Raw genomic sequence first — 287,367 nt, 5'->3', positions numbered from 1 at the left:
TCTGGTCGATGCTTTCATTTCACATATGATGAAATTGAGGCAGAGCCAGAATGAGCTCTCCGGTCATCCATGGGCTGTGTGGGCTGTGTGGGCTGTGAAGCACAGGCTCAGGAAAGCATCACCATATTTTTTTATTAACTTTTAATTTTAATTCCAGTATTGTTAACATACAGTGTTATATGAGTTTCAGGTGTACCATATAGTGATTCAATAATTCCATACATTATTCAGTGCTCAGCATAAGTGTACCGTGGTCACCGTATATTTGAAGGCAGGAAATCAGAGACCTTACAGCCTTCAGCCTCTTCTTCTCCAGAAGAAAGGATTCCACATTTCTTCGCCAGCAATTGATGAGAGCTAGATTCTGGGGGTCTGGCAGTGAGGACCCCCTAGTCATGGCTAGAGAGGTGAATATCCCCACCTTCTTCATCTCCTGACTGCCTGCCTTTCCCCTCAGAGTCAGCCTGGCAGATTCTGGTCCAGAGGAGAGAAACCCCAGAAAAGTGTGCAGGCTTGCATCACGGATCACTTTCTTTCCAGGGGGGCGCTGTGTCTACTATTTCTCAGTTCTAGATCTAGAGAAGTGATGTGCGATAAGCTGCAGAGTTGCCCTCCAAGAGGGAAAGACTGGTGGCTGTGTAGAGAGGCACATGTGGGCTGAAATCCTGGCTCTATTGCTCCTTGGATGAGTTTCCAGATCTCTCAGAGCTGCCATTGGTTCATTTGCACAGAAAGGGCAACCATTCTCATGTGAGGTTGTTCAGAGAATTAAGTAGGATCTTGTGTACAGAGCATGGCACTCAGGAGGCCTCCTCTCCTTCCACCCTGGGCTTTCTGAGGGTAGCTCCAGACTCTGGAATGGTCTCGGCCCGGTGGCATCCACATGGAGAACGCTGGGGTCAGGACTCGAGAAATCTTTACTAGGCTCTAATTTCCTTCCGTTCAAAGGAAAAACATCAAACCACAATTTTCTTGACATCAGAAACCAACAGAACCTCCAACCTGCTCGCTCTTCACTCAGAGTTCTAAAAAGCTATAAGCCAAGAGCAAGGAGGGAAAACAAACAAACATCAAACAAAAGGAAGACACCCGGGTCTAGCAGACAGTAAGCAGGATGTGAAGCCAAAAGACGGGGAAGCAACCCGAAGGGGATGTGAGACAGAAGAGGAAAGTGGACTTGGGCCACTTAAATGAAAAGGGAAGTGGAGAACAGGGAAGCTGATTGGAAACAATGGGTAAATGATGACCAAAAAAAGTTGAAAAATAAATGAGCAGGCTTGAGAAAAGGAAATGGGCCAGAGGAAGCAGTGCCGGATCGGAGATGGAGGCGAGCGAGTTGATAAAGGGAGGGTTCATTTCTACTTGAGTATGAAACACATGTGCATTCAAAGCTCTGCTTCTGGGTTCAGCTCAAAGTCTTGCGGTTCACCGTTATTTAGTAAACCTTGATTTATGGGAAGAGAGGTTGAGGAGACCTGGGAACAGCCTGGAGGGATTTGTGTTCTTGCTGGCCACAGCCCTCAGCAAGTCGGGCACGCATCGCATCTTTCCTCCCGCACCCCCAGCTGTAGGAGACTTGGCTGAGTGGGCCCTCCAAAGAAGGCTTATCTCCTTGGATTCCTCAGAGGCCCAGAAAGCCAGTGTCTAGCCAATAAGATCCCTGGTAGCCCTTCAACCTGCCCTGAAGGCCACCCTTGAGGACAGGCCCTACTCCCATCTGCTGCCAAGAGGCCTCATCTTTGGCTGTCAATCGTGGGACATCTCAGAGGATCTGGAAATAATAAGAAGACCACTGAGCTCAGGCCCACCCTTCCTATAAAGGTCCCTCCCCTGATAAGGCTGTGAAATTCAACGGGGATAATACAGTGACATTCTTCCTTGATGTCAGGTTTCTGATGTAAATGCCTCGCATGCTCTGGGCTCCTCAACCAACAAAGCTGTGTTCAAACTGGCCCAAGGGCTCAGACTGCAGCTGCCTTTCCCAACTGCATAGAACCCTGGGCCACCCCTGAGCCATGAGGTGAGGCAGAGCCAGGTCCTGACCCTGGCACGGAAGAGTGTGCTGACATGGGCAGCTGTGAATTCTTAGCCTGGAGAGCTGGTGGGTCTGGACTTATCTCCAGGAGCTCTGCAATGTGACAAAAGTGGCACTTCCCTCGCTTCTCTATGCCTTTCATTCATTCATTCACTCACACACTCATTCCTTCATTCAACACACTAGGCATTCACAAATAACCCAGGGTTCAAGCAAAGGCCCCTGGCCTGGGATCAGAAAGGACATTGGTGTGCCCTGTGGGCAGCTCTAGGAACTGGAAAATTGAAAGACCATTGTCACTACTACTCTCACAGAGCAATTTGGAATGAAAGTCTAGGAGACAGTGTTTATCCTTCTTCAAATATTACTGTGGCATTTGCTTGGTGCCAGGTTCCTCCCTCTGCTGAACACTGGTCTACAGAGCTGAAGTGGACCCTGTTCCTCTCTCAGGAACTCCCAGTCTTGGGCAGGGCAGACAGACTGGCCACAAATGGGCTCAAACAGCAGCCCTGTCACACACCAGCTGTGTGGCCTGGAGCAAGTGACTCACCCTCTCTCAGTGCATCTACTTGCCCTTAAAGTAGAGATAAGTATCCTGTTATGTGTTAACTACCATGTATTGAGCATGTACTATGTGCTGGTTATCATATTAGACTGTCTGCTTACTTATTTAATTTCTCATATAACTCGTATTATTTTTATTTTTAAAATTTCAAGTCAATTAATGAATTTTTTCCCCAAAATAGGTAATATGTGTTTAGCAATGAGCCTGACACTTGAGTAAAAACTCAGTAAAGATTTGCTTTACTCCCTTCTTCTCCCTCCCCCAGCAAAAATCTGAAAGGAAACTATTTTTTATTTCAGGGAAAAAAATGAAACAGACTTTACAGACCAAATTTCCACAATGCCTAGGGTGGAAGTAAACAGCACAAGAATTTGCAGGCAACCTGGATGATTGCAAAGTTCCAAAGTGCTTCTGCTTCCTCACCACATACATTTATTAAGTGCCTGTTGTATGAAACACGCCTTGCCAGGTCCTCTCCTCAGAACAGCACTGTGGGCAGACTTGAGAATGAGTCGCACGCAGTCTTGCAGATGAGGAATGTCAGAGCCAGAGGTTCCAAGTTCACCCGAGGTCACTTGGCCAGAGAAACAGACATGAGATTCAGCCACAGGAGAGCCTGAGTCTGCCCACTACCTGTTCTCCCTCCGCTATGACCCAGAGACACCTGCTGGAAGATTTAGAGGTGGTCCCTGTGTATAAGGCACAGTGCCAAGAGCGGAAATTAAATCTACGTCATGCAGATTTGGCAAAATCAAGTCAATCCATCAGTATAAAGTTCCTAGGCTGCAGGACTGCACACAGGCACTAAGAAATACCACACAACTAGGGGTGGTGGAAGGGGAGGTGGGCAGGGGGTGGGGATGACTGGGTGACGGGCACTGAGGTGGGCACTTGACGGGATGAGCACTGGGTGTTATTCTATATGTTGGCAAATTGAACACCAATAAAAAATAAATTTATATATAAAAAAAAAGAAAAAAAAGAAATACCACACAATCTTTCTCTTCCTTGGCCTTCTCTCAAGGCCAACTGTACCAGCTCCTTTCACTAGGAGGAAAGGGAGAAGGTGGTAGCTCTAGCTTTCCTAACTTATGACTGACCACCTTGGGCTTGACTATTTCCACTCTCACACAGCTGTGCTTCTGGGAAAATGTGCTGCTGCCAAAAGCTACCTGCACTGAGTAGGAATTTCCCTGTCTCCCCCTCTCTCAGCTTGAGCCATTTGAAATGGACATTGGTATAGCTCAAAAAGGGTAGCTCATCAGCCATTTTATGTAGTTAAACTTAAATATTGTTGATTAAGATCGCAGCCAGAGGTCTATCCTGAGAAAAGGGCATTGCAGCTTAAAGCCAAGAAAGCGTACTATTTCCCTGGGAGTTGAGAACTCCATCCCAGCCTGAGATGGCCCAGGTTGGAAAGGCTTAACCCACCTCTTCCTGGAAGAATCTGAGATGCAGAGGAAGATGCAGAGATGGAGGAGAACACAAAGCCAAGATTGGGAAGAGAGAAGCAAAGCCTTGGCTGGGAGGGTGGGCCCTCATTTGGTAAAACCAGCATGAAAAGGATGCAGTGGGGTGTGGAAACTCCCTTGGTTAAAAAGGTGTGAACTTTGTTTTCAGTTGTGGTAGGGAGGGAGACAATGACAACCAGGAGGTTTGCTCTCAATATGCTTGGGGGTTCTCAGTGGCCAGAGTGAAAGGGTCGCCCCTACAGTTCCTGGAGTGAATGACAAGCGAGTCCTGGCTGGGAAGATCAGGGGAGAAGGGGACAAATGTTGCTTCTCAACCTGTGCAGTAATGTCTTCCCCTTTGGTTTTTGTTCTAAAGGAACAAAACTCTTATGAATCGTGGGGAAGGACAAGCCACAGTGAATGCATGGCTGATAAGTATGGGGTGAATTAGCTACCTGGGCCGAGCACAGCAGTATAACTGAGCACGATCCCCCATACAGGATTGATCAGTCCTTTCATGAAAGCAGAGGCCCTCTGATGGCAATGGCAACACTCCTCTTCACTTGGACCTGTGGAATGGCTGTCTGCTTAGAACTGAGGTGTTTCCAACTTTGGCACTAAACCCAGAAAAGTCCTGGGCAAACTGAGACAAGGTGGTCACTCTAAAGTGTTTGACTCTGTATCTTACCCCTTAAGGGTGAGAAGGACCGTTGGTTCCAAGAGGAAGAGAAAAGGCTCTCACAAACAAAGATGAGGGGCTTCTGGGTACAGGTCTGCTCAGGGCTCTGTGTCTGAAGAGTGTGTAAGACCTCTCTCTTCAGTCTCAAAGGGTAGAGGAGGTGGGAATAAGGAAGGAGATAGAGAATTGCTTCAGGAAGTTTGGACTAGACATGTGAATTATGGTTGCACCCCTACCATCCTACTCCCTCTTCTCTACGCCCACAGTCTTATCACCCGCTACCCACACACTAGTCAATCTTTTGGATAGATATTTGAAAATCAAAGAAGAAATGGTCTGTACCAAGTTTCAAAAGCTCTAGATTCAAATGCTAGCTGAGGCATTCACTGCATAGCCCTGGGCAAATTCTTGAACCTCTCAGAGACCTGATTTCCTCTTCTGTCAGAGGAATCTGTTACAGACTCCATCAAGAGTCTGGTGTGGGCCATACACAAAGATAAACTCAAAATGGATGAAAGATCTAAATGTGAGACAAGATTCCATCAAAATTCTACCCTTTTTGAACTTGGCCACAGCAGCTTCTTGCAAGATACATCCATGAAGGTAAGAGAAACAAAAGCAAAAATGAACTATTAGGACTTCATCAAGATGAGAAGCTTTTGCACAGCAAAGGATACAGTCAACAAAACTAAAAGACAACCTACAGAATGGGAGAAGATATTTGCAAATGACACATCAGATAAAGGGCTAGTTTCCAAAATCTATAAAGAACTTATTAAACTCAACACCAAAGAAACAAACAATCCAATCATGAAATGGGCAAAAGACATGAAGAGAAATCTCACAGAGGAAGACATGGACATGGCCAACAAGCACATGAGAAAATGCTCTGCATCACGTGCCATCAGGGAAATACAAATCAAAACCACAATGAGATACCACCTCACACCAGTGAGAATGGGGAAAATTAACAAGGCAGGAAACAACAAATGTTGGAGAGGATGCGGAGAAAGGGGAACCCTCTTACACTGTTGGTGGGAATGTGAACTGTTGCAGCCACTCTGGAAAACTGTGTGGAGGTTCCTCAAAGAGTTAAAAATAGACCTGCCCTATGACCCAGCAATTGCACTGATACAGATGCAGTGAAATGCCGGGACACCTGCACCCCGATGTTTCTAGCAGCAATGTCCACAATAGCCAAACTGTGGAAGGAGCCTCGGTGTCCATCGAAAGATGAATGGATAAAGAAGATGCGGTCTATGTATACAGTGGAATATTACTCAGCCATTAGAAACGACAAATACCCACCATTTGCTTCGACCTGGATGGAACTGGAGGGTATTATGCTGAGCGAAATAAGTCAATTGGAGAAGGACAAACGTTATATGGTCTCATTCATTTGAGGAATATAAATAATAGTGAAAGGGAATAAAGGGAAAGGAGAAAAAATGAGTGGGACATATCAGAAAGGGAGACAGAACATGAGAGACTCCTAACTCTGGGAAATGAACTAGGGGTGGTGGAAGGGGAGGTGGGCGGGAGGTGGGGGTGACTGGGTGACGGGCACTGAGGGGGGCACTTGATGGGATGAGCACTGAGTGTTATGCTATATGTTGGCAAATTTAACTCCAATAAAAAAATTAATTTAATTTAAAAATTTTTTAAAAAAGAGTCTGGTGTGGGGATTAAGCAAGATGACATGCGTGACATTGGGACATATATTGGTCAGACATGCAATCAATATTTGTTTTTTCCAGCCTGCTTATGTGTGGGACCAAATAGAATCCCAACTTTGTTTCTCTGAGAACTAATGTTGCTATTTGTTTTCCTTTCTGATCCAGGCTTTCACCATGCCCACCTACTCCCCTGAATCGATTTTAGAATACTTTGAGTACGATGAGTCTGCTGAAGCCTGTGATTTGGGGGACATTGTGGCCATTGGGACTGTCTTCCTGTCCATACTCTACTCCCTTGTCTTTGCCTTTGGGCTGCTGGGAAATTTGCTGGTGGTGTTTGCCCTCACCAACAGCCAGAAGCCCAAGAGTATCACCGACATTTACCTCCTGAACCTGGCTTTATCTGATCTGCTCTTTGTGGCCACCTTACCCTTCTGGACTCACTACCTGATGAGTGAACAAGGCTTTCACAATGCTGTGTGCAAACTCACGACCGCATTCTTCTTCATTGGCTTTTTTGGAGGTATATTCTTCATCACTGTGATCAGCATTGATAGGTACCTGGCCATTGTCCTGGCAGCCAACTCCATGAACAACCGGACTGTGCAGCATGGCGTCACCATCAGCCTCGGTGTCTGGGCAGCAGCAATCTTGGTGGCAACGCCTCAGTTCATGTTCACGAAACAAAAAGCAAATGAATGCCTTGGTGACTACCCTGAGGTCCTGCAGGAACTCTGGCCTGTGCTCCGCAATGTGGAAGCGAATTTGCTTGGCTTCCTGCTCCCCCTGCTCATTATGAGTTACTGTTACTTCAGAATCATGCGGACACTGTTTTCCTGTAAGAACCACAAGAAAGCCAAAGCCATCAAACTGATATTTCTGGTGGTCATCGTGTTTTTCCTCTTCTGGACACCCTACAACATCATGATTTTCTTAGAGACACTTAATCTCTATGACTTCTTTCCCAATTGTGACATGAAGAGGGATCTAAGGTTGGCCCTCAGTGTGACTGAGACAATTGCATTTACCCACTGTTGCCTCAATCCCTTTATCTATGCATTTGCTGGAGAGAAGTTCAGGAGATATCTTTACCACTTGTATAGGAAATGTCTGGCTGTCCTGTGTGGGCATCCTGTCCATGTCAGTTTCTCCCGGACTGAATCACAAACAAGCAGGCGGGAAAGCATACTAAGCAGCAATTTTACTCACCACACCAGTGATGGAGATGGGTCCATCCTTCTCTGAAGAGATAGATACCAAAGCCTTGTCCCCACAGAGAGCCCAGAGTTCCTGAGCCTGACACTGAATAGTGAGGACAGACCTTTTTTGTTTCTTATATATAAGAGATAATGAACCGAATGCCCAAAAACAACCCTAAAGCATTTTTTAGAATTCTGCCCAAAATTTGACTGATAAAGAGTAGGCATGTCCCTAACAGCAAATATTAGAGCTTTTTGTTTGCAAATGACAAAGATTAAACTCAGACCAGCTTAGCTAAAGAGGAGGTGGGGAGTATTATTCACATGGTGGTATGAGCAAGAGAGTGGCTAAGCCCTCAAAGTAGAAACTAGAACTTGTGTTCAGCTAGAATTTCCTCTCTCTGAGGCTCTCAAATCTCTGAGTGGTGACAGAGCTCCCAGACTCAGCTTAGCTAATAGTGAGAGACTGGTCCCAAGGTTAAAATTCCCAGGGAAGGGCTCTCATTGGCCAGATTTGAATCAGATGTCCATCCCTGGACCAGGCTGTATCCACAGAGAGACAGTAGATAAGATGGCAACTTCCATTCCAATCTCATGGTTAGAGATGCAGGAAGACATATCTCTAAGAAACTCAAGGGGCAGGTATTGTTTTGACCTGCCAGAACAAGAGATGTCCACCAACCTTACTATGTCTGGCCCAGTCTCCTCACTGATCACACCAGCCAGCACATGCTACCAGCCTCCTTTTCCTTAAACTCTTTTCTATCATACCCCAAACCTACAATGGTCACCCAGTGCCTATTGCTTCAAATATGAGACCCTCCATCATACCACCCTCCTGTTGGTGAGTCACACCAACAGGTTCCCCATTTCTTTCCATTCCCCAAATATCCAGCCTCTCAGCCATCCAGGTCTCTTCCATCCAGCCTTATGCATCATCGGGCCCAGGGAGACATATAGAAAGGACCCTGGCCCAGACTGAGCCAGGATGGTTTCCAATTCCAGCTCATCACTTGCCTGCTGGGTAGCTTGGGTCCAGCCCAGCTTCAGCTTCCTTATCTGTAGGATGGAGACAATGGTACTTTTCATATAGGGCATATCCTTTCCAGCATGAGGAACCAACTACCAACTCTTGCAGGTCTCAACTCTCTTATCTGGTTCCCAGACTTTGGCTTTCCACCCACCTGGCACAGTGCTAAAGGAGCAGTGTTGACAGAGCCTTGACTCTGCTCTTTGATGTAGCTCAAATACAGAGAAGGCTGGTTCCTACAGTGGCACTCAATGGACACTCCTACAAATATAGATTGATAGTCTTCCCTGACCAAGCCCTCCAGTTTCTTTGAATATGCCTTTCCAATTGCTTCATGGCAGGCCCTGCTCATCTGGAGAGCCCCTGCCCCATCATTTATGGGCCCTGCCCAACCTGGAGAGCCAGGGTCCCAGGAGCAGCTTTCCCCCACCGCCTTTTCAGTAAACATTTGGGTTGGTCTAATACTTTAGAGCTTGAAAAACAATTGTAATAATGCTAAAGAGAATGTCATCTATAACCTAACCATGCAATACCTTCATTTGCCCACCCAGAACATGTTCACACTTTCACACTGTTTAGATTTGAAAGCATCATGTACAGATTGTTTTGTAATCTGCTATTTTTCTCTTAATGTTAGGCCACAAATAGTTCTCTGTTTCTGTATAGTTTTGTAATGATCCCTCTCGAAGGATGTGCCAGGTTGTGTACTTGTTGAAGGCATCTGACTCATTGCTGTATTTCTGACATCTCCTTGGCAGTCAATATGTTGGTTTAATCAATGAGAATGAATCATGTTCTATCAAGATCGTGTACTATAATTTACTCACCATTATGCTTGTTCCACTATTTAGCAAATACATATTTTACGGCACTTCTATCTGTGTAATTCTCTTTCTCCTCTTCAATGATATCCTCTGGATAAATTCCTCATCATAGGAATAACTGGGTCAAAGGGCATGGAAATGTTTGGCTATGGATGCATACACACAAAATGATTGCAAAATCGTTATTGAGCATATACTATATGCATTATGTGGGCTCAGATCCAGAGTGGTTCCAAAGATGAGAGACACCAGGCCTCTGCCCTCATTGATTTAACATTCACCTGCAGAACAGAGAAGTAAACAAATAAATATACTTTATATTAATTGGTCACACGAGTAGTCAGACCGGAGTCTTTAAGGGTAAGGAGCTCTCCAGGCAGAGAAAGGGATGTCACTCTGGCTTCAGTGAATGGCATAAGTAAAGGAGGTATGTGAGGGCATAGGGATCTTAAGATGTGAGAAATGCATATGAATATTGAAAGGCATTAGGAGTAGAGTGGGTGGGGAGAATCTTCTGGAAAGTTGGCTCAAACAACTAACAGAGGGGGGGCATTCTCCTCAGGCTATCCACAAGTTTGCGCCATTATCACTTGAACCTCTTGGCAACTGTTGAATTATAAAACATTTAATTAAATTTTAACTTATTTGTGGACTCCCAAAAAAAGACAGAAAAATTCTTTTGGCTTGGGAAATTAAAGTAGAGAGGCAAATACTTTCATTTCTAAATGGAAATTAAATTTGTATCATAAAAACATTCATGCATTCATTTTGCTGAGTAAGACAGAATAGGAAGAAAACAGGGAAGTTCATTGAAAAGCCCTAAATAGCAATGATGTCTGTGTCTTAACAAAGGAAGGCACATTTGAAAAAGACAGTTGGCCCTGAGAGCACAGCTGGATCAGACCCACTACTGCTTCTGAGTTCTGGGCTTTTCAAAAGCAGAGGGACTCCGATGGCAGACTGAGATCTGTGATGAAGTCTCAACATATTAACTCTGTGACCTTAGGCAAGTTACTTGACATCTCTGAGGCTCACTTTCCTCATTTGAAAAATCCTCAACCTCTCAGGATTATTGTGAGGATTTAGTAAGATTGCCCTCACAGTGCTCACAGTACCTGGCAAAGCAAGTGCGAATAAATGGTGGTGACTATTTTTGTTTTTTTCCTCCTCCTTCTTCTTAGATTGAACCTTTTGCAGTGAAGAAGCTCATGCTATGTTGTCCTTGCCTTCTTACTCTTCTTAGTTCCAGAATCACAGAATTGTAGGTGCCGGTGAGGGACAGGAAACCCAGAGAGGGCCAGAGGCTGCTCCATGATCACACAGAGAATTAATGAAAGAGGTCGATTCCTTGACTCTCAGTCTACTGATATTTTCCTCATCTTGATAAAAATAGAGACCAAACCTATGATAACTGTAGTTAACACTACTGTATTGCATATGCAAAAGTTGCTAAGAGAGGAGATTTTAAAAATTCTGATCACACACACAAAAGTTTAACTATGTGAGGTGATAAATGTCTAAGCTAACCTTATTGTGGTAATCATTTTGTAACATACACATACATCAAATCACCACGCTGTACACTTTTAACTTACACAATGCTGTATATCAATTATATCTCAATAAAGCTGGAAATAAATGCAGACCAACCCTGCCTCTAAGAGCAGAGAACACAGGTGAACATGGAAAAAACCCAGAAGGAAGATCTGCAGGTGGATGACGTAGGCCGGGAGGAGAGGTTGGCCCTCTACAATGTTGAGTCAATCCACTCACAATGATAGATGCAGCCTGAATGGGGCAGCTTTTGGCGACAGCTATTCTGTGACATCAATATCTCTAATGAAGATGGTGAACAGACACTCATCAGCAAAGGATACCAGGATTCCCAGATGCAAATCTATCAACAGGATTTCGGGTGGTAGGAAGAGCGTTAGCCAAGAAGGGCCACTGTCCAGAGATGGCCACACCCTGGGAGGAGTGTCCAGCCTCTTCCAAATAACCCTACCCACTTTAGGCTTATTCTGTGCCCATCAAATGACCATCTGAGGGAGAAGTCATCTTCCCAAGGATGCTGCCACCAAGAAAGCTGGAGAATACACTCTTTGGATTGGTAGGAAGAACTACCAACCTTATAACCCACTGCATCTGCAATGTATATAAGATCTGGTGGGCTTTCCCTTATCTCTCTTTGCCAGTCTGTCCCTGAGCACCCAGAGAATTTACCTCTGGCCCCACAGGGCCGACAACTACACATGGGAACATGACAACTTGACAGAGAGGTCCATCTTGGGTATCACCTGGCCCCATATTGATGTCTCATTACTGCCCTCAAAATTAGTCTGTCCCAATTCAGAAGTTAATTTGCTTCTCTACTCCCTTGGCCCACAGGCACCACTCGGTTTCAACATGACTTAATAGTAATACTGTCTGCCTAAGTGACAACCCCATGGTGGGCTACCCCAAAGTGGTATCATCTGAGAGCAACTGACAAAAGTAGTTCTTAACAAATTTAGAAATACCGGTTTCTCTTCAAGGCACCCTCCACCCATAGAAAGGCCAACTCGGTTTCTCAAGGATACGGGTGCCATGTTTCCATTTCTGATGAATAGACATGTCATTAGGCAACAGCCACAGTTCCTCCACAGGCACACCCTACACAGCACTAGAAACCACAAAACATGCTCAGTTGGAAAATTACTCTTTTACTCCATATTTCCTCATTGATTTAAGTGGAAACCAAAAATAAATTTTAAATACATAATAAGTTAAAATTGCACAATATTCCATCTCCTTGAGAATTGTTTAACACTGAGGTGGTTCTCTACAGTTATTCTTTGCAGATACAAATTTAAGAAAAGATTTGAGATCATAACATACATATAGTTTATCTTGTATTTTTCATTTAACATTATAGCATAAACATTTTTCCATGTATTAAATTCAAACATGATTTTTAATGATTGCATATAGACTTTAGCCAAGTCCCTACCAGTGGACATAGAGGCAATACCTGGTTTTCACTATTATGTAGAAAACATTGTGCTGAGCATAAATATTTGTGCATATCTTTGATTGTCTAAGAGGAATTACTGGGTCAACGAATTGAAGCATCTGTGTGTCTTTTGCTAGCTACTACAAAATTGCTTTTCAGATTGATGATGCCATACAGTTAACACTCTAAAAACCCCACTCCCTGACACCACCTCTACCTCCCAAGCTTTGGGATCTGGACATTATAGGCTTTTGTTATTTTATAAAATAGTTGCTGCTGACTTAAGAGCCAGAGAGAGAGAGAGAAAAGACTTCTGTTCCTCAGAGGAGGTAGTAAGGCTGCTATCTAGGAGAGAGAAAAGAAAAAAGAGACGGGATTTTTTAAAGTGAACACTAACGTCACAAAAGAAGTTATTTTAAGTTGTTTTAAGAGACTGCTTAGTGCTTGGGTTTAGGGGATGCAGGAGAGGCCATCTGAGTCATTAAAGATCTGGGGGAAGAGGGAATAAGGAGTTATTATATCACAGGATTAGAGTTTCAGTTTCATAGGATGAAAGAGTTCTGGAAATGGATGGTGGTAACGGCTGCACAACACTGAATGTACTTAATACCACTGAACTGTGCGCTTAAAAATGGCTAAGATAGGGCACCTGGGCGGCTCAGCAGTTGAGTGTCTGCCTTTGGCTCAGGGCGTGATCCCTGTGTCCTGGGTCCCAGGATCAAGTCCTGCATCAGGCTCCCCATGGGGAGCCTGCTTCTCCCTCTGCCTATGTCTCTGCCTCTCTCTCTCTCTCTCTCTCTGTCTCTCATGAATAAATAAAATATTTTTTAAAAAATTTTTTAAATGGCTAAAATAGTAAATTTAATGTATATTTTGCCACAATAAAAATTTAGGGAAAAAAAACTCCAACAAAATCAAGGAACAGAAGGTGGTAGCAACATTTTCTCTGGGGTTGAAGGTGGGAAGTATCTTAGAGAAGTAGGGATGAACAGGGCATCCAGGGAGTCCTTGTACAATTTGAGTGTATAAAAAATTCACTTCTATACAAAATAGAGACAATCTGCTAAAGGCAACAGAAGAAAAAATCTAATCAGTATTTAGCACAGTTGGTTGCAGGGAAGTCTACTTTTAATGAACCCACCATCGTTTTGGATACACTTGGCTACAGCCGTCTCAGTGTAATGAGGAGCTTGTTACCTGCAAAATGAAAGAAAGGAAAAAACGAGGCACATGCAACTTTATTTAAATCTCTAGCAAATTCTCTCCCAGATGCACTTCACAAATTGTTTATACCTTACATGGAAGTGAATTTATTAGATAACCAAACCACAATGGATTATGGACACCCTATATCTTGGGCTCCTGCTAGCAGATCTAGGAGCCCTGCATGATCCAGCTCTAACCTCCTTTCCAGTCTGATATCCCAAGACTTTCCTCCCACACTTTGTTTAGGTACACAGGCTCCTGAGCTCTTCCTGAAACAGGCTGAGCTCTTCTCTATCAAGGCCCTTTCTCAGCTGGGAATCTCTTTCTGGGGGGGGCCAGGTGGAGTCTCTTTTTACCAGATCTGTGCATGGCTTACCACCTAGTTTCACTCAGCCTCTGCTTCAGTGTCACCTCCAGTGCTACAGATAGGCCTTCACAAATCTCCCCATCTAAAACATAGACCCCACCACCACCCTCATTCCTAGCTTTATTGGTTTTCTTACTCTTATCTCTACCTGACATTATATTAGATATTTGCCTACTCCTGATTTATCTTCCACATCAGCATTGAAGGACCAGCTACACAGTGCCTCAAATGGTGCCTAACACATAGTAGGAACTCAGCAAACATTTACTGAGAGAATTAATGTATATTTTTGTGTGAATTGCTTCTTGGTGGCTTTTGCACATTTTTTGGTATGTTTGACATTTTAAAATTGATTTTTTAAATTTTTAAAAATTTAAATAAAATTTAGTTAACATACATAGTGTAGGGATCCCTGGGTGGCGCAGCGGTTTGGCGCCTGCCTTTGGCCCAGGGCGCGATCCTGGAGACCCGGGATCGAGTCCCACATCAGGCTCCCGGTGCATGGAGCCTGCTTCTCCCTCCGCCTGTGTCTCTGCCTCTCTCTCTCTCTCTGTGACTATCATAAATAAATAAAAAATTAAAAAAAAAAAATTAAAAAAAAAAAAAAAACATACATAGTGTATTATTAGTCTCAGGGGTAGAATTAGTGACTCAGCCATTGCATACAAAACTCAGTGCTCATTACTTCAAGTGCCCTCCCTAATGCCCATCACCCAGTTACCCCATCTCCTCCCCCCTCCCCTCTAGTAATCTTCAGTTTGTTTCCTAGGGTTAAGGATCTCTTATGTCTTATCTCCCTCTCTGTTTTTATCTTATTTTATTTTTCCTTCCCTTCCCCTATTTTCATCTGTTTTGTTTCTTAAATTGCTCATATGAGTGAAATCATACGGTATTTGTCTTTCTCTGACTTACTTCACTTAGCATAATACCCTCTAGTTTCATCCGTGTCATTGTAAATGGCAAGATTTCATTCTTTTCAATGGCTGAGTAATATTCCATTGTATATACACCGCATCTTCTTTATCCATTCATCTGTTGATGGATATCTGGGCTCTTTCCATAGTTTGGCTACTGTGGGTATTGCTGCTAGAAACACTGGGGTGAATGTGCCCCCTCGGATCACTACATTTGTATCCTTTGGATAAATACCTAGTAGTGAAATTGCTGGGTTGTAGGGCACCTCTATTTTTAGCTTTTTGAGGAAACTTCATACAGTTTTCCAGAGTGGCTCCATCAGTTTGCATTCCCACCAACAGTGTAAGAGGGTTCCCCTTTCTTTACAGCCTTGCCAACATCTGGTGTTTCCTGTTTTGTTAATTTTAGTCATTCTGACCACTATGAGGTGGTATCTCATTGTGGTTTTGATTTGTATTTCCCTAGTGCTAAGTAATATTGACCATTTTTTCATGTGTCTGTTGGCCATTTGTATGTCTTCTTTGGAGAAATATCTATTCATGTCTTCTGCCCATTTCTTGACTGCATTTTTTGTTTTTTTGGGTGTTGAGTTTAGGAAGTTCTTCATAGATTCTAGATACTAGCCCTTTATCTGATATGTCATTTGTGAATATCTCCTCCCATTTCATAGGTTGCCTTGTAATTTTGTTGATTGTTTCCTTTGCTGTGCAAAAGCATTTTATCCTGATGGAGTCTCAATAATTCACTTTTGCTTTTGTTTCCCTTGCCTTTGGAGATGTGTCTAGCAAGAAGTTGCTGTGGCTGAGATCAAAGAGGTTACTGCCTGTGTTCTCCTCTAGGATATTTTTTTAATAAATTAATTTTTATTGGTGTTCAATTTACCAACATACAGAAAAACACCCAGTGCTCATCCCGTCAAGTGTCCCCCTCAGTGCCCGTCACCCATTCCTCCCCACCCCCCGCCCTCCTCCCCTTCCACCTAGGATTTTGATGGATTTTCCTGTCTCACCTTTAGGTCTTTCATCCATTTTGAGTTTATTTGTATGGTGTAAGAAAGTGGTCCAGTTTCATTCTTCTATATGCAGTTGTCCATAAAATTGATTTTTAAGAGCTTGTTATAGAAGAAATAGAATCATCTTTAGTCTGTCATATATGTTGCAAATATTGTTTCCTGATGTCATTTACTATTTTTCTGTTTCATAAGGCAAAAGTCATAGTGGTTTCTCTTTGCAAATTATCCTGCTTTATAGATAATGCAGATTCTTCCCCTATTCTATTAAGGTTGTGTTTAGTCTTAGTCTTTGGTGTTACCTGGCATTTTCAGCTTGTCCTATGCATTCATTAGCATTTTAATGAAATATTACAAGGGGCTGTCCCAAAAGCTGCTAGCCAGAGCCTCAGGGCTGAGGCAGGGCCTCAGGCCGCCCAAGGTCAGAAGAGAAAGGCTGTAGATGCTATTCAAATCTGAAAGTAAAGAAAATGACTTTTAGCTACAACATGGTTTTTGTATTTATTGACGTAAGTTAATCAGAGGTAGCAGAAATGACTGCACTAATTCGTTGTTACTCAAAACATGGGCGGATACACGCAGGCTGGGGAATAATGGGCACGGGATGCTAATGCCAGTTCTTTGGAGTATTTATCACACTTGGTTTGTCACGCCTAAAGGCATCCAGGTATTTTACTTGAAGAGGCATGAACCAATAAGATGGCAGCAGAACCTTACAGAAGGAAGGATTTTTGAAAATGCACGGCCTAGGGATAGTGCAATTGCAACAGTGAAGAATTAAGACTATGTCTGAAATCTTCTGTACCTTCACTGGTCAAAGAGGACAATGAAAGCATTGTGTACGGATCCTAAATATAATGTCAGAACAACCCTAGGAGATGTAAGGAGCCCAGGTAATCAACTTTAGTCTTTCAGGAATTTCTCTTCCACTCACACTGACAAACTTTGGCCACTCCTAGGGGAAAGGAATATCTGCCCCACAGATTCCCTCCTCTTTCCAAATACTACAGATGTGCTAGTTCCTGGGTCTAGCATCTCTCCTCCACAGAGCCTTTAGTGAGACCAGAAGGAGCCCTGGGCCATCTTGCTACTGTCATGTCCATTAAGATCTATCCTTACCCTTCCCCATCAGCCTGGACTTGAAGGTTAAGCATCCTTGCCCTGACAGTGTTGATCTTTGAAGTTTAATTAATTGCCTTGGGCCTTAGTTTAGCCATCAGAACAATGGGATGTTGATGCCTGTATTCAGAGGAGAAAATGAGAGATTACAGTGCAAGCACCTGGCACAGGGTCTAGGAGGGGCTAACACAGGCTCACATCTCTTTTCCTCTGTCTGCTGCCCTGGAGGGCACAGTCTAGCTGCCCTTATCTCAAGCCCACTGGCCTTAATTCCAGTGTTTAGGAACCTTCCCATGGGCTTGTAAGTTCTCTTCCCTCTTCAAGAGCAGAGTGGAAGCAAGGATATGTAGGCTTGACATCTATGTACACAGGTATCCCGAGTAACCTATGTGATATCTTGAAGTGCTTGAGATGCATATTCAGATTGGGACCCACCATGATTTTACATTCATTTTCATGAACACGGTTTTGCTTACCAGAATATGAAGGGTGAAAAGCAAAAGATATTATTCTGCTCTGTAGTTAGTGTGAGTGGGCCTTGGAAATACATGACTTCTGTGCTTACCAACATATGCTGGGTACATTCAGCAGCTGCTATTTAGGATGTGCAAGAAAGATGCCTGGGTGCCTCAGTGGTTGAGCGTCTGCCTTCGGCTCAGGGCATGATCCCAGGGCCCACAATCAAGTCCCATGTTAGGCTCCTTGCAGAGATCCTGCTTCTTCCTCTGCCTATGTCTCTACCTCTCTCTCTGCGTCTTTTGTAATTAAATAAATAAATAAATCTCTAAAAAAAATAGAATGTGCAAGATGTTGATAAAGTAGTAAAGATTTACTGGGGTAAAATTAATGGAGCCAAAAAAAAAAAATACTGATTATCCAGTCAGAAAATGGACAAAGGACCTGAATAGGCTTTTTTCCAAAGAAGATATATGGATGACCAACAGATAACATGAAAGGATGCTCAACATCACTCATCATTGGGGAAATGCAAATCAAAACCACGAAGAGTTACCATACCATACCTGTTTGAACAGCTAGTATCAAAAGATAAGAGACTGATGCAGCCACTGTGGAAAACAGTATGGAGATTCAACAAAAAAAATTTTTTTAAAGAACTATGATATGACCCAGAAATCCCACTTCTGGGTATTTACTGGAAGGAAATAAAAAGGAAATAAAATCACTATCTTAAACAGATATCTACACCTCCATGTTCACTGCAGCATTACTCAAGATATGAAACAACCTAAGTTATACATGGATGGATGGATGGATGGATGGATAAAAAAAAGATGTGATATATATATATCTGGATATATATATATATATATATATATATATATATATATATATATATACAGGATCGAGCCCTGCATCAGACTCCCTGCTCAGCAGAGAGTCTGCTTCTTCCTCTCCCTCTGACCCTCCTCCATTCTCTCTCTATCTCAAATAAGTAAATAAAATCTTAAAAAAAAAAAAACAAATCAGACACACACACACACACACAGACCAGTATTGTATGATCTCACTTATTCGTGAAGTTTAAAAAAGCCAAACTCGTATAAACAGTGTAGAATGGGGGTTGCTAGGAGCTGGAGGGGGTGCAGGGAATGGTGAGATGTTGGTGAAAGAGTACAAACTTCTAGCTATAAGACTAGTAAGTCCTGAGGCTCTAATTGCACTATGGCTGGCCATAGTTAACAACACCTGGACTTTACCAAGACAGGAGATTTTAAATGTTTCTCACCAAACACAAAGAAAGATAATTATGTGCGGTGATGGATGTATTAACTAAAATTATTGTGGTAATCATTTTGCAATATATATGTGTGTCAAATCATAAGGCTGTACATTCCTTTTTTTTTCAATATAAAGATTTTATCTATTTATTTGAGAAAAAGAGAGGGAGAGAACAAAGAGGGGAGCATGGCAGAGGAAGAGGGAGTAGCAGACTCCTCACTGAGCAAGGACCCCAATGACCAGGACCCTGGGATCATGACCTAAGGCAGATGTTTAACCCCCTGAGCCACCAAGGCACCCTCAGGCTGTATACCCTAAATGTGTGTAAATTATATCTCAATAAAGCTAGGTTTGTGGGGGGAATAGTGACTAAGTTTCCACTGATAAAATCTTGCCATTTGGCTGAGTAGGAGGCAACTTCAAGTTTCAGAAGTAGCTATAGTTAGTTAGCACACTGATATTTGTGAGCTATATCTAAATATAACTAAAGAAGAGTGCACTTCTATAATTATGATTCATTTTCTAAGGATGGATCATTTGCATGAACTAAATTTATTTCCTAAATCAAAAACCACAACTGGCTCCTTCTTTTTTCCTAGTAAAAGGATGATAAAGAAGGAAAGGGTAAGGTGCTGGTGGCCTGAGTGGCGTTACTACAACACTGTATCCACTTGGGCTGCGCAAATGCAGAAGTCACAGAACCTCCCACTGTTCACACCGCCATGCATTGGATTTCCTGCTGCTTACAGCTCCATGCAATCCTATCTGGTAGCTACCCTTCCCGTCATCCCCTCTCTCTCTATGCATGTGCCCACCAGACTGCCACCTTCCCCTACATGCCAGCCACTGAGCCATGCAAGTGGCCTGGCTCCCCCTTCTGGTTTGCCTTGGCCTCCTGGACAGCTTCTGTCCTCACTTGTCTGTGCCACACCGTAGGTCCAGAATTCACGCCACAATCCAGCATGGCTTCTGCTGGTTATGGTCCTGTCTGCCTAGATCCATTCCCTGTCTGGGAGCCTGTTTCTATTGAGGACTCTGCCCGGGAAGCAAGGCACAGATCCCCTTCGCCCCTGGAGTCTCATGGATGATTGAGAGCCCTGCAGCCTGTCCAGGGCTCTGCAGGAGGCAGGGGCAAGGCCTTGCTCTCTGGGACCAACATCTATGGGTTCCCAGCCCCCTCCTCCGGCCCAAGAGATCGTCTTAGTGTCTAGAAGGAAAGAACAGTGGGAACTTCCCTCTTTACCACTGCCTAAGGAATTTAGGTGTCTTAAAAGTCACCAGAAAAATATTAGGTGAAAATCCCCTGACCTTTCCTGCTCTATAGGGCCTGGCACACATTCCAAATGGGGTAGATATGAATGGACCTGGAAAGAAGGAATGAGAAAAAGGGAGGGTAGTGTGTGCCCCCACCCCCCTGGCGTGGCAGGGCCTCAGGCCGCCCAAGGTCAGAAGAGAAAGGCTGTAGGCAGAGGGGTTAGGTAATGTGGGTGCTGTGGTGGCAGACTTAGAAACCAACGAGGTGGGAAAATGTTCAGCCTGGTGAGGAAGAGGCTGGTATGCTAAGTGTGGTCACAGCACAGGAGGAGCGACCACATTGACACAGGACACAGGGGACTAAAGGGACCCCTCCCTTCCGGTCCTGCCCTTTTTCACCTCCCCAGCCAGGCCTCAGAGCGGCCTGCTCACTGCAATCCCACACCCAGAACCCTCTGCCACACAGCACCTCTCTGCTGTCCCTCACAGCATCCTCATCTACCTGCCAGGCAACTGCAGTCAGAGGCCACCGTCTGAGAGAGGTCATGGGGCTTGCCTTGCTGGGCGCCCTTTTTCTGTCATCTCTGCAAAAAGCCCACCAGCACTGACTGGTGGTCTTCATCCTGCTGTCACCATTCTGATGCTGGCAGTCTTCCTTTCTGGGGGTGGGGGGGTTGTGCAGCCAGGAGTGAATGGGGAAGAGACAGAGCCCTGGGTACCACACACAGGTGTGCACACGCATACACACATATGTGCACATGCACACACACGTGCATGCACACACACACTCCTTCCTTGGGCCAAAAGAGGGACAAGTTGGTACAGGGCAGTAGCAGTGGCTTTATAACCTGGAAGTGTGGATTTTCTGTCTGCCGAAGAGGAAGAAGCAGCCCCAGGAGAACCCAGGGACCACTAAGAGGAGCCCTGAGCCAGCTGAGAAGGTCAGGGATGTTTGAAAGAGCAGTGATCCTGGGAGCTCAGAGGGTCGTGTTGACGTGGGCAAACCCACCCAGCAGCCCTCATAGTCCAGGCAAGCCAAATGAACATCACCCTGGCCTGCTGCCAGCCAAAGGACCTGCTCCTGGTGGGGACCTGACATCTTTGGAGATGCACCTTCTCTCCTCCCCATATCCACTCATCATTTTATATCCTGGCTTCTGTTACTTCCCTGTCTTCCAGGTCCTTCCACCACCGATTCAAGGAAGAGCAGGGCTTTCATACACCAAGACAGATGAAGGTTGAATCTCAGTTGAGGCAGGATGTGCTACCTGAGTCCCTCTCAGAAGCCAGACATGAGCTGTTTCCTAGTCAGCAGGATGCTGTCTTTTTGGGGTGACTGGCGTGTAGCTCAGGGAGCTGCTTCTATGTTGAGGTACTTGGGCCTGGCAATGCTAAGGGAGAAGGAGGAGCAGGAGGCATGTGGCCCCAGGCCTTCATGGGACCTTGCCAGATCCTTCGAGGGGCAAGACCACTTCCCCAGATCCATTGGAAACCAGCAAGCCTGAAGCTGCTTGGAGCCTCCAAGGTGTACACACAGCTCCCCAGGAGACATGGATGCCAGGTGGGGGAAGGCTGATGTCTGGGAAAACATGAGGGATGCCATCAAAGAGCATAGACTTGTCCCTGACACCTCTGAGCTACCCCCTGTGACTCCTGAAAGGCACAGGGAGATATCATCCCCACGCAGGGGAGCTCAGGGCCCCAGACTACCGACAGTTGCCTCCTATGTACCCTGGGGCTTCTGAGCCACAATAGCCATGTGGCAGTGGGTTCACCTCTGAACTTGTCTCAGACTGTCGCCCCATGTCTGAAAGGGTACTGAGAGTGGATGGCAGGTAAGCAGGTGGGTTCAAGTCTCAGTGTGGCCACATACTGGCTGCAAAACTTGAAGCAATTCACTGTATCTCTCTGTGCCCTGGTTTTCCCAGATGTCAAATAAACATAACACTAGTACCTAGTGTTAGGGTTTCTGCTACTTCGGGTCATTGGAGATGCAAAGCCGAGCTGGGAAAAGATGAGACACACAGGGACATGAGGGGAAGTGGCGAGGCCTGGGGAATTAAGACGGCCTTCAGACCATCATGGACAGAAGGAAGACAGTTTGGGCAAGGCCACTGGGGTGTCATGGAGCCAAAGGACTGCCAGAGGAGTGGGGATGGACCCATCCTGATGTTCCCACCACACTCATCACTGGATAGGGTGCCACCTCGGGCACAGCAGTCCATTACACCCCCATAGTTGGAGGCCTGAGGCAAGTCTGGGGGTGCCTTCTCACATCCCTCTGTCAGGAGAATTTAAGGATTTGCTTAGTTGTGGTAGGAGTGCTTAGTGTGGAGCTGGATCAGGTCTCAACAGATGTCCCCATCTTCCATCCCTCTGGGCCCACTTCCCTCTGGCCACTCTCCCTGCTCCTCTGACTTCAATGGCTCTCAGTTTTTATTCTTTGTCCCCTCTCTTCTTCCTTCCCTTTCTCTCTTTAAAGTCCCTTCCCACATCCGCCCTCCAGCCACAATCCCCAGTCAGAAAGGCAGGCCACAGAGGGGCATTGGGTGAGGAATGATGGGAAGGGTTTGGAAGCGCCTAGTGAGAGGAGGGAAGGCTCTCACAGTCCGCCCCCACGTGCCTCCTCCTTCCTGTGTAGGACATTTAGCGAGGTGTGGCCCAAGCCGAAGGCTGCCTCCAGAGCTGTGGCCACACTTGCTGCTTGCACGATGTGCTCCCGGGTCTCTCAGCTGGCCGATTTCCCTCAAGGAAGCCTGGCCCACCAGCCCCTCAGCTGAGGAGGGAGGGAAGCTGGAAGCCTTTGGCGTCCTCATGCTCCTCCTGGCATGATGCATATCTATTTTACTGCCCCACTGCCTGTTGGTCACCAGTGCAACGACATTAATCTCCATAGTGGGGGGAAGCTGAGGAAACCCACACTTCTCCTTTGGATTGTGAGTTGCAAAACTCCTCTCCAATCCTCAGCATTAGAAATCCTGTTTTTGCCTGCGCAGCTATGTGCAAAATCTGAATAGTGTCTTTCTAACAATGGACAGAAGAAGTCTTGACTTATCTAGAAATGAACCCAAGGCTCTAGGAAGAGAGGACTAAAAGAGGCTATTCCAGCAGGGCCACCTCTGTGCTTGATGGGACAGGAGAGGTGTAGGATGAGCTGATCTCTTCCCTTCAAGGAACCTCGCCAGGGTAGGGTAGTCTGGAGATTACACACACCCAAAAGGGTGGCATGATGCCATCCAGGGAAATACCAGCATCCCAGGATAAACTGACCCACATTAAGGAACTATCGTGTGTGTGTGTGTGCGTGTGTGTGTGCGTGTGTGTGTGTGTGTGTGCGTGTGTGTGTGTGTGTGCCACACAGAGGCACCAAGCTAAGTAACCATGCCAAGGCTATCTGCAGCCCCCTGGTCTGATCATTATCCAACCATAGGGCAGGCCCCAAAGTCTGAGAGCTCAGTCCCTCCAACTCGGGCACACTATCATGTACCTACAAAAAGCTAATAAGGAAGTTTGGGGTAAAGCTTCAAGTTGATGAGGTCAAGTGCATGATCTTTCCCTGAGCTCACTCTCATTCCCTGGGAGTATCTGTGACTGGTTCCTGCCTCAACCCGCATGAGGGAGCCTCTCTGGCTAAGCTGACAGGAAATCCACCCTGGGTGCTCTCTTCTTTAAGATTTTATTTATTTATTCATAGAGACACACACAGAGAGAGAGGCAGAGACACAGGCAGAGGGAGAAGCGGACTCCATGCAGGGAGCCTGACGTGGGACTCGATCCCAGGTCTCCAGGATCATGCCCCGAGCTGCAGGCGGCGCTAAACCGCTGCGCCACTGGGGCTGCCCTGGGTGCTCTCTTCTGCTACCAGTGAAGAGGAGAGAGCGTGCAGCAAAGAAGAGTAAGTGTCTAGAGTTCCATGAGGAGGATGTTCAGGCACATATCCCCAGTGGCAAGCCTGGCTTTCTAGAATTTGCTAGCTAACCCACCTGCCACCCAGAACTGAATTTGGTAAACTTTTACATCATTCCATATAAAGGATCTCCCATTTTGTGGATTGGGGTTGGTTCCCTTAAAAATCGTCCTTGCAGAGACCTCCTCTGGAATGGCCCAATCACAAAGATGAGCTCTATGGTCACTCTAGTGCATGCTTTACCTGAGAGTGTTAAAGGTCATGCACATAGACTGGCCCCTCGTCAAAGCCAAACCATCAGCTGGTTGGTGTTTACCGTGATTCTTCTCCCTAACAGCCATATCTGAAAGGCTGTATGGTGTCATGGTGACAAGTGGGAGCTCCAGAGGGACATGGCTTGATGCCAACCCCAGCTCTTTCATCCACTATGCAGGAGACGTTGGGCCAATTTTTAACAATTTTGGATTCAGTTTCTTCCTCTGTAAAGTGAGAATGACAACAGCTCACCTCCTAGTGCTGTAAGAATTAAATGAGTATTTGTGAAGTTCTAACATACCCTGGCACACAGCAAATATCCCCTGAATATTAGCTCAGGCACTAATGGTTGTCTTTATTCGACACACCCTACTAGCAGAAAGTGGCCAAGCTGGGATTTGAACCCAGGACCATGTTACCACTCAACCACATTTTTTCCATGGAGCTGTTGTTAATTCGGAAATTTCCCATTCTTTAAAGTTCAAAACTAACCACTAGGAACTGAAAGGAGAGGCCACCTGCTCTCTCTAGTTACTGCCCTGTAACCAGATATTCTTACATTATGGTGGCCTTCCCTTTCAGCCCGCTGATTCACAGTGTCTGGGCCTCCCCCAGGCTGAAAGCACCCAGCTCCCCTCCTCTCAAACAGCTATCATCATTCTATCTATGAGAATAGGAAGAGAATGTCAGGACTCTGGAGAAATTTGCTTCAAATTTTTTCATGTTTAGATTTTGAAAAAATTAAATGAATCATTTTAAGCAGCCTGAAAACTGACTTCTAGAATATTTATCCAGATTGAGAATTAAGATTAAGAAAGTTTTTTTTTTAAGATTTCTTTCACTACACCCCCCCCACACACACACACACACATACATGAACTTTTTGGGAAAAGTTCAAAGCTAAAAAGTCAAACAAAATTTTAACAAACATCATATAACCTTTATCTGGATTCACGAATCTACTACATTTGTTTGATCTTTCTTTATAGACACACACACACACACACACACACACACACACACACAGATTCTTCTTTGGCTGAAAAGTAACTTACAGGCATCCTGATATTGAACTCCTAACTATGTTAGCATATATCTTCAAAGAGGAAGGACTCCTCCCACATAACCACAAAACCATTATCACACCCAAGAAATCTAACATTGATTCAATAATATAATTTAACATATAATATAATAATATAGTTCATACTCAAATTTTCTCCAATTTTCTCCAATTTTCTTTTACAGTTTTTTTAAAAATCCAGAGTCCAATCGAGGCCTTATACTTGTGATTGACTGTCATGTTTCTAGTCATTGTTAGTCTAAGGCAAGAGTTGGCAAACTTTTTTTTTTAATAATAAATTTATTTTTTATTGGTGTTCAATTTGCCAACATATAGAATAACACCCAGTGCTCATCGCCTCCAGTGCCCCCCTCAGTGCCAGTCACCCAATCACCCCCACCCCCCGCCCACCTCCCCTTCCACTAACCCCTAGTTCCTTTCCCAGAGTTACGAGTCTTCCATGTTCTGTCTCCCTTTCTGATATTTCCCACTTATTTATTCTCCTTTCCCCTTTATTCCCTTTCACTATTATTTATATTCCCCAAATGAATGAGACCATATAATGTTTGTCCTTCTCCAATTGACTTATTTCGCTCAGCACAATACCCTCCAGTTCCATCCAGGTTGAAGCAAATGGTGGGTATTTGTCGTTTCTAATGGCTGAGTAATATTCCATCGTATACATAGACCACATCTTCTTTATCCATTCATCTTTCGATGGACACCAAGGCTCCTTCCACAGTTTGGCTATTGTGCACATTGCTGCTAGAAACATCGGGGTGCAGGTGTCCCGGCGTTTCATTGCATCTGTATCTTTGGGGTAAATCCCCAACAGTGCAATTGCTGGGTCGTAGGGCAGGTCTATTTTTAACTCTTTGAGGAACCTCCATACAGTTTTCCAGAGTGGCTGCACCAATTCACATTCCCACCAACAGTCAAGAGGGTTCCCCTTTCTCCTCTTCAACATTTGTTGTTTTTCCCCATTCTCACTGGTGTGAGGTGGTATCTCATTGTGGTTTTGATTTGTATTTCTCTCATGGCCAGTGATGCAGAGCATTTTCTCATGTGCTTGTTGGCCATGTCTATGTCTTCTTCTGTGAGATTTCTGTTCAACTTTTTGGTGAAGGGCCAGATAGGTGTCTGTTTCAACTGTTCAACTCTGCTTGTATAGCACAAAAGCAACCATGGATCATATGTAAGCAAATGGGTATGGATATATCTCAAGATGTGACCTATGAATTATAGTTTGTCAAATCCTCATCTAGGGCATTCCTCCCATCTTTTTTGTACATAAAGACATCGACATTTTTGATGAGTCCAGGTCTGCTGCTGTCTTATAGAATGTCCCACGTACTAGGTTTGTCTGATTGTCTCTTTATCATTAGATATGGTTAGAATGGGGGCACCTGCATGGCTCAGTCAATTAAGCATCTGTCTTTGGCTCAGATCCTGGGCAGGCTTGCTGCTCAGTAGTCTGCTTCTCCCTCTCCCTTGGCTCCTCCTCGCATTTGTGCTCTCTCTCTCTCTCTCCCAAATAAATAAATAACAATTTTAAAAAAGGTAAGGTTAGAATGGTAGGCAAAATTTCGAGACACATGAAGCTGTGGGCTTTTCTTTACATCACACCAAGAAGCACCTAAGGTCAGTTTGCCCCCTTATTTGTGAGATTAAGTTTAATCTCTGAGTTAAAGTGGTATCTGTCAGATGTCTCCATTGTAAAGGTACTTTTTCCTTCTTTACAATTAAAAATTAATTAAAAAGTGAGAAATTTCAGAACCACATGAACATTTTGTTCCCCTAAAACTTTTCACCAAATCCGTTTAGTATTGATGGTCCAGACATTGATAATCTTGGTATAGATCAGTGAATGCATTAAAATTTGCAGAATTGTAATTTTCGAATTCTATCATTTCTTCATATTTATTATCTGGCATTGCAGTGGATGTGGTAGTGTGCTCCCGGTTCCCCCTTCAGGATGGATGCTCACTCCTCCAGCTGCCCAGTATTGTTTGCTGAGGGCTCTCAGCTGAGACCTTCCCCAAGAATCACCCTCTGTGGAATGAAACTGCCTTCCCCAAGGTTATTGCTGCTCCTTGAGGATGATCCTCATCTCTAAGAATGTAGTGGGAGGGAATACAGTTGCAGGGCCCCTTCTCCCAACTTAGGACAACTCTGATGAGTCATCCCAACTTCAGAACTCCCTACTGAAAATAGCTATTGCTCAGCTATGGTGACATCACAGTTTACCTCCACGATCCGCCCAGTCTTGTTTTCTGAAGTATCCCAGAGTATTGATCATAGAAACCTTCCCCAGTGAACTTTCTGTATACAAGTCTCCATTCACCAGTCTTGGGAACTTAATCTGTGACATGTATTCTTCTATAAAAGGTGCCTTTCTCCTAAACTTTCATTCCTCCATCTCCCCATCCAGAGCATTACTATGGACTCATGGGAGGTTTTATTCAGTGTATTATGATACATTCTCATTGTTATTCTTTTCTGAGGCTCAAATTGTCCCAGATTTGACCAGTGGGAGCCCCAGCAGCCTAGGTCCTATGTCATTTCCACATGTCTCCATCAGTATTTGAGTAACTGCTTTCTGGCACAAATAGTCCTCCAAATGTCCTTTCACATCCTCCGACATTGAATTAGTCACTTTTTTCAAGTACTCTTAGTTATTTTAGTGAGGAATGGCATTTAGAAACCAAAATCTGGGGGCTAGGCATCCTATGTGTTACTGGATATTATTATTTCTAGGCTCTTTCAATGGACAGAGCTAGGATAGACATACACACACACACAAATGTACATACATACATAACTTCTTGTAAAATCAAGAGTCCATATTGATATTGATTTCAAGTCAACACTATGGTTCCCCCATTCCATATTTGTATTTCCTTTCTCTCATAGCCAAAACAAAAAAATGTTGAATAAAATAGAAAACACACCTTCTTGAAGGCATACATGATCTGAAAAAAGAAATATTCATACAGGGACTAATTTAGTATATGTGAATAGAGCCCTGATCCCAGCTTTAGTCTATAGCGTTTATAAAACTTTGTGAAATTGAGTATGACTTTTTGAGTATGACTTGACTCTCTACCCAAGGAGCAGAGACAGGAGAGAAACTCATGACTTGCCCAAGAGTGTCTAACAGGACAATGGCCCTAAAGCTGGATCCCCAAAGGACAGCATCCATTGTAAAACAGTGACCTAATACAGACCCGCCTACATTCCTAACCCAGGAAAGTGAAAGTCTTGAACCTTGGCATGGAACAGAGAGAGGAACTATCTCCCTGATAATTTTTTAACCACATACCATTATTTCACATGAATTTAAAGCCCAAATTTACTCTTTCCCACTGGCCAGCAAAACCTCAGATAACAACCTGATGTAAAGTGATTTGGAAAGATAGTTACTCTATTGCAAGGTCAAAGCAAACTCAAATCTCTGGAGGAAAATCTCCTATCCTCACTCTGAAAGAATGTCCACAGATTTCCAAGAAAAGTAAAAACAAATAAACAAATGAAACACACAAGGAAAAAAAAGTCACCATGAATAATGGCTAGCAGGAAAAAAAGTTGACAGAAGGATCAGTTCCAAACAAATTCAGATATTGAAGCTATCAAAATGAGAAAATAATATATATTTAATGTTTCAAACCTGAAAATCTGAGTTAAAGAAAAAGTAGTTTTGGATAAAACCAAATAGATCTCCTAGAAATAAAAATTATAATAATTAAAACTAAAAATTCAAAGGACAGGGTTAGCAGTAGAATAAATACAGCTCAAGAGAGAATTAGAAAACTAGAGGATAGAGCTTAAGAACTTAACCAAAACGCATGTTACAAAGACAGAGACTGAAAATATGAAAGAGAGATTTAATAAAACAAGGAAACTAGGATCATCTTGAAACACTGATTGGTAAATGAGACTCAGTTCTATGGAGCAGCTTAAAGAAGGGGAGTGCAAGAGAGATGAAACCTACTCTTCCGCCTCATCTGAAAGACTAATATGTTGTACAGTTTTAAGCTGTGTAGCATGCTGCTTCAAGCTTTTGCACCTTTTCACATGCCATTCTGACATGACAGACAAAATTGTCCCCAATTCTTATCTACCTAGTAAACTCATATTTATATTAAAAGATTCAACTCAGTATTACCTCTGTCCATGAAATCTTCCTTGATGGACAGTCAGATTGATCATCTGTGCCACTAATACACCTTTTCATGACTCCATTTTGTACTTATTATACTACTTTTCAATAATTTTCTTACACAGCCCAGACTATGCCCACCTGAAGGGAGAAGCCGTATTTTATTTATCCCAGTATTGAACAAACACAACAAATCTTTGTTAAAAGAATAAATGCATGAATAGAGCTTTAATGTTCTAAGGGAAAATAACCATCAACTAATTCTAGCCTAGAAAAAACATATTTCAAGATTTGGATAGAAAAATTATGTTCAAAGTATTAAAGGAAAATTTGGTTTTACTGACTGAACAGATAAAGAATATTAACAGAGAAATAGAAACTATAAAAACAGAGATAAGGATATTCTAAAAGTGAAAATTATAATACCTAAATTCAAAAAATGTATTTGATAAAATTAGCAGCAGAATGGAGGCCATCAGAAGAAAAAGCCAGTGACTTTGAAGGCAAATCAATAGAAATTATCCAATTTGAGAAAGGAGAGGGAAATAATGAGGAGTAATGAGAGAGCTTCAGCAACATATATAATCTTATCAAATTGTCTACCATATATGTAATTGGGCTCCAAATTAGTAAAGAGGGGAAAATTGAGTAATTAAAACACTCAATCTAGAAAAAGCCAAAGAAAAGACAACAAGAAACATAACAGGTATAAAAAATATAGTAGTTTAAAATATGATAATAAACATTAGCCAAAATGCCAATATTTACAATAAACCTTGTTTGAAGACACATACCTAAGTGGTAAATAAATAAATAAATAAATAAAACAGTAAAGTCAAGGCAGGGAACGATTGGTATAAAATACAGGATGTCATTACCTCTGGGACCAGAGGAGGAAAGAACACAATTGAGGAGCATATAAAGGAGATTCCAACATAAGCTAATGTTTCATCTCTTAGCCTGGGTAATGACTATATGGGCACTCCTTTTATTGTCTTTCTATAAACTCAACTCTGTCTTCATAAACTGTTCTGCCTATAGGGTATGTTTCACAATTTTAAAAAGATTTTTTTAAAAATGTGTTTGTTCTCCTTTCCAATCAGCCCAGGGATGTCTGAGTGAGAAAAAAAAAGGAGGAGAACCACTCTTGTTCCTTTCTGTGTGTTTTTCTCCTCAAGACCTACAACTGACAACATGGATGTCTCTGTGCCAAAAGGCACAGATTATACCCTGTGGGATTCCCAGGGTCAAGGCCAGGAACAATGGGAGAGGTTACCTGAAATCAATTCTCCAATCAATGTTTGGAAGAACTTACCTTTTTCTGCACTGTTTATAATATAGGTACTAAAGGCTTATGGAAGAAGATTTGGAAAATTATAGAAAGCTATAAAAAATTGTCCTTAAGGCTACTGTCCAAAGGTAAATATTTTACATAGGTTTGTTAACTATTACGTTTTCTTTTTTTTTCTTTGGGTTTTGTTTTGCTTTGTTTTGGAGACAGACTGGGGGGAAGGGCAGAGGGAGAGGGAAAGAGAGAATCTTCAGCAGGCTCCATGCCCAGCATGGACCCCAACACCAGACTCAACCTCACCACCCTGAGATCATGACCTGAGCCAAAATCAAGAGTCAGATACTTAACCAACTGAACCACTCATCACCCCAACTATTACATTTTCTTCTTTGTTATTTCATTTATTTATTCAACAAATATTTATTGTACATGCTCTATGTGTCAAAGAACAGTGGAAGAAACTGGGGGTAGTAGTGAACAAGACAAACTTGTCATCACAGAACTGACAAGCTAGAGGAGGGCAGATAGATGACATATGTGAGCTAGAGGAGGGCAGATAGATGACATAGGTGAGCAGAGACATCTAACCTAGCCTTGGAGTAGAAAAGATCAGTATAGTCTGCCCAGGGGAAGAGGACACCTCACCTGAGAATTAAGAGGCAAAAATAAATTTTCTTAAGTGAAGACATGAAGGAAGAGTCCTCCAGGTAAAAGAAACAGTATGCATAAATTTCTGGAGGAAAGAAAAGAGAAAGAAGGATAAAAGAAAGAAAAAAGATCAGTGTGCCTGGAAAGTAGATGGGAAGGATGAGAAAAGGGGGAAATTGGGGCAAGGAAGAAGCCTAAACAGACTTAGAAGGCAAGCCGTGAGGCCAAACAGCTAATTCTTGGAGGATTTTGTAAGTCATAGGAAAGGAATAGGACTGTGTATCATAAAAGTGGCGTGAGACAATTAAGTTTTAAGCAAGATGATTATGCAAGATTTACTAAGATAACTCTGGCTGCAATGCAGAGAGAGAGGCAACATAAAAGAAGAGCCATTTGGAGACAATGATGATATTGCGGACTTTATAGCTATCTCCCAGCAATTATCCCTCCCTTGCCTCATTTTTATAACAACCATGAAGTTTGGTGGGTTTGACTTCACCCAGCTTCTGGGGCGGTCTCTGATGGACTTACATGAAACAGGATAATCTCATCTTTTTCCAATGAAATGGGCTTGTGGCATTTCCTTGTCCCAGGATAGGTTTAAGGACGATCCAATCAAGTGTTTTGTTTGGAATTCTCTCTCTCTCTCTCAGTCCAGAGAGTGTGATGTGACTCTATGAAACTTGAAGCTGCTGCAGCCTTTTTGTCACCATGAGGGCAGCCAGCCTGAGGAAGAAGTTGGACATGCAAAAAAAACGAAGACAGAGGAAATCCCAGCGAAATAAAACTAGAGCTCTGATCAAACAATATCTGAAACCATGTACCTCTGGTCTTTACAATTATAGTTTAACATAGCATGAGTAACATTTTTTGTTACTTGCTTGTTTTTGTTTCATTGTAACTGATACGAATGAGGAGGGTCCATTTTGCAATCTGATTTGGGGGTATTTGTGGGATGTCTTAGTGGTGGTGCCAATTGCCCATTTTTTCTCACAGAGGCAGTGTTTTTTTTTTATCAATGTGTGTACTCTGTACTTTCAGACCTTAATAAGACTATTAACTGTGAATTTAGTAAATACTTTTGTTTAATTTTCTGTTTATCATGGATGTTGACATCCAAATACTTTTAATTTTCAGTAGATAAATCTACTAATTAATTCCTTTGTAAATTATTTTATGTCAGAAAATCAGGAAGGATTTTGATATACTCTAGGCTGTCCAGAGCTTGGATGGAACCCAATGAGAAACCCATCATATTCCACCCCTCTGACCACAGAGATTGGTCATGGGTAAGCACCTGTTACAAGATGGGCCAACGAGAGTCCATTTCAGAACATTTGTGGGAACCACTGGGAAGCAGTTGTTCTCTCTCTCTGCTGCGAATCCTCAGCTGGTGGGATGGAAAAAAAACATGTTCATCAGTCTCTTGTTACCATTTCAGAAAAATCTGCTAAATAATGAGGCCCACACAAAGAAAAGCAGAACTAAAACATGGTGAAAGAGAGATCAAGTCCTGATGACATAGCTTAAGAACCTGTATCCCATCACACTCAAATTTTTGGTCTTTTAATTACATAAACAAGTAAATTCCCTTTTTTATGTACTTCAATATGATTGGGGTTTTCATTGCTTGCAACCTAAAGAGTTAGGCAATGAAGAACGTGGAACAGAATCTCACCCTGAGATAGCTGTTTCAAAGACTCGGACTTTCCCAACCACCTCTGCCTCAAAGCACCTCTGTCCAAGCTGCCATCATGCCCCACCTAGAGGAGATCTGCCTGCTTAGGACACTGCCATTGTCCAGTTCAGCTGTCTCCCTGCTGGTCTCAGGATGACTGTTACTTGGAGGGAGATAAACAGCAACATCCCAGGGACATCTGGATGGCTCAGTGGTTGAGCACCTGCCTTTGGCTCAGGTCGTGATCCTGGGGTCCTGGGATCGACTCCCGCATCAGGTTCCCTGCAGGGATGTTGGGAGCCCGCTCCTCCCTCTGCCTATGTCTCTACCTCTCTCTGTGTGTCTCTCATGAATAAATAAAATCTTAAAAAAAAACAAGGAGATGTATCCCTGGGTGGCGCAGCGGTTTAGCACCTGCCTTTGGCCCAGGGTGCGATCCTGGAGACCCGGGATCGAATCCCATGTCGGGCTCCCGGTGCATGGAGCCTGCTTCTCCCTCTGCCTGTGTCTCTGCCTCTCTCCTCTCTCTCTCTCTCTCTCTCTCTCTCTCTCTCTCTCTCTGACTATCATAAATAAATAAAATTTTAAAAAAATAAAAATAAAAAATTAAAAAAACAAGGACAGCTTGACAGAGAAGGATGGGATGGAAGAATGGGAGATGTAAAGATACCCACTTCTACTCACACCTTGGTCTTGTCTCAACAATACTTAACTTGTGATAGAATGTTATGAACATCAAATGAGTTAAATTATGTTATGTGAAAACATGCTTTAGCTTGAGACTTGTAGTAGAGTTCTCCAGAGAAACAGGATCGATAGAATATATGTATTATACATGATTATACATAATACATATATCCTATTGGTTTATATGAGAGAGACATTTATTTTAACGTGATTATAGCAACTGGCCTGTCTGAAATCTGCAGGACAGTCTGAAGACAAAATTCTTTTTTCCTCAGAGAATCTTAGTATTCTCTCTTAAGGCCTTAGACTGATTGAATGTGGGTGGACCTGATTCAGCTCAAGGATGAGGTCCACCCACATTCAGAGGGTAATCTGCTATATTCAAAGTCTACCGGTTTAAATATTAAGAACATGTAAAAAAAAAAAAAAAACCTCATAGCAGCATTCAGCCCACCTCCTCAAAATGATTTCTAATGATCTGTCACATGTTAACTCCATTATCTTCTTCCTCAATTTTGCTGAAAGCACGAAAAGGCACCTCGTGTTATCTGGTTCCTGTTTTGAGACAGGAAAAATTACAAAAGATCTCACACTCTTCCTTAACCCCTGAAAATGGTTATGGAATTTTATAAGCAAATCCTTACTTTCCACTCTCCTCCCAGGATCTGTGAATGTTTCAGCTACTTCCTCACTCTTCTCAAGGGCCGACTCTACTTTCTCCTCCACTTGCCAACATTCCTAATCACAGGTCTTTAATTCCATCACCATTTGGTGTCCACTGGCCCTACTTCTTATCCAATTCTTGCTTTCCTCTTGGGGATGAGCAGTGTTTTTAATGCCCCAAGTCTACGGAGTACCTGAGTGTCTCAATTGGTTAGGCATCTGCTTTGACTCAGGTCCTGATCCCCAGGTCCTGGGATCGAACCCCGCATTTAGCCCCACTTTGAGCCCCCACGTCAGGCTCCCTATTCAGCAGGGAGTCTGCTTCTCACTCTCTACTCCTCTCCACACTCCCACCCTGCTTGAGCTCTTGCACACACTCTCTCTCTCAAATAAGCAAATAAAATTGTTTTTAAAGATATTTTTCCTTTTTAAAAAAAAGGTTTTATTTATTTATTCATGAGAGATGCAGAGAGAGAGGCAGAGACACAGTCAGAGGGAGAAGCAGGTTCCTCACAGGGAGCCCAATGTGGGACTCGATCCCAGCTCCCAGGATCAGGCCCTGAGCCGAAGGCAGACGCTCAACCACTGAGCCACCCAGGTGTCCCAATAAAATATATATTTTTTTTAAATCCCTCAAGTGGGATCCCTGGGTGGCTCAGTGGTTTGGCGCCTGCCTTTGGCCCAGGGCGCGGTCCTGGAGTCCCGGCTCGGGTGCCGTGTCAGGCTCTCGGCGTGGAGCCTGCTTCTCCCTCTGCCTGTGTCTCTGCCTCTTTCTCTCTCTATGTCTATCATGAATAAATAAATAAAATCTTTTTTAAAAAATCCCTCAAGTCTGTTCCCCTGTAGTTGCCTATTGAGAACATCTTGAAATATCCAGTTTCTCTAATTTATTGACCACAATTGATGCCTTTTTCCCTAAGTTGTGGAACCTTGTCCAAATGGCACATCTGAGGGATGCCTGAGTGGCTCAGTCATTTAAGAATCTGCCTTCTGCTCAGGTTCCAGAGTCCTGGGATCAAGCTCCGAATTGGGGTCCCTGCTCATCAGGGAGTCTGCTTCTCCCTCTCTCTCTGCCTGCCACTCACCTTTGTTCTCTCTCTCTCTCTCTCTCTCTCTCTCTCTGTCTAATTAATTAACTAATTAATTAATTAACCTAATTGATTAAAATATTGAAGAAAAAACCCTGAAAGGAACATCTGTAACCGTCAGTTAGGCAGCAGCTCAAGTCCTCCCAGCCTAGGAGTCTTTACATCTAGATGCAGGGATGCCTCACCCAGCCAGCCACACCCAGAAGCAGAAGGGCATACAGCAACCCTGGAGTGCCCCCCACCATGGGGTGTGTTCTTCTCACTTCTCAGCTGAAGGAGACACCCACTTGTTGCTAGGATCTCAGGAGGCACACAGCTTTTGGCAGGAAATAGAACTACTCCCTCCTTCAGCCTCTCCCCCTCCTTTTTTTTTTTTTTTAAGATTTATTTATTTGAGAGAGAGAGAGAGTGCACACCAGCATGAGGTGGGGGTAAGGGTTAGAGGGAGAGGGGAAAGGGGATCTTTTTTTTTTTTTAAGGATTTTATTTATTTATTCATGAGAGACACGGAGAGAGTCAGAGACACAGGCAGAAGGAGAAGCAGGCTCCCTGCGGGGAGCCTGATGTGGGACTCGATCCCAGGACCCCGGGATCAAGACCTGAGCCAAAGGCAGACACTCAGCGACTGAGCCACCCAGGTGCCCCAGAGAGGGGATCTTAAACAAACTTCCCACTGGGTGAGGAGTCTGATCCAGGGCATCCCATGACCCTGAGATCATGACCCGAGCCAAAATCCAGAGTTGGCCTCTCAACTGAGCTACCCTGGCACCCGCCTCAAAAAAATGTTAACTCAGACTGTTCAAGGCAGAGAGCAGTGTCCTGAATTATCACTGAGTCAGCTCTCAGTGCCTTCTAAAGTCAGCTGTTTTCCCACTTACTTTTGCTCATTTCTCTTCAGCACACGTTCTGTGGTCTGCACATGCCCATCACTTGTCTACATGGGTTACCTTCTTGCATAGAGAGAGACAGAAAAAAACTCTGATTACACAGATATCCCCTCCAACCCCTGAATCCACCCCCCACACCTCCTTTGCAGACAGTGCTCTGCCCATTCTCCAAATACTACATCAGAGTTCTCGGCTCAACCTGTGAACCTCCCTGGATGGGGTGGAAAAAGCACTTATTTTATGTAATCATTCATTTATCTCCCACACAGTTTGACTGAAGCCTGGAGGCAGGGCCAGTGAAAGACTCTGCCTTCAGTGAGTTCACCATCTACGGGGGAAAACCAGCATGATAAACAACCTTATGTCTGGTGTGGTGTCGGTTACACCAGAGTCAGCACAGCGCAGGAGAGCCTCCAGCCTCTCTGGGAAGAAGAGCAGGAGGGTAAGAGATGCTGGCCTTTAGGAGCTGAACCTAGAGCTAAATCAAAGGCCAACTGGAAGTTGGGAAGGGAAAGTAACACGAAGCTCTGAATCCAAGGGAATAGCCTGTGCACAATGGACAGTGCTTAATCTCTCCTATGGGCAGAGATGGGGAAAACAGAGTTGGGGGAAAGGGTCCTCCATGGGGCAACATCAAGGAGAATGAACAGAGGGAAGAAGATGAAAGTGGCCACAGGAGACAGAGTTTAAAATTAAGCTAGCCTTAGTGCATTATCCACCATATATGAATTTTTCCACCTGATTTTTTTTTAAAAGTAGGCTTCATACCCAACACGGGGCTCAAATTCACAACCCTGACATCAAGAGTCACACGCTCTACTGACTGAGTCAGCCAGGCTCTCCACATAGAATCTTTTTGAGGAGTTGTGACAGATCAATCCAAGTAGTAATGGATGTCCAAAGTTTAAAGATAAAAAGATAAAATGCAGAAAATCCTCCCTTCTCCTTGCTTCTCCCTACCCCTACCCCACCTCCCAAAGGTCTAGGGAGAGAGGGGAGAAGCTATGATGAGTCCTGTCAAAGGCTGTGTCAATTTCCAAAAAAGGAAAAAGAGTCTGAAGGCTTGTGATTTTTAGGAAGCATCATGACTCAAGATAAGAAGAAGCATCATGATTCAAGAGAAGAAGGTACTTTGGGGAGAGGATTGAAAGGACATTGGAAGGTAGGGAGAAGGTGGGAGAGTGAAAAAAAGGTGAGGTGATCTGTGCGGGACCATCTGCACCAGTCAAGAGACCATCCACAGGTAATCACGAAGATCAAAGCAGGAAGATGAGGATACATTAGACCAAGAGACAATCACCACTCTATATGGCTTCCATTCTATTGCTGGGGATCTGGAATAACAATGAATAAAAACCCATGGTCCTTGCACGTGCATGTGTTCTCTGGGCGGAGATGGAAAAGCAGCTCATCCACACACACCTGGCTATTGCCTGGCTCAAGCCAGCACTGCAACACAAATCTGTGTACTACAAATCCATGATCTCTCCATTGTCCCTGCCCAGTCACCTTCTAGAGCAACTTTTTCAGTGGTTGTTCACTGAAAGAATGTTTCGAAGTGCCTCCTCTGTTTCAAGTGTGGCAGCCAGTGCTGAGGTTACAAAGACAAAACAGATGCGGTCCACATCCTGGTGGGGCGGACTTTAGAGAGCTGAAAGAAAAGTATGGCAACAGGGAATCACCCATATAAATAACAGAGATGAGCCAAGCGGTCCACAAGGAAGGTAGATTAGGTCTGGGAATGCTGTAAGAGGTTTTCTTACTGTTTCTGGAACATGACAAACACACTTCTGACTGGTGGTGCCTCTGCCTGGACCACTCGTCTTCCAGATTTTACCTGAACCATTCCCTGGCTTCATGCATGTGATCAGTAGTTACCCGCTCAGAGAAATGGTCCACCTAAGGCAGCATTCTTCACCACCACACTTCCTCCTTTCACCTTCTTTTATCATTCTTCAGCACACTTATTTAACTGCATTTGTGCCCATGTTCTCTGCCTTCACATCCATTACTAGATGAACTGTCCATTCTCCTATTTAAGGCCAAATCTTGTGTATTAAGGCCAAACATGCTTCTCTCTTCCTCCAAGATATCTTATCAGCAACTCTCTCTTCATCCCCTGTGTCATTCATGTTTTCCCTATCATTCCCATCGCATGCAGATGTGCTTGCATTATTTCACATCTCAAAAAGATTTTTAAAAGCTTCTCCTAAAACTCTTCCATTTCTGGGAAGCTGGAATAGATACACACTCATCTATTCTTTATGCTAGGTACAATAAAAAAAAAAAAAACCTGGACATTGCATATAAGACAAATACAAGAAACTCTCTGAATAATGAGGGAATAGAGCAGACTGTCTAGAACCCTAAGGACCCAAGGGAGGACATGGTTATTCCCTAGCTTTGTTTTTGCCTCCTATATCCTCACCAAGAGCTGAAAACTCAAACTAATGGACACAGGCGAAAACAAAAACAAAACCACCAAGAAAAGGCTTCTCTGTCTAATCTAAGGACCAGGAAAGGAGTAGCCCAGCAAGACAGAAACCTTTAAATGATAACCATTCTACTTTAGCACCACACCACAGAAAACACTGGCCCCACCCCTGCTCGTGTCAGCAAATGGCAAGATATATGGTGGGAGAAAAATCTTTGCAAACTACACAGCCAACAAGAGACTAAGAGCAATAATATATTTTTTCAGCTCTCAAGATTAATGGTAAAAAATGCAAACAATCCAATCAGGGAGTGGGAAAGCCATGTGAAGGACATTTCACTAAAGAAGATATACAGAAGGGATCCCTGGGTGACTCAGTGGTTGAGCATCTGCCTTTGGCTCAGGGTGTCATCCCAGGGTCCTGAGATCGAGTCCCGCATCAGGCTCCCTACAGGGAGCCTGCTTCTCCCTCTGCCTCTACCTCTGCCTATGTCTATATCTGTGTCTCTCATGAATAAATAAAATCCTTAAGAAAAAAAAAAGAATATGTACAGATGACAAATGAATACGCGAAAAGACATTCTACATGGTTCACCATTGGGATAATGCAAATTAAAACCACAATAAGATACTATCATATATCTCTCAGAATAGTGAAAATAAAAACAGTGACACATCAAATACTGGCAAGAATGTGGAGAAACTAAATCACCCATGCATTGCCAGTGGTGTAGACACTCTAGAAAATAGTTTGCAAGTTCTTTAAAAACTAAATGTACAGCTACCATATGGCCCAACAATCGTACTCCTAGGAATTTATCCTGGAGAAATGAAAACTTATGTTCACACATGCATAAAAAATCTGTGCACAAATGTTTATAACAGCTTTATTTGTAAAAGTCAAAAACTGGAAATAGCCCAGACATTCTTCAACAGACAAATGGTTAAAAAAAAAAAATTGTGGTATATCAATACCATGGAGTCCTACTCAGCAATAAAAAGAAATGAGCTATTGATATAAGCAACAACCTGGATGTAGCTGCAGAGAATTATACTGAGTGGAAAAAAGCCAATCCCAAAGGTTTACATGCCTTTGTAATCATAGGATTCCATTTATATAACATTCTCAAAAGTACAAGATTCTAGAAATGCATTAACAGATTGGTGGCTGCCAGAGGTTAAGGATGGGGTGTTACTCTTAATGGGCAACAGAGGGGATCATTGTGGTTGCAAAAATACTTTGTTTTCTGATGGTCAATGTCAACCTCCTGGTTGAGATACTGTTCCATAAGCTCCATAAGTATGTAAGATGTTACCATTTGGTGAAACTGGGTGTACATGGAGTCTTCCTATGTTATTCTACTATTACCTCCAAATCAAAACTTCAATCAAAAAATAAAAAATCTGGGCACCTGGGTGGCTCAGTGGTTGAGCGTCTGCCTTTGACTCGGGTCATGATCCCGGGGTCCTGGGATCAAGTCCCACATCGAGCTCCCCACAGGGAGCCTGCTTCTCCCTCTGCCTGTGTCTATGCCTCTCTATGTGTCTCTCATGAATAAATAAGTAAAATCTTTAAAAATAAAAAAATAAAAATAAAAAATCTTACACTGACAGAAAAAAATTATAAAGCATTGATTCTAAAAACACCTCCTGAAATCATTTCCTCTTCTCTACTACAACCCATTTCTAAAACTAGAAGAAGAGGGAGGGGAGCAGAGGGAGGTAGACAGCCAGGTAGGCAGGTCCTGGCACCAGCAGACCAAAGCCACCAAGGATCTAGGAGCAAGAAACAGACCTCATTGGGGCCTGGAATTTAGCTTAGCAGGAATATGGAAAGCCGAATTACCCTGTGTTCTCCTTCACAGAAAAACTCTTTCTTTAAAAAAAAAAAAAAAAGGTTTCTTGTCTATTTCTTGACTCCTATTTCTCTCTTTCCATTCTCTTTTAAATGCACTCCAATCAAACTTCTGTCCACATGGTTTCACTGAAATAGCTCTGACCAAGTTCATTTACTCCACCTTTCAAGCTTCTTCTAGCTGGTCTAAGAATTAAATTAATATGAGACTGATTAACAGGAAGAAAGAACAATTTTTAATTATGTGCACACAAAGGCCCAATCATGAAATTGAGACCCAAAGAAATGACCGAGGTAGGCAGCTTTCATAGTTTTTAGACAAAGAAACATAAATTTAGATTGGAATTGACAGGACAAAGAAAACTTATGTTTGGGAGCTTCAGTTAGCAAGGAATTTTAAGGAGAATTTGGGCTGGGGTAATAAATTAGTAAATGTAACAAGGTTTGTTTATATAGGCTTCTTTGGCCCTCAATTCCCTGTCTCTGATGATAAGGATGTCTCTCCCCCTGCTGGTGAAGGCAAGGTACCTTTCATGTGGGAGATAAATTTTCTGCTTTCTAGAGACAAAGCAGGGGTCAAAGTGTTCTTCCTACCTTGCCATTTAAGTGACTCTATTTTGAAGTTTTTTTAATTTGTTTTTGTTGTTGTTGTTATTGTTTTGTTTTTTTTTTGTTTTAAGAGAGAGAGAGTGCATGCAAGTGGGGATATGGGCAGAGGGAGAGGGAAAGAATCCTCAAGCGGACTTCCTGTTGAATGCAGAGCCCAACCTGCGGCTCAATCCCACAACCCTGGAATCTCCACCTGAGCCAAAATCAAGAGTTGGATGGTTAACCGACTGAGCCACCAAGGCACCCCTCTTAATTCAAAATGATCAATATGACAAAGTGGTACATTTTAGGGTGGCCTGCCCTGGGCCCTCACATGAGAGATTGATGATAAATATAAGAAACGGGTATGATATGATGCAAACAGAGCTGTTATTCATCAGGTACGTAGTTGTAAGCCAGAGCAGTTGAAATATTTCTGTACATCTGCCCTAAAGCCTAAGTGCCCCTGGCTTCCCTGACTCTTCCCAGGAACACCATCTGCCTCCATCTCCCTAAGATCCTTAAAGGATTGATACTCAGCACAGCAGGGGTCTGTAGGATCTATACCTTATTCCACACACTATATTTCTATACCTATAGTGTGGGTTGTTAAATATTTTGTATATCATCCCTGCTAGGAAGATGGTAAGTGCTATAGAAATGATAAATAGAGCAAGGCAATGGGATAAGAACAGTGATTTTTAATCGAATGATCAAGAAGGTGGCATTTGAGCAGAGATCTGTAGGAAGGAAGGGAATGAGCTTTGCAGTTCATCTGGGAGAAAACAGTCTTGTTAGAGGGACAGCAAAGGGAGCAGAAGGGCAAGAGATGAGAGCAGTGAAGTAGTGGGGTGTCAGATCCTGGTGGAGCTTGTAGGTCATTGTAAGGGCTTTGACACTGACTGAGTGACATGGGAGCCCTGGAGGGTGCTCGGCAGAGGCAAGATGTGATCATAGATATATAGATATGGCTGCAGGCATGGATGGCTTTAATGAGATATAATTTATATACCATATAATTCATTCAGTAAAATACACAGTTCACTGCGTTATAGTATATTCACAGGGTTATGTAGCCATCATCAAAGTCAATTTTAGAATATCTTCATCACTCCAAAAAGCAACTCCTTCCCTTTGGATGTCACCTCCTCACCCCAGACCGTAGTAATCACCAACCTACTTTCTATCTCTATATATACTTACTTACTCTGGACATTTTGTATAAATGGGATTGTATAATACATGCTCTTGTATGACTGGCTTCCTTCACTTAGCATCGTATTTTCAAGATTTATCCATGCTGCGGCACATTTCAGTACTTCATTCCTTTGTATGACCAAATAATATTCCATTGTCTGTATATACTAGATCTTGTTTATCTATTCCTCTGTTAATAGAGTTCAGGGTTGTTCCTACCTTTTGGCTATTATGAATAATGGCGCTTTGAACATTCATATACAAGCTTTTATTTTTGTTTGGGCTTATGTTTTCATTTCTGTTTGGTGTGTACCTAGGAGTGAAACTCTTAGGTCAACTGGTAACTATGTTTAACTTTTTATGAAAATGCCAAACTGTTTCCTAAAGTGGCTGCGTTTTACACACCCACCAGCAAAGTATGAGGGTTCTTTCTTCACATTGTTGCTAACACTCATCTTATTTTTATACTAATTGTCATAGTAGGTGTGAAAATGTTACAGCACTGTGGTTTTGATTTACATTTTCCTGATGACTGATGACATTAAGCATTTTTTCATGCGCTTAGTGGCCATTTATTTTTCTTCGGAGAAATGTCTATTCAGATCTTTCATGTATTTTTTAATTGGGTTATTTGTCTTTTTATTGAGTTGCAAGTATTCTTCATATATCTAGATTGCCAAATATTTCCTCCCATTCTGTGGGTTGCCTTTTTGCTTTCTTGACGGTATCCTTTGAAACACAAAATTTTTAATTTTGATGAAGTGCAATTTATCTATCTTTTTCTTTTGTTGCTTATGCCTTGGTGTCATAGCAAAGAATATGTTGCCAAGGGATGCCTAGGTGGCTCAGCGGTTGAGCATCTGCCTTTGGCTCAGAGCATGATCCCGGATCTAGGGATCGAGTCCCATATCAGGCTCCCTGCAGGGAACCTGCCTCTCCCTCTGCCTATGTCTCTGCCTCTCTGTGTGTCTCTCATGAATAAATAAAATCTTTGAGAGACATAGAGAGAGCACAAGCGTTCGGAAGGGAAGGGGTCAGATTCCCTGCTGAGTATGAAGCCCAATATAGGACCTGATGCAGGGTTCAATCCTAGGACCCTGAGATCATGACCTGAGTCAAAGTGGGCCACTTAACCAACTGAGCCACCCAAGTGCCCTTAAATCAGTCTTAAACCAATTTTTTGAGGCCTTGTCTTATCGAGGCTATGAAAAAAAAAATACAAAGAATTTGGGCTTTTACATTTAACTCTTTAATTCATTTTGATTTGATTTCTGTGCATTGTGCAAGGTAGGGGGTCCAGCTTCATTCTTTGGCACATAGCTATCAGGTTGTCCCAACACCATTTGTTGAAAGAACTATTCATTTGCCTCATTGAATGATCTTGATATCCTTAATTAATGAACCATAGATGTGTGTATTTATTTCTGAATTCCCACTTCTATTCCATATATATGTATATATCCTTACACTAGTACCACACTGTCTTGATTGTTATTTCTTTGTAGTTTTGAAATTGGGAAGTGTGGGTCCTCCAACTTTTTCTTCTTTTTTCAAGATTGTGTTGGCTATTTTAGGTCTCTTGGATTCCCACATGAATTTTAGGATCAATTGTCAATTTCTACAAAGAAACCTGTTGGGATTTTGATAGGGGATGGCATTGAATCTATAGATGAATTTGGAGAATTGCCATCTTACTAATATTCAGTCTTTTAAATTATGAGCATGAGATGTTTCCATTTATGTAGATTTTCTTTAATTTCTTTCAACTTTTGTAGTTTTCAGAATATGTTTTGCATTTCCTTTGTTAAATCTATTCCTAAGTGTTTTATTCTTGTGATTGCTCTTATAAATGAAATTGTTTTCTTAATTTCATTTTTGGATTGCTTATTACAAGTATATAGAAATGCAACTGATTTTATAACTGGTATCTTATCATTTCAGTCAGCTCATTAATTAGTTCTAATAGTTTTTTTAGTGTATATCTTCGGATTTTTCAGAATATAAGATCATGTCATCCACAAATAGAGATAGTTTCATTTCCTTTTCAATCTGAATTCCTTTTAGTTCATTTTCTTGCCAGATTCATATTTTGACAAATGCCTCTGGCTGCCATGTTGAGAATACACCAAATCAGGATGAGAGAAAAGTAAAAGTCCAGGTGGGAAAAGATTGTGCATGGGAAAAGGCAGGAGCAGGCAGGAGTAGATGGGAGCAGAAGAGTCACAAAGTGGTTCAGGGCATTTCTCTTTGGTTTTTCTCTTATTTCCTCTTTGTCTTACTGATCATCTTGAAGATTTTTCACCTTGACCAAAAACAAAGCCAGCACTAAATTTCTTAAAATCCTCCTGTGGTAAAATTCTTAGTAAGCAGTTCTGCACAAAGGAAGCAGATACCAGACAGAAGACAAGAGAAACCCAAACCCTACATGTTCCAATTCTGCAAGAACAGATCCTACAAGACTGGTTGGACTGGAAGACCTATTTTTATGAAAGGGAGAAAAGAGAAGTATCCATCACCAGGTCTCAGAAATGCTGCAACCCTCAGCAACCAGCTAAAGATAGCCCAGGAAAGGAACTCTGTGCACAGAGGGGCCCTCAATACTCTGGGTATAGAGGATATTTCAGGCTTCTCCATCACTGAAGAAGCCATCTCAAATTATCTCAAATGATCAGATCCTTCACTTTGGGAAAACCAGCTGAACCAGTCTCTCAGGAACTTCTCCCTGAAGATAGTAATGCAGGAAAATTCTCCATAAGTCCCCCTCACATAAGCCCTTCAACTCAGATGTGATTGATCTGTCCCTCCTGGTAGGCAGGACTCTAGCATTCTAATAGACCTGGGGGCCTAAGGTGAGGCCAGGAAGGCACTCTAACACTCGCATGACTCTTAGAGTGATGGCCTCATTAAATTGCATATCCTGGGTGCTTTGCTTTTGCCTCACTGTACTGCTAACCCTGGTTCACATGCCAGGTCTACTACTGACAGGCCATGTGGACCAGGACAAATCCATCATCCTCTTTGGGCCTCAGTTTACTCATCTGAGAAGTTAAAGTGGAGGACTTAAATCAGTGTTTCTCAATAATGACCCATGAACCTAAACTAATCCTTAATTGTCAGATTCATAGAACCTTTACCAAATATCCTAACTTCTTAAAATGTATAAATTGATTTTTGAAAAAAGATTTTATTTATTTATTTGACGGGGGAAGGTGAAGAGAAAGAGGGGAGAGAAATTCTTAAGCAGACTCCATGCTGAGCACAGAGCCTTATTCGGTGCTGGATCCCAGGACCCTGAGATCACGACCTGAGCTGAAACCAAGAGCTGGACTCTTAACCATCTGTGCTACCCAGGTGCCCCTACAAATTAATTTTTTTTAAACCTGCCTCATGAGAACTTAATGTATGACTATAGAATTAGTAGATATGTTCAGTATTCTCCATATGACTCAGCCTTCTTAAAGAAACTGCTTTATCTTATGTACAGCTTTGTAGGGGTTTCCCCAGGAACTATTCTAACTTTGCTTCCTGCCCTGACCAAAGGTGATCAAACCAGAGGTAGACCACTGAAAGATGAACCAATCTATATAGCCTGGATGGAGCCAAGTAGGTTATTCCTTTCAAGACACAGGCATTGTAGAGCCCCTATAGTCAATAATGGTGTGCAGTCCAGTGGTCAAATCAGACAGATAGAGGTTGGTGGCTATGGGGCACATGTGCAAGCAGGGGAAGCTGTTTACAAGAAGGAGGAGGCAGAGAGAAGCATGATGAGCAAGTCCCATGGTCCATGAAAGATGACAAACTACTTAGCTTTTGAAAGATGTAGAGGATCCTCAGTTCCCAACTTTCCTGTTCTAGCACCAACGTGAGTCATGAACTATCCTCCCATTCTTGATATGAGTCCCTTACACAAACTACAGCCAAAGAAATTGTAATTAAAGCGGAGGAAAGGACAAACTCTTCAACAATATAATTGATTGCTATACTTGGGAGAAGATAGGATTCCTGCCTCATATGTAAAGAAAAAATTCCAGAGGGATTAAAAAATAATGTTAAAGAAGAGAATTTTAAAAATGCGTATTCCCAAACAACACTCATTTCTATACTGCCTACAAAAGACTCATTTTGGACCTAAAGACACCCACAGATTGAAAGTGAGGGGATGGAGTGGGATGCCTGGATGGCTCAGCAGTTGAGCATCTGCCTTCAGCTCAGGGTGTCATCTCGGTCTGGGGATCGAGTCCTGCATCGGGCTCCCTGTGAAGAGCCTGCTTCTCCCTCTGCCTCCCTCTCTGTGTCTCCTGAATAAATAAATAAAATCCTTATAAAAAAGAAAGAAAGTGAGGGGATAAGAAATATTTTTTATGCAAAAGGATGTCAAAACAAAGCTGGAGTAGACATTCTTCTGCCAGACAAACTAGACTTTAAGCCAGACTGTAACAAGGGATTAAGAAGGACCCTATATGATAATTAAGGGGTCTATCCAACAAAAAGACCTAAAAATTGTAAGTATTTATGCCTCCAACATGGGAGTACCCAAATATATAAAACAACTAATAACAAACATGATGTTTGTTTGAGTTCATTGATAATAATACAATAATAGTAGGCGAGTTTAATATCCCAGTTATATCAATGCACAGATCATCAAACAGAAAATCAATAAGGAAACAATGGCTTTCAATGACACACTGGGCCAAATGGACTTAAAGAGATATATTCAGAGCATTCCATCCTAAAGCAGCAGAATACACATTCTTTTCAAGTGTACCTGGGAATTCTCCAGAATAGATCACATACTAGGTTACAAATCAGGCCTCAACAAATACAAAAAGATTGAGATCATACTATGTGTATTTTCTGACCACAACACTATTAAACTTGAAGTCAACCACAAGAAAAATCTGGAAACACCACAAACACATGGAGGTTAAACAACATGCTACTAAACAATGAATGGGTCCACCAGGAAATCAAAGAGGGATGCCTGGGTGGCTCAGTGGTTGAGCATCTGCCTTTGGCTCAGGTCATGATCCTAGAGTGCTGGGACTGAGCCCCTCATTGGGGTCACCTAGAGGAGCCTGCTTCTCCCTCTGCCTATGTCTCTGCCTCTCTCTCTGCCTCTCATGAATAAATAAATAAAATCTTTAAAAAAAAAAAAAAAGGAAATCAAAGAAGAAATTTTTTTAAATACATGGAAACAAGTGAAAATGAAAACACAATGGTCCAAAACCTTTGAGATGCAGCAAAAGCTGTCCTAAGAGGCTGGTATATAGCAAGATAGGCCTATCTCAAGAAGAAAGATAAATCTCAAATGACTTAGCCTATATGTAAAGGAGCTAAAAAAGAACAATAAATGAAGCTTGAAGCCATCAGAAGGAAGGAAATAAAAAAGATTAGAGCAGAAATAAATGATATAGAAACTAAAAAACAATAGAACAGATCAATGAAATCGGGAAATGCTTCTTTGAAAAAATTAGTAAAATTGATAAACCCTAGCCAGATTTATCAAAAAGAAAAGAGAAATTACTTAAATAAATAAAATCATGAATGAGAGAAAAAAACTAACAACTAGCACAATGGTGGTGATTAATTCAGGCAAGAATCATCAATGGATACTAAGTCAAATAAATGGAAGTTTAATGAGATGAGAATACTGACATAGTTTAAGAGTACCTTTTCACAAAATACTTATCAATTTCAAAGAGAAAAATGATGACATAACATGGAAAAACCTAGCGGACAACAAATTTACCAAGTGATCAAGATTAACATCACCAGTAGTTGAATAGGTCAATATCAAGAGCTTCCTTATGTGATGTAGTGGGAAGAGCATCCCTTCATTATATTCCTCCCAAGAATGCATGTCTGAGTCCTGTCCTGAGGAAACCAGGCCAAGCTACATCCTACAGAATGAAAGGTCTATACTCTTCAAAACTTTTAAGGTTGTAAGGACAGGGAGAGACTAAAGAACTGTTCTAAATTAAAGGAGACAAAAAAAGTGATTATTAGGTGAAAAGCACGAACCAAACAGGAAAGAGACATCATTGAATAGTTGGTGAAATTTGAATGGTCTTTGGATAGGATGTCAGTGTTATATCAATGCTGATTTCGGATTTTCTGATCTTGAGGGTCATATTTAGGAAGGATCACACTGAAGATTCTGGGAGTTTAGGGCATCATGTTACAAAGATATAGATTTATGTGGTTTTCATTTTGTACTTGAGATACTATATAAACAAATAACATGTATATGACATTTATTTATCATTAGTATCCCTAAATACAGATTATATAGTTTTGTCTTTCAGTCCTATCTACTTTTCAGTCCTATCTATTATTTTTTTTCCAGTTTATTTTTTTTTCCAGTTTAACAAATATATCTAATTTCCTGGAATTCCCACTTGCCACTTTTTCCATAACCATCTGTTTTTGTTTTACAAATAGAATATGTTCTCAATTCTCCCTCTAGTTCTGGACACTGCCAATTGCACATGCCACAAGTACCTCGATATCAGCCTGATCAAAAAGGAACTCTCCATCTTCGTGCTTTCAAGTCTGTAGATCCTGCAGTCTCAGAGGCCACTGAAAGCAACAGCTTCCTCTCTGAGTGCCATGGGGAGCCAATGAAGGGTTTGAGTAGAGAAGTGACATGATTAAATTTGCTTTTCATAAAAATCAGCCTATCTATCTCCATTGAGAATAGACTGTAAGGACGCCATGGAAGAAGCAGAGCTCAGGTAGAAGTAGGATGAAAAATTATCCTAGTTTGCTGTGGGGCTGAGGGGGTTTCCTGAGACTGAACTTGGAATGAGAAAATCAGGCAAACTGGAAAGAAGTGGTCATTCTGGTAAGGATGTTATTACAGAAGGTCCAGGTGTGAAATGATTGTTGTATGGCATAGGTGACTACAAGGTGTCATATTCTGGATATAAAATGAGTATATTATATAATGTATAATGCATGAGATGTGTCATATGAGAAAAAGAGAGGCTTCTCATGTTCTTAGGTAGAATGCTAGGAAAGCTCATTACTGTTTTCTGTAACAGAACCAAGGACTATGGGAGGAGTCATTTGGGAAGAGGGAAGTTGAGATGAGGAGCTCAATGTTGAACCTATTAAACATGTGATGCCTTTTGACATCCAAAAGGAGATATGGAATAGGCAGTTATATTCACGAAGTCTTGAGATCAGAGGAGACAAGTTGGGGCTGTAGATATTATATATAGATGGTCTTCAAAAAGAAGTTCATGAAGAGTGTAGATAAGCGTTCAAGAACTTAGTCTTAGAGACTCCAGCATTAAGAGGGTGGACAGTGGAGGGTGAACGAGCTATGGAGAGTGAAGAGGAGTTGCCAGTAAGATTGGAAGTCAACCAGGGGAATGTGAGGGCTTGAAGCCAAGTGATGACAGTGTTCAAAGAGGAGTGATTGCCTGCATCTGACTTAAGATGGGATCTGAGAATCAAGCATTGGATTTAGTTATAAGGAGATCATTGTTGATCTTGACAAGATTTATCTTGGCAAAATGGTGAGGGCAAAATCTTTGATTAAGACAGAATGGAGATGAAGAATCAGAGGCAACTAGTTTAGACAAGTTTTTCAAGTTCACCTGCAAAGGAAGGATGAGAGAAAGGCAGTACCTGGAGGGGAAAGGCAGAGGATTGTTTGTTGTGTTTCAAGACATGAAAATACCTGCCTGTTTGCATGCTGATGGGAATGATACAGTAGAAAGGGGGAGATGATACAGGACAGAGGGGAGGCAGAGGTGAAGCCACATCCCTAGGATGGAGAGAAAGGATGGGATCTAGGGCATAGGGGAAGGAGCTGGGCTGCTCTAAGAGCAGGGATAATGACTTCGTGGTAAGGGGAAGACAGAGGATCAGGTAGTTGGGTAGATATGGTGTTGGGAGCTCATGCGAATTCTCTTCTAACTCTTCTAATTCTCAGGGAAATCAAGGTGGTCTGCTGTGGGTGAGGATGGAGGAGGCCATACTGGAGGTCAGAAAAGAGAGATAGAGATATACAAACATTGTTTATAGGAGGAAGGGAGTGAGTTACTGAATAGCACGCTGGGTCACTTGAGGTTTTGGTAGGCACGAACTTAGAGACCAGTCAGCAATTTAAAACTTTCAGTTCCCTGAATTATTTTTGGTTTTTTTTTTTCTATTTGTTCATCTTGGTCCTTCATCAATTTTGTTGTTGATTTTGCAGAGACGTCTGGTGGTTAGTCATTGCCTATTCACGGTTGAAACAAAGGGCTAGGTTAATTCATGTTGGTGACTGAGATACAATCTTGTTGGAAAGACCCTCCAAGTGCTGCATAGACTAAATGGAAGAAGACCCGCAACTAGACACAAGTGGTCAGGCCTCAGAACGAGGTATTCAAACTCAATCTAAACAGCCTCTGGTAGATAGATGATAGATAGATAGATAGATAGATAGATAGATAGATAGATAGATAGATTATATATTGTAACAGCAGTAAATGCCACCTGCAAAGAAAGGAGTATCAGACCGTTATCAGCAACCCAGGAGGCTAGAAGCCAAACACCAAGCCTTCAAAATTCTAGAGGTCTAGACCCAGCTCCATTACTAATAGAACTGGCGAGTAGTGTAAACACACTTTCCACAGTATTGGGATGTATCCCAACAAAATAAGGGAATAAACAGAGGCAGAAAAGGGTAAGAAATAAGGAATCCCTCTCAGGAGAGCAATGAAGGGAAATTCTAGGAGAGGTTTACTTTTAGTTACTCCTGTTTGCATACCTTTCCTTAGATTTGAATGTCTACCTTATGCATTTATCACTCTTACAACTGTTAAAAACAAAAGAAATAATAGGCCCAAGGTAGTCATTTGCCCCCAGGGTAGCAAATCAAGACTTAATTGTAGTTTCAACCTCTCCCAGGAGTGGAATTTTAAACCAATCAGTCTGGCATTTCCTGGTCAGCATGAATGAGGTCATCTGCCTGATAAGACCCCAAACTTCCCCCAAGAGAAGGTAACCATGCTTGAAATAATCCTTTTTTTTTTCTTTTGCTAATAATCTCCTTGTTCTACCCTCCTTCCTATAAAAGCCTTCCATTTTTTGCATTTTGTTTTTTTAAAGATATTTATTTATTTGACAGAGAGAGAGAGCATGCAAACACACACACACACACAGGAGCAGGGGAGAGGGGCAGAAGGAGAGGAAGAAGCAGGCTCTCCACTGAGCAAGGACCCTGGAATCATGACCTGAGTCAAAGGCAGACGCTTAACTGACTGAGCTACCCAGGTGCCCCATTTTGTACAGCTCCTTGGAAAGCCTGTCTATTAGGTGTCTTAAATTAGCCTGTCCTATGATTAGGAGTCTACTGTATTCACAAATTGTTGAATAAGGCCAATTAGGTCTCAAGGTAACTCAGCTGAATTTTTGTGGGTTTTTTTTTTTCCAGGGCGGGAGTGGGTGGTGGGGTGGGGAGTGAGTTAATACCCACCAATCCCCCTCCCACCCTCAAGTAATTACATTCCGGGCTTTCACTTTTTCTTCCAGTTCTGAATCCTTCTGGTTTTTTTCCTCTTAGGAGAGAAAAGTCAAAGTAGACTTAAGGTCATCAAAAACAAAAAAACATTGGCCAAGGGCTCATTACTTGTTTGTCTTAGATTTTTTGCGGCCACGAAACTCCATATTTCTGTGTGGTCTCCAATCCAGGTACATATTCACTGCCACTCATAAAGTGAAGGATATAAATGAGGATATATCAGCTGCTATAGTGAATAGATTTTGTGAAGTGCCTTCTGTTTTAATGCTTTAAGTTTATCACATTTTGTTGACTCCTGGCATTCTACTTTCCTAGATTATAAAAAGCTCTGTGTATGCAATTTGATTTAAAAATGTGCCAATGCTCTATTCTGTTCCATTGATCTATGTGTCTGCTTTTGTGCCAGTACCACACTGTCTTGATGACCACAGCTTTGTAGTACAACCTGAAATCTGGCATTGTGATGCCCCCAGCTATGGTTTTCTTTTTTAATATTCCCCTGGCTATTCGAGGTCTTTTCTGATTCCACACAAATCTTAAGATGATTTGTTCCAACTCTCTGAAGAAAGTCCATGGTATTTTGATAGGGATTGCATTAAACGTGTAAATTGCCCTGGGTAACATTGACATTTTCACAATATTAATTCTGCCAATCCATGAGCATGGAATATTTTTCCATCTCTTTGTGTCTTCCTCAATTTCTTTCAGAAGTGTTCTGTAGTTTTTAGGGTATAGATCCTTTACCTCTTTGGTTAGGTTTATTTCTAGGTATCTTATGCTTTTGGGTGCAATTGTAAATGGGATTGACTCCTTAATTTCTCTTTCTTCAGTCTCATTGTTAGTGCATAGAAATGCCACTGATGTCTGGGCATTGATTTTGCATCCTGCCACACTGCTGAATTGCTGTATGAGTTCTAGCAATCCTGGGGTGGAGGCTTTTGGGTTTTCTATGTACAGCGTCATGTCATCTGAGAAGAGGGAGAGTTTGACTTCTTTTTTGATTGTTGCCTGATTGCTGAGGTTAGGACTTCTAGTACTATGTTGAATAGCAGTGGTGAGAGTAGACATCCCTGTCGTGTTCCTGATCTTAGGAGAAAGGCTCACAGTTTTTTCCCCATTGAGAATGATATTTGCTGTGGGCTTTTTGCAGATGGCTTTTAAGATGCTGAGGAATATAGAAGTAGACCCTCAACTTTATGGTCAATTAATATTCGACAAAGCAGGAAAGACTATCCACTGGAAAAAAGACAGTCTCTTCAATAAATGGTGCTGGGAAAGTTGGACATCCACATGCAGAAGAGTGAAACTAGACCATTCTCTTACACCATACACAAAGATAAACTCAAAATGGATGAAAGATCTAAATGTGAGACAAGATTCCATCAAAATCCTAGAGAAGAACACAGGTAACACCCTTTTTGAACTTGGCCACAGCAACTTCTTGCAAGATACATCCATGAAAGCAAGAGAAACAAAAGCAAAAATGAATTATTGGGACTTCATCAAGATAATAAGCTTCTACACAGCAAAAGAAATAGTCAACAAAACTAAAAGACAACCTACAGAATGGGAGAAGATATTTGTAAATGACATATCAGATAAAGGGCTAGTATCCAAGATCTATAAAGAACTTATTAAAATCAACAGCAAAGAAACAAACAATCCAATCATGAAATGGGCAAAAGACATGAAGAGAAATCTCACAGAGGAAGACATGGACATGGCCAACAAGCACATGAGGAAATGCTCCGCATCACTTGCCATCAGGGAAATACAAATCAAAACCACAATGAGATACCACCTCACACCAGTGAGAATGGGGAAAATTAACAAGGCAGGAAACAACAAATGTTGGAGAGGATGTGGAGAAAAGGGGAACCCTCTTGCACTGCTGGTGGCAATGTGAACTGGTGCAGTCATTCTGGAAAACTGTGTGGAGGTTCCTCAAAGAGTTAAAAATAGACCTGCCCTACGACCCAGCAATTGCACTGTTGGGGATTTACCCCAAGATTCAGATGCAGTGAAATGGCAGGACACCTGCACCCCGATGTTTCTAGCAGCAATGTCCACAGTAGTCAAACTGTGGAAGGAGCCTCGGTGTCCATCGAAAGATGAATGGATAAAGAAGATGTGGTCTATGTATCCAATGGAATATTGCTCAGCCATTAGAAATGACAAATACCCACCATTTGCTTCTACGTGGATGGAACTGGAGGGTATTATGCTGAGTGAAGTAAGTCAATCGGAGAAGGACAAACATTATATTGTCTCATTCATTTGGGGAATATAAGAATTAGTGAAAGGGAATAAAGGGAAAGGAGAGAAAATGAGTGAAAATATCAGTGAGGGTGACAAAACATGAGAAACACCTAACTCTGGGAAATGAACAAGGGGTAGTGGAAGGGGAGTGGGTGGGGGTTTGGGGTGACTGGGTGATGGGCAATGAGGGGGGCACTTGGTGGGATGAGCACTGAGTGTTATGCTGTATGTTGGCGAACTGAACTCCAATAAAAAAAATTTAAAAAAAAATAAAAGGTTTCATTTTCCTAAATAAATAAATAAAAATGGGCCAATGCTGGGGCACACGGGTGGCTCAGTTGGTTAAGTTTCTGACTCTTGATTTCATATCAGGTCATGATGTCAGGGTCATGGGAATGGAGCCCCAAGCTGGGCTCTGAGCTCATGGGGAATCTGCTTGAGATTCTCTCCTCTTCCTCATCCTCTGCTCCTCCCTGCCTCAAATAAATATTTTTTTAAATGTGCCAATGCCTGTACATTAACAAAGTTTTTAAACATAAAACTGCATAAAACATTTAATTTATTGTCTTTGGGGATATTTGATGTATCACCAGTGTATCACAACTGAGCCATTCATTGTTTCATCTACATTCTCATGACACAGCTGAGGAATCAGCTGTTGAGAAATGTGCACGTTCCTACAACAGCTGTATTCAGTCTGTCAACATTTCCATCATTCACAATGTTTATCTTCTTAGTAGTGGTGACTGGTTTTGTTTTGTCTTTAATCTCAAAGCTTTTATGGCTGCCTAAATGAAATACATTCCTGGAATTCTGCCCTCATAGCTTTTCGTTGGTGACTATCTTCAAGACCCTCTTGCAGCAACTTGAGCTCCAGGTGACGCCAGATTTTTGTTCTTCAACAGACTTGATACAGTGACAAGATGTGAGGCAGACTTCTGGGGGCGGTTGGGGGTCAGTGAGAAACACAGGCATGGTATCCCTCGAGGCCTTTTGAGTTCACGGTCTTTCTTGCCATTTCTGAGGGCCATTTGGCTCTCAGTCCTGAGTTCTGTGCCCTGCACCGAGCTCCCCATCTAATTGGCTCTCCTCCCCAGGGCAGGTCAGATTGAGCTGGCAGCAGGTTCCTCCCAGAGCCAAGTGAGCTGCCAGGCGGTTCTGGCTGGAGCCAGGCTCATAGCCCTTCGGATCGCAATTCCCAGGTTTCTCAGTGGGAAATCTCAACCTTTGCCATGTTAGGAATCGTTCGTGGTTATGGCTGGAGTTGTCTGGGTCCAGTTTAAAAACCCAACTGGGGGGATCCCTGGGTGGCGCAGCGGTTTGGCGCCTGCCTTTGGCCCAGGGCGCGATCCTGGAGACCCGGGATCGAATCCCACGTCGGGCTCCCGGTGCATGGAGCCTGCTTCTCCCTCTGACTGTGTCTCTGCCTCTCTCTCTCTCTCTCTGTGACTATCATAAAAAAAAAAAAAAAAAAAAAAAAAAAAAAAAAAAAAAAAAAAAAAAAAACCAACTGGGTTCAGCAGGAGGCCTCAGGTGAATAAAATTTGTTTCAATGGGATTCTTTGTATCTAAAGAACTAAGCATGCCATCTTCTGGCACCTGTGCTTACCATAGTCCCGGCAGGGTGGGAGGCAGGCGAGGGGTCCAGCATCGGAGTAGGGGACCATCTGCAGGGTGACAGAGTGCTGGACCCACGGTGGCCCCATGTACCCATACGCCCAGCCAGGCCTGTACACACCAGCTGCTCTGGGATCCCCAGGCTGAGGAGGCAGTGGCTGGGGAAGGCTGGTGAGGTCAGCAGAAAGAGGATCAGAGGCCACAGATGCCCTGTGCACAGAGCAGGCATGAGGCAGCTAGAAGCTGGGACCCTGTGTCTACGGAAGACCCCTACTTTATGGTGAAAGGAGAGGTACAGAAGGCAGTCCACACTGCTCAGGGATTATTTGAGAAATGGACAGAGCTCTTCCAGCACCCCTCCACAGCTAGGAGGCAAGAAATCAGTTGGACCGCCATCAAGCTGAGAAACAACCTCTCGAGCATGGAGTGGAATCAAGAGGACCTTGAGATCATCAGCATGGTTGAAGCAAATTCTCGAAAATTCAACCTCAATGTGACTGAATTGAGTATAAGAAAAACCTTTATCCAAGTACTCGGCCAGTTGTCAGGGACATGAAGGATCAGATGTGAGCTTCATCTGTGCAAGCATTAGCTGAAGAAAAACTAGACAGGCACTGCTAGGGGACAGTGGTGGCCCGAACTTGAGCTGGAACAACAGAGAAATACAGATGCCTCAACTCTGAGCTCCAGTTGGCCAGCTCCCATTTCACTGAGGAGCAGCAGGCACAGCAACAGTGGGTCTGGAACAGCAGGATGAGCAGTTGGAGCAGGTCTCTGGCAGCACAGGGGTGCTGAAGTCCCAGCGCATTAGAGGGGAGCTGGAGGAACAGGCTGTATATAGATTCCTTGAGCGGATTCCTGGAGTGTTTCTGAGAATGGGAACCTCAGACAGACAGGGTTCTGTAAACTCCCTGGAGATTTGGGCATCGAAGAGGGTAGGCCATAAACTGACTTCATTTTATCATCCCATGACTCCTCTGCTCCATCAAACAGAACTTCTTGCTCTGCATCTTAAACTTTAACTTAACTTTTAAAAGTGTAAATTTAACTTCAATTAATAAAAAAAAAAAAACTTCCATTTTGGAAGAATGGCAAAATTTTACTAAAAGTGATGTAGCACTGCAAGGGCCATTATGAGCAACATTCCACTTAAACAAGACTGCTCACTTAAGAAACTGGCACTTAAAAAAAATAAAAAAAATAAAAAAAATAAAAAAAATAAAAAAAAAGAAACTGGCACTTGAGAGATGCACAAAGGATTCCAAGCTGAATAAACAAAATAGAATACCTACTTTAACTGATATGCAGAAACTTCCTAAAGGCTTCAAGATTCCAAAATAGCCTCACTAAAAGACTCATCACAAAAGGCTAATGAAAGATTAAAAAGGCAAGGGAAGGGAGAAGAAATGGGTAGGAAATATCAGAAAGGGAGACAGAACATGGAAGACTCCTAACTCTGGGAAACGAACTAGGGGTGGTGGAAGGGGAGGAAGGCGGAGGGTGGGGGTGACTGGGTGACGGGCACTGAGGGGGGCACTTGACGGGATGAGCACTGGTGTTATTCTGTATGTTGGCAAATTGAACACCAATAAAAAATAAATTTATTATTATAAAAAAAAGGCAATAAGTACCAAAAATGCAAAGTGAGGATAGCCAATGTGATTCCTACCAATTCCCTGCAATCTCTTTTCACCTGAGTGCTCACATTTTACTACGTTCTCTGTCTGAACTGCCTTTCTCCCCTGAAGAGGCTACTAAACAGTTACCCTTTAAGATTTATTTATTCATTTTAGAGAGAGAGGGAGAGCATGTGAGCGGGCACAGAGGGAGAGGCAGAGAGAGAGGGAGAGAAACACTCAAGCAGACTCCCTGCTGAATGGGGAGCCCCACGCTGGGTTGGATCATGACCTGAGCTGAAATTAAGAGTCAGAAATTAACTGACTCAGCCACTCAAACACCCCTAGACAAACCCTCCCAGGTATCCTCATTCAAAGTTACAGAATTGCAGGGGTGCCCAGATGGCTCAGTGGTTAAGCATCTGCCTTTGGCTCAGGGTGTGATCCTGGAGTCCCGGGATCAAGTCCCACATCAGGCTCCCTGCATGGAGCCTGCTTCTCCCTCTGCCTGTGTCTCTGCCTCTCTGTGTCTCTCATGAATAAATAATCTTTCAAACCAAAACAAAGTTACCGAATTTCCTACACCTATAGAGGAAACTCAAAAGTTTTTGAAGAGTGTGGAGTCGCCACCCAGGCCTGTGACTCTGGGCTGCCAGATCTCTATCAGCTTGTGCACTTGTTGGCAGGTCCTTGGGAAGCCCAGGTGGATTCAGAAAGCAAGATGGCAAATGAATTCGAGTGATGAATTAGAGATCCTCAACCAGAAGTGGCTGGCAGAATTTTTTTATAGGCCATTGCTAGAGTCTTAACTGCTTGCACTGATTGGTGTGTAAAACAAACATGCAGACAAAATAAAGATAAATCTGTGGCAGGTTTTAGAGCCCTTTTGGAAGGCCTTTTTCTATGGCATGTGGGGTTCCATACAATAAATCAGGTCACCCAGCCTGCCCTTTCTGTAAATGGACCATCTTCTGAAATCAGTAGTTGAAAATAAGGCAGGAGGCCACTGCCTGATTGAACTGTGACCATAGATGAGCAATTTGAAAGGACCCTGAGCAAGATCACAAAAATCCATCAAGCTAATGGCTTCATGGCTATAACATCTTCAAGGCCACAAACTCAAAATAACACCTCTCCCACTGCACTCTCCTAGGGCTCCATTATCAGAAAAATGCTGGTCCAAAGAGTAATGCCTCAGGTATAAGACACTGGGACTCTGGAAAAGAGATTGTCCTCAAAGGTCCTATGTGAATTCTCAAATGTCCTCATGTCTACCTTCAAAGGAGGGACCCCATAGGGGCCCCACCACAGTTGATGGGCTCTAAGGGGTTCTCCAGTAAATTATTGCCAATAATTCTCCTAAATAGCCTAGGGGATACTAAAATAAAAATTAATGGGATACCTTGTCAAATTCTAGTTGAGAGATGCTTTCTCCTTTGAACCCCACCCTCATAAAACAACAAATCCCTCAGAGTAAAGAGGAAGTTTCCATGGTACAGTCATCTAACAAAGTCCAGAGAGAATCATCACCATCAGTACAAATGGCTCTGGGACCTTTTCCTGAAAAACACTTACTATATGATACAGCCCCAGTCCCCAGGCAGAGATTTTCTGTCTAAATTAAAAGGGCATATGTTGGGCACCTGGGTGGCTCTTTTGGGTAAGTGTTCAACTCTTGATTTCAGCTCAGGTGGCGATCTCAGGATTGTGTAATTGAGGCCCGCTTGGGGTTCCTCTCTCAGCACAGAGTCTCTTTCCCTCTCCCCCTGCCTCTCCCCTCCCTGCTCACTTTGTGTGTGTACCCTCTCTCAATCTCTCTAATAAATAAATAAATCTTTAAAAAAATAAAATATAAAAGGACTATTATATTTTGCCTCCAATGAAGACCTCATATTAGAATTCCTGATCAAGTTTAACCTGATCTTCTATGTTCCTTACAGTCTGCCCTTGACACAGAAGAAGAATTCAAAAACATTCCACTAATTTAATTGAGGTGCCTAAAAACCTGTGGGCTACTTCTTTTTTTAGAGATTTATTTCAGAGACAGAGACAGAGACAGCACAAGTGGAAGGGTCAGAGGTAGAGAGAGAGAATCTCAAGCAGGCTCTGTGTTCAGCATGGAGCTGGATGCAGGGCTACATCCCATGATCCTGAGATCATGACCTGAGCTGAAGCCAGTAGTCAGATGCTTAACTGATTGCACCACTCAGGAACCCCTGTGGCCTACTTCTACTGCTGACATTGGAAGAATAAAAAGTACAGAACCTATACAGATTCAGATAGATATAACCAAACCTCCCCCTACATCAATTCAGACCTGAGGCCACACAAAGCCTCACATCCAGAGAAGGCCTAATCGCCCAGGGGCTTGTCATTCCCTGTACCTGTCCCTGCAACATTCCTGATCTTGCTGGATCATAAATCCAATGCACAAGGATAACCGTGTGTCCAGGACTTAAGATCAATTAATAAGACAGTTATTTCCCATTTCCCAGTTATTCTGCACCCAAGGTCCCTATTGTTAGAAGTTCTACTGTTACAGGATTTCTTTTCCTTCAGTGCCCATGGTTCTCGGTCATGCTACTTCAAATGATGAAGAGGTAGACAAAGGGTGGTGGGCAGCAGAGCAGTTTATTAAGTGATAGTAAAGTTTATTGAGTGATAGTACAAAGTCCCCAAAGAGGGAGGGAACCCAAAAGGGTTGCTGATTTGGCATTTAGATCTAGGGGGTTTTATGGGCTTATTGGTGGGCTATTTTTTTTAAATTTTTATTCATTTATGATAGTCACAGAGAGGGAGAGAGAGAGAGAGAGAGAGGCAGAGACACAGGCAGAGGGAGAAGCAGGCTCCATGCACCGGGAGCCCGATATGGGATTTGATCCCGGGTCTCCAGGATCGCGCCCTGGGCCAAAGGCAGGCGCCAAACCGCTGCGCCACCCAGGGATCCCCTTGGTGGGCTATTTTAATCTGATTAATCCTCCGTGCACCTGTCACCCAATCAAGCTTTTGTTACTTTGCTTGGAACAACCAACAATATAACTGGACAATCATGCCTCAAGCATTCACTGAAGCCCATTCTTATTTCTCCCAAGTACTTTGTAGGGAAGGAAAAAGTCTTCCTGTACCCTCTAAGATCTCCCAGCTGAACTAATTGAATTTACAGGAGACAGATTAGCAAGAGAAAAAAATGCAAGATTTTATTACATGCTCAGGGAGGCCCAATGATGAAATTGAGGCCCAAAGAAATGACCAAGGTAGGCAGTGTTCATACATTTTAGACAAAGAGGCAATAAATTTGTGAGGAATTTACAGGATAAAGAAAGCAGGTGTTTGGCTGCTTTAATTAGGAGGGAATTTTAAGCAACAGTTGAGGTAATAAATTAGGGGAAAAGTAACGATTTGCTTCTACAGTTTTCACAACTTTAAAGTTCTTGTCTCTGGTGATAAGGATGTCTTTGTATTTCTTAGTACAAAGATGGTATTTTTTATCCAAGAGATTTGTTTCTTGTTTGGAGGGAACAGAGGAGGCTCCAAGTGTTCTTGCACCAGTTGTTTCCTAAGTAACTTTCATTTAAAATAACCAATATACTGGGACACCTGGGTTGCTAGTGGTTGAACCCAGGTTCCTGGGATCAAGTCCTACATCAGACCCCCCAAAGGGAGCCTGCTTCTCCCTCTGCCTACGTCTCTGCCTCTCTCAGTGTGTCTCTCATGAGTAGATTAAATAAAGTCTTTAAAAAATAAAATAATCAATATGCCAAAGTGGCTCATTTTAGGGTGGCCTGCCCTTGATCCCTGCAACTTCAAGATTTAAGTACTCCTGTTCTCTAAGAAATCCACCCATTTACAATATGTAGATACCTTCTTGCTGTGGTCCTTTGCCAAAGAGGCATCCATGTATTTGCTGCAACAGTTAGCTGAAAAGGATGCAAAGTCTCTGAGGAAAAATCACAATTATTTCTAGATATTATTCATTACCTAGGTCAGAGTCTAAGCCAGCTGTCTCTAAAAATCCAAGTAATCCAGGAATTTTCTAGACCTACAACAAAACCACAGCTTTGTAGATTCCTAGGCCTGGTTGGATGTTGTAGACTGTGGGTTTCTGATTTTTCTCTATCAACTTCTGTACTCTGGCCTACCTAAAATTTCTGTCCCTGAATCCCTTCGTTGAGAAGATAAACATGAGCAGGCTTTTATAAGACTAAAATAAACTCTGTAAGAACTGCCTGCTTTAAAGCTACCTAAGTATTCAAAATCTTTTACTTTATTTGTCCATGAAAGGGATAATCAAGCTTTGGGAATGCTCAGGCAAGAAAGCAGTAATAGACAAAGACCTTTACAGCATACTTGATTCCGTTGCCTGTGTATCCTAGTTGTCTTCAGGCTACAGCCTCAGCTACGAGTTAGTGCAAGCTCAGCAGATTTAACCTTAGAAGATGACATTTATTTGCAAACTTCACACATTGTCCAAAGTCTTCTTCAACGTTAAGAAGTTGATGCACTCAACATCTCTCTGCAAGTAACTTCCTATGAGATCCCTCTGCTTTTATTTCCTAATCTCCTTAAATGTTGCAACATTACTACCTTTACCTAATGGTGAGCCTCATGACTGAGGGAGTAACGTCCAATTTTAACAGTAAGTCCTGATTTACAAGACACCCCTTTAATGAATCCTCATCGAATCTCGTTCATTGCTGTAGAAATGAAAAAGGGAATTGCTCTGCTGTTTGTGCTGTGACTACCCAGCATGACCTACTCAGAAGGGGAGAGCTCCTGCAAGCTCGACCAAACCAATGAGCAGAGCTCCATGCCTTGACCCAAGTGTGCCAGCTACCAGAAGGACAAACTGTTAATATTTATACTGACAACCATATGCCTTTGGGGTCATTCATAATTTGGAGATGTACTAGAAACAAAGGAGATTTTCTCACATCCTCTGGGACTCCAATTAAAAATGGGCAATAAGTAAATGATCTTCTTCCTGCTATTCCCTTTCTGAAATTGCTATCCTCACAATTGAGATTCACACTGAAAGGACTGAACCTGAGCATCAGGAAAATGCCCCAGATGACTTCTATACAAAAGCAGCAGCTACAAATTCTAAAAATTGTGACACATTTGCATGACATCCATTCTGCTTCTGTAGAAAAATGACCCCTCTTTGCCAGACTTTTGCCATCTTGGTTTGTCCTTGTAACATGGCAATGATCTGCTCCTGAACCAGAGAAATTAAGATAGGTAAACAATGGCTGTAAATTAGACAAACAATCAAGACTGGGAAAACCAAGACAGCTGCTTGGTTCTTCCCAGCTCCCTAGCAGACAAGGGAAGAACCAAAACATTTTTCGGTTTTTGCATTCATTCGCCCACTAGAGTGCATCTAATGACTCAAATTATGAATTTGGTAGGGAGACTTCCATAAAATTGCAAAACCGATCTACCAGTAATGTCTGGCCTGTCAGGTCCACGATCCTGGATGAACTATGTTTGTCCCCAGAGGCCTCAGAACTTCTCCCTCTGGGCCCTCTGAACATCTGTGACCAGACTTCATTCATCTCACACTCAGTATAGGTTAGCAATAGTCCTAGTATAGAACTAGCAAACAGTCCTCGTTACTATCTGAATGTTTTCCCGATGTGTTGAAGCCTTCCCCTGCCCTGCCCTCCCAGTGGCAAAAAATGTGTTCGAGAGTGTGTTTCCCACTTGGGACATACCTTTGTCAACATGAAAGCAAAGAACCAAAGTCAGAGGAAATACTTATTTGGGATTAAAAAATTGCAGTTTGGGAAGCAGAGACTCCAGTGATAATCAGAAAAGTGCTGTACCTGTGGGATGAAACCAGGGGTTTGGATGAGAAAGAGGACATGGAGCGAAGAGTTGGAGAAGAGAAAATGAAATTGTCAAGGGGCTGAGCCGCTAACACACAGTCATGGTCAATTCTATCAGTGTTAGCGAACGAGACCATCCCTGGCCTGCCTTAGTTAGCTATTCTGCGTTCAGAAAGTCCATGACCCAGGTTCATGATCAGGATGACTGTTGTCCTGTTGACTTCTCAAACATTTGCTTGTGAAACAGTTGCTGCTTTGCCCAGTCCAAAGATTTTGGCCCAGTTTAAACAGACAGGAGAGGCGGTCTCTCTGTAAGGGCCACTCTGGCTCTATTCCAAAATGGTTCCAATCATGTCAATTTTTCACACCTTCTGCAATCTCCAGTAACCAAGACACCAGTTCAGCAGGCAAATCATACGAGCCTTAACAAAAGTCTTGCAAACATCTCAGAATTATCACTGACCCTGTCACCCTCAGTCAGCCGGTGATGTCGAGACAACTAACGGGATCTTCAAGCTTAACATTTTTAAACTTGTCCAAACTACTGAACTCCCCTGGCCTTTGGTCTTGCTGATTATTTTGGGCAAGGTTATTTGTTATGGAAATCAGTACCCACAAGAGACCACATGATTTCTGACACAAACTACAAGTCCAGAAGTCTTCCTAAAACCACCCTCAGGAAACAAACAAGGGGTGGTGGAAAGGGAGGTGGGCGGGGGGTGGGGGTGACTGGGTGATGGGCACTGAGGGGGGCACTTGATGGGATGAGCACTGGGTGTTATGCTATATGTTGGCAAATTGAACTCCGATTAAAAAAAAGAATATGTAAAAAAAAAACAACACCCTCAGCTTGGATAATTTGCTAGAAAAATTCACTGAACACTGTTATAGTTACGGTTTATTACAGGGAAAGGATACAGATAAGGTTAACTAAGAGAAGGGGTGCATAGGGCAGAGTCCAATCATGAAGCTTCAGGCTGTCCTCTTCTGTGGAACCACAGACAATGGCATTATCTCCTACCAGCCACAGAATATGACCGTGTGCAGAGAGTAAGTGATGAGACCAGTAGGAAAGTCCCCCCAAGTCTTCAGTGTCCAGGGTACTTATGGGAGCTCGGTCACTCACTGCACTGCACAGGTGATCGACCTTTCATCCCCAGTCCCTGCCGGGTTTGGATGAAGACTGTGGTCTCCAGTTCATCTGACAGCATGGCCCACAGCCCCTGTCCTAAGTCACATTGTTAGATTGCCTTGTGGCCAAAGTCCCCAGGCAAAGAGAGACATTTCTACAGGCAGGACATTGTGGGGGCCTGGATACACCTCCCAGACCTCTCTCTGGGTGAGGTTAATCCTCACTATATATCTTACTTACAGAGACCAGTAAGTGATTTCTTTGTGTGGCCTTCCCTGGGTTAAACACACAACTCTTGCCCCAACATTCACACCACCACTTATTACCCATCATCAAGCCTAAAATCTATTTTATAGGGGCGCCTGGGGGGCTCAGTCATTTAATTGTCTGCCTTCGGCTTAGGTCATGATCTCAAGGTCCTGGGATCGAGCCTCACATTGGGCTACTTGTTAAGTGGGGAGTCTGCTTCTTCCCCTCCTTCTCCCTCTCCTTCTGTTGTTCCCCCTGCTTGTGCTCTCAATCTCTCTCTCTCTGTCAAATAAGTAAATAAATAAATCTTTTTTTAAAGATTTTATTTATTTATTCATGAGAGACACACACAGAGAGAGAGAGAGAGACAGAGACACAGGCAGAGGGATAAGCAGGCTCCATGCAGGGACCCCAATGTGGGACTCGATCCCAGGACCCCAGGATGACGCCCTGAGCCGAAGGCAGACGCTCAACTGCTGAGCCACCCAAGCATCCCCAAGCAAATCTTTTTTTAAAAAGCTTTTAAATAATAAAATCTGTTATCTCTTATTTTTATCTGTTTATGCTTTTGTTTATTGTTTCTTCTCTCCATTAAGAATGCAAGCCTCATGAGAGCAGGAAATTTTCTCTTCTTTATTAATCCCTGCATCACCTGCTTCTAGAACTGCACCATCCAATACCAGAGCCACCAGCCACTTGTGGCTAGTGAGCACCAGAATAGTGGCTATCCCAAATTGACATATGCAATAAGAGTGAAATAGACACTGAATTTTAAAGACTTCATATTTTAAAAAATGCAAAATATCTCATTAATAATTTATAATATTGGTTATATGTTGAAATCATATTTGGGACATACTGGGTTGTATAAAATATATTATTGAAATATGTTTCAACTGTTTCTTTTTTTATAAACTTCTTTAGGTGTGGCTGTTAGAAAATTAAAATTACATATATGGCAGGGTGCCTGGGTGGCTCAGTCAGTTAAGTCTGCCTTCAGCACAGGTCATGATCTTAGGGTCCCAGGATTGAGTCACATCAGGCTCCCTGCTCAGTGGGGAGTCTACTTCTCTCTTTCCTCCTTGGCTCCTGCTCTATCTCTCTCTCTCAAATAAATAAAATCTTTAAAAATAAAATAAAATAAAATAAAATTATATATGTGACTCAAATTGGAGACTTGCAATATATATCAGCACTGAACTGAAGAGACGTTAGCAAACTTTTTTCTGTAAAGGATTAAACAGTAAATACTTTAGGTTTCATGGGCCATATGATCTCTGTTCAGCCCTGCCATTGAGGCATGAGAGCAGCCATAGACAATATTTAAACAAACAGGTATGGCTCTATTCCAATAAAACCTTATTTATCAAAACAAGCAGCCTTACAATTTGGCCTATGAGCATAGTTCGTGATCTGTGATCTAGAATATTGTGTAGTCCATAGTAAATATTCAGCAAATATTGAGTAAATGGATAAAAAGAAGGCTAATATGACAGAGCATGGTGAGCCAGAGGCAGCCTGGTTAGCTCATGTTGGAGAATGTAGGGCCAATCGCATGTGGATTATATTTTATGCCATTGGAAGGCTATAAGCAGGATAGTAATAAAATGTGAGAGGCAGAAAGAGAAACAAAAATGACACATTGTAATACAATTATTTTGTGTTTTATTTATTTTTCTTTTTTTTAAGACCATTTATTTATTTATTTATTTATTTATTTATTTATTTATTTTGACAGAGAGCGTGAGCACAAGCAGGGGAAACAGCAGAAGGAGAGGGAAAGGAAGAAGCAGTTTCCCCACTGAGCAGGGAGCCCAATGCGGGGCTCCATCCCAGGACCCCGGGATCATGACCTGAACCAAAGGCAGACGCTCAACCACTGAGCCACCCAGGTGCCCCATTTTTATTGTTTTTAAAGATTTTATTTGAGAGACAGCACATGTGTGCACAAGAGTGGGGGGAGGGGCAGAAGGAGAGGAACAAGCAGACTCCCCACTCAACAGGGAGTGGGATCCTAGGACCCTGAGATCATAACCTGAGCCAAAGGCAGACAGACGCCCAACTGAACAACCCTGGTGCCCCATTTGTGTTGTATTTATTTACAGTACTTCTTAACTGGTTAGTCTTTGAGAGAAAGGTATGAACTGAGTATTTGTGTCTCTAACCCCAAATTTGTATGTGGAAGTCCAAACCCCCAATGTGATGGTATTTGCAGAGGTGGCCTTTGGAAGGTAATTAGGGTTAGATGAGGTCATGAGGGTGGGGCCTAATTGACAGGGTTAGTGTCTCTGTAAGAAGAAGCTCTCCTTGCACCCCTCCCCTCCACTGCCCTGAGAGGACGAAGCAAGAAGGTTGGCATCTGCAAGCTAGGAAGAGGCTCTCGCCAAAAAACCAAATCTTGACCTTGGATTTCCCAGTCTCCAGAACTGTGAGAAATAAATTCCTGTTGTTTAAGCCGCCCGGTCCCTGGTATTTTATTATGGCAGCCCACACTAATAGACAAGCTATTGATTTTCTTTTTTTTTACCCACTTTGTAATCAGCCACCTGGTGACATTCTATATTCCACTCAAGAACAATTAGACCAGACTGAATAAAAACAAACATAATTCATCCACTCTCCTGGCCATGATCGCTTTAGACCTGAGAAAGCATTCCTTCTATTCTATATTTCTGTTCCCCAGAAATATTCCCCTTCCTTATTTGTGGCTAAACTGGAGGGACAATGGTTTCTATAAATGAATAATACATTTAGCAGTATAATCTCTCATATATTCTTTCTCCCATCTCTTCTTCTAATCTGATTAGCATGCATGAAAGTGAGAGAACGAGTGAACTCTGCTGTGCAGTAACACTGGCAGAGCAAGAAGATAAAATCCAGTACCAGTTAGAAAATCTTAGAAGGCTATTCATACTCTTGCTGTCAAGAGGAGAATGTGTTGGGATAAAAAAATTTTCTTCTACTGAGTTAGGTTCAGTACTGGGGGTCTGTGAATTAACCAACAGCAGAAACAGTAAGAGGGAAGAAGCCAAAGCTTTACCAGGGACCCTTTTGTGTATTGGCTCCCCAGATATCCAGAGATAGAGGTTTATAAGCCCTCTTGGTAAGGAGAAAGAACTTCTATGGAATAAATGCTTCCATAGTTTACTAGTTTACATAGTTTTAGATAAAGTTTACTTAAGCAATTACTTGTCCTGGTGATAATGGTTAGTCTCCTTTCTTGCTGTAAACCTCCCAGAGAGGGAGGATTTATGGCAACTGGAATTTTAGGAGGTCCTGCTTTCATCTGCCAAAGAAGCTTAGATGAGGTTTTTCTGTGGCTGCTGTGCATTCAGATGTTTTGACCTTAAAATCGTCCCTGATGCTACTAACCCTCCAGGTGCAAAACCATTCATGTAATGAGACCTTTTCAAAGGGCATTTCCTATCTCAGAGATTTTAGTCAAAGCTTCCTGGGTAAGAAAAATGTACCCAGGAGCCACCCCACCCCCAACCCCCCACCCCTTGCCGTGTGAAACAAAGCACAAGACTTACAGAAAGTTGGCCACTAAATTGGTTTTTGACCTTTAGTCCAACACGTGCCAGCAGGCAGAAGTTTCAGACTAGAAGTGAAACTGGAAAGAGGTTTTCTTTTAATATGTTTTTTCAAAAAAGATTTTATTTATTCATGAGAGACACAGAAAGAGGCAGAGACATAGGCAGAGGGAGAAGCAGGCTTCCTGCGGGGAGCCTGATGTGGGACTCGATCCCAGGATCATGACCTGAGCTAAAGGCAGATGCTCACCACTAAGCCACCCAGCTGCCCCTGGAAAGAGGGTTTCTTGAAGGAAAGTGTTGTCCTGCTCCCACTTCGGGTCTGATAGGGACCTTTAAGAGCACCCCTGGGGAGCCTGGCCCCTGGGCTGAGTGGAGAGTAGGAGGGAAGAGGGCTGAAGGTGTCCTGCAGCACACTCAAGAGATGCGTATGCAGGTGGGGAGATGGCATAAGCAGGCGTCTTGGGGTCATGTCACCCTGTTTAGGGAATGGCCTTCCCATGGGTGGCATCTGTAGCATACCCACAGGGCAATCCAAATGAGGAAGAGCCAACGTTTGGGCATAGGACCGTTCCAGAGGGCACCACCAACATTTTTCCTGCCCTGTGTCTCTCCTCCCTCTCCTTCCTACACCCTGAGTCTGGAGCTACAGTGGATGGGTAAGGGGTAAAGGGAACCACGTCCGGAGGGGAAAGAGTGAGGTAACTGGCTATACCCTCCTTCCCAACCGAGTTTCCAAGCTGAACCAGGGCAGCTTCCCATCATCCCACCTTGTTCACCAATCCCGCCTGCCCAGCTTGCCTGTTGTGTTCTTACCTTCCAGAGTCCAAGTTCAGGGGACAGGGCAGGGAGAGAGGGAAAGGGCAGGAGAGAGATCACAGGACTGGTACTTTCCTAAAGAATTGATTCCTGAGCTTGGCAGATGTTCAAGGCTGGTTCTTTCTATCATGGGGTGTTTTGAAGGTTCTTTGAGGACCCCTTCCCAAACCCCATCCCCCTATTACTGACATGGGAGATGGACCTCCCAGCTCACTCCTGATAATTCCCATTTAGCCACTGGACTAGAGGTTTACTCCAACAAATATTCTCTCTTTGGAGTTCCCATTGGGCTCCAGGCAGCCCCCCTGGGCAAGGACTTTGAAGAGGTCTCTCTCTACCTGGGAGAGTATTTTCTAGTATTTTCTATTCAGACATCCTAGTCTCCTTTCTAGATCCATCCACCTGACAACAGGCTTGCTCTACCAGGGCCCACCTCTCAAGGCCTGGGAGTGGCCATGGGGAGGGGAGTTTATGGATTCCACGTGGACCTGCAGCCTGGGGCGTCCTCACATATACATGGTCCCCTCACAGTGCGGAACAGAACAGGGACAGGAGGAAAAGACGGGTGAGGCCAGAGTCCATTTGTATTCATGCTGCTGGTGCAAATGTTAGGGGAGGGGAGGAGGCTGATGTGTCCCCAGCAGCTCGGCAGAGAGAAGAGCAGGTGCTAAGATCCTCAAGTGGGAGAGAGCTTTGTGCATCTGAGGACAGGACAGGGAGTGAAGGAGAGGGTGCTGTGACGCAGGGTTAGGGACACAGATGGGGCTGCTTCGCTCAGAGCCCTGGGAGCCCTGGCAGACTTTGATCTCATCCCCAGAGCAATGGGAAGCCTTGCTGGGAATGAAAGGTAGGAAATGGTGGCCTGGGCTGCAGCAGGGGCTCTGGAGGTGGTGTGACTGGGGATGCTCACAGTCCAGCCACCCTGGAGATAAGATATCTCCATACTTGGAGGTAAGGTGGAAAGGTGAGGTGCCTGGAGCCAGGGAACCTTGTCGCGCTTCAAGTTCAGCCAGTGAATTATAGTGCTTTTTTATTCATTTATTTATTTTACTTTTTCTTAATTTAAATTCAATTTGCCAACATATAGTATAACACCTAGTGTTCATCCCATCAAGTGCCCTCCTAGTGCCTGTCACCCAGTTACCCCATCCCCCCGCCCACCTCCCCTTCTGAAACCCTTTGTTTCCCAGAGTTAGGAGTCTCCCATGGTCCGTCTCCCTCTCTAATTTTTTCCCAGAATTATAGTGCTTTGATCACACTCTGTTTTCCCAGCTGGACAGTAAATGCAATGACAGCACAGACCGAGCCTGTCCTGTTTACCCTGTATCCCCAGCTCCTAGCAAAGAGCCCGACGGAGAGTAGGCTCTCGTAACTATTAATTTCATGAATTGTATCTATCTATTCCTGCATGACGAACTACCTCAAATTTTAAGTGGCTTAAACAGTTACAATCATGGGGCACCTGGGTGGCTCAGTGGTTGAGTATCTGCCTTTGGCTCAGGTCGTGATCCCGGGGTCCCGGGATCAAGTCCCACATCTGGCTCTTCAAGGGAGCCTGCTTCTCTCTCTGCCTATGTCTCTGCCTCTCTCTGTGTCTCTCATAAATAAATAAATAAAACCTTAAAAAAAACAATAACAATCATTTTGTCCACATTTCTGCAATCAGAGATAGTTCCTCTCTGCTAAGCAAGGCGTCAGCTGGAACGACTCACCTGGGGACTGGAATACCCACTTGTAAGATGGCTTGCTCTTGTGGCTGGCAATTGATGCTGGCTGTTGGCTAGAAACTCAGCCAGTGCCGTGGGCTGGGGCCTCAGCTCATCTCCATGTAATCTCTCTATAAGCTGCTTGGGCTTCCACACAGTGTAGCAACTGGGTTCCAATGTCCCCAGAGAAGCAGGTGGAAGCTGTGTTGCCTTCTATGGCCCAACCTCAGAAGTCATAAAGTGCCCTTCCACTAGTCCCAACTCTGCCTGGATGCAAGAGGATGAAATATAGACTCCTTTCTGCCAACTGAAGGAGTGTCAGAGTTGCATTATAAGGGACATGGGATGGAATAGGACATACTGGAGTGGCCATCTTTGGAAAATGCATTCAGTCTGTCCCATGAACAAACAAGGTCTTGTTTGGCTCAAGGGGGAAGGGATGTATGGAATTTTCTAGAAAGGTTCCCCTGTAACTCAAAGAAGATAAAACTTTGAAGTCTAGAGGGTGAATTGGCAGTTATGATGATAATTCACTTGCGTGTTCTATCGGCCTCTAACCAAAATGTAGGCTCCGTGCGGATATATATAGCTAGAAAGAGAGAGACAGAGAGAGAGAGAGAGATCTATATATAAAATCTCCAGTGCTTAGACTAGAGCCCAGCACATAGTAGCAGTGCAAAGCATTCTTGCAGAATAAATAAATGAGATGATAAGATGTAGTCTTGGGGACACCTGGGTGGCTCAGTGGTTGAGCATCTGCCTTCAGCTCAGGTTGTCATCCTGAGTCCTGGGATCGAGTCCTGCATCAGGATCCCCGCAGGGAGCCTGCTTCTCCCTCTGCCTATGTCTCTGCTTCTCTGTGTCTCTCATGAATAAATAAATAAAGTCGGTTTTAAAAATAATTAATTAATTAAATGCAGTCTAGGGTCTGTAGAGGTGAAGTGTCACTCGAGGACGTGCTGCCACCTGCTGGGCACTAGGGGTCATGCCAGCTATTTCCAACCTTCCACTTGCCCACCTGCCTTTGGAGCTCTGCATCTCTCTTGCCAGAGGTGCTTTACTGAACTTGATTTAGTTTTTGACAACAACCCTGATGCCTATATTGATTTCCACTTGACCACTGAGAATTGTGAGGACCAGAGGAGTTACGTACCAGGAGCATCTCTCCTGGGTGCCTCCAACATGCTCACCCCTCACCCTCCACAGCCCTCTGCAGCCTGGAGGTGACTTTCAGGCCAAGTCTCCAAGGGTGTCCTTGGTGCATCTGGCAGCCCCTTCTTGCTCCTTCTCTTGCTCTATGGGGCACTGAACACGGACGCCCCCCTCCCTCCTTGAAGTGCATTCCTCCCTTGGCATTTTCCCAGACCAACTCCTCTTGTGGTTTTCTCCTGTCTCCCCGGCTGCTACTTCCTGATGCTACTCTGCTGCAGTCCACCATCTCCCCCGTCTGTCCCTGAGCCTGCCCTTCCTGGCAGAGCTCTGGGAGAGCGCCTCTCCTGGCTGCTGCACCCCCCTTGCCCACAAAAGGCTGCCCCGTGTCTGTCCCCTGTCCAGAGGTCCAGAGGTCCAAATATCATTATCTGGGCCCTGAAGACTGGCTCTGCCACCTTACCTTCATCTTGTTCGAAGTCAGCCTGTCACCCCGTCTGCCAGCCCCCCTGCCCTCCGCCTCACCCCAGGGACAGCTGGGGACCGCCCCTCCTCACAGTCAAGTACACTGGACAGTCTGCCACCTCAGACAGCTCAGCAGGCACTCAGGCACCTGTAAGCTCTTTCACGTTTCGTCTGTTCTACCTCCTGAGAACCCCGCAGACTCTGGCCCTCAGCCCTTCTATCCCTCCTCTCTGCCACCACCAATCTTCATCACTTGGGACTTAGGCTGCTGGGACTGGCTCTTATCACCTGTCTTCTATGACCCAGACTGCTCCTGAAATAAACCCTTCGGAATAGGGCCCAAACTCTTTGCCTGGCACTCACAACTTGGCCCCATGCCCACTGCGCAAGTCCACTCCCCATTCCGTCACCCACCCTGCACTCAAGTCACACAGCATGTGTCACCCCATCCCCACCTGCATCGATGCCCACTCTCTTCCCTCTGTCCAGAAGCCCTTCCCTCTTAGCCCACCCCTACTGTCCAGACAGGGAAACAGAGGCTTGGAGAGCTGATACGACCTGTCCAAGATGTGAGCTGGCAAGTGAGGAGCTGGGGCTTCAGGGGAGGGCCTCCTAAACCAGCTCCTTCACTACTCCACAGGGTCCCGGCTCTGCTCAAGCCTCTGGCTCCCCATGTGTGAAATAGGAGGATGAAAGACTGGGCTCTGCCTTGTCTGACTGCCCCTAACCAGGATTTCTGGAGTCTGAGATGCTCGGAGGCTCTCTGGTGACCTGAGGGTGCCGCACATAGCTGCCTGAGACCCCCAGCCCGCCGCACAGGGGAGACTGCTTAGGCCGAGCTCCAGGCTGGCTGGCTGCGGGTTACAAGTGGGCAGGCGTGGCCTCCCGCCCGCCCTCCGCTGCTCCGGGTTCCACTCTGTTAGGTTTCTATTCCTGTGAGGCAAAATACCACAAACTTTATTAGCTCACAGTTCTGCAGCTAATCCAGAAGTCTGGCATGGCAGGGAGGGGCTCTGGGCTCTGCTCAGGGAATCAGGCTGGAATGAGGCTGAGCCTCATCTGGACCCCGAAGAAAACTCCTCTTCCAAGTTCATGCAAGATGCTGCCAGAATCCAGTTCCTGCAATTGTTAAGACACAGGTCCCCATTTCCTTGCTGTCCCCCTGGAGGCTCTCTCCGTTCCCTAAGGCACCACATTGCTGCTCACGTGCTCCCTCTATCTTCGTCAGGGAAGGTGTGTCAAATCCCCCCATGCCTGCAGTCTCAGCGACGTCCTCTCCTGCCACCGCAGAAGAAAGCTCTCCACTTCTAAGAGCCTTCCCTGATTGGGTCAGGCACACCCAGATAATCTCTTTATAGTAAAATCAGCTGACTCGGGACTTTAATCGCACATGCAAAATCTCTTCCCAACAGTGCCGAAGTAGTGTTTGATGAATCACCAGGGAGCAGGAATCTAGGGGGACCATCATTCTTTTTTTAAGATTTTATTCATTTATTCATGAGACACACACAGAGAGGCAGAGACACAGGCAGAGAGAGAAGCAGGCTCCCACAGGAAGCCCGACGCGGGACTCAATCCCAGGACCCTGGGATGACGCCCTGAGCCAAAGGCAGATGCTCAACCACTGAGCCACCCAGGGATCCCAGAAATTAATTTTCTCACTGTTCTGCAGGTTAGAAGTCCAATCAAGGTGCTGGCCAGTTTGCTTCCTCCTGAGGTTTTTCTCCCTGTGTCCTCACGTGGCCTTTCCTCTTTGCACACCCATTTCCAGTGTCTCTTTCTCTTCTTATAAGGGACATCAGTCCACTTGGGTTAGGACCCTACCCTTTTAGCCTCATTTTACCTTAATTATTACTTTAAAGGCCCTCTCTCCAAATACAGTTACATTCTGAGGTCTGGGAGTTAAGGCTTCAGCATATGAATTTGAGGGGGACACAGTTCAGTTCCTGATGCCCATCATCTCCTGTCATCAAGTACCTCTTTGGAGGACTCAGATCACAGGCTACCTCCTCCTTGAAATCACCCCGGGTGCCCCGACTTGGAGTTTGCTTCTCCTGCCCCAGGGAGCCTCAGCACCAAGCGGGTACCTCTGTCCTCACCAGGTCCATCTCCTACTGAACTATGGGCTCCCGGGGCAGGCTTTACAGACTGCGGAGTCCTGGGAATCAGCCAGCATAGGGTGTGGCTCCCAGTGAGGGATCAGTAAGGACTGGGGAAGGAAAGGAGGAGGGGAAATTCTCCAGCAGTATGCTAACAGGGTCAAAGGGCAGGGCCCCTGTCTCAGGAGGCTGCCAACTGCTCCCCTCCCTGGCCACAGGTGTTCTGGGGTCCCCAGAATCTATGCAGGACCAACAACAGTTCTCCAAGCCCAAGGATTAAGGGGCAGCCACCTTCAGGCTTCAGCTATTCTATCAGGCAGGGCTGGGCATCTTGGTGGTGGCCGTGTGAGACCCAGGTCTGTCTCATTGCCATCACATCCGTCCTCACAGAGCATTCCCAGGGGCCAGACCACCCTGACCCTGGGGGCAGGAAACCTGAGCTCCGGTCCTTGCTGAGCCTGTCACTTCTCAGAGCCTTCATTTCCTCGCCTGTAAAATGGACACACACAGACTGGTCCCTGCACCTCTCCTCCATACCCTCTTCACTCCACTTCAGTGGACAGTCTCTGTCACAGCTTCCCACCTCAAACCCCTGTATCTCTTGTCTGAGGGGCAGGCCGGAAGTATAGGAGAGCTGGGGCTTCCCAGATCAGCCCTCAAGTAGCCAGGGTGAGGAGTACCCCAGGCTCCTTGTCCTGGTGACACATGTATCTACACCAGCTCCCAGATGCCCCCCCTCCCCGCGGTGGGATCAGGCCTCAGCTTGTCCACAGGAGTAACCTGCCTTCCTCCTGCCCCCAGTTCACTTCTATACCTGCCTCATTACCTTCCTCCCTCCCAGTTAAGTCACTTGCTCCCAAATGCTCCTCTTGGGGGTCGACTCTTGGAGGATCCCAAGCTAGGTCGCTAGGGAGCAGAGAACTGAAAGACCTTCAGAGGTCATACAAATAGAGACAGGCTGGTGATCTGATCCCAGCAGACTGACACCAGATCCCATGCTCTCAGAACCACGCTCTGCTGCCTCTCACGTGGTAGCCGCATTCCTCTTGCAGGAGGGAGGAGGCTCTGCCCTCCAGAGTGCCCACCCTCAGAGCTGACCCCAGAGTAGAAAATCCCTATTCTGGGTTCAGATGGTTTTATCAAGACGTGGAGCAGATCTGTCTCCTGCAGGCCTGGGACAGACCCAGCCTGGCTGCTCAGAGCTGTCCCTTGGCACCTGTGTCTGCTTCCCAGCTAGAGGGAAGTCAGGACTGCCAGCCAGAGCCTTGCAGGGCACTTGCTTTCAGACCAAGAGGACAGACTGGGATCTGGGACCTGGAGAAGCTGGGGGTGGCAGGAATCCAGGAAAAACTTAATGAGCTTAGTCATTTATTGAGCTTCTAGTGTGCCAGGCACAGCTCTAAACTCACCGTGTGTGTGTGTGTGTGTGTGTGTGTGTGTGTGTGTGTGTGTATGTGTGAGAGAGAGAGAGAGGTATGTTCTTCACAGCAACCCTTTGAGGCATGCACAATTATTATGCCCATCTTATAGATGAGGAAATTTGAAGAATAGAGGGGTAAGGAACTTGCCAAGGTCACACAGCTAGTGAGTGTCACAGGTGGGATTCACACTCAGGCAGACTGGCCCATAATCATCCCTAGACCCTGTGTCTTTCTTGAAACTTCCGGTGAATCTGCCTCCAGCTACTGACTGAGCTCTGCCATCGCGTGCCAGCTCTGCAGGGAGACTAGGAACTTCTGACCAATCCCCAACTTTGGCGGAGCCCCACTTGGAGGGAGGAGCTGACAGAGGAAGGCGCCCTCAAGACGGAGGAGGTGTGGGCTCCAGAAGGAGGGACTGGCGGCCCTGGAAACCACCACCCCTCCCCTAACGCCCTTCTGCCTTTGGACAAAGATTGATTAATCAGCACAGCCATTCAACCTCGGCAGATTTATGTATTCCCAGCCTCATTTCCAAGATGTTTCGAGGGAGCTGAAAAAAAGAGATGTGCAATGTCTCCACCAAAGATACTCTGATGGGGCGCCTGGGTGGTACAGTTCATTAAGTGTCTGCCTTGAGCTCAGGTCAAGATCTTGGGGTCCTGGGATCTGGCTCCACACTCAGTGGGGAGTTTGCTTCTCCCTCTCCCTCTCCTTCTGCCCCTCACCTTGCTCATGATCTCTGTCTCTCAAATAAATTAAAATCTTTAAAAAAAAAATACTCTGATAAATCATGTCTTGTAATCGACATTCTCGTGATGTGGCACTGTTGGATCATTACACATAGGATGACTAACTTATTCTGGCTTTCTTTGAGTTTTCCAGCTTTAAAACTGAAAGTCCTTTATTCTGGGAACCCCTCAGAGACAGGCAGCAGTTGGTCACCCTCACTGCACAGGATACAGCCTGCAAAGCCTGCTGGCTAGACTATGAATGCAGCTCAGAGCTTCCTGACAGCCAAGGCAGAGAGAGAAATAACCTTTGTTGTGAGATTTTTGGTGTTGATAGCAGTAGCAGTGCAACAGAACTTTCCACAAGAATGTGTCCAGCATGGTAGTTACTAGGCACTTCTCTATGGAGCACTCAAAAGGTGGCTGGTGTGAATTTTTTTTAAAGATTTTATTCATAAAAATAATAAAAATAATAAAAAATAAATAAAGATTTTATTCATTTATTCACAAGAGACAAAGAGAGAGGCAGAAACACAGGCAAAGGGAGAAGCAGCCTCCATGCACGGGAATCTGATGTAGGACTTGATCCCAGGACCCCAGGAGCACTACCAAAGGCAGACACCCAGATGCCCAAGAGGAACTCAATTTCAATGAATGAATTTATTATAGTAAATATAGTCATCTGTGGCTAGTGGTGACTATTGAAAAGGACAGTTGTACTGGCTAAGAACAAACCAGATGATCAGGAAAAGTCTGGGGAGCAGGCAGGCAGGTAGAAAAGCACAAGGGAAGCCAAAAGAGAGAATGGATGCAGGAGAAGGGGTCCCCAGATGCCCCTCTCTCTGGCCCCACGTTAGTGCAGCATGACTCATGCTGACTCAGTGGAAAAAGCGGGCAGTGCCTAGTATCACTGCCAGGCTGTCAGAAGAAGACCCTGTTGTGCCAGGTAACAGAATGCACCTGTATGGCCTTGGACCCAGAGCCTGGGTGAAACACCTCCTTCATGAGCGCACTGGATGCTCCCTGATGCCCCTCACCCTTCCTGGTCAGGGTGCCAGGATCTCTGGATTCTGCTAAGCACCTTGGGTTCAGGGAAGCCAAGAAGGGGGAGGCATGAACCCCCGCAGTCATCTGTGACTGGGATGCTGATGACTCCAGGATCAGAAATAACCCCACAGTCAGCTCGTGGCAGGCCACCCCTCCCTTCCCCTCCATTCCCAGAAGGTCTGGGCCCTGAGTCAGAGAGGAGAGTCCAAAAGTAAACAAGAACCCAGATAATCTGCCATGAAAACCACAGGATCATTCCGTGGAATTCTTTGATAAGTCGATGAAGAGCTGAGGCCTAGAAATTCAGATGTCTTTCCCGCAATCCAGTTGCACTCTGGACTACATAGACCAGTGCTATGGTACATGAACAGGAAGGACAAGAGAGGGGATGGGGAGGAGAGCTGGGCTTACCCTTGTCCAGGCCAGGAGCAGAGGAGAGGGCCCAGGCCTGCCCTCTGGGGGCCTCCAGTCCCCTGGCACAGTGGACGCACATGTCGGGAATAGTCAGAGGCCAGTCCAGAGTGGGGGGTGGGGGGTGGGATAAGGGGGTAGGGTATCCAGGTGTCAGATCTTGATTCACTCCCTCATAATAGTCTGGGACACCTACACCCCACACCATGGCTGAGTCACTGACCCCAATCCCCAGATGAGACTTGAATGAAGCTGTCCCCACTCCTCTTCCCCTCACAGCAGAAGGGACATGTAACTGATTCCCTGGGATGGAAGGGGAACTTCCACAAGCCCTAAAAATAACTGAGCCACTTCATACTCTGAACTTAGCCTCCCGCCCCCCTGCCCCCACCTGGCCCACCCCCTCGCCAGCAAGATAAAGGCAGCTGCTAGGGCTGGCAGACGACAGAGACCCGAGCCAGGGCTGCAAGAAGGCGTCTAACGAGGCCAGCAGAGCAAGACAAACCCTGAACAAGAAGTCCGAGAGGAAAGACAGACCATTAAATCACACCTGCCACAGATAAAGAGCACCCCTCCGCCAAGTGGGACCTCCAGGTGAGTAGCCCGCCCTTTTGTCTTTCCAGGGCAGGCTGGCTCTGTGGGCTGGGATCCCCCCATGGGCAATGTGGATGCCTCTCAGGGTGGTGTGTAGCAGGATCAGCTCTGGGTGGAGGAAGGGGGTCGCAACTGGATGTAGGTGAGTAGAGGGGTCCCTGATACCAAGATCCCGTGAGTAAGTTAAAAAAGTTAAAGGAGCCTTAGCATGAGCTCTGTGGGAGCTTTCAGAGTGGCTGCCACAGGCCTGAGTCCCACAGAAGAGACAGGTTCTGACCAGTCTGGCATCATTCAGAAAGGCTTTCAAGAGTAGGTGGCGTGGAATTGCCATTTTTAAAATTCAGGTACAGAGCTCTTCAGGCTTCAGGGCATCCTCTCAGGGAAGCCCTAGGCAGGCCCAATCCCCAGAAGAAAGAGGGACACAGGGGACCTGAGTGGCTCAAAGGTTGAGTGTCTGCCTTGTTGTGATTCCTGGGCCCTGGGTTTGAGTCCCACATTGGGCTCCCCACAGAGAGCCTGCTTCTCCCTCTGCCCGTGTCTCTGCCTCTCTCCGTGTGTCTCTCATGAATAATTAAATAAAATCTTTTTAAAAAGAGAGAAAGAAGAAAGAAGAAAAGAAAAGAAAAGAAAAGAAAAGAAAAGAAAAGAAAAGAAAGAAAAGAAAAGAAAAGAAAAGAAAAGAAAAGAAAAGAAAAGAAAAGAAAAGAAAAGAAAAGAAAGAAGGAAGGAAGGAAGGAAGGAAGGAAGGAAGGAAGGAAGGAAGGAAGGAAGAAAGAAAGAAAGGAACACAAGAGAGGTGGGAGGGAATGGGGCTGGAGGTTAGGGTGTAGGCCCAACTTGGCATTGCTAGGACAAACCCCATGCCCAGCTGTTATAAGCGAAAGTCTTGGCATATCTGGCACTAGGAATATCTCCCCAGGGCTGGCCTGAGCCCAGCTCCCCACCTATCATGGCCGAAGGCCTGGAGTAGAAGGCAGACTTTGCCCCAGGCCACAGTCTTGCCCAGTAAGAAAGCTCTTGGGGCAAATCTGGAGCCCCAAGGTAGGAGACCAGGTCTGAGCCTTCCCAGATGTAGAGACATGTGGAGGAGGAAAAGCAGACCTGGGGTCACCCTGAGAGGCCGGCTCAGCCCTCAGAGGCCGAGTTCTGGCACACTTCTTGGGGTTCAAGGTGACCCTAAGTCTGGTTGTCCCAGTTCCAATTCCGCCCACACCCCATCTCCGTCCTTGCCCTTTAGAAACTGAAGCCCTAAGGAGTTTCAGGCCAGGCAGGGGCAAGGGCGGGAGGGCCAGGCGTCAGAAAACCTTTGGGTCTTGCTACAACCTTACAGAGTGCCCTGGAACAGCTCCTTTCCTGTCTCTGGGTCTTAGTTCCCCTGTCTAAACAATGAGGGGGTTACGTTCCTTGACCTCTGAGGGTGTATAGTTCCAACTTTCCCGGGGCTCCATGATTCTAATACTTTGTGACGATAGCAGGGATAGTGGAGATTCCTGGGGTCAGTGGGTGGGGTGGAGCTGTGGCCTACACATGCCATCTGCTCGGGCCACATGGCTGTGACAGGACAGGGAGGCATGCTTTAACTTTGTTCCCTTCAGAGCCCAGAGAGGAAAAGAACCCCCCAGAGCATGTGAGGAGACTTGGGCTACAGGTTTTAGTTTTCCCTCTTCAGGGCTCTGGTGTCTGGTGTGCAGACTGGATGGCTATCTCAGAAGGGGGGTGGCAGGGGCTCCTGGGAGCTCAGTCAGTTAAGGAGCTGACTCTTGATTTCGCTCAGGTAATGATCTCAGGGTCCTGGGATCCAGCCCCGAGTCTGGCTCTGTGCTCAGCGGGGAGTCTGCTGCAGGATTTTCTCTCTCTCCCTCTGCCCCTGCTCCTGCTCGTTCTCACACACTCTCTTTCTGATATTGATAAATAAATCTTAAATAAAACATAGGAAGGGGGTGGCAAACAGGTCTCAATTCACCCCACTTCTGAGGTGGAAGAGGAGGAAGTTCTGCTCCCCACCTGTTCCCCGTGTCCCTAAACCTCCCCCCACCACCAGGCCCCAGCTCTGGTCGTCCTGCAGGCCAGGCACCTGACACCAGCTCGGGAGGCAGGGGGCAGGATCAGGGAGCCCAGGACAGAGAAGGAGATGAGCTGGGTGAAGGAGCCCAGGTCCCAGTGACTGGGCCTGGGCCTCCCTGCTGAGCCCTGGGCTGCTGGGCTGAGGCCAGGACCTCAGCTATATTTAGCATGAGTGTGGAGCAGAGCAGTGGGTCAGGGGCAGCGAGAGGGGGGACATGCTTCCCATTCCTTCCCTACTGTCCTCTGGGGACTGTCAGTACACCTGTCACAAGACAGATAAGACACAGAGAGGACAGAGACCAGAGAAGGGCTTGAGGAGTGAGAGGCCATGGAGGGGTGGGGGAGCTGAGGAGAAGCAGTGCCTTGATGGAAGCTGATTGACATGAAGAGGGAGAAAGAGAAGCATAGGAATTTGGGACTGGTCACCTTTACTGGGGAAGATTCTCCATGAGCAAGGGCAAGGCAGGCTCTGCAGTAAGGTCTCTGTCCACTGCCTTCCCTCCCTGTGGGTGTCACCCTCACACTCTGCTAGGGGTGGCTGCTGGGGAACAGAGGGGCACCACAGCCAGTAAGAAAGCTTCACGCCCCCTTCCCTTGTATTTCTTGCAAGCAAGGCCCCCGGTAGGGTCTAGGAACTAGAGGCAGCACAGCCTGTCCCTCACCCGCCCAGATCTGAATCCTTTTATACTTCGGTTTCCTTGTCTTTAATTGTGAACGGTTGGACTAGAAGGTCCTTGAGATCTCCCTGGCTCCCACTTTCTGAATCTTGGGGTATGGCACAGAAAACTCCTATCCGGATTCAGAATCTGGCTCTGTAGAACTGTGAGATGGCTGGCAAACAACTGCCCCTCACAGAGCCTCGGTTGCTTCTACTGGCATAGGCTGTGGCCCCTGCTAAAGCTCCCCCTGACCAGAAGGGATGGAGAGGAGTTGAGAGGCAAGAGGTTAAAGGCCCGACAGGTCTCCTGGCAAAGTGGCAAGTTCGCCCTCTGGTGTTAAGAGAGGGAATTTCTTCTCCATGGGAAATCGTCACCAGTTTAGGGACCTGCCTCTCCTGGTGCTGGAACCCCATAAGTCAGGATTCCGTCCGGGGGGTTCACTAGGAGAAACTGACTTTAGTAAACAAAGGTGAGGATGGAGCATGTCCAGCTTGCCTCTTGGAGGTTTGGACATCCCCTGTAGGGCTAAAGGACAGAGTTGCATGGCCAGCAGTACGCTGCTTGCTCTCTAGCAACCAGGTAATTCTGGGGATGCAGGACCCACTTTAATGGATGGCTCCATATGCCCTAAGTTCAAGACTTTTCACATACCAACCATGCAGGTGGCAGAGTGATACCCAGGTGAGGTCTGGAGAGGGAGGGAGTCTCTAAACACAGGTCACCGCAGGACCACTCTGCCCCCGGGCCTGGCCCCCTGTCATTTCTCCCAGCTACCAGCACCATCCTCATCTCTGCCCCTTCTCCTCAGAAGGATGGCCAAAGCCCAGACGCAGGCAGCCCCCATGCCGACCCTCCCGACGGCCGCTGCAGAGGACCTGCCCCTCCCGCCCCCCCCAGCCCTGGACGATCTGCCACTGCCACCGCCCAAGGAGTCCTTCTCCAAGTTCCACCAGCAGAGACAAGCCAGCGAGCTCCGCCGCCTCTACAGGCACATCCACCCTGAGCTCCGCAAGAATCTGGCCGAGGCCGTGGCTGAAGACCTGGCTGACGTCCTGGATTCCGAGGAGCCCACTGAGGGTGACGTCCAGTGTATGCGCTGGATCTTTGAGAACTGGCGGCTCGATGCCATTGGGGACCGTGAGAGGCCGCCTGCCAGGGAGCCCGTGCCCGGTGGCAATGTCCAGGCTACCTCCCGCAAGTTTGAGGAAGGCTCCTTTGCCAACAGCATAGAGCAGGAGCCAGCCGGACCTCCGCCATCCGGAGGCGACGTTCGTGCAGCCCGCCAGCTGTTTGAGACAAAGCCGCTGGATGAGCTGACTGGCCAGGCCGAGGCACTGGAGGCAGCGGTGAAGGAGCCCGAAGCCAGCGGCGATGTCCAGGGTACCAGGATGCTCTTTGAGACGCGGCCACTGGACCGCCTGGGCTCCCGCCCCTCCATCCAGGAGCAGAGCCCCTTGGAGCTGCGCTCGGAGATCCAGGAGCTGAAGGGCGATGTGAAGAAGACAGTGAAGCTGTTCCAAACAGAGCCACTGTGTGCCATCCAGGATGCAGAGGGTGCCATCCACGAGGTCAAGGCTGCATGCCGGGAAGAAATCCAAAGCAATGCAGTGAGGTCTGCCCGCTGGCTATTTGAAACCCAACCTCTGGATGCTATCAACAGGGACCCCAGCCAGGTGCGGGTGATCCGGGGGATCTCCCTGGAGGAGGGGGCCCGGCCCGACGTCAGTGCAACTCGCTGGATCTTTGAGACACAGCCATTGGACGCCATTCGGGAGATCTTGGTGGATGAGAAAGACTTCCAGCCATCCCCAGACCTTATCCCTCCTGGTCCAGATGTTCAGCAGCAGCGGCATTTGTTTGAGACCCGAGCCCTAGATACTCTCAAGGGGGAAGAGGAGTCTGGAGCACAGCGCCCACCCAAAGAGGAAGTAGTCCCTGGTGATGTCCGTTCTACCCTGTGGTTATTTGAGATGAAGCCCCTGGACACACCTAGAGACAAGGTCCAAGTGGGTCACCTGCAGCGAGTGGGTCCCCGGGACCATGAGGGGCTCATGTCTGAGCATATATCCAGAGATGGCTCCTCAGCAGCACCCCACTCTCAGAGTGCCGCCCAGAGGGATGGGGTGAAGGGGGATGTGAAGGCCTTCAAGAACCTTTTCGAGACCCTTCCCCTTGACAGCATCGGGCAGGGTGAGCCTTCAGCACATAGGAGTATGAACAGAGCAGAAGGAACTGATTCTACTGGGCAGTCCCAGGATGTAGGGTCCCCAGTATATGCCATGCAGGATGGCAAAGGCCACCTCCATGCCCTGACCTCTGTCAGCAGAGAGCAGATAGTTGGAGGCGATGTGCAGGGCTACAGATGGATGTTTGAGACACAGCCTCTGGATCAACTGGGCCGAAGCCCCAGTACCGTGGATGTGGTACGGGGCATCACCCGGCAGGAAGTGGTGGCCGGAGACGTAGGCACTGCCCGGTGGCTCTTTGAGACTCAGCCACTGGAGGTGATCCACCAGCGGGAACGGCAGGAACGCCAGGAAGAAGAAGGAAGTCAGGCAGGTTCCCAGCCTGAGGCACTCCCGAAAGGTGACGTGCAGACCATCCGGTGGTTGTTTGAGACATGCCCCATGAGTGAGTTGGCAGAGAAGCAGGGGCCAGAGGTCACAGAGCCCACAGCTAAGGCCGAGCCCCGGTCCTGCACCTGGATGTTTGCGCCCCAACCCCTGGAGAGGCCAGAGGGCTCCAGGGAGCAGCACCTACAGGTTAGCCAGATCCAGGCTGGGGAAAGACAGACAGACAGACATGTCTTTGAAACTGAGCCTCTGCAGGCCTCAGGCCGTCCCTGCGGAAGAGGGCCTGTGCGATACTGCAGCCGAGTAGAGATCCCTTCGGGTCAGGTATCTCGGCAGAAGGAGGTTTTCCAGGCCCTGGAGGCAGGCAAGAGGGAAGAGCAGGGGCCCAGGGTCCTCCCCGAGCCCATCTCTGTGGGCTCCGTGCACAAGTTCACCTGGCTCTTTGAGAATTGCCCTATGGGCTCCCTGGCAGCTGAAAGCATCCGAGGGGGCAACCTCCCAGAAGAGCAGCCCACAGGCCCCTCGGGCAGCAGGGTGCCCGAGAGGCAGGAGACGGAGGCTGAGGGGACCCTGCGGACCCTGCACACTCTGCCCGGCCTCTTGCACCACGGGGGCATCCTCATGGAGGTCCGAGGCCCGGGGGAGCTCTGCCTGGCCAAGTATGTGCTCCCAGGCCCGGGCGAGGGGGGGCCCCGCGTCCGGAAGGAGGAGCTGGTGTCTGGCGAGCTTCCCAGGATCGTCCGCCAAGTGCTGCGCAGGCCAGATGTGGACCAGCAGGGGCTGCTGGTTCAGGAGGACCCAGCGGGCCAGCTCCGCCTTAAGCCACTGAGGCTGCCAGCTCCAGGCAGCAGCGGGAATGTTGAAGACACAGATTCTGAGTTCCAACAGCTACTGGCCTGTGGCCTGGGGACCTCAGTAGCAAGGACTGGGCTGGTGATGCAGGAGACAGAGCAGGGCCTGGTCTCGCTGACTGCCTACTCCCTGCAACCCCAGCTGAACAGCAGGGCCCCTGAGAGGGGCAGCGTGCAGCTGCTGGCCAGCTGCATAGACAAGGGAGACCTGAGTGGCCTGCATAGCCTGAGATGGGAGCCACCAGCCGATCCAAGTCCAGTGCCAGCCAGCGAGGGGGCCCCGAAGCTGCCCACAACTGAGAACATCATCCATGTTCCCCCCCTGGACCCCAGTATGGGGCTGGGGCATCTCAGAGGCCCGGGGGGCACCTCCCACCTCCCACAGACCATGGAAAAGCCAGTGTCTCTAGCTGGGGAGAAAAAGCAAGAAGATAGTCACACTGGGCAGAAAGGGATGGCAGCTTGGGGAAAGTCCGAAGAAACCACTACTACCCCCCTGGGGCCTGGGGCCCTGGACCTCCAGGCTGCCATGCAAGATCTGCGGATGGCCACCGCCGAGGCCCAAAGCCTGCACCAGCAAGTTCTGAATAAACACAAGCAAGGCATTAACCCTGGAGCCACCTCGGCACCCCTGGAGCCACCTCGGCCAGCATCGGCTGTGGCCACTGTGGCTGCTCAGAGCCACACTAGGCCTATGGCTGGAGGCAACCCCAGGATCCCGGCAGCCCCCAGAAAGGTCAGTGGGGAACAGAAAGCACCACCCAGAGGGCTGCCTGGGGGGTGGGTGACTATTCAGGATGGCATCTACACTGCTCACCCTGTGAGGACCTTTGAGCCACCTGGGGGTGTCCAGCCTTCTGAAAGAGAGCCCCTCTCAGTGCAGGCTCCCAGCCCACTCCAGGAAGGCCCAGGCCGGACTCTGGGGCCTGGGCGGGAGGAGCCTGGGGGCGGCACACAGACGGCCTCAGGACCTCCAGAGAAGGCAATGGCAAGAGATGGCCCAGGAGGGCTCCAAGCTGCAGAGACCACCCTGAAGGTTGCCTCTTTAGCCCACCCCTCTCTGGCCTCTGGGCCTCTGCCTGCGGGTGCCAGTCTGCACTCCCGTAATGCCTCTGTTCCCCCTCCTCCTCTTCTCCCAGCTGCTGTGACGGGACCTGACTTCCCAGCCCAAGCCCGCCTTGATGAGGACTCTATCCGCCTTGATGAGGACTCTATCCGGCAGGACTCCAAGCTTCTCCCCTCCCACAGCAGCCCTGCCAGCCAGCGGACGCCTGGGGAAGCACAGACAAGGACCCCAATACTGGAGCCAAAAATGCCCCCCAGGAAGAAGCCTCCGCTGCCTCCCAAACCTGCCCACCTAAGCCAGATCTGCCCTCCTCAGAGGCTGCCCACGCCCTCAGCTCTATCTCCCAGATCCTGCAAAGAGTCAGGGCAAGGAGAACACAAGCCAGGTGAGAGAGACGCAACCACCCTTCGGCCAGCCAACATTCCCACCACCACAGGCCAGGGATGCATGTCTCGGTCTGGAGGCCCCAGTGAACAGAACCAGCCCAGCCCCCAACACGGCCCCAGCACCATGGCTTCCAGACCTATCGAGAGCCAGGCTGCCAGATGCCATGACCAGAGCCCTAAGTCCCCCAAGTTCTCAGCTCTCAGCAGCCACCCCCCCGCACCACAGGAGGGTCCCCGTCCCCCAAGAGAGAGGCCCACAGCCAGTTCCCAGCAAGGGGCCCCTGAGAACACTGAGATTCTGCAGGGAAGCCAGCAAGAGCTCCAGGGCCTGCTGAGCCAGGTGCAAGCCCTAGAGAGGGAGGCCACAAGCAGTGTGGATGTGCGGGCACTGAGGAAGCTCTTTGAAACTGTCCCCCAGCTGGGAGTGGCCCACCCGGCTTCTGCGGTCCCCCACAAACCCAAGGCCTCTGTGGTGCAGGCCTTTGGGGAGCTGACAAAGGTCAGCACAGAGGTGGCCCTGCTGAAGCAACAGACACTAGCCAGGTTGCTGGACATTGAGGAGGCTGTGCACAAGGCGCTCAGCTCCATGTCCAGCCTCCAGCCGGAGACTGACACCAGCGGCCATTCCCAAGGACCGTCGAAGGACCACAGTGCCTGCAAGAGCAGTGACACAGATGGGAGTAAAGCCAGACCTCACTGCTCCGGCCAGGGGGTCAGAGGGCAAACTGCAGTCAAGAACCAAACCCAAGTTGCAAGCCAGACTGAGGTCCAGAGTCAGGCCAAGGTCAGAAATCACACAGAGGCCGGGGGTCAGGCAGCCTCAGTCATCCCTTCCCCCAGGAGGCCAGAGACATTGAGAGAAGACTCAAGCCTCCCTGGAGCCTTGCCTTCCAACAGAGATCCATCTTGTTCCCCAACCTTCATCTCCATTGAGTCAGCCGTAAGGAAGCTTCCAGAGGCTCCCAGCCCCAGGGGCATCTTTGAGGTCTCCGTGAATAGCACGCACCTGGCACAGGCTGGACTCCACCAGAAAGGGCTCCAGGACAATGCTGGAAAGAAGGAAGTCACCCAGTGCCCTTGGCAGCCTGAGCCTGCCCCCGCCTTAGCCAGCCCTCTGCCCACAGGGCAGCAGAAGAACGTTCTGGAGCTGCAGACTGGGCTAGATGGCTCCCGGTGCTATGAAGCCACAGGAACGGTTACCCAGCAGTGTGAAGGGGTGGACCAGTGCAGGAGCCCGGTCCTCCTGTCCTCTACCACGGTCACGGAGCAGGCAGAGATGACCAAGGGCCCAGGCCCCCACCTCGAGCTCCACGCTTCACCCCTGCTCCGGCAGTTCCTGCGCAGCCCAGCCAGGCTCAGCGGCGGCGCACTGGCAGAAGCTGAGACAGTGCATGCCCCCTGTGGCTACTCCCAGCCGGGGGCCCAGTGAGCTCCTCTGCCTCCACCACAGCCTCCCACAACCTCCCACTGGCACCGCAGCATCACCCTGCAGGGCCCTGGGACCGAGGTGGGCGCATCCTCCTGTGCACATGAAGCAAGGACCAAGAAGAAAGGCATCTTCCTGGACGTACGGGCAGGTTCCCTCTCCTCAGTTCCATCAGTAGGCTCAGTTGTTGCAAAAGGTGGGGAAGAAAGGTTGGGAAGAGCTCCGCCAAGTAGCACGGGCCTGGGAGTAGCGCGGGTGCTGGTTGCTGCTTGGAGGATGGAATATGTACAGACACGCATGTTCCTCACACAGGCCTGGCCCACAGGTCGACCCTAAGAAGGAGCCCCCTGAGTGATCCTCCCCTCTCAGCTTTGTTTTTTCTATTATGAGTCAAAATGTTCTCAGCCATCTGCTCCTTAATTCTTGGAGAGGACAGGGACAACTGGACCACGGGATCAGTCTCTCTCTTCGAGGTTGGTCCGACGGCTCTAGAAGCCCCTTCATCGCTAACTCCATCGTTTAGCGGGTCATCCTGGCAGCCCAAAGGTCACACAGAAAAGCTCGGCAATCAGCAAATGTCCCTAAAGCCAAAGATACTGCCTCTCCACCCATACTGCCCTACACTCTGCACCCCAAATGGAAAGGATACAGTCTGAATAAACCCAAGTTTTAGTCTGTCATCTGTGTGTGTGTGACAGTTTGCACATCTGTTCTAGAGTCTAGGTTCCCACTGTGGGAGAAAAGATACCCACAACCTCCAGATTCCCCTTTTCCTGGCAATAGCAGTGTTGCAAAACTCTGAAAAAGCCACCCCTTCTTTTACCACCTTGGCTGGGAAACAAAGAGGCCCTGCACATCCCCCTGCTCTTCTGGCTCCCTTTTCCTGCCTTCCCCAGCCCACTCATGCACAGCTGCCCCTCAACCTCTGGTCTCTCCGCCTGGAGGTTGTGACATCATCCTGGAGTGAAATCTGACCAGAATCCTGCTCCAGAGTGAGAGAGTAGCCCAGTCAGGCCTGGGAAGGAGGGAGGGTCTCAACCCAGGAGAACTTCAGTGGCTAAGATGGCTGGGCCCTCTCTCCTGCTCAGGCCAGGTGCTGTGTGCAGAGCAAGAGCTTCTGAGAAGGGGAGTGGATGGAGCTTGGCCGGCAAAGCCAGAATGATTTAGTGCAGGGCCCTTTACACTCTTTCAAAAGGCACTGAGTGCCTGCTGCATGCTAGGCCTGTTCTAGGCAGCAGGGACACAGAGGTGAGGGCGTATGGGGTCATGATTTCAGGGAACTGACCTTCTAGAAAAAGGAGACAGAGAGACCATGAATAAACAGGAAACACCAGATGGTAAGGGTAATGCGCCTGACTAGGCCAATCTTCCACTCTAGGGCAGGAGAGTGTTAAAATACGGTGATGTGACAATGACAGGTGATTGCCTTAGAGGATATGACCAAAGCAAACCTCTCTGATAAACCTCCCCTGAGATCTGAATGACAAAGACCTAGTTATGTGAAAATCAAGGGGAGCCATGTGCTAGGCAAAGAGAAGATCACATGCAAAAATCCAACGAGGGCAATAAGTGTAGCTCCTCAATTTCCTGGATACCCCTCCATCTGCCTATCTCCTCCTCCATCCTGCCCCCCCACAGTTTTATGTGGGAGTTTGTCCACAGTCTGCTTCAGTTGAACAGGTAAGCTCCTATCCTAGTGCCAGCCCCAGAATCAGCCTTCTGTATACCATGTCCCAGGCCCTCATTGCCTGCTCTTCTCATACGTGAACTCCCCTGGGGAAGCAGGACTCTGAACTGGAAATAGCTGGCTCCCTGTGGAAGACAGTGGTGTGTGGGAGCAATTAAGATACCAAATCTACCCCCTGGGGGCTAATATCTAACATCTCTCTGGGCCCCTGGCCACTTGCCCTCCCTCCTCTGCCCTCTGTGTGATCTCACTCAATTAAGGGCCCAGCAGCTTACAGCACGACTGTTCTCGTTCTCATCTATACAATGGGCACGATTACAGTGCCTACTCTTGGGAAGATGAAACGAATTATTATGTGCAGAGTGCTTGGAGCTCTCTGTCTAGCATCTGGAACTCAACCATGTTAATTTCTTAGTATTATCGGTAACTATTAGTTTTAATATATCCTTCTCACCTCCAGGTGGAGTTCCTGTCTTGTTCATCTAAGTATCACTGGTGCTTATCAAAAGTGCCTAGAAGGCACTGTGTAAATGTCAAATAAATGAACGCACGGATGAAAGAAATGATTAGTGAATTCAGTAATTCGTCCGACTAACATTTACTGAGCACGTGCTTCATGCCAGGTTCCATTTAGGAGGCTGAGGATAGAGATGAACAAGGCGGAATTTATCCCTGACTTCAGGGAACTTGGGTTTAGAGAGAGAAGACAACGTATTAAAGCAGGCAATTTTAGAAGGGAGCGACCCTGTGAAGGAAATCAAAACCAGGTCAGTCCATGAGAAGAGGACTGGCCGTTGCTTTAGGTTGTGTGGTCAAGGGAAAGCATGTCTGAGGAGGTCAGCCTGGGGACACCGGAGCCGGTCCCGACGACTGGAGGTGGCAACCTAGGGGCAAGAGGTAGGCGGACGGGTGGTGAGCACGCCGGCGGCAGCGTGCACCAAGGGGAGCAGCAGCCGCTGGGCGAGGCCTCGCCGCGTGCCGCGCACACCTGCCGCCGCACCTGCCGCCCGGCACAGGCTCCACCTCCCGCCCGGAGTGGGCGGGGCCGGGAGGGGCGGGCCGCGGGCGGGGGTGGGGGCGGGGGCGGGGCGGGGCGGGCCGCGGGCGGGGGTGGGGGCGGGGCGGGGGCGGGGCGGGCCGCGTTCCCACCCGCCGTCTCCAAGGGGACGGTGACGTCACCCGGGCCGCGGGGTTCGGGGCGTTCGGGCGGCTGCAGCCGTTGCCCGGAAACGCCGGGCGGGCGCGCAGCCAGGGGCCGGCTCCGCGCGGCAGACGCTGGACGCCGGTCCGCGCCGTCCTGGCCGGCCCTAGCTCGGAGCCTCCCTCCGCGGCCCGGGCGGGTGCGGGTTCCGGGCCTCACCCCAGTCGCGGCCCCACCCGGGGCCGACCTGCCGGGCAGGGCGCCTCCTCCCTTTCCGTCACTCCCCGTGGCTGCTGCTGCTGCTGCTGCTGCTGCTGCGTCCTGCGCTGTCCACCGGTCCCCGTCTCCGCCGCCAGCAGGCTGCCTCGGACCTCCGCCCATTCCCTGTCTCCTGGGCCGCTGCCACAGCCTCCCAAGTGGTCTTCCTCGCCGCCCCCGGTCCGTCCTAACAATCTGCAGTTCACCTGGCAGCCAGATCTTCTGAGAGTTTACTAGATCAAGTTGTTCCCCTGTAAATATCCTCCAGTGGCTTCCCAGCTCGCTCAGTCTGAAATCTAACTCTTCTCTGCCTTCAAGACCAGAATGATTTGTCTCTGCCTTCCCCTCCCGACTTTTTTGCCCCTACTCTCTTCCTCACACACATCTCCCTAGTTACATGCCTTGATTCTCACAGAATCTTTACCAAACCGATTCCTGCCTCAGGGCCTTTGCACTTGCTGTACCCGCTGCTTGGAAGTCTCTTCCTTCAGATCTTCAGTGGCTGGGCTCCTGATCACTCAGATCCCGTTTAAATGTCTCTCCAAAAAGGCTTTCTTGAGCCATCCTTCCCCTTCCTATTGCACACACACACACACACACACACACAGACACACACACACCTGCCCCCATCAAGAGGCCCTCCAACAAGTTACCATGTTATTTCAGGTTTTTATGAAGACCTCACGATATGAAATTATCTTGCTCACGCATTTGCTTATTGTCAGTGTTCTCACTACTATTCCTGTATAGCAAATCACCTCAAACTTAGTGGTTTAAACAACAACCATTTTATAATAGTCATTAATTCTGTGGGCCATGAATTTGGACAGAACACAGTGGAAATGGCTTGTCTCTGTACCATAATGTATGGGGCCTCGCCTTAGCTGGGAAGACTTGAAGGTTGAGGTAATCTAACAGCTAGTGTCTGGAAACATCTGAAAGCTCATCCACTCGTGTCTGGCAGTTGATGCTGGCTCTTGGCTGGGATGTCAGCCAGAGCACATGTGCACAGCCTCTACATGTGGCCTGGGCTTCCCCATGGCATGGCAGTCTCAGGGTAGTTGGATTTCCTACATTTCATCTCGAGGATCCAAAGGCACATGTCCCAACTAACAAGGCAGAAGCTACACTGCCTTGTCTCACCCAGCCTTGGAAATCACACAAAATCACTTCTGCTGCATTTTGTTGGTTACAAATGAGTCACAAGTCTGCCTCAACTGAATGCAAGGGGTATGAGACACTACCTTTTAATGAAAGGAGGCAAATATCTAGAAGAACATGTGGCCATTTTTGGAGGGTGCCATGTCCATCCACATGGAATCTTCTCCCACTGGAATATCACCTCCATGACAAATCATTTCTCATTCGTTTATTGATACATCCCCTGTGAGTGCTAGAATGGTACAAGAGCACTTAGTAGGTGCCTGACCCATGTTTTAGAGTGAATGAAGGAAGGTTTTTCTTTCCAGGAGGCTTTGGAGCCCAGCTCTTCTCCCCATAAGCGTATTTCCTCCTCCAGTCCTTGATTTTAGCCTGGTCTGCTCTGGAGGAAGCCCAGTGTTTGCATTGGAAGATGGGAGTCAAGTACAGTTGTTTGTTTCTTTGGCGGGAAGGGGGAGTTATTGGAGATTGGGAAAGCCAAATGAAGTTCTGGCACAGTATTCTACTGTAAAGGCTGTTGAAAACCCAATCTGACTCTGGAAATGCCCTAGAGAGGACTGCAGTTAGTCCTGTGGACCACAGGGAGAAGGAAAGTGACCCAATGGAAATAGAGCTTTGGAGAGGTGCCTGGGGCAGCAGAGAGGGGGGTGGGGGTTGGAATGCCTAGTAGAAGCTACTGCGGAGATCTGGGCAATAGGCGACTGACTCTGAAGCCACCCACAAGCCTGTTATGGTATGCACATTTTCCCTGCTTTGTTATTGGGGAAGAACTTTCCATCTGATCTTCCCACAGTCCTGAAGCCCCATACAGTTTCTTCTCTTTGTTTTCTCCCTTTTCCCTGAGAATTAGCCCAGACTTTTCTTGATCCACCTCCTCACATCACTCAGCCCACTTTCCAAATCTCTCTCTGCCTTTCCCCACAGTTCCATCTCCACCGGCGCTCTGGGACTTGGGATGTCCTGTTGCAGCAACAAACATCCCGATGTCCTCCCCACCTCCGGTGACCCCTCCAAACTGTCAGCCCTCCAGCCCAGCCCTGCAGGGATTCTTCACCAGCTCTAACCACAAAATTCACATTCCTTAAGGTCATTCAGGGCTCTTCCGGTAAAGCTGCTACCTGTGTTTATAGCCTTTCTCCATCCACCCCCACCCCCAACCTCCTAATAAGTCTATCCAGGGTGTGTCACCTTGGTTTTGCCCAGAGCCAGCTTACTCACTGGTCACAGCAGCCAGGGGGCCTGGAGCCCACAATACTTTTAAGGGCCCATGAAAATGTTTTAACATCTTCTACAATCAGAAAGGGAAAAAAAGGGAATTTTTAGGTAGAAAAAAAACCTTTTTTTTAAGAGATTTTATTTATTCATGAGAGACAAAGGGAGAAGCGTGGGGAGCCTGATGCGGACTTGACCTAGGGACTTCCAGGCTGATGCCCTGAGCCGAAGGCAGAGGCCCAACCAACTGAGCCACCCAGGCCTGCGGAAGAAACTGTCTTAACACTTAACATTGCCATATTAGTCTTTATACCACCACAGTTATAAAATCTATTTTTAAATACTTCTTTTATGGAGGAGGACTCCGCTCCGAGGCACCCTCTTCAAGGAAGCAAAAGCCATCAAGAGTGTCCTTCTCTGGCCTCTCTCAACCCTATGCAGTTTGGGAGTTTGGAAAACTCGACGGGAACCTTTTGGGTCAGTTCCTCCCTGTCCTCACCGAGCTGTTCGTGCCTGCACATCAGTCCACCCCACCTAACTTCCCAGGAAAATTCAGGCCGAGGCTCAAGCTGGGAGCCCTCGGGAACGCGGGGCGGCTGCGCGCGTGGGGCGGGACCTCGGGGGGCTCGGCCGGCCCCGCGGAAGAAGGAAGCTGCCCCTGCGGTCCCCTCTCTTCTTCCCCAAAAGCTGCTCACTCCTCCTTCCGCCGCACCCCCCCCCCCTCCCCCGTGAGGTTTCGGACGAAAAAGTGCCGCTGAGAATTCCCAGAAGGTCCCGGATGTGAAGTCACCGCGTGAGGTCACCGAGCCTGGTTCCAGGAATCCAGCCTGGGGGGAGGCAGGGAAGTGCCCCACGCGAGGCAGCGAGCGAGCCGGGCGCGGTGGGCGGGGCTCGGGCCCACGCGAGGCCCCAGCCGACCCCGAGGGCAGGGCGGTCCCCGGACAAAGGGCTCCACTTCTCCCACGGCCCGTGTGCCGAGCCGTGTTCACCGGGATCAAAGAGCCTGATACTGCCTGATATGGGAATGGGTGGGGAAACGGGAGCAGGCGGGCTGGGCGAGGCTGGGCCTTCCAGGTTGGAGAACGGCTTCCCAACACCAACAGAACTTTTTTTTTTTTTTTTAAAGATTTTTTATTTATTCATAGAGACGCAGCTAGAGAGAGAGAGGCAGAGACACAGGCAGAGGGAGAAGCAGGCTCCATGCAGGGAGCCAGACGTGGGACTCGATCCTGGGGTCTCCAGGATCACGCCCTGAGCTGCAGGCGGTGCTAAACCACTGCGCCACCGGGGCTGCCCCCAACAGAACTTTAAAGGCACCTACCCTTGAACCTGACGGTTGCGGGCCTAGGGATTTGTCCTGCAGACAAGACTGCAAGGATAAATTCCCGAGGTGGCTCGTGGCAGCATTGTTTGTTGATAGACCAGAACGTGACTGGGAGAGAATCAAGAGTACCGGCCCTACAAGCCTGAAGTTGTCCTTTACCAGGATGGGGAGGACGGGGAGGAGCCAGGCTTTTAGTGAACAGGGTGAGGGATCAGTAGTCTGAACTACTTATGTGGGTCAGGAGTTCAGGGGTGATAGAGATCTCAGAGTTATTTGGAATTTGTAGCAGAGATGTTTCCAGAGGGAAACAGCTGATGCACTTGGATTGAGAAATTTGAGGAGGGATTAATAAAAGAGCCTTTTACACAAGGGTAGCAGGGTGTAGAGAAACCAACAGGACAAAGTAGGACCCCTGGACCAGTAGCAATGGGGACTTGACCATCTTTAGTTCTAATGGGGGAAAGGGGAGAGTTGCTGGCACCTGGGGACAGAGAGAGTGAAGTGAAGCAGGCAGTATCTAAACTTGTGTGGTTTCCTCCAGGGAAGGGGACTTGCTTTTGAGACACAAGTTTGGATGTTGCACACTGACCGGAGTGGAGAGCTTTGGTGGAGGAGTGTAGCTAGTCCCTGGCAACCCTACATGGAAAACATATATCCTGACCTCTCTCACCTCCCTCTGAACTCATGTCTGTGTTGGCCAGCGGTCAAAGCCCATGGAAAGCCAGACAGCTCAGCTCCCCCAGTGCAGAGCTGGGAGGAGGGTGGAGAACTGGTCTGGGCCAGCAAATGGAGGAATGGAAGAACCCAGCACAGGGGTCAGTAGTAGGGTGCTCTGCAAGGCCACGGCAGAAGAGGCTGCTTAGGAGGTGAGCACAGGTAGAAAAGACGCCAGGGTCGCTGCTCTGATATTTAGGGAATGAGAGATAAAATAGAACCAGGAGAGGGTCCTCCAAAGCTGCATTGATTGAGACAGGAGAACAAGGAGAGCCATGCTCAAGGCCTAGTGACAACAGTGTGTCTAGTCGGAAAGAGGGAGGGAGGGAAAGAGCAGGAGGGCTGGGAAGTATATATACCCCTTTAGGTCAAGCAGGATGAGCGATATATATGTCTGTGGGGGCAGGGTATGAATAATGTACATACATTGCTTCTAGAAAAAGGCAAAAAGAAAAAGCCCTGTTAATATGCTTCTAGCAGAGACCTAGGATAAGCAGAGAGAATGAGACTCAATTTTTTATTTTCTTCCATTTGGGATATTTTTAACAAAGTACATGTATGAATTTTATCAAAGGGAAGAAAAAATAGTTGTTGTTTTTCTTAAGAGTCTTCCATGATGGATGCCTGGGTGGCTCAGTGATTGAACATCTGCCTTCAGCTCAAGGCATGATCCCTGGGTCCTGGTATTGAGACCCTCAGTGGGCTCCCTGCAGGGAGCCTGCCTCTCCCCCTATGTCTCGGCCTTTCTCTCTCTCTCTGTCTGTCACAAATAAAATAAGTAAAATCTTAAAAAAAAAAGTCTCCCATGGCAAGAGAGATATAATTTTACAGAAAGAGCAGATCCGTAGTTTTCCCTAATAATAACTGGAAGACAGTCTTGGGGTAGCACTGGGATTTGAAGCAAATGGACGGGATCCTGGGAGAGGCAGGGCTGAGGAGTGTTGCTGGAAGAATCTCTCTGTGTCAGTCCAGCCAGTGCCTTTAAGAGCAGTGACCTCGGAAATCTGGTTCGAACTATGTTCTGTTTGCACTGTAATCCCCTCTGTGACTTGCCCTACCCCCCTGCTTTGCACAATCCAAGACTTCAGGAAAACTTAATCCTTCACATTTTAGTAACTTTTTAGTAATTGTACATGTCATGCTTTAAGTATTTTCAATCTTGTATATTAAAAAAATAAATAAATCCCCTTCCTTGGAAGAAATCGCATAAGCTTGGATGTAGTCATCTTGGAAGACAGTGATTGCTCATAATTCTCTCTCTGCTGAAGCTATGCTTGGACAAGGTATTTCTTCCCTGCAGAGCACAGAATCCTTTGGAATAGAAGCGCGTGCATGTGTGTGTGTGTGTGTGTGTGTGTGTGTGTGTGTTTTCCGATTAAGAATCAGCTTCAAGTGGATATTACTTCAGGATCATGCGCTGATTCTTATCCCCATGGCGGATCCTGAGGACAGGGACCCAGCCTGAGGAGCCTCAGGCCAACTTCAGGAAACTTCTCTGAACCACTGGAAGTCGCATTGGGAAGCCCATGTCCCCTCCTTGGGCTGGGAAGGGGTACTCCCAGTCTGATAGACTTGAGACTTTTCTGACTTGGGGTTTCCCCAAGAAAGAGGCCAAAAGAGCCACCAGCCTCTCTCCCCCATCCTGGGGACTGGCTGTGACATGCTAATCTGGGTTCCACTTCCCTCTCCATTTCCCACTCCTAGAATAACAAACTTCTCAATATGCCCTATGCCTTTGAGTCTCTTTGTCTCTGTCCTGCTGAAAAGAAATTTCTGTAGGAGGAGAGACCTTGTGTGTGTTACATGCCACTACTAATCAGTGACTACAGGAGTGTCTGGCACAGGTTGGTAAACAGCATGCATGAATGCCCAAAAGGACTTGTCCACAGCACTACCTACATTTCAAGAAGACTCTACTAACCATCGTTCACTACAATCTCTGTCATCTCAGAACTTGGTTCCTGACGTTGGCGGCCTCCACTTAGTGGTATACCAGAGCTGGCACAAGCTCCTGGAGAGCTGCCTGGAGTGTGCCCATCTCTTCCCAACTTCTCTTGCAGTGCCAGTAGTTTGAAGTCAACCAAGGTAGGAGAATTTACACTGTGGAAATTGGCAAACACTGCAAATCATGATTTCCCCCACCCCCACCCCCAACTGATTGTTAAACATTTACCAGAACACTACTGCCTCAGATCTTGTTTCTGCCACTTACAAGTTCAGTGATTCAGAGGAGTCACATGATCACTCTGAGCTTCACTTCTCCAGAATATGGAGATCCCATAGTATCTACCTAATAAGATTGTCTGGAGGATTAAATGCAAATAAATACATTCTGTAATGTGTTTAGCACAATGTTTAGCTTCTGGTAAATACACAGTACACTTTAGTACGGGTTCCGGGTATCTTTGGCTGCATAACAAACCACCCTCAAAATTCAGTGGCTTAATATGCACTTATTTTGCTCATGAATCTATAATATGGTCAGGACTTAGTAAAAGCCCATAACTGGATAGGCACAAAGGCTGGGATCATCTGAAGCCATGTCCACTCATATATGTGGCATTTAAGGCTGGCTGTCAGGGGCCCTTAGCTGGGGCTTGATCAGAACACCTATATATGGCTTCTTCCTGTAACCCAGGCTTCCTAGTAATCCAGTGGCTGAGTTTCAAGGGTAAGTGTCCCAGGAAACAGCCAGGCAATAGCTATATTTACCTTGGAAATCACACAGTTATCACTTCTTCCACGTTGTATTCATGAGAAGCAAGTCACCAAGGCTGGCCCAAACTTCAGGGGAGAGGAATTAGATTCCCTCTTTTGATAAGAAGAGTGTGAAAGAATTTATAGACATGTTTTTAAACCATCACAACTGTTATTATTGTGACCTTTAGGATACTATAGCTTCTCATGAGTGAATTATCCCACTTCTTAGCTCTCTCCAGGAGGGCAGGGATCCATTGATTCATTAAGATCCTTCTCCCTCACTGCTCCCCAAGTGAACCTAGGACCCTGTTTGCTGCAGAGTTCAGTAAATATTATAGAAGTGAATTTCTCCTTGCAGGAGCTGGCCTTGGACATTTGTGCTCTACTGAATGACACCCCTGTTGGTCTCATAGAAACCAAGGTGAGAGACCTGGGCAGGGCACAGCCAGGAGGGCAGGTGGTTTTACCAGCGGGACCGTGACCCCGAGAGCCTCTATTCATCCTGGGGTTGTGGGTGACCACAACGGTAAGTTTGTGGCTTAAGCAAACTTTCTCACAAGCCTGCTGTGAAGATGGAATGGCAAATAACTGTCTGGGAGTCAGATCATGGGCTCATGATAGCATTTCTGTCTTGGTGTTAGGTGTCCCAGTCTGTCGACTGAAGTAAGAAAAGGTCTGTGGGTTGGGTATTTGGAATAGATGATCATATTATTTAGAAAGCTGAGCTAGAACCCAATTTCTTCTTCTGGAAATAGTTGACAGGGTCACAAGCTTCTCTCATAGCAAATGGGGAAAAAAGCAGAAAGAAATCTCTCCTCTTCTGCTATGGACATGAATCCATCTCACAGTATCTTTGAGATCCATGGAACTAGGATCAAAGAGAGAAGCATGTGTGTGTGTATGGGATGCTTGGGGAGGACTTCTTCAGGAAAGACTCAGGAAAGAAAGACCCAGAAAAACCTTCATTTAAATGGTAGGGGCAGAAAGCAGGAGGCTGGACAATAAGCTGGGAGGGGCTCAGGGTAATGTGGAAGTGCAGAGCAGTCAGGCCAGCCCATCATCCACCCCCATCCCTTATTCCTCAAGGTCCCTGTGTGCCACATCTGGGTCAGGAGTTCTGGTCAGACCCTTCAATACAGCCCCTGAACATATTGGGGCCGCCTCCTGCACTGATTCCATCACAAGGAACTGGGCTGCCTGTGACCATAGAATGACCACTGGCTCTGGACCTCAGGCATTTGTAAAATCAGCAGAGTCATCTAGAAAAGACTTTCCTAAAGTGTGTTCATGAATCTCATGGCCAGCAGGGAATTTCAGGAAAAAAAAATACTATCTTGGGCTCATTTCCCCCAGAAGTGGACCCTGAAAGGCACCTGGGTGGCTCAACAGTTAAGCATCTGCCTTTAGCTCAGGGTGTGATTGAGGGGTCTCGGGATCCAGTTCTGCATCGGGCTCCCCAAAGGGAGCCTGTTTCTACCTCTACCTAATGTCTCTGCCTCTCTCTGTGGGTGTCTCATGAATAAATAAATAAAATCTTTTAAAAAAAGAAGAAGTGGACCCTGAGACAAATATTTGAGTAAAAGTGTTTCACTTGGGAGGTGATCCCATTAAGTACTAATGGAGAGAAGGGGAGACAGGGAAGGAAATCAACACAGGGTGCATTGACGAGTGTTTGCTGCTGTCAGCAACATGGCTCAGAGAGCCCCACTCTAGCCCACTCAGTTTAAGGTCCACATCTGGGGCATTAGCTCCCTGGCACTTCTAGCCTGCCCTGTGTGCCAGTTGAGCATGGTCCTGTGACAAGAGAAACACCCCAAGTTGAGTGTCGCATGTGTTTTCAGTGAGAAGCCATCAGCGTATGTGGGAATTGTGAGTACAACAAGACACAAGTAGTACAACAAGACACAGCAATTTTGTTCTTGTACATTTCACAATGAGATAAGTGGGGCGTCTGGGTGGCTCAGTCGGTTGAGCATCTGACTCTTGACTTGGGCTCGTGACCTCACGGTCATGGGAATCAAGCCCTGTGTAGGGCTCCACACTCAATGTGAAGTCTGCTTGAGATTCTCTCCCTCTCCCTCTGCTTCCCCCTCAGATAGATAAATAAATCTTGGTGCAGCTCTTTCTGCGAACAGGTCCTGTCCCCATGTTTTAATAAAACTACCTTTTTTTGTGAATAAATAAATCTTTTTTAAAAATGTGAGATAAATGATGATTTCCATAAAAATCCATTACTTTGCAATAATTATCATGGTTTTGTAAGTGCATCTGGGCTACAAGAACTTATGTGGCTAGTTTAGTTCAAGCTCATATGTAGTAAAGAGAATGCCATTAACTGTAGTTCAACTTGCTAAGTAAGATATTTTCAACCATGTTCATGTTATTGTTTACATGTTATATTCCCATTTTATTGTCACTATTGTATGGTAGTGTGGCCCCAAATCATAAAGACGGAACAGTAGTTCCAAAGACGTTCATTAAAGCAAAAAAGCTGTATTGGAAATAGTAACAAAAGTGTGCTATATCAAATGCAATCATATATACCAGGATAGATGAGTATGTAGAAGGAGATGATTTTACACAAGTAGAAAAAAAAGCACGAATTAGTAAGAAATGTGAGAATGGATATCTGAAAATAGGATTTTTTAGCTGGTAATGCATTTCCTCTAGTCCCTGAGGCATCATCTATTATGAAACTTTGTTAAATAATGGCATGAGGCCCACTGAGACTTTTGCATCATCTTCACATCAGGCCCTGCAAGCTAAGTCAGAACACCCATCTAATCCTTCCAGAATATGGGTGAAATAATCATGTCTGTGTGATAATGATGCATCTTGCCACTAAAGACAGAGAAAAGATCAAAACCAGAGAAGCACCATTAAAGTTGTCTAACTTACAGTGAAAACCAACACACAGTTCAAACTGTGGCTTGTAAATTGAGTCATAGGCTACTGGGGAAAAGCAGAGCAAGCTTTTGGCAAAATTACTTGATCAAATAACACTTTCGGATGTCACATAAAATCAATAGCACATAGTGTGAAAGAGCAATTTCTATCCTGAGTGAGTGCTGGCAGACAATTGCTTTATTGTTGAATAAAACCACTTGTGGCCTTGTTCATTGTCGATCCCGAATTTATTCCATCCCTTCTTTCTTGATAACAGATTCCTGATTTTGATCCATGCACCAACGTCTCCAGTCTCAGGCAGTTAATTACAAGTAGTCTAAATCAATCATAACCAGCTCATTTCCCACTTTCCCAGTCTCCCTGGCTGCATTAAGAGACCACAAAACCAATTCTGGCCAATGAAGTATGATGGGAAGTCTGCTGAGGGTACATCTATGAAAGCTTTTGTTTTTGTTTTTAATAAAATGGGTATACATGCTGGTACCCTTCTTCCCCCTCTTCCTAACTTAACCATGGTCATGATGTCTGGTGATGGGCTGCCATCTTACAAATATGAAGCAACCAGCACAAGGTAAAGGCTGAGAGAATTCTAGAGACATCAGCACTGGCATTACTGAATGTCAGTGGCTGCCTACTTCCAGCCTCTCTGTTACAGTACAGAAAGAAGTAAACCCCTGTATGTTTAAAGCCACTGTAATTTGGATTCTCTAGTACTGGTAGTTGAAAGCATTCCTAATGGGTGTACCCCAGATGTGTCAGCTCTCCACATATTTTCAGAAAAACATGAGGGAAATGTACCTGATGACTCTTTGTTCTATTTATCATGAAATTCCCTTGCAAGATCAGATGAATGAGCTTCTGGCTTCCAGGTGGGGTTAGCTATGGGGACCCTAGCAGGAAAAGGAGATAGAGAAGAGTGAAAATGGGCATTCGGTCCCTTGGTTCCCTGCCTGTGAATCACCCTGTGTTGGATGAGTTCTTCAGTGGGGGCTGCTGGGCCTCCCAAGGTAGCCAGCCTCCTGTGCTCAGTTCTCTTCTTTCTGGTGACCATGCCCTTTCCCTTCAGGCCTGTTGATGCTAACAGCTCTGTGGTACCGTCCAGCTATTGCAACATCCCCCGAGGTGCTCCTACACCTACATGTTTGTAAATAGTCCTTGTAAACAAGCCTTCCCCAAATCATCCTACTCTGAGTGTGCCTTTATCTGTTGGTATGCTGACTGACCTACCAGCATCCATCCATAGCTTTAAAAGAAAACACGCGCACACAACTTGCATCAGAGTACAAACCACACACCACGGTATTCACAAAGACCAGCTGTCAGGCAACAATCTGGCTCCTGATCTCGATATGTGTGAAAACAAGCAGCAAGAAGAGTCAATGCACTCAATTCATGGCCTCTCTGACTATGTCTCTTCAAATACTGTGCAGAGAAATGGACAGCGAGTACAAGACACTGTTGAACTAAGCATGCTGGCTAGTGGGGAGAGATTCACATGAGGCTCTGAAATAAGACACGACATACAGCATCCTTTTGTGGCCCTGGCAGCTCTTGGCTATCCATGGCTAGTTTGAGCAGCAGGTTCAATATCTTGATTACCCTGAACCTTTGGCTTCAGGGTGGGACTAGAGCCATTTTTCATGTTGAGGCTAAGGTATCAAGGATTTGAAGACAGAAGTGGGCTGTCAAAGGCTCAGCCTTTGAGAAGATGACTCCTTCCCTACATTTGAAGAATTTTCTTCTCTTGGCAGAGAAATCAATCAATACAAAGGCAACCACTAGAAAAATTAGAAACAGACTATAAACTTTCAAATCATCAGACAAAAATACAAACACATGTGCGCACATACATGCATATCAAAGAAGACCAAGAAATACACATGGTAAAACAGAAAACAGAGGAAGCATTAAAATGGAAAACATAACAGAGATAAGATGACAGAATTAAGACTTATCTATTAGTTATATCAACAAATGTAAATAGAATAAACCCATCCTTACGATAGAAAAAAAGACTCTCACGTTGAATTGTAAAACAATTTCCTATTGTATGTTGTATGGAAGAGATGTATCTTTACCAAAATAACTTAGAAAACTTAAGAAGATAATGTAAACCAAGTTATACAAGAAAATACCATCAGTCAGGGTTAAATGGAAAATGAAAATGTTAAATGAGACACAAGGAAGCTGAACAGGAGAGAGAGCAGGACTGACATTAAAAATCTAGTTTTTAGGGCAGCCCTGGTGGCACAGCGGTTTAGCACCGCCAGCAGCCCAGGGGGTGATCCTGGAGACCGGGGATGGAATCCCACATCAGGCTCTCTGTATGGTGCCTGCTTCTCCCTCTGCCTGTGTCTCTGTCTCTATGAATAAATAAGATAAAATATTTAAAAAAAAAAGAATCTAGTTTTTAGAAACCACTATGCACTTTTATAATAGCTTCAGGGATGCCTGGGTGGCTCAGTGGTTGAACATCTGCCTTTGGCTCAGGTCCTGATCCCAGGGTTCCGGGATAGAGTCCTGCATTGGGCTCTCTGCAGGGAGTCTGCTTCTCCCTCTGCCTGTGTCTCTGCCTCTCTCTGTGTCTCTCATGAATAAATAAGTGAAATATTTTTTAAAAATCTCTATGCTTCAAAATCAAGAATAAGATATAACAGTTCAGAATAACAATATACAGATAATACAGGTAGAAACTGGATCGAGCACAAGAAGACAGTTTAATCGACATTATCAGCTCATGACTTATCAAGAAAACAAATGGTAAGAAGGAATGTGGAGAATCTGAATAGTAATTAAATGTGATTGAACTTGAGAGGCCAAAAAAAAAACCCAAACAAACAAACAAACAAAAAAAACCCTCAAAATACCAGCAAATACAAATAACAATATCTCAAAAGAATCATCCATCATATCCAAGTAAGTTCATCCTAGTAAAGCAAATGGTTCAGTAATATTAGAAAATCTCAGGCAGCGTCGCTTTCAGCCCAAATCCTGGAGTCCCGGGATGGAGTTCCACATCGGGCTCCCTGCATGGAGCCTGCTTCTCCCTCTGCCTGTGTCTCTGCCACTCTCTCTCTCTCTGTGTCTCTCATGAATAAATAAATAAAATTTTAAAAAAATTAGAAAATCTCTAATAGAACATATTAATAGATCAAAGGAGAACTATATCTCAATAGATGCCGAGAAGACATTTGACAAATATCCCATCTCCATCCTTTATTAAAACAAACAAAACTGTAACAGACTAGCAAAATTATGTATGACTGAAAATTGCACAACTATTAGAGACGAGAAGAGAATTCGGGGTAATGGCAGTTTCCAAGATTAATATGCAAAACATCCTTTACATAAAAAAACATACAACTTATCAGAAAATATAATAGGAATAAATTGCAATTACAATAACAAAGATAAGATATTTTAAAGACATCTAGGGGTCTTTACATAGATAATACTAAAATTAGGGAAACTTCTATCCTGTGCTTTTGAATAGAAAGAACACAATATTGTAAAAATGTCAGTGCTTCATTAATCTATTAATTCAATATGATTTTTTTTGGTCAATGTGATTTTAATTAAAATATTCACTGTATTTTTGTTTGTTTGTTTGTTTGTTTGTCAGGTGGGGAACTTATCCAAAAAAGTGACATGAAGCTCAAAAGGGCAAATAAATATGAGCCAGTAATGTCCTGCAAGAGAAGAGTAACACGGTGGGGCCAGACATATCAGAACACATTATGAAATTATAATTTGTAAAGCAATTTGGTACCCAGTGATGAAATAGAGAAGCCAGTGGACCAGAATAAAAACCAGATATTTTATCTGTTTAAGTAAGGTGACATTTAAATTAGAAGAAAAAAGTGGCTGAAAAATTAATCATTTTGGTAAAAAATAAAGTGGGAATGCTATTCCATTCCTGAAGTCAAAATAAATTCCAAATGGATAAAGGATTTACATATTAAAAATAGACCATAAAACTCTGGAGAAAAGAATAGGTGAATTTATAACATTCTGATAGGGAATGGAGCACATAAAACCCAGGGTCCCTAAATACTTAAGAAATTTGACTATGTAAAAATTTAAAACTTCTGTATGGTAAAACATACTATAAACCAAGGTAGAAAACAAGGCCAGAATGAATGCATCATGAGTGACAGAGAGAAGGGCTCATCTCCTTAATCCTCAAAGATTTAACCCTATATGAAATATGTAAAGAATATAAACCAGCAATTTAGAGAGAAATGTAAGTGGCTTGTAAAAGTCTCCACTTTACTCATACCTAGAGAAATGCCAGTGAAAAAACTAAGGCATCTTCTCCGTTTCTTGTATCAGAAGGGCAGAGATTAGTATGTTTGATCACATCCAGCACCAAGGAGAGTGTTGGGAAAGAGGCTCATTGGGATACCCTGGAGAATGAAATTGGGGCAACTTTTGGGGAGGGTAATTTGGCAATATCTGTCAAAATCCTTTGACCCAGAACTCACTGCTCAGATTTTTAATCCACAGATCTCCATTCAAAAGTCTTCCAGTTTGGACAAACAAGAGTGTTCAAGACTTGTACTTGAAGACAGTCCCCTTTCTTGGGTTTTGCTTCCCAAGACCTTAGCTCCGTGGGTCCCAAGCCCCTTTGTGAATCCAAATCCACTCGAAGGCTGGTGAAAGACAGGTTGCTTGGCCCCACTGCCAGAGTTCCTAACTTAGTGGGTCTGGGGAGACCCAAGAATCTGCATTTCTAACAAGTTCTCGGGTGATGCTGAGGCTGCTGGTCTGAGAGCCATCCCTTTAGTTTGTTGTGGGGGCTAGAGTGGGTGGCAGGATTGGGGCCTAAAGGGGTGAGTTCCTTTGAGAGGAGGAGGATGAGGCAAGGTGGAGTTGAGCAGGACTCCCCAGCCCAGGACTGGGGAGAGGAGGAGGTGGTGGAGAGGGCTGCTCAGAGAGGAACCTTTGGGCAGCTTAATTCCCATTCCCAGCCTCGCTAAAGACTCCTTCCACCCCCACCCCAACTCAGCTGTTTCTGAGATAGCAGCTACTCTCTGTGAATCCGTAGGCTTTGGCGAGGAGCACATTAGCTACGAGCAGACAACATGGACTGAAAATCAGAGAGCCAGGCCATCCCTGAGGTGCCCCCCCATTCCTCAGTCAAGCCTCGGAGTTGGTGGGATTGGGGTAGCATACTGGAGAGCATCCCCAACGAGTGAGGTAGAAGTTCTCTGGTGGACTCAGCTGCTTTGATTTGATGTTGAAAAATAACATCTTTCAAAATATGGTGCTGAGAAAACTGGATATTCACATGCAAAAGGGTGAAGTTAGACTCTGACCTGACACCATATATAAAAACTAACTCTAAACAGATTGACGACCTGAACACAAGACCGAAAACTGTAAAACTCGCAGGTGCAAAATAACAGGAGGCTCCCTGCACCTAAGGATCAGGGCTGGAATAAAATTCTTACCCATCTAAGGAATCTAAATAGTTGTACATGACCTGTGAGCACCAGGTATCCCTCACTGGTCAGGCTGACTTCCTGGTGGAAGGCAGAGAACAACGGCATCCTTGTTCCCTGATTGCCACTCCCTCCCTCTCTCCTCCTTTTATCCACGTGAAACTTACAGCAAGGTATACAAATCTGAAGCGTAGAACTTGAAGTTTTACATATGTGTGTATCTGTCTAACCACTGCCCCGATCCATATAGAGAACATCTCCAGCATCCCAGAAGGCTCTCTTATGCCTTTCCCCGTCAAAACCCCCAAAGGTAATGCTCTCTCTCATGGTTTAGTTCCACTGCTTAAACTTCATATAAATAAATGGAATTACAGTTACTGCTCTTTTGAGCTTGCCCTCTTTTAGTCAATATAATGTTTTAAAGATTCACCCTGTGGTGGCATGGGGCAAGCATTTGTTCTTTTTTATTGTTATGTAACATTCCACCGCAAGATAAATCAGTTTGTTTCCATTCATCTGTTGGACATCTGAGTTGTTTCCAATTCTAAGTTATCAGGGATAAAGATGCTATACAATTTTTGTAAGTGGCTTCTGGTGGGCACAAGCACTTTGTTTCCCTCTTGGGAAAGCACTGAGAAATAGAAGTAGATGATCATAGAGCTTACCTATATTCAGTCTTACTAAGTGATTCCAAAGTGATTACATCAATTCATCAACGGAAAATGCATGATAGATTTGGTTAATTCTCAGTTTTCCCACATTTGACATTATCCTCTTTAATTTTAGTTTTTCTGATGGGATCATTCCTTTTTAAGTTTGAAAAATATTTATTTAAAACTAGTAATAATTGTTTTATTTACCTAAAATGGGTGGTCCAGGGATGCTGAATGTTTGAGAAATTTTCTGCACTCTTGTAAGTATTCAGAAATTCCCTGAGGATGTGTGGGTGTGTTCCTGCCTATGTATGTGCCACAGTCACAAATGGATGTTGCTCCAGACCCCACCCTCCTTGCCTTGGAACAGACCCTTCATTTCCCCATGAACAGGAAGAGCTTAGTTGGGATCCCAGAGGGAGATGTTTCCCATCACCAACAACATCTGGGGAACATCTGGTGAGCCCATCCCAGGACAGGGAGACACTTTACTGGAGAAAACACATCACTTATTTGATTATTTTTTTTCTCCTATATTTTCTTATTCTCTCCTTCCCTTCCTGCCCCTCAAACCCTATGACCCATTGGTCTCCCTGCTCTAAGCCCCCACTCCAGCCCTTGCCAACTCCCTGCCCTGGTCTCTGTCTTGTCCAGTTTCTCCAAAACACTGCCCCGCAGGATGCAAACCTGGGCAGCCTGAGACTCCCCATTAACTCCAGGGCTCAGCTCAGCTCTGCCCAGATGATCAGCAGGCAGCATCTTCTAGAAAGTAACTCAAGGGGATCCCTGGGTGGCGCAGCGGTTTGGCGCCTGCCTTTGGCCCGGGGCGCGATCCTGGAGACCCGGGATCGAATCCCACGTCGGGCTCCCGGTGCATGGAGCCTGCTTCTCCCTCTGCCTATGTCTCTGCTTCTCTCTCTCTCACTGTGTGCCTATCATAAAATAAATAAAATTTAAAAAAAAAAAAAAAAGAAAGTAACTCAAGGAATGTTGAAGCTGGTGGGGTTCTCTGGTCCAATGCCTCCATATTACAAGTTGGAAGACTGAAGTCCAGAGAGAGAGAGAGAGAGAGAGGACTAGAACTCCACTCCACTGTAGGTCATAGAAACCCCTTTCTCCTGGGGACCTGATCAGAGGATTTAGAGGCAGGAAGGAGGCAGCAGCAGAAGAAAAGAAAGGATTCCTTGGAACCAAAAAGGTCTGCAGCCAGCAGAAGCCAGGAGGAGGACAGGGCTGAGTGTCTGAGGGGGTGGTGGTGGGTGGGTGGCCACCTGCCATCATAGCCTTAAGGGCTGAGTCGCATCTAATGACTGATAACCCAGCTCTGGAGCCTTTAAACTCCTTCTGGGCTGTTTTAGCCACACCTGCGGCTTCAATGTACCACTGTGTGCTGATGAGCCTTCCATTTCCACTTCCAGTCCTGCACACACCTAGAGCCCCAGCTCAGCTCCCTGTACCCATTTACCAGGTACACCAAATGTATTCAACAGGTTCTTACTGAGCACTGAAGAGAGTCAGACACAGCCCCTGCCCTCCCATTACCCCCAGACAACACAAAGAAATGCACAAGTAAACCACACAACTGAGTGCAATGTAGGTGCTGGCTGGAGATGAGCATCTTGGGAGGTCTGAATCAGGATGAGGAGGCCACAGCCCCAAAACTGATGGCCAGCAACCAGGACTGGAGTGGTTATCAAGAGGTGTGGGTGGGAGGGCAGAGAGAATGCTGGCAGAAACTTAATGAGATTTAGAACAGAATACCTCACATGTAAATTCAAACTACGTGCAGCTGTACCAATATTACATGTACAGTGCGTAAATAAAAAGACGTGTATAGCTATTACAGACACTTAAATGGAGGAGCAGGGGAGTGGGGGATGGGAGCACAGAGAGAGAGGGGTGAGGCTGCCAAGGTGAGCAAGGGCCAGATTATTGGGGCTTTGTAGGCCCCACAGAGTTGAGCCTTGAGGACACTGGGAAGTCACTGGAAGCTTTTCTTCAGCTGTCCAGACACCTACCTCTACAGTTCCCCAGGGCACGCACACTCAATACAAACGCAAAGGACAAGAGCGATAGCTTCTTCCGACCTGCTTTCCTTCCATTTTTCTTCCCTGGAAAGGTAAAGGGCAAGCCGACCCCTTCTGGCCCACTCTACACAAGCACCTGTGGCTCAAGAAAGGCCCTCACCGACATCTCCACCCCAGAGCCACCCAGGCAGGAGAGGTCACCCCCACCCCCCACCTGAAGGAAGGTAGAAAGGAATCCTGAGGGTTGGGCTAGTCAGTGACAGCATTCATCTAGGACAGTCAGAGAAAAACCCAGAATGCAGCGGGAGCAGGACTGGGAGGGGGAGGGTCAAGCTCCCACGAAGGCTCCCTGGAGGAGGCAGTGCAAGCTGAGACCTTCCAGGCTGTGAGATCCCGGTAAGCAGCGTTCTAGAAGGCACACAGGCATTCCGGGCGAGAGGAGCGCTGTGTAGCAAAGGTGTGAAGGTAGAAACGCTCAAGGGAGACGCGAGGGGGGTAAGGTCTGGTCTGAGGTTGGGAAGAAGGGCAGGGGATGGTCTCCAGGCCAGGGCTCGCTGCCGGAGCATGCACACACTTTCCCCCGCGCAATAATGCAGGGAAAGTTGGCCCCTAGTCAGGAAAGGCCTTGGCGGGAGCAGAGAAGGCAGTGGGCCATTTTAAGTGGCCAGGGTCTGGCTCGGAAGAAACCTTTTTTTTTTTTTTTAAAGAAGGGATGGAGTGGGGGTGGTTGGGGGAGACTGTTTCCAGGAATCCCCAGCTCAGGGCTTTTGCAGGGTGTCTGGTCCGTAGCAGAGGTGAAGGTCAGACCCCTGATGACCTCCACCCCCTCCCCGCTACCTCTCTCCCCTCCCTGCTCAGGTTTCTCTCCAGCCATAGTTTACTTTTCTGGCAGATGGGGGGGGGGGGTAAGGAGGGCGCAGAGGAAGGACGTTTAGATTGGATGATAGCAGCTGGCTCGGGCGGGGGCGGGGGGGGAAAGCCTGGAGACGGCCGCGGCCCTGCCCCCGTCGCCGGGTGGGCTTCCGGACGCCGCGCCGCCCGGGGCCTCAGGCTACCCATCTGCGAATGGGGGCGGTGGGGCGAGGTGGGGATCTTCGCGACCCCGCTCTGCCGGCCGGGAGCGTCGGCCACCGCCGGAGCCGGGGCGGGGGGCGGGGCGGGGCGGGGCGGCGCCGGCGCCCGCGGGGGTCAGAGTCCGCAGCCAGGCCCCGCTCCGCGCCGCCGCCGCGCCGGGCCGGGCCGGGCCGGGCCGGGCTGGCGGCGGCGGAGGCGGCGCCTCCGGGGCGGGGCTGCCGGGCGGCCTGGCGGGAGGCCGGGCGTGCGTCAGCGCGGCGAGCCCCGGAGTTTTCCACTGACGAGGAGGGCGGAGCGGCGGGCGGGGCCGGCGCAGCCAGTCTCCCGCCGCCGCCGCCGCTGCCGGACGCGCAGAGCCGGGGCTGCGGGGCCGACGGCTGCCGGCCGAGCGCGCACGGGGTCGCGGCGCGGGGCGTCCCCGGCCGGGACGCGGGGGCGTCGGTGCCCGCCGAGCGCCCGGATCGCAGGTGAGCGCGCCGGGGCGACGGGCCTGGAGGGGAGGGGAGGGGAGGGGAGGGGGCGCCCGCGGGGGCGGGGCGGGGCGGGCTGCGCCCCCGCGCCCTGCCGGCTGCCCCCCGCCGCCCGGGGCCGGCGCCGGGGCGGGGAGGCCCGCGCCGGGCCGGCGTCCGGGGAGGGGGGCGGGGGGCGGGGGGCAGGTTTTCCGCTCCCTCCCCCGCGCCGCCGCCGGGACCCCGGGAGGCCGGGCCGGGCGCGGTGGCGGCGCCGAGGCGGGCGCGGGTGTCGGGGTGCGCGCGGCCCCTGGAGTTTCCCTCTGACCCAGTTGCCGAGAACTTTTCAGAAGTTCCTCGCTGGGCCGGAGCAGGTGACACTCGTCGCCTTCCTCCCCGGGCGCCCCGCCCCCCGCCCCGCTGCGGGCCGGCGGGGCCGGCGGGGCCGGCGGGGAGCCGAGGGGCGCGCGAGCCGGAGCGAGGCTCGTGAGTCACGGGCCCCGGCGGCGGGCGGCGGGCGGCGGGCGGAGGGGCCGCGCCGAGCGCTCACCTGTGAGTCGGTCGCCGTCGCGCGCAGAGGCCGCCGCCGTGAGTCACGGGCGCGGCCCCGCCGGACGCCCGCGGGCACACGTAGGCGCCCTCCCACGCGCTGCCGGCCCGCCCGGCCCCTCCTCGCGGTGCGCGGCCTCCCCCCGCGGGCCCTCCACGGCCCGCGCCCTCGACGCCCCCGCAGCCGCCGTCACACGCTTGGTCCCTCCGCGCCCCGCACAGCCGCACGCGCAGCCACTCCGCCGGCCCGGCCCGCCCCACCTCGGCTCCGAGGCCTCACGGTCCCGGTGCCCGCCGCCTCCGCTCACCCCCGGACCCTCGCCACCCCGCCTTCTCCGTCTCCACGTCCGAGGTCGCCGAGTCTATTCCCTCGTCCTCACCTAGCCCCGGCTCGGGGCCACCTAGTCACACCCCCCTAGGCCCGAGCCTGAGCCATCTTTTTAAAATGCAAATCTGGTGTTGTCACTCCCCACTTAAACCCGTCGGTGGCTTCCAGCGGCCTCAGCTAAAGCCTGCTCCGCCGCCCCGGCTCCCGACCCTGCCCCAGGATGCCCCTCCCCCTCCCCTTGCTGGCTCTCCCTCGCTCGCTGTGCCCCTCTGAACTCTTCCCACCTCCCTCCCTCCTGGAGACCGCTTTTACCCTCAGCCTTCCCCCTCCTGCCCCTCCCCCTGACCACCATCCCAGCACTCACCAAGGAGCATGCACGCTCCTTGCCGTTAAATTCAAAAGCTGCAAGAGTGCGGTCCTAGTGTGGGTCTTGCTCCCTGTGTGCCCAAGCGCCTGACAGTGCTTGGCATGTCACAGGAGCTCCGTCTTTGTTGAATGAATAAATGAATGGATGAATGAATGAATGAGAATGAAGAGGGAGGGCCTTGCTTAGGTGGAGGAAGCAGTGGCTGTCAGGTGCAATTTCCCTTCTGCAGGAGCAGTTGGCCTCCTGTAGCCAGCAAACATTTGGCACCTACCCAGTGCCAGGCCCTGGAGGCCAAGGCTGAGGAACTGCCCTCCCCTGGGATCACTTTCAGAGGGATGGGGGGATGGGGTGTACTAAGGCTTCCTGTCTGCCCTCTTTGTGCTCCCCAGGTTGTTTTGCTAGTCAATCCCAGTGGGGGCCAGGGGTACTCAGAGGTGTCCTTTCCTCCCAGGAAGTAGTTCCTGAGGGTCTGGGGCCACATGACTCCAGGTGTTGGGGGAACCTGGCCTGACCAAGGCCTGGGGCTCTGAGGTTAAAGGACACATTCTTCAGATCCCCCGAGGAGACTGCAGGCAGCTGAAGGTGCCCTCTCCCCAGTATCAGCCCAGGTGGGGGTGCTGGGGCATTGGGGTTGCTGAGCTACTGGAAGAGGTGACTTCCCAGAGGCCTTGAGATAGGCCCCTGACCCCCAAAGATGGTCCATTTTCCTGGTGCCCAGGGTGAGATGGCCTTCCCAGGATTCACAGCGTGGCCTGTGTGTAGATAGTTGTGGGTAGAAGAGTGGGGAAGTGTCACCCCCTCATCCTAAGCTGTCAGCTCCTCTGTGCAATGACAGGAGGGTGGCCTGATTCTCAGACACCCACCCCCACCCCCACCCCCACCCCAGGCAGATCCCGGAAGAAGCCTGGCTCTCTTTGATTCGGGCTGGGGCCTGTCTCTGGGGCTTCTCGGGGGGTGTGGTATTTCTGTCTGAGCCAGCTCCTGGGAATTGCTTTTCCTTCAGGACCCTAGGAGAGGGCCGGTGATGGCCCTGGGAGCAGAGCCACGGTTGGGATCCTTATTCCTGGGTAGCTGTTCAGGGCCCCTCCCCCCTCCTCTGACTCACTGTCTGACACTTTTCTTGGACTCTTTCACTATCTTTCATTCCTTCTTCTGACTTGGCCTGTCCTTGTCTCTGGCTGAGTCTTTTTCTCATCTTCTGCCTCTGCCTCTGTCGGCCTCTGGATTCCCAGGTGGTACAGGGAAGCGCCAGATCCAAGGGCTGCTCCTTCTCCCTCTACCCCAGAGGGGTGTTGGCGAAGAGATTGGGTCCTCATTACATCCTAGGTCTGCAGACCCTGCTAGGGGTTCATCACTAGAATCTGTAGCATGGCTGTCGCTTTCTTGGGGTCCCTGTTTTCCTGTCTGCAGCCTTGGAGCATATAATGACTTCACCTTCAGTTTCCGTTCTGTAGACATGCCCGAGGCAGAGCCAGGGTGTCTGGCTTAAATCTTCTTCCTTGGTATCTATTTGTTTACTTCTGGGGAACAGGGAGCCTCCTGAGATGCCTGTGTTGGCACCTGCCTGCAGTCTGGGCTTCTACTCTCAGAGTCGCCCCTCCTGTGGCTTAAACCCTCTGGTGGAGGCTTTAATTGACAGGATCAGGAGATCACACTGAGCAGTCACCCCCAGAGGTCCACCTCTGCTGGTATTGAGGTGCCTTCCCTGTGCCAGATTCTGTTCTAGGCATGGGTACTGAGTTGGCCAGGCAGTGAGGCCACAGCAAGACCTTGAGAGAAGGGCCCCGGTAGGGGAATCCCTGGGAGCCCAGAGAGGCATGGAGTCAGGAGTGAGGAGCGGGGGTTTCAGGGAGGCCCTCTTGGAAGTGACTATTAAGGGAGAGTAGGCTGGGTTCCAGCTTGTGCAAAGGCCAGGAGGCCGGCAGGTCATAGCAATTAGGGGAACTGCAAGTTCAGCTGGAATATAGTGAGGGGAGAATGGGGAGGCAGCAGCCAGGCCTGCTTCAGCCTCTCGTGGAATTCTAGGCTGGATCCTAAGGGCCGGCTTTCCTAAGCACGGGGGTGGCAGGCAGAGATGTGGTTTAGGAAGATCACTGTGACTGCAGGGGGATGGCAGGAGCAGAAGCAGGGAGTGTGGACAGTAGTGGTGGGGACAGAGACATAAGGATAATAGAGTGAAAACTGAAGGAGACATATATAAAATACATAAAGCATGTGAATCTTAGGTGTGCAGTTAGATGAATTTTCAGTTTTAGACATTCATGAAACCACCAGCCAGATCACCAGAGAGCTTTTCAAGAAACCCACCCGACCCGAGTGCCCCCCACCTCTCACCATCATTGTCCACAGTGTATATCAACACCCGCCCCCCCTCCGCCCGCCAATTCTGACTTGTGTCATCCCTGAATGGGTTTGCCTTTCCTTGAACTTCATTCACTTATATATTCTTGTGTCTGGCTTCTTTCATTCCACGGGACATCATTGAGATTCACATGTTGTTGTATCCGGAAGCTCCTTCAGAAGAGCTCCCAGCGTAGAATGACATGTTCACTCAGCACTTAGCACTGCGCTAAGAACTTGACATGTATTGATTTACGTACACACCCCCAACCCTATGAAGTTCTAAGACCTAGAATCAGAGACACAGGGAGCTTAATAAGGACCTTGACCAGGCTCAAACAGTCCAGCCATAGCCAAGCTAGGGTGCAATGCAAAGGCAGGCAGTCTGGTTCTGGAACCAAGGTTCTTCACAGTGTGCTGATGGCCTCCCCAGTGCCCACTGTGTCTGTGCCTAGCCTTGTGTGCATTAAGTGGGCTGGCATGTACTTGCAGGACTGGGGGGCCTGGATGTGGCTGGAGGGAGAGGGAGGGGATTGACAATGGCTGCAGGTTTCTGGCTTGAGTAACTGGGTGGGTGGCAGTGCCGTTACTAAGATAGGGAACACAGGAAGAGGAACAGATGGCACGGTGGGGGGGGGGGGTTGGTGGGGAACAGAGACAAGGGGTTCGATTTGGGGCCTCTGGAATTTTATGTTTCTAAGGGACGGCCAGGCAGAGATAAAAAGTGGGGATTGGGGTTTGGGCTTGTGATTCTGCATCCGCCACCCTGTAGACAGCATCTGGAGTTGGGAAAGGATGAGGTCTCCCTGCGGGGTTGGTAGGAGCAGAGTAAGTGGGTGTGGTTTGCCCACGGATGTTACTGTGTGTCTCTGTGGGTCTGCATGTGTGTGTATGTGTGTGCTTGGCTCTGGGGCATGAGTTCCCCCCTCTCCTGGGAGAGCCTGCAGGTCAGCTGGGAGCTGGGTTGTTTTTGTTTGTGGTTTGTGGGGGGTGCGGGTGCCAAGCCTGAGAAACTACCCGCTGAGAAGCCCCCGGAAGCACCTGTGCATTCTCTTCCAGGCCCCAGTGTGAAGGTTAGCAAGGAGGGGAGTTTCTCTTGCTTCTCTCTTGTCTGGGAAGAGGCCGTGCTTTGTGCTTCTGGAGACTTTTATCCAGTAAGTCCGCTGACCGCACACCCTTTAGGTCTGGGATCTAGAGACTTGCTAGTAGGCTTGGCAAGGGGGGAAGGGGTGTTTAGAAGGGACACCTGAGTAGGGGAGTTCTGCAGCCTTTTGGTTGGTTTTTCCTGTTCTCGTTTCCTGTGATGACAGTGGGGGAGGGGCTTCCCAGCCCTGGGGCCTCCGCACCGTTTCCCCTTCCTCCTGGTGACCTCCTGGGGACTGGGCCTGGGCCCTGCTGGACACCGAGAGACAAGGTAGCTCAGCCCTTAGAACTGCATCCTTTATCCTTTGGGGATTCCCAGGGATAGTTGAGGCCCGGCGGCGGGGGGGGGCGGGGGCAAGCTAGGGTGCAATGCAAAGTCCACTCCTCCTGGCCGAGGCCATCCGGGTTGTAGGAGGCTTTCAGCCCCCCAAAAGGGAGGCACAGTAAGCTCTGTGACAGGAGATAGCAGGACATCCTCTTGACCGATCAGTTTCACTAAGAGTTGTTGGTTTTTTGTTTGTTTTTCAAGGGGGAGAAAAATAATTTCCATAGGAAGTTAATTCAAACAAACAGGGTTAGATATTGGAGATGTAGAATTTTTAAGATCAAACAGGAGTTGTCAGAGAAACATGAAGCCCAGCCAGGCCTGGAGGCAGGGGACTTCTGTGGGGCGGGAGTTTCTGAGGGAAAGTCTGAGTGGCTCTGTCACAGGAGAGGAGGGGCTCCGGAAAGTCCTGTGTCTGGGAATCAGGGCCAGTGTCAAAGCCAGCCTGTTTCCCAGAGTACCCTGGTCAACCTGGCCCCAGAGAGACAGGAGGGGAGAGAGAGAGAGAGAGAGACAGACAGACTGTGTGTGTGTGTGCGCGCGTGCGTGCGCGCGCAGGCTGGTGTGTCTGTGGGTGTGCTGCGGGTTGGTGGTGGAGGAGGAGGAGGAGGAAGCAGAGCCTCCGTACATGGCTGTGCAGGCTGTGGCAGACGGCCTCACACACACAAAGGCACACAGATGCAAGCCGTGTGAATCACCCAGCCAGTGAGTCAGCCCCCAGGATTCCTGTCGGGGAATGAGCGAGGCCAGGCCGAGGTCTGTCAGTCCATCTGTTGGTCTGGTGTATGCGCGTGTGGAGGTGGGCCGTGGGAGGTGGTGGGGAAGGTTCCTGGTGGTGTCCTGGGAAGGCTCTTGCGCAGAGGTGGTGGGAGTCGGCAAGCGCCAGGATGAGGGTCTGGGCCTCAGTGCTCTGCCGGTGGCAAGAAGCCTCCTGGAGCTGTGCCCCCTGCACACAGAGAGCCGAGGGGGCCCAGGACTCCTGGGAGGGCCAGGGGGGAGTTGACCGCGGCCAAGCACCCACCGCCTGCCCTCAGGCCTGCCGCTCAGAGCTTTCTCCTTTCCATTCCAGGCTGCCAATGCCCAGACCCCAGAGTGCCCCCGGCACCACCATGACTGGGCCACTGAAGAGGAAGTTTGACCAGCTGGATGAGGACTCCTCCTCGCTCTGCTCCTCCTCCTCCTCTTTGTCTTCCCCGGGCCGCCGATCTTGCTCCTGCTCTCCCAGCTCTTCAGTCTCCCTGGCCTGGGACTCGGATGAGGAGGGCCCCTGGGATCACTTGCCCTTGCCTGCCCGTGACTTCTGTGGCTTCCGAAGTTTCACGCGTGAGTCCCCCTCCCCTGGGAGCCACCACACCCCTTCTTCCTTCCTGAAGATGAAATTGGGAGGCCCCTGACGAAGCTATTCTGGCCTCTGGAGGTCGTGTCCCCACCTTGGCCACTTCCTGTAACACAGGGGTCACTCGGGAATGCCCTCTGTCCAGAGGCACGTGGGCCCAGCTAGATTCACCTTTGACCTCAGGACTCCCTGCCTAGCTCCTCAGGGTGGCCCTGGGGCCCTCTGGCTCCAGCTCCTCCCTTATGTTCCAGTTTCGTTTCTCTAGCTTGCACACCTTGTCCTGCCAATTGAACCACTGGAGTCCCACGCCCCACACTTCTGCACTGTGGGGCCTGTCCAGCCAGTCCCTCTCCTGTCAAAATGCTGTTTGGCTTTGCCTGAACATAGTGGAAAAGTTTCTTCCCCAGTTATTTTTCAAGCTGGCGTCACTCTGATTTCAAAATGACCAAGACAGCCCTAAAGCAGTATTCTTCAACTTTGTTTTCCATTATCACTGCCCCCAACTCCATGGAGCCTTTGTTAGACATATTTTTCCTAATTACCCCTGCCATGACATTTTAATACCCTGGCTGTGGTGTCTTGTTTATGTAGTATATCTGTGTATCATCCATAGAAAAAAAGTACGATTTTTAGCACACAGGACCTGACAGTATGTTGACTAAACTGTGGGTTTATCTTGGCAAAATGAGAATGGCTTAATATTTATAAAATCCAATCGTAAAGTCTACCCAATGACTATGTCAGAGGAGGAAAAATATGAGAACCACTGTAGATGCTGAAAAATTTTGTTTTTAAGATTTTCTTTATTTATTCATGCGAGACACAGATTGAGAGGCAGAGACATTGGCAGAGGGAGAAGCAGGCTCCCTGTGGGGAACCTGATGTAGGACTCGATCCCAGGACCCCGGGATCACGACCTGAGCTGAAGACAGACACTCAAGCACAACATTTGATAAAATATAATGTTCCTTCTAGATAAGACCCTTGGTAAAATAGAGATAAGTAAATTCTATCCTAAGTGATGAAAAATATGTATCTCAACCCCAAAGTTGGCATTTTAATTGATGAGGAAATATTGGAAGCCATCCAACTAAGGAACAAGATAAAGATGCTGTCACCACTAATAGTTAACATTGCTTAGTAAGTGCTACCCAGTTCAGTTTGCAGTGAGAATAAGAATTCTATGTATTGGATCAGGACAGGCAAAATATTAAATTGAAATATATGCAATTGCCAATATTCATTTGTTTTATGGTAACTACTTACGGTTCAACCCAATAAAAAGTAATAGTATACCATTATTTATATAGAATATACCAAATGTGGGGATCCCTGGGTGGCTCAACGGTTTAGCACCTGCCTTTAGCCCAGGGCGTGATCCTGGAGTCCCCGGATCTGGATCAAGTCCCACATCAGGCTCCCTGCTTTGGAGCCTGCTTCTCCCTCTGCCTGTGTCTCTGCCTATCTCTCTCTGTCTCTCATGAATAAATAAAATCTTTAAAAATATATATACCAAATGCATAGCTTACTAATCAGTATGCAGTTCATAACTTAGAAAGGCAGTTCCAAATAACAGCCTTCTAAGCCTGTCACAAAGTGCAAGAAGCTATAAAGGAAAAAATCAATATATTTTAAATTTCATGGCCTTAGAAGTTATTTGGTAAAATGCCTCGAACAAAAATAAAAGACTAAAATATCTCAAAGATAAAATATTAGATGATCAGTGCCTTTAATATCATATATAAAGAGCTCCTACAAATCAATAAAAGAAAACTATAGAAAACTGCATAAGGAACCTATAAATGGCCAGTAAAGATGGGAAAGATGTTTAATCCCACAGATGCTGTCATTTGGATAGGTAAACAATGGTAAGCCTGTGTTGACCTAGGAATGGCATTCAAATTTACCATTCTGGCTCTAATCTCAGCCAGGCTAGCTCTTAAATTCAGATCCATTTCTTTTTCCGTGGTGGGAGGTCAGAGCGGGAAGTGTGAGGAGAGGCAATTGAGCGTCATCTTCCTGGAGGTTATGCAGTCCCTCATGGAGAACTAATGCCCTGCCCCTTCCCTCCCTGCCTTCCAGCCCTGTCCATCCTGAAGAGGGCTCCCCGGAAGCGTCCAGGCCGCGTAGCCTTCGATGGCATCACTGTCTTCTACTTTCCCCGGTGCCAAGGCTTCACCAGCGTGCCCAGCCGAGGTGGCTGCACTCTGGGTATGGCCCCCCGCCACACTGCCTGCCGCCGCTTCTCCTTGGCTGAATTTACACAGGAGCAAGCCCGGGCACGGCGTGAGAAGCTGCGCCTACGCTTGAAGGAGGAGAAGTTGGAGGCTCTACGGTGGAAGGTAGGGAGACCCCTCTGCAGAGCCTGTGCCTTGGGCCGGCTTCTGAAGGCCTAGCCTGGAGGGGCGGAGCTTTGGGGTGGGGGCCAGTTAGCTCACTATCTACGCATTTAGGGAAAGAGGCCCCTGGAGCCAGTATTGCTCCATCAGGGCCTGTTGCCTGGATTATCTGCAGATAGAGTGGGATGTGGAAGGGCCTGCGTTTGCTGTGGGGGCTGGGGGCGTGGTGCCTGATGTTGTCTGACCACACTGCAGGGGGATGTGGAATTGATGGGACATCAGGGGTCAGTGTGTTGGGCGGGCTGTGGGGGGGGGGGGGGGTTGTGCACAAACCAGGGAATGGCAGGAACAGGAGATATCTTTACAGATGCCCTGAGGGCGGTGTTCCTGGCCTGAGGGTTCACGTGGTATCCGTGGTGCCCAGCCCAGAGTAAGCATGCGGGGAGCATTTGTCAAGTGACTAATGGTTGTGGGGGCCAAGACCCTCACGTCCCTCCTCTCTCCCATGCACACAGTTCGCGGAGTCTGGGGTACCCGAGACAGAGGCCAGCCTGCCACTCACAGTGGACGCCATTGATGATGCCTCTGTAGAAGAGGACCTGGCTGTGGCCGTGGCAGGTGGCCGATTGGAGGAGATGACCTTCCTACAGCCCTACCCGGCCCGGCGGCGACGGGCTCTGCTGCGGGCTGCTGGTGTGCGGAGGATCGATCGCGAGGAGAGGCGGGAGCTGCAGGCCCTGCGCCAGTCCCGGGAGGACTGCGGCTGTCGCTGTGATCGGGTCTGTGACCCTGAGACCTGCAGCTGCAGTCTGGCAGGCATCAAGTGCCAGGTGTGGGCCGGGAAGGGGAGCTGGAACTCCAGGGCTCCTCCAGGCTCCGTGGGATCCCTGTTCTCACTCTGCTCTCTCTCTGCAGATGGACCACACTGCGTTCCCTTGCGGCTGCTGCAGGGAGGGCTGCGAGAACCCCAAGGGCCGCGTGGAATTCAATCAGGCCCGGGTGCAGACTCACTTCCTGCACACACTCACCCGCCTGCAGCTGGAGCAGGGGGCTGAGAGCCTGGGGGAGCTGGAGGCTCCTGCCCCGGGCAGCCCAGCCAGCCCCGCTGAGCAGGCCCTGGCTCCTGCTTTTCCTCTGGCCAAGCCCCCTGTGAGCAGTGAGCTGGGCGAGAACAGCTGTAGCAGCGACATGACCGACTCGTCCACAGCTTCGGGTATAAGTGAGGCCCCCAGCAGCACCACGCACACAGGCCTGCCTGGCCCTGGCTTCCAGCCTGACGTGGATGATGACAGCCTGGCCCGGGTCCTGAGTCTCAGTGACTCTGACCTAGGAGGAGAGGAGGAGGAGGAAGAGGAAGGGGGGGTGGGGGGCCTCGACAACCTCAGTTGCTTCCACCCCGCTGATATCTTTGGTACTGGTGACCCTGGTGGCCTGGCAGGCTGGACCCACAGCTATTCCAGCTCTAGCCTCACGTCGGGCATCCTGGATGAAAATGCCAACCTGGATGCCAGCTTCTTCCTAAACGGGGGCCTTGTGGGGTTGGGAGAAGGCAGCCTCCCTGGCACCTCGGTGCTGCCCAGCTCGGACGCTGGCCAGAGCGACTCTGTGGACCTCAGCTTGTCTTCCTGTGACTCCTTCGAGCTGCTCCAGGCCCTGCCGGACTATAGTCTGGGGCCTCACTACACCTCCCGGAAGGTGTCTGACAGCCTGGAAAACCTCGAGGCACCCTGCTTCCCCTTGCCTGCCTTTTCTCCACCAGGGGACGCTGGCGCTTGCTTCCTGGAGTCCATCATGGGCCTGCCTGACGCAGCTGCCGAGGCCCTGACTCCCTTCGTGGACAGCCAGCTGTTTGAGGATACTGCCCCCGCGCCTCTGGTGGGGCCAGTGCCTGTGTGAGGACAAGGGTACCTCCCGTGGTCCCGAGAGCCCCAAGAGCTGCCTTGTAGTAATAATGGGGACTCCCTGAGGTCTGTATGTTAAGGGTTTCCCTTTGGCTGGCTCATCCATGTGGGCACTCCTGATTTTTGTGCAACACTCTGGATTGATTTATTTATTTTTGTAACTTTCTGTGCTGAAGAGAGGGCGGGGAGGGGGCTTTCCTTTTCAGCCACTCGGCCCCCCACCCCCACCCCCCAAAGCCCATACAGTCTCTACTTCCACTTCCACGGTGTGTGCCAGGAACAGGAGGAAACAGGGCTCCTCTGGAGCTTTGCAGGCCCCTTTTTGGTCTTGTGTGACGTTCCTTAGCCCGAACAATACAAGGCTGAGATCAGCCACTTCTAATGGCTTCTCCTGCTACCCTGAGCCCCAGACCCACCCAGGTGGCTATATTTTCTGGACTGTGAAGACTATATAATTTATTTCCATAATTTATTTGGAGACTAGATGGCACAGGCTTCTCCCCTCTGGATGGGGGGCTGTGCTGGGGTCAGGGTGGGGCACAGACCCCTGTAAGGCCCTTTTGCCTTGTAGTCCCACAACCCTGCCCTGCCTGGGCTTTGGTATAAAGCAGGTGTGAACCTGGGCCCTATGTCTCGTGGGGCAGATGCCTGGCTCTTGGTGGGTGGCTGAGGACAGCATCGCGGTAGGGGGCTGGGCCAGACTGCCCAACCGTGACCAAAACCTGCTTCTGCCCCACACAGCCCCCTCTGCTTCCTGTCCTCTGCCTCCTCATCTTCCTCCCTGAAGGCCACAACCTTTACCTGGGCCAGTAATGTAGAAGGGAAGCAGGAGGCCCAGAGAGGGCAAGGGGCTAACCTCGGGGCCCGCAGCATGCCCCTGACTACTATCTCAGGGCTTTTTGGGCACTGCCTGCCTGCCTGGGCCACCTGCCCATGCTCTAAGGTCAGTTGGCTGGGGTGAGGGGTAGCCCCTTTGCAGCTCCTATGCCCTTCATTTGCTGGGGTTGAGTTTTGCATCCTTATTTCTGTATCGTCCTTGAGTGTTAGAACTATAATTTATTCATTTTTCTCTATGTCTGTGCCAAGAAGCCCAGGCTCTGGGCCTACCTTCTTGCCCAGGAGGCCTTGCCAGCCTGTGTGCTTGTGGGAACACCTTGTATGTGAGCTTACAGGTACCAATAAAGAGGCTCTATTTTTAACAGTGCGGCCTGCACTTTGAGGAGTTGGGAGATCGGGGTGGGGGGTACACCTTCAGGAGGTAGCAAGGAGGGAGGGGGGATAGGCCCTGTGGGGCAGTGTGGACATTGAGGCTATGTTGGGGTAGGAGTGGGGGGCACAGCACAGTGGGCCTCCTTCCATGCAGCCTGGTCACATTGGAGACAGGAAGCCAGCTGGGAGGTTGGCACCCCAGGTGGAGCCGGTTTCCCTCTCCCGGAACCCCTGTCTCCAGTGGTCACCTAGGATGGTGGGGAGCAGCAGGGCAGTCTCCACGGAGACAGGGCTATCTGCTTAGGCTATTCCTGACTTGGTGACACTGAGCTGGGTGGGGCCTGACCCTGAGGGCAGGGTCCCCCCAGTCAGGGGCAGGCACCAGGATGTGGCTGGTGGAGGCCTTGTGTGGGGCTGAGCAGCTGAGGGCCCTGGGGACCAGAGCTGTAGGACCTCCTCCATCTGGGCCAGCCAGACCCGTCCGACCTGTCCCTGGCAGCCTTGTGGCCCGCAGGCCAGAGGAGCAAGCCACACCCTGCCCTGGGGAGTCCCAGCCAGGGCCTGAGGAGCAAGGTCCTTTCTCCCTTAGGAATAATGATTTCTAAGTGCTGGAAGTGAGGACCAAACAAGACCAGATTTGAGTCTCTTTCTCACTCTAATGCTGGGCCTTTTGCTCTGTGCTGGGCTCCCCTTATTTCATCTCAGTGGCTTACTGGGTAAGAGTATGGACTCAGAGTGCCAGGTTCAAATCCCAGCTCTTCTACTACCAGCAGAGGTGACTTAGGCAAATCACTTCCTGTCTACTACTACTGTGTCTTTATGTCCTCAGTACTGTGCAAATAATAATGCTGCTCGCCTCATAAGCTCGTTTAGTTCGCACATACGAGTGCCTGGGGTGTGTAAGCCTCGCGTGCATGTTTGTAACTTCGTTTTGTTTTCATATTTCTGCCTCTACTTCTACATTTTATTCTTTATCAGTTCTGACACTCTTTGGGTGTCTGTCTCTTGCCTCTGGACATGCATGGACATGGCCACCTGGCCATGAGAGGACCCATAGCGTGGAGCCTGACCTATGGTGGGCAGCCTGTTCCTGTAACCAGCTTAGCCAGGGACAGCCTTAGGCTTCTCAGGGTGGAGTGTCCTGGTACATTCAGTTGTCCTGTCTCCCCTCTTGCTGGTCCCTGGGAAGCCTCTTGCAGAGATTGCTTCAGCAAGCATGATTCAAACTCTGGGTCTCTCCAAGGGCTCTGAGGCCCTGCTTTGATTAGCCTGGGATTCTGGGCAGCAGCCCCTGGAGGCTCCAGTTCCCTGGCTGGAAGCCCCCATTGGCTCCTAACCCATGGACAGCCTGTGGCTGGACCGAACCTGCTGGCTTCCCTTCTAAGGCAACAGTATCACTTCCTGGCTTTTTTTTTTTCTTTTTAGATAAATGAAGACAATTTAAGTTTTACACCAATAAAAATGTGATTAATGTACAATCCTTTACAGCATCATTCTCCATACAGACAAACCTGTCTCCCAACAACCCGCCCCAAGAAACCAGATTGTAAAGCAGATGCTAGTAAAGGGACTGGTTTCCCATACTACCACCTTTCGGTGGTAGTCACCCGGAGAAAGCATTCCAGATTATTGACTCAGACCAAGAGGCCATGCATATGATCAACAGGATATTATAAAAACAAGGCTCAGCTATCACTAAGGACAATTTTTTTTTTTTTTTGGTTTTATTTATTTATGAGGCAGAGGGAGAAGCAGGCTCCTGCAGGGAGCCTGATGTGGGACTCAATCCCAGGACCCTGGGATCACACCTGGAGCCGAAGGCAGACAACCACTGAGCCTCCAGGTGCCCCAATTCTGTCTGTTCTAAAAGCATCCTCTACCTGTTCAGTTTCCAAACTAGTCACTGGACCACGTCTCTTGAAAATTTTGCCATAGCTGCATTCCACTCATAGTATTTCGCTTTATATCAATTTTATCAATATGCTTAAAAATTAGAACCATTCTGAGTAACAGCACTCATGAATTCATGAGGTCATCATGCTAGTTACTTTTATTTAAAGATGATATTTAAACACCTAGTTATTAAACTTTAAAATATTTGCTCTCTATCATCAACCGGGATTTGTATCATGGTTTGGGAACATGCAGATCGAGTCTAATTTCCTGCTACAGAGGGGGACACAGCCCGAAGAGCAGAAGGTCTTGGGAAATTTATACTCCTGAGTTCCTTTCTCTAAGGCCAGACTGGCCCATTATTGCCATCGTGAAAAACAAGGAGACAGGTGTTGGGAGCTGCAGCAAGAGTGGCCTTCGTCACCCTCTTCCCAGTTACAAGTGACATAATTCATCTAATTAGGGACTACTGCTTTCATCCCCCAAGGTGCTGAAAGGGCTTCTGGAGGATAAATTTGTCAGTGTCTTTTATGAAATCTGAAGATGGAACTATTTTTTCTTGGGCCGTATTTTCCTGTACCAGGCATGGGTAATTGATTGTGTCCCAAACCAGTGAGGACCAGCAGAGGCCAGCTGAGGACTTGGGGAGGCAACAAAATGTATGGACAGTGAGCCAATGGCCCTCACAACCTGCAGGATGGTGGTCTCCCTCACCCAGAGCCTCAGTGAGGACCTTTTGAGCTGGTCCTCCTCTCTGTGCCACAGCCCAGCAGGATGGTGTGGGCAGGGAGTAGGGAGGGAGGAGCAGCTGCTTCTTGAGCTCTGGGAGTCTAGAGACCAGATAGGAGAGGGGAGGGAGGGCAGCCCCGGTGGCATAGCGATTTAATGCAGCCTGGGGTGTGATCCTGGAGACCCGGGCGGGCTTCCTGTATAGAGCCTGCTTCTCCCTCTGCCTGTGTCTCTGTCTCTGAATAAATAAAATCTTTAAAAAAAAAAAAGAGAGAGGGGAGGCATTTATAAACTGACATAACAATATTAAAATAGCTGTAGGAAATTTTTAAGGGCCACCTCTTAGTTCCCCTCTGCTCCCTTGAAGAGCTTGGAATAAAAATGCAGCCCAAAAGAAGGTGCTCTGAGCCCAGCATAGGCAAGGCCAATTGCTAACTTCTTTCTCAGAGCAAATTGCTTCTTGTGCCTTAAAAACAAAGCTTTGGGATGCCCCTTAGACGAGATGAGGCGCGATTCAAATAAACCACACACATTACAGAAATGGGTAAGAATATGTCATTTTTTGAATCTCTTTTCCACTGACCCACTTCCTGACCCTTCCATGAAACCTGCGTAGGTTGATGGCTTCCACCTGCCCTGACTCCCACTGACCACAGCTATGGCCTCAGAGACCCTCGGGCCTTTTCCAAAATTTCTTCTCTGATTTTGGGGTAGTTAGGATGCTCTCTGAGGACCTGGAATGGAGAAAGGAAGTGTGTGCAGCATCAGGCCAGGGGTGCCTGTCTCAGTACCAGGACCAGGCCACTGCACCAAGGTCCACCCCCCACCCCCCAGTGTCTCACAGTGCCTTACAATGGCTTACATTGTGGCAGACTTCAATGGCCTCCACAAATCTCTTGTCCTTCAAGTAGTTGAAAGCGAGCTTGAAGCCTGTCAAGGGGAGCACAGGGCACACAGACAGTGGTACCCTAATGGCCCAAGAGCCAGGGTGCTGGTCCTCGTGCCCAGCACCCTCCTCTCCCATGTGCACCTTGGCCGGTTGCCTTACCAATAGCGGGGTTGGCATGATGACTGTACTTCCAGGCCAGTTCGTAGTTGGTGGCTGCGTCTTTGTAGGACTGCTCCTTCTCCATGATGAAGCCCATGTACTCATAGGCCTTGTAGCAGGACTGCAGGGAAAGTCACACCCGGTCCCAGCACAGGGGAGAACCCGTGGGGGGCAAAGGAGGGTGATGAACCGCATTAACCCAAACCTCTCAAGGAATCCAGCAGCATCTCCCACCTTTGCGAGGGGTCAACCGTGCACCCCCTCCCGGCTACCCTGACCCCCTGCATGACCCCTTTCCAGGTCTGACCCCCAGGCTCCTTGATTTCTTGAACCCTTCCTATCTCTCTCTCCCATCTCATATTCCCCTCTCAAGTCGGCCGGACCCTGTGCGCCTCCTCTTGCCTTGTCCCCCCCCCCATTTCCACTGGGCCCCAGCTTGTCTGGGCCCCCTTCTGTCCCGCCTCTTCTCATTGGGTTCCAACCCGCATTTCCTCTGCCCTGACATCCCCGCCTCCCCCACGGCCGCGGTGGGGCCCCTGCCTTGTTGTATTGCAGGCAGCTCCGCAGCAGCTCCGAAGCCAGGTCGAATTTGCCGCCCTGGCAGTAAATGTCAGCCAGCAGGAGCCAGCCCTTCTCCAGGTCCTCGGCGTTGGCCAGCGCCCACGGGGCCTTGGCCAGACGCTTCAGCTGCACGCGCGCCTTGGGGACCTGATTCAGCAGCACGTAGGCCTGCGCCACGGCCAGCAGGGCGGAGACGCTGTCCTGCGCGGGAAGCGGGGAAGCGGGCGTGGGCGCGTGCCCCGGCCCCGCCTCGCCCCCCGGCCCGCCCGCCCGCCGCGCGCACCTCGGTCTGCGCCATCTGGACGAAGGTGTGCAGCGCCGCCTCCACGTTGGCCTTCTCCCGGGTGGCCAGCAGGCAGAGGCTCTGCAGCAGCCGCAGCTGGGTCTGGCCCGCGGCCGAGTGCGGGTAGGACTCCCGCAGCAGCTTCTCGGCCGTGCGCACCCCGTGCTGCTCCGAGTCCCTCCTGTGGGTGGAGCTGCGGGCGTCGGTCGGAAGGGACGGGCAGCCGCCGCGGCCTGCCCCCCTTTCCCTGGGTGCTGCCCCTGCCCCGCCCTCCCACCCCCGACACCCGCCGGGGCCTACTTGCTCTCAGCCACCGGGTTCTCAAAAACCTCTCCGCCCACGACCTGGTTGTCCGGGTTCAGACAGATCTGCACCATGTAGTAGGTGGCACTCTGGCCCCAAGTGCTGTCCTTGCGCGCTTTGTTTAGGAACTTCAGTGCGTCGTTGGGTTGCCCTATGTGCCTGTAGTGGAGCAGAGACATACCAAGCACCAGGGAGGGAAACTGAGGCCCTGGGAGAGCAGGGACACGCCGCAGGGCTGCTCCCCTGCCTCCCTGATCTGCGAGCTGAATTTCTGTGGAAACCCAGCGTTTCTGTTAAGAAGGACCACACCCTCCCACCCACCCCCACCAGCCCGGGGCCATTGCAGAACTGCGCAACACCCCCCACCTGCCCCCCGACTCACCAGCAGTAGATGCCTCTGCAGTAGTTGAAGCCTGGCTCTAAAGGAACGCGGCTGGACATCCTCTTGGCCAAGTCAAAGAAGGCAGGGGCATCTTCAAGTCTGCCACTTCTCCACAGCAGATCAATTAGTTTATTCAATATCAAAAAATTGTCTAAAATAAGAGAGCAGAAATCTCCAGGCTGTGAATAGCCTATAGCTACGTCCAGTTGGGTGCCGTGGGCTGGCAGGGAGAAGCCAGGGAACCAGCAGACACAGAGCTTTGGGACTGAAAGGGGACATCCCAGTAGCTTCAATGTCTCCACTGGTCTCCAGAGTTGAGAGGATAACAATAATCATACTGAAAATCAGTAATAATAGCAGCTAACACTCACAGAGTAACCTAGCATGAAGCGCTTTGACCTAGATATTAACTACATAACAAGGTGCTTGTTTTTCCCATTTCACAGATGAGGAAACTAAGACACAAAGAAGTGATCTGCCAAAGGTTACACAGCTGGTAAGTAGAAGGGCAAGAGTTAGGTGGAGTCTGACTCCAGGAACTGCACTCCTGACACGTGCAGTCGGTGGGCCTCTGCAGAGCTGGCTGGGGGCCTGCAGGGGCTCTACTGAGCCTTGGGTGTGGCCCCTGCCCCCAGCAGGTAGTAGGGGTAGTTTGATACTGCAGTGAGGGGGAATATAGCTCCCTATCAGGGAGAATTTCCAGCCACCTCCGGGTGATGTGACCTCAGAAGCAGGCCACGCCCAGTCCAGGGGCTGTGATGTGGGGACAGACAGGCTCTCCTGGGTTCAGTGCCAAGCGCTGCCCGGCCTGAGACCAGGAACTGGCCCCTCAGACTTGGGAAGGGCCAGCATGTTCCATCGGGGCTTTATCAGTTTCCTGCCTCTCCGGGAACAATCAGAGAGGAAGGGGCTTCCTCTGCCCAGTCAGGAAGGAGGGGAGGGGGCCCATCCTTGGGGAGAGCAGCCCTTGCAGGGCGGGGTACTGAAGCAGGCCATCTCAGTGGGCAGTCTTCATGCAGGCAGTTACCTGGCGCTTTCTCCAGGACTTGCTGGTAGAGATTGACGGCAGCTTCGTATTTCTGTTTTCTAAACATCAGTTCAGCCATCATCTATCAGAAAACACACAGTGCTCCAGAGTTCCGGACAGCAGTTCACATGGGCATGGTGGGGAGGGGGGGTGAGGATGCAGATAAGTAGGGAAAAGTAGGAAAGGACTTCCAGGGTAGCCTCTCTGGGCACTGGGAGAAACAGCCACAGGAGGAGCCCAGAGGGTAGAACCTGCCTGGGGTTGGGGCAGGGCTGGGGTGAGGACAGAAGCGAGAAGATAAGCCCAGGGGTAGACCCCAGTGGGACCCTTTGACAGCCATCAGAGGCAGCCTCTCCACCCATGTTTGAGAACTGCCAGCCACAGGCAGTGGAGGCAGAATGAGGGCCGCCCCCCCCTCTTCTGTGGAGTGGCCCTGGCATTTGTCTGGGTGTTATGGAGGAGAGAAGCCAGACAGGAGAGGGTTTTTGCCACACACTTCTTTAAACCCAGGAACCTGTTCCACCCTTGCCTTCACCAAGTGTGGGTGTGGTTTCCTCTGGAGTGAATCAACCTCATAGCCTCTCCTTGGGTTGGCTCAGGAGGCTGGGATGTTGCCCCCTGCTGCCAGCCCACCCCTCCCATGTGGAGGGCAGCAGGCCCAGTGCTCAGTCCCCTCCACCCGGCAGCCCCTGCCCTGGGGGTGGGTCAGCCAGGCATCTGAGTTAGGGGGTGGGAAAGCAGCGCCTCTGTGATCCTGGGGACCTGGGGAAGGCAGGGAGAAGGTTCTGTGGCCCCATACCACTGAGGCAGACTCGTGGTTCTCCTCAGTCTGCAGGATGATGGCACAGTGCTGCTCACACAAGTCCAGGTGCCCCTGGAGCATGTAGAGCTTCGCCAGCTCCAGCACCACCTGAGACAAGACCAGATATAATCAAAGAGTGAACATGGTGGGAAAACTCAGATTGCTGTCTCACTCTTTCATAATCTATTTCTATTAGTTCTGCCTTCAGAATATGTCTCTAGCCAGCCCCTTTCCCCCACCAATATTACAATCATACCATGTGTTTTACTAACTAACCTCTGAAGCTTGGGGTCTGGGTCACTCGCACTTACCCTTCGGTTTGGCTCTGACCTAACTTCCTCTGGGCCAACTTCTGAGCCCCAGACTCTGGGGCAGGTACCTATATTCTGAGTTCCCACAGTGGGCAGGCCCACATGTGGGCATGGAGCATGGAGAACTGGAACCACAAATGTGCTCATCTGTCCCCCTGCCTGAGGCAGTCTACGGGCAAGGGCAGGTCTTGGCCCACGGTCTCTGAGGCCTAGCACTGTGCCTGGCACATATGAGACATCTGTTAAGTGAGTGCATGTTGAATGAATGAATTGAATGAATGAATGGCTCTGCCACTAAGCTCTTCTTGCGCTCTCCTAGTGTAGGCTCCAGCCACCATCGCCTCATCTGGGTCATGCCACCCTTACGACTCTTAAATCTCCTTGGGGAGACTGTCCCCTGGCAGTCACAGCTCTGTGGCCCCACCTCACAGGGGCCCTGAAAATGCCAAACTGACATGACTTTCGGCAGCGTCTTCCCCACTCCACCTCCCACAAGTCACTTTTGCAAGTGAAGCTTTCCAGCCTTGTCCAAGGGCTGTGATGGCTGAGGGCCCGGGGGTCAGCTGGAGCAGGCTCCCCACACCGGGGGTCCTAGGGCCCTACATCTGCAGCTCCTCAGGGAGGTACAGGGAAGGACCTGGCCTCTGCCCTTGTGAGGGGACTCTGTAAGGCTCTGGCTCGGAGGACCCCACCTTATTGTCAGTGGGCGAGTAGACGAGGGCATCCTTGTAGGACTGCACTGCCTTGGCAAACTGCTTCTCTGCCAGATAGTGCTCCCCAAATTGGACACAGATGGAGGCTGCCAGTTGCTTCTGGGAGGGGATCATCTCTGGCTGCTCCAGTGGAACACGCTTCAGTATCCGAGACTGGAGCTCCATGGCCTTGGGAAACCAATAAACTTGGGATCAGAAACTCAGAGCCCAATGTGCTAGGCCTCAGGCCAATTGACAAAAAATCTCTACTTTTTGGACCCGTGGCCGGGTCAGCAGATTATCAGAAAGGGCATCTCAAGTGCCCTTGAACCAATCTGGGTCACTCCAGACAGGCCAGGCCACTGCTATGTACCCAAGAGGCAAGCTGGCTCTGCCTCTGGGGCAGGAGTAGAAACAAAGGCACCCAAACAAAAACCCTATTGTACTGTACTTGTTTCCCTTTTTCCATCATGCCCTGATACTTACCGTGTCTAATTTGCTCTGGCGGTCCTAAAGGTAGAACATGCACACAGTAGGTGCTCAGAGCAGGCTGGATTTTAAGAGATGCATTTGTTCTGAATACTGCCCCACTGGGAGTTTGAGGCAGCCTCCGCACATATTTTCCACAGCATAAAATGATCAAGTGAGTAACCAGGGAGCACGGGAACAAGAGGAATTGATGATGCCACGGTTAAGTTTTGGGCTTTCTGTGTGGGAATCCAGTGGAAACCAAAGGAATAAATCGTCTCGAGCAGTCAGACAGTGGGCTTTCCTGCTATTACTGAGGAATGCCCCCCCCCCCCCCCCCCCCCCCCCCCCCGCCCCGGAACAAGTGGCAGGCCACACCCTTGCTAGAAAGAACAAGGAAGGTATGGGTAAGAATGGCCAGGAAGTGCCCCATCAAGGCAGCTTAATGGGGAAAGAGCTTCTTCGGCCAGAGCAGGTCAGACCTGGTTCAAATCTCAGCTCCGCCACTTACTAAGAGTGTGACTTTGGGCACATTTTTTAACCTCCTGGAGCCTTATCTGTGAAATAGAAATGTCACAGTGCTTCCCTCAAATGGCTATGGTGAGAATTAATAAGAAAGCAAAAAGCCTAATACAGCACTACCGTAGAGCATCAATGCTCGGGAGCTACTGGCTTTATCCAGTATTGTCACCACAGCATCCTTGTGGACAAGGGCACCTTCTTATGCCCTGCCTTCTCCAGCCTAGCCCAGCCAGGCAGCCTTAGGGCACTTTGGTGGATCATCAAAGAAGAGCACAGTGCAGGAATAAATGGAAGGCAGAGGTCTGAGGTAACCCAGGTCCTCTTTTGAGTGCCAGCCCTGGAGCCTTCCAGACCTGCAGTCCTCGCCTTCCCTTTTATAGCTCCTGTCAGGAAATGGCAGATAAAGAGCTGGAGTCTGTTGTCTCTTGTCAATTACCTTGTTCAAAGTTTCCATCACATCTTCTTTTTTATGACTCTTATAAACCTTTGCCAGCAAGAGCAAGTACTTGACATCGTTCATCATGGATGGGATGTCTTTGACTGCAAAATGGAAACTCAAATAAATCAGTGTTCTGGAGCCCCTGGGAAGCTGGGGATGGGCGAGGGAGGGAGGGGCCTGGGCTCAGGACCCCTGCATCATTCTATCATTCTGCAGGAGAAGAGAGTGCAGGTGTGGGGACGGGGGCCAGTATGCTGGGGAAGTGACTTTAGGACGTGACCTCACCAGAGTCATGTTCCAGTGCCTGTTTCAAAACTTTTTCTGCCTTGTTGAACTTCTTTAACTTCAGGAGCAATTCAGCCAGACTACAGCACAGAAAGTCCTGCCCACTGATCTTCTGGGCAGCCTCATAATAATTAATTGCCTTTAGGTGAACAAGAAATGTGGCATTGGGTCTGGTTCTACCTTGGAAGGGCCGCATGCTGTGTTCCCCACAGCGGCCGGCCACCACACCTGCGTGTCCCTCCAGGACACAGAAGCCTGAGATGAAAAGGCCCTCCCAGCTGGCAGGGAGCTCAAGCTGAGCAGGTGTGTGTGTGTGTGTGTGTGTGTGTGTGTGTGTGTGTGTGTGTGGCAAGGGTAGGGCTGAGGGGGTGGGGGGGTGGAGGTGAGTGGCTTCAGAATTCTCTCCTTGGTACCTCATTCAGCAGGGAGCTAGGGTGGAAATGCAGCTCCCATCCAGACCCTCTCACCCACACACCCTCCTCTCTCTTCCCTGCTAGGCTGCCCCCCCCCCCATCCCAACCTTGCCTGACCTTGGTGTACTGGTGGGTCTTCACATAGGCTTGCCCAATCCTGCTGACCAGGGAAGCATCATGTGGGTTCTTTCTATAGGCCTCGTCATAAACTTCCAGGGCCTTCTCAGGCTGGTGGGGAAAGTGTCCAGAGGTTTCTCTCTCTCTCTCTCTCTGCTCCCACTGGAGACATGAGATTGAGGGGCTGCTTGGCAAGGCCATGAAGCTTTCACTCACCTCCTGAATGTTCATGAAAGCATCACCCAGTAGCAGGCTGGTGTGGGGACCAGGCAGATGTTCACAGAGCTCCCTGCAAAAGTAACCAAAAACTTAGCTCAGACCTATGCATCCTTCATGTTTCTGAACCCATCTCCTTCTCTTCTTTCCCACTAATACATTCATCCATTCATTCCTTTATCACTCAATAGTTATTGGAATCCCACTGTGCATGAGGCACTGGGCTAGCTACCTTAGTCTAGGCGCTCATCTGTTTTCTGGAGCATGCCAGAGCTTCTGCCCTTCCCTCTGGCCTCCACTTCTAACACTGTAGACTTCTCTGCATATGCAGGCATCTGCTTTTTCTAAAACTCCAATCTGACCACGTCACTCCACTCTATTGGTTTCCCACTGCTCTTGGCTTCGCCTCCTTCACCCTGGCACACCAGCACTGCATCCCACTGGGATTGCCTAGACAGAGTTTGTTTGAGGGAGGGGCTGGGAAGATATTTTTGAGGCCTCGATGTCAAATCGTAAAGACAGGGCTTCTAATCCCAGCTCTTCAGCATCCTGCTCCTCACATTGGCCACATCAAGGCACTAGACATTTCTTCAAGGAGAGGCAGATTCAGGGGCCAGGGCAGGAGTGCAAATGAGAGGCCACACAGGACAGGCAAGCAGGACAGATTCAGTTCTCTGTCTTCAGAACTCAGCAATGAGCTGGCCTGATTAACTTATCACATACACAGTTGGAGGATGTGGCCTGGAGGTCCAGGTGGAAAAAACACAACCTTCAGGGAGGAAATACTCCCTAAAACACTGCTGGAAATGGAGCTGTCAGGGGGTCACCGCCTGGGGCTTACCGGTAGCAGCTGATGTAGAGCCGGGTGTCTTTGCGGGTCTGCAGGTAGATATTGGCCATCTTCTCCTTGGCTTCCGTGTACCAGGGCTGCTTGGGTGTGATGTTCCTCAGCATGCTCAGTGCCATGTCCACGTTCCCCTTGCTCAGGGCCAAGTCCACGTTGGCAATAGTGATGCGGATCTCCTCTGGTGTGCCACTGAACTCATTGATGGCATCCTGCATGACCTTGGTGGCCTCGTGCTAGGACACAGGAACCCAAAAGACCTGTTAGCTGTCACAACAGGTGGCCTGAAGACCCTTGGAACCTCTTGGAGGAGACCTAAAGTGATCCCTTTTCCCACTTCTGCCCCCAGAGAGAAATGAAACACACACACACAGCCAGAAGTAGTCCTGCTACATGGAAGCCAAGGATAGGATGGCTCACAATCACCTGCGGAGAGGCTCCAATGGCAGAAAGGAGAGAGCCCTTCAATGCCCACAACCACTGTTCCTGGGAGGGGGGCGGAGGAGGGACAGGTACCCAAATAGCTGGCGGTACAGAAACCCTCAACAGCAAGAACTGGCCTATTCCTTAGCATCTCAATGTCTGTTGGTGATTCCTTCCTGTTGGAGACCTATGGACACATCTCCTTGTACTTTCCTGCTTTTGATCAAAGATATGCTTATTTATCTATTTAAAGATTTTATTTATTTGAGAGAGCGAGTGCATACGCATGTGCGTGCATGTGCTTGTCCAGGAACAAGGGGCGGGGCAGAGGGAGGAGGAAGCTGGCACCGAGCTGAGGCTTGAGATCATGACCTGAGCCGAAGGCAGGCATTTAACCGACTGAGCCACCCAGGTACCCTGAAGGTTAATATTACAGTATTTGGCACATAAAAGTCTATTTGGATTATTTTTTTCATTATATTTGTACCCTAGATTATTTTAACAAAGTTATTCTCTTTCCCCATTTTGGTGTTTTTTTGACTTGGATCCAGCCTTACCAAATGTTTCTTCCTCAACCTCTGCTTTGTTTGCTTGGTATGTTTGTATCATCTTTTTACTTTCATTCTGGGTCCTTTGGTGTTTGAAACCTAGACAGTAGGGGTTCCTTTTGTTGTTGGTTTAAGTCACTCTTATTCTTTTATGTAATAGGCACATTATTTCATTTACAATTTTATTAATACAGATTCTCGGGTTTTCTGCCAACTTGTTTTTCCATTTTTTTCTTGTTGTTTTCATTTGTATATGCTGCTGTGTTTGGCTTTATTTCTGCCCTTATGTGTGGTCCTGCTTTCTTAACTCTTGATTAATGTGGTGGAAATCGTCTAAGTTCTAGCAAGAATCATCTTCTATCAAGAAACATTTTTGGTAAAAAATTTTTTTTCACTCTATAAAGATGGAAAAAATTGGCTGCTTATAGTAACCCCACCTTCCCTTCACAGCCTCCTCCCTGAATTTTTTATGGGATACTATTTTTATTTTGACTTTAATAATAATTTTTATTTGAAGAACTTAGCAATTATGCTGGCTTTGAGTTGAAACGACTATAATTATTTCAATATAATTATATTTATATTTATTTAGGTTAGTTCTATGTGTCCTTTTAGAGCTTAAATTTTTTTCCCACTTATAAAAACTTTATTTTGTGTTTTGGTTCTCTGGATTATATCGACAAGTAGGTTTTCAAAAAAGTTTAGGGGTGCCTGGGCAGCCAGTTGCTTAAGCATCTGCCTTCAACTCAGGTCATGATCCTGGGGTCCTGGGATAGAGCCCCACATTGGGCCCCCTCCTCAGCGGAGAGTCTGCTTCTCCCTCTCCCTCTGCCTCTCCCCCCTGCTTGTGCTCTCTCTCTCTCAAATAAATAAAACCTTAAAAAAAAAAGCTTAATTAACATCATAATTCTGGAGTTATTCAATTTTTTGGAGTATCCTTTATTTATTTTTTAAGATTTTATTTATTCATGAGAGACACAGAGAGAGAGGCAGAGACTTAGAGGGAGAAGCAGTCTCCATGCAGGGAGACGCTTAATCACTGAGCCACCCAGGTGTCCCTAGGGTATCCTTTATTGCTTTCATATATGAAAGATACCCTGGGAGACATCCCTCCCCCATCGACATCGTATAAATACTGTTGTTGTCTTCCTGAATTTAGTATTGCTGAGTAAAAGTCTGAGGCCAGTGTTATTTTCTTTCTCACAGCAGCTAATATGCTGCTTACTCAGATGCTTGTTGGAACTTTCAATGACATTATGAATCCTTGATCCCCATAACTTAATTAGGATATTACTATTAGGAATTTCTCAGTCTTAATATTTTACTGCTATTTCTCCAGCACAGAGTGCCTTTGCATGTCACTGATTTGTTCTTCCCCAAAGGAATAGTTCTCTTGGTGTGTCTCTGACATGTCCTCTGTTCCATTTCTTCTCTCCTGCAGGAACACTGATTTTGCTCTGCTGGCTATCTGCTGTCTCTCCCTTTCTTATCCGTCATCCTCTCAAATCACTTCAATGACTTTCTCAACCTTTTCCTCCATCAGAGAGCCTCAGTGAGGGTTCAGCCACTTTTTATTTTTAATTATGGGACTAAGGGAATCACTGCTTTCTGTGCTTAATTTCTTTAATTCCGCTAGCTGAACTGCTTTGTGGATCTCTGGTGCTCTGCTTTGAGCTGGTTTTACAAGATTCTGTGTTCTTTTTATTTTGAGTGCAGAAAAGTTGTTTTTTTTTTTTTTTTTAATACATTTTTTTAAGATTTTATTTATTTATTCATAGAGACGCAGGCAGAGAAGCAGGCAGAGGGAGAAGCAGGCTCCATGCAGGGAGCCCGATGTGGGACTCGATCCCGGGTCTCCAGGATCACACCCCGGGCTGCAGGCAGCACTAAACCGCTGCGCCACGGGGGCTGCCCAGAAAGTTGTTTTGTTTTGATTACTTCTTCTATTTTGTATAGTACTCTTTCTCCCAAAGTTGTCTTTGGATTTTGTTTCTTCTCTCCTTCCCTTCTGCCTTTCCTTCCTACCTTCCTTCATTCCTTCCTGTCCTTCCTTCCCTCCTCCCTCGCTTCCCTCCTTCCCACCACCTTGTTGGACTCCTTCTGATCACCACTCATTCTCAAGTGAGATTTTCATTTCCTTTACTCAGGAACTAGGCCGGGGAGGGAGAGGGCGTATGGAGCACAGCTGTACTAGAAGCATGTTTCCCCTGGGCTTTCTGTGGGTCTTCCCTTTTGGGGTAGACTTTGTGAGAAGCTGGGGTTGGGATGGAACCCCTGGCTCACAGGTAAGGCCACAGTTTGCAGATCTGTTATCCTAGCAAAGCAAGGGGCAGAATTGATTTTCCAGTTATTTCCCTCCTTACTTTCCTCTGGCAATGTCTCCTAGAAAGGAGTCCAGACAGAGAGAAGCAAGGAGGCATTTTAGCAGAGTTCTTGTTCATTGGCTCTGCCCTTCCAAAAGTGGAATACCCTTTCCTGGCTTGACCACATCTCCAGTTCAGAAATTTCAAGCAAATGCAGGAATCAGGCCTCCACTCACAGCACCCAGCTTCCTCCCCTCCCCCCATGGTAAGTTCTGAAAGACAGGGACCTTGCTGGTTGCTCTCCTCTACACCCCCCTACCCCTGCTGCCACATGGCGCCTGGCATGTAGCTGGCCCTCAATCACCAGCTGAATAAATGGCCAACTGAATCAACTATTCTGGGATGTGGCTCTTCCCTAATTTTGTTATAGATGGAGATTCCTTCTCCACTTTTAGTTCTTGTGTTCCTCTTGGCAGATTTAAAGGAGGAAAGTACAACAAGCAGGCTTCCACATTCCCATCTTTGCCCAGAAGGCAATTTTTAACTTTAAGGAGAAAGGGCCTCATGGGCTGTTCCTTCTCCATGGCAGGATCATCACAGGCAGCCAGATGCCCCAGGACTGCTGGATCACAGAGATGGTCCTGGAGCTATGCTGACAAACCCCTTTCTGGTGAGCAGGTGAGTGAGTGAGAACAGTGAGGATCGAAGGGAGCATGTGGGGCCAGCTCCGCCCCCACCCCTGCCTTACCCCTGCCTCTGTGCTCTCCACTGTTCTTTTACAGCAGCTTCTGTCTTTGCCTTGACAGACCTTCCAAGGCCCCAGGGCTGCCTCATACAGTTGAGCAAACTGTATACCCCCTCCAAGGGACACAATATGTAAAGATTGTGGTGTGATGATAGCGTCCATTGGAGCTGTGCAGTGCCCACTCTGCACAACCACCTGTGGCTCCCCTGATGGGTCTCTGGGCTCTGCCTTTATGAAATCCTCCTGGGGACAGTGAGGTAGGCAGGGGACAGATCACGCAGGACTCAGTAGGGTTTGGACTTTATCTTGAAGGCAGTGGGAGCCACTGAAGCTTTAGGCAGGGGGAAGATGTGCTCCCAGATGAATAACAGCTCAAATAATAGCACAAACAAACATCACCCAGAATTCAAAGAGCCTGGTGTGATTACCCTGGACCTCCAAATGCCCCAATCCCAAGGGAAGAGAGCATGGAATTTCTTACCAGCTCCCCATTCATCCGGAGGGCATCCACCAGTTCCAATAAGATGGATACCCGCTCGCTGGGCCGTACAGAGGGCCCACGGAACTTCTTGCCTTCTTCCATCTTCCGAGTTGGTAGTTTTATGATCATTTTCAGTGTCTTTATGGCTTCTGGATGGTCTCCAGACTTGTTGAGGGCCCTGGCCTTGATGAAGTGGTACATGGGGTGGTCTCGCACCTAGAGGAGCATAGGGCAGCACGGGACTCCAGTGCACTCTGCTGCTACTCACCACACCCAGACTGGAAGAAGCTACAGAAGCCCACTGAGCCTACATTTGCCTTTGGCCAGCAGAAGGGTCTGAGGGATGGAGGGAGTTCCTGGGGCTACTCTCCCAGGGGCAGGTAGGGGCTGCAGCTAGCTGAGCTTCAAGGTACTGAGTGGGCGACTGGGCAAAGAGGACCCCCACCTGGAAGTTGTGGCTGACGCCCAGCTCTAAGCAGTGGGAACACATGGCAAAATTGCCCTGCGCCAGGTAGATGTGGGACATGAGGAGGTGGGCATCCACGGAGGTGGGGTCCAGCTCCAGGCAACGCTGCAGGGTACTCTGGGCATTCTCTAACTCTCCTAGAAATGATAAACAGGCCTCTACATCCAGGGATCCCTGGGAACTCCCAGGACCCAGTATATAAAGGCAGAATGAAGTTTATATGTCCAGTTACCCGGAAATACCCAAGTCAGCCATTTTACCTGGGTTTGTTCTGTTTCACTCAGAGGTCTCTTCTTTTTTTTTTTTTTTTTTTTTTCCAGAGGTCTCTTCTTAAAATTAGAACTCCAGTTTTTGCCTTGATGCAGACAAAAGCCAGGAAACTCAAACCATGGTGTAACCCTTCCTTTCTCTCTGTAACCCTCAGGGAGATGGCTAAGTCACATCACTGCTCTATTTGGAAGCTCGGGGGAACACTTAAGTCTTGATTCCCACACCTCATAGCAGAACAAAACCTAACAATAATAGCAACTATAATAGCCCTGACTTATGAAGTACCTGCTCTAGGCCCAGTACATACAAAGCACTTTTAGAAAGGCTGGTTTAATATTTGCCCAGCCCTACAAGGTTGGCAGTATTATCTGTGTCTTTTAATTGTAGGACTAGAACCCAGTGATGTTAAGGCACTCAGCTTACAAGGGACAAAGTTAGCATTTAAATCCAGGGCCATTGGTTCCTGAGGCTGAGCTCTGAACGCCTTGGCAATATGGGGATAAGGAATCTTCCTGCAGCCAGGCTGGTGGCAGCCCAAGGCTAGGGAACACTGAGCTGGTAGAAGAGTCCTTCTTACTCTGCATTCAGGCCTTTTGACAGCTCCTGCTCAGAGTCTGTAAGCTGGCGAGCGGGGAGCACCTGTTTCTGGATCCCAAACTCCCTGCTCCTCCTTGTGTGCTACAGAAATGTGAAGATGTCACTATGGCAACCTAAGCAGCTGGAGACCTGCCTTTGGCCCTAGACTTGCTTGCTGGCAGGTGCTAGCACCCCTGGGGGAGTGCTCCTGCCCTTGCCTTGTACCCAGGAGCTCTGGAAACTGTGGGTAAGGATGAAGATGGGGGAGGTCTCTGCACAGTGTGACCTGTGCCAAGAGGCACAGGCAGTGCCAGAGGCTAGATGCATGCCGCGGCATTTGGGATTCTTCGGAAGCCCCCAGCACACCAGAAATTGGCCTGTCTTCACACCAGAGATTGGCCTGTCTTCCAGATGGATGGGAGTACAAGACCATAGGGGGAAAGCACTCAGAGAGGACAATAAGGCTCCCACGGAGATTTCTCCCACTTTCTCTCTTTCTCTAGGACCTGAGCCTTGAGATGGAAGAAGCTAGAAGGATATTGCTCAGGCTATCCTGAGGCTCTGAAAGCTGAAAGCTACAGCGTCTATCCTCCCCATGAGGCCCTCTTTTAAAAACTGCAACACTGCCATCCCATCCCTTCCCCTGCTTTAGTTTTCTCCATGGCATTATTGTGTCTTAGCAAGCAACACAATGTGCTTATTTGATATGTTAACTATTTCCACTTACTAGAATGCAAACCTCATGAGGGAATCTCTGCTTGTTTAGAGGACTAGTCGATCCCAGTGTCTGCATGACCCCTGTGTATAATGGAAGTTCAGAGACTGTGACCTGGCTCAGAGCATGGAAGCCAACAGCAGCAGGCCAGGTGGGAGAGACCCCTGCTGAGGAGGGAGGTCAGACCGGTTTCAGGGGAGTGGAGGCCAGAGATGGGTGTGTATGTATGCCTGTGAGACATCCCAGGCAGGCGGCCTGTGGATGCTAGCCCGGGGCAGTGTATTCAGATGAACAGGCTCACCTGAGAGGTACTTGACCTGAGCCATCACATACAGGGGGTCGATCAGGGCTGGCGCTGCTTTGACTACAGGATTCAGGATCACAGTGACTTGTTTGAGAAGCTGAGACACGATCTGGCCTGGCGACCGGGGCTGTAGGAACATGGGGCCTGGCTGTATGGTTTGTCCCATTGCAGACAGACTCCTAAAGCTCTTAGAAAACACTGTTTCAGTGAAGGAATTTTCCTTTATTCCACATGTTTATTATCATCCACTCTGAGCCATCAAGGCTCCAGAGAATGGGGCCTTGGCTTTGCTCACCCTTGTACCCCCCAGTACCTAACATGGTGTCAGGCGCACGGCCGTGAACTTAATATTTGTAGAGTGACTCATTCCTCTGCACTGGGGGCATATTTCAGGTGTGTGAGATATGACCCTTGCCCATAGGGGGATCTTGACTGGCTGTGAAAACAGGCAAACAAGTAAAGCAGACAAACAAGGAAAGAGTAATATACTCCCTAGAAGACATCTGGAAAAAAAGGAGCCTGATTATTCTCCAGGATAAAGGCAAGGGCATGGGCCAGTGCCCTGCTCCTCGAAGTGTGGTCAGTGGGGCCAGCAGCACCAGCATCATCTGGGAACTTGTTCCAGATGTTCCCCTTCCCCACCTCCCCAACAAAAGAATCAGAATCTGCATTGGAAAGATTTGACTCTCTAGTGATTTGCATGCTGTACCTGCAAGTTTGAAGAATAAAGGGTTCCCCAACCACAGGGGAGCAGAGCAGCCTGGTGGCCAGCCAGGTGGGGTCCCTGCCTCTGTCCAGACCATGGGGCTAGGATGTGCTCTCACCTGCTTGGGGCAGTAGAACAAGTACTCCTTGGCGATGCATACCAGGAAGAGGGGGTCCAGTTTTTCAAAGTACTCACAGCCCAGGGGGAGGCCCTGCATGCTGGAGAAGTGCAGCTCTGCAGCCTCCTTCAGGAGGGCAGTGACCTCCTGCCCCTCCTTGTGCTTCCTGGATGCCAAGAGGGCCTGGAGGAAAACCAGCACCTGTGGGAGGCAGGTCCAGGTCTTGGCACCAACACCGCCAGCTGGGTGGTGGGTGTGGGGGGCGAAGCAGGAGTCTAAGCCATGCTGGTTACTGGATTTTGGAAACTGGGTGGGAGGAGAGAAGGGACACGATCCTGGAGCAAGCCATTCGCCTCAAGAGCTCTGACCTCAGACTTCCCAAGGGACTGCTGCACCTCCTTCAGGAACTCCAGCTGCTGCTGAGCCTCCTCCAGGTGACCGTCCAGGATCTGGCACCAGATGATCCCTGGGAATGGGAGAAAACAAGCATGGACAGCTGGCTCTGACACAGAGCCAGCAGGTCAACAAGCCAAGGAGCACAGATGAGACGATGGAAGGAAGGGTGATACATGCTCATGGTTAGGAATTCAAAACAGGAGGCAAGATGGACAGCCATACCTAGCTCCTGCTCGGTTTTACATGTGTCTCTCTCCAGAGGTAGCCACTATTAACAACTTGCGGTCCCTTCCTAATCATTCATTCGTTGGCGATGTGTACACATCTAAGGTATACAGATCAGTTTATACACATCCACCTGGTTCTCTTTAATGACAACAGAATATTCCACTGTGGATGGGACATTGTATTTGATGACTGCCCCACTGAAGGGCACCTCATCTCACATTTGGTTTGCTCTTGATGTTTAAATGTTGCAGTGCCAGGGTAAACATATTTCCGTGTTCTAATTCCTGAAGTTGAGTTGATGGGTCAAAGGGCGTGTATAACTAAAATGGTGATAGATAAGGCCACTTGTCCTCCAGAAATGTTTCAATTAATATTACTGCCAAGAACTTGAAAGTGGCCTTTCCCCACAACCTCGCCAGACTAAAAAATGAATGGTAACTCATTTTAATTCACTCTTTTTTATTGCTAGGGAAAAGGAACATTTTTTTTCCCATATATTGAATGGCCTTTTTCTTTTCTGCTATGAATCTCCTGCACACAGCTTTAGCCTGTTTTTCTTTTATGGTTGTTTTCTTTTTTATATATTAGGATTATTAACCCTTTGTAGCAAAATTTTTCCATTAGTTTGCCATTTTATCTTTTTAGTATTTTTTTTTAAAGATTTTATTTATTTATTCATGAGAGACACAGAGAGAGAGAGAGAGACAGAGGCAGAGACACAGGCAGAAGAAGTAGGCTCCCTCTGGGGAGCCTGATGCAGCACTCCGTCCCAGGACCCCAGGATCATGCCCTGAGCTGAAGGCAGATGCTCAACCACTGAGCCACCCAGGCACCCTACCTCTTCAGCATTTTTCAGTGTCTTTTGCCATCCATTAGTTTTAAGTTTTTACGTAGTCCAATAGGTAAGACATTTTCCTTTCCGATTTCTTAGTTTCCCTCAGGAAGCCCAAGTCTGATTGAATTTTTTGTTTTAAGTATTTAATTCATCTGGAATTTATTATTTTTTTTTAAGATTTAATTTATTTATTCATGAGAGACACAGAGAGAGGCAGAGACACAGGCAGAGGGAGAAGCAGGCTCCATGCAAGGAGCCCAATGCGGGACTCGATCCCAGGACTCTGGGATCACGCCCTGGGCTAAAGGCAGATGCTCAACCACTGAGCCACCCAGATGCCCCTGGAATTTATTTTTAAACTACTCTTTACCCACCTCCTCCCAACATGGAGTTTGAACTCACAACCTCAAGATCCAGAGTCATGTGCTCTATCAACTGAGCTAGCCAGGTGTCCTTGGAGTATTGAGTACGGTGTGAGATGGGAACTTCCCTTTACTTTTTTCATACCAGATAGTCAGATGTCCAACCACGAATTATTGAAACCTACCACAATATTGGTTTGAAATGTCACCTTCGAAAGACCTGTTTCCGTGCCAGTGATGGGCTTCTTTATTCCATGTTGGCTTCAAGCTGACATTACTACTGTTGTTTCGTAATGTGTTTTGAATTTGGGAAGACAAATCCATCTATTCTTATTATTCATCCTTTAAAGATATTTCCTGGTCATTTCAGTGTATTTATTCCTGATTGTCTTCTAATTACCATCTTGGTTTTCACTTATATCCATCCCACTACTTGGCTCCTCTGTGGAATATTTTACTTTGCAATCACATTTTTAATTTTCAGTAGCTTTTTTGTTCCCTAGAACCTTTTTCACAGTAGCCTGTTCTTATTGACTGACCTCAGGGCCCTTGCAAACACTGGAGGGGTTTTAGTGGGGGAGGGGAAGGGTTTCTGTATCCAGCTTTACCTTTTCTCCTCAGAGGGCCATGGCTTTGCTGCTCTACCTGGCCCCTCTTTCAAACTATTTGCAGATTTACTAATGGACTAGACTGATGAATATTAGCAGCTAGGGCAGATTTCCCAAATTGTTAAGGTCACTGATTTTCCCAGGCAGGTCAGATAAGAGGGGCACTCCAGGGACGCCAGGGTGGCTCAGCAGTTGAGCATCTGCCTTCTGCCCAGGGCATGATCCTGGAGTCCTGGGATCGAGTCCCATATCAGGCTCCCCACAGAGAGCCTGCTTCTCCCTCTGCCTAAGTCTCTGCTTCTCTCTGTGTCTCTCATGAATAAATAAATAAAATCTTAAAGAAAAAAAAAAAAAAACAAAAAAAATGGGAGGAACTCCAGGACACACCTGAGAGGGCTGGCCTGGGCTGGTGTGTGGGAAGGGCATTCTGGCCAATGGCTTTCCCTTCTGGCTGACGGGCTAGGGGTCTCCCCTGACTGTGGAAGTGGGGAAGGACTGAGCCAGGTGGGGGAATGTCTTACGGGATGTGGATTGCCTGGGGAGCAGCAAGTCTTTTTGTCCTTCCTGTCCCTGGTGGCAGTGGGAAGCATCAGGGGCTTGGTTCTGCTCCCTCCGGCCCCACCCCTCCTTAAGGGCCTCCTTGATTCCATTCTCTGGTTGTCAATAATCCAACCATTATTTCCCTGACTGCCCCATGGCATGTTTTGCTCCCAGCCTCCATTGACACTGAGCTTGGTTTTGTTTTGTTTTTGTTTTTTTCTCTTTTCAACCTTTGTTTTTCCTGGAGCTTTCTGGGAGAAAACGGGTCTACTCATTTCTTTAGCTGTTGCTTCTCTACCTATGTTGGCGTATAGGTTTCCATTTATATATTGTGGAAAGGCGCCCCATCATACAGTGTATGCCCACACTCACACAGCCTCTAGGAAGAATGCTTCCCTCTCTTCTGGATCCATGGAGGCTACCCTGCTACCTGCCTTCCTGCGCCTCCCACTCCCCACCCTGCCCAACCTGCATGGACCTGTCAAGGCAGCCACACTGTTCACGTCCAATTTCATGGCCTCCGAGTACCACAAAGATGCCTCCTTCACTTGGTCCTGCAGGATGAAGAGGTAGCCCAGCTCTGTGGCCACATGGGCATAGGAGGATGTGGCCATGAATGTGCGCTCGATGAAGCTGCACACTAGCTGTAGAACCGCCTGGTTCCTCCCACACTGCAAGGAACGGGCACATGGAAATAGGGAAACCAGTCAGTCCAACCTGTCTCAACAAGGCCACACCAGAAACGGGGGACACTTTGGTAGGCCTGTTGGGTGCTGCTCAGGAGAGCCTAAGGGATGCCTGTGACCCATAGTCGGGCCTCTGCAGTTGCCCGGCTGCCAAAGAACCTCACACTAACCCCATCTGAGGAACCTGCCTCCAGACACAGGGCCCTCCAAAGGACCCATCTCCTGTTTGGCCACAATAATTGGTCCAAATGACCAATAAGTTTTTCAAAAACTGAAGCTGGTGGAGAGAAGCTGTTTGTCTCCTGCTGATGGGAAGTGGGCCCAAAGGCTGTGAGCAGCCAAATCCCCTGCCAGATGTGCAGAACAAGCAGAGAGCATCAGACACGGGTATGTGTTTCTGAGGGAGAGATTGCATCCCAATGGCATTTGATTCCACGGTTCTGGTTCCTAAGGCCCCAGAGCTACCCTAGTTTTTTGCAGCAATTCCTTCTAGTAAATCTTGCTTTGGGGCTGAACGGTCTGGCAGAGACAGATTATTTGGCAAGTTGGTCTGTTTGCTCCTGCCTGATGTCAGAGAGGTCCAGGCAGGCCCACCCTTCCAGGTCACTTCCACAGGGAGATTATAGCAGTTGGGTGCCCCTGCACCCTGAGCCAGAGCTGGGCATTGCTCTGCTGTGTGATAGCCATATGCTGCCCTCTACCCCCAATTAGGGGCCTCCTACTCTAAAAGCACTTCTAGACTCAATTACTCTGATCTTTTACAGCATCTCCAAGCAGCATTTGGGTCTCTAAGCAGCACAGAGCCTATGTGATAGTTATTGGCCAGAGGCAGACAGGGGCTGCTGGGTATGGGCCACCAGCCTGAGAGGCCAAGTTTGAGCCAGGGAGGGGAGGACAGGGTACCCAGGAAGCTTCCAAAAGGGGGGCATAGGGCTTAAGAAGCATATAAGAGACCTGGGAAGAACCTTCTTACCAGCCTGCTAACCACAAGAATTTTTTTAAGATGGAGGCTTGGATTTTGGGGCTCTCTTGTCTCCAGTGCTTTAATCAGATTTCTAACATGATTGGCAGCCTGCAGGGACAAACAGACAATGTCAAAAGCAATATACAAAAATGGGAATTGGGCAGAGGTTTGCAACCCTGCTGCACATTATCATCCCCTGGGAGATCTTAAAATATCTACACTCAGAAGCCAGCCCCAGAGATTCGGATCCAAGTGGGATGGGGATATCCCAGGCACCAGCCTTATTTTAAGCCCCACAGGTGGAGCTTTCAGGAACACTGTTCACTCAAGAGCTGGCACTGCCTCTCTGTCTATGGATTTGTGAAGAGAAGCTGCCCTTTCCGACCCCTACCCCCACCCCCACCCCCAGCCAGAAGCCAGCTGTCATGGTGCCCACACATGCCCCCCCAGGCTGGCAGCACACCTGTTGGGCTGGCTCAGGAGCAGATGGTCATAGCGGGGCCCTGGACCTGAGCCTCTGCTCCATGTTGACATGAGTCACCACATTGGTGCCTCTCTGTCACTCCAAAGAATCCTCCCTATGGCCCTGTAAGTCAGTACAACTATCTGAATTTTCCAGTAGACAAAGGGTCAGAAAGGTTAGGTGATTTGCCTGTGGACATTCAGTAAGTCTGACTCCAAAGCCTGCGTTCTTTCCCATGGACTCCTTTGCCCCATTACCCACTAAGAGTGAGGAGTTCTTAGTTCCTGGCTGCAAAGAAGTGCCAGAAGGGAAACCCTGGATGGGGCAGGCCTACTCTGCTCAGTAGATGCAAGCAAATAAGCACTGAGCATCCAGGGCTGGGAAGAAGCATAAATCCTAGGGGTTAGGGTGGGGGGTGAAGGAGAGGTATCAATGCTAACTCTGCCCTGGGGCTAAACCTCAGGCCAGGCCCTAGGAAGGCCCACCCAGGGTGCTGAGGACAGGCCCATTGTCCAGTTCCTACCCAGAGATGGCCTGGGCCCCTTGCTGAGGGTTCCTCTCAAATATGGACTGTCCCCCTCATCTCACCCCTGCCCCCACCAAACCCATAGTCTCAGAGCTGGGCAGAAGGAACCAAAAGCTTCCTCTTTGCATCGTGAAACCCTTACAGACTCCTCATCTGCCACTCTTCACAGAGGCAGTGCATTTTTTCAAAAGGCAATGTTGTGGCTGAAAACACAAACTATTCTGGAAAATAAAGACCTGTCTGGGCATTGAAGTCTTCATAAGGAATTCCAGATGTTTCTGTGTTTGAGGACAGGTTTGGGTTTCTTTGGAAAAACTACAGGGCTTAGGAGCAAGTCTGAGGCTAGGCTCTACCTGGCCAATACCTGAGCAATTCCAGCCACTCCTTAAAAAATGGCATTTCCCAGGACCTGGGTGGCTCAGTGGTTGAGCGTCTGTCTTTGGCTTGGGTTGTGTTTCTGGGGTCCTGGGATTGAGTCCCGCATCGGGCTCCCTGCAGGGAGCCTGTTTCTCCCTCTGTGTCTCTGCCTCTCTCTCTGTCTCTCTCATGAATAAATAAATAAAATATTTTTTTAAAAAGTGGCATTTCCCAGGCACCGTTCCAAGCTCTCCCACTAATCATCCTATTTAGTCCCTCTAACAACCTCACAAAGTGGTTGGAATTATCTCCAATTTATGGATGCTGATCCCAGGGCTTTTCCAGGTGAACCTGCCCAGGCTCACATGAGGTAACTCATGGCAAAACCAGACTTAACCTCACTGCCTGCCCAAAGCAGACCTCCCGACCTTCTTACAGGGAGTATGAGGTGAAGGAGATGGGAGGGACTGAGGTCCAGGGAGGACCCTCCAAGGCCCTGGGGATGGTGGAGCTCAGAGCGTTTCCTCCTAGGCTGCACTTGCTTCAAGGCCCAACTCCTGAGTCTTGAAGAACTTACTGTAGTCATATTTCCTTCTCTTGCAAGCTCATGCACTGCTAGGATTTGGCAGGCATCGATATTACCTTCGTCTTTTTCTAGGATTCTGAAAAAGGAAGAGGAGCCACATGAATTGTGAGTATGCATAGACCAGGCTAGCATGGCACTGCAGCCACTTCTGATTGTCTCCTAATATCCTGTCTCCCTTTCTCCTTTTAATAATGGAACTCCTGGGCAGCCCCAGTGGCACAGCGGTTTAGTGCTGCCTGCAGCCCGGGGTGTGATCCTGGAGACCTGGGATTGAGTTCCATGTCAGGCTTCCTGCATGGAGCCTGCTTCTTCCTCTGCCTGTGTCTCTGCCTCTCTCTCTCTCTCTCTCTCTCTCTCTCTCTCTCTCTGAATAAATAAATAAATAAATCTTTAAAAAAAAAAATGGAACTCCTGATCTGGCTGGGCACACAGCTACCCAGCATAAAGACCACATCTCCCGGTCTTCCCCTGCAGCTCAAGTGGCCCTGTGGTTAAGTTCTGGCCAACAGGATGTGAGTGCAAGTGCCCCAGTGACATCCAGCTGTTTCCTTACAGCACATCTCTTCTTTCTTCTTACTCCTTTCTGCTGGCTGAAACATGGACCATGTAATCAAAGTCCTAGGAATATAGCACAGTAAGACAGAAGGGTCCTGGGATCCTAACAGAGTTAAGCTGCTATGCCAGTCCTAGACAACCTCCCAGTCTCTTATCTGATAGAGGAATAACCTTTCATGTTATTTAAGTCCATGCATCTGGGGCAATCTGTGACAGAAGCCTATTCATATGCCAACTAACATAGACTTGATCATGGCCCCATGGTCCCAGGGTGGTGGAGAGGTCCTTGATGGGTCATCAGCAGCTATAAGATGGAAAGGGAACCTTGCTTTCCAACATGTGTCATTGTGAAGACATAGTTTCCGGTCATACATACTTTGGGGTTTTCAATATTCTGTTTCTTTATGGGAAACTTCCTATTTTTCAGCCTGGTTAGGGATGGCCCTGCACTTCATAGAGGGTTACTCTAATTAAGACACAAAATCCCAATATGATTGGTTAGGCAGTCAACATTCAAACAGTTCTAATCCGGGATCCCTGGGTGGCGCAGCGGTTTGGCGCCTGCCTTTGGCCCAGGGCGCGATCCTGGAGACCCGGGATCGAATCCCACATCGGGCTCCCGGTGCATGGAGCCTGCTTCTCCCTCTGCCTGTGTCTCTGCCTCTCTCTCTCACTGTGTGCCTATCATAAAAAAACAAAAACAAAACAAAAAAAAAAAAAAACAGTTCTAATCCTTTATGCTGATTCTGTAGGTACAGGGAAACAAATACATTTGGAAATTAAAAAAAAATTTTTTTTTTGAAATAACCTATGGACTAAAGAAGAATCAAAATGGATATTAGAAAATTCTTAGAACCAAATGATACTGAAAATATCACATCCAAATGTGTAGATACTGCTAAAATAGTACCTTGAGGGACACGCACAAATCTAAACACATATATTCTAAAAGAAAATTGAGAATAGATGAGCCAGGCATCCCACTCAAGAGTTAGAAAACAAGAGCAGGATAGCCCTACAGGAAGGAGTTGGCAGGAAATCACAAAGAGCAGACATTAACACAGTAGCAAACAGATACGATAGAGACCATCAACAAAACTCAAAGTGGGGTTTTTAAAAAGACTAGTCAATGAAACAAATTACTTTGATGTTGATGAAGGAAATTTAAAGGGAGAAATAAATAATATTAGGGATGGAACAAGAAACACACCTAGAGGGGCACAGATTTAAAAAACAATAGGGGCGAGGTGCCTGGCTGGCTCAGTTGGTAGGGCCTCTGGACTCCTGATCTCAAGGTTAGGAGTTTTAAGTTTTTAAAAATAAAAAACAACAGAGGAAGTTCTGTGAATGCCACTAGCTGCAAAAACCTCCATAAGGGCAGGCATCGGGTGTGGGACTCAGCCCGTTGGCACTAAACACTGTTCCCTGAAGGCAGGGCAGCAGGGCCTTGGGCGAGGGAGGCCACGCACACCGCAGTTGTGGCTGTCAGCCAGGTGCTCCCAGGATCCCGCTGGCCGAAGGCCAAGCCTCCAAAGCAAGCTTTTCACCCAGTTCCTGCCAAGGACACTGGCCAGGTGTCAACTCTGAGACAGAGAAGCGAGGCCTGCACAGGCACCACATGTGGGGGCCCCCAGTGCACTGAGCAGATCCCAATTACGTTCATTTGCTCCTGGGTGCCTCTCTCTGGGACTCAAATTCCAGTGATGATCATCAGAGGAATTGCCATCCCTCCACAGGGAAGAGGTCTGTTTGTGTTTTGTTTTGTTTCTGAACTGTGCTGTATACTACCACAACTTTGTCATGATTCGTAGTGAATACTCGTGGTCACTCAGAAAAAAAGTAGTCTGTTAACTCTTTTTAGGGAGAAAGTTAGTAGCACACATTTTAAAATTACTTAATAAAACTAGTGAAAGCATTAGTTTAAGGAGATAAGCTTCAGTTATCTAGAAAATTCCATCCTCAAAAAACCTTCCATCTGACATCCCTCCCTCCAAGTGGTCTTTATTTCTAGAGACAGTGACAATGCTCCAAGGTCACCTGCACTTGGTGTCTGGCTTCCACAGCCCCAGGAGCTCCCCGGCTCTTGCTGTCTGGCTAGAAGTCTTCTCAGTCACCGATGACCTTTTTCCCTGAAGTTTTTATTATGGTGTATCATACCCATAATTTAAAATAATTAAATAATGCAATAGTTCCTTTATGCCCCTCTAACCCCGCTCTTTAGAGGCAACTGCTTGTCAGCCTGTAATCCTGGTTGCTTTGGGTTCCTTGGGTCGCTCCTCTGTCTCTTTCTCCTAAATAACATGCTTATAGCTCTAGATAGGCCTATTTCTTTGTCTATCAGGGGCCATGTCCTCCTGGCCTCCTCCCCATGTGATCGCATCACTCTCTGTACCTCCTCTGTTGCCAATATTTACTTTTATGTCTTGTTGCATCAAACACACAGTGTCTCCCATGTCCCCAGCTTGTAAGATGGGAACATGTTAGCACCCTCGGCTCGCAAAGAAAGGGAAGAAGCAGTGGTGTGGTGTAGTGGTGCCGGTGGACACCTGCCTCTCACCTGTGTCCCATTTCTACTGTCTGCTCCCAGTCCTGCCGTGCCAAGAACAGCTGCATCTTCAGGATCAGGGCAGGCAGGAAGCTCCCTGAGGTGACGGTGATCTGGTTCACCACTTCCAGGGCCCCTGAGTAGTTCTGCTGCATCATTAAGTATGTTGCCTGTTGAAAGCCCAACAGAAGAGCCTCCATCAGTGCCCACAGAGGGAGGTCCAGGGGTGTCAGGGTCTCGACCAGAACAGGAGCAGAGCCTGACATATGTGTGCTGTGGGAATCCCTTGAAGCCCCTGGGGAAGGAGTCACCATCACTCAGAGTGACAAATCAAAGTCCACACCAGTCCTGGCTTCTTGGACAGGTGAGGCCAGGGCTCCAGGGGCACCCTGGCAGGTGTGGGATACAGCAAGACCACGTGCAGGCCACCCCTAGAGGGAGACCTCAGGCTGCTGGGCACCTTCCACTTCTACTTTTCCTTTTCCATTCACTGTCTTGAACCTTATCAATGAAAATTGCTCCCTGGGGCCCTGGGTCAGTTAGGGCTTGCAGGGAACACTCTGGATTGGGGGTTGAAGTGGCACTTTTTCTCCATCGAGGATCATGGGGCTGGAGTTCTGGTCTCTGCAGGCCAGTGCCAACCACCAGGTCTGAGTGCGTGAGTGAGTGATTGAGTGAGTGAGTCATGGCCCAGGTGCTTAAGGGGCAAAGAGCAATGCTACTGAAGGACTTGAAACATGACTCTGAAAACCAGAGCGTATGTTAGACCTTTGGCAACCTGCCCTCAAGAGACTTAATAAAAACAAGAGGAAGAGGCACCTGGGTGGCTCAGTGGTTGAGCATCTGCCTTTGGCTCAGGTCGTGATCCCAGGGTCCTGGGATCAAGTCCCACATCGGGATCCCTGTAGGGAGCCTGCTTCTCCCTCTACCTATGTCTCTGCCTCTCTCTCTGTGTCTCTCATGAATAAATAAATAAAATCTTTAAAACAAAACAAGACGAGGATTGTACCAGGTAAAGATTTATGCATATGCGTGTTCACAGCAGCACTCTTTCTAAGTGTAAACTGGGAACAATCTCAGTGTCCAAACAGTAGAGGACTGGCTTGGCAAATGATATTAGGCCCATACAACAGGGGATGGGCTTGATGGCATGGTTCAAAATGACAGTTACTTATGACAAAATCTTACATGAAGAAAAGGAAGTCAAATGATAAGATGCCCTATCATGACAACTCTATGCTCCTATTAAATGACCACAATATCTCCCGCCCAGTGGAGGGCACTCAGTGGGATCCCCTTCAGGACCAGGAGCAGCAGTAGCTCTCCGGGGAGCCTAGCCCTGGGGCTGCCCATGGCTAAAGGAGGCTGCCTCGTGCCAGGTCACGTCCAGTCCCAGGGGCAGCCCTCATCCAGCCTGTGGTCGGTGAGGGGCCACCCAAACTCTAGAACTCTGAGTTGGCTGAGACCTTTGCTATGGCTGCATCACAGCGCAACTTCTCCCCCCACAGGTCCTGCTTCTGTCCCTCTCCCCACAGATGCTGGTCCCAAGGGTGCCCCCTGGTAAACCTGCAGAAAGCCAAGTGAATGCACACTCTGAACTGCACACACTGGAAAAAGCCTGAAAGACCCTAAAATGTCCACATGAGTTGTTTGGAGTGGGAGGGTGAAGGGTGTCATTTTAATTCGTCTTTCGACTTTTTCAGCCTTTTTTTTTTCTTAATGAGTACATATTCATTTTCTAAGAAGATATATAAGAGGAGAGAATGAGAGGGTCAGCTTTTCTTTCATAGATGGATTCAGTGGAGGCACATGAGAAAAAAGGGACTTCATTTAAATTGAGATAAAAAAAACACAAATCACATATCTCCCTTCTTTTACGGCCCACTGAACCGAGCAGGTGAGAAGAGAAAGCATGATAGAGAAAAAAGGACATCCCCTGAGATGACCCCATGCAGAACAAGACAGGCACTCAGACAGGGCAAGTCAGACTGTGAGAACCGAGTGGGCCCTGAGCTGTTGTGTGACTCTGATCCTCTGTGTGTGTATGTGTGTGGGGGGCCTGCTCCTCATCAGCCAGGTGAGGCCCTGGAGACAGAGGGTCTAGCCCAAAGTCACCTGGTGGGTCTTTGGCTCCAGTGGTCCAGGTGGGTATCCTCCTCCCCTCCCCTCTCCCTGCCACTGCCCACCTTTCCCATCAGCCCCAGCACATCTTTCGCATCCTGAATTCCTTGTTCCAGGAACTTGGTGGATTTCTTCACGATATGGGGCTTGTCTGAGGTGAGGTCCACCCAGCCTTGGAGCACAAGGCCCTGGGATCAGAACAAGATGGAAGATAAAGTCATTGGTCTCACAGAGCCTTGACCCAACCTGCTCTCCCGCCTCATGTCCCATCCCTGTCACGCTGCACCCCGAGACCCTGCCAGGCACAACTATTCGCAAACCCCAGGGCAGCCCTGCTCCCTCTCACCACCAGGAATTCACTCTGATTGCTCCTGTCCTGGCACAGCCCTCCCAACCAAAACCTTTCACCTGATTAACTACCACTAGTCTCTAAAATTCAACCTAGGAGGACCCTCCTGTCGAAGACCTTCCATGATATTCCAGACCCCTCCCTGGGACCCCTGGGGCTCTGCTACCTCTACTGACCACTCTCACCTGTCTTGTCATTGCCTATTTACTTTACAGTGGGGTCAGGAGGCCACCATAGGCCACTGTGCATGGCCACTCCTGCTCCCTCCACACCTTAGCCCAGTAAGGGGAGGTGGGAATGCCTTCTAGGGGGTTAACAGGAGCCCTTCTGAGCTCTAGGGCCTCTCCGACTCTGCTCCAGTCTTCATCTAGCCTCTGCTGGCAGACAGGTGGCCAGACCTGCAAGGTGAGGTCAGAGAGGCACTTGGATAACATTGCCCTGAAGCATCCCTCATGCCCTAAACTGGTGTTTCTCAACTCTTTCCCATCGCTCCCATCCTAAGGAGCCTTTTCAGACCTTTTCCCTAATCCTTTCCTCTCCCTCCAAGACTTTTTAATATCACACATATAATATTTGTTTATGCGGTGTGTAACTCTGTGTTTTATACATCAACAGTAAGATTTCTTTTTCACTCCCTCCTTGGGGTACCAATTTTCACCCCCCTGGGGAGGGAGATCACCCCTGCTGAAGTGGTGACTACACTGAACCTAGATTGAGGCTTCAAACTCTACCATGAGTCCCGACCTACCACATGTGAGGTCTACTGTATGCGCCACCACGGATATCCAGCAGACCACTGCTAAGAGGGAGGGTAGGTCCAGTGCAGCCAATTCCTCTTATTTTCCCAAAGAGCCAGGAAATCTGGGCTTTTAGGTAAAGATCTTTTGCTTTCTAAATGTTGGCAACTAATTCAAGATTTAAAAAAAATATAATACAGGCCACAGAACAGCTGTCTGCAGATTGGACTCTGGACACATGCCAGTGTGCACTTGGCTAAACCCTGACACAACGTGGGTGGGGGCTCCTGGGAGCTCTGGGATGGTGGCAGTGCCCAGGTGCGGACCTCTCCCAGTCCCAGGGTGCTCCGCAGGAGCTCCCAGTTAACTGGTTCAAAAGGACCAGTGGGGATGTGTTTGGACACTGCTTTCTGCAGCTGTTGTCCTCCTGATGCCCACAGCAGGTACCTCTCTGGAGTTGTTGGAGAGCTTCAAGTTGCGGTCGATGTACTCTCTGGCCTTGTCATAGTGGCCTATGAGCCAGAGGAAGAGGCCGGCATAGTACAGGGCCGTTGCGCTGGCAGTCTTGCGGATTTCCTTCAGGCTGCTCTCAAGCTCCTGAATGGCTTCTTGGTCTGGGAATCCGAGAGGGGGAAGAGGGCGAGTCAGAGTGAGGAGGGCCGCCTGGGCCTGCAGGATGCATTGAGGGCCCAACCTTCAACACGTGGCAGACTACTGTCAGCCTGGGGGCCTGGAAACCACAGAAGCCGCTGCTGCCTAGACTTGGGTTTGCTGTCTGAGGGTTATCTTTTCTCCCCGGTACCCAGCAGTTTGCCAAATCCCCCACCTCAGGCCCACAATCCATCCCAAGAAGGGAGATAGTTGTTTAGAGTGTGGAATTATTTATATCAGCTTGATTTGTTTCCACAAGGTCTTGGCGAAGGAAGCAGGATGTCTCCCCAACTCCTAGGATTTGGAAGGAGAGGACCTCTCCCGTTGTCATGCTCTTTACCAGTGGCTCCCACGCAGCTGGATCTGGGCACAGGCCTTCCTTGAGGACCCCAAGGGGAGGGAATAGAAGCCACTCCTCCCTGGCTACCAGCCTGTGCGGTCACCAGTGCACCCACCTCCCGTGGCAGCCCTTGAGGGTGCTGCATCTCTGCAGTGGGGTTGTCTTCCCCCAGGGCACTAGGCCTTGTTGGGCATGGCTGCACTCACCGATGGTTTCACAGAGCTTGTGAGCATAAATGAGGGCCATGATGGAGCACAAGGACACATCTGGATGATTCCGGATGCTCTCCAGGTTACTGATGGCATCCTGTATGTGCCCTGCAAAGAAGAGCCCACCTGGTTATGCTCTTGGGCTCCAGGCCCAGAGGGCAGGAGGTCTATGGCCAACACAGGGGAGCCCTTGTCAGAGCTGACCCAAGGCTTGGCACTACCTGACTTCACCCAGAATCATTGGGTTAACTGGTCCAAAACATTTCTAATGACCCAAGTTCCCTGAAGGGGCTGCTGACACCACTGCTCATGCTGCCAGGTGCTGGAGGGCTTGGAGCTCAGATATACCTTTGAGTACTTGCAGGATGTGAGGCCAGGATTTGGGGCTGGGGGTCAGTTCTGAGAAAGGCCATCAGGGTATTCCCAGCTAGCTGCTCAAGAGCTACAGATTATACTTATCCCTCCATGTCCACTGTGGTTGGCCATGGGCAGCTCAGCCAGCCCTCAGCCCAGCACTACCTTCTGAATGTCAGCGCGTAAGCACCTGCATGAGGCTCACCCCTCCCCCTGCTCCTGTACCATACCTGTCTTGACCCATACCTACCACTTCCTCCTTTTCCTGCACTACCAGCTCTCAGTTTCCAAGCCTGGCATTCGTCCAATAATCATTCAGTCATGTCTCCCCACCCACTCACTTTCCAGATAGGGAAACTGAGGTGCAGAGCAAGGGTGGTAAGCTCTCTGATGTCTTAAAAGTCAACTAGATAATGTATTACACAGCCATCTGGGGGATTAACCTGGGTGTAAGACTCTTTCCATGGCAACACGGCTGGGGTATAAGCAGGCATCCAGGTAAAGGCAGAGTTGCTGGGGCTAGGCAAGTGCCGGAGGCCATGAGGCCGACCCTGGCAAGTCCTTACCTTCCCTGAGGATCCCATAGGTTTTAAAGAACTGCAGGACAGGGTCATTGCTGAATTTTTCCAGGCCCAAGGCCGCGGCCCGCTGCACATGGCGGAAGTACTTTTCCTGGCTGTAGTAAATGATCTCAGCCTGTGGAGAGGAAGACATAGTTGCAATAGCCCCAGTCCCTTCTTTCGGTTCTGAACCACTTTCTCCCTGACTCCCTACTCTTCCTCCATTCTGCAGAAGGAAGGAGGGAAAGAGAACATTCAGGCTTCATTTTGCTCTTCATCAGCCCCAAGAGTAGCTCCTTGCAGTTCCCTGAGAAGGAACTTGGAGGGTTCAAAAGTGATGGAGAATTCAACTGAGGCTTTGTCTTAGGAAGGGAATGAGGGAAAAGAGAGAGCACCAATAATAACAGGTACACCACTAGTTAGAGTTGTAAGTTACTGTGTGTTAAACACTTGTTGGGAACTGTATCAAGGTCTTTACACCCACTATCTTATGTATTATTCTCTCCATATCCTTCACAGTTAAAGAAGCTGAAACCCAGGGAGACTATGGCTTGACAAAGGTCATGCAGTATTAGGGGCTGAGATTTCAGAGTGAGGTCTCACTTCCCCTAAGGTTTGTGGGTGCTGGGCTTGGGGAGAGATGTGGTTGGCTTGTCAGTCTTGTGGGCCATATGAAAGAGCCCAGACATCATCCTCAGCGTAACAGGAATGGTTTTAAGTTGGAACGATTTTAAGTCAGAGGAGGGATGTGTTCAGGTGTGTGTGTGTGTGTGTTGTGGTGGTGGTGGTGGTGGTGGTGGTGGTGGTGGTTCTGCTGCTGGTGCTGGTAAGGGGACTGCTGGTGAACAGAGAGCTGAAGCAGAGAACCGTTTGGGGTGTGTGTATGGGGGATGCTGTTTCAGGTGCCTGCAGAGAGATGGTGTTGATCCTGGGCTAGGAGATGCAACGCAGTGGGTGCTGTCAGGGGACATTTCCCGCTGATAGACAGGACCCGAGATGGGAACGGGGAAGAGTGAAGGCTGTAGGATCAAACAGTGGTGTGGTCTATCGAGGTGGGGGACTCAGAAGAGGCAGGGGAAGGGGAAGGGGAGATGACGGCAAAATGACAGAGATGGGTTTTGGATACGTTGGTTTAGGGGAGCTCGAGGACAGGACTAGGTGCGGACGCAGAACTGGAGCTCAGGGTGCACGAAGAACACGAGAGGAGAAAGATTCGCTCGCCAGGAACCGAGAGGCCAGAGGGGGCCAGGCCCTTCATTAGCGGCCGGCCCGGGACAGCGGAAGGCGGGTAAAGGGGACAGCAGGAGCGGTCGAAGAGGTCCCAGGAGAGGCGCGGGGCGCGGGGTCTCGGGGCTGGGGGCGGGGAGGCCCGGAGGGAGCCGCCGGGCCACGCTCGGGCCACGCACCATAAGGGAGTCATCGTTGCTCATCTCCGGGCGCCCGCGGCTCCGAGGCGGGGTCGGCTGCGGCGGCGCGAAGCTGGATTCCCGAGTCGGGGTCCCGGGCACGCCTCTCCCGGCCGGAAGTTGGAGGCGCGCGTCCTTGGACACGGAGGGCCGGGCCGGTTGCTAGGAGCGTCAGAGTCGGCGGAGCGCGAGGCGGGCGCCCACGTGACAAGGCGCTGGCAGTCGAGCGCCGAGAGGGCGAGTGCGCGCCGGTGGCGCCGGGTCCGGCCGCGGGGAGGGAGGGCGCAGCCGTACGGGACCCGGGCGCCGCCGCCATGGGCCTGGGCGCCAGCGCCGAGCAGTCCCCGGGCGGCGCCGAGGGCTTCCACCTGCACGGGGTGAGTCAGCCCCGCGGCGCCGGCGACCTTGGCGGGCGCCCGCGCGGCCCCGAGGGTTGGCCTGATCGCCGGCTCCGGGGCGGGGGCGGCGGCGGCGGCGGCGGCGTCTCGGCCTCGTCCGTGCGCCGCGGCTCCCTGCCGCCCCCGCCCCCGCCGGCCCGGCCCCGAGTGCCAGCCACGCGGGAAGCCCGAGCGCTTCGGGTCCGGTCGGGCCGCCCCCGGGCTGGCACTGGCGGGGAGGAGCGCCCGCGGCCGGCCCGGACTCCGGCTGCACTTGGGCCGTCCGTGCGCTCGCCTCCTTGCGGGGTCCGGGGGACAGCGTGCGAGGCCGAGACCCCAGCCCCGCCGCGGTGGGGCCCGAGGAGCCGTGCGCCCCGGCCGGGGGGCGGAGCCGGGAGGGTGCCGCGGGGGCACGGGGCGACCGGCTGAAGTGCGCGGGCCGGAGCGGGGGTCCTGCGCCGCGCGGCCCCGAGGGTGCCACGGCCGGCGGTGGGGCGGGCGCCGCGCTGCTGAGGGCTGTCGAGCTCCGTTCCCGCCGCGGACGGGAGCGCTGCGGGGAAGGACCAGGCCGGCCTCGGGGCCGAGGGCGGGGCGCTCTCGGGGGGGCGCCCGGGGAGCTCCGGCAGAAAGGGCGGGCGCGGGGCGCGGGGCGCGGGGCGCGCGCAGTCGGGAGGGGCTCCCGCAGGATGACGGAAAGCGGAGGACTCGGGGGCCTGGCGAGAGGCCAGGGTCGCAGGTCCCTCCTCCACGGCGGCAGGGACTTGCGAGCGCCGCCCTGGCAGGCGCAGGCGCAGGCGCTGTGGGCGCCCGAGACGGAGCCGTGCGCGGGACGCGTGGTGCTCGAGGCGCTCGCGGTGCTCCGGCCGGGAGAGGCGGGACGCGCGGAAGACGGCGCGGGGGGCGGGGCGGGGCGCGCTGCCGGGCGGCCGCTGCGGTGGCCCCCGACCCGTCCGGGAAAGGAGGGGGCCGCGCCGGCACCGTGGGGCAGAGCCTTCCCAGCGGAGGCGGGCGCGGAGGCGGGTGGCGCTGCTGGTGGAGGAAGAGCCGGAGAGGAGGCGGCTGTGCAGTCACGGGTGGCCCGCAAGGGGCACAGGCCAGACTGTGGGGCCCTCGGGACATTTTCGTGGAAGTTGACATTACCTACTAAAATCTTTTAAGGCTTTTTAAAATTTATTTATTCATGAGAGACACCAAGAGGGGCAGAGACATAGGCAGAGGCAGAAGCAGGTTCTCTGTGGGGAGCCCGGTGTGGGACTCGATCCCGGGACCCCGGGATCACAACCTGAGCCGAAGGCAGATGCTCAACTGCTGAGCCACCCAGGTACCCATCTTTTTTTTTTTGAGATTTTATCTATTTATTCATGAGAGACACAGAGACACAGGCAGAGGGAGACGCAGGCTCCACGCAGGGAGCCGGACGTGGGACTGGATCCCGGGTCTCCAGCATCACGCCCTGGGCCAAAGGCAGGCGCTCAACCGCTGAGCCACCCAGGGACCCCCCCCCCCCCCATTTTTTTTTAAACACTGAAGAACACGTGTGCTCCCTCTATAAATTGGCGTTCTCACTGTGCACCAGGCACTGCAGAGGTCCCTGCCCTCCCCGAGATTAGAGGCGTGGAGGTTCCCCAGGAGATGGTCGTTACAGGGCAGCGGAACAGACCAGGCTCTGGGTTGGACTTCCTGAGGTCAGATTTCTGACTAATGGAGTACTCCTCCTCCTAAGTATTAGTACAAGGGTTAAATGCAGGGTAGGGCAGGTGGCGCAGTCCCCTGGCACCGAGCCAATCCTCAGCAAGTGTCAGCTGTTGTCACTTTAATTACATTAGCTTCCCTGATGGGGGAGCACAGCGGAAAGTGTTATGAAAGCAGCAGGCATTGTGGGGCTGTGGGGGTGGGGGTGATGGGAGCCCCCAGGAGAGAGCTGGACAGTGGGCGGCACTTGTTGGGGGAGGCAGTGGGGGGCGGTGGCAGCCACATAGGTTATTTCTGTGCTAGAGCCATAGTGGGTGATGGCAAGGCCCAGGGCAAGGGCACTGGGGTACAGCCAGAGAGGACAGGTCATGGCAGAGGGTGGGGAGAGGGCTGGGGGATTGGAGGCCTGAGCCTCTGGGCCTTCATAATGACAGAGGGCAGCTGACCGCTGGCTGGGTGGCATCGGCCTCAGGAGCAGGGACCCTCCCAGAGGGAGGCCTAGTGGCATGGAAGTGGTACTGAGCAGGCTGTCCCTGAGTAACTGTCCTATGGCTTTCAAGAAAACACCTTGTTCCAGCTGTCCCATGAAGGGATGTGGCAGGGCTCAGAGCTCCCCTGTTGCAGGCCAGTTGGGCTGAAGTCAGTTTCTGGGCTCACTGTCATTGGAAGCCACGGCAGCTTCTGGGGGTGGCAAGCAGGGGCTCAGTTGGCGGTGACATGGCCAGAAGGGAGTCCTAATTCCAGGGGCGAGTCTGCCTTGGTCCCGGGGCTCTGAGCAGGGGAGCTCTCCTTTGGCTTGGGGACTCCCAAGACTATAGGCAGGTGGGTGGTGGGCGGCAGAAGCCGCAGGGCCTTCCTAATGTGGAAGCATCCAGAACCTGAGGCCACGTGAGCCCTGTGTCCTCTGGGCTGAGGCCTGACCCGCAGGATATCAAGTGCTCACAGCCAAAGGCCTGAGGGTGTGGGGCCCACCGCAGGGTCTGGCTGGGGATAAAGACTGCATTGTTTGAGTGAGGCTCTGTAAATGGGGCCTTTGAGATGGATTTCCACCCCAGCTGGGAGGCCTGGTTGCTGTGTTTTTGGAGATGGCAGGGAGTTCCTGGATTTGGGCAGGAGGCACTCGGGCTGGGAGTGGACACCAGGCTGTGAGGCAGGGATTCGGCCCTGCTCCCTGTGAGGCTCCCTCTCACAGGCTCCCTGCTCAGGCTCATCCCTGCCGGTAGGGCTGCTGCCCTTAGCCACACTCCTCAGCTCCCACGCCCGCCCGGCTGAGCTTGGATCTGTTACCACAGGCTCTGGGGCCCCTTGGGATCTGGCCACAGACTGCCTACCCTCTCTGTCTTTCTGAGCGCAGCCCTGGTTCCTTCTGTTCTGGGGCCCTCCCTTCCTGCCCACATCTAACCCTTTCTGGTAAACCTTCTGGCTTCCCCACACCTCGAGCTTCTCCCCACAGGCCTATGCTCCCCTGTGCCTGTGTGGCCTACTAGAAGCCCCCGGGGCTGCCCTGGGCTCTCCTCCTCTGAGGCAGCTCAGGAAGCATGATCAGACAAGAGCCGTTTCCTACAGAGGAATGTCTGTGCCCAGGAAGGTAGCAAGAGAGGATGGAATTACCTTGACAGTGGCCACGTGTGACCTGCCTAGGGCAGTCAGTATAGTGCCCGCGTCCTTGCTGGGACACGGGAAGTGGTGATGGCTGGTCTCTGGAATCGGGGGCTGGGGGTCTCTCGGGGTGTCATGAGGTTGGTGCAGTGACTGTGGCCTCCTCTGTGAGACAGGTGCAGGAGAACTCGCCAGCCCAGCAAGCGGGCCTGGAGCCCTACTTTGATTTCATCGTCACCATCGGGCACTCGAGGCTGGTGAGGCTCCCCCATGCTATGTCTGCCTTGCTTGTGTGTGTGTCTGTCTGTGTCTCCTGTCCCACAGCAGGCCCACCCTGCTCCTCCCTCCCTCTCCTTCTGGAGGGAGGCCTAGCCCATCTCTCTTAGGCCTGTGCTCTGCCTGATTGGGGCCCTGCCCTGCTCCCGACCTTTCTGAGGTATCTGGGCAGTGAGGGGACTCTTGGAGCCAGCCACCAGGTTTAAGGGGCCTGCCTCTCAGAGCATGAGAGGTATCAAGGTGGCCAAGGGGCATTTCAGTGAGGGGCAGCCCCACAGTGCTCTGGACCAAGGAGGCTCTTTGTCATATTTCCAGGGGGCTGAGGGAGGCGGGGTTAGTGGGGCTTAGGGATGGTAGGGGTTGCAGTGGCCACAGGCCCAGACCCCTACCCTGGCCCATACCCACACCAGACCCTGCTGGGACAGCCGGCCACTGAGGGCCTGGCTCGTCTCTCAGACCCAGACTTGCCTGAGGGGCCCCAACCCGGGGTGTGGGTGGGGAGCCTTGGAGTCAGCCCCGCTGCCCCCACAGAACAAGGAGAATGACACACTGAAGGCTCTGCTGAAGGCCAATGTGGAGAAGCCCGTGAAGCTGGAGGTGTTCAATATGAAGACCATGAAGCTGCGCGAGGTGGAGGTGGTACCCAGCAACATGTGGGGTGGCCAGGGCCTGCTGGGAGCCAGCGTGCGCTTCTGCAGCTTCCGCAGGGCAAGCGAGCACGTGTGGCATGTGCTGGTGAGTGGGCACTGGGGAGGTGGTGCCTGAGCAGGGGGGAGGCAGGAGGCAGGGGGTAAGAGTAGGGTGTGGGAGGAACTGGGAGGTCCTGAAGGCCGCCCATCATCACCTGAACCGTGTACCCTGCTTGTTAGCCAGGTGACTTTGGGCACCTTCTCACCCTCTAAACCTTGGTTTCTTGTTTTGGGAGGTAGGATAGCATCTGCTGGAGGGGTGCTTGTACTGCCAGAAGGCTGCTGCTGCTAGTCTTTAGAAATTGTGTCTTTTCTGGAATACTCTATAGTAGACCAGTATTGAGTCTTTTCCGGTGGGTCCCCTGAGAGCCCTTCTGGGCCTTGGGCTAGTGCCTGGGGGCTGGGTCTTCATGAATCTCAAGTGACTGAGTTGCACAAGTGTTGCCGTTAGTGTCTGTTCACACACACACACACGAGATGTACATTAATTGATGGTGCCCACAATCTTGAATGCTTGGTCCCAAAGCTTGGTGGAAGGAGGGTGCTCTGAGCCGGGAATGGACTGACCTGATTTCTATCCTCTGTTGCTCACTGACTTCTCATAGGAGACTTCTCAACCTCTCAGCCTACCTCAGTTTGTCCATGAGTGCAGTGGGGGTGATGATTCAAATCCCTTGACGTTTCTCAGGGAGATTGGGATTGGTAGTTTCCCAAAGGAGGAAGCGTTCCTAGTACCCAGTTCTGCTCGCTGCCCCCACGTCCAGCCCCTACGCAGGGGTCTTCAGCCACATACCTGCAGCAGTAACGGCACTGCAGTTGGGCGCTTACTGTGGGCCACCGTGTGATTTTCATTCTTCACCTATGTTCTATTTGTAATCTCGGCAACCCTATGAGGAAGTACTGCATATCCTACTTCTAATCGTGAAACAGACACTACGGGGTTAAGTATTTGTCCCTAGTCGCCAGGTAGAGGTTGGTGGAGTCCAGGACTCCAGCTAGACGTCTAACCCGTCAGATTCCAGAGCTCAGGGCTGTGAGCAGTGCCGTGGTGCTGCCCTCTGCTGGGCAGGCCCTGCACCTGGGGGAGGTCTGGAGGTGAAGGAGCAGAGTAGGAGGTCCTGGCCTGGAGACAGATGACAAGCGCCCTCCCTACTCAATACCTGGAGAGGCAGCCTCCTCCATCCTCCCCGCCACCCACCCTTGCCTCCCCACCCGGAGTTGGTGATTCTTTCTCCAGGACGTGGAACCCTCTTCACCTGCCTCACTGGCTGGCCTGCGCCCCTACACAGACTATGTGGTTGGCTCAGATCAGATCCTCCAGGAGGTGAGCAACCTTTGATTTGCCCTCCCTAGGCCCCCTGGGTAGGGTGTGGAGATGGTTGCTGTCCTTGAGGAGGGCCTCGTTGTGTTGAGGCATCCAATTCCAGTGCTGGGAGCGGGACTCAGGCGCTGGCTTTGTTGTAGTCCGAGGACTTCTTTACACTCATCGAGTCCCACGAGGGGAAGCCCTTGAAGCTGATGGTTTACAACTCCGAGTCTGACTCCTGCCGGGAGGTGACTGTAACTCCCAACGCAGCCTGGGGTGGAGAGGGCAGGTACTTCCTCAGTCGGAGGGCTGCAGGGTGGGGGCCCGGGACTCTGGCTGGACCTGGCCACTGGACATGGACCCCCAGAGTCCCACGGTGGGGGTGGAGGCTGGGCTCTGGGTCCAGGGATCCTGAGGTTGACCACTGATCCAGGAGGCACCCTTTCCTCCCCTCACTTCCAGTACTGGGTGGGGTTGGCAGGCCTCAGAAGGGCTATGGGACAACCCCCTGGATTGAATGTTTCTGGAATTTGGCAGTCTGGGGTGTGGTATCGGCTACGGGTATCTGCACCGGATCCCAACCCAGCCTTCCAGCCACCACAAGAAGCCACCTGGTACCCCGCCACCTGATGTCCTGCCACCTGATATCCCACCAGCCAGACCCACACCCCAGGACTCTCCTGCCCCTCCTGGCCCAGAAAGAGGCTCCGGGCAGGGTGACTACATGGAGGTATGTGGGCAGCATCTGCCAGTGGGGAGAAGAGGGGGAACTGCATATGGGCAAAGGGGCCTGCCACCTGGGGAGAGGACTCGAGGTCGCTGTCACCAGGGGCCCATTTGCAGCGCCCTTGGGAGGCCTTTCTTGTTTCTGGGACCCAATGGAAGTAGGTGGTTGCCCACCCCCCCCCCCCGCCCCAGGACAGTGAAGCCCACTTTAGTTCCCCTGCCACTTGGGCATGGAGGTGAGGGTGATGACAAGGCACTAGTTGTCATTTTCCTTTCATGAGTAGGAAACTGAGGCGCGGGTGGGCAGAGCCTTGTACTGTGCCTCGGTGAGTCTGTGGTAACACTGGGCCAGAGGCTGGGCATCTAGAGCCCCTGCTGGGCTGGTGGGCCAGCTCTGTAGGGGAATGCCAGACCTGCCTTCCTGCCTATTGAAAAAGTCACCTGAGTGCCATGACACACTGGCCTGGTGCCTGGGGTCTGGACTAGGAGGCATGCGACGATTGCTCCCCAGGTATGCTGGAGTTCGGGGAAGGCCATCTCTTCTGGGTCATTGGAGGGGCCCAGCCAAGGGGGCCCCTGGGGCTCCTCAGCAGAGCAGGAAGCGTTCTCCCTCCTTGTCAGTACTGCTGGAGGGGCCCGTGATTCCCTGGAGGGGAAGGGGCAGACCACCAAGGCTGTGTGCTCCTTCGGGCAGCGCGGTACTTCCATGGCAAGCGTGGGCCAGGGGTTAGGTCGGACTCTGTCCCGGCTGCCCCTGCACTGTTCCCTCCTTCTCCCCGGGCCCCCTAGGCCCTGCTGCAGGCGCCCGGCTCCTCCATGGAGGGACAGCTTTCTGAGCCTGGGAGTCCCAGCCTCGGCGCTCCAGACCTTGGGGGACTTCCATGTCCCATGGAGACTCTTCAGCCTCCACCTCCAGTGCAGCGCGTCATGGACCCAGGTAGTGAGAGTGGGCTCTGGAGAGGAGGCTGAGGAGCCTGCCATGCCGGTGCTGAAGTGGGCCCTGGGTTTAGGGGAAGGCTTCAGTGGCAGTCCCAACACCTTCCTCAGCCCTGCTGACCCCTCCTAGCTTGTATGGCCCAGATGGCTACAGAGGAGCCAGTCCACTGTGCAGATCTGGGGACTGGAGTCCACAGAAGAGAAGTGGCCTGCCTGAGGTGATGCAGCATAGTAGGAACAGAACAGGGTATGGGCTCTCTGCCACTGTGTTATTGCCATGAGGCCTAACCCCAGACACCTTTCTTTCCTCAGCAGCAGGCAGTGGGGACCTCTTTGGGGTTGGCGGAGGAACCCCCACAGGCTGAGATTACAGTTTGAGGCCAGGCCAGGTGTCCCAGGAACGGGGCTCAGTGAGCCCAGGGTACCGGCCTTCCAGCAGTGAGGGTTTTGTGCTGGTGAAGACATGCACCCTTCCCCTAGGCTTCCTGGACGTGTCGGGTATCTCCCTCTTGGACAGCAGCAATGCCAGTGTCTGGCCCAGTCTGCCCTCTTCCACAGAGCTGATCTCCACAGCTCTCTCAGCCTCCGGGCCTGAGGACGTCTCCAGCAGTGGTTCTCACGAGCGTGGTGGTGAGTGGCCCTCACCTGTAGAAGCTTTCCAGGAAGACCCTGGATTATTGGCAAGGCTGCCCTGAATTTCTCAGCCGGGTGGGAGGCTGGTATTTCGGTGAAATACAGCCATGTCAAAGTATCCGGACACTAGAGCTCCCGTTCCCCATCAGGACCTGGGGTGGCAGTGGGGGGTTAGTGGTGGCTGCCTCAGGCCAGGGTGGCCTGGGGTTCTGCAGGCCTCCTCAGCAACCCCCTGTATGTTTCAGGTGAGGCCACATGGTCTGGATCAGAGTTTGAGGTCTCCTTCCCGGACAGCCCAGGCATCCAGGCCCAGCCAGACCACCTACCTCAGCTAACCCTTCCTGACAGCCTCACCTTTGCAGCCTCACCGGAAGATGGGCTGTCTGCTGAGCTGCTTGAAGCACAGGCTGAGGAGGAGCCAGCAAGCACAGAGAGTCCAGATTTCGGGGCAGAGGCTAAGGGGGCAGCCAGCCAGGCCCAGCTCTCCACCCCCGAATAACACCGTAGGCTGTGTTGAGGCCCCTGATGGCATCTCATGAGGCCTAGATGTGGGTTAGCAGCTTAGGCTACACTATGCAGCCCAGTCCCTCCCTGATCCCGGCCCAGCACGTACAGCTTCCTAGGCAGTGGCTCCCCGGATGTGCAGGGACTTCTGCAGGGGAGGGCTTGTGTGTCCACATAGACCCTCCTGGTGTCCAAGAATGACCTCCCAGCATTAATTCTGCCTGATGGTCCTGGCTTTGGGGAATCTTGGGGCAGTGGGGGGCTGGGAGCAGTGCCCAGATGAAGTTTTGCAGGAGCTGGGGTAGGAGAGGAAAGGATTCTGCTGCTTGGGTGGTGCAGAGAGCTTCAGGGGGTAGGAGGAGGCGGCGTAGGCCTGGAGGAAGGGCATCTTTTGGCCGCATAGCTTGAAGTCCAGCGCTCCTGCTGTGGTCACTCTGGCCGCCCTGGAGACAGCAGGGTCCACACAGGGTCAGGTGTGCACATGGAGCGGAGGAGCAGGGAGTAGGTTGGAGTGTTTGCCTGACATTTCGTAGGGCTTGCCTTGAATGTCGTACAGCTCAGCTAGCCGTGTGTGTGCTGGAAGGCAACCCCCTGCCCTGGGGACCCCTGAAACCCCCGTGACTGTCCTGTCATGTGCTCTCATCTCTGTGCTACACTCCACAGTTGGCTCAGGCTGACCTGCACCATCCCAGCTGGAGAGAAGCAGTAAGCTTGTCCACATCTCTGGAGAGACGGGCTGGAAATGTAGGCCCTTCAGCAAAGACTCATTTGTTCTTGGACTACAATGTTCTTCCCCAGGGCCTACACCCCACAGGACCCCATATCCCTAGTGGTGACTTCTGTTGGCTCCCAAACTTAAGACAACCATCTCTTCTAAACATAAAGGGCATCTGGTCAGTCCCAGTGGTGAATAAAAATGGCAAATTTAAGTTCACCATCCTGAGTAGACTCTCAAAGCTGGTCCTGACTGATCTCTTTATACATAGTTCCCACCCAAAGGGGGAATGAAGGGCCTGGGACTAGAAGCCATTCTAGTCTTTCCCACAGTATGGGAGGAGGCTGTTCCCTCCACCACAGGTGCCCCGAGAGGCTGAGACCAGGCCTGGTCTTCGGCCCTACCTGGTTTATGAAGGAAGAGGAGGGCTCCATGCAGGAACGGCTCCGCCTCCCCTCACCTTCCCACATGCTGGTTGCCATGAAAACTGCCTCTGGCCTGGTCTTCTAGTTGCTACCCAGTTAAAAGTTCCGCCTCTGCTGCTTGATCTGTAATGTGTGCACTTAACAGGGCATTCAGAGTTGTTAGGCCCATAGGACAAGGACTGTCTGCTCTGGGGGGCACAGACCAAGTATATGCAGGGAGGGCTCCCAATAAGCAAACACTAAAGATTTCTAGCACTGCCACTGCTTTTAAAGACAGCCCTTGTTGAGCCTACCAGAGCAGCTGATACGCCTGCAGAACAGGGAGCCACTGTGTCTGAAACCAGGGCTGGAGCTTGTTTCTTGAATTGTCTGGGAGCCCAGTATCTGCCTGGAGGAATCCAGGAAGTAGAAGAGAACCTCCACAGGACTAGCCTGAGGCCAGCTTCGTGAACTGCAGCCTGGCAGCCTGGCCCAAGGTCCCCCTCGCCCTAGGATGCTGGCTCTTCCTTCCCTCCTTTTACACACTCCCTACCCTACACAGGGGGATACAATGGGTACTGACTAATTATTGCCAGAATAAACATGGAACCAGAAGTTTCTCTGTAACTTGCTATGAAGGAAAATGACAAGTGATTAAGAAATAAATGTGTACTACACTGAAATATTGTAACTAAAGCCTTTATTTTATACAACTGTGAAATACAGATTTTTACCCTTTTGGCATTGCAGACTCAAATTCTCTGGAAACTTACTGGTTTGACTGGAAGGAAAAAAAAAAGTAAAAGCATGCTGAGGGTCAGATCTGTGACAGGAAAGGAGCATAGATGCCCCTCATGGCTCGGCAAACGGGACGAAATGGCCCAGCAAAACCCATTCTGTTAGCCCAAGGGCCCCTCCTGCAAACCCAGTGGAGGGCTGATAAGTGAGTTGGGGGTTTGTTTTACCATTGATTCATAACTATTGCTAAAAAATGTGCACCAAAAGCACACTGTTGTATTTCAACAGATAGAAAGAATTGATAAAAAAGAAGCCGGCTACTCTCTGTGTAAGGGAGAAAGACTCATTGGAAACGTGGCGTGTCTTTGCTCACTTCTTCAAAGTGACCAGTCCACTTTCCAAAGGAGGCTGACCAGCAGTGAGGGAACCCTGTCTCTATGGTTGTGCGGGTAAGAATATCTCAGTAAGTCTGGACCCAGGCCCATCAGCTGCCTCCAGCTGAACCTGTGAAGATGTAGAAAAGACAACACCTTCCTCCCACCCCCTTTCCCAGTCCCTGCTGTGTGGAGACTGACCACACACACTAAGCTGGAGAGGCAAATGGACTGGAATAAACTGCCCTCTGAAGGCACTTGTGCTTCTGGCTTCATACAGGAGGCTTGTCTTACGTGGTTTTACGGGGCTGGACCACTGTTCTGTTCTGAATACAAATGACCTTGGGGAGAACCCAAAGTATTTTTTTTCTGCCAAAAGTTGAAGTGTTTATCCCCAATAAGTTATATTCTGTACAAGACTCAAATGATTCTATGAAAGCTTTAGATTGTTACAAAGAACAATGAAAAGAACTCTGGATACAGGTACCACGGCAAAAACCTGCATATAAAACTCTGGAGAAAGAAGTATGTATATTTCTGGATGTGAATATCAAATTAACCCACTAGGATACGCTTGTTCTCGGACACCGTACATTTTAGGTAGCATTTAAATGAAGCTTGCATGTCCTCATGGTCTTGAGTTTTGATGGTGTCACACTGCTCACCAGAGCAAAAGCCTGTGGTGTCCCCTGGCTCGGCCCATACACAAACCGGGACACAGTGGAGCAGGGAAAGCATTGCACCTGCCTGTGGTGGCCACACAGCTGGGAGCACTGGGGGGTGCAGCATCCCTGGGCGCTGCTGGGCATACTCCCATCTGGTGGTCCAAGTGCTACAGTCCGGCTCCCAGAATTTCTACACGTTTTCCTAAAAGAATGCATCTGAGATGCAATATTAAAACAAGCCCAACAAGGATAATTTATTACGAAATGGGCTGGGTTTTGAATTGTACAACAGCATATTCCTATTAAAAATAACTGTCTTAAATGTGAGAACAACTTGTCTTTCATGACCGACTTGGAAAAAGCCTTCATAGGTGCTGCATGAATGGAATGTACTCTTTTAGAAAAGCTCCAGAGCGTGTGGGTTTGAAGTTGAAACACAGTGACAGATGTGGCTCTACCTATGTGTCTCTAACAAGTGCTAACAAAGATAAGGTCCTTTGAAAGAAAAGGAAGAAACCCAGTCTGTGTTGGCCTGTCGTCTGTTCTCTGTACATCTCACAAGACACGTCCGCCTTGGGGGGGGGGGGGTCTTCTGCTCACACTCTCTGCCTCCCTGGGGACAGCTTAATCTACACATGGAGACTGGTTTCTATTTTACATCTCAATTAGTCACTTCAACTGAAAGAGAATCTCGGTCCATACCAAATCAGCCATTAGAAGTCTTGCTCCCATTGGGGCTCGGTGGGCTTCCTAGGACTACTCTTGGGGCCACAGAGGAAGGTCAATAAACGAATACCCAGGAGCACTCGCCCACACTTCACGTGGATTTCTGTCGGTAATGGAGGGTGAGGTCGCCACCACTCTTCCATATGAAGTGCTTCACTGTTCGGAGGTCCATGTTTGGATCCAAAACCTGAACAGCAAAAGATAAAGAATAAAAATGTCAAAGCCTCTACTTTGTAATATCCAAGACCTTTACTCTGAAATCAGGGACACTGGTGATCCAACTTGTCCTCCCCTCGCCCACACCTGGTGCCTGCTCTTGCCAACACAGCTCCCATGCAGGCAGACAAGAACCCGGGTGCTGAGAGACATGTGACTTGTGCAGCTAGGCCAGAAATCCCAACCTCAGCCATTCCTCTGAGGAAATGCCTTAAGTGCACCTTTATTTAAAACTGCTCCCCCACTGCTCCATCCACCTCCACTTCCACAGCAGATACTGCTCTGCAATCAAGACGATCATGTGTCTTTTTCTTATCAGGGTAAAAGAAAAGCCACCAGTATATCCACCATCTGTGTGTGTATTTAAATATCCATGTCCTTTTCCCAAGAATCTCCCTGGGGTAAATAGAAACTTTAGGGTGGGCTGCGGAGTCCCTCCAGAAGGGGCCTCACCAATAGGTGGGAGAGACCCAGTATTCCTTAGAGCCCTCCCCAAAAGCAGAAGCACCCCTACAGGTAATAGATGTGGGAACCATAATCACACCACATATAACTTTCTAAGCACTGGCACTATGGGGCTATGGTCCTCAAGTGCATTTACCTGGTCCTGGCACAAAAGTTCAATTTTCTCTTCTGCCAACACAGCAATATCTTCTTCTTTTTCCTGTTCGCCTGGTTTTTCATTATTAGAAGAGCTGGTGGTTTGCGACTCATTATCCAAGTTGATGATTTTTTCATAAACATGTTCCATTACTTTCCGGACTTGGAGCATGTCACTAGCAGAGAGTCTATCTCTAAAAAGCAAGGGCAGACTGTGCCATCAGGAAATCACTGGATATTGTCTCTTACATATTCTTTGGTGTTCATATTTGTGTGGTTTGTTTTTCTTTTTTCTTTTTTTTAAGATTTTATTTATTCATGAGAGACCCAGAGAGAGAGGCAGAGACATAGGCAGAGGGAGAAGCAGGCTCCCCAGGGTAGCCCAAAGCAGGACTTGATCCCAGGACCCCAGGATCACGCACTGAGCCACCCAGGTGCCCCCTGGTGTTCACATTTGATAAAGATTAAAGCACAGAAACATAAACCAAGAAATGTTTTTAGTCATTGCCTTAATCTAGTCTTAGAATTGCCAGCACATTTCCAGGATTTCCCTAAGACACAGATTATGTGTGAGATTAAATACATGTTCTTAAAATTTACATACACATCAAAAACAGCCTCCGGGGTTTTATTCCCTTAAAGACGTTCCTACAGCATGGGCAAACTAAATGTTCCTGGGAGGGAAGGCAGCCCTCAGTGTTTATCAGGTTCCAATGCCCTCGGTGCGCATTTTTCCTGCAGCTCTCAGCACTACAACCAAGACCTCCTGCCTGAACTCTAGGCCCACAAGCTCAATAGCTGGCTGGGTATCTCCAGATGGACATCCCACAGGCACCTCAAACTCTATTGACGTGTCCCAAACTAGATTCATCAACTTCCTCACCCCCAAACCTACTTCTGCATCACTGACGTCAGTTATAAATGGCCAACCCAGGCAGCCCAGGTGGCTCAGTGGTTTAGCGCTGCCTTCAGCCCAGCCCCATAGTGCCAGGTGTGATCCTGGAGACCCAGTATCGAGTCCCATGTAAAGCTCCCTGCATGGAGCCTGCTTCTCCCTTTGCTTGTGTCTCTGCCTCTCTCTCTCTCTCTGTCTCTCATGAATAAATAAATAAAATCTTAAAAAAAAAAAAAAAAAAAAGGCCAACCTAAGTAGCTCAGGTTCAAACTCTGAAAGCCATTTTAAACTTCAGTTATTAATCTAGTTGAAGTGCTATCTAGGACTTGCTTTAAAATAATCCAGGGTGTGTGTGTCTGTGTGTATGTAGGTGGGTGGGAGGGAGGCGAGGTAGAGGTAGAGATGAAGCATGGGTTAAGCCATGTGTCGATAACTCTGTGGAGCTGTTTGATAGGATGATGGGTGGGAGGGTTCATGCTCATCTCTTTTTTGTATGTTTGGAAATTTCCCTAACAGAGGGTGATTTGACTTGCTCGAAAATATATCTAGGACCCCTCGAATTTCCTTTTCCACTTCTGGCAACCCTTGCAACCTCTGCTATAGCACCAGTCCTTGCACATTTTCAGGATCTTGTGCATGCTACCACTTCCACATCCCCAATCAAACCATTTCCTGGACCTGGAATACCTCTCTCTGGAAATTCCATTCATCCCTACATGGCCAGCTCAAATTCCAGGTCTTTAAAGAAGCCTTTCAGGAAAGCTCTAGCCCACAATTCATTTCTTTCCTCTAATATCACCATTCCCTAAGTATCCATAAAAGCAGTTCTTATACACAGATTGTGTCCTAAAGTATGCTGTAGCAAGAGACAGAAACTAATGTCATGTCATCCTTGCACAGGGGCCATGCTAATCTTCTCTGTATTGTTCCAATTTTAGTATATGTGCTGCCGAAGTGAGCAGGAGAAAGAAACAGTCTTAACTTTTTTGAACATCTGTGGCCTACCACAGGAGGTCCCTGGTAAATGGTACTTTCAATATTACAAAACTAGCTTTTAATCTCTTTTACTATAGAAGCAATCATAAAGAATAAGAAAGCTCTGGTAATAATCAGATCAAGGCATCACATGACACAACAACTACTTACTTTTTTAGAGTTTTTGCTCCTGAAGATGCATGAGGTTGGAGGTAGAAAGGAATTTTGTTGAATTTGGGCATATTTTTCTGAAATATTAAAAGTAAAAACAAAGGTATGATCATTGCTATTAGCTGATGAAGGAAAATGATGTCAATAGAAAAACATGATTTGCAAGTTCATAGTTATTTTACAATTAAAACTGACTTTCTAGGAGATTTATAGTAAGCTATCAAATTATCCAAGTCAGCTGTAACGAAATATATCAGAAAAGTATCATGTGTAGTTTTGTAATAAAAGATATGTGAGACAAATGATATGCCAGTGGCAATATGAAGCTGCAGGATGGCTCTTCTCAAATAACAGTTCAAGATATGAAAGGAAAACAAATTTTATTCTAACTCTTAAAGCTGTAGAAATAAAAATCTCAATTCTACATTAAAACATTGAAGCTGATACCTAAGGGCCCAAACAAAAAAGTTCAGTGTCTTGAGAAAAACCTGCAACAGTCACCTTTGAGCAAAACCATATACTCTATGCTGGTGAGGCCCATCATCCAGTCGAAAAGGCCACTCAGGTCCTCCTACTTTATTTCCCCTCTGCCATCAGGTCTGAGGTTTTAAGCAAGAGTGGAAACTTCAGCCAACCACCAAGAAGATGTCTACCATGAAGTAAACCACATCCTTAGATGAAGGATAAAATTAACTGGTCATCTTTTCTCTGGGTATTAGTTCCTTCCGAGTCTCCATGTCATAACCTGTCTGGATGTCTCCTCTCAGGAATAAGCCACAGGCCTAAAGTCAGCAATGCATCCCAGGTGACTTTCACACTCAAAGGAAGTAGTGGTTTTATGGGGAACTCGGACTTAGAGAGGAGCACAGAATATCCATCAGGTGTCACACTGGCTTTAAGTTCTTGGAGGTCTATCAGGGACAGAAAACAAATTTTCTCAAAGTTCTAGAGATTAAATCTCTTTCATATGGCTTTAGAAATATATAAAACAGGTCAACAGCACATAAGACAGTCTAGAAACAGACCCATGTGTATATAGAAATTTAGTATATGATAAAGACTGCATTTCAAATTAGTAGGAAAAGGACAGATTATTCCAAAAACTTGTTTTGGCACGTTGGCTATCTATTTGGAAAAGTCAGCATCCTACTTCACACCAAACAGAATAAATTCTAATAGATTACAGATCTAGACATACACAATGATCACAGATGTACTAGAGAAGAATACATTTTTGATACTTTGGATCAGGAAATACCCAAGTAAGACAGGAAACTCAGAGCCATAAAACATCCTGATTACATAAAAATTCAAACTTTTTGCTTGGAAAAAGACACCAGCCATGAACCAAGTAAAACTTCAATTGAGAGACACAGATAATAGTCAAAGGGTTAATATTCAATATGATAAAATCCTACAAATCAGTAAGAAACATAAATTACCCAAAAGAAAAATGAGTGAAGAACAGAATACAAGGCAACTCATAGAAGAAATACAAATGGCCAATGTGAAAAGATGCTTAACCTCACTACACATGAAAAAACAACACCCTACATTAAAATAAGATTTTTGTCATCTTTTAGTAAAGTTTCAAAGTACCTAGCATCAGTGAGAGTGTAGAAGAAATGGGCACTCATACAGTGTTGGTGAGAGGAAATGCTGCTATAGCTTTTGTCGGAAGCAACTTGGTAGTATCTATCAAAATTTACAACATGCATACCCTTTGATCCAGCAATTCCACTTCTAGGAATTTATCCTAAAAAGCACACGAATATACATGTACAAGGATGTTCACTGAAGCATTGTTTGTAATAGAAAACATTGGAAACAACCTTAATGTACATCAATAGGAGACCAATTAAATAAATTATGATACATTTATACAAAGACATACTATGTAGTCATTAAAGAGGAATAACCCATATGTAGACATAAAAAGATGTCCAAGATACATTTTTAAATGAAAAACAAAACTAAACCAAGTTGCAGAACAGTATGTAGAATAGATCTTGTGCAAAATAATGAACTGTGTATGTATACACACATAGGTATATGCACACAAACCCTAATAATATCTGCTTATGAACACACAGAAAAAAGCCCTGAAGATTATGCCCTGAACTAGGACTAGTTATCCCCGCCAGGGAGAAGGACAGGAATGAGTGGAAGAGAGGAATGACTGGGAAAGTGATGGGAGTTTCGCTTTATTCATTTATTATTTTCTTTAATAAGCACATGTTACGTGTTTAACTAAATCCAACAAAGATATAAACAGATTCATAACTAATTACCAGTACTACTTCTGCAACCTTGGGATGGCAGGGAAGCAGAGGAGGACTCCACTTGGCAGCCTAGTTTTTACTAAGTAAGACTGTAGAGTCTAAAGCTGCTCTTAATTTCCTTCGTGATTTGGACAGAACAAAAGGGCAGAGCAGCAGTGGAGGACACTTACATCCACAGTGATGTCAATTACCCATTGTGGCACCGTCTCATTAAGAAGCATCGACTCAGTCTCACCCCCGGAGTCTCGGCAGAGCAGCCTAAACATAACCAGTCAGGTAGTCAGTGACACAAGAAGCACAAATGACAAACCACTGTCAGCAAACATTACAGGGAGGGGCCCTAGAGTTCATTTGGGATAACCCCCACTTGACAGCTGAGAAAATAAAGTGCACCCAGGCAGAATGACTCACTGCCTAAGAGGGGGAGCAGGGTCTAACACTCAGGCCCCCACATTCTGAGGCCACATATATACTAGAGCTGCTTCTCTGAGTCCTCAGGTGACGACAGGAACACTGACTGTAGGCAAAGCATTCAAGAAACATCCCCTGCCAGGGCTACAGTGCATGGTACTGGCCTCCACACATCATAGGGGTCAGTTTTAGTCATCACACTCTCAGGAAACCACCATAAAGGAAGAGAATTCTGAGCTTAAGGGCAAGACGAGCAATTTTTTTTTTTTTTTTTTTTTTCTGGCTCTACAGAAGCCTCTAGTGAGCTCTCCCCTGTGATTCCACCAGGGCCTTGCTGGCAACCTAGCTGAAGCTCTAGGCCAGCTTCCTGGCAGGGCCTCACAAAGGATGGCCTCACACCTAAGGTTGGGCACCTTAGGTTCCGTTGAGCATATATGGCCCAGCCTGAGGGAAGTTATCTACTCTGATGTTGTTCTATGAGCAGGGACTTCTGGTGATTCCTTGACCCTAGCAGTTACATTGGCTAAGTGAGAGAAAGTGACAGCTTCCTGTAGAAACCACCAGAGAAGCTGCCTTAAAGCAAAGTATCGACCTAATTTTAACACGAGAGGCTCAGCTCTCAATTAGAATGTGGTCTAATAGCACCAGACACATAAATATCTCATGGAGATGGAAAAGCTTCCAAATCCCTCACATCCCTAGAGCAAGTTACCATGTTTGGATCAGTATTTCTCAGCAAATGGGATGATTTCTTAGGCAGGGTCTCTAGCCTTCTTTATCCATACCTGAACAGCGTGCGTCCTCCAGCTTCACCAAAGATCACCGGGGTATGGGGGGGCACTTGAAAATATCCATTTCCCTTCTGTACCCGGTTCTCCTGCTCCCCATTTACTAGGAAAAGATGCAGATTGTGTCAGTATTTAGAACTGGTGCTAAAAACACGGATTCTAGATATTTTGTTTCCACAGGCTTCGAATACTGCAAACTTTTTAAAACTTAAAAGTCTGATAAATCAGCCAGTCAAATAATGGTAAAAAAAAAAAAAATCAAAGTTAAATTTCTACACAGAATAAGAAGTAAAGCAACTTGTGGTATACTTTATGGGAAATGACTGCATAATTTTAGAGCAGTTTAATAGAAGAGATTAATATTTGAGATTTGAAACAAAAAGAGAACCATCTACTTCAGCCATAGCAAAGTCTAGGACAGCCTGTTTATGAATGTTTATAAATGTGTGTGTGTGTGTGTGTGTGTGTGTGTGTGTGTGAACACCAAGCTCAGAAAAATTTCTTGGGCCAGAAAAAAGTTTATGCTTAATGAAGCCATAACTAATGGCAGAGGTACTGGTGAAAAATAAAATCCTCAATGAACTGAAAATCTCTTTTTTATTATTCTCTGCAGATTTCATTTCACTCTTTCTTTATAATCTTTTGACCAAGTACGGTTGAGTCCCACTCCAGTGCCACCTTGTTCATAGGCATCCCTAGTGAATATGGAAGCAATCTCACTCTCTGACCCTACAGCACTTTCAGACCCTCTCTTGTAGCAACAACCAACACTTCACTCTGACCTCATAATATTCTATCTGCTTCTCTGAGGAGCTCCCAGCCCTACCGGAATGTTATTCCCTAATGGATATAGTCCATACCCATGTATTTCTATTGACCCCGCGTATAACACCACAGGCCTCTGAGCACCCGAGCTGCCCAGTGAGTAGAATATACACAACTCTCGACAGTCCATGATTATGGTGCTGGTACAGCAGATTACCACACAGCCATCTGGCTAGGAGGTGGGTGGGTCCTGCTCTGTCTTTACTATGGCAGTTTGATTTTAAGGATGATCTGGAATTTCCTGTAACTTTTCCCTTACTCCAACAACCAAAGCCTGGATGCCAGGGGATGCTGACTATACTACTGGTTTTTGACCTTTATCGTCTACTTGGGTCTCTGAGGGCATCCTGTCAGTCATGTTGCAGACAGAGAAGGATGAGCCAAGAACTGGAAATGACATGCCCACAGCTACACAGCCGATAAATGGCAGAGCCCATACCAAAACTTAGCTTTTTCAAGCCTCTATGGAAAGACCTTTCCATTGAGTTTCTCTGGCTCAGAGTCTACTGTACAATTCTGATGGGGAGGGGAGTGGGCCAGGTGACATAAAAGAAAAGCCACCATAGCTGGGGGTCAGTGGCCTCTCTGACAGGGACTCAGAAGAATGGCTTGCAGAGAAGCATGCCATCCTTGTACAAGAGATTTAAACTCCAAAAATAATTACAGATGAATCAGTCAGCCAGAACGAAGTCTCTGGCCAGAGGTCCTCATCACTGTTGACCACCAGAACTGGGCAATCTTCAGCAGAATCTTCAGAGAATTCAGAGAATATTCAGCAGAGTAAGCCCTTAGTAGGTGGGACTCAAGGACTCTTCAACCAGCTGTAGATAACATATGAGCTGTGAAATTTTTAAGTCTTTTCCCCTTTCTTCAATCAAACTGAACCAAACTTACAAATTCACAACATGTTCTCTGCTGCCCAGAGAAAGTTACTGTCACTGCCTGTGGCACACACAGCTTTTCACTGTCCTCAGTGACATTAATTCTTACACATACCTATTCACTTATCCTGACACTTCTGAGTTGGAATTAGATTTTTTTGAAATGTTTAGAGCCAAAATCACATAAATCTTCAGACTTGGTAGTGTCTATTTTTTAGGCCAACATGAACTATAACTAGGTAAGGACAGAAATGGCTTTCACTGTAGGTCATTAGCTAGCTCTGGAGATAAGTCTAGCAGGGCCACAGCTACTCTTAAAAATATCTTTGGAAGAAGGCTGCTAAGCTGCTTGCTTTTAAGGGCAAAGGTCATTTGAGTATGTAGGGTTTTTTTTTTTTTAAATCCCTCTTGAACAGCTTCACTGATTGAAAATGCTCTTGGAATCTCAGTATAGACTGGATGTTCTTTGATATGTGGGGAGGAGGGTGATAAACTGAGCATACACACAACTATTTATTATGTCATGACTTAGCGAATGCTTCTTAAATGTTTCTTAAATGATCTTGAAACAATAAACACTCCCAAGTATCTTAAACTTCTAAGTAATTTTAAAGCAATCATCCTGATATATAAATACGAACCATGGTTTACTTCATTTTCTTCTTCATCCATTGGATTCACATGTGTTCTAGGCCAATATTCTAGGAGTGCCTGGAGTAAAAGTCCTCCTAAGTTCACTGCAAAAGAGTTAATTAAAATGAAAAGACATGGAAAAGAGTTATTAGTCTTAGCCTAAAAACAGAGAGAAAGGAATAAAAGTTATGTTTCCACATGTCCTGATACTAAATTCTTAACCCAGTGCCAACGATGTTCAAAAGCAAGACTTGAAAGATTTTGCCACGTCTATTAAAATGTACCTCAGAATTCTTTTAATCTTAGACGGTCTAAAGCAGTGATAATATGGAGCAAACATATTCTATCTGGTTGTTTAGATATAGCTATTATTTAAAAATGAACAAACAAAAACAGGAATTACATTTTTTAAGGAACTATTTCCATATAGAGCCCCTAAAACTATAGGAGTTTCTTCTCACAATACACAAAAATTAACTCAAAACTGATTAACGACTTGAATGTCAGACCTGAAACCGTAAAACTCCTAGAAGAAAACATTGGCAGCAAGCTTCCTGAGTTTGGTGATGATTGTTTGTATCTGACACCAAAAGCAAAAACAACAAAAGCAAAGTAAGTTAGTAGGACTACATCAAACTAAAAAGCTTCTGCACAGCAAAGGAAACATCAATAAAATGAAAAGGCAGTAAGGGGTTAATATCCAAAATATATAAGAACATACAGCTCAACAGGAAAAATACAAGCAATCCAATTAAAAAATAGGCAGAAAAAATAAAAAAAATAAAATAAAATAAAAAATAGGCAGAAAGGGCACCCGGCTGGCTCAGAGGAATGTGCAACTTCTGATTTTGAGATTGTTAGTTTGAGCCCCATTGAGTATACTATTAAAAAATAAAATCTTCAGAAAAAAAAAAAAGGGCAGAAGATCTGAATAGATATTTTTCCAAATAAGATATAGATGGCCAAAAAGTACATGAAAAAATGCTCACCATCACTAGTTATCAGGGAAATGCATATCAAAACCACAAGCTATCACTTCACACATGTTAGAATGGCTATTATCAAAAAAGACAAAAAATAACAAGTGTTCATGAAAATGTGGAGAAAAGGGAACCTTTGTGCACTATTGGTGGGAATGTAAACAGGCATAACCACTGTGGAAACGAAGTATTCAGGCTCCTCAAAAAATTAAAAACAGACCTGCTATATTATCTAGCAATTCTACTTCTGGGTACTTACCCAAAGAAAATGAAAACACTAACTTGAAAAGATATATGCACCCCCATGTTCACTGAAGCTGTATTTATGATAGCCAAGATATGGAAACAATCAATATTTATCAATGGATGAATGGATAAAGAAAAAATATATGTATGTACAATGGAATTCTATTCACCTATAAAAAAGAACAAAATCCTGCCATCTGTGATAACTTAGGTAGACCTTGAGGGCTGTGTGGAAGAAGTGAGACAGAGAAAGATAAATACTGTATGATCTCACTTATACATAGAATCTTAAACCAAAACCAAAACCCAAAAACCAAATTCAAAGATACAGAGAACAGATTGCTGATTGCCAGAGGCAGGGGATAGGGAAATGGAGGGAGTCAAAAGGTACAAACTTCCAGTTATAACAAATAAGTAACTTCCATTAAACAAATATGATATAATGTACAGCATGGTGACTATAGTTAATAATACCGTACTACATATTTGAAAGTTGCTAAGAGAGTAGATCTTAAAAGTTCTCATCACAAGGGAAAAAACTGTGTAACTATGTACCATGGTGACGAATATTAACTGGACTTTTGCAGTTAATCATTTTGCAGTATATACAAATATTAAATCATGTTGTACATGTGAAACTAACATAATGTTATGTCAATTATATCTCCTTTAAAAAAAATAAAACAGAACTGTTTCTTAGCTTCAGTTTTCCTAACAGATTTCCAGAAAGGCTTAAGGGCAGAAAGTGTATTGTGTGTTTATTAAAGCTAAACCACAGATTGTGAGAAAAATCAAGACCCCCCCCCCCATTTTTGTTTTTTTTTTAAAGATTTTATTTATTCATGAGAGACACAGAGAGAGAGAGGCAAAGACACAGACAGAGGGAGGAGAAGCAGGCCCCATGCAGGGGGGCCAATGTGGGACTCGATCCTTCTTTTTTGGAAGGAGGAAGGGAAGAGAAGACACATAAACTCACATTTTGGATCTGACCCATCAGGGCTGCTGAAGCCAGCATCTTTTGCAGAAACCCAAGCAGCAAAACAATCACTCTCATCCAAAGTAATAGTCAACATCTGTCAAAAGAAAAAACTGTTAGTGGCGTTCCTTAATTTCAATACATTCTCCAAATAAGTCTTTAAGGCCCTATTTATCTGTACTATTTCATTAAAGTGCTAAGCTGCAGATTCAGACCCAAAATGATTCACTGCAACTACAATTTAATTTACTGGGATACCAAAAGGCATTTAAAAAAATTCATTCATTCATTCATTCATGAAAGATACAAAGAGAAAGGCAGAGACATAGGCAGAGAGAAAAGTAGACTCCCTGTGGGCAACCTGATATGGGACTCAATCCCGGGACCCTGGGATCATGACCTGAGCCAAAGGCAGATGCTCAACCACTGAGCCACCCAGGTGCCCCCAAAATGCATTTTAAACTTCATTTTACAAGTATTAAGATGAAAAATGTACTGCTTTCACAATTAAAAACATAGGACTCTATAACTAGTAATACTTAATTTTGAACTGTATTAGAATCTTTCAACTATTCCAAATTGTATAAATATCAGGTGCTAACTTACCCCTGTTTTTAAGTCTACTGAGAACCAATTTGGCACATATACCATCTTAAATCTTTTCTTAATTTCATCTTCAAAATCCACTTTGCCCAAATCTTCAACTTTACAAGCCTATACAGTAATAAAGAAAGTATGATAATTATCAATAACAAGTGGTGAACTGATTCTGACTCAGGTATTCAAAATTTTACATTTTCACATCTGTGTCTAAATAAAATGGAGTCTAAAAACATCTTGGATGACACTGACATCCACTTAGGCCTCTCAAATCCTTGCTAATATTTCTATCATAAACATACAATCTCCAACTGCAACACTGCTGCTTGCTACCTGGGGTCTCTGGGGTTTCCAAAGTCAGTTCCCCACAACATCGCAGCAAATCTTTGGCCTTGCCACTTCCCTCACTTTGCCTCAGCCCAGGACTCCTCAACAGGAGAAGCCTTGACAAAATCCCCTGAACTCTGTGTTACCACTCTTCCTGGCAGGAGGAAAAAAGTGCCCCTCATTGCTCTGCTCTGGACCCCCTCACTTCTTGGGGACCTGGTGCCACCATCTACCCTCTCATGTCTCTCCTGGCTTCTCCCCATGAGTAGTGGAACACACTCCAATTCCTCCCACCTCAAAAATACCCAAACACCAAAACAAGACCTTTGCTTCATCCTCCCATCCCTATATCCTCTCTCACTACTGCCTCTTCCTGCCCACCTCCCGAGAGTCAAGTTTCATTCAAAGACTGCTTCCCTACCTCCCAATCACTACTCTATCTGGCTTTTTCTCTTAGGACTCCCTTAAGACTGTCCCGAACACTATCCTCCCTACTGGTTAAACCCCAGGTACGTTACATTCCAAATCAGACGTGAACTCTCCTCTGCAGGCCAGTGCCAACTTGTGGTTACAAGCCCTTTCTGGAAATGCTTGCTTAGGTCTTGAGCCACCATTGGCTCTTGGTTTTCCAACCCCTTTTTATTATCCACCTCTTTTCTAACAGTTCCTAAAAGGGTGATGGCTGGTTTCTTCTCTCTTGAGTATAGATGTATCCCTTGCAAACTCTGATGCTCCCATCACTTCAGTTATAATCAATGAGCTGCTGACTGTGCAGCCAGTCTCTCCAGCCCATCTCATTTACTGGTGCATGACATCATACCTACCTAGACATTTACATAAACTCAAACTCATTGTCTTTCTCAGCATGTCCCCTTCTCCGAACTACCCATTTTTCCTCTTACATCCACCACCCCGCGCCCCCCGCCGCCCCCTGCCATCACTTATCAAACTATCTGACCCAGGAACCTGGGACTCACTCTGCTGCTTTCTTTTATACTCCCTTTTATTCAAGCTCCCTCTTAACCATAGGCCTAAATATCTTTCTCATCATTCTGGTTTTTTTCTCCATCCTAGTCCAGATGAATACTTGATCTCTCACCTGCATTAGTATAACAGTCTCTTAACTATTATATGCCAGCCACTATGATAAATACTTCTCGAATGTCTCCTTAACCTTACCAATAGGTGCCACCCACATTTTAGGAATAAAGACAGGGGCTTAGAGAGATTCAGCATGTTCTGGAGATCACTTGGCTAGTCGCTAGCAGAGCCAAGATCAGAATGTAACTCTATCTTACTCTGAGCCTATGTTCCTAAATACTCCTGACTCCCTACTTCTGTTTAATGTCATGTCCATTATGCCCAATCACTTGATCTTGACACTCCAGGGTCTAGTGTCTAGGTACTAAAAGCTGTTAGGGACACAAAAATGTCAATTATGGAACAGACCATGTCAGTGCCCCATCTAAGAGCTGCCTCCCATTCAGACAGCAGGACTCTACCAAGGCTTTGGCTAATTCGCCCAAGAGAGGATATCAGACTCCCAAGCCATTCAGCCCACCCTGAAAGAGTAGCTTGGCCCAATTAGATTGTTATGTTCTGGAGAGCATCAGGTGCTGGGCAGCATGAAGCCCAGACACAGGGCAGAACTAGGGCTACGCAGTAGTGGAGTAGCAAAGTTCCTGCTGACAAGGTCCTCAGGGCTGCTCTGGTTCCTCCCAGTCTCCACAGGACCCCTCTCTGAAACAAACATGAGTCTTTAGTCTCATAAGAAGTGTATCTCTATCATAATAAAAACCAACTGGACTTTTGGAGTCTGCCGTAATTTAATTTTCCACTCAACTAATAAAGCCTCTTGTTCTGCCAACCATGCTCACCAGGCAACTGCTTCACTATATGACTTCTTGTACACCTGCCCCACTGAGAGGGAAAGTGTTATTCAGGTCAAAGTTTCTTTTTTCGTTTCTTTTCTTTTATTTATTTATTTTTTTTAAAGATTTTATTTATTCATGAGAGAGACAGAAAGAGAGGCAGAGACACAGACAGAGGGAGAAGCAAAGCAGGCTCCTCACAGGGAGCCCGATGTGGGACTCGATCCCAGGACAGGGATCACGCCCTGAACCAAAGGCAGACGCTCAACCGCTGAGCCACCCAGGTGGCCTTTTTTCGTTTCTTTAAAGATTTTATTTATTTGAGAGAGAGAGAGAGAGAGAGAGAGAGAGAGAGAGAACACGCACCCCAGCAGGAGTAGAGGGAGTGGCACGCAGAGGAATAAGCAGGCTTCCAGCCAAGAAGAACCCGACATGGGACTCAACCCCAGGATTATGACCCTAGCAGAAGGCAGACACTCAATAGCTCAACCAACTGAGCTACCCAGGTGCCTCTAGGCCAAGGTTTCTATTCAGAGACAGTCTCTTCTCAGAAAGAAGCTGTTGGTCTTATTCTTTAGATATAGACATTTCTTCTAACCAGGAGTGTAACCAAAACACCAGAGCTTTTCAATTCTTTCTTATAATGTATCCAACATCTGCCTCTTCCTTTAGATCCTTAAGTCATTATGCTGAAGACATGGCCTTCCAGCTTCTTCCCCTCACACAGACCACTGTCACTCTGGGCATGGGACTTTTCCTGCTCCAATAAGATCTAAGATTAAGATTCTTTAGGGAATAGCAAAGAAGCCCAACTGTGTGGCCTGAATTCAAGACTCTCTGGGAAATGACTTGAATGGCACCTTTCACCCTTGCACCCAGTGTCCCCCTACATTCACTCTAGTCTCCAATTACACAAAGCTCAAAGTCACTGAATGAGCATTATCTTCCCTCCTGTGTCTGTCACTCACACCCTCTTCCTTAAAATGCCCTACTAATAGTCATCTGCTGGAGTTCTATAAGACCCTTCTTAAATGATTTCTCCACCACGAAGCTCACTTGATTTCTCTAGCTGTAAGTAACTGCCCTTGTCCAAAAACTACCCTTGTAATCCATCTGTTTTTATCTGTAAGGTGTTCCCATTCCCCTAACCCTTGTCCCTCCCAGAGGGGATCACAGTACAGACATTCTGTCATCTATGACTCTCAACACAGTTCTCTGTACATGATATTCATTCAGTCCAGGAAATATGTGTTGAACAAATATACCACCACCACCACCAAGAAAAGCAAACCTTTTGATTTGCCTATAAATTCTTTAGTGCTATTTAGAATGTGGCTGAATGGTTTAATACATCTAACTATCCCCCAGGGAACCATCTTAACATGACCCAGAGTTGTAACTGATGCTTACAGTGATGTCTATAAATCCTGAGCAACGGCTAAACTTATTTTGTGTAATCTAGGGGTTCTCAATCAGGGTAATTTTGTATCCTCCTTCTTCCTTCCTTCCGCTAAACATCTGGCAATGTCTAGAGAGATTTTTGGTTATCAAAACTTAACTTGGGGGTGGAAGGGAAGACGGTTACTGGTACCTAGTGAGTAGAGGCTAGGGATGATGCTTAACATCCTATAATGCACAAGACAGATCCCAATCTACCCTGTCCCCCTCAACAAAGACTTATTTGGCTCAGAATATCAATAGTGTCAAGGATGAGGAACGGTGATATATTTACTGTAAGGTAAGGCAGCATTTAACACAGAGAAAATGGTTCCAAATTTTAGGTATTTAAAAAGATAAACTATGGCCTTATCTAATATTTGTAAAAAAAAAAAAAAAAAAAATCCACCCCGAAATTAAAGTATTAACGCAATCAGATCTTAATTTACATACTTATTACTCTGGTTATTTCATATGTGTTTTATAATAAAAAATAAATGGGATACATGATCCAATAACTTATATTTAATACAAAAAGATACTCACCTTCAATACATCCCAATATGCCACATTATTATTGGTATCTTTGGTTAATATATGTCTCTTATCATTAAGAATGTGGCACTGAATAATACTTGCACCCCCTAAAGGAAAAAAAAACCAACAACACAAAATTAGCAAAACTATTCTCTATTTAAATTCACCATATGGCAGTAACTACTAACTGGCATGTAACAACAGAAATCCTTTTACCCACCAGAATGAAGGTGAGTCAAAAGATACACACGTAGTAATATATGTACATATAATTATATCTAAGGCAGTTTAAGGCCAACCAAAGAAAAACTGTCTAGTTTAAAAAACAGATTATAGATGAAAAAACTCCCTCCTTCGAAGGCCTGCTACTGGAAAATTGTTAAGGATGAACAGTTTTACCCATTGGGAAAAGTTCAAATGATGACAGGAAATCTCTGAATCAGTTCCATCTCTAACTTTTGCCTCCTGCATAGACATTTGATTCTAAAGGTAACAGCATGGACATGGATGGAGCTGCAGATGAATGCACTGGTCAGTATTCTACTCTACACTCGAGCATTCAATTAAGAATTGCTACTTCCAGCAGTGCTCTAGCTGGAAGTGGAAGGTCTGGTCAGGGACCAGATCTGACTTTCTCTGCCTTGTGCCAAAAGACAACATTCAACTCTTTCTATATTTTACAAAGTGGTTCTTGGCTCAACCAAGACCATGACTAATCTGATGCTGGACAAAGAAAGTCCACTTTTTAAAGTTACTAAATCACATTTTTTTTAAAAAAAATTTTTATTGGAGTTCAATTTGCCAACATATAGCATAACACCCAGTGCTCATCCCGCCAAGTGTCCCCCTCAGTGTCCATCACCCAGTCACCCCAACCCCCACCTCCCCTTCCACTACCCCTTGTTCATTTCCCAGAGTTAGGTGTCTCTCATGTTTTGTCACTCTCACTGATATTTTCACTCATTTTCTCTCCTTTCCCTAATTCCCTTTCACTAATTTTTATATTCCCCAAATGAATGAGATCATATAGTGTTTGACTAAATCGCATTTTAAAAATACTTTTCTTCTATTAGAAATAAACCAATATACTTGTCTTCTGTTGACATCAGAATTACATTTAAAGGAAAGTCATCTCCTTTATTTTTGACAATCCCTTAGTAACTATAATTAGCCTTGGTAAGAGGTATAATACCTTCTACCTTCCTTACTCACCTTTAATAACCTGGTCAGGCTGCGTACAAAGTGGTGTTATAGGATTTGTACAGTCATTGTCATAATCTCCAGAGGCTCTAAAATTATGAATTCCCTTCAAGGTCTAAAGGAACAAAATTAATTTTTTAATCATTTTGTGCTTTAAACAGATCCTTGCTGATCTGTTTAAAGCAGCAAGAAAAACAACAAATGAGAAAAACCAAAATAATAACATCAACCACAAAATATTCAGTCATAAAGTACAATTGTCTACCATGATTTTAAAAAACAAAACAAGTGTTAAGAAGGGAATATTACTACTGTCTTTTTGGAGGGAGAAGTAGGCACTCTTCCAGGTAAAGCTATGTTGATCTCAAATTGGCATAATGAAATTTAGACAAGACTTAAAATGTTTTTTACAAGTACCAATAAAGCCCATTTAGTGTATAAATAGAAACAAATGGAAACACTCTCCCTTTTGTTATCCACATATAGTCTGGTAAGCAACAAAACTTCAATCTTCCTTAATTAACATTTAAGAATTAATAGCACTTTTGATGACTTCTCTCTGTTTACCCTCTATTTCTGTCCCTGTTCTTCATGCTATGAGGAGAAAGGAAATGAATCTAAAAGCACAATTTTCTACTTTCTCTTCACACTTGGAAAACAGAACCCTGGGACGCCTGGGTGGCTCAGCGGTTGAGCGTCTGCCTTCAGCTCAGGGCATGATCCTGGAGTCCCGGGATGGAGTCCCACATCGGGCTCCCTGCAGGGAGCCTGCTTCTCCCTCCACCTGTGTCTCTGCCTCTCTCTCTCTCTCTCTCTCTCTGTCTCTCATGAATAAATAAAATCTTAAAAAACAAAACAAAACAGAATCCTAACAAGTGTACCAGTCATTTTGGTACAAGTATTCCCTGCTATCCAAAAGTAAAGTGTTGGGACGCCTGGGTGACTCAGTGGTTGAGTGTCTGCCTTCGGCTCAGGATATGATCCCAGAGGCCCGGGATCAAGTCCCACATTGGGATCCCTGCATGGAGCCTGCTTTTGCTCCCTCTGCCTGTGTCTCTGCCTCTCTCTGTGTTTCTCATGAATAGAATAAATAAATAAATCTTAAAAACAAAAACAAAAACAAAAGTAAAGTGTTCATATGAAGCCTTTCGAAAACTGAGATGGTGTAAAGACAAAGAAGCAATCACCAGTTCATAAAGGCAAAAATTCTCTTCTGATTTCTTTTGGTTAGAGAAAATGGTAATATAGGTCCTCTGCAGAAGTGAAGTGGCATAAAGTGAACTTTCCAATAGCAGGAGAAACCTGTACCTGGGCTACTTGTTTTCAAATGCAGTTTTGTGAGGTCAGACATTTTGCCAGTATTTATTGGTATTATCATACAACACTGCTTATTCTAAAGACACCAAATGTCTATCCTGGCTCCTGACTACTATCTTAATTTTAGTACAATCCTTATGTTCATTCACATAGGCTTTCAGATTTTTGACACCGTTCAAAAGCATGCTGAGTGTCAGGTTCATCCTGACATTTGCTACTGGTATGTGGCAGGTCTGTGATAACAAACTACATGTTTACAAACCTTTGCCAGGGACACGGTGGTTTGCTTACCCATTTATTTACTGTAGACTTAGTCGTGGCAACCCAAATTGCAGGAGGGGGATCAGCTGATCTATCAAGCTCCATCTGAAAACAAAGCACAAAAACACTGCTTTGTGGAATGCTGACTCTCCTGAGCTGCCAGGACTAGCTATATATTATTATTAGGCAACAACATCTTCATTCAGTGTTTGTGTGCTGACTGTACTAGAGTATGTGCTAAAGGCTAGGGTTGCATAGGATAATGAGGGACTCTCTTTGCTAAAGGAAGCACGGCCTTATAAAAGTGTAATAGGGGTGACTTCGCACCAAAAACAGTGGCTGAAAGTTTCCAGTGTGATTTTAAATTAATTAGTTAGGGAGTCTAAATGAGTACAGTCAAAAGGATGACTTACCATAATTTTGTTCTTGTTACTCTTGTTTTTATGTTCTTTTTTAATAACAAGGAAATGTCTTTTTCTCTTTGAAAATATTTGTAATAAAAAAAATTCTAACATAGCAAAAAGTGCAAAGTATCCACATAATTCACCTCCCTCACCTAAGAACAGTACACCTGTGAACAGTTTACTATGTGCCTTCTGTAGTTTTAAAATAGTACACGTATAGGAATACATATCCATACCCATTTATACAGCACGCACAGGAAATCACTCTACGGTCAGTTATCCACTATTCTTCCTGTGCCAGGAAACTGAAGGCTGGAGTCATGGGACAGGCTGGACTCCTAGCAAGTAGGAATCCTCTTCAGTTCAAAGTGACATTTCTTGTAATGCACAGTTATGTCACCACTAAGTTTTTTTGAACCTTTTCCTCCATAGCCAAGAGATTCTGGAAGCTACAGGACTCACACTGCAGTGTTTCTCCTCCCTGCTGTCTGCTCCTTGCAGCCTGCTTCCTGCACACAGGCTCTGATTTCAGCCTTAAATCCCTCACTCCCCTAGGACTATTGGTTTTGTCCTCTGCGATGTGCCACCTATTTTAAAGAGCTGTATTCAGGGGCACCTGGGTGGCTCAGTCAGTTAAGTGTCTGCCTTGGGCTCAGGTCACGGTTTTAGGGTCCCAAGATGGAGCTTCTCTGCTCAGCGGGGAGTCTGCTTCTCCCTCTCTCTCTGCCCCTCCCCCTGCTCATGCTCTACCTCTGTCTCATTTGCTTTCTCTCGAAAATAAATAAAATCTTTAAAAGGAAAAAAAGAAAAAAAAATAAAAGGAAAAAAAAGAGCTGTACTCAGACAGGATGTGTGTGCTCGCATGCCACAAGCATCCCCTCAACTGTTTCATTTGACTTCTATTCTTTTTTTTTTCAGCTCTTCCTCTTCTACTGTGGTTTGGGTTTCAGATGTCACTTAATTTTTCGGGTATTTGCAGTTTTATTTCATGCTTTCCTTGTTTTTGAATGATTTTTGTGAAAAGGATGTAGTGCTATCTTGATGCCTTCATTTTAAATCTCGAAATTCTTTTCACTATGGTTTGAATGTGTAATTTTGTGATGATCAGGGAGGCCGAACATCTTGTCATATGACAATATGCCAATTTGCAGTCCAGGGTTCACTTTCAGCAGGTGTCAGTATGGACGGCTTTTCAAGTACCCTTTCACCCTACACAGTAGATGCTGATTTAGCAATTGGGACTACTCTGAGATAGGAACCCTTTGGAGTATGAGCTAGCTTGGTTCTCTCTTCTTTTGAATCACTCTTCCACATCCTCCCTCTTGAAGCAGTGGACACACTCGTGCTTTGCTCTGCTCAACTCAAGTTGAGTGTTGTCTGCTTACAGATACCTGAACTTATCATATTCCTTCATTAAAGACAGGTTAGGAAAGCCAGGTGAGTTCAGGAGCAATGTGGGGCAATCGCACTAGGATTTGCTAGTGGGACAGCTACTGGTCTCTGGGGTACCCAAGAAGTCACAATTTCTTCTACAGGTGACTAATAAAAATCTAAATATATTCTTTTATTTATAACTCCACAACTGATTCCTGTTTTAATACAGATTTTGCTGGATTTGGCTGGTACACATAACAGTTTTAACCACAAAACAAATACAGGACATACCTTGAGAACTGGTGCTTTTTCTTCACAAATTAGTACCCGAATGTCAGGGTTTCTAAGGTCTGTACAATAAATCTTCCTGTCCCTGCCTCCAGAATACACGTGCGTGAAGGCGTCATTGACTTGCAGAGCCCAGACACCTTCATCATGGACTCGGTATGTTGCTATACATCTCTGCTGGCCAAGGGACCAAAGGCGAATTGTCCCATCAGAACTGCCGGAAAGGCACTGAAAGCAGAGAAAAGTTAAAGTGAGAGAAAATTCTGGCCAGAAAGTTCCTGCTTTGCTGTGCTCTGCCCTTGGTGCCTCTCCTGACTCTACACTGTCAAACACACACCTCTAACAACCTGCATTTCTACCTCAGATAAAGACTTCTGAAAAGCATGCACTACAGGCTGAAATGACCAAAGGCAACAGTGTATGCTCAAGCAGGGGAAACGTCTGAGCAAAACTGCCTTTGTCCTCTCCACCTGGCCACATGTAGAATCAGCTTCCCCTGGGAACTTGTAAAAATGCAGATTCTCAACCTAAGGAGGCAGAAATTCTGGTGGGCCCCAGAAATCCGTGTTGTGATAGGCTCTCCAGGTCATTCTGGTATGGTAAGGTCAACAAGCTTTGCAATAGGCCACAAGCCTTTTAAAGGCCTGGGTCATACCTGTGTCTCATCCCCTCCGCATGGCAATGGATTCCTGATGGCCTCCCAGGTCCCTGAGATTCTACAAATAGAGGAGGCAGCAGGAACATCTAGTCCCAGGCTTACCACTCCCTATTTGTGACCTTGGATACTTCCCATCTGAACCTCAAGTTCAACATCTATTAATATAAAATGTGGACCATCAGCATTTAGAGTTAACATTAGTGATTCTGACACTTTCTAAAGGCTCAGGAGCTGACACAACTACACAGAAGTTGCTGGCACTCAAATTAGGGCTGAGCACACTATGAGTCCAAGAGAAAGAGGCTAAATCAGCCACCCCACATTCACACTCAGCATGCCTGGTGTTCACTGCCAGTTACCGTGGTGACTTGCAGAAGAGAATAAAAACTTACTTCTCTGGGGAAAAAATGGCCTCAAGAAGAAGTAACTGCTGGTGTATGAAATTAAGTAGGCAAAGCGCTTCAAAGAAGAGAAGTTAGTTGTGGGCTTGGAAATTTGCAAAGTGTTTCAATAGATGAGGTCTTCAAGAATATTAAGATTTACTGGTATGACGTGTGACTGGAAGGGGCCTTTAGAACTCTGGACGTGTTTAATTAAATGAACAACCACTAGGAGACACCCCCTGTAAGTTGCCAGGAGCATCAGTGTTTTATTACCCTCTTCTAAATGGTTTACAAGGCAACCAAGAGCCTAAGCAACAAAGAACTGCCTGGAGTAAGTTACAAGCAGTAAGTTACAAGCAGCCCTCCAACATGTCTGTGGAAGGACCCCTGCAATCTGATGGAGAGAGGGCAAGGAGGGGCTCCCACTTCCAGGAAGAGCTGCTACTCTGAGGTGGCAAAGCTGTTAGCATATCCTTGATCCCTCAGATTCTAGGCCATGAATCTACAGGAGTAAGGTCTGACAAATTTAGGATAAGGAAAGCTAAGGTGATGGGATGGAAGTCCTCATAGCTTGGGCAAGTTGCAGCAGGGAAGTCCCAAACCCAAAAGCGTAAGCTGAAAGCAGATAAGGGGACACAGAGCTGTATCAACTCTGATACTGAACAAAATAATCTCTGATCATAATTGTATTCTAAATCTGCTAAAAAGCAGGCCCTGAAGTAGACAATAATTACTTTTAAAGTACAATGCTGGTAAACTTCTTTGCAGCATTTGGTAGTACAGTTGAAGAATGTACCTATTTAATAGGAAATCTAGTGCCTACTACCCTGTAGGACCTAGAGTAATCATCAAACATTTCCCACTACCTCCACCCTTCCACTGGATAAATGTGAAGACGCTATCATTAGGAGGTAATTCTTAGAACTAAGACAGAAGGCCCTGAATGGTTCTGCTACACAACTCAGGGGCACAGAGTCTACAGTCCTGATCAGGTTGTTGTGCTTTTGCCAATAGAAATGAGAGGGGAGGGCAGCCCGGGTGGCTCAGGGTTTAGCGCTACCTTCAGCCCAGGGCCTGATCCTGGAAACCTGGGATCGAGTCCCATGTCGGGCTCCCTGCATGGAGCCTGCTTCTCCCTTTGCCTGTGTCTCTGCCTCTCTCTCTCTCTCTCTCTCTGTGTCTCTCATGAATAAATAATAAAATAACATCTTAAAAAAAATAAAAGAAATGAGAGGGGACAGTGTATTGAGGCTTGGCTGCTATGACCAACATAAATGTTTCTGGGATGGTCACTTATACACAATTGTGACTGCCAATACACAGGAGCCAAGAGGGCAAGGTAAGTTGGGGCAAGGAGTAACCTGATGCTTAAAGACCCCTAGACTATTTTTTTTTAATAAAGATTTTATTTATTTGACAGAGAGAGAGTGTGTGCACACGCCTAAGCAGGGGAAACGGCAGGAAGAGGGAGAGAGAGAAGTAGGCTTCCTGCTGAGCAGAGAGCTTGATGAAGGGCTCGATCCTAGGACCCTGAGATCATGACCTGAGCTGAAGGCAGACGCTTAACTGGCCGAGCCACCCAGGTGCCCTAGACCCCTAGACTTTAAGCTAGGTTCAGCAGGACTTCAGTTACAGGAAAACCCTGTGAGGGACACACAAGGATGTCACTGGCTCAACCAAAACAACAGATTATCCCAGTTCCTCAAGCAATTGCCTGAGCAAGTACAAAGGACGAAATGTCATATGGCTTGTCCCGGAAATGTTGGCACCAATCAAAACAACTGCAGTGGCAACAGATCTCAAACAGTAAGATTTGCTAAATAACAATACAACAAAGGAAGGAGATGTCCATGGGATTCACTGGTCTATTATACATATCTTATCACAAGTCCCTGACTTCCAATGTCATCAGAAATCCTACATTATTAGAAGCTTGCAGGGCAACTCTGAGGGATACAGTACATACTCTGGTCCAGCAACTATTAATTATTTCTCTCATATACTACAAGATTTTGAGAATCAGTATGTAAAGGTTTCTTTTTTCCTCCTTTGACCCAAACCAAGTAGTTATTATTGCTGTTTTGTTGTTCAATTCCCTAATGCAAGTATGCTGTGTATTGGTGGTTAAATTTAAGCTGCCAATAAGGATAATGGATGGAGGAGGAACCAGAGGAGGATGCTACCTGCCTAATTATGTGCTCTACAGCCCAAGAATAGCCTTTCAAGGGGTCTGCTTACAGTAAGTGGAGCTGACTTCATATGAAGTACATCTGTAACCATACATGCTATTTAGATTATCTTAGTTTTGTAAAAGCACATCATGACTATATATATATATATATAGGAAACAAGGCAAGGAGTCTAGAAACAAGAGGAGTTTTAGAAAGTTTGCCACGCCCATAGCCTCCTTCTGAAAATCATCTTGTCCACAGTTCTCTATTTTAGAGCAGTCCCATGAAAACCATATGACACAGTCAAATCCTGAACAAAGCCCATGGAACAGGCAGGGGCGGCCATTTCAAGTGTAGCCCAGCAGCCACACCGCCAAACAGTGAGGAGGTGACTGAACTGGACTTCTTAGACTCCCATGAAAATGGTGCTGGAAAGGATCTCAAGAGCATATAAAATGCCACGGCCTCAGACAAGAATATACTTACTACTTCTAATCTTCTTACCAACTATACAAACTAAATATTATGGTCCCTACTTTGCAGATGAGCAAACTAAGGACTGACTAGTAACAAGAAGTCCTCTTCTCAAGGCCACACAGTACATTAACATCAAGATCCTTCCGCATTTCCAAAGACCTCTATTGGCATCTTCAAGCCTCTCTTTGCCTGGTTCTGAAGATGATTTCCTAGTTTTGGCTGGTTTTCCAAACCTTCCTCTCACCTCTGGAGACAAAGGTTTCTTTAATTCCCGTGTGAGACAGTTTCTATGATGTAATTTCCACGGTAGTGATGGCACCTCTCATCACATCACTTCCCTATTCTCTTTCCCAACCTGCTCACAGTCAGTTCCAGTTAGCTCTGGGCTTCTCCCTTGCCCATAACAAAACATGGCTGGAGGAAGCATGGATATAGAGGTAGGCCATAGGGGAAAATGGTCCTCGGTTTTTGTTTCTATTATCTATATTGACACAAGATCATTTTCCTACTGCTACAGAACAAATTGAATTATATACCAACAAAGTACCAGAGTACCAGTACATGTTTTAACATTACTGAAATATTTTTCTTTGAAATGCTGACTCTTAAATATTTTGTTAGATGACTCAACTTACAGGCTGTATCTACATAGTCAAATGACAGGATTTGCACCAAAGTCAGACAGACTCATCATCAGGAAATTTCCCCTTAATACATTCACTAGTAGAAAGACTTCAATACCAAAACATCCTTCTGCTTTACACAAAGTAAAATGTTAAATTATTTTTATTCTATACACATCAAAACTGCATATATGCGTTGGCATTAGAATTATTCTGAGGGCATTTTCTGTTTGACCTTTATTTAAAAGTGATGCTCAGGGGCAGCCCGGATGGCTCAGCGGTTTAGTGCCGCCTTCGGCCCAGGGCGTGATCCTGGGACCCGGGATCGAGTCCCGCGTCGGGCTCCCTGCATCGAGCCTGCTTCTCCCTCTGCCTGTGTCTCTGCCTCTCTCTCGCTCCTCTCTGTGTATTCTAATGAATAAATAAATAAATAATCTTTAAAAATAAATAAATAAATAAATAAATAAAAGTGATGCTCAAAGGGTTGCGCAAGGGGAGGTAGGTGGGGGATTGGGGTAACTGATGATGGGCACTGAGGAGGGCACTTGATGGGATGAGCCCTGGGTGTTATACTATATGTTGGCAAATCGAACTTCATTAAAAACAAATGGAAAAAAAGAAAAGAAAAAAATAAAAGTGATGCAAACAGAGTAATTTTAAAAGGTGGATAACTATTATATACAATGGAGTATTTTAAGGATTTAAGAGTAGACCACAATCTATAATATATGTGGCTTTGGGTTTAAATCAACCTAGGCAACAAAGTGGGGAAGTTTCTGGTGGATCGAATTTTGGACAAGATCATTAGGTAAACGTCCACACTGCAAGTGCGTACCTGTGTACCATCTCTGTTCAACAGCAGTGCTTTGACATTGTCTGTGTGTCCTTTCAGCTTCATTAGTTTTGCACATGTTCTTGGATCCCATACCCTTAAAACCTGTGCATTTTAACAAAATATTACACAAACAGTATATACACGAACAAATTTCAATAAATGATTGAGAAGTCAAATGACAACCATTACAGTCTGAGAAGGAAATATTGTTCTGCGAATGACACTGTCTGAGGCCCCCAATCTTTTTAAGTAGGAGGAAGCCTTTTAAATGTCAAAACACAAAGAGGCCTCCCCCACCCAGCTACCCCGCCCTCATCACCACACATGACAGAAATTATATAGTTATATTCTTCTTTCTTCAAATAAAACTTTTCCCTTAGCACCCTCCAGGCAAAACCAGTTTGTATATTTAGTAATTACTCAGATCAAATTATTTTGGTATCTTTGTGTTTCAGTGTTAAAATATACCCGTTAGGCTCCCCCTTACCTTCTCAGTAGACCCTGATACAATGATTGTTCCCAGTTGATTCATTGCCAGGCTATAAATGGAATCTTTGTTCCCACTTAAAGAAGAAGCTATTAAGGATAAACGAAGCTAAATGTTAACAAAATCATCAGCTGTTTGGCAGAGAGTCAGCAAAAATTGTAAGTTTAATTATTTGGTTTAGAAAATCTTATCTTTGTGAGTGCTCTAAGGAAAAGAAATCTAGCTATGATGGAGGTCATTCTCAACAACACTGTTACCAAAATTTACATCTTATCTAGATTTGAGCATACACAAGTGCTCAATAAATATTTGCTAAATTGAATTGCACTATCCTTTAAAAACTATCCACATAAATAATGTACTTTTAAAGATACAGTATGCCAATAAATACAAAAAATATATCCAAATTCATCATTTTCAAGAAAACACAAATCAAAACAAAACAAAATTATTTTCACCTACCAATCAGATTTTCAATGAGGTAATAATTCTCAAAAAACAGTACAATGGTACTCTCATACATTGTGGGATAATTACAACTTATTTGGTACAATTCTTGGAAGGACATTAGGCAATAGGTAGTAAGAATCATGTTCATGCTCTTTGATTCAGAGCTTAGTTTCACTGTGGTGAAAAAAGTTGCATATGAAATTGTCTATACAGTATGATCCTAATTTTCAATAAAGAATAGAAACAAAAATACTGAGAAGTTATGAGTAAAGGAGTTAATACATATATTTAGAAAACAACTGTAGGAAGTACTCAATAAAAGTTAGCTATCAACCTGTGGTGATAATCTCTCTAAACAATTCTAAGCAAGATAGATCTGTTGTAGAATCTGTAACCCTAAGCCTTGGGACAATTCTGACTTCTTTTGCTTTGTTCCCTCTTGTTAGTGTCTCTTTGAGGCAGATACTACATCTACAGAGAACTAAGTGATGTGTCATGACAGCCCCCAGCAGGGACTAGCTGCTGAATCACTATAATAATACACAGTGAAATATCAAGAACAAGGAGAGAGTAGTGTTCAGAGCTTTGCATACTTCCTGAGGAAAAAGGAAGAACAATATTCAAGAAATTATAAACACCAGTGTCCTAATGCGCCCTTCCTGGCATATCCTAGGTTATATTGACTGTTCCAGCTTTGTCATTGTGAGAATTCCACAGTCATGACAAATTGGACCTATATGTAGGGATCTAGATAGTTCAGATCTTGAACACAGACTTCCTAGGCCAGGTTTAGCCAAAAATGTGCTCCTAAGATTCCCTTCTGCCACTGAGGCCTAGAGGACCCTAGTAGGTTAAGCCAACTGTGAGGCTGAGTTTCAAATCTAGACTTGTTTGGGTCTGACCTGGTAATCTAAGATATCTTAGTTGATGAGACACCTGTGGTCTTACCCTGCTGTGAATGTCTCTGGATTGCCTCTCGAGGAACCCAACCTCTCTGAACTCTTTTGAAATTGGATGGATTGTTTAGAGTGGCTCTGAAAGGGTCCCATAAAACTGGTATTGGAGGCCTTTTCTTTCTTTCCTTTGGGTATGTTCCATCCTGGCCGTCAACTCAAGGGCTCATAAGACACAGTAACACTTTTAAGTCAGAGACTGCCTACTTTGTCAATTAATCAGCACCTTTATCAACAGTGTCTGCTGAGATTATAGCTTTGGGCCAGGGGCCAGGCCATGCTGTGGGAGGTACAAAGTGGTGATAAGAGACAGATTCCTCTGCCCTGTAGGAACTTACACTTTAGCCAGGAGCTAAGACATGCACATGTACAAAAATAACCAGGTTACACCTGGAGAAGCTACCATTTTTAGACTGCTGTGAGGAACTAGCTCCTTGTTCAACCACACTCTTGGGGGCTAGAACGCTGTAGGTAGAAGCACTCTCAAAATATGAATCACTGTCTTGATATAAACCTATCAAAGATGTTTCATAAGCCATTCTTTATTTATGTCAACTTGAATCACTTTAAAAAAATTTTTTTCGAACACCTTACTTGTGACAGTGTTATTTGAGGCAGTCAATGCTGTTAAAGTATTCACATCCCAAAGGAATATTTGTCTGTCCAATCCAGCCGAAGCTACCAGTTCTTTATCCTTGGCATATGCTAAGGCCTTGACATAATCCTGTAACAGAACATACATACAATGATCTACTAGATCAGTAAGAAAATGAGCAACATAAAGTAGCGAGATCTCGGTATTACACTAGAGACACGGAAAATTACGTTTGTTGTTTTACCTTATGTGTCCTTAGTGTTGACATGCAAAATCCCTTATGTGCATTCCACACTTTCACTGTTGTGTCAGAAGAAGCAGATATTACTAGAAGAGGTAAAGAATAAACAAACCCCGAGTAGTAAGACTTTTTACCATCTTAAAGACTTAGAACAATGCAACATACTTTCAAACTAATGTTCATAGACACACATATGTTGGAATATTTATAAAATTCCTTTTTTTGTTTATTTATAAAATTCTTTTTTTTTTTAATTTTTTTATTTATTTATGATAGTCACAGAGAGAGAGAGAGAGAGAGAGGCAGAGACACAGGCGGAGGGAGAAGCAGGCTCCACGCACCGGGAGCCCGATGTGGGATTCGATCCCGGGTCTCCAGGATCGCGCCCTGGGCCAAAGGCAGGCGCCAAACCGCTGCGCCACCCAGGGATCCCTATTTATAAAATTCTTAACGTTTATTCAAGTATATATATTTTTTAGATTTTATTTTTATTTATTTATTATTAATGAGAGAGAGAGAGAGAGAAAGAGAGAGGCAGAGACACAGGCAGAGGGAGAAGCAGGCTTCATGCAGGGAGCCCGATGTGGGACTCCATCCCGGGTCTCCAGGATCAGGCCCTGGGCTGAAGGGGGCGCTAAACCGCTGAGCCACCCAGGCTGCGCCCCAATTCAAGTATCTATTAATGTTCACACACAGACATACACACACACATATATATATTTAAATGCTCTTCCTAGAACCTATTGTATTTTGCCTCAAACATTTTTTCATTTATTTATTTTTAAGCTTTTATTTTTATTTATTTGAGAGAGAGGACAAGTAGGGGGAAAGGCAGAGGGGAAAACAGACTCTCTGCTGAGCAAGGAGCCCAATGCAGGCTCCATTCCAGGACCCTGAGATCATGACCCGAGATGAAGGCAGATGCCTAACCAACTGAGCCACCCAGGTGGTGGCCTCAAATATTTTTTTAAGTAGGCAGGACAAACTCTTTTTAATGCTCCAGTTGAAGGAGCAACTTATCTGACATTAATAAGGCTAAAAGAATACATATTGTTATGAATCTATTTAAATATAGTTTGAATGCAGGCAAAACTAATCTATAGTGTTTAGCAAAGAGTTATCTTGGTGCTTGAGGGAGTGACTGAAAGGATAGTCCAAGAGGGCTTCTGGTAATCTGTATCTAGATACGAGTGTTTACTTTATAAAAGTTTACTGATCCGTGTTCTCAAGGTGTGTGTGCTTTTCTGTATGTATGTCAGACTCAATAAAAAAAGTACATAAAAAATGAAAAGCTTATCAAATTGAATGAAAAACTTCCAGATGCTCAATAATACAAAGAGGTACTTACATGTTTTCCCATTACAACAAAGTACAATGTCGTTTACCCAATCAGTATGGTGTTCCATAGATGCTATATATGGATCTTGCTAAAATTGAAAAATTGTAAGAATGTTATTAGTTTACATTACAGGATGGAATATATTACAAATTATAGATATGTTTACATTCTTCAATTAATGTGACAACCTATCTGAGAGAGAGAGAGAAAGTGTACACATGATCACGTGCACAATGAGTGGGTGGGGAGGGGCAGAGGGAGAGAGTCTTAAACAGGCTCCACACACAGAACAGAGGCTCCACACACAGAACAGAGCTTAACGTGGGGCCTGAGCTCACAACCCTGAGATTAGGACCTGAGCCCAAATCAAAAGTCTGACGCTTGACCAACTGACCCACCCAGGCGCCCCCAGAGTAGAATTTCATCAAACATTTGTTGCTTCCATATAACAGACGTGAACAGACGTTTTGTTTCAGGAGTTTTATTACTGATGAAAGCCTAGGTTTCTAGGACAAATGCTTAATTTTTATTTCTTAAGTTAGTGAAGGCAACAAGATATGGGCAAGGTACTGCATATGACACAGTGTGCTGCAGGCAGGAATTTCTTAGGAAGGACAGGATGTGAGCAGGCTGGAGGGATTTGGATCAGGGTGATGGTGAAGGCTCACAGCAGACAGCAGACCCAGAAATGAAGACTTTGCTGATGACAGTAGTGAGGAGCTGAGCCTGACTGCAGAGGGAGATGAACATTTTTGCTCTTAACTTCCTAAGGTCTTTTACCTTTTGAATTAAATGCTTTCCTCATAATATCGATAGTCCTTCAGGGAAGAACTGGAAGCTCAAGGTTAAAGAGGCACAACCCATGCCACCGTATCAATTCAGTAACTTGAGATTCTTCCATTCCTCTCTTGGCTTAATTACCAGGAGAGGCCTTTTAAAGAAGAGCATTTAGTTACATCCTACACCTAACACAGGCAAGTTCAAGACTCTTCAAGGGTGAAGAGAACAGCTCTCTATAAGTTACGTGAGAAATGATGCTACTCAGTCTTGTCATGAAATGAAGATTGAAAAAAGATGTCTAAGGGCAGGATAGGTAGCTTTCTAGATTCTTTCAGGCTTAAGTTCTTGTGAGCAATTTCCTTAATTTATTTGAAATACTGTCAATTCCCAGAAAGGTGATAATGCGATTCAAATGTGAGATCCAAAAAGTATTTCAAAGCCATAGTATTCTTAGTTCCCATGTTTTTGATACTGGGCCATCACTATTTCCATTGGTTAAAAAATTTAAAGTCCCCTGGAACCAAAGCCCATTTGAAGAAACATTATCCAGCAACTGTGTAGAGTAGTGGCTCTTTTTCAGACAGGACGTCAGACTTGCAGAGCTTGCTAGAGAGACACAGACTTTTAAAACTACAAGGTCAAACACCAGCGTTCTGAAGTGAGACTGGGATATAATTCTCTGTCACTTGCCAGCTATTTAACCATGGGTTTCTCTGAGTCTGTCTTCCCATCTATGAAAGTGAATCATAACAACTGCCTTGAAGAGTTGTTGTGAGAATTAAAACCACATTGGATAGGAAAGTGCTAAGAGTGTCTGGTATATAGCTAGGAGCGCAATAAATGCTTTCTCCTTTCCTGAATCTTCCTTCCTATGTCATTCAAGATACAGGCATCCGAACAAAATACAAAAAGGCTTCCTTTCCATTTGACTGAGGATTTATTTTTATACAGATTTAAGTCCTTTCTCTGTTTAAAAAAACAGACTTTGAATCTCCTGAAGAAGTGAGCATGTTGTCTTTATATTTTTTGTATCAACCTTATATTATCTAATAAGGCCCTATGGATTTTTTGGGCACCCTAATCACTTTTAAATAAAGAAATCAAATGTTCCAGATTAATTACAAATGTAAAAAAGCATATTCAATCTTTTTTTTTTTTAAAGCACTAAAAAGGGTTGCCAAGAACCTTTTGGGGAACATACTTAAGACAGAAAAATAAATTGCTGAAAGTAATCCTCCTACCAGACAAATCTCTTTGTTCCTTTGTAGCAGAGAGTGCTTATCAAACACCCAGTTTATGGAGTTTAGCTAAAGTGGTTTTGAATACCCTCCCAGGGGTGTTTTTCTCAGAGGCTTACAGGATTCTGGTTACAGTGTAAAATAATTCACTGCTCAGAGATTAAACCTGAAACTGTGAAAGGTGCCATATTAGACTAAAATTTACTGAGTATAGATTTAAAATGTAAAACTCAATCCCTGCCTTACCTTGTGCTGATTGACACTCCATATTCTTATGATTGAGTCTCGACCGGCCGTGAAAAGTCTGTTCAGTGCTGGATCCAGTTGCAGGGCATTGACTCCATTTCGATTGTACTTCTCCACTTCATCTCGAATAACATAGGAAACCTGATAAATAGGTCCAGATTTGCTTTTTATGAAGTTGTAAGACATGCAATAGCTTACCTAATAGCCCATCTGAAATTCAAAATCCCATGTTTTCCAATATAAAACTTGTTTTTCAAGTTTTTCAACAAAAACAAACAAAAATGTTAGTTTATTCCGTAGAGACTGAAATGCTGAAAAATGGAGAAGAATGACATTAATGGGATAGCCTAGGCCAGGATAAGCAGGTATAAAGCTAACTTATTGCAACTGCTTCCTAACCAGACTCCTCCCTACTCTTATCTGTCTTGAACCTATTTTCCACAAAGCAGCTGGGGAATCTTTTAAAAATGTAAATTGGAATGTGTCTCACCTCTGCTCAAAAGCCTTTTCAGCTGTTTACTCTCTCAGATTCATGATTTGATCTGAACTCCTTGACTGGCCTCAAGTGCCTTCCTCACTTTTGCCACTGATCTTTGCACACTTGCTAAAGATTTTTGCATACTGTGCCTCCAGATCATCATAGGTGCTGGCCCCTCTGTGCAGAAGCTCTTCCTCCCACTTGTGGCAAATCTCTACGTGTATTTAGATGATGCTTCCTCAAAAAGGCCTCATCTGACCTGTCAAACAAAATGAAGTTTTGTGCTCCATATGCTCAATATTTCCTTCAGAGTGCTCCCCTCCCTGTGTGCTCCATGTGAAAACCCTAGAGAATTAACCAAAAGCAATTACAAATAAGAAAAAGGCAGCCAAAAGCAAAACGTTTCTAATCCAATTAAATATCTAGTTAAAAAACTGATGGGGGTGGGAGGGTTTGGGACTCACAATAGGAACAAGAATAAATACCTAGAAGCACATTTTACAAGAAGATACATAAACAAGGTACATAAAAGAACCACCTGAATAAAGGAGACATGCCATACTGTAGCAGAGGAAGATTCAAAATTAATAATTGTTTCCTTAAATTTGTGAATTTAACCCAACTTTGGTAGAATCTTATCAGATTTCTTTCTAGAAGTTGAAAAATACAGAGTACAGTATCTCTGGGGGAATACCTAATCATTTTTAAAAATGAAAGGATTTTCTTTAAAGATCTTAAAAGGTGAAGCTACTAGAATTACAATGGAATACCACAACAGGAACATAGAAAAAGGATCAATAGAATAAAACAAGATTTGGGAACATATTTTCCTATTACAAAGTTTTAATTTTGATACAAATGTAGTGTTTCAAATCAATGGGGGCACGATAACCTCTTTTTTTTTAATTTTCTTTTTTTTTTAATTTTTAAAAAATTTTTATTTATTTATGATAGTCACACAGAGAGAGGGAGAGGCAGAGAGACATAGGCAGAGGGAGAAGCAGGTTCCATGCACCGGGAGCCCGACATGGGATTTGATCCCGGGTCTCCAGGATCGCGCCCTGGGCCAAAGGCAGGCGCCAAACCGCTGCGCCACCCAGGGATCCCACGATAACCTCTTTAATAAATTATCTAGGAGCATCTAGTGATTCTACTGGGAAAAATTATATCCTTTCTCCAAATCTTAAACCAAAATGAATTTGCATATGAAATAAAGATTGGAATTTAACAATTCAATCATAAAAATACTTTTTAAAAAAGACAAGCAAATATGTATAACCTCTACATAGAGAGGTTTCCACTAATGTGACAAGAAACAGGGTAATCTTTTCAAAGAAAAAGACCAATGCTGCTCTGGGCAAACACAACCCAAAATCTTCCAAATGTACACTACTGCTCACAGCGGCATTATTCACAACAGCCAAAAAGTGAAAACAACTCAAATGTCCACCAACTGATGAAGAGATAAATAAGATACAGTATATCTGTGCAATGGAATATTATTCAGCTATGAAAGGCAGTGAAGTACTGGCACAGGCTTCAACATTGACAGAACCTTAAGAACATGATGGTAAGTTAAAGAGACCAGTTAAAAAAGGCCACCTATTTTATGAATCTATTAACATGAAGAGTCCAGAAAAGGTAAATCTACAGAGAGAGAAAGTAAATCAGTTGCCAGGGGCTAGGAAGAGAGGAAAATGGGGGTGAATACCAATGGGTGTGATGCTTCCTCCCAGAGTAACAAAAGGTTCCGAAATTGTGGTCAATGTACAACACTGTGTTTACTAAAAAGCACTGAATCATATACTTTAAATGGGTGAACTCATGTAAATTTTATCTCAATAAAGCTGTTATTCAGGGAAAAAAATCTGAATGTCAAAAAATAAGATGAACAAGGTTAAAAGGTAAACATCTAACTGGGAAAATAGTGAAATAAATATGAAAGATAAAAATTTACTCTTGAGAACATGCAGAGTCCTTACAAAACAGTAAGAAAAAGTCAAAGCCTAACAGAGGAATAAAGATCACAAAGAGGAAATTTTTTATGAAGAAAAGAAAATGGCTAACAAACACATATATAAAAACATGAAAAGGCCCAGGGTTCCGTGCACAAAGACAAGACTGTTGTTTTTGGCCTAGTCTTTTGGGTATGGGTAACTATGGGAGATATTTATATTGAAACCAGCTTAAATTAAAAAAAGAGAGAGAGAGAGAGAGAATTCAACATAAAGATATAAGGATATCTATCAGAACCCAAGGGCAGGAAAGATGGTCATGACTCAAAAGAGACATTTAAAAAATATTTTCGTGGCAATTCTCTGAAGCCTTCTAAATGTTTTTCACTTCATTAAAGCCCAAATTCCTCACGTGCTTTGGATCTACCCTGCATCTTTACACTCACCTCAAACTAACCGCCCCGCCCCCAGCTTCTTTCATGAGGATCACCCCAAACTCAGTTCTGTTCCTCAAATACATCAAGCTTTTTCCTACCTATTCAGGGCTTCTGAATTTACTGTTCCTTGTGCCAAGAACATCCCCCACCTCTATGATCCCCACAGGAATACCTCCCCCTGGCTTTTACCTTGTCTGGCTCATCTTGCCCCTTTAGGTCTTAGCAGAGAAGTCACCTCTTCTGAAAGGCATCCTCCGATCTCCTTCCACCATTACTTACCCTATTTATTTCTTCCATGGTTCTTACCACACTCTGTATTTCTCTTTTTTTGCTTTATCTTTTCCCTTAGAATAAAAGCTTCAAGAGAGTAAGGAACTTGTCTGCCTTGTTCCTTCTACCACTGTACCTCATTATAGTGTCTGGCATGGAAAAGACACTTAATAAATATTGCTGCATGAATCAGACACTGGAGAGCCAGCAGGAGCCAAGAAGGCTTCAATGTCAATTTCAATCTCTCTCAATCTCTTTTTCTCTGGGACTCTAAGGCCCCTTGTCTACTTCTCTCAGTACCTTTCTAAGTGGAAACTATGTTGCACGTAGAAATCTTAATGTTCAAATTTCTGGGAGATTATCTGATTGGTCCAATGGGAAAGATCAGAGAATAACAACACAATTGTCAGGTCCTCATCCCAGGTGGAAAGTAATTCTTAGCAAAACAAATTCATGCCTACCTCTTCAAGGGTATCTACTACATATCTATGATTAAAAATGGTAAAGAATTAGAAGTATTCTAGTTGTGAATTTTGGCACACATCTTATAAATGAGAATGCTATTTAATCTTTAAAAACGTTGATGTAGATCTAGACTGACCAATACGGGAAGAAAGCCATGATGTGTGTTTTTTTTTTAAGAGAAATATGTATGGTCCAATAGAGTAGTGTATAATAGTTATTGTAAAAATGTTGCAGAACATTAAATGTATGTTTTAAAATAATACGTTTGGAAGTATATACGTCTATAAAACTACCAGTAGTTATTCCATAGTGATGGAATTATGGTGACTGTCACTCACTTGTGCCTTTTTTATATGGTATGGATGTTTTACAATGGATACATGTTAGTTTTTTGAATTTATAATTTAATTTCTAAGTAATTCTTGCCTGTATTCAGAAGATCAAATACTGTAGTACTGAAAAGGATCATGCCCTGGGCCAAAGGCAGGCACTCTAATGAAAAACTATCTCCCTATTGTCTGGGTAAGACTCCCCGTACCCAGTCTTAAATCCTAGGGGTAACTAATTTTAGCTCCTGGTTGTTTCTGAAGAGTTACTGCATTTCTCAAAATATTGTGCTTATCCTACAACCTTCTGGTTTATACATTTTAGACAGTATCTATTTACTCGGGCTATGGTAGACTGGGATCTAGCTCTGGACTAACTCCTCCCTCTACTCTTCTGATACAGATGTATCACAATTTTGGGGTCAATAAATCATCAGCACTACACTGTTTGACATTGCAATTGCTGTCAACTGACAAGAACTATATTATGAATACATTTCCTTTCTTTAAAAAAATTTTTTTTTTAAGATTTTATTTATTTATTCATGAGAGACTCAGAGAGAGAGAGGCAGAGACACAGGCAGAGGGAGAAGCAGGTTCCATGCAGGGAGCCCCGTGTGGGACTCAATCTCCGGACGCTGGGATCATGCCCTGGACCAAAGAAAGGCAGGCACTCAACCACTGAGCCACCCATGTGTCTCTACATTTCTTTTCTTAGAGAGCTTTTTGTTTTCCCTGGTATTCTCCCTTTCTTTCCTTCTTCAATGCCTTCCTCTACTTTAACTCCCCTTAATTGCAGCACCACATGAGATATTCTACCAAGACCCCGGACTACCTCATTTGCCCAGAAGTCTTTCCTCAGAAACAGACATCTTTTCACTCTGGTCCAGGCGGGCTGCCCTCTCTGTATGCTACCACAGTTATCACCTTTGATGCTTCTCTTTACTGCTTTTCTGGGCTGGGTTATAGCTATTGTTTCCTGATTTCCAACCTCTCCTTTGTGTGTTCACTCCTCAGTTTTGCTGAAGCACATTCCCAGGACCTTAAGAAACTAACACAGGAAAAGGTACACAGGAGGTGACTTAGGCCTCGCAAGCCTAAAAAAGTCTTTACTTTTACACTTGATTTGGCTGAGTGAAGAAGTCCACGTAGGAAAAACCCCTCCGCTTCTAAAGGCATTGCTTTGACTTCTAATCCAGCACCCAGTGTTGTCACTGAATTTAATGCTGTTTTCATTCCATTCTAATCTCATTTTCCTTCTTTCCTGTACTGCCACATGCCCACCCTCCTCCTCACTCCCAAATCTTTAGAATCTTCTCTATTTCTTGCTGCTTTATTTATTTCTTGGTCCATTTATTATTAACTTTGCTATGTATAAGAAAGCCCTTTCGATCTAGAAGCTTGTGGCACTTCAGCTCTGGAAAACTTTCTTGCATCAAGTCATTAATAATGACCTCTGTTTCTCTGCTCCTTTTTAAAGCCCCATCAGTCAGATGTGAAACTGATCTTTCACCTTTTATGTATTCTATATTACGGATCTTTATTGTTTTGTTTACTTTTGTAAGACCTTTACTATTTTTTTAACTATTAATTTTTTTTAGTAAATTTTAGCATGATATGGACAAAATAGTAACGGTATCTTCAAAAAGGAAATGACTAAATTATCCATTCTAGGTGGTCATTAAAGAATGAAGATGAAAAAAAAAAAAGAAAAAAAAAAGGAAAAAAAAAGAAAAGAAAAGAATGAAGATGAACTGTATATGCTGATACGTTCTAAGACATGTCACATTAAAAACTTATTGTTTGGAATGCCTGGGTGGCTCAGTCTGTTAGATGTCTGCTTTTGGCTCAGGTCATAATCCTGGGATTGAGCCCCACGTTGGGATCCCCGCTCAGTGGGGAGTCTGCTTCTCCCTCTCCCTCTGCCCTTCCCTTGCTCATGTTCTCGCTTTCAAATAGATAAATAAAATCTTTAACAAAATTTATTATTTATTTGAGAGAGAGAGAGTGCACACAAGGGACGGGGAGAGCAAAGGGAGAGGAAGAAAGAGAAAGAATCCCAAACAGGTTCCATGCCAAACATGGAGCCGAATGAGAGACTTGATCTCATGACCCTGAGATTGTGACCTGAGCTGAAATCGAGAGTTGGATGCTTACTCGGTGTCCATCGAAAGATGAATGGATAAAGAAGATGTGGTTTATGTATACAATGGAATATTACTCAGCCATTAGAAACGACAAATACCCACCATTTGCTTCCACGTGAATGGACCTGTAGGGTATTATGCTGAGTGAAATAAGTCCATCGGAGAAGGACAAACATTATATGGTCTCATTCATTTGGGGAATATATAAACAATAGTGAAAGGGAATAAAGGGGAAAGGAGAAAAAATGAGTGGGAAATATCAGAAAGGGAGACAGAACACGAAAGACTCTTAACTCTGGGAAACGAACTAGGGGTGGTGGAAGGGGAGGTGGGCGGGGGGTGGGGGTGACTGGGTGATGGGCACTGAGGTGGGCACTTGACGGGATAAGCACTGGGTGTTATTCTATATGTTGGCAAATTGAACGCCAATAAAAAATTTATAAAAAAAAAGAAGAGTTGGATGCTTAACCAACTGAGCCACCCAGGTGCCCCTAAAAACTTGTTAAAGAAAAAAAAAAAGGGGTGTGTCAGGCTCCCTGCTCAAAGGGGAGTCTGCCTTTCCCTCTGCTCTTCCTCCTTGCTGCGAAAAAGAAAAAGAAAGCAAGAGAAAAGAAAAGAAAAAAGAATGAAAGCTCTAGGACGACTTTTGTGCTCAAGCACAAACTCCTCAGTGTTTAAAATTGAGCCTGTGGGTGCTTCCCCAATATTTGTTGAAAGAACCGCACCCTATTTTTCTTTTATCTACAGCCAATTTTTTTTCTTTTTTAGATTTTATTAATTTATTTGAGAGAGAGTGAGGAAGAGTGCACATGAGTAGGTGCAGAGGGAGAAGGAGAAGCAGACTCCCCTGCTAACCACAGAGCCCAACACAGGGCTCGATCCAAGACCCCAAGATCATTACTTGAGCTGAAGGCAGACGCTTAACCAACTAAGCCACCCAAATGCCCCTGGAGCTTTCATTCTAGTGGAAAAAGAATATAAGAGAAGTCATAGCAAGTTAAGTGAAGTTTGCTTTTCCCTCCCAATATACAGGTAAGCTTTGCAGGCAGAAGAAATGGAAGTAAGTGAAAGAAAAACAAAGTGCTGAAGATAGAAATAATGAATGAGTGAGCAAAATCCTAGAAAAACCTCATTTAGACAGTCAAGAGTACAGGCAAAGGCAGAGAAGATGAAGACTCCTACAGGACCCTTTTGACTTGCCTTAGAAAGGTAGGGGGAAGGAAAGAGCAGAGGGCACCTTTAAGAACTCTGCAAGGTGCAGGAAGCCAGACCTACAGTAGGAGCTATGCATTTTGGAAGAGACACATAAAGGGACTGACAGGAATATGGGGGTGCCCCAACAGCAAGTATACATACAGTCAGGTTACATTCTTAAGTATTTGTAGCTGGCTTAGTAAGCACTGTTTGATTAATTTCTCCATCTGGGACCCAAAATAAAGAAATCAGATAGTAGGGATGATCCATGATCTCTATGTGATCTGTCTCTGTATTACAAGCTAAAATACCCCTAGAGTTACTGGTAATGTGCCAGAGGGCATAAGCAATCAGAAGAAAAACTATCCTTGATTATTTTAATTTCATGATAATCAGATTAATTTTCTGTTGCCGACATAATAAATTACCACAAACTTAGTGGCTTTAAACAACTCTCATTTATTATTTCACAGTTCTGAAGGTCATAAGTCCAGGATGAGTTTGGGTGGGTCCTCTGCTCTCACAAGGCTAATATCCACAAGTGTTGACGGGTCTGAGTTCCTTCCCAGAAGCTCTAGGAGAGTTGACCTCCAAACTCATTCAAGTTGTAGGCCTGAAGGTCCTGTTTCCTTGCCAGCTATCAGCCAGGGGTCCATCCTTACTCCCAGAGGCTGCCTGCAGTTCTTCTCATACTATCTCTGTGCCCCCTCTTAGAGGGGTCCCTCTAGTGCCTCAAATCTGACTTTTGCATCCACTAGGAGAACATTCTGTTTTTTAAGGGTTCACAGGATGAAATTGGGCCTACTGCGATAATCCAGGATAATCCTTTCTTTAAGGTCTATAACCTTAATTATATCTGCAAGTCCTTTTTATCATGCAATATAACATATTCACAAATTCCAGGGATTAGGACATGGGCATTTCCTTTGGGGGTGTGTGTGTAATTCTACCTAACAGTAATACTTTTTTATATGAAAACAAATATGGATATATCATGGAATAAGTACAAAATTCACAATCTCTTTACAAAAAGAAAGGATACTTCGAAGCCTTTCAGACTCACAATGGAGGCACTCGGCTTTTTCCCCAGGCCCTCCCCTCTTCCCCAGTGCATGCTGACTCACCTCCACTAGGATGTCCAACAGGCATCTTAATTGTGCATTGCCCAAACCAAACTCCTGACAGTCCTCTCCAAACTAGCTTTTTCTGTAGTCTCCCTCACTGAGGACTGTTAATGGCAACTCCATTCTTCTAAGTCTCTTAGGTCAAAAACCTTGGTGCCCATTGTTATTTCAGTTTGTTTCATCTCATATCCTGTCAGTAAGTCTAGTCTTCCAAAATGTAACTACTTCTCACCACCCTGTGTGCAGCACTATCCCACAGCATCTGGATTTCTTAAATAGCTACTGGTCCCCCTGGCTCTACCCTCCCTCACCTTCAGTCTGTTCTAAATACAGCAGCCAGGCTGGTCCTATTAAAACATATATATATCATATATATTCCTCTGCTCCAAATTCACCAACTGCTTCCCATCTCACTCAACAGCAAAAGCCAAAGCCTTTCCTATGACCTGTAGTGCTCTAAAAGATCTGGCCTACAGTTACCTCTCTGATTTCATCTCCCGTTCCTCTTCCCACACTCCACACCAATCACGATGCATCATTAGCGTTCCACAAATAAGGCAGATACATTCCCAATCAGGACTTTTGCATCTGATATTCTCACTGGAATGCTCTTCCAGATGGCAATCTCATTTCCTTCAGATCCTTACTCTAAAGTCAGCTTCTCAGCATGGCCTTCTCTGACCACCACAAGTAAAATTTCACTTCTCTCTTCTACTGCTTATCACTAACCATTTTTTTTAAACCTTTAAAGCTTATTTTCCGCCAACATTATACTATGAAAATTTTGAACACATACAAAAGCTGAAAGAATTACACACCAAATGTCCATATATCCACATCTATTCTACAATTGACACTGTTGATATTCGCTTTATCCCATACCCATCCAACCATTTGATCTGTTATTTTCAATGCCTTTCAAAGTAACTTGCACATCATCAATACCACTTCCCCCTAAGTACTTCAACATGTATATCATTATCTAGTTTATTATTTACTATGGCTCCTTTAAGGTAAAATTTACATACAATGAAATGTAGAAATCTTAAAGTACATATATACCTCTACCAAGACACAAAGAACATTATTACTACCCTAGAAAGTTCCCTCCTCTGCATCCCAACCTCTACACCCCATTCCTAGGCAATCTAGATCTGACTTTTTTCACCATAGATTAGTTTTGTCTGTTCTATAACATTCTTTAAGTGGAAGTGGAATCATATAGCTCTTCTGTGTAAGCCTATTTCCAGCTATCAGGCTAAATCAGGCTAAATGTGGCCAAGACAAATTGGCCAAATATTAGTAATTCTCACATCAGTTTTCCCTGTTCAATCTTGTGAACCATTACTTTCTACTTGTACCTAATTTCAAGAGTGGTTTTTTAAAAATATTTTATTTATTTATTCATGAGAGACACAGAGAGAGAGGCAGAGGGAGAAGCAGGCTCCCTGTAGGGATCCCGATGCAGGACTTGATCCCAAGACCCCAGGATTATGGCCTGAGCTAAAGGTAGATGCTCTGCCACTGAGCCACCCAGGTGTCCCACAAGAGTGCTGATTTTAAGAAGTATTCTAAAAAACAATCTTGCAGATAAAAACAGAACATCTTCTAGTGTGACTACTCCTAGTCTGGGGTGGGGTGGGGTTAGTAAAAAAACCACCCATGGTCCTAATCCAGGCCAAAGCCTATTTTTGTAAACAAAGTTTTATTGGAACACAGCCACACCTATTCATTTAGGTATGGTCTATGGCTGCTTTCACGTTGTAATCACAGAATTGAGTGGTTATGACAAAGTATCATGGCCTGCAAAGCCTAAAATACTTACCATGTGACTCCTTAGAGGCAGTTTACTAACCTCTGTTCCAACGGATGCCATCACATTGGTATAAATTTTTTACTACCCATCCTACATAAAAAGTAACTCATTTTGGACATACAGCTAATTTGAGAAGCCAGGATTTGGCATCATTCTACTTCCTTTAAAAAAAAAGTCTCAAAGATTAAACAACCAACCCAGAACTGGGATTCTAAATCAGAAATAAGGACCCATACTGAACTCTGAATAGGAATAACTAAATATTTGGCAAAGAAAGAAGGTAAGTACTGATAGAAGAGACTTTTGCTGGTTACCTCTCCATCCCCCATTTCTGCTCCCAATATTTTCCTCAACGCTAGCAAATCCTAGAAGAAAATGTACAAGAGCTACTTATGAGACTGTAGCCTTGAATACTGCATGAAAGGACATGAAGACTGGAATGGGACAGACACCATGTCACCAAGAGGGAAAGCCTAGAGCTGAGAGTTTGGGAATAGAAGATAACTCATAAGCAGCCCAATAGTAAAGCTGACTTTATAACACTTCTTGGATTAGAGTCACAGTAAACCTGCTGGTTCAGGATTTGCATGAAACCAGCACAACCTCTTTGACTTTTCATTTACCTGAGCCAATGCCATGCTTTTTATTATGTGAGCCTGGTAAGTTGGATTTGGGGTCATTTCCAAGGAAAAGAATCTCATTACAGAAGACCTAGTATGTGTATGATTGAAACATCAGTGGGTACTAGGGCATGGTTGTTGCTCCTATACCAGAATAGCAGTGACAACCTCATGCCCAGAATTCTGTAGCAAGTGAGGGAAGAGGCCATTGTTGAAGGAAAGATGGAAAGAGAGAAAGGGAGAAGGACAGAGAAGGAGGAAGGAGAGAAAGGGAAAGAGAGAAAGAGAGTGAGCCAGCCAACAGACTTTGGTTGCTGGAAAACCATAACAGTAAGGGATCACCAAAGAGTGAAATGATTTGTTTTGACACCTTGATTATCAGGGAAAAAAAATCTACAGCACATATCTGAATTCACACATTTGAATGTCTCATCATATTTCTGCCAATCATAAATCCACTCCTTCCCTTCATACTCACTTCCAGGCTACTTAGACGGTAGGACATGTGTTCATTCTTCATTATGTCTATAATTAATAAGCAGTATATCTGGACCCCTCTCCACTGGTTATTTATAAATATTATAAGTCTCAAGGGTTCTTTTTGGCCTACAATTTATTTTTTTTAATTTTTTTTAATTTTTTTAAATTTTTATTTATTTATGACAGCCACACAGAGAGAGAGAGAGAGAGGCAGAGACACAGGCGGAGGGAGAAGCAGGCTCCATGCACCGGGAGCCTGATGTGGGATTTTGATCCCGGGTCTCCAGGATCGCGCCCTGGCCCAAAGGCAGGCGCCAAACCGCTGCGCCACCCAGGGATCCCTGGCCTACAATTTAATAATGAGGCTCAGGGCTACTGCCTTTTGGTACAAGACACTGATTGCCAAGAGGCAAAATATATTTATGTAGCCATATATATAGTTTTTCCAAAATGTTAAGATTTTATTTATAAAAACAAAGAATGTTGTAAAAAGCTCAAAAATATAAAAGTTTACATATATTTTAAAATAAAATATATCCCATTTTTTGCCTTACCCATAATCACATAATCTAATACATAGAAATAATCACTGCTAATAAATAGCCTTCCAGACTTTTTAAAGACACATTATTTCCTTTGTGAAAATGGGACTATGTTATGTTGACTTGTTTTTTGACTTCTGGACACCTTTCCTTTTTAATAATACAGATCAAGCTTATCTTTTTAACAACTGCAAATTAATCCACTACATAAGTGTACTTAATTTATCTGCCAAGTGACTACTGATGGACATTGAGATTTTTTTTTTCACAGTGACAGAAATCCTAAAATAAACACTCCTGAACTAGAGAAAGATACACGCATATGCACTTTAAAAATTTTAAATTTTATTTAATAGAGAGGGTGTGCATGCACGTAAGGGAGAGGGAAAGACAGACACACAAGCTGAGGGACAGGCACAGGGAGACTTTCCACTAAGCAGGGAGTGCAATGACAGGAGCATGACACATAGCGCAACCGATCCCAGGACCCTCCCCTGGAATCACAAGACCAGAGCCTCTGAGCCTCTGAGCCCAAGGCAGACATTTAACCGACTGAGCCACCCAGGGGCCCCTCATACGCACTTCTCTAAAACAATTTTTTAGATGAGGAATTGTTTGGTCAATGGGAATGTGTATTTAAAATTTTGACAAACAGCAAGATACTGAACAATATATACTATGACTTTGTGTAGCGTAAAAAAGAAAAAAAAATCACGTAAGTTGGTACACATGCACAAAAGGTATAGAACATTGGTTTTCAACCAAGGGCAATTTTACCCCCTAGCAAACATTTGAAAAGTATCTAGTTATTTTTGGTCAACACTGGGGATATGCTAATATCTAGTAGACAGAAGCCAGGATGATGAAAAACAACTTATAATGCATAAGACTCTCCCCACCCCCCTAAAGAATCATGCAGCCCAACATGCCAACAGTGCTCAGAGTAAAACAAAAAACAAAAAACAAAACAAAACAAAACAAAACAAAACAAAAAACTGGTCTAGGATTATATATCACATCATCTACAGTAGCAATCTTTGAAGAGTAGAGGACAATTATTATTTACCTTTGTATTGTTTGTGGAGTTTTTTGCACTAACTTGTGCATTAGTTTGAAAAACACTTCATAACAAAAGTTCTCTTTCACACTGAGATACAAACAAAAGTTCTCATTCATTTGGGGAATGTAAAAATTAGTGAAAGGGAATAAAGGGAAAGGAGAGAAAATGAGTGAAACTATCAGTGAGGGTGACAAAACATGAGACACCTAACTCTGGGAAATGAACAAGGGGCAGTGGAAGGGGAAGTGGGTGGGAGCTTGGGGTAACTGGGTGATGAGCACTGGGTGTTATGCTGTATGTTGGCAAACTGAAGTCTAATAATATATATATATACATATATATATATATATATATATATATATTTTTTTTTTTTTTTTTAAGTTCTCTCTCACACTGAGATACAATCAATCTCCGTAGCTTCTCAGGTTGGTCCTATACCTTGGGGACAAATTCTGAAAGCAGCTAACAAGATTTACTGAATCTTTTTTTTTTTTTTTTAAGATTTTATTTATTTATTCATAAGACACACACACACACAGGCAGAGACACACAGGCAGAGGGAGAAGCAGGCTCCCTGCAGGGAGCCTGATGTGGGACCCCGGGCTCCAGGATCACACCTTGAGCCGCAGGCGGCGCTAAAGGGCTGCGCCAATGAGGCTGCCTGATTTACTGAATCTCTTCAGAGGCTAATCTTAGTTCTTTTGACACTCTTCATAGGAAATTGTTACTTCACTAATCTGATTGTTAGACCTATCAAGAACAACGTACTAAGTGCTGAACCCCAAACTAGTTTTGTACTCTGACCAGGAAAGAATGGAATTATTTCCCTCATTCAACATGTAATGAATGGCTCACATTCAGCTATTAAAAAACTCAATTTTTCCATACACACTGTGGTGAATTTACATTTCCTCATCTTATACTTTTATATGGCCTTTTAAATTTAAATGCAAGAAACTGAATGCCTGATTAACTCTCCTTACTACCCAAGGAGTGTACCATTCTAGTGTCTAGAATACAATTAAGACAATTTTGATTTACATTTTAGTGCACAGCACATATTCTCACCCACTGGCTTGGATGCTGGGATTCTGTTACTGATGTACTTAAAAATCACCTAACAGGGTAAGCTATTTTAGATTCTTATTAATTTCACTCAATTCAGAGATACCTAGTGAATGCCTGGGACATTGTAGTGATCAATGATATCAATAAAACAAGTGAGTGAACTGCCCAGAAGACAGTGGCCTACAGCCATTGCTGGGGTTACCTGACTGAAGGATCACTTTGTCCTGTTTACCTACTCAACAAACTATTTCCACCTGTAGAACTACATATAATGCTGTGTTTCATAAAGAGATCTTTATTCCTATACTGTCACAATTTTTGCATATCTTCGTGACTAAACTAAGTGCTCAGTAAACGCTTAATGAACAGATGCACAGTCACTGACTCCTATATACAATATACTTGCAGGCAAACAGCTGTAATAGGGCTTTTACTCCTTGCACCGCTGAAAATAATAGGCAGCACTAACTCTTGATGGTATCCCAAATAAAGGTGGATTCACGAAGGCATAAAGAAAGAACACACAGAAGGGTTAGATAACTCTTTACCCTTGGATAATAAGTCTTTAGAAACTGAAAAGAAAGAATCGAGGATGCACAATAAAGATGAAAAAAATTAATAAAAATAATTTCCCCACTATTACCAGCACACTCCCACGTCGCTTCCATCTCAAAGGGACAAAGCTTGGGGGGGGGGGAAGCGGAGGGCTCCCACGTGCCGCATCCTCCGCAGAAACCCCGCAGGGCCCTCTGCGCCCCGCTGCCCCGCCACGCCCCCGCACAGGCGTTGCGCCGGCCCGCCAGGGAAGTGTCCGCAGGCCTCCGCTCAGACGCGGACAGGGAGAAAAGCAAGGAAGGAGGAGGCAGGTGGGCGGGAAACGAGTCCACCCAGATCCCGCAAACTCAAGCCTGCGAGAGAGCTAGGGTCGGTCAAGCCCGACCTCGGAGCCGCTCACCCTAGGGTCCCGGGACAGGGCCCCGGAGGGCCCAGCCAGGCGCCCCCCGCCCCTTCCTCAAGCCGTTAGCGCCGCGGCCCCACCCCTCGCCGCCGGCCGCGCCCCGTCCCGCTGGCCCCGCGCCGCTACCCTAGCCGACCCCGGCTCGAGGCATCTGTTAGCTGGAGGTGGGCGCCGGGCGGCAGGCCGCGTCCGGGGGATCGAGGAGCGGGACTCCCATACCTGCACTTTCCTCCGCCCTGCCGTGTTCTGCCGGTGATGGGCCGCCATCTTGCATGTTGACACTCCTACGTCACTTCCGGAAGCGTCTCCCACCGGGCGGATGTCCCTCCCCTTCCCCTTTAGCCAAGGGCAGGTGGTGAAACCGAGGTCGAGCTGCTCGCTCTCGTGTAGTTAATGCTGTTTGTGGCTCTGGCCGGTGGCTCTCTGGTGAGGGAGAAGCACCTAAAAGCCGTTGCGGTGTATAGGGCTGGCGGAGAGACAGCCGCTTTCGAAACCGAAGGAGCAGTTCGACTTCAGCTCTGTGGTCTTAAACCATGGGTCGTGCTGCTCTCTGGGGTGCCTCCTCCAGAGGTCCAAGCAGGATGCCGGGGGTCCCTGCGCGGCCCAGCGGTTTAGCGCCTGCCTTCGTTCCGCCCAGGGCGCGATCCTGGAGGCCGGGGATCCAGTCCCACGTCGGGCTCCCTGCATGGAGCCTGCTTCTCCCTCTGCCTGTCTCTTTCTCATGAATAAATAAATAAAATATTAAAAAAAAAACACACACACACAAAAACTGGATGCTGCACGTGGGAGACTGACACCCCTCAACCCCGCCCCAACTTTCCTGAGCAGCCCAGGGAACATACAGATTTGCCATGAAATTCCTAAAAACGGAGAAATTGATAAATTGGCTTTAAAGGAGAAATAGAAGGGTTTGCAAAGAAGGTGGCCCAATACCTGCAGAAGATGCAAAGTTTCTATCTAAATACGAGATAAAAGGATGTGATAGGGAGATGAACATTAAAATTGTTTCTAGAGACAAGTTTCTAAGTTAATGAATCCTGGAGGAGTTGGGGGCTAATACCTGGTTTAAATCACCTGTTATACTGGAATAGTTAGATCTGGATGAAAATTCGACTTCAGGATGCTTTCCTGGCACTAATTATAGGTGCCAAGGACGGTCAGACTCCTTGTGAAAGTGAATTCTATAGAACTGCACTGTCATGTACAGCATCAACTAGGCACCTGTGGCTACTGAGCACTTGGAATATAGCTGGGTCTGAGGCACCTGGGTGGCTCAGTCAGTTGAGCCTCTGCCTTGGGCTCAGGTCATGATCCCAGGATCCTGGGATGGAGTCCCACATCAGGCTCCCTGCTCGGTGGGGAGCCTGCCTCTGCCACTCCCCCTGCTTGTGTTCCCTCTCATTCTCTTTCAAATAAACAAAATATTTTTAAAAAGAAAGAAATACAGGCACCTGGGTAGCTCAGGGGTTGAGCATCTGCCTTTAGCTCAGGGCATGATCCCAGGTCCCAGGATGGAGTCCCTCATCAGGCTCCAGGTGAGGAGCCTGCTTCTCCTTCTGCATGTGTCTCTGCCTCTCTCTCTGTCTCCAATGAATAAACAAAATCTTAAAAAAAAAATATATATATATATAGCGAGTTCAAACAGATATGATGAAATTAAAATACCAAATTTCAAAGAGAGGATAAAGAAAAGAATGTAAAAATATTAATAATTTTTATACTGATCTCACTTTGAAATGATGTCTTGGAAATACTGGTCAAATAAAATAGTAAGATATTTCTTTTAACTTTTTATAATGTGGTTGATGGTGTATTTGAAGATATATATGTAGCTCACATATTTCCACTGTATTGTGCTAGTATAGAGCCAGACAAATGCCTTTTTAAATTAATAAAGAATTGTAAATTAGAGGAGTAGGAACTGATAGCAGAAAGCTTTAAGCAAAATTGGCAGTGATAACTTGTAGATAAATTACGTATACTACATTTTCTTACAGACACATTCATTCATTTATTCATGTATTCATTCAATAAAATACTATTTAGCATCTATTAAGTGCCAGGCAATATATTAGGTGCTGGGGATCCAGTGGTGAGTGCACATAATCATAGTACTTAGAGTCCCAGAGTAAGACAGGAATTAATTAAACCCATAAATGAATATGGAATTAAGTACAGTGAAGAAAAATGGTTATAAGACAGGAAAGAATCCTTGAGTCCAGATCTGAGGATGGAGTTAATTTGGCAAGGAGAGGGAACAGTCTGGGCAAAGGTCTTGTGGCAGGAGGGAGCATGGAACATTCCAAGAATTAAAGACCAATGCTTAGAGTTCAGAGAACAAGGGGAAGGAAGAGGCAGAGGCCACACCCAGCAGGGTCTGTTAGAGCAATAGGAAGCTGTTGAAGGAATTTTTTTTTAAAAGATTTTTATTTATTTATTCATGAGAGACATGTAGAGAGAGGCAGAGACAGAGGCAGAGGGAGAAGCAGGCTCCCCATGGGGAGCCTGATGTGGGACTCAATCCCAGGACTCGGGGATCAAGACCTGATCCAAAGGCGGGCACTCAACCACTGAGCCACACAGGTGAAGGAAATCAAACAGGAGAGGGAAGGAATTTAAACAGGAGGGGGAGGGGAATGATAGCATTTTTTTCTTCCTAATGTTTATTTAAATTCCAGTTTTGATTTGCATTGTAAAAGAATGATTCAACAAATGACTATTGAGTGCCCATGATGAGCCAGGCATTATTGTTCAGGTTTGTTGCTCTGCACAATATGGTGGTACCTGCCAGAAATAGATTGTGAGGTTGTTTGGGTCTCACTTTGGACCTGAAGAACACTGAAGTCATGAAGTCCTTTTAATGTGTAGCCTTGTGTGTCTTGAAGTTCACTTTGCCTGAAAGGAGAGTTGGCCTTGGGTAATAATTCATGTTGCAATGCTAATTGTTTGGCCAGGTGGTCAAGGACATTGGAAAGAGCAAGATTGGAAAACTGATGACAAGGAATATTTGGAAGGGGATATGCTGATGGACCTAGCAGAATGAATCTTATAAATCCTATGGATGAAATGAACTGCTCTGGGAGGAAACTCAGCCTCCTTTTCCAGGCTCAGTGCTTGCTCAGTGGAATTATGAATGAAATGGAATTGATAGCAGGATTGGAACTATGCCTATGATCACTAAACCACTGTTGAGTGTTGAGGTTGCCAGCAATAATGACCAATTCTGAATTGGTGAGATACCCCCTGCTCCAGGAGAACCAGCCAATCACATGGAGGCAAGTCAATTCCTTTGGTTCCCACCCAACTATTCAGAGAGAATAATTATTTGTCCTCTCTGAAATATGTTTACTCTAGATTTAGATTTGCTTCCCTGCTTGCTGTGCTGGGGATTTATTGACTGTTTTATACACAGTCATTGTGTCTGACACCATATAGCTTCTGACCAAGAACTCATCTGTAATGAAAGAAGTAATGCAATGGGCTATTGCCCATAGAATTCATTGGTCTAATTGTACTGTTTATCACCAAGAAGCATATGTCTTATTGAAGACTTAGTTATGATGCCTTCTGGGATATAACCCTTCTTGCAGCATTGGCTTTGAACTAGTGTCCAATATTTGGGACTTTTCTTTCATGTCTTTGCTGTCTATTGCTGTATAACTACCTCAAAACTTAGTGATTTAAAACAACTACAACATTTACTTTGCTTACAAATCCATAACTTGTGCAGGACTCAGGATGGTTTATCTCTGTTCCACTTTCCACTTGATGCCAGCTAGGACAGCCAAAAAGTTAGGGGCTAAAATCATCTACAGTTTCACTCTTTTATATGTCTGGGGACTGATGCTGAACACCTACTTGTAGCCTTTCCACAGTGCTATTTGGTTCCTCACAACATAGTAGCTGGATTCCAAGGGCAAAACATCCCCAGAGAAATCAGGATGGAAACTATAATGCCTTTCTAAACCAACAATGGAAGTCCTGTAGTGTCAGTTCAAAACCACATTCAGTTCATTAGGACTTAGTCATTAAGGCTGGTTATATCAAAGGAGACTCCTTTTCTTAATGGGAGAAGTGTTAAAGAGTTTGTGGATATGTTTTAAAACTATCAGGCTTCCATATGCAAAATTAATGGATTTAGGAACAAAGGGATATTAAAGGACTTTTTTTTTTTTAAACTGCCAGTCTCTGAGATTCTGGGTTTTGTTGGTTTAGAAGTTTGTTACCAAAGAAAGGAATTCTTCTAGGAGCAGCCCCAGTGGCTCAGCGGTTTAGCACTGCCTTCAGCCCAGCTCCAGCGTGATCCTGGAGACCCAGGATCGAATCCCACGTCAGGCTCCCCGCGTGGAGCCTGCTTCTCCCTCTGCCTGTGTCCCTGCCTCTCTCTCTCTCCTCTGTCTGTCTCTCATGAATAAATAAAATCTTTAAAAAAAGAAAGAAAAGAAAGGAATTCTTCTAATAAAGGTTGAGAAACGGTTCCATTGATTTGGGGGTGAGACTGGCATCTAACCATTTTGTGTGTCTTGTGTCACTTGGAGAGACTAAGAGAGGAAAAGAAGAACAAGGTTATGGTATTGGCTGGAGTGATTCACCCTATCATCAAGCAGAAAGAGGTTTGCGCTTTATACCTTTAAACACATAGTTCTATCAGATACACAGATTCCTTAGCAATGAAGTTACTGGCTGAAGGTAAAAGGAACACAGAATGGCTGGTGGAGAAAGAAGTCATGAAGGGTGGTGAAGTCCTCATGGTCAGGGGAGGAAATGAGAGCTGGTATCTTGTGCTTCCTTTCTTGAAGAGTATCGTGCACACTTTTATGTGTCTTAATTTTTATTTTCTTGCCCTCTATTTCACTATTGTATGTAGGGTGTGCTATTGTTGGTAAAGTTCATTATTTAGCCTACAAATTGCAAAGGACTGGATATCAACTAAAGGTTCTGGACTTAGAAATGGACAGATGGATGTGGTAACTTTCTTGGAGGGTGATAGAATGAGTGTATCTTTGACTATATGAAGCATATTTGCAATATTTTAAGTAGGAACTTTTTTGGAAGTGTAAGCATTGAAAGCAGTGGTTGTATCAGTGTTGGGCAGCCAAAGGGATGACTTTGAGTTAGACACTTTTGTGGTTTTATTTTTTGCTCTCCACCATTTAAGTTCTCTTAATGTGTTTGGGGATACACCCACTGTGAATCTCGGTGGTGATGAGCACTGCTTACAGAAAGTGAGAAAGATGGTTACTCACTTTTTCTAGCCTTCTTACAGCAAGAGTGTAGGCATGTGACCTCAGCTTGATCAGATGACATCTTGAACTGCAGCTCTATGAGAAATCTGAGCCAGCATGTTCAGCTAAACTGCTCCCAAATTCCTGATCTACAGAAACTGTGTGAGATAGTGTTTATTGTTTTAGGTACCTTCCTGGTGGGATAATTTGTTATGCAGTAATAGACAACTGATACACCCTCCCTCCTCCTTAAGAAGGGAATATGTCACAGCATCTTCATAATTGCAAATATATTTTTACCTTAGCCTCTGCATCACTGTTTCATTTTTTGTCTTCTCTGATGTAACTGCAAGGAGGCTTATCCTGACAGAACTCCTTCACCAATCTTAGTACTTCCTGCATGGGCAGATGGCATTTTTATTCAAAATGTAAGAAGGCTTGACCCCTATTATATTGTTCTCAGATTTTGAGACCTCTGCCTAAGGTCCTAAATAACATAAGAACTTTAGAATCCTGAAAAAAAAAATCCGCACACATATTAAATAAAAATGCAATAAATTTAAAAAGTAAATTAGGGTTCTAGAAGGCTTCTACTTCCAATTAAACCAGATATGTTCCTTTTTAATCTTTCTCTTGAGGTTGATCCTGTCAGTTATTCATATGCAGTTTCTTTATCTGTACAATGGAGTAACAAGGGTACCTATCTCATGTGGTTTTTATGAAGGTGAGATAATCTTATGTATATACCATACATACCTGGTATGTAAGAAATATTCAATATATTTTATGTATCATTTTTAATCATCACCTTGCTCAGGAAACATTGCCAAAGTGCTATATTTTCCTAGGGTAGATTGTCTCAGAAATTTTATGTAATGTAGGCTCTTTCATTTTTTAAAGTTTTCAAACCAACTTGAAATTTCATATCTTTTGTCCTTGCCTCCTCTCTTGTTCTCAAAAGCCTGGAAAAAGATCTGTGAAATGATGAGGCCTTTTTACAGCTGGTCCTCATGCTTAAATCCATTTTTTTCTGGCTCCATGATCAGTCCAATTATTGAACAAAGTACAGGTAACCAGGTATGTCTTTGTACCATACCCCAGATTTGCCATCACCAGGGGGAGACGCAAATGCTGTCATGTTTTTTGTATTAATTGTTTAAGAGGAATTAATACGTTTAGAAAATTCATTTACAAACATGAAACCCTATAGAGTCTTGGTTTGCAACTACTACCATCTGCTAGTACTTTACACATTAATTTGGATATTTGAAAGATGAATTTTAAAAGCCCCTGGGTGGCTCAGTCAGTTGAGCAACTGTCTTTGGCTCAGGTCATGATCTCAGGGTCTTGGGATTGAGCTCTACATACTCCATGCTAAGCAGGGTGCCAGCTTCTCCCTCTCTCTCTGCCACCTCCCCTGCTTGTGCTCTCTAGCTTGCACTCTCTCAAATAAATTTTTAAAAATCCTTTTTTTAAAAAAAGATTTTATTTATTTATTCATGAGAGACATAGAGAGAGAGAGAGAGAGAGAGGCAGAGACATAGGCAGAGAGAGAGAAGCAGGCTCCATGCAGGGAGCCTGATGTGGGCCTTGATCATGGGACTCCGGGATCAGGCCCTGGGCCAAAGGCAGGTGCTCAACCGCTGAGATACCCAGACATCTCAATAATAATAAAAAAAAAATCCTTAAAATTTTTTTTAAAAGTATCCAATTTTAAGCCTCACATAGATGTGCTAAAAATAAACTTGTTAATGTAAATCTGCCACGATATCAATCAGAAACATGAAGAAATTGATAAGCCACATACATTTTCCTATAACTCTTTAATGATTCTCTACTAAGAAGGATGTTTGATATATAATAGGCTACAACATCATAGCTACATAAGTATGTATAAGTAAATCAATTGTATATAAGTAAATATAGAGACTCAGAATGCTTAAGATGTTTATGTCAAAAGTTGTGAGCTATTTTATGTCTTGTCAGTAACTCCTCGGGTTTAAATGTGGCGTTGGAAGGCGTGGTACTAAATGACTCATCATTCAACGGTTCACTTATTTCTGAACACACTGGGAGAAAAACAGCCGTTGGTTTTTTTTTATTTCTTTGGGTCTATATTTTTTACATGCCAATGTTAGAAATATACACCAGTCTCTTTCATTCCAGAGATGTTTCCACCTCTATCCAGCTTCCCTCTGGAGGGCAGTAGAGGACCATTCAGACTATCCCTGACTTTGGACCTCATTGGCTCTAAGATGACAAAATCAAACCTCAAAATGGATTTCTTACTGCTAAAATGTCATAATCAAAATGTCTTTTCAGGAAGTCTATTTGCTCCCATAAAAAGCCATAATTGATTGTGAAAATAAAAGAAAATATAGCAAAAGTTATGCATTTATAAGCATTTACTAAGTGGAAGGAAAAAATTAAAGCTACATCACAAATGTACTTTTTTTTTTGGTGGTGGGCCTTTTGTGCAGTAGCTGACTGGCTGAAGCTTCCCAAAATGCTAGTCCTAAAAAGTACATTGAGTATGAATCTTACTCTACAAATGCTAATATGTAAACATATCATATGAGATTATTAAAATTATATTAAATATAATTTTGAGCTTCCAGCCAAAATGATGGCAGAGTCTACCTCAGTCATTGCCTGTACCTTCCTAGCCACCCTGATCCAGTGTAAGTCACCCATAGATATCAGAAGACACCAAATAGTCCCAGGCCACAGTGGTTATGGCTGAGATGCATAGTGTCCTTTGAAAGTGACCAAGCCCTTGATATTTTCCTGTACTGGGACTGGGATTTTTTTGTTTCAGTTAGAAATCCCAGTGCCTCAGTCCCTGCCTCCCTAAGGTCGCCAGCCATCATTGATTAGGTTCTGTCACTGTTAGGAGGAAAAATTTTCCTTTACCCTTCGCAGTTCTTTTGGCTGGCCTAAGAGTTCAATGGACATGAGGCAGATTAATAGGAAAAAATTAAATTTAGGTACATACATAGTAGACTCCATAAGAATATGAGACCCCCCAGGCAGCCAGGCAATTGAGGCTTATCCAGAGCTAAGGAGAAGGGGGTAGGGATCTGGGACTTCAAGAGGAAGGAAGATAATTCACAGGAAGATGAAAAAGATAAAGGTTTGGTAAGCAGATGTCTGCTGGGCCATCCAGACACAAAGGGACATAAAGAGGAATTTACACAAACAGACTTTGCTACCTTGCTCCCTGTCTACACCCCTAGTTCATATTATACTGTAGTTTATGGTGATTACTCCCTTCCTGAAGCAAGCAGGTCCTCTGTCTAAATTCTTATAGGCAGTCAAGGGGAAGGTCAAAGCTTCTTCCTGAGCGTTTGGTTTCTTAAAAGTAATTAATCAGCCTAAAATAATCCACATGCCAAAGAGACACATTTTGAGGTGTCAAATTTTGTTCCCCTTACAGTCACCACCCTGGCTGCTTTCAGCAGTGGCCATAGGTCGTCACTCTTGGTGGAACCTCTCCTCCTGATTTTGTTGGCTTATCTGCCCTCCAAAGAGAATGTATTTTTCCTCTGCACACCCTTTCCAACCTAGTTTAACCTTTTCAGTTAGCCCGGACTTCCACTAAAGGCAAGACCAGAGGTAGTCTTTAGGCATAAGGCCCACTAGGCACTGTGGACTGACAACCATCAGTAGAAGGTAGGGGAGGAAGGAAAATTGCAGCAAAACCAAAATACAGTCTAACATCTTAACAAATTATCCTCCACAGAAGCTGGAACTAAGGACAATTCCTTTCCTAGTAATTTCCCTGTTTACCAAACCACAGGCATTCTTCATGCCTCTAAGCACCTTCAAACTGCATTCAAATTTAGGGTTGTGAGTCTGGAAATCTTTCTTTGCTAATTTGTTGTACATGAATGCCTGTAGAAGCCTTTGAATGGTAAATGCTGTGGGAGGGGCAGTTTCCATGGTGACTTTTCAATACACCCTTTTTCTTGCACTTCAATTAGATCTTTATTGCTGAGGGACTGTGAATGAGAAGGTGAGGACTCAGTCACATCTGGAGGGCAGGAGATGTGAGAGATGCAGCCTTTCTAGAAGCAGGTACCTCATTCTGAACTCACTGAGTTGTGCTGTTCTTGCCTGGCCCCAACTCTTCACAGTTGCTTCCTCCGTACTGTGGGAAAAGATGTTTTTAATACCCATGACAAAGGGCCGATTTCCTTAATATCCAAAGAGAGCTTACAAGTTAATATGAACAATATCAGAACAATAGAAAAAAATGGGCAAAGGACATAAATTGGTAACTTACAGAGAAAGAGAATTGATGGCTTACGGTTGTATGAAAATATGCCAATCCAATTCATAATGAAAGAAATACAGATTAAAGTAAGATTCCATTTTACACCTACCAGACTGGAGAAGATTTAAAGGTTTGAAAATGTGCTGTGTTCAGAGAATATGAAAAATCATCATTTTATACACTCTTAGTGAGAGGATAAATTGGTATAATTTCTTTGGACAGTGATTTAGTCCTTCTAGAAAGTCATCCTACAAGTGTAATTATATTGGACTTAAAAACACAAGTTAAAGTGTATTTATCGAAGCCTTGTTGAAGCAAATGACTGGAACAATTAAATGAGTTACTGATATATCCAGACAATTACAGATACAGGGCAATGAGAGATAAAAATAAAGCTGAGTTTTCCTCATATCCCATGAGTTATGTGTTCAACCAATTGGCTAAACACTGTTAAAGGATAATAATAATAATAATAAAAGTAAAATCATGGCTCTCGTGCAGATATAAAATGAACGCATGCTGCAGATTTTATTTTGCTGATAATGAAGGAACTAGGCAGATGTCATTACTGGCTCAAAGGAGAAGTCAAATTCGTGTGGAGTAAGGGAATGTTGAAATGAATGAGCAAAATGGGGGCAAAACTGGTTTTTCCACGGGTGGGGGAGCTTGTCCTTGCACCTGCCGGAATTGATTTGCATATCGATAGACAGGAATATACTTTGCATTGTTATCTGTAATTTACAGAGTTGTAAAATAGCTCTCAGAAACAGAATCAGTTAGGCTGCAGGCCGAGGTGCACAGTTTCTACTGTAGCTATTTTCTGTACAAGATTTAACTGACTTAAGTGATAAATGCAAGGAGTTTAGCGGAGTATAAAACCCTGGGGTCCTAATTATATTTAAAAAAGGACATTTCAAGTATGTGCACATGTATATATACACATACACATTGTCTGTTCCTCAACAGAGACAGAAGAAATTGGTAATTGTGGCCAACACTCAGGGGTGGGATTGGAAGTTGGGAATTTGAGGTGAAGGAAATCTATTTTTCACTGTACTCCTTTATATATTGCTTGATTTTTTTTCTTTACTTTTGCCATGAGCATGTATTATTTTTCTAAGGCAATCTTTCGTAAACCTCTGTGTAACAAACAATAAAGTAATGGCATCTATAAATCAAGCATTGCAGGAAATACAAGGAGAAATGGATAGAAATGTAATTAGTCAGGGGAGGGGACCCCTTAACAAACTTATTTCAGGTTTTGATCGTTGAGCAGACAAAAAATAATTAAAGCTATGAAAAGCGGTTTTCAATGTGGATTGCATATTAAGAACAATCAGAGAGCTTCTGTAGAAAAGGTTTTTTAAAAAATTTCAAACCTATGCAAAAGTATAGACTGGCCTAATGTACCCAGAGGACCCAGCACTCACCTTTAAGTTTTACCAAGTCATGGCCAGCTAATTCTCCATCCACTTTCCCCCTTTCCATACTATATTGGAGCAATCCCAGAAATCATATCCTTTAATATATAAACATTTTGTCCAGTGGGTATCCCTAAAATATAAGGAATCATGGGATACCCAGGCGGTTCAGTAGGTTAGGCATCTGCCTTTGACTTGAGTCATGATCCTGGAGTCCTGGGATCCAGGCCCATGTGAGGCTCTCTGCTCAGCTGGGAGCCTGCTTCTCCCTCTGCCTGCTGCCCTCCCTGCTTGTACTCTCTCTCTCTCTCAAATAAATAAATAAAATCTTTAAAAAATAAAATAAAATATAAGGAATCTTTTAAAAACATAACCACATTACCATTACACTTTTTTTAATTAAAAATTCATAAGCATAATATCATTGTCACACCTGAAAAATAAACACCAATTCTTTAACTTATTCAGAGATTCAGTGTTAAAATCTCTCATGGTTTTATAAATGTCATTAAAAAAAAAAAAAACAGTTTCGTTTGAGGTCCACACATTTTGTAGTTGATATGTCTCTCAAGTCTGTTATTGTAGTCTGTACATGATCTGGAGGGTGGGTACTTTTAGAAACTACGTTGTCTAGGCTCCATCATAACAATGTTGAGTTCTACTTGAGCCCTGCACTCCTGGAAAACAGTGACAGTTCAGAAGCACACGCACACACACACTCACACACACAGAACCTCTTTTGTATTCTGGAAAAGAATTACTGCAAAGAACCATCTTTTCCCATATGACTTAGGTAAGACTCACATATGCCCCCTTCCTTACCTATGACAGGCCTAGGCACAGACTCTCTAAGTCCCCATCCATGGCTTCATAAATGATTAGCTGAGCTGCTTCTTCCCACTGACCAGTCAGAACAAAATGCTGGTTAATCAAACTTTGGTTGAGATTCTCTCTTCCCAAGTCCCTGAGCTTTGGCCCACCCCTAGCCTGAACCAGTGCATGACTCCTCCTTAACAACCTCTCCTTGTTAGGAGTTAGTTAGACAGTTAGGAAGTCAGGACCAAAGTACCCAACAAGAAAATATGGAGTCAGAACAAATAAAATGAAACAGCACTAACGTCCTGTTTACAGATTAGACGGGAGCACACTCACATTCTGCTTTGCAGCCTTTGGAGATATGACTTCTGCAAAATATCCTAAAATAAGGCAATTAACCACAAAGCATTTGTCACTATCACGGGAAAGGGCAGTTAAGACCTAAGTCCCCAGATGTCAGCAAAAAAAGACCATCAGCATGTTGACATTAGCCTAATAGGTAGACAGATATGTGACCAAAGCCCTGATTGGCATGACTTAGTACACCCTGATTGCTTAAGATAGATAGTTCCACAAAGAAGCTCATAAAAGTCCCTAAACTTAGAAACTCCAGGGGCAACCCTCTTGGGTCCCCTCCCTCTCCAGGAGCTTTATAAAACTTGTGCTCTCTCTCTCTCTCTCACTCAAATAAATAAATTAATTAAATAAAAGTTTGCTTAGCAAACTTTGCTTTATTCTTCATTCTTTCAAATGGTGTGACCAAGAATTGTGGGCACTAAAAGCAGAGAATTCCTGCAGCATCCTCAGAGAAAAACATTCTCAGATCTACTCTCCCATTAGGTCACACTTTCAAGCCACTTCTCTTCACTGAGTTCCTTCTAGTCTTGTTTCCTCTTCCCTATTAAAGAAAAGAAAATGAGTGGGAAATATCAGAGAGGGTGACAGAACATGAGAAACTCCTAACTCTGGGAAACGAACAAGGAGTGGTGGAAAGGGAGGTGAGCAGGGGAATGCGGTGACTGGGTGATGGACATTGAGGGGGGGCACTGGACAGGATGAGCACTGAGTGTTATTCTATGTGTTGGCAAATCAAACGCCAATAAAAAAATATACAAAAATAAATAAAGAAAGAAAAGCTCTTCTTGTCTAACTGTTGAGATCTCATGGTCAGAGCTTCTCCTTGCAGCAGCAGTCCTTCCCACTCCCTTTACATTAGTTCTCTCCAATAGTCTCTCCTTACTAAATCTGGATTTGTTTTTTATTTGACAATTCCTAGAAATTTTGATGTATTTATCTTCAGTTGATTATAATATGAAATCAGATTTGAGAACTACTGCCTTGCGGATGTAAACCTTACAATTAGTAGGATAATCTAATACATATATATCTGTGTTAGTCTGTGTTACTCCAGAAAACAGATTCTGAGGTGAGGTCTTGTGCAGATGGTTTATTTAGGAGGTAATCTCAGGAAGCACAAGAAAAACAGTGGGGATAGTGAGCCAGGAAGGAGGAAAACCCTATCCAGGATGCATAACAAGCAGGTTTTACCTGTGGGTAACTGAAGCTCAGTTCCTCTGGGATATTCTTTGAGGAACATGTAGAATGTATCTTAGATATGACCTCTCCAGGGACAGCAAACCTGGGATATTTATCTACTTTCTCCTGTTCTTCACTGATTGAGAATCACCTCTGAGGGTTTTAAGTCCCAAACTTTGCTGGGCATTTTCAAGTGGAGATGCAGAGGTGTATAGGTTTTTGAGGGGATTGTCAACACATTGTCTCTTGCAGCAACTGGCAAACTCAGAGGGAGCCAAGGGGTTATGGAACTGGGATCAAGAGCATGTGCTACTGTATTGAACTTTACACCTACAGAGAATACCCTTTTTCACTTCTTGCAAGTGCCAATTGAACAGTAAAAGTTGACCACAAAAATTCCCTGTAAGTTACCCCAAATAGAAATTTTAACTAATATTTGTTGAATACTTATGATGTGCTAAAGGATTTACATGTATTATCTTATCTTAACTTTCAGGACAACCACCTGAGATAGGTTTTGATTATCATCTCAATTTTACAAATGAATTGAGCCTTAGGTTGGATAGTCTGCCCAAGGTCATATAGCCAGGAAAAACAGAGCAGGGATTTAAATTTCAGCTTTCTGACTCAAGAATTCAGCTGCTAACCACTATGGGGTATGCTTCCCCATAGCCCTTCCCCATAGCCTCTAATCATAATGTGGTTGTGATTCATAAAAATCATAAAACTACAAGTTAATAATAACAATGTATAAATATCCAACAATAAATACTCCCATCATTTGGTGATTTTTTAAAAAAGATTTTATTTATTCATTCGTGAGAGACACAGGGAGAGAAGCAGAGACATAGGTAGAGGGAGAGGCAGGCTTCCTGTGGGGGGCTCAACATGAGACTCAATCTGGGGAGATCTGGGGACCCAGGAATACGACCTGAGCCCAAGGCAGGTGCTCAGCTACTGAGCCACCCAGGTGTCCCTCATTTGGGGATTTAAAAAAATTCTCTATAGAGAAAATGAAAGCACTAATAAGAAAAACCCTGTATGGCCAAATTTATGAGTTCTGGTTAAAGCTGTGATGAAAAAGAATATCATTACAAGTAAGAGTGACATTATATGAATTAAATACTCTGCCCAAAAGGTTAGACAAAGAGAAAATCAACATTGGATAGTGTAAGTAAGGAACTAATAAAAATAACAATAGAACTTCCAATTCAGCTCAAGATAGAGTAACAGGAATTAGATATACCCTCCCCCCTGGACAACCAAAACCAGACAAAACATATAAAGCAGGGATTTACAAGACACTCAATATCAGGCAACAAAGGATTAGTGATCTCTGACAGAAAATGAGGTGAGCTCCACCTTGAGAGGGCTTCCAAGTTTTGGTGCAGGCAGGAGAACCCAGGGAATGCCCAGCAGATTCCTTGAGTTGAGGAGGAGCTGAGAGTCTGGAGGAGAACAAGAAAGCTGGAATTCTTAGGATGAGCAACCAAAGAGGAGAGAACTGCACATGGAGAGAAACCCAGAGACCTGTAGAGCGCTCTCAAGTATTCAGCAGAATACTGATCAGTGAACACCTTAAGCAAACAAACTGAGTGGGGCACCTGAGTACCTCAGTTGGTTAAGCGACTGCCTTAAGCTCAGATCATGATCTCAGGATCCTGGGATCCATGTTGGGGTTCCTGCTCAGTGGGATCTGCTTCTGCTCCCCTCCCCCACTCATGCTCTCTTTCTCAAACAAATAAAATCTTAAAGAAAAAAAAAAAAAAAAGAAACAACCTGAGGACAGGGAAAGCAGTACCAAAGTATGGGAGGTAACAAGGCACAGTGCTCACACAGAGCCAAGAATAGTTCCTGTTTCCACAGCCAGACTGGGAAAACTCAAGATTCACGGGCACTGGAAAAGGTACACAGAAGAGTCTTACCTCTGTAATGGGAAATAATTAGCCCTAGAATGAGCATTGTCGTAGTCCCACCTAACAAATCATCAGAGACAGGACCCAAAAGTATCAAATCCTTTTCAAGTAACTTAATAGTGTCCCAAAATGAAGCTCAGGAATGTTTATTGGAAGACAAAATGTCCATTCCTAACAAGTAAATTTTACCATATCTGTTATCTGATAAATAGCTGCCAGGCAATGCAAAGAAATAGGAAATATAAGTCATAATGGGGAGACAAATTATTCAGTTGAAATCACACAGAATGGACATAGATATAAGAATTAGTAGACAAGGATATTAAAAGTTATAACCATAGGGGAGCCTTTTGGCTCAGTAGTTAAGTGTCTGACTCCTGATCTCAGCTCAGATCTTGATCTCAGGGTTGTAAATTCAAGCCCTGTGATAGGCTCCACATTGAGCATGGAGTCTATTTTAAAAAAAAAGTTATAATCATATACATATGTTCAAAAAGTTAAGTAGAGACATGGAAGATGTGTAAAAAAACACCCAAATAGAGCTTTCAGAGATGAAAATTAAAAAGTGAACTATAAAACAACTTCAGGCAGCCTAAAAGTATAGTTGGAATCTCCAGAGAGAAAGAGGGAAAGACAGAAAAAAAAAAAACATTTAAATAAATAATAACTGAAAAATTCCCAAACTTGATAGAAACTATAAATCTCCCTTTTACATACATACATATATATACATATATATTTCATATATATATATATGAAACTTCACAGATACTTGAGCATAAGAAATACTAAGAAAAAAAATAGAGACCGATCATAATCAAATTGTTTAAAATTAGTGATGAAGAAAGAATCTTTGTACATAGAAAACCCAAAAGACTCTACCCCAAGATTGCTAGAACTCATACAGCAGTTCGGCAGTGTGGCAGGATACAAAATCAATGCACAGAAATCAGTGGCATTTCTATACACTAACAATGAGACTGAAGAAAAAGAAATTAAGGAGTCAATCCCATTTACAATTGCACCCAAAAACATAAGATACCTGGGAATAAACCTAACCAAAGAGGTAAAGGATCTATACCCTAAAAACTACAGAACACTTCTGAAAGAAATTGAGGAAGACACAAAGAGATGGGAAAACATTCCATGCTCGTGGATTGGAAGAATTAATATTGTGAAAATGTCAATGCTACCCTGGGCAATTTACATATTCAATGCAATCCCTATCAAAATACCAGAGAGGGATCCCTGGGTGGCGCAGCGGTTTGGCGCCTGCCTTTGGCCCAGGGCGCTATCCTGGAGACCCGGGATCGAATCCCACGTCGGGCTCCCGGTGCATGGAGCCTGCTTCTCCCTCTGTGTCTCTGCCTCTCTCTCTCTCTCTGTGACTATCATAAATAAAAAAAATTTTAAAAAAAGAACTATTTCTTTAAAAAAAAAACAGAGAGAGTTGGAGTTTCTTCAAAGAGTTGGAACAAGTAATCTTAAGATTTGTGTGGAATCAGAAAAGACCCCGAATAGCCAGGGGAATATTGAAAAGGAAAACCAAAGCCGGGAGCATCACAATGCCAGGTGTCAAGTTGCACTACAAAGGTGTGATCATCAAGACAGTGTGGTACTGGCACAAAAACAGACACATAGATCAATGGAACAGAATAGAGAACTTAGAAATGGGCCCTCAACAATATGGTCAACTAATATTCAACAAAGCAGGAAAAAATATCCACTGGAAAAAGAACAATCTCTTTAATAAGTGGTGCTGGGAAAATTGGACAGCCACATGCAGAAGAATGAACTTCTGCAAGATACTTGCAAGATACATCTATGAAGGCAAGGGAAAAAAAGCAAAAATGAACTATTGGGATTTAATCAAGACAAAAAGCTTCTTCACAGCAAAAGAAACAGTCAACAAAACTAAAAGACAACCTACAGAATGGGAGAAGATATTTGGAAATGACATATCAGATAAAGGGCTAGTATTCACGATTTACAAAGAACTTGTTAAACTCAACAGCCAAGAAACAAACAATCCAATCATGAAATGGGCAAAAGACATGAACAGAAATTTCAATAAAGAAGACCTACACATGGCCAACAAGCACATGAGAAAATGCTCTGCATAACTTGCCATCAGGGAAATACAAATCCAAACCACAATGAGATACCACCTCACACCAGTGAGAATGGTGAAAATTAACAAGACAGGAAACAACAAATGTTGGAGAGGCTGTGGAGAAAGGGGAACCCTTTTGCACTGTTGGTGGGAATGTGAACTGGTACAGCCACTTTGGAAAACTGTGTGGAGATTCCTCAAAGAGTTAAAAATAGAACTGCCCTACAACCCAACAATTGCACTGTTGGGGATTTACCCCAAAGATACAGATGCAGTGAAAAGGCAGGACACCTGCACCCCAATGTTTATAGCAGCAATGTCCACAGTAGCCAAACTGTGGAAGGGGTATCAGTGTCCATCGAAAGATGAATGGATTAAGAAGATCTGGTGTATATATACAATGTAATATTACTCAGCCATTAAAAATGACAAATACCCGCTATTTGCTTCAATGTGGATAGAACGGGAGGGTATTATGCTGAGTGAAATAAGTCAATTGAAGAAGGATAATCATTATATGGTTTCACTCATATGGGGAATATAAGAGATAGTGAAAGGGATTTTAGGGGAAAGGAGGGAAAATGAGTGGGCAAAACTAGAGAGGCTGACAAAACATGAGGGACTCCTAACTCTGGGAAATGAACAAAGGGAAGTGGAGGGGAGGTGGGTGGGGGGATGGGGTGACTGTGTGACAGGCACTGAGGAGGGTACTTGATGGGATGAGCACTGGGTGTTATACTGTATGTAGGCAAATCGAACTTCAATTAAAAAAATATATATATAAAAAAGAGAGAATCGTAAAAACAGAGAAAAAAGGCATGCTATGTATGGAGGAACAAGGGTAAGAATGACTTCAGAGTTCTTGTTGGAAACAATGCAAATGAGAAGATAACAGAACAATATCTTTATTTGTGTGGAATCAGAAAAGACCCCGAATAGCCAGGGGAATTTTAAAAAAGAAAACCATAGCTGGGGGCATCACAATGCCAGATTTCAGATTGTACTACAAAGCTGTGGTCATCAAGACAGTGTGGTACTGGCACAAAAACAGACACATAGATCAATGGAACAGAATAGAGAACCCAGAAGTGGACCCTGAAATGTATGGTCATCTAATATTCGATAAAGGAGGAAAGACTATCCATTGGAAGAAAGACAGTCTCTTCAATAAATGGTGCTGGGAAAATTGGACATCCACATGCAGAAGAATGAAACTGGACCACTCTCTTTCACCATACACAAAGATAAACTCAAAATGGATGAGAGATCTAAATGTGAGACAAGAGTCCATCAAAATCATAGAAGAGAACACAGGCAACACCCTCTTTGAACTCGGCCACAGTAACTTCTTGCAAGATACATCCACAAAGGCAAAAGAAACAAAAGCAAAAATGAACTATTGGGACTTCATCAAGATAAGAAGCTTTTGCACAGCAAAGGATACAGTCAACAAAACTAAAAGACAACCTACAGAATGGGAGAAGATATTTGCAAATGACATATCAGATAAAGGGCTAGTTTCCAAAATCTATAAAGAACTTATTAAACTCAACAGCAAAGAAACAAACAATCCAATCATGAAATGGGCAAAAGACATGAAGAGAAACCTCACAGAGGAAGACATGGACTTGGCCAACATGCACATGAGAAAATGCTCTGCATCACTTGCCATCAGGGAAATACAAATCAAAACCACAATGAGATACCACCTCACACCAGTGAGAATGGGGAAAATTAACAAGGCAGGAAACCACAAATGTTGGAGAGGATGCGGAGAAAAGGGAACCCTCTTACACTGTTGGTGGGAATGTGAACTGGTGCAGCCACTCTGGAAAACTGTGTGGAGGTTCCTCAAAGAGTTAAAAATAGACCTGCCCTACGACCCAGCAATTGCACTGTTGGGGATTTACCCCAAAGATTCAGATGCAATGAAACGTCGGGACACCTGCACCCCGATGTTTCTATCAGCAATGGCCACAATAGCCAAACTGTGGAAGGAGCCTCGGTGTCCATCGAAAGATGAATGGATAAAGAAGATGTGGTTTATGTATACAATGGAATATTACTCAGCAATTAGAAACGACAAATACCCACCATTTGCTTCAACGTGGATGGAACTGGAGGGTATTATGCTGAGTGAAATAAGTCAATCAGAGAAGGACAAACAGTGTATGTTCTCATTCATTTGGGGAATATGAATAATAGTGAAAGGGAATATAAAGGAAGGGAAAAGAAATGTTGGGAAATATCAGGAAGGGAGACAGAACATAAAGACTCCTAACTCGGGGAAAGGAACTAGGGGTGGTGGAAGGGGAGGAGGGTGGGTGTTGGAGGGGAATGGGTGACGGGCACTGAGGTGGACACTTGACGGGATGAGCACTGGGTGTTTTTCTGTATGTTGGTAAATTGAACACCAATAAAAATTAATTAAAAAAAAAAAAAAGAACAATATCTTTAAAGTGCTTGGGCAGCCCAGGTGGCTCAGCGGTTTAGCGCTGTCTTCAGCCTGGGGCCTGATCCTGGGATTGTGTCCCACATCAGGCTCCCTGCATGGAGCCTGCTTCTCCCTCTGCCTGTTTCTCTGCCTCTCTCTCTCTCTCTTTCATGAATAAATAAATAAAATCTTAAAAAAAAAGTACTAAAAGAAAAAAAACTGTCAAACTAGAATTCTATACCCAATAAAAATATGTTCCAAAAATGAAAATGAAATAAGGTGAAAGATAGACTTAACCAAGGCTGAAAGAATTAATCATTACTACATCACACACAACAGGAAATATTAAAGGATGCCCTTCAGGCAGGAGGAAAATGATGCCAGATAGAAATCTGAATTTATACAGGGAATAAAGACCACTAGAAGGGAGTACTTTTTTCTTTCTAAAGTAGGCTCCATGCCCAATGTAGGGTTAGACCTTACAACCTTGAAATTTACCCACTGGCCAGCCAGGCACCCTGCAATGGGATCCTTTTAATGTTTAATTTGTATGCACATCTTTGAGCTGAGTGGATGCTCAGGCAGTGCCTCATACTTGCAGCTTTCTCATGAAGATTATCCTTGAACAACTGAGGTTATCTTATCCAGAGGTGCCTGGAAATTATGCTGCTTCTCTGTTCTGGCAGCCCATAGTCAATGACTGACAAAGATGGAGATGCAAAGGCCTTTTGCTCAAGAAGGCGCACATTCTGTGGTACAATTTACCCTCCAGAATTCCTGTGGGATCAGAATGATGCTAGACTTCGCCTGAAACCACATTCTTGCTTATCTCTTTTCCCTTCCCTATTCTGCTTCCTTCATTCCCTTATCAGATTCTCCGAAAAGTGCTTGAAAAATAAATCACATGTGTATGAACCTCTGTCTCAGGCTCTATTCTGGGAAACTCGATTTGGAAGAGGAAGAGAGAATAAAGATATTTGTACCCAGTGTAAATACCAACCAAAAGGCATCCATATCAGGGGAGCCTCACAACAATGAAGTGAATAGAGAACTATTCTGTCAATAGAAGTTAGTTCTCTCTCTCTCTCTCTTTTTTTCTTCCTCTCTTTTTTTAAGATTTTAATATATTTATCCATGAGAGACACAAAGAGAGTTAGGCAGAGACATAGGCAGAGGGAGAAGCAGGCTCCATGCAGGGAGTCCGATATAGGACTTGATCCTGGGACCCCAGGATAATGCCCTGAGCTGAAGGCAGATGCTCAACTGCTGAGCCACCCAGGTGTCCCAGTCAGTTCTCTTTTTTGAACCATACTTTTGCTCACTCAGGAGTTCATGAATAAAGTAGCCATGACATCAAGAATGCAGGCCATACCTCAGTTTAACAGCATGAACCTTTTCACACTAGAACTGATCTGGCTATTGCTACTGGTGAGCATACAATATGCCAACAGCAGTGCTGAGCCCTTCATATGGCATCATTCCCTTGAGGGTACTGCCAGCCCCACATGGTGGTAGGTCAGTTACTTTGGAGCCTTTCCATTATTAAGTAGAAAGTAATTTGTCCTCATTAATTGTTTTCTGAATATGGATTATTTCTCTCCATTAGGTTCTGCCAGCACCCTTTTCCATGGATATATGGCATTCCTATTTACCATCGAGGATTCCCACATAACATTGCTTCTAACCAAGGAACTCATTTTACCATAAGTATGTGTAGGAAGAGATTCAACTAGTCTTATCATGTGTCCCAAAATCCAGAAGCAGCCGGTTTTACATAATATTAGAATGGTTTGCTGAAGACTCAGTTATAGTACCAGCTGGGAGGCAGCATCTTACCAAATTGGAGTGTTGTTTTATAGATTATGAATTGAACTAACTGTTTTTTTTTTTTTTTAACTAACTGTTAATTCATGTTCCATCTTCTTTCATGGCTAGAGCACACTGGTTGGAAGGAGCTTCTCACAACTAATAACACACTAGCAAGAGTTTGGCTTCTCATTTCTGTAATTTTAGCTTTTCTCATGTAAAACTCTTAATTCCCAAGAGTATAACATTTCCACTAGCATACACAATAATGGGTCTATTGATGTGAAGGCATTTCTACACAGTGGAGACAGATAAGACTATGTCTGGAATTGGGATTCATTGGGATGGTTCTTCTTCTTCTTTTTAAAGTTGGCTCCATGCCAGTATGGAGTCCAATGCAGGGCTTGAACTCACAACCATGAGATCAAGACCTGAGCTGAGGGGCACCTGGGTGGCTCAGTGGTTGAGCATCTGCCTTTAGCTCAGGTTGTGATCCTGGAGTTCCACATCAGGCTCCCCAGAGGGAGCCGGCTTTTCCCTCTGCCTATGTCTCTACCTCTATCTCTGTGTCTCTCATGAATAAATAAGTAAAATCTCAAAAAAAAGAAAAAAAAAAAAGGGACCTGAGCTGAGATCAAGAGTTGGACACTTAACCAACTGAGCCACCTAGAAGCCCCTCATTGAGATGCTTCTTAATACTTTCATGTCAATAGGAAAGGTCAGTGTGGGGGAAGGGGATAATAGCAACCCCAAAAAGCAGGATGATTAGGGACTAAAGCCCATTAAGAATGAAGGTTGGGGTCCCCTCACTAGGTAAAAAATTCCAAGCAGCCAATATTCTGAATGAAGTCAAGGGTAACATGAAATAGGTAGAGGGAGAAATATCAGTTATGGCCTTGTGATCATTTATGAAATTGGGAACTAAGGCTGCTTATCATGTATATTTTTGTGAGTGATTTCAACACCTCCTTCCTTTCCCTGTCAGTTTGCATAAAGAGTTTTGGAGGTGCTTAACGCTATAATTTAATTAAATGGCAACCAGGCTTAAGAAGTCACACTCAGACCCATTGTGCTGAATGTCCTTTGGAGAACGTAGACTTGATATGGGCCACGTGGTAGATGGAATTGTGTTTCCTTTTGCTGAGGAGAGGGTGAGAGCATCTTAATTTGTAGGATACATCTCTTGCCTGGCATTATGTTGTGTTGATTCCAGCCTATTCATACTGATAATATTGGCTAGGAATGCCTGAGGCACTTGTCCAGACCTGTATTACTTTTAGCAAGCTCCCACAAACGTTTCCCCACCAGAGCCAGTGTTGTGGCTGGATTAGCTCTTGTAATTTTTCTTATGATTTCAGGATGAATTTTAGCAAGAAACTCTCAGAGAATTTTGAGAAACAGGATTTATTACTCACAAGTCCTAGAGGGCCATATAGTGAGGTCAAGGGTAAAGGGAAAGAGAAGGTAAAGGGAGAAGGAGAGAGAGAGAGAAAGGACCTAGGGTTCTGCCTTTATCAGGATCCAGGGGTGGGGTACATGGGGTCTCTTGGGTTCACTCCTCATTGGCTAATTTAAAGCTTAAGAGTGGGAATTAGAATGTGGGAAAGGAGAAGTGGAGTAATTCAATGGTCAATTGTCTAGGTTACCAAGGGCTTTCTGAAAGGTGAAACTTCATGGGTAGTGGTGACTTGATTCCTTATCTGGTTGTTTTGCTAGTAGCTGTGCCATACAACAGGCAAAATGTTTATTCAAGATGGATGTCTTTTGAAATAGATACCTCAGCAGTTAAAAGCTTAATTACACTACACTTACACTGCAGTTTTGCTAGGTAAAAACATGAAGTTGTATTAGAGAGTTAAGTATGGGTAGATGGGAATTAACGGTGAGTAGCAAAAGGGGTGGACTGTGCTGATGTGGTTCTTGTTTATGTCTCACCCTGTCCCTTTTCTGATTAATGGGGGCTTGCCCAGTGCTTACTGCACTTTCCAGACCCTCATGTCCAGTGGCTTCTGGCTGGGTTTGTCACTACTAGGAACCAGGAAAGAAAAGAAAGGAGGAAGCCAGGGAGTTTCTTCTTCCTCCCTGTTTTGGGCATCATTGCTGGCAGGGGCCATATCTCCTCCACAGATGAGCTACGGGCATGTACAAACTTTTCTGTATGTGACAGTGTGTGTATGCTTTTAAAACATCTTTGAAAACTGTTTCTGGACCACTCTGTATACTAGATCTGCTGAGAAAAAGGATTGGAAGACACTATTTTTTTAAAAGATTTTATTTATTTATTTATTTATTTATTTATTTATTTATTTATTTATTTATTTATTTATTTTAGAGTGTGCGAGCAGGGGGAGGGGCAGAGAGAGAAGGAGAAAGTCAATCCCAGGCAGATTCCATGCTGACTGTGGAGTCTGGCATGGGCTCAATTGATCTTACAACCCTGAGATCATGATCTGTGCTGAAATCAAGAGTCAAACACTTGACTGACTGAGCCACCCAGGTGCCTCTGGAAGGCATTATTAATGATACAATCTATTAAAGGTGGTTTTCTTTAGGTGGCAATATCATTGGTGACTTTTCTTCATTTGGTTATTTTTAAAAGGGGAAAAAAATGCCCCTCTCAACTCTGTTAATACTCTTTGATGACTAGTGCAAACTGTCACCTGGTATTTATTTTCATGAGCCCCTAATTGCAGCTAATCAAGCATTTACCTTGCATTTACAAGCTCTTGTGGCAGGTACATTTTTAGCCATCCTCTGTAAAGAAACATAATTGCAGTAGAAACCATAGAAATGAATATAAGAAAAAGTGAGAGATGAGTATCATCACTTATTACTAAAGCATAATTCCTTTTTTCTTGTCACATAAAAATCAGGAAGAGAAAACAGCATCTTAAATAGAATTTATGAAGCAGAGAAGAAGCCTAGATAAAAACCTCCTGGCATTTGCATGTAGTGAAACTGTATCCAGAACGCTAATTTTATTCAAAGAATAGAATTATGGATTATTTAATTTATAAATCTCGAAGCTCAAATCATATATTATTTTCTTTTCCAAAATGTTTTTATTTCTATGTCAAAGATAAAACAGTTTCCTTGTCTAGATCAATCTTACCTGCATTTGCTGTTCAGAAAATTATTGGTAGAACATAACAATAATTTTTAGACTTAATTATAGTCTTAGTGACTGTCAAGTGTAGCCTTCTAATTTAACAGGAAATTGAGACCAAGTGACTTGGTTAGGTAAGTCAGTAGCAGAGCCAGAACCACAAACCATCCTCTTGACTCTACCCTCACTGTTTCCTATAAATATTAGTCATTCTAAAACAGTGATTTGTCTTCAAATCATTCCTACTCCACCTTGGCGTTCCCACTCTTGTGATTCTCTCATGTTACCATCTCCAGTTGAAAGACAACATAACATAATCTTCCCCTTCTCAAAAGAAGTATAAAATCCCCAATTTACTGTGTTATTATCTATTGACTTTCTACTGTGGGAGATACAAGATTTAGCTCTCTTTTGTCTATCTTCCTTTTAGCTCCCTGGTTCTACTCCCAGTCCCTAACATAGTTATGTTATACTTTTGATTAGACAATATCAGTTTACATGTAAATCCTTTTCTCAGCTGAGCCATGCAGTATGCTATGGATGTTATGGATACCTTTCTTTTCTGTGTGATTTCTTCTTTTCTCTGGAGTTTATGGTTTGTTTGCTTAGGTCTACATAATGTTAATGCAATTCAAACACTACGCTAGTTGTGTAAATTAGCAGTTCTCAAACTTTTTGGTTTCAGGACCTCTTTTCATTTATAATATTATGGAGGATCCCAAAAGTTTTTGTTTATGTAGGTCATATCCACTGACATGTACCATATTAGAAATCAAAACTGAAAAAATATATTTAGATTCAAAGGCATTAATAAATCTATCTACATATGATCATATAAACATAAATAATATTTTTTATGAAACATAGCTACATTTTCCAAAACAAAATAAATTTAATAAGAAGGGTGGTACTATTTTACATAATTTCAAGTCTCTTTAATGTTGAATTTATTAGCAGACAACTATCTTGTCATTTCTACTTATGCATTCAATTTGTTTTATGTATGTTGTACGTTAAGTAGCCACTTGAAAATTTCACTGTATGCTCATGTGAAAATATTTTGACCCTGCAAATTCCCTGACAGTGTCTTGAGGACCCCCGAGGGTTATTGGACCTCACTTTGAGGATTATTGGCCTAAATATATTCAGATGCAACAAGTGTTCTAACAATTTAATCTTTTAAAATGAAATTGTTTCTGGATCCTTCTGACTACTCCAATATGTCCTGGTTTCCCTCTATATCTAGTGTTCAGCAGTTATCCTGGGACCTACCTTCATTTCTCTCCAAAGGAAACCAAGCCTTTGTTTCATATACCCCAAGGTTTCCTCTTTCTTGTTTTGGTGGAGTATATCCTGTAGTAGCTTTCCTTGAAATGATGCATGGGAAACACGTTTTCCTAGACCTTGCATATCAAAAAATATTCTACCTTCATACTTCATTGAGAATTTGGCTGAATTTATAATAACTTGGAAATTATTTTTCCATCATTATTTTGAGTATCCATAGTCTTTTAGCTTCCTATTTTGCTATTGATAAATCAAAAGCCATTATGATTCCTGATCCTGGTATTTTATACTCAGGGAAGTTTTAGTATTTTATCTTTGTTTCCAAATGTTCTGAAATTTCACAGTGATTTATCTTGGTGTAAGCCCATTGGTCTGGCATTTCCTGGGTCCTTTCAATTTGGAAATGTATTTATGGTATAATAAGGATTATATATTTTGTCTTCATCCCTGATTCCTGGCACAGTGCTTCTAAAACTCTTGGAATTTCTTGAATGGTAGGAATGAGAGGGGAATCTATTTATAACAACCCTCTTTCAACTATACCCGAGTTTATGTTAACAAAGTGACTCTTGAAGGTTGGGGCTGGTTTCCAGAGGATGTCATGAGTGAGGGGAGGGAATGAAGGGCTAGGAATTGAGTTAATCTCCATCGGCCAATTATTTAATTAATCATGTCTACATAATGGGACCTTCATAAAAACCCTAAATGAAGGGTTTGGAGAGCTTCTTGGTTGGTGAAGCTGAGAGGGTGTTGCCTCTCAAACTCCTTGGGGACAGTAGCTCCTGTGCTTGGGATCCTTATGGACTTTGCCCTATGTACTTCTTCATCTGGCTGTATATTTGTATGCTTTATAATACATTGGGATATTGAGTAAAGTGTTTCCCTGAGTTCTGTGAGCCATTATAACAAACTATTAAACCTGAGAAGAGAGTTGTAGGAACCTACAATTTGTAACCAAATCAGACAGGAGGATAGATAACCTGAAGTTTATGATTTGTGATTGGTGTCTAAAGTGGGGGGAAGTCTTGTGGGATTGAGTCCTTAGCTCATGGGGTCTACACTAACTCTTTAAGTATTTAGTGTCAGAATTGCTTGGCGGCGGGGGTGGGGAGGAATCTACACATTTGGTGACAGAAGTGTTTTAAGTAGGGAAAAACAATTTCCCTTTTACTTTCCATCCAGTGAAATTTCCTTGAATTTCTGCTTTGATGATATTTTAAAAATCTTTTGTCTATTTTCTTTCTTTTTCTGAAACTATTATTCAAATGTTGGGCTTTCTTGGCTTGTCCTCTAATGCCTAGTCCCTTTTTTTCTATGTCTGATTTATTTTTGCTCTACTTTTATGAGATTTTCTCAATTTTATTTTCCAATTCCTTCATTGTATTTTAAATAATTTCTTGTAATAGCATTACAGTCCTCTGAATATTCCTTTTTAAAATAATGCGTTGGGGTGCTGGGGTGGCTTAGTCAGTTAAGTGTCTGTTTTCACTTGGGTCATGATCCCAGGGTCCTAGGATGGAGCCCTACATTGGATTCCCTGCTTGGTGAAGAGTCTGCTTCACTGTCTCCCTGCCCTTTGTTTGTGCTCTCTCTTATTCTCTCTCTCTCAAATAAATAAATAAAATCTTAAAAAAATTTAAAAATAGTACCTTTATACAAAAATACTAATTCAAAGGGATTCATGTATCCCAGGGCTTATAACAGCATTGTCTACAATAACTAAATTATGGAAAGAGCCCAAATGTCTGTTGGCTGATGAATGGATAAAGAAGATGTGGTATATACATACAAGGGGACTCAGCCATCAAAAAGAATGAAATCTTGCCATTTGCAATGACATGGATGGAGCTAGAGAATATTATGCTTAATGAAATAAGTTGGTCAGAGAAACAGAAATACCAGATGGTTTCACTCATATGTAGAATTTAAGAAACAAAACACATGAGCATAGGGGGAAAGAAAGAGAGAGAGGCAAACCAAGAGACAGATTCTTAACTCTAGCTCTTAACAATGGTCCTCCTGGTCTGTTGGTTAACAGAGTTGAGGTGGGTATGGGGAGTGGTTTAAATAGGTAATGATATTAAGGAGGGCACTTGTGATGAGCAATGGATATTGTATGGAAGTGTTGAACACTAGATTGTACACCTGAAATTAATATTACACTGCATATTAATTGGAATTTAAATAAGAACTTGGAAATAAAATAAAATAGTGCCTTTATCTTGTTCCATGCCTGCAACATCTTTCCCTAGTATTCCGAGGATACTGATGACATTTTTTTTTCTGTTTTCTTACCCTTTGAGAATCTCTGTTTCCTCCAGTTTGCTTTTATCTGTAATTTTGCTAGTCTCCATCTTTCATGTTAAAAGTTCTTCCTGGATGCCTGGCAATTCTTGGTTAGTTATGTAGTGATAGAGCATTGGGGGAAGGAAAGCATCCTTTCAAGAAATGGTACTGAGACAACTGGATAGTCACATACCAAAGAATGAAGTTGGACCCCCTACCTCACACCATATATAAAAATTAACTCAAAATGGATCAAGGACCTAAATGTAAGGACTGAAACTGTAAAACTCTTAGAAACTAGTATAGGTATAACTCTTCATGACCTTGGGTAAGATAATGTTTCTTAAATATGACACTGAAAACACAAACAACAAAAGGAAAAACTAGATAAATTGGACTTCATCAAATTAAAACTTTTGTGCATCAAAGGATACTATCAAGTAAGTAAAAAGGCAACTCACAGAATGGGGAAAATATTTACCAGTTGTAGGATCTAATAAGGACCTCATATCCAGAACATGGAAAGGATTCTTACATCTGAACAATGATGGGACAAATGACACAATACACATTTCCTCTAAGAAGCTATACATGTAGGGGAGGAAAAATAGTTTTCCTTGTACATTTCTAGGTTCTTGGATGAGATCCCTTTATAATAAAAAAGATTATCAGGGGAAAACAAATTTAATTAGTATGTATATAAAAGAGCCCCACAAAGATATGAGACTCAAAGAAGTGACCAAAATAGGAAGCATTTATACCTTTTATTTTTTTTATTTTATTTTATTTTTATCTCCAATCTGTATTTTATTACTGAAATACACTGTCCTACCCGCACCACCCCACAATAAAAATCTTACCTAGATTCCCCATCATCCCCTCCAGCCCCCCAGCCAGCCCTGTAGAAGCGCTTCAGGATTCTCTGCCCACTGGTCATTTTGAAGTGTGTCCTTTGGGTAGCCACGTGAAAACCAGCTGGTGTCTTTGTGGAGAAAATGGAGAGGAGAGACGGAGCCTCAGGAGGGACTTATCTGAGGGCCTTGGCCACTTGCTCATAAGCCAGCTCGATCTCCTCATCATCTGGACAGGTGGAGGCAAACTCCTCCCGAGCATAGGCATTACGCAAGTACCGATGCACTCCGCGGAACACCTCTGGGATGGAGAATCCCCTGTATTTCTTACACACCACCTGTACTATGTGGAGTTTTGGCAAGAGGTTGCAGTCAGCCAGAGTGAGCTCATTGCCATCCAGAAACTTCCTCTGTGAGATGCCCTCATCCTCAGCACTGGTCTCATCCACTTCTTCTGGGAGGGGGGATGTCAAGTAATTGTCTAAAACTTTCAGGGCTTTTAGGAGCCCCTTCTCCAGATTATCATTGAGTGCCGGGTTTGAATTCTTGATGTAAGCAGAAAATTTGGCAAATATGTCCAGCCCAGCCGTGTTGGATTCAGGGTTCAGAGCTGCCAGCTTGGGGTACCTGGGAGGGCACAGCACTGCCTCCAGAAACTCCTCAATCTTGTTGGTGTCTGTGTGCACTTCAGTGCCATACAGAAGGAATGGGAGCTGCCCTCCTGGGCACAGCTTCTGTACTGTCTCGGTCCGCCTCTTGGTGTCAACAGTGGTTACGTTGAAGGTTACTCCTTTGAGCCAGAGTACCATGAACAGTCTCTGGGAGAAGGGGCAGTTCCCAATCTTGGCCCCATCACTGCCGGCCTTCACGAACAGTTCAACCTGAGGTTGTTCTTCAGCCATGGTTGCGACGGGGACCAGCGCATTTATACCTTTTAGACAAAGAAACAATATATGTCTGAAGAATTGACTAGTATTTTTTTTTAATTTTTTTTTATTTATTTATGATAGTCACAGAGAGAGAGAGAGAGGCAGAGACACAGGCAGAGGGAGAAGCAGGCTCCATGCACCGGGAGCCTGACATGGGATTCAATCCCGGGTCTCCAGGATCGCGCCCTGGGCCAAAGGCAGGCGCCAAACCGCTGCGCCACCCAGGGATCCCTGAAGAATTGACTAGTAAAGAGGTTTGGACCAAGGGTAGTAAAATGGTGAGAAAAAAACAAGGTTTGTTTATACATCCTTTTTGATCCTAAATTCCCTGTCTCTAGTGATAATGCTTCCTACCCTCCTGGTCCAGAGAGGGTACCTATCATATGGGAGATTTATCTCCTGCTTTCAGAGGGACAAAAGCAGGCCTGAGTGTCTGTCTTGCATTGTCTGTTTCTCAAGTTTAATTTCAAAATAATCAATATGCCAAATGACAAAATTTAGGGTGATATATTCTGAGCCTCAACATACAAATAGCCAACAAGGACATGAAAAAATGCTTTAACATTAGTCAAAGAAATGGAAATCAAAATCACAGTATGAAGCCACTTCATACCCAGTAGGATGGCTATACCTAGTGTGCAACATTATGAATATACTAAGAGCCATTGATTGTACACTTTAAAATGACTTAAATATTGAATTTTATGTTGTATAAATTTTACCTCATTTAAAAATACTGAGTTCAGGAGGCTGATGTAACCTTGAACTGTTTGGCATGATCACAGTATAAATTCATTCATTTAATAAATGTTAAGTGAATGTCTTCAATGTGCTAGATAACAGAATGCATGCTAATAAAATTAAATCATGACAGCTATACTCAAAAACTTGAGTCTAGAGGAGGAGATGGGTTATTTAATCAGGTTCCATGTGGAAGTGTTGTAACAGAATTAAGTAAAACTTATTTGAAGAACAGAGGAAAGGGAGAACACCTTTGAAGAGTTGAGAAGTCTTTGCAGAGGGGACATTTGAATTTGATATTGAAGGAGAACAGTTTGCTGAGTGGGCCACTGGTGTAAAGAACATGTGCAAAGTCAGATATGAAAGAATGAGCCATATTCTAAGAGTGAATTTCCCTATTACTATGCAAGCCTTGAAGACTTGTATAGCCAGACTCAACCCAGTCCAGACCAAGCCAGACACAAACCTAGAATCTCTCAGCAGATAGAAGGGGTTTTAAGCCTTGCCAGACCTAAACTAATCTATGTAAGGCATAGACTGCAATGCATTGCCCCCTAGAGTCCTTTGTAGAGTCTACAACAGTAAAATTGGAAATGAAGCTTACTTTCAATAGGTGGCAGTGTTCACAAAGCAGATATTTGTGTCTTTTCCCCCCATGGTTTTAGCTATAGGAGTTTACTACAGCCATAGGTCTTAGATATACAAGGTCTGAAAGCCAGAGCCTGGAGAGACCTTAGGCAGACTCTCAGCCAGCATCACTTAGGTTCTAACTGACCACCTTTACCCGTGGTGGACTCCTCACATTTCTCCCTGTGGAGTCTTTTCACCTAGAAACTGCAGTACAGATTCTTGGTTTTGAGTGCAAAGGAACTGCATCATCAGAGTGTTTATTATTGGAGTACCCATAATTATACATTGGGAAGCAAAGTCCTCCCAACATGAAATGTTCACTAACAAATCCTTATAAAGCCAGTACCCTTCACATCTCCCTCTGGCTTAACTCTGACATCTACTCCCACCCAACATTAATGTCAGCTGTTTTCATATCTGACACCATTCAGATGATTACTATGTCAAACAACTGCAAAGTAAAATTGCCAGTCTTGCAAAAGACGTAGGATTTCACTAAGATAATGGAAGTGTTGGTGGAGGACTGGTTCAGTAATTACTATAAAGCCTCCAAGAAATGAGGGTCTGGCAAAATTTATCTGGTTAAATTAAAAAAGAGAAAATCAACAGTGATGATGGCATAATGGAGGCTTCAGAATGGGATGAATAGAAATTTGAAAGTTTGGAGTAATTCTGGAGAAAAGTGACAAAGCCACTGAATATTTTGCAGAATTTACTTTCTTTAAACCCTTGCTGTGAAGATCAAATGAGAAGTGATGGATATCATATTTTGCTATATTATAATTTCTTTTCTCAGAAAAAATTATGTCCCAAACAAGTCTTTTTTTTTCCAAACAAGTCTTAATTCATTCTTCTGTTCCAAGAATTAGTCCATAGTTGCAGTTGTAATCAAAATGTGGTTAAATATAAAATAAATTTACTATCATAATTTTTGGTTCCTTTTGAAATAAACCTCTAATTTATACTTTCTCTCACTCCTACTATTTGCTGTAAAATGCTGTTCCATTTAAGTGAATTCACTTACAGTGGCCTTTTGCCATCCATGACCAATTATCCTCAAAAACGTTGTTTCCTGAGGAACTTCTTAATTTTGCCCTGCAAAAGCCTGGAAGGCCCACTAAGCATGAGAGTATTTTAGATGTGCTGTATGTTTGGTTAGTGGAAATTGCAGACCTGGTTCCAGATCACTGGCCCAGCTCCTTCCCCTAAGAGAAGTGAGGTTTCCCTGCGATAGCTGCGTCCACTTGTTTCAGACTTGACTCATGAAGATTATGATCTGGCTCACAGAAGCTTTTCTCTGGACTTTGTGAAAAATTCAGCTGCTGATATAATTGGCTGTTCTTCCTTCCTTTAGTGCTGAAGCCACATTTCTTAAAAAGTGATATCTGGAAATAAAATATTTATCAAGTAAATCAATTCTATGGGAGGGAGAGTCCATATTTTAAAAACAGAGAATCCCCCTGTTATAGTAGGAGGTTGTTAGAGCAAAGAATCCCTCCTTTTCAGAAAGAGATTTTATGAAAAATTTTCCCCCATCCCTAATTTATATATATTTAGTGTATTTCCTTTTTAGATTGCGTGACAAGGGTGAAAGTGGGGAGGTCAGTTAGGAGGCCCTTGTAATAACCAAAGCAGGAACTGATCATCACTTAAACCAACATAGAGGCAAAGAAAGTGTTCAGAACTGGCTGGCTTTGAAGGTAGACCCAACATTTATCCTGATACATTGGATATGTGATGTGAGAGAAACAAAAGATGATTCTAAATTTCTTAGCTACTGGAAGGATTGAGTTTTTATCAGCTTCCAGGGAAGACTGTGGTTCAGGCATGAGAAAATTTTAGCAGTTTAGCTTTGGATATGTTGAATTTGACATGTCTACTGGCCATCCCAGTGGAAATATTAAATAGGCAGTTGAAAACAAGTTTAGAGATTAGGAGAGTGGTATAGGCTGGAGATATAAACTGGAAATATAATCTATTGCTTACAATAGATAGATGATAGTTAAAGCCACAATGATAGATGAGGTCACCAGGGTAGTAAAGAAGAAAAGGGACTCAGGATGGATTCCCAGGGCACAAACATGTAAAGGTGTTGCAGAGGATAGGAAGATCCCAAACTGAAGACTGAGAAGGAGCTGCCAGAGGAGAATCAGGGGAAAACAGTGGCCTGGAAACCAAGGCAAGAAAGTATATATAAAAGGAGAGAATGGCCAACTGTGTCGTATGTTGCTAAATGGCTGAAAACTAGTCATTGGGCTTAATCACTTGGGCTTCAGTGGTGACCTTGAAATGTGAAGTTTTTTTGTTGCAGGATAGAAGCAAAAGCCTGATTAGAATAGGATTCAGAGAGGACAGGAAGAAAAGGACTGGAGAAGCAAGAATAGATAACCATTTTGAGGAGGTTTTGAGCAAAAAGAAGTAGGGAATTGGGGCAGAAACTGCTAGGGGAAATGGAGTCAAGAGAGGTTTTGAGTTATTTTTTAGTATGGGGGAAATATCAGCATGTTTGTAAGCTGGTAGGAATGATTCCTTTAAATGGGAAACATTTTTGATGCAAAAAAGAGAAAGGAGAAATGATGAAAATATGTCTCTAAACAGGGGATGAAACAGATGTACAAGTAAAGGGGCTGGCTTTAGGAGAATCACAGAGAGTCCTTCTAAAGTAATAGGGAGTGTATTGGTTAATACACTTTGTGGTATAATAAACTACTCCAAACCTTAGTGGATTAGCAAATCAGTGGGGTGTTCTTTTTGTCTGGGCTGGCTTGACTAATCTTACCTGGGCTTGCTATGTATCAAATGGTGGGTTGGCTAGAAGTTGGGTGATTTGGATCATTTGGCACTCATGTGCTGCTCATACATCTGGCAGTTGGCTGTCAACCGTGGTGCGTCGGTTTTCCACATGGCCACCACTGTGCTGGAAGGCTCACTTGTATTTGTTCATATGGTAGTCTCAGATTTCCAAGTTCAGCAAAAGAAGGCAAGCTCCAATGTGCAAATATTTCTCGAGCCTCTATTTGCATCACATTGACTAATGTTCTTCTAGCTAACACAGTCATTTGGCCAAGTCCAGATTCAAAAGTTACAGAAATAGATTCTACTTCCTGATAGAAGAAGCTGCATTATTACATTGCAATGACATGGTTTCAGGGAGGGGAAGAATTTGTGGCCATTTTTGCAATTTGCTACAGAAGAGAAGGCAGTGAATATGAATGTAGATACCAATAGGTGAGCAGATATAATCCTACAATTATAGGATTCTGATCCTACAATCAGGATTCAGGGGAATTCTCTTCTGACACATGTGAAGTGTCAGGTTCAAAGTTCATACCAGGCTGATGCTGATTTATTGTTTTACAATGAACAACAAAGCTGTTTAGAGAACTAGGTCTTTATGGCACTTTCCTAGAGTCCTCCTTTAGGGAAATGTTTCATGGAAGCCACCTAAACATGAAGCCTGGGATTTCCGCAAAAGGAGCTAATTGGATAATCGATGACTGATGTCATGGAGCTTGACAGCAAGATGCACCCATCCTCAAAAAGGACAGACTTCTCAAGCCAATTGAAATATCCCATCTGTAGGCACTCCCCACTTTGGATAATGCTTTTTGACTATATTTTCTCTGTGTACCAGCCCCTTTATCTACCTACTTTCTGCTACATATGTTAACAATGAGGCTGCAGTGGACTCTGCTTTTGCTGCTTGTGATCCAGAGAGACATTCTGACTTTTCAAATATATTTCATCTCAGACATTACCTGTTAAATCTATTAGTTTAATTACTGGTGTTCTGAGAGGTATTTAACTCGGACTTTTCTTTCTTTGTATAGATTTTTTTCAGACCTCTATTTCTTCTGGATTTTTAATGTTTCCCTGTAATTTTATGAAATCTCATTCAGTGACTAAAAGCTTCTTTTGGCCTGGTTTTATGATCAATGCATAATCTATTTTTTGTAGCAATATTTTTTTAAAGATTTTATTTATTTATTCATGAGAGACACACACACACACAGAGAGGCAGAGACACAGACAGAGGGATAAGCAGGCTCCACGCAGGGAGCCCGACGTGGGACTCAATCCCGGGACTCCAGGATCCGCCCTGGGCCAAAGATGGCGCTAAACCGCTAAGCCACTGGGGCTGCCCATTTTTGTAGCAAATTTAATCCCTCTCTTATTTAGTTATTTAGTATAACTGTATTTGATTGGAAACTAATAACTTGAGAGGGAGGAAAATAAGCCAGGGTTAGTTTTATGGACTGAATGTTAACATCCCCACTCCCTCCCTCCCTTTAGTATATTGAAGCCCTAACCCTCAATATGATGATATTAGGAGGTGGGGACTTTGGGAGGTAATTAGATTTAGGTGAAGTCATGAGGTGGGACCCTCATGATGGGATTAGTGCTCTTATGAGACCAGAGCTCATGTTCCACTCTCTCTTTCTCTCTCTTCATCATGTGAGGATAGCAATAAGGAGGCCATCTGTAAGCCAGAAAATGGGCTCTCACTAGTCACTGAATTTGTCAGCACCTTAATCTTGGGCTTCCTAGCCTCCAGAACTGTGAGAAATATTTGTTGTTTAAGCTATCCAGTTATGATATTTGCTATAGCAGCCTGCGATGACTAAGACAGTATAATTTTGAGACACCTAAATATGGGTGACCTGGCTTTGGTTCAGTGTCTCTGAGTGGCACTGGAGATTCATTTTTGGTAGAGCTTTCTTTTTGCTGATTCGTGTAACCTTGATCTTACGTTCTTCAATGAGTAAGACTCTCAGGAGTGCCCCAGGTCTGAGGTGTATGGCCCCTCTTGAGGCCCTTCTACTCTTATGGGTACCCCAGAGAAGTCCAGATAGATCCCCAAACAGTCATAGCTGACCTGTGACAGAGAAGTACATTGGGAGAATCAAATTTTCCTTTCCTCTTTTCATTGCAACTCATTCTTTGGGGCTGAATGGGCCAAGTGTAGCATTAACTGAGAATCAACCAACTCTACCTATCCTTGAAAATCGAGAAAAAGCACCAGATTATATTCATATCCCATCTGGGCAGTGTGATGCTTGGCAAGTCACTTAACCTGTCTGTGCATTGGTTTCCTAATCTCTTAAATAGTGTCCCTGCGACTCTGATGGGGTTGCTGTAAGAGTTAAGTGAGAGTAAAGGTGTGAAAGAATATTAGCAGAACATAATAACTGTAAGGCATTTTTACTATTTAAAATGAGTCAAATAGAAGGTAAGGGGATTCCTCTTTTTGTTGATACATGAGTCATTTATGCATGAGCACGAGAGAGAGGTAATGGGAAGTAGACTATCGATGGGAAAAAGATCAACCAAAGGGATGTAGGAAGATAACAGGAGTCAGCAGTTATATTTTAGTAAAACTATAGGCCTAGGGGAGAGCTGTGTATTGTCTTTTAATGTTTTGAGGCATAAAAGCACACAGCATTCTTGAGGAGGATTGTACATTGAGTTGCATGGATGATTTGGCCATAGCCAATCCCAGATAGATTGAAATCCAGATTTTTACTCTGTAATTAACCTTGATGGATCAATTCATCAGGCCTTCAATGAAAAGTTTCACTGATAGAGGATGTGTGGAATGCAAAGGATGTGTTGAACTTTGTTCCTGTGCTCTAGGATCTTGGGGAGAACAGATTTGTGAAACAACTGGAAACTATTTGCAATCTAAACCACAAACTGAAAATTCAGCTGCTTACCAGGACCCGGCAGGTGATGTAGCTGAGGAAGCAGGCCAGTTATAAGAAAAACAAGTTATAGCTGCAATATCAATGGCATTTGGCCTTAATATGATAATATAGGGAGTGGTGAAGACAGAGGCAAACTGAACATGTGTGGCTGTTGAAAGGGCCAAGAACCTCAGCTCTGCTTCAAGTTGCCCGATAAGAACGTCTTCTGGTTGGATCAAAAGAAGTAAGAAGTCCAGATGTTTGTGTGGAATTTCTGTTTTTGTAAGTTCTCAATTAATTTAAAAAATTGCCAAACATGAGTCTGGGGCTCTCTTTGTGATCTTTGCAAACATGTGGTGGTGAGTAGAAAGGTGAGGGACTCTTAGAGAAGAGAGGGTGGGGGTGAGCCCAGCATTCTGGAACTGAAGGCCTTCTGATTGGCAGGATGGTGGGTCCCCAGCTTACTCTGGACAGAGGACAGGATGCAGAGGCTCATCTTCCTTGCATACTTTGTAGCCCAAGCACTGGCTCTGATTTGGTCTGCTTTGCCCTCTTGAAAGCTGCATCCCTTAAGGGAATGGTGGGTCAGGGAGAGGAGAGTCTTTCCTTTGCTTATTTTTTACCAAACAATATTGAATCGTAAAAGTGATTCAAGGCAAAATTTTCTCACATTTGTAGAGTATAAAATAAAAAGAGCTCCTTTCCCTTTACTCCACTCCCTTCCATTTCCATTTCTTTTGTTGTTGTTTTTTCATTCCCATTTATAAGAGGTAATCACTGATGGTAATTTTGTGTGTGTATCATTCCAGATATTTGCTAAGCATATACAGTCATATACATCATTCCTTTACTCCCTAAGAGTCAGAGAAAAAGTACCATTGGTCATTGAACAAAGAGTGCAGTCCCACCTCTGCACCTCTGCACTTGTAGAGTCTCCTCCTTTCCTTTTCCCCTCACCTGGTGCATTAGGTACTTTGAAAGGCAGCACAGTGTTCTAGTAAAGAACACAGATCCTGAGTCAGACTTTCTGGCTCCATATCTACTCTACCATTTGCCACCTCTGATTCTAGCTGTTACTCAACTGTTTCATTCTATGATTTTCTAATCTGTAAAAGGTTAAAAGCAGAGTCTATCTCAAAGGGTTATTATGAGGAATAAATATGATAAAGTGTATAAAGGGCTTGGGGTAGGATTTGGCAAAAAGCAAGCAGTATATAAGTGTTTACTATTATTATTGTTCTCAAAAGTCTAGCACTTATTTCCTCTCTACTAGGAAATCTTCCTCAATTATCCCTAATCCCTGCTTCTCTGCCCTCCTCCAGGTTACCTCTTTTTTTTTTTTTTAAGATTTTATTTATTTATTAATGAGGGACACAGAGAGAGAGAGAGAGAGGCAGAGACACAGGCAGAGGGAGAAGCAGGCTCCATGCACCGGGAGCCCGACGTGGGATTCAATCCCAGGTCTCCAGGATCGCGCCCTGGGCCAAAGGCAGGCGCCAAACCGCTGCGCCACCCAGGGATCCCCTACCTCTTTTAATTATAATAATGCCACCTAATTTGGCACCCAATTATATTGCCTCATACTGTCTTACCATCTGTCATATGTGCACATGTACTGCTGACCTGTCAAGGCAGGCACCACACCTCTTTTTTGTGTCTCTGTAGAGGCACTGAATGAACAGAGTTAGGGTGGGAACGCAGGTATCAGGGCCTCCATGTCTGTGTCCTTCCTCTGCTGTCTATTGTAGAGATTATTGAACTAACTGCAACAAGGAGCCTGGCCCACCTGTCCCTCTTCTCCAGAGCCTGGGGTGAGAGGGAAATTGAGTGCTTCTCTTGTTTTGAGCTGCTCTTTATATTCCCCAGAAGGTACCCTGCCAAAATTTAGAGCAAACAGTTTTAGAAACTCTTCCCTAGCACCAGGGCCCTAAGGGCGGCAGTGCTCGGCACTTCTCCGGTCTCCAGGGAGATTCTGAGATCATTTCAGTAAAACTTTAATGCCTGGAAGTCAATTAGAGTGGAGATTTCTCCTGTAATCAAAAGAGGCAATGCTTTTATTGGAAAGGTGCAAACTAGAGGGGAAGGATGGCAGCTGCGTGAGGCTCTCGAGCTAATGGCTTGGGCTGGGAATGTTGTTTCCACTGAGTCAGGCTGTATCTCCCAGGCATCAAGGAGGGGGCCTGTGGAGTGGGCAGGGCAGGAAACAATTGGTAGGTGGCCTCTATGATTATCCTTAGAGTGTACTGATGAGTTCTTAGAGCAGGTTTATGCCCTTACTTTCCTGGACCCCCTGCAAGATGCACCAAATGAAAATCATGCTCCATCTCTCATTTGATAGAGGAGGAACTGAGGTCCAGAGAGGTTAATATGGCACTTGACTTGATTTCCCTAGTTTGTCTGCTTTCTAGAAAGCAGATCTGGCTGTAGTGAGGAGTATGAATGAAAAGGGAGGAATCCCTGCTTTCTCTAAGCATGTCCTCCACAAGAGGCGCCTTTTTGTTGCTTGTTAAGGGAATTCTAGAAAGCTATTAGAAGTCTTAAAATTTATAACTTAAACATTAGTGGACAGATGCATGGCTTACCCATGTTTGTTCTAGTTACTGCTGCATAACAAGTCACCCCAAAGCTGATGGTCTTCCAACAACCATTTTATTATATTCATAGGTTGTGTGGGTTGGGAATTCAGGCAGGGCAACAATGAGGATGTTGTGTGGAGTGTGTCTACTCCATTATGTCTGTGGCACTAACTGGGAAGACTTATCGGTGGGGGTCACTTGACAGCTGGGATTAAAATCTTCTGAAGGTCCAATGGGCTGGATGTTCAGGGTTGCTCATCACATGGCTGGAAGTTGATGTTGGCTGTTATCTGGGAGCTCAGCTAGGGCTGTTGATTAAAGCACCACACCAAATATAGCCCCTGTAGTATGGCAGTCTCAAGATATTTGGTGCTCTTATATGGGGGCTGGCTTTCCCCAGAGGAAGCATCTCAGGAGAACCAGGCAGACCATTTTTGATCTAGCATCACTTCTACTCCATTCTATTGATCAAAGCAGTCACAAGCCTGCCCAGACTCAAAGGAAGGGACACAGACTCCCATTTCTCAATAGAGCCAAAGAACATGCAACCATCGTTTTTAAAAACCACCATATTGTCTTGTTCCTTTATGTCCTTATTCCTTTATTTTTTATGACCCCACGAATGCCTAACTAATTTAGAAATTGTATTTGGAGTTAGCAGGTGCTGAAATCATACCTTGGCTTTGCCACTAACTAGCTGTGTGACCTTGGACAAATTACCCTAACGCACCCAAATTTCTGTTTTCTCATTTATAAAATTATTTATTATAAAATAAATAAACTTTCAGATATATTTTGTCACTTATAAAATGTCTTTAAAATGTAGCTGTCCTAAAAAATTCTGAACAGGATTATTGGAAAGGAATGGAATATTCTCAAACTGTGGGCAGAATTTGTTTGTTGGGCAGAAGCTTGGTAACAGTGGAAAAATGGGGAGAATGCCTTGAGAGCAATGGTGGAGAAATGGAGTGCACCTGGATACAGGTAAAAAGCTTGTGTGAAATTACTCGAGACAGGAAGAAACTGGAAGGTGATCCAAGAAGGCAGCTGTGGGCGTCTGGGCTACCACTGCTGCAAGACAGGAGGAGCATTGTAAGAAGGAGGGTTGTGATAGTCCAGAAACTTTGATGATGGAGACCACAGGATATTTACCTGGTCAGAGATATGGAAAGATGAAATTGCTGTGGCTCAGACAGTAAGAGATGGACAATAAATAGAGTTTCCTTCAAAGAGTATTTCTCTTTCAGGGTCCTGTGTGGCTCAGCCTAGGGCTGGAAGGGGCACATAGAGAAACTGGTTGGATGAACGTCAATGGCAAGCATCAAAGCTGTGGGACTTAGGGGAAGTAACTGGCAGAGCTTGTTTGGTGTGTGTACAACCTTGTACAGCTGCACAGAGCCTTGCACTTAGAAAAGACTTGCACTTGATTTAATGCTCTGCTGTCACCATTTTGATATTCTTAATAATTTATGAACAAGGAGCCTCACAGTTCCATTTGCACTGGGAACTGCAAATTATGTACCTGGTCCTGCAGGCAGGGCAGTTTGACTATTGCCTTCAGGCTTAATCTTGAGGCTTAGCTGCAGAATTTGTGCTCAAATCCTTTAGGAGGATAGCAAAGTCAAGGTATGCACTTCTGTGGATAGAGGCTCGAGATGAAGACAGGTAGGGAAATGTCCTGCCACTGGTGAAGCCAGATGGGCATGAGGCATGGTCCTTTGTTAAGAGAACTCTTCCGTAAGTCCAGGCCTGGAACAAGAGAACACCTGGCCTCCCTGAGACAGCAGACCTGGGTCTTTACAGATCCTGGTCTTTGCATTTTTAAAGTCAGATTTCAGTAAATCTGATCAATTAACATTCACAGAAGTGTCAGTTCCCAGAGTGAGTTTGATAGGTTTTCATAGGTTGACCATATCAGGACTCAAGTTATAGCCCTTCAGGTCACAGGGGTGGATACTTTTCTCCTTCCTGTGCAGCTTGCCCATAGTAGCTAACTCTTGGGTCTCAGAGGGTCTTGGTGAGATTAATACTTTCCTCAATACTCAACCCACACTCCTTGGGGAGTCCTTGAGAAGTTTCAGGCACTGGGAGAGATTCTGTCACCTGTGACAGAAGGTATTAACTAGGAATATGGGTCCTAGGTATGTCTGTGCTTTTGGCTAGTCCTATAAGGTCACAATGACTCTTATAAAACAAGAGAAGGGTGTGTGTGTGTGTGTGTGTGTGTGTGTGTGTGTGTGTAGGGGGGATGCTTGCACCTCAAAACCGACTAGTTGCCTTGGTTGATTTCTTTTATATCTTCAGATCCAGGTTTTCTCTTCCTTCAACAGATATGGTCACCTCCCCTTACCATGATTCATTAACTCTTGGGGGCCCCTCCAGACAATCTGAACCCCAAACAGGAATCCACAAAGTTTTTGGCAAATAGGGCTTTGCGTCTCTCCAGCCCAGCTCCCCCTTTAATGGGGAACATCTGGCCCCTTTGAAGCCCATCCCACACATCTGGAATCACTCCCTTTAACTCATTTATATCTCTAGAATCTAAACCATTCTGCTCCAACCCTGCCCATTATCCAGATCCCTTCTTCCAGCCAGGCTCCTCTGACACCCTGACTGGCTCTGTCTACACTGTGTTCTGGCATCTGTGTGGAAAGTGTGGGAACCAGCCACAAAGACAGCCCTTGTGAGTCTTGCCTCCTGGGATCATGACCCTCTCACACTGAATAGGACTGATCTGTGTAACCAACAGGGTATTGTGGGAATAACAGAGTATGAGTACTGAGGTTAGGTAATAAGAGATCTTAACCTCACTTGCCTGGAGTAAGGCAGCTGCCCTGTTGTAAGGACACTCAAATAGATTGTGAAAAGTTCCAGGTAGTGAGTAATGGAAGTTTCCTACCAATGGCCAGCACAACCTGCTGGCCAGTGAATGAGCCACCTGCAAAGCACATCCACCAGGCCCAACTAAGACTTCAGGTGATGTGGCCCCAGCCAACAGCTTGACTGTAGCCTCATGAGAGAGCATGAGTCAGAAGCACCCAGCTGGTCACTCCTGGATTCTTGACCCACAGAAAGAGTGAGATAATGATAGTTTATTTATGCCACTAAATTTTGGGTCATTTGTTATGTAGCAGTAGATGGCTAAAACAATGATAAGTCTCTTTCTCCCATGGTTTTCACCATCCCAGCAATGGCAACTGTGGAGTCCGTTCAGTTCAAAATGTAAGAGAAACCTTGATTCTTCTCTTCCCCTCACACCCAACATCAAGTTTTTTTCCCCTCTTTTTAAAGAGAGAGAGAGAAAGAGAGAGAGAGAGAGAGAGAGAGAGAGAGAGAGAGAGAACAAGTGCAGAGGGGCAAAAAGAGAGGGAGAGAGAGAGAATCTTAAGCATGTGCCATGCCTAGTGTGGAGCCCAAAGTGGAGGTCCATCTCATGACCCTGAGATCATGATCTAAGCAGAAACCAAGAGTTGTACACTTAGACTGAGCCACCAGGAGCCCTCAGTCAACAAGTTTTTTTAAGGCACTTTTCCTTAAAACTATATCACAAATCTATTCATTCTTCTTCATCTCTACTACCCTGATTTGTACCCAAGCCATGGTCACATCTTCATGGATGCCTGAAAGCATCCTTACTGGTCTTTCTGTTTCTATATTTGTCTTCCACAGAAAGTTCTCAACACCCAACCAGAAAGATTTTTTTCTTTTTAATCAGAATATGTCACTCTGTTCAAGCCCTCCAGTGGCTTTTGCCACATCATAAAACCCAAATGCCTCACTGCAGCCTAGGGACACTTCAGGATCCAAGTCCTGCCTAGCTCTCTGCCCTTACTTCCTTCCACTCTCTTGCTCACTTCCTTGCTGCTCCTTGATGATACTCCCCCCTCAAGGTCTTTGCATTTACTGTTGACTTCCTAGAATGCTCCTTCCCAATCCTTTGCTCACCTTGTTTGCATACTTTATTGAAGGCTCAGCAGAGATTTTACCTCCTTAGAAGGGCCTTTCTTGACAATTCAATATAACCAACTTCCTTTCATCATCTACTCTCTTGCCCTCACCAGTGACGTACTATATTGAAGTTAGGGTTCTTGGGTTGCAAGCAACAAAACCAACTATTTTATTTTATTTTATTATTTTATTTATTTTTTTGGGGGGTGGTGGGAGGAGCAGAGGGAGAGTGAGAGAGAGAGAATCTTAAGCAGGCTCCATGCCCTGCATGGAGCCCAACACAGGGCTTGATATCACAACCTTGACATCATTACTTGAGCCAAAATCAAGAGTCGGATTAACTTAACTGACTGAGCCATCAAGGTTCCCCAACTCTTTCCTATTTAAACTAAAATAGCAATTATGAGAAGCTAGAGGGAGCACATTTGATTGAAGGTGGTGTTAAAGAGCCAGGAATACAAAAGGCATGAACAGAAATCTCACAGAAGAAGACATAGACATGGCCAACAAGCACATGAGAAAATGCTCTGCATCATTTGCCGTCAGGGAAATATAAATCAAAACCACAATGAGATACCACCTCACACCAGTGAGAATGGGGAAAATTAACAAGGCAGGAAACCACAAATGTTGGAGAGGATGTGAAGAAAAGGGAACCCTCTTGCACTGTTGGTGGGAATGTGAACTGGTGCAGCCACTCTGGAAAACTGTGTGGAGGTTCCTCAAAGAGTTAAAAATAGACCTGCCCTACAACCCAGCAATTGCACTGCTGGGGATTTACCCCAAAGATGCAGATGCAATGAAACACCGGGACACCTGCACCCCGATGTTTCTAGCAGCAATGTCCACAATAGCCAAACTGTGGAAGGAGCCTCGGTGTCCATCGACAGATGAATGGATAAAGAAGATGTGGTCTATGTATGCAATGGAATATTCCTCAGCCATTAGAAACGACAAATACCCACCATTTGCTTCGATGTGGATGGACCTGGAGGGTATTATGCTGAGTGAAGTAAGTCAGTCAGAGAAGGACAAACATTATATGGTCTCATTTATTTGGGGAATATAAAAAATAGTGAAAGGGAATAAAGGGGAAAGGAGGAAAAATGAGTGGGAAATATCAGAAAGGGAGATAGAACATGAAAGACTCCTAACTCTGGGAAATGAACTAGGGGTGGTGGAAGGGGAGGTGGGTGGAGGTTGGGGGTGACTGGGTGACTGGCACTAAGGGGGGCACTTGATGGGATGAGCACTGGGTGTTATTCTGTATGTTGGCAAATTGAACACCAATAAAAAATACATTTATAAAAAATATCAAAAGACAAATGAAAAAAAAAAAAAAAGAGCCAGGACTAAACAAGAATCAGGCAGCTCTGAACAGGCAATTTCTGAATAGAACACCTGCCACAGAACAGGGGCCTCAGTTGAAGAATGAGTAAACCCAACTGGAGAAATGTGGTTTGAGACAGCTGCTAGTGAGAAGGACCCATTGGTCATAGAGTAAAACTTCTCCAGGATTCCTCCTATGGCCTGGTGGTTGAGGAGGGGGAGCAGAGAAGAAAAAGAGAGCTTGAATAAGGTTGACTTCTGCAGAAACCTTTCCAAAGCAATTGGACTGAAAAGAATTAGGAATGTGATGAATAGAACTTCATTTTACCCCATTCTCCTGGGAACAAATAAGTGAACTGCTCGTTATGTGTACCAGAGGCCCATTTAGAAAGAGAGCAATGGAAAAAGCGCACAGACCTGAAGAATTTGTAATGTGTAAATTCATCTCTAAGAAGTTTCTGTTTCTAACTTCCTGGTGGGTGAAACCCAATACAAGCTAGCTTAAGTAGAAAGGGTTTTTTTTTTTTTATATTAGAGGTAGATCATTTTTTTATGAACCCACAAGTCTCTCATGATGGCCATAGGAGTGGGACCAGAAACTTCACAGTTTTTAGCAACCCATGGATTCTTACTCTGTTTCTTACAGCCTCCCTATGAGGTAGGGACAATTATTAACTTGTAAGTGAGGAAACCAAGTTGAGTAACTTGCCTTAGGGTAACACCTTGTCTTGCCTCTAGGATAGAAAGGTCCTCATTCATCCTGGCACAGTCCCTGGCGATTTCAGAATGTCCTTCTTCATTTTTCCGTTACTTCCTTTCCCCATTCAAATGAGACTCAAGCTCCTGGCTCAGGGGAGGGTAAGCTGTAAAGGACTCAGTGTCCGTTGAAACTCCATTTTAGAGGGCACAGTAGTGCCTTCCCTCAGTCCCCAGCATTCCTGCTTCCTAAGGGTCCTCGAAATGGGGAGCCCAATATCTGGTACCCACTATCTAAGGCCTGACTATTGAGGAATGGCCTGACCACTCTGGGCAGGGTAGCATGGAGCAAAGAACATCAACTCTTAGGAGTAGAGGAGGGATCACTAAGACCATTGAATCCAGGGGCCACAAGCCCACTTGCTATAAGAACCATTAGATACCATAAACAAAATAAACAGTATGATAGGAGTGTGATGGTACGCCTAATGGTCTCATCTAAAACAGTATGGCTTTTACTCAGCTCTGACTTTTTCTGCCATGTTGGACTGGTGCCCAACATTGTCAGGGCTCCTGATTTTTCTCAGAGAAGTCAGAAATTTTCTTCTATCTCATTAGATCATTGTGACAATTAAATGAAATACTTATATAAGATGCTTGGAATGTGTATCAGGCATTTGGAGGAAGTTCTCAATAAGTGTCAGTTGCTATTATTATTATAGCAACTTCACAGATATGGAAACCAAGGGCCAGAATGGGCTCTCCCAAGACTACAGTTAGTGGTAGGTGTTACATGACAGCCCAGGCTCCTGAGACTGGGCCGGGGTCCTCCTTCCTGGCTTCCCTCTTCTGCTCTCACCCCTTTCCTGAGCCATCAACCATCTTTATTATGTAGCATGACACCATGCAGTATTTCTGTTGATTCCCTACTTTCACAGAAATCTCTTTCCCTTAATAAATGAAATGGTTCTTTAAGCTTATTTCAATAGAACAGTCCATAAGTGTTCTTTTATGTCCCTTTAGGTTCATATAAGAGTACCTGCTTCAAAGTAGCTCCCCACCCTACTTTATTAACTCTGTGGGGCTGCATTCTATAAACTCAGACTTTTCCATTTAAATCAGGGGCTCACCTACTGTTTACCCAGGGCCCATTAAACCATTAAGAAAAGTAATGCTTAGCAGGCTAGGATGATTTGTGCACTTTGTTGGGAGTAAAGCTCATTTCCTCTTGCTCTGTGGAAAATGCCCTTTACACTCATTAAAAGTTCCAGGAATTCTGCATCCTGAGCTGGTTCAGGTGTGGTCCCAACAAAGCAGGCAGCAGGCTAGCATTACCTCCTGAGTACTCAGCTTTTTGGCCCTCCCTGCCAGCTCTAGTATTGACCCTAGTCCCTACTTTTGTCTTATACTCAGTCCCATAGTTCTGAGTCAATGCTGTCTCACTTTGCACTCTGTGTCAGATTCATCCCACACATTGGAAAATCTGAGGCCAAGTGGGGTCACTCTCTGTCCTTCATGGTTTTTGAACTGCGATTTCCCCCTTGATTGCTCTGTTGCTAGCCTCATCCTTTGCCTTAGGATGGCCACCCACTATGGCACATGACCTCAAAAATCTGTGTCAATGGCCTGCTGCTCTTTCTCAGGACCATGGGTGAGTGTGCAGAAAGACTCAAGACCAATCCCTAAAGACATCCCATAAATCTGGGCCTGGGAAGCACTGGTTGCCTTGGTTTTTAGTTCTCAGCTGACAGAGATCTGATTTATACTGGAGCCGACTTGAAGCCATTTTCCAGTCTGCATTTCTGAACTGCTTCTTGGACATGTAATTAAGGTGTAAGGGGAGACAGACAGTTGTACCCTTTGTGTTTGTCCATCAGGTCAGGAAGTGACTCCTCTGGGTAATAAGAATTTCCCTAATAGATGGGAAGCCCAACTCTAGAGATGGCTTGTAAATACATGGTTAATTTGAGATTAGGGTTTTTCTGAACGAGGAAGATAAGGAGCCACATCAAATAAATTGTTACCTTGGAAACAGTGACATGGTAATGACAGACGCAGGCAGAAGGGTGGAAGTCTACAGAGGGGCAGACAAAGGAAGACCAGAGAAAACCAATGTCCAGATTTATTCAGCTGTAGCCCAGGGAATGAGGTACTGTGTCTGGTGTTCTGGTATATCTCACCCTGGGTTTTAGGCACATCAGCTCTCCACTGCATCAAAAATTTCGGGCTGTGTTTAAGTTTTGAGTATAAAGCAAAAACAAAAAATGTGTCTACAAGGGTCTGGTTGCCTTTGCCTCACTTCCACCCCCAGTGAATAAACTTCTGGTTGCTAATTTGGCTTCCCAGAATCCTGATGCTGGGAAGAGGCTGCCCAGGAGAACAATCACAACTGTTTTATTAAATAAATGAAATATTTCTGATGCATCAATGCTCAGGACCAAATTCTGGGTCTGACCTGATCCATCTGTGAGCTGCTCCCTGCTAGACATCATCACCTACTAGAAAATCGAAAAGCCCCCAAATCTCTCCTGGGCTGGGAAGCCTAGTTACAGTTATAGCACCTTCTCACACATCTCTCCTGGTCCTCCTCCCTTTCCAATGGCATTCAGTTTACAGTTTGCATGGTACAGACTTGGAGAGGATAGTGACCTGTCTGTGCTCTTGCAGTGAGCCTGGCATGGTGATCCCAGTCATTAATGGGAGTTAGCTGTGACCCCTAACTCCCATTAGTGACTGGGATCACCATGCCATACTTGTCTGCAGTGGTTCCAGGTCTTATGTTGTGCTGCTCACCCATTAACTTCCCTTCCCGGAAAGATGTTTTAAAAACCACTTTGCCTCTAGAAGTGAATCCCTTCTTTCTTCCAGTCTTCTGAGTGCAGTGCTCCATAGTTTTTCCATATGAAGTAAATGGTTCTATTCTTTCAAGGTAAATTGGTAATTTTTCCCCTTAAAGAAAGCAGAAAGAGATTCTTTCATTCACGTCCAGAGTTGTGCTGAAAAGGATGCCTGTCCCCAGCATTAGATACCCTGAGCAGCCAGCATTGCCTGTTTTTCTGAGTGTCTCCTCAGGTGTGGCTTTGACTCATGCACAATCCCCTTCTGTCTGGTCCCCAGTGTGGGGCACTGCAGTGCCTGTGATATGTGCTGGGGGCAGGCTGCAGGCCTAGGCTCAATCTCAGTGTGACCACAGAACAGCAATCTCCCTTGTGGAGTAAAGACGCTGAATGGGAGGTTGGGGCCATGCTGAAGAAGGCCTTAACTGTTTGCCGGGGAAGTTTTGAGATTTGGGAGGGAACTGGAGACAAGGTTTTTCAGCTGAGAGACAGCCTGCTTATACTTGAATTTTTGACAGTTTAGGTAATAGGTTAAAGAAGACAGAGGCTAGAGGGATGTGTTATAATGGTCCAGATGCCAGAAGACAAGGTCATGTGTTAGAGATTGGCAGTGGAGACGGGAAATCCAAGTCAGAAGAGGTTTTGGAGGAGCACCATGTAGACTTGGCAGAGAAGAGTTTTAGGAAGTGTGAAGTTTAAAGATTCAGGGAAGTCCATTTTAAACTTTGTTAGTTATGTGTTTATATCACGTATTGAAATCCCTGCCTGTCATAGGTTCATCTGAATGACATGGAGCAGGTCTGCAGAGAATGAACATGAAAATGGCAATAACTGGAGGACTCAGAACATTCAGAAAGCTCTGACTCTCAAAACCTGTGAGCAACATGCTACGCTCTGCCCCGCCCCCATGATACCAGAAAGCAGTTGCAGCCTCACTATAGACAGCTTGCAGTATCTTCCATGCCTTAGCGTCAAGTCGGAAACACATAAGCTGAGAGTAGGGAAGAGAAGACTTACACCTACAAGGAATTGCAGGACTTTACTACTTGATAGTTCAAAAATCTAGGAATCATTCATTCATTTGCTCATTCAGCAAATACCATTAAGTAACAATGCTTGATTCTAGAAATTCAGTGGTAAGCAGAACCAATAGTGTTCATAGCTCTGGTGGAAGTTATGTAATCCAGAGGGAAAGACAGATGTTAATGATCCCATAAAAAATTGAAAAGTGGAAGAAATGCTGAGGAGAGACCTGTAGTGGTACCCAGGAGTGGGGGGGTTTGGTCCACTCAGGGAGGTCTGTGAAGGTTTTCCCAGGGAAATATCTTACACTGGTATTGGAAAGGTTAGAAGGAGTTTAAGTAAGCGAAGAGGGTGGGGAAGAATGTTCTGAGCATGTTAACAGCATGTTAACAGCCCTGTGGCTTTAGGAGGCATGGTAAACACTAAGGACAGAAAGCAAACTGCGATGGCCAAAGTAGGAAGGGCATGGGAAGAATGAAGGGACCCAAGGCTGGAGGCACAGACCAGACCTAATGTTACCTTCATGGTATTATTATTCAGGATTACTTTTTATTTATGGCAAGTGTTATTTTTAATGGGTAGTAGTAACATTCAGATTTTTAAGAACATATTTAAGATTAAAAATTGACTTGATTTACAATCAGAGAAGGACAATAATCATCTGGTTTCAGTCACATGGGGAATATTAGAAATAGTGAAAGGGATTATAAGGAAAAAGAGGGGAACTGAGTGGGAAAAATTAGAGAGGGAGACAAACCATGAGAGACTCCCAACTCTGGGAAGCAAAGGGTTGCAGATGGGGAAGTGGGTAGGGGATGGGGTGACTGGGTGACAGGCACTGAGGAGGGCACTTGATGGAATGAGCACTGGGTGTTATACTATATGTTGGCAAATCGAACTTCAAATAAATTTCCAAATAAATGAAAAAAATAAAAGCAAAAAAATTGACTTGATTTAAATAAAATAATAACTTAATAGTACAGAAGTTGCAAAAATTACAAAGATGGCTCAGAGACAATTCTTGTGGAATGAATATAGGTACTGGAGGAAATAGACCTGATTTGAAATCCTGGCCCTTGCACCACTAGCTCAGTGACCTTGGCAATGAGTATCAGTTTTCTTGCCTGTAAAATAGGAATGGTAATACCTGCATTATGTGGGTGCTTGTGGTAAGTAATGAAATATTGTGGAAGGTTCTGGCAGTGCTTGGCACATCACAGGTAATCAGAGAATGTTCTAAGGAGAAAAGAATTTTCTGGAAGCATCAAGGATGGTGATATTGTTGGGGAGAAGCTGAGGGTGGTTTTACTATTCAAATGTTCCTGGCTGGAAGTGATACAGATTTGATATTGGATGGTAACAGGAAGAGGAAGTCTGGAGATAAGGTAACACTTGAGTTATACATTTAAAAAATGACTGATCTGCCTATTAACCAATATAGAAAGACAAAAAATGTGCATCCTAGTAGAAATTAGAGTGAGCAAAAGTGCAGAAATGAAACTCATAGGCATATTTGGGGTGGTGGTGGAGATGATCCAATTTGAGTCACAGTGGGAAATGAGTCTAGAAAGGTAGGTGAAGGTAGGGCCATAGTGTACAGCTCTATCTGCAGTGTGGACAGTTATGACCAGAACAAGGCAGATTGAAAAAAATAACATAAACAGTAGTAATGGCTGACATTTGAATGCTTATGATGTGTCAGGCAATGTTTGAAATTCTTTATTAACACTAATTCTTCATTCTCATATCAACCTCACTCCTCATGAGAGTTATTGTTTTCTATAACTTACAGATGAAGAAACTGAGGCACAGAGAGATTAAGTGACATGTTCAAGGTTGTGTAACTCTTATTCAATAGCTACTGGGGAGTTCTCCAAGCCATCTGAGTAGCTCTGGTCTCAGAAGTGGCATGTGTAGGGCAGAGGGAGGGGAGGAGGAATGGAGCCTGGCTGGCTAGGGAAGAAACCATGGCAACATTTCAGACAAACTCTGAGAGCTGGACTAGCCTGGAGAAATTCATTATGAAGCAGAAACCCATTCTTTTTTTGTTTGTTTGTTTTGAGTAATCACTATGTACTTATCAATAATAATTTTACCCATATTTTTTTCTCTTTATTTCTTTCATTCTTTTTTTTTTAGCAGAGATGCACATGGATCCAAATCCACCATAGGACATCTGATTAAGAGGGTCTGAGGGAAGCTTTCAGAGACTTTGTTTCTCAACCCTGTTTAGAAACCACTGCTCTCAAAGGATCCACACTCTGAGCAGTATTGGTTATAAAATTATTTCCCCAGCTACTTCTAGTTTGTTTTTTTTTTTTTTTAATTTTATCTATTTACTCATGAGAGACACAGAGAGCCAGAGACACAGGCAGAGGGAGAAGCAGGCTCCACGCTGGGAGCCCGATGTGGGACGCGATCCCTGAACTCCGGGATCACACCCTGAGCCGAAGGCAGACCCTCAACCACTGAGCCCCCCAGGCGTCCCGCTACTTCTAGTTCCACATGTAATCATAAATCACTACCTTCTGAGGAGGAAGGCTCCTCTGGATTTGGACAGAGGGACTGGAGAAAGCTGAATTCCTCTCAATCAAGAGCAAAAAGAATTGAAGACCCTGGTTGCCAAAAACAGGGGTGAGATGGAGGGGAGAAGGATTAAGCCAGTGAGGTCAAGTGAGACATGGGGCTTTGAGGGGTGACCAAAGAACCATTCAGGTCTGAAGTGTACAATCTTTGATTTGAAGAGGTTTACATTTCGGTAATGTACAGGCCCTGCCACTGTCTCCCCAGGCCTTCAGTAATGTCCCCTATATGCAAAAATGTCTTATGTGAGGTGTGAATGGATGCTTTGCTTGTGTAAAAACTGAGAAACAATTCTCATAAATATGGAAGCTTGGTTTGTGACAGTATGTGTATTTTTTCTTTGACAAAGTATTTCTATTTTCTTATGTTTTAATTATGTCTCATAACGAACCTACAACTGGATTTTTAATTTTAAGTCTAATAAGACAACATTGTTTGAAACTAGAGAGTTCTATTAACCTTTATAGTAATTACTGCTATTGGGCAGCCCTGGTGGCTCAGCGGTTTAGTGCCGCCTTCAGCCCAGGGCGTGATCCTCGAGACCTGGGATCGAGTCCCAGCCTGCTGCTTTTCTCTCTCTGTCTCTGTGTCTCATGAATAAATTTAAAAAAATTACTTATATCTAAGATATTTCTATTACCTTATGGTTTTCTTTTTATAATGTACTCTTTTCTGGTTTATTCAAATAGTCTCTTTTTTTTCTTTTTTTAAAAAAATGTGGTAAAATATACATAACATAAAATTTTACCATCAACTACTTTAAGTGTACAGTTTGAGTATCAAATACATTCACATTGTCATGAGACCAACCTCCAGAACTCTTTTTATCTTGCATAACTGAAACTCTATATCCATTAAACAACAGTCCCCTACTCTCCTCTCCCTCCAGCCCCTGGAAATCATCATTCTACATTCTCTGTGAATTCACTACTCCAGGTACCTCGTGTATGGAATCTTTTCTGATTGGTTTATTCCACTTAGAAAATGTCCAACAATCTCCATCCTTGCCTTTTTTTTCTTTTTCTTATTAAAATTTTTTTATCAACCTGCTTGCAAGCTATACACACTGTATGTCTATTTCTTAGCAAGTTATTTTAACATGCCTACATTAAAGTTAATCAACATTTTAATCCTACATTTTAATCCTTTGTCCTTAGACAAAGACCCTAAGAATGCTTTAATCTCCTCTTCTTGATATCCAGTATTTTATTTCTAGCCTACCTTTCACCCCTCAAATTAAGCATTATTATTATTACTGTATTATTATTATTGTTATTATTACTAATTTTTATTATTACTAATTGTTTTACTATTTTTATTATACTAATTATTACTAAGTCAATGTTTGTTTAGCTTTACCCACATATTAACATACTTTTTTATGTTTGTAAATATAAAATTATATTAGATATTAGCACCAGTGTGGAACATGCTCAGCATCAAAGCTCCAAAACACCAGCACAAATGTTTATCCATCATTAAAAACCAATTGCATCCTTCCTAAGATGTCAAACTAACAAGTAACTAGATTAGTAAATCTAATCCAAATGAATAACTCTTTACTGTACAATTTATCTTTTAGAAGTATACAGGAGAATGAATGAGCTAAATAGCAGACATTTTATTATTTAAGATCTTCAATATTTTAAAAACGGGATATTACTGTACACAGGTAGAAAATACTGAGTGACAAAAGATCTTTAAAACTGTACACTAAATTCCTCTCCTGTTTACCAATAAATGTGGCATTAGACTATAAAAAAGTTCCTAGAAAATCTGTTTGTTGATAATTCTCTCCATGTATATTTTAGCAAGTGGTGATGCTCCCATTCAAGGCACCCATTAGCCTAATTTTCCAAAGGAAGAAGTAAAAGATACCACTTTCTGTGGAACGGTCATCTGAATCAAAACCAAAATTAATAGCAATGTAGGAAATTAAGAAACAATAAGATTTTAGGTTTATATTTCATGGATGGTGCTGCTGTTCCAACCTTATAAAGTAGTTACCTGCTTTCCAAATTCCAAAAATTAACATACTCTCCCATCTTATCATATGAATCAGTGCCCCTTTTTTTTGTTTGTTTGTTTTTTTGAATCCGTGCCCTTTGATTTCTTTAGAAAAAGGAAGGGTTAAAGGGCTGTTGATCATGGAAGAACAAGTTTTTTTTTAATAATAAATTTATTTTTTATTGGTGTTCAATTTACCAACATACAGAATAACACCCAGTGCTCATCCCGTCAAGTGCCCCCCTCAGTGCCCGTCACCCAGTCACCCCCACCCCCTCGCCCTCCTCCCCTTCCACCACCCCTAGTTCGTTTCCCAGAGTTAGGAGTCTTTATGTTCTGTCTCCCTTTCTGATATTTCCTACCCATTTCTTCTCCCTTCCCTTCTTTCACTATTATTTATATTCCCCAAATGCATGAGACCATATAATGTTTGTCCTTCTCCGACTGACTTATTTCACTCAGCATAATACCCTCCAGGTCCAACCACGTTGGAGCAAATGGTGGGTATTTGTTGTTTCTAATGGCTGAGTAATATTCCATTGTATACATAGACCACATCTTCTTTATCCATTCATCTTTCGATGGACACCGAGGCTCCTTCCACAGTTTGGCTATTGTGGACATTACTGCTAGAAACATCAGGGTGCAGGTGTCCCGGTGTTTCACTGCATCTGCATCTTTGGGGTAAATCCCCAGCAGTGCAATTGCTGGGTCGTAGGGCAGGTCTATTTTTAACTCTTTGAGGAACCTCCACGAAGTTTTCCAGAGTGGCTGCACCAGTTCACATTCCCACCAACAGTGTAAGAGGGTTCCCCTTTCTCCACATCCTCTCCAACATTTGTTGTTTCCTGTCTTGTTAATTTTCCCCATTCTCACTGGTGTGAGGTGGTATCTCATTGTGGTTTTGATTTGTATTTCCCTGATGGCAAGGGATGTGCAGCATTTTCTCATGTGCTTGTTGGCCATTTCTTTTTTTTTTTTTTAATTTTTATTTATTTATGATAGTCACAGAGAGATAGAGAGAGAGGCAGAGACACAGGCAGAGGGAGAAGCAGGCTCCATGCACCGGGAGCCCGACGTGGGATTCGAACCCGGGCCTCCAGGATCGCGCCCCGGGCCAAAGGCAGGCGCCAAACCGCTGCGCCACCCAGGGATCCCGCTTGTTGGCCATGTCTATGTCTTCCTCTGTGAGATTTCTGTTCATGTCTTTTGCCCATTTCATGATTGGATTGTTTGTTTCTTTGGTGTTGAGTTTAATAAGTTCTTTGTAAATCGTGGAAACTAGCCCTTTATCTGATATGTCATTTGCAAATATCTTCTCCCATTCTGTAGGTTGTCTTTTAGTTTTGTTGACTGTATCCTTTGCTGTGCAGAAGCTTCTTATCTTGATGAAGTCCCAATAGTTCATTTTTGCTTTTGTTTCTTTTGCCTTCGTGGATGTATCTTGCAAGAAGTTACTGTGGCTGAGTTCAAAAAGGGTGTTGCCTGTGTTCTCCTCTAGGATTTTGATGGAATTTTGTCTCACATTTAGATCTCTCATCCATTTTGAGTTTATCTTTGTGTATGGTGAAAGAGAGTGGTCTAGTTTCATTCTTCTGCATGTGGATGTCCAATTTTCCCAGAACCATCTATTGAAGAGGCTGTCTTTGGAAGAACAAGTTTTATTTGGGACCTTCCACACACACAAATCATTCTGAGTGGACAGACACTTATTTTACAGAACAATTTAAATATTATGCAGTGGCCAAATTATCTTGTTCCATCTACTTTTGGAGTGGAAAAAAAACCTCAACACCCATAAAACTACTTCACTTGATAGGATGTGTATCAACAATAAGTAGCTTAAACTTTCACCAACAAAATGTCTAGTTTGGTTTTTAAAATGGAAAAGTCACACATTTTAGAAGTAAATAGTTGAAATTGTAAATCAATTATAATTTTGAACTTAATGAATCATGAAGGAGCAAGAATTAATAAACCAATGTGCTTTGAATTTGCTCAAATACTGATATTTCTGTATATAAAGATTTAGCATATATAATAGCTATTATGGGAAAAAAACAGATTTTCCTCAAAAATGAAAAAAATTTTTAAAAGATTTATTTATTAATTTATTCATGAGAGACACAGAGGAAGAGGCAGAGACATAAACAGAGGGAGAAGCAGGCTTCTCGCAGGGAGCCTGATGTGGGACTGGATCCCCGGACCTGGGATCATACCCTGAGCTGAAGGCAGAAGCTCAACTGCTGAGTCATGTAGGCGTCTCCAGAAATGAAAATATTAAAACTAAGTTAAAATACATAAAGTAGTATTAGTGTTCCACACAAGATAAAATTGGACAAATCAAAGTTTACATGACTCAACAGACCATGTGTGAAAATGCAAAGGAAGTATTAAAGCTGTTATTATGTCCAATGTTTAAAACCAGCTTGTAGGGGTGCCGGGGTGACTCAGTCAGTTATGCCTCTGGCTATGAATCAGGTGATGATGCAGGTGTCCCAGGACAGAGCCAAGTCTGGATTCCTGCTTGTGGGACAGTCTGCTACTCCCTCTCCTTCTGCCCTTCCCCCCACTCATGCTCTCTTTCTCTCTCTCTCTCTTTCTCATTCACTCTCTCTGTTTCAAATAAATAAATAAATAATCTTTAAAAAAAAGAGACCAGATTGTAATTGGGAGAACATTTAAATCCTTAATTAAAAAAACAAATGAAATGAAAGCTTTAAACTGGTACACACTGTTGACACATATATTTCAAGTTTGGAAATGCATATTCGCAAGCAGCAATACAAAAGTATTTGTGAAGAATCTATAATCTCTGAAAATTATGAAAACATCCCTGCTAGCAATACGTTTCTAAATACAAAACTGACTACCATATTCTCACTTCTGTGTAACAAAAGAAGTTCAATTTCAAAACAGATATAATTCAGTCTTTAGATGTGAATGGTATGAACGATAGTCTTATTATTATTTTTTTTCAATTCTTAAGCTGTTTGGGATCCTTCAGCATGCAAAACCAGAGAGGTGAGAGTCTATAAAGGAATCAGGGTTGTCTTGTGGCAACCAGTTAAGGCAGAGCTGGGAATGCCTCAGGGTCATCTACGTCAGGAGCAGAAGCACTTGACTTGTCAGTTCTGCTGCCATGGTTTGGGATTTGGACGTCCATCATGTCCAAGGCCACATCATCCTCCCCTGCCACCAAGTTCTGGATGGACTGATCTGATAAAACTGATCTCCAGCTAAGACATTGTATCAATCGATGGCTTTTGGAAATGATGATCCATAATTATATATTCCGCATGAGACTTTTCACTCTCTGACTTAGGAAGGACAGATCCCCTCTTCTACTGCCCATGAGCACCTTCATTTAGTTTTCAGATTTAAAATCTACTTTTGCCCAGTTTTTATTTTGAATAACTTTTCACACATCCAAAGTCATTTTTGGGGGGACCGTATTCTTTTACTTCAACTTTGTTCTCATTTTCAGTGTGTGCAACTGGATGTTCTTCACCTTCTGGTGTTTCCTCAGTCACATTTGATTGATCCAAATTACTGCAATTATAACAGTTTTTCCAATGTATTTTGGGGACTCTGTTAATTCATCTTGAAAGTTTCCCAGTTTTGAGATCCACGACCTCCACACTTGTCCCTATGCTTCAGGCCACTGTAATGTCACTTCCACGATACCTATCAAATTGACATTTGCTCCCAGAATCAAGTCCATATCCTCTGTCCATTCCATGCCCCAGCCTCCTCAACTTCTTCCAAGACCACCACAGCCTCTGATAGGCCAGTCAATAATCTATCAACTGAAAAGTCTCCTCCTTCATCCTTTTCTTCTTTTTTAATTTTAATTAATTAATTTATTCATGAGAGACACAGAAAGAGAGGCAGAGACACAGACAGAAGGAGAAGCAGGCTCCATGAAAGGAGCCCAAGGTGGGATTTGATCCCAGATCCTGGGATCATGCCCTGAGTCAAAGGCAGATGCTCAACTGCTGAGCCACCCAGGTGTCCCCATCCTTTTCTTTAAGTGGCTTTTCAAATTGTAGTTTACAAGATGGTCACCTTTCTGGTCTCCTGTCAATTATTCTCCCTTCACGCTGCAACTGTTGACCAAGTCTTCTTCTAACACATCTTATTCCTTATTTCTTAAGTGCCACGGTTGGCTGTGTCTTCTCCTTCTCAACCATACTAACATTGTGGGGGCAGTGGGTTCTTGCAGTCTTTCTGGGACTCTTCAGGCAGCTGTTTGCCTGCTCTGTTGGGGTTGGTCTGAGCTGTGGCCTGAGATGCCCTCTTGGCCCCAGGGCCAAGCTGCCCCTGCTGGCTTCTTTTTTCTTGTTCTTTGCTGCCTTCAATACCTCAGAGGGGTCCAATTCATCATCAAATAACTGGTTGAATTAGTTGGTGACCACACAGCAAAAGCCTTCCTGTAAGTGCTCAGGCATGATGATGGCTCAGCGGTACGTTCCTTCCTGGATTGTAGCAGGTTACTCTGAGCCAAGAGTACCTGCTCATTGAGCTTTTCCCACAAGATAATAGGGCTCCATATTACCATGTTTTTACTCAGCATACTTTCATGTGTCTCAGATTTTCCACCTGGGAAATTTTTTTTCAGCTTGAGGTATATTTTTAATGAGGATCTTTTGTTGATAAACTTTTCTTAGTTTTTGTCCAAAATTGTTTATATTTCACTGTTGTCCTTGAAAGATAGTTTTATCAACATGGAATTTTAGGTTTGCCTTTTTTCCCTCTCTCATTCCATTGGACATTTTATTCTGCTCCTTTCTGGATTATTTTATTGCTGTTGAGGTGTCAGCCATCAATTAAATTACTATCCATTGGTACATGATTTGTCTTTTCTCCATGGAAGGTTTTAGAATCTAGTCACTTTTGATGTTCTGAATTTTTTTTTATTAAAACTTTTTTCCCTTCTTTGGATTTATTGTGATTCTTGGACTTAAAGATTGATCTTTCCTAACAACTCTGGGAATTTCTCCATTCTTTGAATGTTCTTTTCTTCATTCTATTATCTCCTTTTGAAACTTGAGTTTGAACTGATATTAGGTTCAATCTACCTTCCATGTTTTTTAACCCCTCTTACTAATTTTGCATCCTGTGTTGCATTTTGGTCTAATTTACTTATATTTAGCTTTCAGTTTAAAATTTTTCTCATCATATATGTCTAATCTGCTGTTTTATTTGTGTATTACATTTCTAATTGCAGTTCCTATATTTTACTTTCTAGATATTTTTTGATTTATTTAAAAATTTGCAAGGGTCATTATTTATAGTCTCTTGTCCTTTCATATTTTTAAGCTTTTTTATTAATTCCTAAATTTTCTGTCAGATAACTCTGGAAACTAAAATCTTTGTGTTATCCATTGCTTTGATTACTTCTCATTCATGGTGACTTATTTCCTTGTGTGCTTTGTGATTTTCACTGTGAAATGTTAAGTTTTATTAAAACATTATTGTGAGGATTGCTTGAGGTCCTTGATCACAGTGGGATTTCACCAGAAAGGATTTGTGTTTGCTTCTGCTAGTCTCCTTCTAGAGGCAGATTTTATTTCTTGTTCACTTTGCATTATGGGTGTAAGCCCTTTGATGCTCTCACCTTACACAGTGAACTGCTCTTGCATATCCCACTTTAGATGACCCCTAGGCTTTTGGCATGTCCCACACCCTATGCAACAATCTATTGGAAATGTGAGGTCTCCAAGGCTTGGCAGAGATCCTTTAGGTAAAAGCTGGTTCCAATACTTTTCCATCCAAGGGTTTCTTCTTTGTCTTTATCTGTAGAGTCCTCAGAGCTTTTTAAATATTTTATTTTTCATCTTTTATTTATTTTTATTTACTTATTTTAGTTTACTTTTTGAGAAAGAGAGTGGGGTAGGGGCAGAGAGAGAGAGAGAGAGAGAATCTTAAGCAGACTCCATGCTCAGTGTGGAGCCCAACATGGGGCCCGATCTCACAACCCTGAAATCATTACTTGAGCTGACCTCAAGACTTGGCTGCTTAACTGACCAAGGTACTTAATGCCCTTAAGTTTTCACCTTTTACTGTGTTATCCAGTATATTAGTTCTTTCAAATGCAAGAATTTTTGAAGGTATTCAGCTCCCCATAATGACAGAAATGTTGTTCCAGGGCCCTCCTTAAACTCATATTTTCTAATAAAGAAACCATTATTCCATATTTTATTCTTTGTTAGCATTTTAATTCTGAGATGTGCGTGTGTGTAGTGTATATATATATATATATATATATATATATATATATATATATATTTTGTTGTTGTTGTTGTTGTTCTTGTTGTTTTATTTTCCTGTACTGACTCCTCACTCTAAGAAGAGCCTGCAAGCCTCTAATTAACAGTCTTGTGAAAAAGCTTTTTCTCTTGAGATAACATTTATTTACACAAAAACTTAATGAAAGGAGTATAGCAATTAAAAACTTTTTCTTGTGATAAAACTGAAGGTTGAGAAGAGTCTTTAAACATAAGATTAAATATAAATTTAAATTCATGTTTAGGAACACATGACCATGTCTTCAAACTTATACTTGTGTTGTATCTTATAATTCTCTTTTTCTATTTCTGTAACCATAATGTCTCTTGATAGTATTTGTTAAACTATCTTGTAGACATGTAAGACTTCAACATTTGAATGTTGTCTTCCATATCATGTAACTATAACTCTCCAAGCCTAATTAATTGTCATATAAACATTATTTGTGAAATTCTAATCTTTAACAGTTCTGTATGTTTCTGTTTTTTATTTTGCTGATGTTGTTATCAGGCTCACTTTGCCTGCTTATTCTCCCTTTGCCACAGGATTATTAATAAAATCCCAGACTTTAACAGATTCTTTGTTCTAAATTAAGTGGTAGAAAGATTTTTTTCCTATGGAGCCCACAATGAGTTCAATGTCTGTTCTCTCAACTGAGTAAAGGCAGAAGCTATGTCCTACTCATTTCTGGATTTCCTTAACCCTTTTCTCCACTAAGTGCTTTATAATTTAGTAGGAACTTTATATATATATAAAACTTGGATTTTGACAGTTTTTTCTTATATTTCATATATATATATATGAAATATAAGAAATATATATGAAATATAAGAAATATATATATATGAAATATAAGAAATATATATATATGAAACTTTTATATATATATAAAACTTGGATTTTGACAGTTTTTTCTTATATTTCATATATATATGAAATATAAGAAATATATATATGAAATATAAGAAATATATATATATGAAATATAAGAAAAAACTGTCAAAATCCAAGTTTTTGAATAGAGATTAAACCTGTAATTGAGGCTACCTGGCTTTCTTTGGGGTGAGAGACATCTGACTGGGGCCCTGAGGGGGCAAGTTTGGTGTTCAGAGCTTGGGGGATCATAAGGTGACATCCTGCCACTCAGATCATCCCTCTGATTGACTCTCCATTAGGACACTTCGCTGCAAAAAGCTAAAGCCTGCAGGGGACCAGAGTGTGGGTAATGGGATCGGTGACTGCAGGGGGCTAGGGAGTGAGATTGGCTCCATGTTTGTCATCCCTGCATGATGGCTTTGTGGTCCTGGAGAAGCTACAAGCCGGAGACTGCTGCCATCTCCCAACCGGTACAGCCAGCCTCAGCATTTTGTTCTCTCCAATTAACTGTGCATAACAACAAGGAGTGAAACCAAGTGATTTAAGCAATAATTTATCATATTCAGTTCACCATTAACAGCCATCTAGTGTTTCCTTTGCCCTTTTAAATGAGTTTTTGTTCTGGTGCTCAGCTCTTCTGTGTATTCCATAAGCTTTTAGTGAGCCTTTCCCTCCCTCTCTCTCCCTCTCTCCCGCCCTCCTCCTGTTTTCCTCGAGCTCTGAAGCGCAAGTGTCTTTCTGGAAGCAGCTGAGCCATCTCTCATCTAGCTTCCTTCATTTCATTTAATAGGGGACTTGAATGTTAATTTATGAACATGAACTCCAGGCTGGGTGCTGATTGATGCAAGGAAAGAGGACACAAATTTTGCCCTGGAGCAGCCTTAAACCTAACTGGGTTGATGAGCCTCATCCAACATGAAATGGTCTGAGGAGGAAGTGGGGGACAATCAATGTCACCAAAGTAAAACCTTGCTATGAGAAAAGCTCCCTAGAGAAGAGAGCTTCAGCTAAGTTCTGAATGTTGGCATGGATTCAAGGAGCAGGTAGGGGAGAGGGCAGTCCATGCAGGGGCCCAGCAGGAGCACTGGTATGGATTTGGGCATGAGCCTCTAAATGACACAAGAGTAGGTAAGTAAGGTCAGGGAGGTAAGCCTCAGCCAGGCCAGTGCCACTCAGTGTGGCCATTTGTCTGCCTGCTTGCTGGTTTGTCTCCCCTTGGGATCACCTGGTCTGTGAGCCTTCCTTTCTTAGCCTCATGGTGTTTGGGGTGTGCGAAGCCCAAACTTACAGAAGAAATCAAGTAGTGGTCCCAATGAAACCTTAGGTTTTCTGCATCTTACTTACTTTCACATCTCTGTTCTGCTGGGTTTTCTCCCTCTTTCTCTGTGTATATGTATGAGTGAGTGTGAATGCATACCTGGGCTTTCAGGGATCTTCATCAGACACTTGTGTTCTGGATTTGGGCCTGGGGTGATAGTAATAGAATTAGGGCAACAGGGACTATGGCTTTGAATTACTGAGGCTATGAGACCCTCAGTCCTCCACAGGGACCCTGGTAGCAGCTCTGTCCTCATGTTGAGGTGTGTTGGGCTCCCTGATGCTGGAACATATGCCAAAGGATGTAGAGGTAGGAGAGCTTGGGCCTTCAGAGGGGCAAAGAGAGACCCATACAGGCTCTTTCTCTTGAGCAAGGTCCCAGGGCTCTAGGAGTACATTGAAGGCCCCATGGTCAGGGTGCACCTACTGCCCATTGACCTGACCCCTTCTGAGAAAGAAATTCATGTGGGGGAGTGGTCTTACTGACCTTAAGGGGCAAAGATGCTGACAGGTTGGACTGGTCAGGACATAGATAATTCTAGAAAGTGGAGAGGAACAGAAGGGGAGAAACTGCAGAAGGACCCCAGTGGTTTGACTTTCTAGTCATCTGGGAATCTATTTATACATACTCACTTCATGGTGTCTTTTAAGACTAACCTGTCTCAAATAAGGCCTCAAAAATTAATTAAGATTTCTTTTATCCATTTTAATTTCTAAAATTAAATGTAAAATTGACAGCAAACAAAATAAGACAGTATTACCTCTAATTCCAAATTACGGCAATCCCATCAGGTGGAGACATATACTTTACTAAAATTTCTTTTGCAGAGAACATATTATTTATTTGAAAGAAAAACTCAGATAAATTGCTTGAGATGGCAGATGAGACCCAAGGGCATGCATATAAAAAAATGGGGAGCATCTTTCAAACTGTTATGCTCAAGGCATGGAAAGAAATTTGCCTCATTCTTGAGAGGAAAGATGGTAGGAAACTGAAGGGAATAAAAAGAATTGAAAGCCCAATGGGGCTGGGGAAGGCCAAGAAAGATTCCCCCAGGGCCAGAAGCAAGGCACAGCAGTAGGGGTCCAGGAGACAGAAGAAGGACAGACAGCTAACATCTGTGCTACAGATAAAAGGATACATTCTTTAGATGGCCACTGATGGCCACAGGCTCCAGTACTCCCAGAGGTTTTGGTTGGGCCACCTTTTATGGAGATAGCCAGGGGAGCTACTATGCTCAGGATTTTAAAGAGAACTGAGTATCATCAAGTTGAGGTTTTGGTGTGAAGCACTTAACCTGAGGCCAGGAGGGTCTTCCAACTCCTCCTGCGACACCCAGTCATTCTGTTTCTGAACTTGAACCTCAGAAGACCTTGTTTCTCTTCTGTGCACATTGTGAATTCATTTCCAGATGGCTTTAAATTTGCTCCAGAAATACCAACATCCATTTTCTGCCCAGTCAGGAAAAAGCACAGAAAAAGCTGAAATGACAAAACAAACTAGGGCATCATGAGGCAAACCTGCCTGAATTCTTCAAGGGACACTCATCTGCAGCCCTGAGACCACCTTCAGCCTCTAAGGGTTTAAGGGCTGCTGGAGAGGAGAGTTGAGGAGGGGGAGCAGCCAGGAGGGGTGGTGGGGAGGGAGGTCAGTCAAGGCAGCTTCATAGGTCAGATGTATTTCTCCCTGTCCCTACAGCTCAACTCCCCTCCGCTATGTGTTCTCTGAGGAGTGGCTGCAGAGGTCTGATGTCTTGCAGGCCACCAGCTTCTCTTGTTTATAGGTGTAGGAGTGCTGTCTCTTTAAGAATTTTCCTTGCCTTTTTCCATTCCCTGCCTCCTCAATAAGGGCAAACTGAGAAGGATGAAGCCAGGGTAAATTGAGAAAATATTTGAAACCTATTAAGTGTGGGTACAAGTTTATTGTGATTCTTAAGTTAATTATATCCTTTTTGACTTCCAGCCAGTCCCTTCACTGGGCTTCCATATAGACTTGGCCACCTATCCCAGCCTCAGGCTGGCGGCATGCCTGTCTGCCTGCTTGTTCTCTCCCTCCCTCTCTGCCTTCCTCCACCTATTTCTCTCTCCTCCTACACAAATAAGCAATCCACTGTAGCTACTACTTGCTGCTGCTTAAATGTGATAGGGGCTGTGGTAGGTACAAAGAATTTGCATTGTGTGTATATTTGCATCTGTGAGGGTGGGGTGGTAAGGACACTGTTGCTAGTGGGCGATCACATATGTGAACACTGACTCTTACCACACTCACTTTATTTTAGCTTGCACTTTACAGTTCACAAAGTGGTATCTCCTGATCATTTAAGTCTCATGAATGCTGTGGATAGTAGCTGTTATCAGTGCCATTTCTGTATGAAGAAACCAAGATTTAGAGAAATTTTAAAAAGAGATCACATGGCTTTTAGGTGGCACAACACGGTAGGATTCAAGGCCAGGTCTTTTGGTTCCCAAAGAATCATAAAATTTTACCTTTGTACAACATTTAAGACTTTACAAAGAGAAGTTCATACACGTTGCCTCATTTAATACTTAAAACATTGTGATGTTGGTGCTGTTCCCATTTGGGCGTTCTCTTGGAGCTGCTCCTCCTGGATTCATCCTCAGGTTGGCAGTGGGAGCTGCCCTACCTCCATCTTTCTGATCTCTGTTGATTGGTTCAGAGTCAGGTCCTGGGGCCAATGAGATCATTCAGGTGCATCCCAGGGATTCGTATCCCAGAATGAAAGGGCTCTGCATTTAAACACAGTGGTTGAGAATGGTCATTTTCTGTCAGGTCAACTTGGACCACAGAAAGCTAGTATAGAATAAAAAAGGGAGCATAGAGGCTGGGGAATAGCAACAGAAACAGGAGACAAAGAGAGGCAGAGTTTCTTGAGTTTCCTGCAGGAATCATTCTTCAGTTTTTGGTTCTATTCTGTGAGGGTCCACAGCATTTCTTCCCTTGGATTCTATGTGACACCTGTGATCCTTGCCAATAAAGTCTCTTTTCTGCTTATACTATATACTAGGATTTTGTTACTTGCAACTAAAAGACTCCTCAATATTACATGTCAGAAGAACACATCATATCAGCATACATATCAGAAAGTGGAAGCACAATGTACTAAATGCTAAATTCAAGTGCCAGGAATGAACTGTGGAAGTTAGAGGATGGAGCAGTCTTTACTCTTGTGTTGCAGGAGATCTTGGGAACTGGACATTGAAACCTTTGCTCAGTCTCTACATGTATGTGGAAGCTGTTGGCTGACCCTGTGGCATTGGAGAGGGCAAAATATACAGGAACCAGCTTTTAGGAGGTTTCTGAGTAAAGCAGCTGCTTTTGGTTCCACTGCTATGTTTCCTTAGACCACCTCTGATTTCAGCTAAATCAATCAGAGCCAGTTGGCTCCCCTTGGTTGGTTTGCTCTCTCCAAGTTTTCCCACAAATGTTCCATTCACTCTGGCTGCCGTACCTGCTGTGATATATGTCACACCCTCAGCATTATCCATGAACATTGTTTATTTGCACGGATGTCTTATTGTCAGTGAGATACCAGTGGTGGTGCCTATCAGGGAAACAGAAGAGTTAGTGGTTATACATTATCAGCAGCTTAAGACTGTGCCAGTGCCATACCTGTGACTCAATACAAGTTCAAGTTCAAACTCCTTAGTGGTGTTCGAATGGTATGCAAGGCCATGCAAATTCTCCTCTTCTTTTGTCCCCTTTCCTTGTCACTACTCCATCCTCATGGAACCACTTGAGATTCTCTACACATGTCCTGTCCTTCTGGGCCTGTGTGTCCTTGCTCAGGCTTTTCCTGGAAAGCCCATTCCTACTTGCTCTGCATATTGAGTTCTCATTCATCATCTCAGCCTCACCTCAAATCCTATCTCCTCTTGGAAGCCTTCCCAAAATGAGTTGCTCCTTACTCCCTTCTGTGAAGACCTCTGTTTGCATTTTGCTTGCAACTCCTTGATGCCCTCTTTCTTGCTATTGTTCTTTGTACATCTTTCTTTCTCATGCAGCAGACTTCATGCTCCTTAAGGACTTAGGTCTTATTTTGGTATTTCCAGATGTTCTGCAATAGTGGAGGTTCAATGTCATGTTTGCAAGATAAATAGACATGTGGCTGGTGCTAAAGCTGATAATCCTGACTTGGGCACTGATGTTGATGCTGGTCAGTTTATCAGATGATAAGACAGACTGGCAGGGTCTTGCTGCTTGCTAGCACCCAAGAGTTAGGTGACAACATGTAATGGCTCCAGGAATGCAAATGTAGGGGCATCCTGACCCTTTGCTGATGTTAGCATCCTCTTATTATGAGGACTCAACAAAGAGATTCTGTTCCAGCTTTCAAATGCAAATTTCCTTCCCCAAGTTCTCCACTGGAGACATGAGTCTGGTAAAAGTCCTGAATGCCAACGCCATACTGCTTGGGTGGCCTGTGATGGTGTATAACTCTTTGAAAGTCCTTATGTTTGGAATCATTTGTATTTACCTTGAAGATGAAGCCAGGATGCTCTCTGAAACTTCAGAGTGGGAAGTCAGAAAATGACTTAATGGCTTAGGAAAATAATATTTGCAAAGAGTTTATATTTAAAAAGGCTAGGACCTTTTAAGATAATGGATTTGGAGGCTTCCTTTACCTCTTCGGATACACACGTTTTTATCTATATAAAAAATACTTATTTATTAACTCTAGGTACTTCTCCTATTCTTGGTCTTCTCTTATTCTGAGAATCATACTGAAATCAGACAGGGATTTAGAATTTCTGATCACTGCTTAAAAAAAGTCGGGGCCTATACATTGTGCCAAGCCTGGTACTAATCCTATGTCTGTGATTTCATTTTCTCTGCGTGGGATCTAGGTGTTGAGTCAGTTGGGGGAAAAAAGCAACCAGGCCTTTTCCTTCTTGAAAATGAAGATACTTATATCCAGTGTTTGCAGAGTGTTTTTATAGTTATTACCACATTTGCTTCTTAAGACTGAGGAAGTTTGAAAGAATTATCCCATTTTATGCAAAGAAAATTAAGGCTCAGAGAAATTGAGTGCTTCATCCAATATCATGCAGCTTTAGTGGTAGAGCTGGGATTTATGCCCAGTTCTTTTGACTAGTGTTCAGTGCCACTTCTGGCAGGACCAAAATCTGCTTGTAATTCTAATCCAATACTCCTATAAACACCTACTTCCTATCTCCTGCCTCCATGTAAACACCCATCTTGCATTGTTTATCCCTGTTGGCTGTCAGTTAGCCTCTGGAAGGTGACAACAACTGAAAATAGCTTATCGTGTGACACTTCCCAAAGAGATCTAAGTTGTCTCCAAGAATTAACGAAACAAAAGCTAACTTGGAGGAATTTGGGGTTTGATGACAAATCCATTGTGGAATTGCTATGGTGGCCAAGGGATTTTCTTGGTGTCCCTTATGACAGCCACATAGACAAGCATGTATTTTCATACATGCTTGAACCTCCAGTTGGGTCAGAACCCCCAGTGTTGATGGCACAAGAGAAAAGAAAGAAGGAGCAGCTGACTGGGTACCTTATGAACAATTTCACATTGTGGGCCTTGGGGTCTTGGGGGGTGAAACCCTAGAGTGCCTAGTTAGGTGGCCTACAGGCTAAGCTGCTAAGCTGCTTACAGAAGCCCAGCATGGCTTTTCAGATAGACTCTTCGCTGTTCTCTCACCCACTTGGATGAGCCAAAGAAAAAAACAACCTGTTTCTTTATTAATGATGCTTTCTGCAGAGTTAGATTAAGCACTGATTAAAGGCAGATGCTTCCAAAGTATAAATGTAAGTACCATCTCAGTCACTTCTCCAGTTACAGGGTTTCCTACACGATTCTTTAAAATCACTTTGGCCGTGTTCCCATTTGCCTTCCTCACGCTCTCCACCCAGCTTCCGAGCCGCCCCTCCCAGAAGGCCTCCAACTGCCAGGAGCAGGAGCTCTGACTCTGAGGGACTTGTTCTGTGGAGAGCTTTGAGAGGTGCCACTGGGGTTGCTGTTTGGAGCCACCTTACCAAGGCAGGTAAGTCCTCTGGGCTGGTGGCAGCCCTATTCTTCTGTGCTTTCAAGGCTAGACCTGTCGTTATGGAACTTGCTCTGTTTTTGTTTTGTTTTGTTTTCTTTTTTTTTTTTTTTACCATCAGAATGCAGTATAGGCCTTTCGTAGTCATGTCCTACTCAAATCGGAGTCAAGGACCAGGTACAAGATACATGGCTCCAATGATGGAGTTCATGGGAGTGGTTCTCCTTTCAAGTGCTCTGTGAAGACCTGGGGCCATGGGAACGGGAGATGGCTGCCTGGCTTGCTAGGTACTCACAACACTGGACTTTGTTTGAATGGGGCTTTCTAGAAAAGATATGCTCAAATCCTATATTCTGAAACTATGGTACAAATCCTCCAAATAGTTTCTGAGTTCCCTATGGCCAATTAACTTAATCAGAAATTAATGTACACTTAAATTTTTTTTTCTGAAGAGCTGACAAGCTAATCAATCTGGGATTGATTTTGGATTGGGATCTATTGTGTTAAAGTCTGTTCATGTTCATTTGTTTTCTAATTTTCTTATGAGGTATTATTTTTTTGTAACCCGTATTAATGGACATGGCTTCTGTGTCAACAAAGCTAAGATATTGCCGTTTAGACCACCGAAATGGACAAAGGGGCATCTTATAGGGCACATTACCACTGGGCTTCTGTGTTGGGTGGATGGGAGGGTATCATGGTGGGGGAGGTGGAATGCCTGTGGGATTGACAGGTGAATGAGGAGGTGGCAGTGAGGCTGATGTCTTGGGAAACACGTCACACAGCGAGGGTATCAGAGGCCCCGCCCAGTCCAGCTGGAATCAGTGTGGCTCACCTCCTGACTCTCTTCTCTCACCTTCTTGAGATGTCTTAGCTTGGAGTATGAAGAACTAGGCAGGTAGGTGGATTGCATGGTGGTGATTACTTGGGATTGAGATTGTCTAGCACTTCCTTATGTGATTATAGACAAGTATCTCAATTTCTCTAAATCCTCATGTTTTCTTCTGTAGAATGTAGATTTCCTGGGAAGTTAGGAGAGATTATGAGAGATAATCTATTTAAAACATTTGGCCCTGTGCTTAACCCATAGTTTATAGCTCTTATTAGCGTCAGTGTGGTGTTTCAAGTTTTGTGGACCAGATCCACATTGAAATGTTTTGAGTGTGTTGTTGCAAACCTCTGGCGACTTGCCCAGTGACTTCCCCTACTGGTTAAGGTAAAGCGTGAGGATCAGATTGTCTGGTTTGGCTTCTTACTGACAGAGAAAACTAGAGAGAAACACTGTTCTAAGAAGGTATACGTTTAAAACCTCTGCCTCCTAAGAGAAAGCCAAAAATAATTCAGCTTCATTGCAGATGAATATTTCCTTTCAGAAATCCCCAAGGATAATATTTATCTCATGAGATTGTTCTTAGAATTAAATGAGATAATGTAATGTTAACACACTTAAGTTTTTGCCTGGAACAAGGTAGATGCCATTAAATGATACCTATCATTGTAAAAATGTTTGTAATATCACATTAATTGGAAAGTTCATAATGTAAAGTTGTGTATGCATGACAATGCCAGCTATGTACATATATGGACCCAAAGATTGCTGAAATGAAATATATCAAAATGTTAATACTTGCATGTGCTGGGTGGCTTTGATTTGTGGGTGATCATTTCCTCTTCTTGTTTTCTCAATTTTATTTAATGGATGATTCTATCAGCCAGGGCTCTGGCAGGAAACAGATGGTACATTCAAACTGGGCATTTTGAGGATATTTTATTAAAGGAACACTTTTTAAATGCAAGCAGAGTTCAGTAACAGGATACAGTGAGTGTATAGTTTTCAGGTGTGGTGAGAATGTGGGTGTAATGGTACCCACATCTGAAAGGGTCAGGGGAGGAG

General features: G+C 45.4%; 7 protein-coding genes and 3 pseudogenes across 15 annotated transcripts in view; 5 read left to right on the top strand and 5 right to left on the bottom strand.

The window, feature by feature from the left end:
- Positions 1-9,506, top strand: part of CX3CR1 (C-X3-C motif chemokine receptor 1) — a 16,831-nt gene extending 7,325 nt beyond the window's left edge. For both annotated transcript variants that reach the window (XM_041733674.1, XM_041733675.1), the window contains exon 2: positions 6,572-9,506. In XM_041733674.1, coding sequence (XP_041589608.1) covers positions 6,572-7,651 — 1,080 coding nt within the window. In that variant the 3' untranslated portion in view covers positions 7,652-9,506. The remainder of the gene's footprint in view (positions 1-6,571) is intronic.
- Positions 9,507-56,059: 46,553 nt separating this feature from the next.
- On the top strand, positions 56,060-61,897 carry LOC121479059 (annotated as a pseudogene).
- Positions 61,898-78,499: 16,602 nt separating this feature from the next.
- On the top strand, positions 78,500-88,354 carry XIRP1 (xin actin binding repeat containing 1). Of its 4 annotated transcripts, XM_041734470.1 has the most exons (3): positions 78,500-78,651; positions 82,183-85,534; positions 85,938-86,074. In XM_041734470.1, the coding sequence occupies exons 2-3, from the start codon at positions 82,187-82,189 to the stop codon at positions 85,944-85,946; spliced, it is 3,357 nt and encodes a 1,118-aa protein (XP_041590404.1). In that variant the 5' UTR covers positions 78,500-78,651; positions 82,183-82,186; the 3' UTR covers positions 85,947-86,074. The 4 variants fall into 4 exon arrangements, with proteins under 4 accessions (XP_041590404.1, XP_041590405.1, XP_041590403.1 ...); XM_041734471.1 differs by lacking the exon at positions 82,183-85,534 and having other exon boundaries at positions 85,938-88,354; XM_041734469.1 differs by having other exon boundaries at positions 82,186-88,354.
- Positions 88,355-109,188: 20,834 nt separating this feature from the next.
- On the top strand, positions 109,189-122,254 carry CSRNP1 (cysteine and serine rich nuclear protein 1). 5 transcript variants are annotated; one of them, XM_041734506.1, is made up of 5 exons: positions 109,189-109,300; positions 116,549-116,802; positions 118,898-119,157; positions 119,670-119,984; positions 120,070-122,254. In XM_041734506.1, exons 2-5 carry the CDS (start codon positions 116,556-116,558, stop codon positions 121,048-121,050), a joined length of 1,803 nt encoding a protein of 600 aa, XP_041590440.1. In that variant the 5' UTR covers positions 109,189-109,300; positions 116,549-116,555; the 3' UTR covers positions 121,051-122,254. The 5 variants fall into 5 exon arrangements, with proteins under 5 accessions (XP_041590440.1, XP_041590441.1, XP_041590442.1 ...); XM_041734507.1 differs by having other exon boundaries at positions 109,270-109,399; XM_041734508.1 differs by having other exon boundaries at positions 109,278-109,361.
- Positions 122,255-125,427: 3,173 nt separating this feature from the next.
- TTC21A (tetratricopeptide repeat domain 21A) lies at positions 125,428-157,757 on the bottom strand. Its single transcript, XM_041733778.1, has 29 exons — positions 157,633-157,757; positions 156,233-156,362; positions 155,310-155,420; positions 154,560-154,726; positions 153,092-153,214; positions 150,918-151,075; positions 147,797-147,881; positions 145,883-145,981; positions 144,702-144,894; positions 141,623-141,720; positions 141,255-141,455; positions 140,428-140,557; positions 138,545-138,702; positions 138,100-138,315; positions 133,597-133,835; positions 132,756-132,828; positions 132,540-132,650; positions 132,010-132,148; positions 131,722-131,825; positions 130,296-130,484; positions 129,290-129,400; positions 128,491-128,572; positions 127,464-127,614; positions 127,079-127,240; positions 126,779-126,959; positions 126,475-126,696; positions 125,935-126,055; positions 125,749-125,816; positions 125,428-125,620 (listed from the first exon to the last, which is right to left on the bottom strand). Exons 1-29 carry the CDS (start codon positions 157,654-157,656, stop codon positions 125,543-125,545), a joined length of 3,924 nt encoding a protein of 1,307 aa, XP_041589712.1. The 5' UTR covers positions 157,657-157,757; the 3' UTR covers positions 125,428-125,542.
- Positions 157,758-157,851: 94 nt separating this feature from the next.
- On the top strand, positions 157,852-168,172 carry GORASP1 (golgi reassembly stacking protein 1). The gene is made up of 9 exons (XM_041733777.1): positions 157,852-158,009; positions 161,477-161,557; positions 162,108-162,311; positions 163,503-163,589; positions 163,730-163,860; positions 164,109-164,301; positions 165,087-165,234; positions 165,714-165,863; positions 166,112-168,172. Exons 1-9 carry the CDS (start codon positions 157,947-157,949, stop codon positions 166,363-166,365), a joined length of 1,311 nt encoding a protein of 436 aa, XP_041589711.1. The 5' UTR covers positions 157,852-157,946; the 3' UTR covers positions 166,366-168,172.
- Positions 168,173-217,196, bottom strand: WDR48 (WD repeat domain 48). Its single transcript, XM_041733776.1, has 19 exons — positions 217,123-217,196; positions 201,964-202,104; positions 199,709-199,787; positions 198,364-198,446; positions 198,119-198,248; positions 196,122-196,210; positions 195,635-195,736; positions 190,491-190,715; positions 188,452-188,526; positions 186,856-186,958; positions 185,653-185,750; positions 181,478-181,585; positions 180,872-180,968; positions 178,678-178,773; positions 176,328-176,433; positions 175,302-175,389; positions 172,850-172,926; positions 170,810-171,002; positions 168,173-170,179 (listed from the first exon to the last, which is right to left on the bottom strand). Exons 1-19 carry the CDS (start codon positions 217,168-217,170, stop codon positions 170,084-170,086), a joined length of 2,034 nt encoding a protein of 677 aa, XP_041589710.1. The 5' UTR covers positions 217,171-217,196; the 3' UTR covers positions 168,173-170,083.
- LOC121479188 lies at positions 172,567-172,665 on the bottom strand (annotated as a pseudogene).
- Positions 217,197-245,919: 28,723 nt separating the features above from the next.
- On the bottom strand, positions 245,920-246,890 carry LOC121478876 (chloride intracellular channel protein 1-like). Its single transcript, XM_041734293.1, has one exon. The coding sequence runs from the start codon at positions 246,876-246,878 to the stop codon at positions 246,153-246,155; it is 726 nt and encodes a 241-aa protein (XP_041590227.1). The 5' UTR covers positions 246,879-246,890; the 3' UTR covers positions 245,920-246,152.
- A 27,136-nt stretch (positions 246,891-274,026) lies between these two features.
- On the bottom strand, positions 274,027-275,410 carry LOC121479058 (annotated as a pseudogene).
- Positions 275,411-287,367: the final 11,957 nt, after the last annotated feature.

The sequence above is a fragment of the Vulpes lagopus genome, chromosome 19 (genome assembly GCF_018345385.1).
Source record: "Vulpes lagopus strain Blue_001 chromosome 19, ASM1834538v1, whole genome shotgun sequence".
In the NCBI taxonomy this organism is placed as follows: Eukaryota; Metazoa; Chordata; class Mammalia; order Carnivora; family Canidae; genus Vulpes; species Vulpes lagopus.
The sequence above is the reverse complement of the archived record's forward strand: the minus strand, read 5'-3'. Positions and strand labels throughout refer to the sequence as shown.

Bases quoted from the DNA above. Each gene is read 5' to 3' on its own strand.
- XIRP1 (XM_041734469.1), top strand. From the start codon at position 82,187: ATGGCCAAAGCCCAGACGCAGGCAGCCCCCATGCCGACCCTCCCGACG.
- CSRNP1 (XM_041734506.1), top strand. From the start codon at position 116,556: ATGCCCAGACCCCAGAGTGCCCCCGGCACCACCATGACTGGGCCACTG. The intron at 119,158-119,669 runs GTAGGGAGACCC...CCATGCACACAG, and splicing joins TGGAGGCTCTACGGTGGAAG to TTCGCGGAGTCTGGGGTACC. The intron at 119,985-120,069 runs GTGTGGGCCGGG...CTCTCTCTGCAG, and splicing joins TGGCAGGCATCAAGTGCCAG to ATGGACCACACTGCGTTCCC.
- TTC21A (XM_041733778.1), bottom strand. From the start codon at position 157,656: ATGAGCAACGATGACTCCCTTATG. The intron at 133,836-138,099 runs GTAAGAAATTCC...CCTGTGTCCTAG, and splicing joins TCCGGATGAATGGGGAGCTG to CACGAGGCCACCAAGGTCAT. The intron at 129,401-130,295 runs GTGGGGTCCTCC...GTCTTGTCTCAG, and splicing joins ACTCGCCCACTGACAATAAG to GTGGTGCTGGAGCTGGCGAA.
- GORASP1 (XM_041733777.1), top strand. From the start codon at position 157,947: ATGGGCCTGGGCGCCAGCGCCGAGCAGTCCCCGGGCGGCGCCGAGGGC. The intron at 165,235-165,713 runs GTAGTGAGAGTG...CCCTTCCCCTAG, and splicing joins GCAGCGCGTCATGGACCCAG to GCTTCCTGGACGTGTCGGGT. The intron at 165,864-166,111 runs GTGAGTGGCCCT...TGTATGTTTCAG, and splicing joins TGGTTCTCACGAGCGTGGTG to GTGAGGCCACATGGTCTGGA.
- WDR48 (XM_041733776.1), bottom strand. From the start codon at position 217,170: ATGGCGGCCCATCACCGGCAGAACACGGCAGGGCGGAGGAAAGTGCAG. The intron at 178,774-180,871 runs GTGAGTTTATGT...ACTCTTTTGCAG, and splicing joins TGATGGGTCAGATCCAAAAT to TGAACTTAGGAGGACTTTTA. The intron at 170,180-170,809 runs GTAAATGCACTT...TTTGCTGTTCAG, and splicing joins AACTTTTGTGCCAGGACCAG to GTTTTGGATCCAAACATGGA.
- LOC121478876 (XM_041734293.1), bottom strand. From the start codon at position 246,878: ATGGCTGAAGAACAACCTCAGGTTGAACTGTTCGTGAAGGCCGGCAGT.